We start from the raw sequence: 220,225 nt of genomic DNA, 5'->3' as shown, positions 1-220,225 counted from the left end.
TTCACACCGACGCCGTTGCCAGTTCCACAAATCCGCACAGGCGTCGCTTCATACGCCGCGCAGCTGTGACCGCGGGGGTGGGGATGCAGCGTCTCACGTGCATCTTGCGCGCGCGCATTTTTGCTCATCGCAAATATGAGCACTCTTCCCGCTTCGTTATAACACATTCAGCTCGAAAATAATACTTATTGAGCTATTTTTTTAAATGCTGAACACCTGGATCAATGTCGACAGTTCCATGACCGCTTGGTCGATCATTCGAAATACGTCAACAAGACGCTAGAAAGAGACGAGTGAATGCTAGAAAGAAACGCGAGACGTCGTTCCGTGTCAATCCTCTCGAAAAGATCGTCATGAAATATAATAGTAGTGACATGTAATAAAATTAATCCCTCGCATAACTCTTAACATTTTTTTTATTGTCTTGTATAAATGACCTATTTCCATTACTACATAGTTTAACGTTACTTTTTATGAATTTATTATTTTATTATTTTAAGCTAAATAGAGTTTGGCTTTATGTGGTTACACCAAATCAACTGAAAACAGATCTTATTATAATACTATCCATTGTTACGAGTTCAGTGTTCTGAAAATCAATCTGGGAAAGAATTTTGCAAAATCATATATGAGGAGTAATTAGTACAAAGTAGCGATTATATTAATACAAATACAACTCGATAGCTAAAGGGATTGTCGGGTTCATTAACCGAACCACTCATCTATCTATAATTGGACGGAAGGATTAACGCATATCATAATATTATACTAGTCTCGGCAACCTTTTTTAGCTGCGGGTCAAAATAATTAAAATGGGACTATTAAAAAGTCTATTCGGGTCAGTGAATAATTTTGGTCCTAACAACCATATATGTGGTCTAGTCGTGACATCGTAACACGTTAAAAAAATTATATTTACAGAACTGAAATGGGTCACTTCAAATCATCAAACGGGTCATAGGTTGCTGAGCCCTGTCATAATACATAAAAAGGGCCAGTTCCATTCGCAATAAAAGCATTTTTACTGTTGAAGAAAAAATGGGTTTTTGAATTGATTAAAAACAGAAATTTTAAGTTCATTTCTAATGAAAAATAGCTGTAACTCTTTTTTTTAAACAAAATTGACTTGCCCCACTTTTAATATTAAGAAGTAATTATAGATAAAAAAATAAATTTTAAGGAACATTGTTATTACATAATTAAAATAATAATAATAATAGAAAAATATGTATGGATGTTATTTAGAATGAGAAATATGTTAAGTATAAATATAAAAAAATCTACAATAGTATTATATCGCCTCACTTCAATTATTGTGCCACAAAATAGGGAAATAAGAGTTTTTTAAATAAAAATAGAGTAACTAGTTGTAGAATTATGATAGGTTGGATATTTATATATATGTTACGAGAGTATTATAATAAGTTTTAATAATAAATAAAGATGTACATATATTTTATACTATTATAGACATGGGAGTATTGTACGAAGGTGTGAATTTGTATTATAATATTTCTAGGACAATCAGTAAAAATAATAATAATTTATAATATTAATAATGCTTATATGTATGTTTTGAATGTATTTGTTTAGTGTATAAACAATTAATAAAATAAATAAAAATGATAGATTGCTATGTTACTATATATACTCCCACATAAACAAACAGCAGGTCACCAAGGTGACTTTAGATAAGGTTTGAGACTTACCAATACAAGTACATTGAACAGAAGCTAATAGCTCATATAACCAGGAGAAAAATAAAAAAAAGTACAATACCCTTTCCAGACTCGAAGCTTCGTTTCACTTGACTGGTTTGCACATTCCTTCAAAGTCACGTAAGTTAGGGTTGAAATTATCGTTCGGTCGAACATTAAGATTTTGGTAGCTTCCGTTTGTCGCGTTACTTACATACAGCGGACAAAAGTCAATAGATGATTTGTTACATTGAACTTTCGAGACTCGACATTTCGTTCCGCCTGACTGGTTGGCACGGTCGGGAATGTGCGTGGTAAATTTATTTAGCGACATATTTTAAGTATGTTCATGCAAATAAGAATAAAAAAACGATTATGCTTTAATGTAGGGTTCTATACCTGAGGGTTGTGACCTTGCGACCCGAAATTTTGTCGGTCGGCGTATTTAGTATGATACAAAATATTGATGAGTTTATTTCACAATTCGTTGCGAAACTGTACAAACTTAAAATAAAATTTGAAACAATTAAAAATAAATAAATAAAATCACAGTATTAAAAAAATAGTCACAGTCAAAAATAAACAGTCTTTTTTTCACTAAATCGTATATTTTACCTTTTAATTTCACCAGTAATGTTAAAAAATATTAAGAATATATTATTTTTTAATTTTATTATTAATTTAATTTTTAATAATATTGCTACGTCGCCATTTAGGTCATGGGTCTTGAAAATTATTTTGAAAATAGTCATTTTTGCTAAGACGAAGTACAATATGGCCATCACCGTCCTTGTGCTATATTGAACATACATACACATACATGTGTAATTTTCTTTCCCGTAAGAAGGAAGCCGTGAGAGAAGAGAGGCTCGTGAAAGAAGAGCAGAAGTGAACTCCTGGGAAATCAACCGCGCGGTCAGACACTGCTGCTATGTGCTTATTTGTTTCCCTGCAATATACCCTGGGCCCCCAGAAAGTGATCCTCGTGCCTTCGTGCAGCGCGACCTTGAGGTGGCATCACCATTAAAGATGCATCGGATGAGATGCAGCATCCCCTGGCCGTCCGAGATGCATGCGACGTGCGAGAAACATATTATAAAGGAATCGTTCATCCACGCCAACATTAGTAAATTAGACAATTAAGTGAGAATAAATAAAAACATTGTTAAACGCTCTTAATATATAAATATTTATATGTATATCAGTAGCGCGCGGTAACTTTTGAAACAGCATATGGTCAGGGGAGGGGGGAGGGAAACAAAACTATATTTCTAAATTTATTTTCTTTATTTGATAAACATATTATGTATTTATTTATTGAAAACTAATTTTATTCGATGCTCCTTATAAAAGTCAGCAATAAGCGCGTCATATAGAACAATGAGCGTCAAAGCTTCCAAATTGTACACATTGCGTTCGCGCGTGCTAGAGCCCAGTCGCAAGAATAGTCATGTACGTCGCACGAAAATACGATTGTGTTTTTTGTTTCTACATGCACTGCAATAAAGGTTATTATTATTATTAGTTTGAAGAGTTTAAAACAGATCATAAACTTTTACTTTTAAATATATTATTTAAAAAATGCAATTAAAAACATTTCAAAAATTAATAAAATATTTTTTTTACATAGTGATACAAATAATAGATATAAATTTACATACATATAAAATATACATATTTTAAAATAAAATTAATTACATTTAAAAAATAAAAATTCAAAATAAAATCACAGTTAAGTTGGAAGTCAGTTTTCTTTGGTTTCGTTCCAACAATACTATCACTTTTTAATGATGTAGAAGAAGATTGGTGGTTCATTTTCAATTTTTAAAAAGTCACTATGAAAAATTGTGAGTACCGAATCCAAAAACAGTTTGCTGGTAATAGATTTTGTGTGTTTTTGGATGAAATGTGTGTTTTTAGATGAAATGTGGATAGCGTGATGACCACTGATAATTTGTCTAAAAGTTTTTTTCGATTGATATTATGCAAGAGCTGCCAATCTATTCTCACTTTGACTAGTAAATGTATTAATTCTTTTCATTGTAAAAAATTATCTACAGAAGCATTTGTCGCCGGTATGGTAAGAACTAATCTTATTAAATTGAATTCGTTAAAATATATTTTAGTTAATTTTTAATAATCACATTATTAATGTAATTTATTGCTTTTAAATGGAATTCTGGGGATGAATATATCTATAAATTAGTTCACTTTTCAGCTTCATAAAAATAAAAACAATTAAACGAGCGTTAAAGTGATATAAAAAGCAGTTCTGGAAAATTCTTAAATTTAGTACTATAAATTTTACACCTGCCCGGTTATTGGTATGGGAAACCAGCAGCTCCCACTGTGAAACATGAAGGCCGAAAGGTCGGATAAATAGACAGAACGGCTGAAGTTCTAGTGCGTAATTCAGTCTCCGATAAGCAATTCATGGCGCACGCGTATCGACTGCGCAAGACAGCTGACCGGCTAGTCCACCCGCGTTGCGGTCGGCTTTAGCCGCTCCCTCGGCATCGTTGTTTGTAGCCCATTTTCTGAGCGATTACATTTCATAATAACGTAAATTAAAAAAATGAATAAAGGATAAAACTATTTAGTCCCAAGGCATGCGCAACATTTATGGACCGAATGTATATATATGTATATATATATTTAAGTTAAATTAAGCTATATATAGAATAGTTATCACATGCCATAAAATTAATATTACACGCGTATTCAATTTATTTATGAACTGTGGATATTTTCAGCAGTTCATAAATATTTAGGATTAGATTGGTACTTTTTAAGTTCCTTTAAAATGTCTATGAAATTTTGACAGTTGCGAAACGTTCATTTTTTGTTCAAACCCAAACCCAAACCTAACCTAATGAAATTTATAAAAGCAATTATAATTTTAAAACTTTCATTAGTCCAAAATATTTCAATCGAGTTATTCTTCAAAAAAATCTTTAGTAAGCATTCTCACAACTCATTCCCAAAAATATTTTGCAAAGTATCAAATTTCGAAATTGTATGCTGCTTTAAAATGTCTATGAAATTTTATTTGACAGTTGCGAAACGTTCATTTTCTGTTCAAACCCAAACCTATCTTAATGAAAGTTATAAAACCAATTATAATTAATAATTACGAAATATGTATTTCTCGTATGTGTTTTGGATGATTAAATAGCATACTCCCTAAAGTCAAATATAGTGGCGGGAGCGTCTGGGGTTACATGGCAGCAGCAGGGGTAGGAAACTTATACACTTGCAAGGGATAAACCATAGAGTAAGTCGATTATCTGCCATTCAAACTATGCTTAGGATTGAACTATTTTTAAATGATAAAATAATGCATCTGATGTGTCAAGAAAATATTGATTAATTCTGTACAAAAGATAGTTAATTGTGTAGCGACTCATATGCATCAGACACGAATCTGATCCTTGATCATGGTGTTAAGTGTTTGATTATTGATGATTGTTAAATTAAATTTGTGATTGGACTGGATTTGATGTAATGGGAATGGATTTGATTGGTAGTTTGTGGGGGATGATGTTTGGGTCTAGGTCCGCTTAGTGTTGTAAGTGATGTTACCTTCGACCTCGGACTAATTTTTCGCTGCAAGAACATCTTCGCTGAACGGACTCCTTCGATCTCGGATTAATGCCTCGCTTCCTGTACGAGCAACCAGTGCTCAAGGACAAGCACTGACGCCTTCCAGAAGCAGATATTCATAAGGGTAATTTTATACAGTTCGCTGTACAAACGCCATCCACAAATTATCAACTGACGCAACCGTAAACATCGAAACTACTACACACGAGCAGAACGCTTCAATTGTTTGTTGATTTTCATAAATATATGATTTAAAAAAAATAGTATTTTTACTTCCAAATTAACCGTGATTTAATTGTATTTTAATTAATGAATCGGCTCTAGCACGCGCGAATGTTGTGTGTAAAAATTAGTAGCTTATACGTACACTGATCTATATAAATAAAAGGCAATGTTCGTATGTGTGTATTCCATATATTCAAAAACTACTGTACTGATTTTGCCGAAAATTTAACAGTTTGTCTTTATTAGTGCCGGGAATGTTTAAATAGTAGTTTGTAAGAAATCTGACTCATAAATTTTAGATGCTCGCCACCGTTCTAATTATTATTTGAATGTATCTAAAATTCTTCGTATCATGACATCATACAATGTAATTAATTTAATAAAAAAGCTCTGATTTTAAAATAATATTTTATGAAATAATACATATATTGATATTCAATTGTTGAATAATAATTGTGACGGTTGATTTTAGGTTGCTATGTTATTGTTGTTGCATAACAATGCCATAAAAACGACAAAATATTGGTCGTCCTACAAATATCAATTGCATTGGATCGGACATTGCAAGATTTACGTGAAAACGAACAGCTGATGAACTGTGTGTTACATTCGTGTTCAATTGAAAAACGATGCAAATAATATACTTATAAGTCAGTACAGTTATGAAGCAAGATGAAGCAGTATATTATCCAACTGAATTCTTGTATTCACTTGATTTAGCTGAATTGCCACCACACGTCATAAATTTTAAGATTGGTATTCCTATCATTTTTACTAGAAACGTCTTTGCAATGGAGCAAGATTGGCAGGCAATAAATTGTTAAAAGACGTCACAATTTTAACTGGCAAATTCAAAGGATATGTGCGGCTAATACGCATACCAATGATTCCAAGAGATATGCCATTCGTATTCATACGATTGCAATTTTTTATTGAACTGGATTTTGTAATAACGACAAACAAATCACAAGATCAATCGTTACCAGTATGTGGATTGAATTTGGAGAATTTATATTTTCTCATGGTCAATTATATGTTGCTTGCTTCCGTGTAGGAAAACCAAGCGATTTGTTTGTATATGCGCCTAATCGAATCAACAAAAACATCCTATATCCCAGAGCATTGCAATGATCTTGAAGGTACATAATTCATCAATTTAAATTATTTTAATTAAAATAAAATTAATATTGAATTGATTTTGTACATTTTATTGTTTTAGTTAAATATCCAGATGGTGCTAAAGCTGAAGAAAAAGCATCGGAAAAACTCATGCAGCAAGGGAATCGGGACTTTTGCCGCAGAGGGTTTTACAGTATATATACCCATATTATGATTTCAAAATTCATTCGGTTTTTGAACCCGAAGCAGTATAGTGCATAAGGCACATTAACCCGCCAGCTACCAATCACCTCCCCACCCATTACCCCCAACCTAGCCCAACTAAAATCATAACCAAACAGCCAAGTTTCAGACAGAAAGGTGTAACAATCTAGGAACATCAAAAACATCATCAAAACATGATCAAGAATCAAGGAGTATAGTGCAGGTTTTGTGGTTGGAGTGGCTTCCTGGTTCTTCAAATTACAACATTAATACAAGGTAAGTCAGATTATTTTGATAAATTATAATTTAACATGATTTTAAATCGGTAACCAGCTATAAGTGTTTTCGCGTCATCTCTTTTATCTAGTGTTATTTTAATTTCGATTTCAATTGCTCCTGTATTGGGTTTTTAATTTTGTCTGCGGTCGTGGTTGTATCAAAGTTTATATGGTGATTTGCTAAAGTTGATTTTTCATCAAAGTATTTTATCGCGTTTCTATGTTCTATTTTTCTTTGTGAAATCCTTCGGTTTGTCTGACCAATGTAACTTGAGTTACAATTGCCAATAGAAAATTGGTACACTCGTGTATAATAATGGTATTTCACACATATGGTATGTGTGAAATACTATTTTTTTTTTCATTTTTATCTATTTTTATAATTCTTAACATTATGATCACTATCCAAAAGTCTATCTGGTCATCACGCTATCCATATTTCATCTAAAACACATACGATTTACTCAGAAGTCGACAACCAGTTACTGTGATATTATATATAGTGTTATACTGTATATTAGAAATGATATAAAATTCAATACTATATTTAAAAATAATCAAGATAAGACATACTGGTCTATCACAGTTAAGATTTTTATTGAAAAAATTCCCATAATATTATGTATAGCATACAGATCTCCAAATAGTAATCCGAATATATTCATAGAATTTATAAATAATATTGCAGAATGGAGTTTTGATCAAATTTTGGATACTGTTTTAATTGGAGATTGGAATTTTAATTGGAACAAATGTGAAGATTTTTACACATCAAAATTAGAAAAAATATCAAATATATTTGGTTTAAGACAATATGTCAAAGAAAATACAAGGACAAATAATAGATCGAGCACATTAATAGATTTAGTATTTACCAACAACAAAAGAATTTATTGTAAAGTAAAATCAACTCCAAGAATAACTGACCATTCTATTGTATATATTTATATAGAAAAACATAATGAACTTAAGGTTAAAAAAACAAAAAAAATTGATATAATTAAAAAAATTAATTTTAATAAATTAAGATTAGAATTACAAAAATGTGACTGGAATGTAGATAATATGGATGTTAACATGATATGGAACAAAATTTATAAGAATATAGTAGATTGTAAAACAAAAAGTCAATATAATTTTAAAAAGGAATATCGTTACAACCCAAAACCGTGGTTTAATGATGATGTTAAAAATGCTATAAAGAAAAGAGACGAGTCATACAAAATTTTTCAAATATTAAAAACAGAACAAATAGAATATAAAGTCTTTAATGAAAAATGGAAAACATACACACAATGTAGAAATATGACAGTCAAAGTATTAAGAATGGCTAAAAAGAAATGGTATGAAAAATTGATAGATGAAATACAAAATGATCCAAATAAGATGTGGAAATCAATAAAACAATTAATTAATCCAACTCAATAAAACGACATAATAAAAATGGAAATTAATGGAAATATATATCAAGATCCTTATATAATAGCAGAAAAAATGAATACATATTACATTGAGAGCATAGAAAAAATTGTGAATTCAATACCAAGGATTAGTAATTTAGTACAATATAATAATAAAGCAATAATTGTAAAATTTAGTAAATTTAAATCAGTATCATTAGATGAAATTCATAACATAACATGTAAATTTAAAAAAGAACTAGTACTGATGAACTAGATATAAATATAATTAAAGAAACATGGAAAATAATAGGAACTAAATTAAATTATTTAATAAATAAAGCACTCTCCTTAGGAGAAATGCCTGAAAATTTAAAGATTGCTACTATTGTACCTATACCTAAAATAAAAAATAGTAAAAAAGTTAAAGAAATGAGACCAATCAACATGCTACCGTGTATAGAAAAAATAATAGAAGAAGTAGTAATCAAACAATTAAAGGAATTTATTACTTCTCAAAACATAATATGTGAACAACAATCGGGATTCAGAGAAAAGCATTCCACTGAAATTGCATTACAAGTAGTGATAAATGATTGGCTCTTGGCTAAGGATACAAACAAAATCATTAGAGCAGTTTTCTTGGATTTCAAGAGAGCCTTCGAAACAATAGACAGAAAAATAATGTTAAAGAAATTGGAGAGTATAGGTATAAGTGATATAGTTTTAAGATGGTTTAATAATTACTTATATAAAAGAAAACAAAAAGTTAAAATAAATAATGTATATTCTGAAGAGAAATTAGTGTCTTATGGAGTACCACAAGGGTCTAAATTGGGACCATTGTTATTTGTTTTGTATATTAATGATATAGTTAATAACGTGAAAAAATGTAAAATTCATCTATTTGCGGATGACACATTAATGTATTGCATAGGTGATAACATTAAAGAAATTGTAAATAATTTAAATAATGAATTAAGTATATTAGAAATATGGTTAAAGAATAATGTACTTAAATTAAATGAGAATAAAACTAAATGTATGTTTATTAATTATAAAAATGTGTTAGATAATAGTACCAAAATAGTAATAAATAACTCTAGTATAGAAATAGTGGATAATATAAAATATTTAGGAGTAATTGTTGATACAAAATTAAATTTTAAAGAACATTGTAATTACATATTAAAAAAAATTAGTAGAAAAATAGGTTTATTATCTAGATTAAGAAATATATTAAGTATAAATACAAAAAAAATAATTTACAATAGTATAATATTGCCCCATTTTAATTATTGTGCAACACTATTAAATATGTTAAATAAATTAGACAAACAAATGTTGCAATGAGAGTAATCTTAAATAAAAATAGATTAACTAATTGTAAAAGTATGATTGATAGATTAGAATGGTTGAATGTTCAAGAAATATTGAGTATGAATGTTTTAGTATTTATATATAAGTTAGAAAATAATATGTTACCAGAATATTTTAATAAGTATTTAATAAGAAATAAAGATGTACATAAATATAATACTAGAAATAGAGAAAATTTAAAGATAATTAAGTATAAGAAAACGAGTACGGCTAGGGGAATTATGTACGGAGGTTTTGATTTATATAATAGTCTTCCAAGAGAAATCCGAAACAGCAAAAATATAACGGGTTTCATAAATGGAATAAAAAAACACCTTCGTACATATAGAAATAAATTATAATATTAAGACTTCCTTCCAATCTTTGTGCAAACTAAGAGCTTTTGCTTGAATAATTGAAATACTCAGAGGGACATCTTTTTGATGTTGGTCATCGATCTACGATGACAAAGATTTTTCATTTCATCCATGTATTTTTTTTTGCTGTATTTTTCTGGAAACATATCATTAAAGATTGTGGAAATATATCTTTATTTTCCACAATTTAGAACGTATTCTTTAATTATATTTTTATTTTGCAAAATTGAACACATCGTACACCTGTTTGTATCATACGAATTCACCGCTATCCAGAACGTTTTTAAAAAAAAAATTGTTTATTTTTTAAATGTGCGAAATAGTGAATTGTGCGAAAGTCGAACGTTCGAAAGTCAAGGGCCGCCTGTATTTTATTTTGTACGACATAAACCGACGTGCTTACCCTTGTAACAGGATGTGACCCAGACAAAAATTCTTGAAATGAGCTATACCTCTTATACGAGAAAAAGCGAGACAACGAATTTTCTTACGCGCATGTATCGTTTCTCCCTCGCTTACGCGCATGTATCGCTTCTCTCTCGCATACATCTACGTACGTAGACACAATGCATTCCCAAAATTATTGCTTTTGCATTTGCAAAATTTTTGTTGAAAAGGTTTCTCAAATATACGTACATTACTTGATGTATGGTAATATTTGTCTATCGTATGATATTTCTCGGAGCAATTTTGCATAAAAATATTTGATTTTGAATTACGTTTTTAAACATCTCTTTCTTTCACCATTTTCTTAACTTTATAATTTAGGAATTTACTATATCAGAATAGTAAATATATGATTTTTTTGTCCTTATATGCAAATACTATAATATTATTGTTCGTTCACTTATATTTTACAAATTTTCCCACGCGTTTTTTTAATGCTTATGTTAAACCAAACAATAAATATCGTGTAGAATTTGCAGGGTGATCCAATTCGAGTTTCATATATTAGCAGCATTATAAATCAAACAGCTGTCAATAATCACGCGTGTTCAAAGTGTCAAATGTATACGTCGATCCAACTTTTTATACGGGGGAGAGGGGGAAATATTGTTTTTTACTACAGATAGTATTTTATTAAATGACATGCATTTTTTAGTAAAATTTAAGATTTTTTTGAAGAATGAACCGATTGATATAGTTTTGACTAATAAAAGTTTCAAAATTATAATTGGTTTTATAACTATCATTAGATTAGGTTTGGGTTTGGGTTTGAATAGAAAATGAACGTATCGCAACTGTCAAATAAAATTTCATAGACATTTTAAAGCAGCATATAATTACATTAGCGCCTGTCAGTTGAATTATATTTTCGCTAGTAGAAATATATATATCCACTGGTGGATATATATTTCTTAATTATTAATTATAATTAGTTTTATAACTTTCATTAAGATAGGTTTGGGTTTGAACAGAAAATTAACGCTTCGCAACTGTCAAATACAATTTCATAGACATTTTAAAGCAGCATACAATTTCGAAATCTGTTACTTTTCAAAATATTTTTGGGAATGTGTTGTAAGAATGTTCACTTAAGATTAGTTTTGAAGAATAACTCGATTGATATGGTTTGGACTAATAAAAGTTTCAAAATTAAAATTGGTTTTATAACCACCATTATGTTAGGTTTGGGTTAGGGTTTGAACAGAAAATGAACGTTTCGCAACTGTCAAATAAAATTTCATAGACATTTTAAAGCAGCATACAATTTTATTAGCGCCTGTCAGTTGACTTATATTTTCGCTAGTAGAAATATATATCCACTGGTGGATATATATTTATTAATTATTAATTATAATTGGTTTTATAACTTTAATTAAGTTAGATTTGGGTTTGAACAGTAAATGAACGTTTCGCAACTGTCAAATAAAATTTTATAAACATTTTAAAGCAGCATACAATTTCAAAATGTGTTACTTTTAAAAATATTTTTGGGAATGAGTTGTGAGAATGTTCACTTATGATTTTTTTTGAAAATTAACCCGATTGATATTGTTTGGACCAATAAAAGTTTCAAAATTAAAATTGGTTTTATAACTATCATTAGATTAGGTTTGTGTTTGGGTTTGAACAGAAAATGAACGTTTCGCAACTGTCAAATAAAATTTCGTGGACATTTTAAAGCAGCATACATTTTCGAAATGTGATACTTTTCAAAATATTTTTGGGAATGAGTTGTGAGAATGTTCACTTAAGATTTTTTTTGAAGAATAACCCGATTGATATAGTTTAGACTAATAAAAAATTCAAAATTATAATTGGTTTTATAACTATCGTAAGGTTAGATTTGGGTTTGGGTTTGAACAGAAAATGAACGTTTCGCAACTGTCAAATAAAATTTCGTATACATTATAATGCAGCATACAATTTCATTAGCGTCTGTCAATTAAATTATATTTTCGCTAGAAGAAAGATATATCCACTGGTGGATATATATTTATTAATTATTAATTATAATTGGTTTTATAACTTTAATTAAGTTAGATTTGGGTTTGAACAGTAAATGAACGTTTCGCAACTGTCAAATAAAATTTTATAAACATTTTAAAGCAGCATACAATTTCAAAATGTGTTACTTTTCAAAATATTTTTGGGAATGAGTTGTGAGAATGTTCACTTATGATTTTTTTTGAAAATTAACCCGATTGATATTGTTTGGACCAATAAAAGTTTCAAAATTAAAATTGGTTTTATAACTATCATTAGATTAGGTTTGGGTTTGGGTTTGAACAGAACATGAACGTTTCGCAACTGTCAAATAAAATTTTATAGACATTTTAATGCAGCATACATTTTCATTAGCGACTGTCAGTTGAATTATATTTTCGCTAGTATAAATATATATCTACAGGTGGATGAATATTTCTTAATTATTAATTATAATTGGTTTTATAATTTTCATTCATTTTAGATAAAAAAAATGTTATGCATATAATTTAAAATTATTGTTATTATCAGTGACGTCATTTCAGAATTTTTAAGGGGGTCATTTTTTCAGTTAAGAAATATTTTCTTTAGAGAAATATATATCCAATGATGAAAATGTATTCAGACATCATAACTTTACTGAAAAAAATACATTCACTGCAAAATTTATACATCGCATGAAATTAAATAGTATGTAAATGTATGTATTATATATATTACTACGTATGAAAAAGTTGAAATCATATTATTTTACTAGCACTTGCCTGATAAATTATAATTTTTCTATTGGTGAAAATGTATTCTGATATAATTTCACTGCAATTACATTTATAAAAATATTTTCGGGATAGAAGTTGCATCATTTTTTTTTAGTTTCAGCATGAACAATGTTTCGTAAAAATATAACTTACATTTAACATTAATCCTCGCATAAAATAGTAAATGTATGACAATTGATTCCCCAATATCAACTTCACAATCCGGAATTTAATGCGCTCTAAATATATTGTCTAAATATTGAGTTGAACTAAAAACAGTAACTTAATTTATTTAAAAAAATATGTACGTAGATGAAAAAAAAAATTATTGAAAATTTCGGTAATTTAACAATTACATTTAAAATGGTTAGAAATTACTAAATCTTTTTACCGTAATATATTGATAGAAGTGTTTTTGAGTAACTAATGAAATAAAATACTGAAAGTTGTAGCATAACGTCATTTAAAATGGCTTTAAAAAATAGAAAATATATTTTGCATGGCACAGATGACTTTGGACTTTAAACGTTACGATAAAAAGCAGCTCCCTTGTTTTAAAGACTAATATGAAATATCAGTATTTTTTTTTTATATAAATTAAAAATGTCCATTTTATATATTTATTAAATTAATGGTACATATGAATATGAAACTTTTCCAATTATTTTTTTTGTTCTAAAATAAAATATGTCAATTCAATATACATATTTATTAGTAGTAAAAATTGTTACACATTGATTCGGTTTGTTTACATGAACCGATAAAAATATAGCGATTCAATTAGAGCGTTCCTCGAAGGCGATAGGGTAGTTTTTCCACGGGCATTTTCTTATAGCCAATCGCCGTAATGGCGATCCGCCATTGCAAAATTGATAAGTCGCCGATGGAAATAATAAAATGATCTTTGTAAACCGAGGCACGCGTTATTCTTAATCAACTAAAATGAACGCTATTACGCGCTCGGCTCCGTTCTGTGTAATGGGTAAAAGCACTCGAGGATAGTGGGGCGGGGGGCGGAGGGTCAAGGGGGGCCTGCGCCCCCAAGGGACTGACCGCGGAGCCCCGGCCTGGTGATGTATTGCCCTGCTCGGGCATTACTCACAACCTGACCAACACACAAAAACTACACGGCCAGGAAAGCAGGCAGCACCGCAGCTCCACTACACTACACACTAATAACTATATAAACCGGCGCAAACATAAATAATAGGGCCCGCCGCACGCTGGCCCCTAAAATCAAACGTCCCGTACTCAAATAATACAAGTAATATTATTAAATTTCAGCCAACTTTGTCTGACTTTCAGCCATTAAGCATATTTAGGGATTAACTAGATCTATATTTATTAGCAAAGACTGTATTTAAATGACACTAAAACAGAAGCTCTTTTAAGCTCTTCAACCTTATCTGTTAGAACATCTAATATTAATATATTTTACTATTTTAAACTGCATAACTAATGTTTCTTATTTGCTGTATGATCCGCTATGAAATTGCTCGAGTGTTTTATTTATACATACTTCAGGTACTTAGGAGGCACTTTAACAATTGATTGCGTTTTGCAATCTGTACAATACGTTAATTCATACCGTTATATGCGGTGTTATTTTTACAGCTGCAAAATATTTTTTTAATAAAATTATGATGTCACAAAGTGTTCATTTAAGTAAAACATTTTACGCATTTAAAGCGCCATCAATCCATTTAACATTATCTATTTCGGGCAGTGCAGACCGTACGTGACAATAGCACATCACAATAGCCATTGTGAATGTAATTATCATATAATAAATAACATAAAAATGGGTTGTGATGTTGCCATATCTTATACTTATTTATAATGTAATAAGATACTCTAGCTAATTGTATATACACTAAAAAAATATATTCAAAACATACATATAAAATGTAACTTAGACATAAACAAAATAATGCAGAAAGTGCTTCTTTATTTATATTTTTATTTTGGCATATATTTGACTATCAAACTTTTGAGTAGTGAGTTAATTTTACGTATTTTTCCATAATTATTTATTTATTTTTATTTTATATTGCATTTATAATAAATTATAGAGCAAAAAATCAATGATTTTATTGCTTTAAAAAATCAATGATTTATTTTACTGCTTTTTAGTATTAGTATGTTTGAAACAAATATTTAACGCTTTTCTATCATTAAATTTCAAAAAATTATTTTACACATTTTTTATATAATATTCGATTTTTGTGGATTTTTTATATCAATTCAGATGCTCTCAATTTCTTTTACAAAATTGTTATAAAATGTCTTTTGTTATGTTTATTTATTTCGTTCTCTTTAATATTCCAGTATTATTTTCTATAAAAATGATTTACATTAAATCAGATTAAAAAAATATTTTATAAATATAACGTTTATGTAAATATATAACTTAAAACAGTGAAAGATCGATCGCCGTACATGTACGGCGATACCGCTCAAAAGGTATTTTTGGTATTAAATTTTTATTTATTAATGTGTGTGATAAATTTATTCATTGAAATTTATACAATATTTTTTTGTTATTTTTCAATATATTCTGTCGTGGGGTGCAATGTACAATGTATTGTACAGTGTCGGTTTAAGTGCCATTGAAAATAATTATTTGATATTAGGATGTGACACTATGCATAAAAATCTAATTTAATACATAGAATTGAATTCTTATGAATAAAATATAAGAAGTGACCACTGTGCGTTGTCAGGAAAACGATCGGAGTATAGCATCCGAAACGGTGCGTGTTCCTCTCCAGCGTCCCAGATGCAATAACAACAAAGCCTTTAATGCATAATGAACGACTGTGGGGCATCCAAGCAAATTATTGCCTGAAATAATGACTGGAAAGTCATTTAAATCATTGTAAAGATATTTGATTAATTTCTACCGCATATATTAAAGCAACGTAAAAAATAAAAGAGATGATTAAAAAGGAATGCAGTGATAAAGAACTAATTACAATTCATTGTATTTTATATCAACAAGCATTGTGCAAAAATGTGCTACAGGTTTAACACGTCACATCTTATATTGTTAAATTATTTAATTTTATTCGATCAAAGGGTCTGAATCATAGACAATTTATTAAATTTTTTTATGATCTTGATTCTGAATATTGAAATGTTTTTTACCAAAGCCAAATTCGTTGGTTAAGTGTGGGTAAAGTTCTTCGGCGTATATGGGAATTGAAATATTTTTAGAAATGTAACATATATCAGATTTTCCCGAACTTAAAAACCATAACTTGCGATTTTGCCTTTGCTCTGGACTTTGCAGGGAAAAGCTAAATATGCACATTCAGTTAAAACCAATTATCAACAAAAAAAAAATTAGATCATTTTCCGACAGTTACAATATTAAATATTTCACTAGTAAATTTGACAAATATAGGAAATCGTTATCAGATTAAGTGAATAATTTTCCGCAAAATATAAAATCAGTTGTTAATTGTTATCAACCATTTTCCGTAGACGTCGAAAGCAATAGTGCACAGTGTTATCAACAGATGCTCAATTATTCTAAATGATTATCCATATACTTCGACCATGAACAGCATGGTTTTGTTCCTCCTATTATACTGTCACTAACCTTGGTTCTTATACCAAAATATTGAGCAGGATAGAGAAAGTATAGCGTCCGAACTTCATACAATTCCAAAGTTAATTTTATTGTTATAAATAATTTCAATGCAGTTGCCATTTTAAAAGTATCATTATTTCAACTTTTTATCTGACGTCAGACCAAATTGAAATTAGACAAAATTGATAGAGACTACATTGTCCGCACGGCGGCCAGGGGAGGTCATCTGGCGGTCGTTATCTTCCGATTTATGGCAACGGTAGCGCTTCGGTTGGTACTTGATATCGGCGCTAAAAGGTGCGGTCGTTAACGGGGAGGAACCGGCAATATGTTGTCACCGATGGTAATTTACTTTCAGCTTATATAGTCTAATAGTATAAGAGCTATAAATTAGTCCATTACGTGGTCGCAATACATTATAATTTAAGAGCCACTTCCTCTCGGCCCTCTAGCATCCGTTTGCCGAGTGGTACCTCTCGCAAACACCCTCGTCACACTACCTGGATGATACCCACAGTTATTTTACGAATTTATAGCATGAAATCTTTTGCCATCGAGGGGACTCTGCAATGGAATAAATGGAAAAAAGAAGGAATCAGTTCACAATTCGCGCATAAAAAAACACATAGAAATATCGCTATATTATATACATAATGATATTTAGAACTTCTTCCTGCCTTAAATTTTCAAGTTACTAGCGTTTTGAGCACTGTATAAAACAGTTTCACGTTAAGCACCTCTGACTAATATTTGGATTGGAATAAAGCGTCTTTTCTGATTGATTAATAATATATTTAATACTAATATAAATATAAAATATAGCGATTCGGATAATTGCTTTTACAGTTTCAACATTAGTTTGCTACTATTCCTGGCTTTTAGGATCTCTATTAAAATATGAAATTATCAAAATATGTTTGATTAGAATTCTTAGTTTCATAAGTCAAATAAAATTGAAACATTACGATAACTGCATTATTAGGTTAAGGGTCATTTGATTATATTTATGAGACACGAAAAAATGTTGTTTTTGTTATTTTCGCGATTGTGCACATAGTAATCAAAATATATTGAAATCAGGCTTAAACTGCTTTATAAGGTTAAAGTTCGTTGATTGCAAATACAACGCAAATATCATTAAGTGCTTGACGACTGTTGTCTTAATCTGAAAAATGGTAAATTTTTAATTTAATTTGTACATTTATATATTTATATATAATACACCCATACCGCGCTATACGGCCGCTTTTTATACGGCCTTTCGCTATAACGGCCCTCTTCAATTAAGGCACGTTTTCGATTAACGGCCTAAAATGTTTCGCTATAACGGCAAAAAAACTATTTTTCAATGTCGATTTTTTAAAAGATTTAAAAATAGATTTAATTTGCATTATTTTAAAATGAAAGGTGAAGCAGCTAGCGCCGATGAGGCTGCATCTAAGGAATATCCCAACATTATAAAGGGAATTATTGAAAGAGGTGGTTATAAACCTGAACAAGTGTTTAACGTAGACGAAACAGGGCTTTATTGGAAGCGAATGCCTGATTGCACGTACATTTCAAAAACCGAAAAATCTGCGCCTGGTTATAAGGTGTCTAAAGAAAGATTAACTTTGCTACTTGGTGCAAATGCCGCGGGTGATTTTAAGCTAAAACCACTTTTAATATATTTGTCCGAAAATCAATTACCCGTCATATGGAGATCCAACAAGAAAGCTTGGATGACTAAAGCTACTTTTGAGGATTGGTTCAAAAATCACTTTTGTACAGAAGTGAAAAAATATTTGCGAGACAATAACTTAAGCGACAAGGCTTTGCTAATTTTGGATAATGCACCAGGGCATCCTACTAATTTATCCGAACTATCTGAAGATGTCATGATTGAGTACCTTCCGAAAAATACAACTAGTCCAGTCAAATAAGGCGAAATAAAGGCTGAACCTCGGAATGAAAGATAACAGGCTGAAATTTTGCACAGACCTTCGTTTTGATGTTCTAAGGACAGGGTGAAAAGTCTCATAAAATATCGTGTCTGCTAATCAAGATATCAAAGGTCAAAGGTCACAAAATTTGTTTTTTTGCAAATATCTCGCGTTTTATGCGTCGCACGTCATTAGATGCTTTACAAATCTTGTAAAGCATAAAATTTTCTACAAGTTTAGTTAAAATATTTGTTTTGTATCATTAACCGTTTTTGAGATACAGCGCGAAGAGTGGGAAGCGTACATCCGTTTATAGAATCCAGCGAGTATTTCTACCTGCTTAACTTGGTATAAGCTTTGAAAAAGTAAACAATCGTGAAAAAAGTGGTCTCGGCAAGTCGTTTGAACAATAATTTTATTACTTTCTTCGTTGTATTATTAGGAATTAAGAATGAAATATTGCTCTACAAGAAATTTGTGCAAAAAAATTGAAAGAGTTGAGAGATGTCCTTACGGATGATATGAAGATATGAAGATCATTTCCAAATTAAGAGAAAAATATTTAACTGATATTATAATTATAACGAAGATTGGATCATTCCCTATTTTTTCTTCTCGCGATGCTCAAGCTTAAATTTTATCCATAGCTTGGTATGAAAATAAAAAAGGCACTTCGGAAGAAGAACACTTGCGCGTAGTGGAAGCTGCTGCGGCGATTATTAGAGAAGATATTCGATCTTCTGTTGTTGAGACCAAGTCCTATCCGCCCCCGAGTAAAATATTAATGAAGAAATTCCGAAAACTTAATTATATTTTCTGCAAGAAGTTATTATAAAGAACAGAAAAGGAAAGACGGGGCATTTTAAAACGAAATACACGGCTATAAGTAATGCTATAATGACTTCCATACGAAAACGGTCCTTTTCTTCGCAGTTATTAATAGGCCTATCTGTATTTCTTCATAGAAGAAATATAGATAGGCCAAACATCCAAAAAGACTTTTGGATGTTTTGTCAAGTTTAGGTTTTTTCGCTTCATTGATACTGTAAAATGTTAAATTTCAGCTGTTTATCACCCACAGCCTAGTAATCAACCATCAGAGTCAAGTGCTTTAGTACAGTATGCAGCGGATAATGCAGAAAAATATTTATACTCTTGATGGCTATAATACTGTTCATATAATGGGAATGATAAAAATAATAACTCCAAAATCTGAAGTTATATCCGATGACCGCATAAAGAAATTTACAACAAAACAAAGTGCAAAGGAGTTAGCAGCACTATCACATATACCCCTTCTAGTGTATGAAAATCATGTCGTACCCAGATTGAGCAAGAGATTCAAGTTCAAAATTTTAATGATGTAGAAGAACAACCGAACAAATATTTAATGTAGTTGATTTGTTGTGGATGTACGAAAAATGGAAAAATATCTCACCGTTGCCAGGGTGAAATGGATTTATTGAACAACTTACAAAAAACAATGAGAACTTTGTAACTTCTCGGATTCTGTTTCTTACTTTTATTCATCATCCTGCGAGTAATATTGACACAATTTACACCACATTACAGTGTGCTATAAGCACTGCCAAGAAACATGAACAAAGAACATGCTTAATAACTTTTGATCAGCCATTGTACATAAAAGCACGTGAAATCGTAGCAGCTTCAGATGCTAACTCAAACTTGTCCAGAGTAGTTGTGAAACTAGGAGGCTTTCATATGCTTATGTCTTTTATTGTATGCATAGGGTATATAATGAATGGAAGCGGAATCAAGGAAGCTCTCAGTACAATTTATGCTTCGAATTCTGTCGACAAAATGTTGGATGGTCACGCTTTTGCAAGAAGTATCAGAGGCCATACGCTATTACTTTTTGCATTATCGATGATGATTTTTGAAGATATGCAGATTGAAAGTTATAATGCTTTAGATGGGTTCATTCAGCAGATAACAATTTGCGATGTTTCCTATGAAACTGTGGAAGAATGTGCAGGTAACTCTGGCTCCGTAGTTTACATAGCGTTATCCTACAAACGGATGCGCGCTTCCCACTCCCCGCGCTATATCTCGAAAACCATTAACCATACAAAGAAATAAATTATGACAAACTTGTAGAAAATTTTATTTTCTATAAGTTTTATGAAACATCTAATGACATGCGACGCAAAGGAGGCGAGATATTTGCAAAACTATTATTTTTATGACCTTTGACCTTTAATATCTTGATTAGCAGACACGATATCTTATGAGACTTTTCACCCTATCTTTAGAACGCCAAAACAAAGGTCTGTGCAAAATTTCAGCTTGTTATCTTTCATTCCGAGGTTAAACCCTTATTTGACTGGACTAAACAGCTCTGATCCAACCAATGGATCAGGGTGCAATAGCCACTTTTAAGGCATATTACCTGCGCCGAACTTTCCGACAACTTATAAGGGAAACCGATGGTAAATCTTCAATTAAAACATTTTGGAAAAACTATAACATCAAGGATGCCGTTGACAGCATCAGTGAATCATGGAAGGAACTAAAATTAACAACAATGAACCATGTTTGGGAAAAATATGGCCAGAATGTGTAAAAAGTACTGATGCAGAAGTTAATCGCCTTCCTGAAATTAGGCAAAACATTTTGGATCTGGCACATGATCTCGGCTTTGAAGGTTTGAACGAACGTGATGTGCTTGATCTACTTGAAGCTGATAGGGAACCCCTTTCATATAAGGAACTCATTCAGTTGCAAGCAGAACCGGCATTTGATGAAGAGACAGAGTCTGTTGTATTCAAACAGCTAACATCAAAAAAATTGTCAAAAGCTTTTTCCTATTTCGAACAAGGAATACACATCTTCCTTGAAAACGATCCTGACGTCAAACGTAGTACTAAAGTTTCTCGAGGAATTAACTCAGCCATTAGCTGTTATTAATCACTGAAGAACGAAAGAGACAAAAAGGCAAGACAAACATCGTTGGGCAATTTTTTCAAGCCAGGCCCATCCTTACCAGCGAAAAATGAGAACGACAGTGATCTGCAGGTTACCGTTTTTTCATCGTCTTCAGATTAAAGCCATTTTAAAAAAAAATATGTATGTATTCATACACATATTTTATGTAACATGAAGTTGTTTCATTTTTGTTTATGGATTATTGTTGGTTTTTGGAGTCTGTTATTATTTTGTGTACAAATGTATGTACTTGTTATGTATGTACTTTTGATTTAAATGAAATAAAAAGATAAAATACATTTTAAATGATAAACCATGTTACATATTTAAAAAATTTGGAACCGATCATATTGAATTTGTATGAATTTGTATTAGAATAATTGATTCGTTATACGGCTTTTCGCTTAGCGGCCAAGTTTCGTGGAACATATCTAGGCCGTAAAGCGAGGTATGGGTGTAGTAACAATTTAAATTAAAAACTGAGCTTTATTTTAAGCTTATTTTTAATATTTAGTAAGCCTTAATTACAGTTACAATCCTCTTTGGCATACTATCAACTAATGAATTGCAGGCGGACGGAGAAAATTTTTTCCATTCCATCTGCAATTTTTCTCGAATTTACAATTGTGTTATGCAACCTATTCTTTTAATTTTGATTATAAATGCTTTATAGATTTAGGTCTGATGATTTTTATCAAATTATGGCATGGAGAATGGTCTGTGTCTGTGTTGGAAATATTTTTCAGTAGGAGTCCATCAAAGTGGAATTCAACACAAATATAAATGTCACTATTCATGCTATTCTCGCAAATGTGCAGGTTTCTTACCCCTGTTGCATTTATGCAACCCCAGAACCTAAAGCTTCCGCCATAGTATTTGACTTTGGGTACTACGCAATCAGTAAGATATTCTTCTTCGACTCTTCGACGCACGTGTACTACACAATCCCAAAAATTTAAAAGACTTAAAAAGTATGATTATTTAATAAAAATATTGCTCTAAAATTTTTAATATTTTTTATATTAACCAATCTTAAAGAAGGTTTCATCAAATCAAATGTTTAAAATTACTAAATTATTTGTTATGTTTATATAATCTATAAACTATGTTTAATATTAAAATTTGTTGAGCCACATTGTTAAATTTGCGGTTTTAAACAAACGTTAAGAAGCAGACTAAATAATAAAACGCGAAAATAATTTTCAATTTTAAATCTCTACAATTGTTAATGATTTTAATGGATCCTAATGGAAACGTAAGCGGATTTAAAATTGTGTGATTTTTGCCATTTATGTTTAATGTCACACATGTATTATTCAGGCATAAATATATGCGTTCGTTTATATGCTTTTTCCGTTTGTCTCCCTTCTTTCGATAGAGTGGCAAAACACATTTTTTTATCAAAGTATACGTGAATAAGAATTAAAAACAGCAACGATATTTTGCACGTCTTAGCCAATTTTTTTGATTTTATCAAGAGTTAATTTCGCTGCATAACATCCACTTATAAAAATTCTGTAATCGTAAATTTTGTGGCACAGTTTTTATTTAAATATCATATTTAGTAAAAGACGTACTTAGTCATCTTTAGCTAAGCGCACAACTGATGAATAAATAAATATTAAGCTTATAGAAAATATTTTATGAAACATATTAAAATATGAAAAAGATGCAATTACTTTCAATTAAAGTATAAATTTAGAACAAATTGAAAATGCCGATATCTCGTAAAATATTAACGCGACAAATATCTCGTATAAGGCCAACCGTACGAGAAAGCGATGGTAGCAGTATTTTAAAAAATAATTATACCGTGTCCGGTCTTGATGAGTATAAAACGATATTGGCAATTTGTATCGGAAAATATACATATATTATATTTTCAATTATTGGCTCGTGAGTGGAGTAAAAAGCGGTGTGATGAGGGGTAATTTTTTCATCAGATGGAGAGGTCTACAATTTTAAAACTTCTCAACACTGGATTATAAAGTAAAATCCAATTAAGATAATTAATCGATTATTATTAAACAAAAAAATGGCAAATATTCGTACGCAGTAACAAAATTCGAGCCGACGTTAAATTGGTAATGAAATTGCGGTCTGGCACGTCAGTCAGTCAGTCAGTCAGTCAGTCTCGTCTGCTTGTTGGGCAATATCTTTGCCAGGGGGCAGCAATCAAACGGGGAGTTTTATAAATTAATTTGAAATGGGGACAGAGAGAAAGTCAATCAAGCTGAAACTTGCCATTCCCTTATCAAACGTGCCAAAAAAATGTATTCGCAACGCGAAAGATTTTCAAGACTAGGACGAAAAAGGCGAGAGGGTTGAATTAACTTTTAATTGACGTTTGCCTAACGTAGAATATTGTCCTTTTCAGTTTACAATACACAGTAAAGTACGAATTCTTGTATAAAAACAAATGTAAATTATCAACGTATTATTCATACAATCATTATAATTAAATGCATTTTTTGATTAACGCAAGAAAAATCATTAATAAAATTGGACTATTTGTATAGACTATTTTAAAAAATACTGCTTCTTCTCATCTAAGCGAAAGCATATTAAAAATAAACGAAGGTCGTATGATTGCAATTTTTTTAACGCCTTATGTTACATTGTTAGTCTTCTTATAACTCTTACTAATGAAGATGATGGCTTGATAGATTTTTAGAAAAAATGACGTCATTGAATGTTATATATCAAAGCTAGAACCCAGTTAATCGGTTTTATGGCCAAAAAGGTGTGACTTTGCAAACAAATAGACGCCGGAAAATCTGGTTATTGTTATTCATATATATATATATAAATTATCTGAAATGTAGATCTTGAAATTGAAATGGAAGGTCATGGAACTCTTCGTTGGCATGTCGAGTTGTATTATTGTCGGCTGTGATTTCAGTGAAGCAGCTGAGAGTTGTTGAGATATCTTCTCTGACTCGTATCTATGCAGTCTAGTCCAATTTCGTCTCTGTTTTTCTCTGCTGCTGTGACTCCACGGGGTCTTTCCAGCGTTTTTCTTCTGTAATAATACTCACCGCGTATCATATATATTTTTTTGCTTCTTAAACACATAAAAAATAGACCATTTGAACTGGTCTAATTATCATTGGTTGAATGAAACTCATTTACAATTATTAACAGAAAATTTGTATACACCAATGGATGAACATATTGTTTAAAAACAAAGTTATTAAACAAAATTATTAAGAGGCTCAAAAGCAAACGAAAATTACAGATTTATTTTATTAATTAATTTATAAATAAAAAATATATAAAATATTACATATATTTTAAAATCAAATAAAAATTTGTAATGCGGATTATCCGTACACTTCTGTCTTAGTGTTAGCCCGGATAATCGATTATATACTGTGTATGAGTACATAAGTATCTTTTATAAATAATATTATTAAAACACTGACTTAAATATTACATGATAAAATCGTATGATTTGTAGCATTTATCTAAAAACATTGACTGTTGCTTGATTATCGATTTTTAGATTCCAAAAACAAATACAAGTATAAAGTCTTTTTGTTTATAAATAGAATAATACTATTTTTATAATGTACATTACATATATCTTATTCATATTTTTCCAAGAATATCTATCGTCATGTGAGAACCATGTATATTGGTCACAAAGAGTGATCATTTTTTTGTGTATTGATAAAACTTAAGTGTTGAATATCATATGTATTTCACATGACACTCTAAAGCAGGTGTCAGAAAAATGCGGCCCGCGAGCTAGGTAAAGTTTTTTTACAAGCTCTTTTTATTATTATAGTATTTAATTGGAATATAATGATTTTTATAGCAAATTTTTACATTGAACAAATTTAAACTAAACATATATATAATATATAACATAAACAGAAAATAAAAAAATGTCGTGATTTTTCAGCAAAGTGGAGTGTAAATTATTTTATTATTGAATTAGATGACAAATTATTATATATATATAATGTGCGATGACGTTATCTCTGTACTAAAATAATACAAAATACGTCGTTATTACCAGACGGTATTAATAACTTGCAGAAAAGCAACGATCATTTTTTTTAATAAAATGCATTTTTTTCAGCAAAATTAAATTATAAAATAGGGATTTAACTGAAGCCAATTTACGAGTAGCTTATTGATTAAATAATTTAATAAGTTAATCATCTGATATTATTTTAATATATATAAAAATGTTGAGCACATTGCGAGTAACATCAATAAGCAATTTAATAGCAAAGTAAATGATTACCATTTTAAACTCTACAACCAATTTTTTGACAAGTTCGCTTTGCGAAATAGCAATATTTTGTTAGATAAAAATAGTAACATGAGTTTTTAAATATTTTAAATAAAAGCGCAGAATTCATTTTGATTTCAGAATTCCATTTATTTGTACAATTTTACCCTATACTTTTATTTGTTCACGGCCATGATTGTTCTATATCCACTCTATTTTTCGATTCGTATTTAGAAACTCTACTTTTTATCTTGCTTAAAATAAATGATATGTATAAATATATATTTACTCATGACTTACATTTTTACTTAAATTCCATCTAATTTTTGCGGTTTAATCCAGGGTTTTTTCCGCACTCGCATCGCTAGTTGCGGTGCTGTCTCTGTGTATGTGTGAATAAAAGGCTTGGCGGGTCGTGAACAAGGAAAGCGGTCACGAAGCAGCAAGTATCCGGCGAAACATATTTCCCAAGCGATACATATAAATACTGGCAACACCGTCTTAATGAGCTTTCGCGAGCCATTAAAAAAGCTCATAAAACTCGCTAACGAGGCGACGTGGTCCGTAGAGGGGATCACCACAGCACCCTGGTGGGGACCCATAACTGTTTCTCAAACATTTATATACCCACACACCAGCAATGTATTATGCATTAACTTATTTATAATTTGCAGGCAAATAGTATGTGGTAGGGATTGCAAATTAGCGTCACTTTCCATTACCTATAAAACGCTGAATCTAGTCGTCGTTCTTTTCACTTCTCAATTGTCAACACACATAAAGTATGATAATTACACATACATGTTTTTTTATATATAAGTAGTGATGGGTATATATACATATTTATATTAGATTCACTTATCTGAAGAAGTATGTGTAAAATATAAAATAAATATGTAAAATATAACAATGCTATAACCGAGTTTTTTCCATCGTCGATGGGGGTCATGACCTACAATCAGTGCCACAATAGATTGGTTTTATTTATGATCCTCTTCTAACTTTAATTCTCTATACATATTGTACATATAATTGATGGTCGATATTGTATCATCAATAGCTATACAACCTCTTTCTCCTGTAACACTTTTCAAAAGCGTCTTTACTTGCTTTCTATATAACCTTTGACAGCTTTGTCTGTGACATCTTTGAAAATCGACGTCTATTGCTATCTTATGCGCTTAACTTTTTAAAGTGTTTGGAGACATATATAACATTTATAATAATAGATACAAAAATTCATTATATATTATTGATTTTAATGATAATAAGTATTGGCCTTACTTGCATATACAATTATTTATTAATAATTAAAATAATTGATTTCAATTTTTTTAACACAATATTATTATTTATGAAAATTATATAATAATACTAATAAACCTATGCTCTTTTTTTGATTTGCACGCCAAATAAATTTGAAAAAAAACAAAACAAAAAAAAAATTAAAAAAAAGTTTTAGATTATTTTGTGTATTCATTTATTTATTATTTTGAATTTATTATATTTGAATTAATTATTATTCAAATTAACTCTTTGTATATAATAGTTTAATTGCACGTACCGCTTAATGTAAGTTTTTACATCTCAGTATATTACATTGATATTACTTTTTACACACGTCAATTGTATTTAAAATAAATTCACAAAATTTGACAAGCGCTGAACGTTATGCCGATTAAAAAAAGAATGGATGGGAATAATCCGGGGCGTACTTCTTTTTACTTAGGGACAACATTTTCGAGAGGTTCTCCTTGGCAGAAGTTTTTTATTACTTAATCTCATTCGCTCGGTTGGCTCAAATTAAAAATAAAAAGCGTAATGTTGAATGTGTTTAAGCGAGCGTCGTACCGCAGCCCCCATCTCATCTCAGAGGTATAGGGTGGCGCTCCCATCTTAGGGACTGCGCCACCCTCGATGAAGAAATTAGTCTTGCCATTTTAACAAATATTCCCGCGCCATTATAACGAGATTTATCGTTCGCGCAAAAAGGTGGTGGGACACTGACTTTTTTCCTGAGCCCCCTGCTTAATGGAAATGTATTGGCGATTAAGCGAGACAATCGGAGCCGGTTTGCCCATAAAAAAACTAATGCGCTTAACCGTAAAATATATCCGATGTATTATCCGTAAAAATGTCACTTTCCACCTATTTCTGACAAGACAATTAAAATCTACTCATTGTCATAAAATAATACATTAAATAAATAGCTTTCGTATACTATTGAACAGAATTTTTAATCCAATTAATCCAATATTTATATATTAATTTAATTTTGTGTATTAGACATACATATTTATTTTAATTATTTATTTTCCCCGAAATCATTTACTATTGAACTATCAAAAGTAACCTGAACGTACGAATAAATGGAATTTTTAAAATCGATATTTAATATTTTTTTGTTACTATCTTCATCTAACTTTTTGATTATACAAAATATTCACTATTTCGCCATAATTGGTTAAATTACGCATTAAAAAACTGGTTTTAGAGTTTAAAATGATATTCATTCGCTTTGCTATTAAATTGCCTATTGATGTCACTCGCAATGTGCTCAACATTTATGTACTTTTCTCATCAAAAGCTTGATAGTTTGAAATAATAACAGCTAATAAATTTATTTTATTAGTTAATAAATAAGCCTCTTTTGAACTGACTTTAGTTACAGCCCTATTTTATAATTTTATTTTGGTGAAAAATTCATTATAATTAATAAAAAAATTTATTGTTGCTTTTCTGCAAGTTATGAATACTGTCTGGTAATGACGACGTATATTGTATTATTTTAGCACAGATAATGTCTTTGCACAATATACATAGCACTTTGTCGTCTAATTCGATAATAAAATAATTTACACTCCACTTTGCTGTAAAATCACGACATTTAAAGTCTATTGGTATTTTTATTTCCGGCTTTGACAATGACAAGACAAATATAAGTAAAATATTGTTAAAAGCGTTATACGTTACAACTACATTTTTTTATCTACAAATACTCCTAAATATTGTATATTATCAACTATAACTTTTTTCATTACATTACATTACATTTAGTTTAAGATTATTTTCTAAACATATTTTTATTATACTTAGTGTATTGAAGTGTCTCAAATTATTTTACTGACAAAATTTAGTATGAAAGAAATTATAAATATAAAACAATGCTTATAAAACTAGTGGACCATGAATTATTTTTAAAGATTTATTTATTTTAACTAATTTAAGATTATCAAAACCAAAGCATTCGATTACCCCTGAAATATTGTTTCGATATATTAAATATAATAATTACAAATTTTAATGAAACATTTACATTAATTTAAAAAAAATATTTTCGAAAATATGGAGGAGCAATATTTCTTTTTTGGAACAATAAATATATAACAACATCGTCTTTTGGATACCTCCTGAAGTTTTATACCAAGGCCCAAAATACCACTTGATAATTTATTCTAATAAAATATATTGCTCATAATTTTTTAATGCTTACGATTATCTTAAAGAACGTTAGAGAAAGGAGATTGTTTAAAATGCACAATTTTTATTTTGATAATTGTGATATTTATTCATATTATTTTATTTGAATTATTGCACATTTAATATCTATTCTAGAGTTATTCCAGAATACCAGAAAAAATATAGTTGATTGCAATCCTAAATAACTTGGCCATCCCTTATATAGACTATTTCAAAAATAAACACGCTTTATTGTATGTATGTGTACACATATATACGAACAGGGGTTTATCGTGTCCAATATAAATTTCATAAGCAGGTGTTCTGGCTGAAAATGAAATTGTGGTCGACCAGATCGCAAATCCGGGCCCTTTCACCATTTTGATTAAGTAATTGGGTTCGCTAGAACGATTTATTGGTATATTTTTTTGTCATGCACTGACCTATCGTGCTGTCTAAATTCGATCGTGAAATGTCAATGAATATAAGCAATTTCATGTACAAATCTAACAGCTGGGTATGTATTTATTTTTAGTATATATACTAAAATACGAGAGAGTTCAATAAGTTCCCGAAATATTATTTCCAGGACAAATATAATTAGAATATTAGTTTATTTTAATCAGATCTAAGATATTCATAGTTGAAGATGTTTTTGTTTAATAATAATTGGTGTGTTTTTTATCGACATATCAGACTACTTAAAACGTTAATAATTACAATAAAAAATAAAACTGTCAATTTATTATTGACGATATATTAAAAAAAATACACTTTTGAGAAAATATATACAGTTGATAATGACGTGTAATTTTACTTTTAAATTGCTATTATCCCATATTTTTGCATATATCACACAATATGGCAATACCATTCTTTGAATTCATAAATCATTTCCGCTGAAATTTCATCGCTATCTAGGGATTGGTTCATCTTTAGTTTTTCAATTGCTTTATTAATTTATGCAGGTAAGATGTCTGGTTCAAAGTTAGAGTCCTGGATACTTTGGATATGTCTACTTTATATAATTCTAAACAATATCTTTGTAAAACTTAATCGGGGTCCATTATGGGGTTTCCTGAGCCGTCCATGGTTTTGCGTGTCCAATTTTGACGCAGATATCGTTTATATATTTGTTTTTTGTCATGTGAGACGTTGATTTTGAATGTGGGGCAAGTTCATCTTGTTAAAAGAAGATTTAAAGCTAATTTTCATTTAAAATTAATTTAAAAAATCTGTTTTTGATCAATTCAAAATCATATCTAAAAATAACAGTGTAATTTTTTATTATTTTGCAATACTATCATTGCTAGGTCTATTACTTAAGAGAGATATAAAGATATAATTATTGCCTTATATACCATCCACACGTCATGATAACTTCAAAAATTTGCACCATCTTAATTAAAAAAATAATAGTTATATATCTTTAGGTATTTATTATGTTGTATTCATGTTGTGTATTATTAAGCCTTTGAGGAGTATCGCCGTACATGTACGGTGGTCGATCGTTCAGTGTTTTGAGGTATCCCAGATTGTAATATATATTTACATTTATTTAAAATAATAAATAAAAAACATAATTATAGTATTTGAATTAATGTGAGAAATTATATAAAAAATAATGCAGATAAATTAAAGAGTACGAAATAAATTAACATTACAAAAATTATTTTATATTAATTTTATAAAAAAAAATATTGAAAGCCTCTGTATTTATTTTTAAAAAATCCACAAAAAGCCGAATAATTTATAATAAATAAGTAAAACAAATTACCGAAATTTAATTATAGAAAAGTGTTTAAATAAATTAATAAAAAGTAGTAAAATAAGTCAAAGCAATAAATCTGCGTATCACTGTTTTTTATTTGTAATTTAAAACAGAATTATTTATAGAAAAAAGTGTAAAATTAACTCAATATCATGTGTATACTTCAAATTAGCACATGAGTATAATTTAACTCACTACTCAAAGGGTTATATTTTCTCTCTTTTTTGTAGAATAATATCAAACTTTTAGTTTAATGCACTTATTCGAAAAAATCAACATTTTTAAGGTAAGTCCATTGGGCCCTATTAAAAACATGTTTTTTGTTTAAATAACGTGGATATAATTACTGCATATTTTTAAGAAAAAAGTCCGTAAACAATATAAAATCATATTATTGCTTACTAATATTTTTAAATCAGTTCAAACACAAATCGTTAATTATCTCTACAATTATTCTTGGTTATTATAGCTCATTGCTTATGTGTTTTTTCAGTGATCGCTTTTGAAAATGTGTTTGCATCCTCTTCTGGATTTATATTAAACTGAGACACGCTATCTTTAATAAATAACCTCGCGAGTCAATTTTATTGATTAGTTTTTCAGCTTCAATATCTTTGCAATAAATAGATTGTGGTCCAAACCGCAGTCAGATCGTAAATATTTTTTATATTTCATATAAATTATTTTGATCTAATATTAGAACATACTGATTTATTAACTAAATATAATTGTTTTTATGCTACTTAATTTCGCGAACATTGCTCTATTTTTATTATTGTTTTAATATATAATTAATAATATACGTATTAAGGTAATAGTTCAAATCTTGAATAAATATAGAATTATCCTAGCAGAGTACTTGTATATGTTTAAAAAAGGTATTGTGTTCAGATTGAGAATGTGTGTTTGAAAGCGGTCGCGCATTGAATTCTCGGTTAATACGCGCGTCTGTCACTGTTCACCTTTTCTGCTAAAAGTGCTGGGGAAAAAAATCAGAGAGGTTCAACTCATAAAAATTTCACAAGAAAAAACCAGTAATGAGGAGATCTGATAAAAATTTCATAAGAGATCTGATAAAAATTTCATCAACGCATCTATCTCTTTCGCACGCGTCCCTAATCCACAGTTCCTGAATTCTTCATTTTATTCCACAAATAAGCGCTTTCGCATTAAACAAATATATAATGTGTACATATACATACACATGCATGCTAAAATGTACTTATACACATAGCACTTTTAAAGCGGACAAAGAAAAAATGTGACGGAAAATACAGGATGAGACAATAAAAACTATGGGATAGAAAATAATAAAAAGTTTATTATTGTATTTTTATAGTAGATACAAAAAACCTGTTGAGGTATTTTGCATAAAAAAATCAAAAAAACATAATATGGCAAATAATACAAATAAGTCAAGTACCTCAGTCAATGTGATATTCAAACATTTTAATATTATTATTACATTATTGTAAATATCACAACGATTGGTAATCAATTATTTTTGTTACATACTTATTTATATTATATGTTAACATCTTTAAAATGAACACAAATATAGGTTTATTAAGTTCAACTTACATAATAAAAAACTTACATAATAAAAAAAATCGGAATTTCGTCTATCATGAGATACTGCTGAGAACGAAATCAAAAAGCAAAATTATGTTAAGTAATAAAAAAAAAATGAAGCGCATCAAATCAGAAGTGAATCTCATGACTAATGAATTTTCCGATCAAGATAAAAAATTATAGTATCATATGTACATGATATACAACGATTGTTGCTATAATTTTGTTTTTACAAAAATATTTTTTTACAATTTAAAATTGATTGTTAAAAATTGCTTTCTTTGAATTATTAATTATGTCTCGAATATCGCCTCGATTTGCACTTAATGTGAAACACCTGGTAAAATTGATCAAATCCGGTTTTCTTCTTCGATAGTCATCAAAAGTTCCGGTCCATGTCGCAACTCCTCTTCGTACTAATTCCTTGTTTATAAATTTATATTTCTGTAAAAAAAAATTAGTTGAATAGTAAATATATTTCTTAAATAATTTTAAATAATATACTCACATTATCTTCAAAAGTATATAAATACAATCTAGGATTTTTTTCTTCATTGTAAGAGGCGACTCGAGCCGTGTATAAAAAATTTTTCTTGACAATTAGCTTTTTCAAAATAGTAACGGCTTTAGGTGACCATTTATCTGGTGAAGTAATAGTGGTTTAATTTTTTGAAACTATGAGTAATAATAATTTGTATCAATACCTCCATCGCGCGGTTTAATGCCGCCCAGTTCAACTTGAGGCGCCTGGAAAGGTAATTTCAGGAAGTTGGAAGGGATTGCTCTGAGATCAACGTTTTTCACGGATACGATATCACCGTAGTCAAGAAGCCTAACCCAAGATTTTGACGTTTCGATATTAACGATGATCACTCTTTTCCAATCGCAAAAGTAATACGCTATGCACACCATGCCAACTGAAAATTATTTATTAATAAATATTACTTAATGTATAAACTCAGTTGCACCCAATGCTGTGATAATGAAACGGAAATAAGGAAAACGTAAAACACAACACAATAATATGTAACATTAAAGATATACTATTAATATTAAAAATTCACTCACGAACGGACAAGATCATAAATATTTTCTTTTTCAATAATTAAAATTAATTAAAAATTACACTTTATACCATCCGTAAATTTCTACGGACCACCGAGAAACATTGCACTAGTTACGAAGTAAGCACATAGAAGAAAAGATGGATCACAATTAAAATTAAAATTATTAGTTATCAAAAATACATACTTTCAATTGAGATCGATGGCGACGGAGATTGACAGCTATTAAAGTGGAAGTTTATTAGTTTTTGTACTGATCTCAGATTCTGATATGAATCACAATTCGGTAGAGATACGTATAGCTTCGATGGATCCACAATATTCATTATTTTTATTATATTCATTATTTTAAAATCCAGTTGCACCTTTAAAAGTAACATAGAATATAAATATTTTTCTATTATATATACAAAAAAATTGTTTGATAAAATATGATGCATACATAATTTAAGTGAGCTGTAGATGGATGATCCTTAATTTTATGGCCAACGTCTTCCATCGATATTAATGGAATACAGTTTTTAGTATTAAACTTTCGCACGATCATGTTTAAAATTTTATTCACGTCATTTGGAATGCCTATACAAAAATAACAAAAAATATGAAATGTATTAAACGTCATATAATGCGTATAACTTTTAAAAACCATGGTGTTATATACAATGCAGTGGTACCTCAGTTTTCGTCGATACTACAATCGTTGAAATCTAAAACCGGAATAGCAATTGAATTGTTTGGATTGTATGCTCGACGATAACCGAAGTCAACGAAAACCGAGGTACCACTGTATATGTACGAATATATTTATAGCTTTGTATATTTAACTTATTTTTGGCAACGGTTAGATAATTTTTATCTTGTCGAATAGAATATTATTTTTTTCTATAATATATTTTAAGATAAAAAAATGTGAGGACTGATCTATTTTATTTTAAAAAAGGTTGTATATTATGTAATTAAATACAATGAAAAATATAAAAAAAATATGAAATATAATCAGCAGAATGAATAATAGGGGAGTTTCTCATTAACTAACCAAAATATATTTATAAAAAATGCATTTATAAAAGTTATACGTTTTTATATCAATAAACCTTGATTTGTAAGTGCTTAAATACCTTCGATAGTACAGATGTGGCATACAGATATCTTTTCTAGTACGATTGTAGCGTCTGTTGCTAATCTTAAAGAATTAAGGTGTCTCTTTTTTCTCCCAACTAATATAATTTTGGCGAATTTCGGCACTATAAATTGATAACGAATCTTGTTATCTTGAGGAATAGTATATTTCAAATTGCTCTCGTCAGCGTGTTTCTGTAACATACAATAGTAATTACATAAACATAAAAACAAACCAAAGTTTTCCTCAATCGATTAAGAAATAAACATAAATATACAGATAGCTAAAGGAAACTAATTTAGAATTCACCATAAAAAATATTGATTTTAAAATTATTTAGAAAGTAAAAAATGTTTTTTTAAATTCTTTTTTGACACCTTTTTAACATTTTTTTTTACAAAAACAAAAATAAATAACTTTTCACTTAATTACCTGCTCTTCAACAGAAAGTAATTTGGCCTTTTCAAACCTGAAAACGAGAAAAATGTTAAATAGCAATTTTTTTTTGACATTATACATACATGAATAAAAATTTTAATTGTGCTTTTAAAATTTCAATACATATGCTATAAATATCTCACATATTCAATATGATCCGTGTGACTTGGCATTCTTAGCCAATTTCACAGGTAAACTAAGTGTGCTAAATTTAGAACTGCAAGGGAAAAATAAAGCAACTCTTATTTTGATTGCTGGCATTTTGGCATATAAAAAATAAACAGTTATGATTCAAGATCTTAACTTAAAAAATTCCAAACATCAGGGACCATATACAAAAAATAGCGTACAACACTTTTTTTTTAATGAGATTAGTTTTAAAAAAAAATAGTAGTCAGTGCAATTTTTGTGTTGTTTTAAGGAAAAATAACATATTTTTGAAGCACGCATACATAAGAAAAGAAGATGATCATACCTTGCTTTTTTAGGTGACCACGCAGAAGTATCGTGGTTTATAGAATATTTAAGAGAACGTCGAGTGTTCATCTCGATAATCTGATTGTCTATTGAGTGCCTAGTTGCGGGCAGTGGAGTTTGAGTGGTCCAATTTTCATCACGTACTCCTACGTATTCGATGAGGCTGCTAAAATTTAAAAATACAATTTTTTATGGTACGCACGTAGTTTACACGCGAATCTACTTTCGATCAAATATAGACAAAAAGTTAATTTTTTGCAAATTAAAATAAATTGCCTATTGATGTCACTTACAACGTGTTTAACATTTTAAGCGATAATTTATTGAAACATAAATTTAAGACTAAGCTCTAGTTCATTTTTTTCGTAGAAGTAAGTTTATCGATGAAAATTCTAACCTTTGTAAAGAAGTGATGCACTCATGAGACATCGAATTTTCATATCGAGTTTCTTCATATCGAGCTCGCAGCTCTGAGTACTCGTGTCTCTGATTTACTGCCAGCTGAACATTAGATGTCCAATCTGCATCCCACTTCCTTGTATTTACTGGGTATCTATAATAAAAAACAATATATATGATTCGTCTTCGGAGCAAAGAGATAAAGAGAGGCTCTAGGCTTTTTAATTTGTGAGGACCCTCAGGTGTTAATTTTAACGATATAAAGCACGTAAAAATATAATAATTTTAGTAGTAAAGTCTTACATGCAACATCTCTAATCCTGAGATAAAGTTACTGAAAATTAGAACGTTATACATGAATTAAAAAAAGTTGTATTATTATTTAGAAAATGACAGAAATATCAAGCATATTAGTCATCGATGTAATGCTTGTGTTTTTTTTAGAAAGTTTTTTTAGAAATAAATAAGAAAGGAAAGTGACCATACCTTGCTTCGTCAGCTGACGACGCGAAAGCCTGGTAGTTTGTCGATGAAGGTTGGAACCCCCATTTAGAATTGACGGACTCATCTGTAAATCCGATGAAACGTTCGGTTCCCAACTCTGAGTGCTCGCCTATTTGATAGTCCATTAAGGGCGTACGGCAACCATTTACGGGCAGCAAAGCTTGAGTGGTCAAATTCGCATCACACATTCCTGCGCATTCGATGAAGTTCCTAGGGCTGAAAAAAATGTGTATAGCCTGTACTGTATAAGTAAACAATATCACGGTCAGTTTTGCAAACAAAAACGAGCAAAAAGCACGCTAAATCACTTTTGATCAAATACAGCCAAAATGTAAATTTTCTTTGAAATTAAAAAATTGACTATTGATGTCACTCACAATGTGCTTAACGCTTCTAGTAACTGTTTTCATCAAAAACTTGATAAATAAAAATATGGTTGCAACAATCACAACGACTTTTATTATGTGCATTGACTTTATTAACAGCCTTATTTTCATATTTAAAAAAATTCTTTATAATAAAAATTCCGATTTAAGCTTTTTTGATCGTTGCTTTTATCGTGTCAAAAACTTATTCTGATAATGATTATGTATATTTTATACTTTTAGTAAAAACATAATGTTTATCATACCTCGCTTCGGAAGCTATCAACGGACAAGTCTGGTAGTTTGTCGAGAAAGGTTGGGACCCCCATCTAGAACCGACGGAGTCATGAGTCGTTTCCTTCACAAAATGATTATATCCGATGAGATTTTGAGTTTTCAACTCTAGCTGATCGCGTATCTGAATGCGCATTGTGGGCGGAGGGGGAATAATTATGGGCCAAAGTGTGTGAGTAGTCCAATTCGTATCATGCACTCCTGTGAATTCGAAGAGGTCACTAAAATTAAAAAAAGTATGTAAGTAAAGAATATCAAGAAAATATTTGTCAGCAAAAACGATTAAAAACACGCTGGAATATAGCCAAAAAGTTAGCTTTCTGCCAAATTAAAAAAAACCTTTGCTATTAAATTGGCTATTGATGTCACTCACAATGTGTTCAGCACTTTTAGTAATTGCCTCATTGAAAGCCTGATAAATTAAAATAAGCTCCAACAATCAACACGACTTTAATTAGCTATTAATAGAGCTACTCGTGCATTGACTTACTTTAGTAACAGCCTTATTTTTTTATTATATTTTCAAAAAAATAAAAAATTTTGTCTTAAACGTTTTTGATTGTTGCTTTTATGAAAATTGTGAATAACGTGGCAAGAACTAATTCTGATAATGATGATGTATGTTTTATCCTCTTAGTAAAGATGTAATGTTTATCATACCTTGGTACAGCTGGCCGATGATATCCGGTGGGATGTTGAGTTCCCAATTCTGAGCGTTCGTTCATTGAGGGCGAAGGGGGACTGATTAAATGCGAAAAATAGTCAGCGATCGGATTCGAATTAAGCGCTTCTGCGAATTCGAAGAGGTCACTAGAATTAAAAAATATATTTATGCTCCGTATAGTGTAAGTAAAGAATATCAAAAAAAGATTTGCCAGCATAAATGATCAAAATACACGCGAGATCTTTCCGATAGAATACAGCTAAAAAGTTCAATTTCTGTGGAATTAAAAAAAGGCTTAGGTAGCAAATTGGCTATTGATGTCACTCACAATATGCTCAGCGCTTCTAGTAACTGTCCCATTAAAAGATTGATAAATTAAAATATGGCCGCAACAATCACAAATTCTTTAACTAATTATTAATCGTGCTACTTGTGCATTGACTTACTTTTATTTAAAAAAAAATTATTTGTAATAAAAATTCCGTTTTAAAATTTTTTGTTTGTTACTTTTATGCAAATTGAATTTATCGTGTAGCAGTCAGATGCAATTAAATCCAATTATAATTTTTTCAATTCCGTTTCATTAGCTTTACAAAATAAGCGTTTTTGGTAATCTGATCATTTAAATTTAATATTTTTGACTAGTTTACGTTTATAAGAACGGCAAAATAAATGTTAAATAAAGATAGTTTAATACTATTTTAGCAGCAGTCATTATGAAAATGAATGACAAAATTTGTAAAAAAATGCAATGGCCAGAAATAATCCTCCAAAAATTTACGGTAAATTTTTTTATAGTACAATATTAAAAATATTTTTCTCGAATAATCAATGTCTGAAATAATCAATGTATGAAAAGGCTGAGAGTCACCGAACATTGACAGATTGTCGACACCGCCCTTTAGCTATTAGACGCTACGCTAAAAATGAAAAAAATGCAATCCCAAAGCTCCAAACAAAAATCACCAAAATTTTTGAAAATATGTCTAAAGTTTTAAAGAATAATAAATATAGGTTTATTCATTTCAATTTTAAAAATATTTGAACTAGTATTTTACATTTATATATTATATTTATTTTTATTTAAATTTATTATACCTGTTGCGAAAAAGACTTCAATTTAGTATATTATATTATTAAAATAAGTTATTTTAAATAGACTTTGAATCAAACAATATTTTTGTAAATTTAAAAATATATAAAAAATATCAGCTATGTATTAAGAAAGTTCACAGCTGCACAATATAAACTCGGATATATGAGTGATTTCTGAAATTTCGGTTATTACAAGTATTTTTTTATTTATACATTTTTTATAATCACAACTGTTAAATATAACATAACGACAAAAAAAATATTTGAGAAATAAAAAGGCGCGATTAACCCATCCCGTACGGAAGGTAGAAAAATCGCGAGTGTTCCGAACCGGGGTCCATTTTGTCCCCCAAACTATTCTCGAAATTATGATACTTTTTCAACAGAAAATTGTTTACCTAATCATCTAACACGTGTTTCCATACATATTTACTTTCATAAAACGAATAAAATCTCTTTTTATTAACATTTTTTGCAAATTATAGTCATATTTTTCGGCGACATTTCTGGCCAAAAAACAATCGGCGATTGAGGGGCGTTTACAGCGTTTACTTGTCGATGCTTGTTGCAGCGTTTCTCAAACACTGACTAATAAAATTGTTAATATTTAATTATTTTTAAATCGATTAAATTTTCAACAAATTAAATAAATTAAAAAATTAGTAAAACATAATATTATTTATATATAACTTATTATTGTTAAAAATAATAATTGCATAAGAAATAAAAATAATTCACATTTTTTTTAAATAATTTATTTATAATATAAAATACAAAATAACAAAAATAATATATTTATATTTAGTATAATAATATAAATATTTCATTTATTCTACGCTTAAATCTTGTAATCAATTTGGACATGACAATATTTTCAACTGGTGTTTGTGAACTGTACATATCGCTTTTTTTTGCAGGTGGTGCAAAAAATCGAGTCTTTCTGTCCTAATTTCTAGGACAAAAGCTGCACCTATTTCTCCTAACCTGTTCAACGCGATTTTCAGGGAGTATTGTCAGTGGAGTAACAGTTTCAACGTTAGTTGTTTGATCATAAAGTGTGAAACCATATTGAATATGTTTATGAAACGATATCCCACTATTTTTTGAAAATTTGTGTTCTCCTTGGCAAGTTCCATGGCTAACTCTGTTGACAACAGTGTGACCGATTGTTTTTTTTTCGGAACATATGAAACCAATGTGATGTCATCGGTAAAGTCAAAACGAAAAAAAGAATTACTTAAAAAGCTGGTTAGATGTCCATATTTCCTTTAGTGGTAGTCTACGGCCATTGCATCTTCTAGAAGCTATCAATAAGCTGATGAATGCTTCTATTTACGGTTGGTTGGCGTGGTCTTGATTGTCATTTCTAGAGACCCGATTAGTCTCCACTACTACTTATTTCTTGAATCATCGCTGCAGTCATGAAGAGAGCAAAGGTTTCCTTTATTGTAGTCACATTGCTAGCCTCTGTTCCAAGTCCTGAAGAATATGTTACGATATTCTGGATTCGCGTTCTGGAATTGTATTGTGGAGTTGAATGCCATTCTAGACCAGATCTTGACATGAACGTGGTGTCTTCTGGTGTAAATTCATCATCTTTTGATGAAGAATCGTCAGCTTCGTTATCGATTACATCATTTACGTCGGTGGCATTTGAATCCAACTCTTCAAAGTCGATATCACTGTCAAAAGATTCATCGACATTGACATCATCTTCACATTCGTCTAAAAGTCTTTCTGTATCTTGTCTGGACGACATATCCCAGTATTTTATCACAATTTATACCGCAAAAAATCACCAAATACGTATAATACAATATACAGAAAATAAAAAAATGTATAATAATATTTCCTACATGAAATAAAAGGTATAGGACAGTGGCGTAGCTAGGGTATGTGCCGCCCGGGTCGATCCTTAAAATTGCCGCCCCCCCCATACATTTTTTGCCAGGTCATAAGATCAGCATTTCTTAAAATAATAAATTGGTTATTATTAAGCTCTTGTTATTCGTGGATTTATATATATTTTAGTGCATTCAGGGTTAAGAACCGCAAATATGCCGCCCCCAAGCAAGTGCCGCCCGGGGCGGCCCGCCCCCTCCGCTCCCCCATAGCTACGCCACTGGTATAGGATGATGGAATTACAAAAATAAAAATAAAAAATCAGCTTTGCAAACAACGAAACACGGCAAAAGATAGGGAAACACTGATTTGCCAGCACGTGGCTTTCTCCAGACAATGATTCTTCTGAGAAGGCGATGGTATACCAACAGCATATAGCTTTCTCGTTCTAACTCATTATGAAAACCGACCGTCGACACATTCATAACTTTCCCCAAATGAGCCCAAATGTTATCCTCTATACCTGCCCTTCTTGGAATTGCAAAACTGACGGTCACTCACAAATAATAGATATTTTACCGCAAATTTATATTTTAAACCGTTATACGATTTCGAAATTGACTCAAAACAAATTTTACCTATGTATAATCTTTAATTACAGGATTACATAAAATGTGGGTCTATTAATGGTAAGAATTAAAAAGTTACAGTGAAAAACAAATTCTTGGGGTACTTTTTGGCCCCTTTTTCGCCCAGGAAGGGTTAAGCTGTAGATAATGCATTTAAATCAGGTATAATAAAGTTAAATTATACTAAAAAATATTGTTATAATAAATATTAATCATTACTAAAGTTCACAGCTGTACAATATGTTCTTGGACATATGAGTGATTTTTGCAATTTCGGCAATTACAAAGTACATATTTTTTTAATTATACAAAAAATCGTGCTGCAATAATTTTGTGAATGCATTGTCTACGTACACAGATGTATGCGAGAGAGAAGCGATACATGCGCGTAAGAGTATTCACTGAAGCGGTAATGCTCGTTTCTAGGATTTTCGTCTATGTCACATCCGGTTATATAAATAAATATTTCGGTCTATTTCGCACAAAATAAAATATATGCGTCTGTGTGTTTTGGATAAAAAATAGAAAGCGTGTAAATAATGCAGCGGTCCATAAAAAAAAGATGCCTACCTGAGTCGTTGTAATACGATTAGGAATAGTTACGTTTAATTTTAATTACTTCTGATATAAAAGATTACAACCTTGTATATTTAAAAAAAAATATGGCATTGAATTAATTTAGATCAAACAATATTTGTGCTAATTTACAATATTAAAAAAATTTCGTTAAGTTATTATACATAACATAACGAGAAGAAGGCTAATTTCGCGCACAAATTCTTGTTTCAAGATCACCTCTAGAACACGCGCACGCGCACGAGAACAATTACAAAGAAATTAACCGACGCAACCGAAGGATTGCCGCTATTTTGAAACAAGATGGCGAATCGGACTGGCTAACGAATTTATCTGATTTGCAAAATCTGTTTTTAAAACAAGTTTTATGTCAATCTGAATAAAACTACAGTCGTAATCGTGTCCGCAAAATTTAACATAAATAACAAAAAAAGTAAAATAATATATTTTTAATTTTATTTATATTTTTTAATGGGTTAATATTATGTTTATTTTTTTAAATAGCTGAAATTTTAAAACAATATTGCGAATTATGCTTGGGGATTTCACGAAAAAAGCACAGTACCTGCTCCCGTAAATATGTACTTTTGCGATGTTATATATACATACATCCTTAATATACTGAAACATGCAAAATTGCACTGGTAATAAAAGTGTTAAATACCTCGGTTCGGCAGCTCTCGTCCCTGGATTGCAACGTAGGAACGGCGCCCGCTCAGAAGAAGCGTCGTTAGCCGACGCCATTTTAAATTCTTATAACGGTCGCGCCGGATATTTCAAACTTGAGAATTCAACGCTTTAATGTTTCAAAATTGACGATATGAACATTTTAGCCTTGATTCCGATCCAATTGTTGATCGAAAAGAACCGAGGAAAATAGTACGAGCAAAAAACACGGAGAGATCCGAACTTCGCGAAATACTCTTGCGCATTAGTTGAGGGTGCAAGTCAAGACCGACGCTTAACACCTTACCTACCACTTACGCCAATTGGCGTCCTGAGTGTGCCGAAAGTTAAACACCGCAGACGCCAATTGGCGTCCTGTGTATGTGATCGTTTCCATGTCAAATTAAAAATATATGTTAAATGTTTTATTTGATTTTTTTATGAGATGACTAAATAAATGTATGAATTTTCATTTTATTTTGAAAAAAATTTTTTTTAATTATATTTAGACAAATGCGAAGGTTTTATAAATATATTTTGTATTTCTTTCATCCGGCAGTTTTACTACCAGACAAACTAATGTATCTTTTGATGCGATCCGAATATTTTAATGAAATTTTTTAAACATATTATAAATGTATCAATGCATCAATTTAAGTCATTATTAAGTGGTTCTCAACATGTAGTTCGCCGAAAATATAAATTAATTAATACATTTCCTTATTATTAGATTTTAACATTGATTGATGGTTTTAAAATTATAAAAACAAGTAATGTAGGAATTTAAATAAAAATAATTTAAATTGAGTTAACGAGCGGTTCTCAAACTTTTTCAAATTTCTAAAAACTTTTTTCCAGCATACTTTTTTTTGGACAGTGTAAACAAAGAAAAGTTTATATACAAATATATAAATATGTATATTTAAAAATAGTTTATTAGGTAAATGGGTTTATTTAGAAATGAAGTCAAATTACATAAAATAAAAAATACGATGTACATATATAAAAAGTACAAGACACTAAAAAATTATTATATCATTAACCATTAGATAGTATTGGATTACTGAGAATCTCAAGATTGTCAGATTAGTACAATTCTATTGGTTTTTTTTCTATCCTGTTATAAGGAATTTCCAAAATGTTTTTTGTGAGTAAATATTATCTCCCGTCAGATATTACTGGCTTACTGGAAATACCGAATCTCAGTGACACATTTTTTTAGAAAGTGGGAATTTTTTCAAGTTATTATTTTTAAATTATTAGCACGATACACATAAAAACTTATGGATAAGAATTCAGTTTTAGTTATACTATCGTGTTAAGCGCATCTGGTTTTCGTGTGCTCGAGTGAATATTCGAAAAATATTACTGTTTATAAAACATAGTTATTTAGTTACATACGAGTGTAAAATCTACGTGAAAATAATTACAGTGTATGTTATTTAATATAGTGCTAAATATATACAGATGTTCCAAGTGACAATGGAAATTATAGAGATAGTGATTCAGAGTCCTCTGTTCATGAAAGAAATCGTCCACGTGTTATGATGCTCATGATCGAATGAGGAAGATGAACAAGAAAAATATTTAGAAAACACTTAACAAGACAAAAAACTTTATTGGAGATAACTTGTTCCCTGTTATTGCAGAAGAAACGAATAGATACCATAATCAACACTTTAACAGATACAAACCGCAAATAAAATCTAAAAAATGGGTGGATGTAATGTTACCAGAATTAAAAAATTGATTTAAGTTGATATTGCTAATGGGCCTGGTAAAAAAGGCTCATTACACCTGTATTGGTCAATAAATTCACTAATAGAAACCCCGATATTTACAAACACCGTGAGTAGAAAAAGGTTTTATCAAATATTACGTTACCTGCATTTTTCCAATAATGAAAATGTTCCTGATAATGTAGGATGACTATTCAAAGTCTAATAAATAATTGATTATATCTCCGAAAAATTCGAAAATATGTACAAACCAAGCCAAAACATATCTCTGGATGAGGGTATGATCCCATGGTGTGGAAGATTTAATTTAAAATTCTAAGAATGGTATGTGAATTAGTGTCAGGATACATATCGAAATTTAAAATATATTTAGGACCTGGAATTTCGTTACAAGATTCAATATCACATTTAACATCAGACAATGAATACAAATGGCATCATCTTTATATGGACAATTTTTATAACAGTGTTGAAATAGCAAAAAAAATATATTTGAAAAAAAATTAATATTGTAATTAACTACTAATTGGTAATATTGTTGCAACTACGGAAAACGGTAATACATAACTCGGAAATAGTAAATATCGGAAAAAAGGAAAGAAAAACTGGACTTATAGTAGATTATAATAAATACAGACCAGGCTGATCAGTACTAGAGTCTCCAATTCGAGTAATGGAGTATTCGATACTCGAGTATACTCGTATATTTTTCAAGTACTCGATTAATACTCGAAATTCGAAGAGTCAGTTCTTTGCGAACCGTTTAGCTCTAGAGTGAAAGAGATTCACCCAAATACATTTTCAACGAATATAAATTTAAATACTTTGCAAGAATTAGGAGTAGAAGATCGTATATTGTTAGAAAAAAAATCTATTCAAGAAGAATTACAAAATGCTATTTTGTCAATAGTCGAAGAAAATAAGGGAAAGGAAAGAAGAGAACATAAAAAGAAAGTTCAAAAAATTTAATATCTATTAAAAGCGAACAGATAATTTAGAAGCCTTATTCAACGCGTTGATGACAATAACACCAACATCAACAGCAACGGAAAGGGTTTTTTCTACAACGGGAATAATAAAAACAAAACTTCGCAGTACTAATAAATTCGAGATATTCAGTGCATTATTGCTTTTAAAAAATATGTTTTTACAGTTAAATAAATGTAAAAATTAACATAAGACTTTTATTTTTTTATTTACATGTGCCTGATTTTGAATAATAGCTATTTTGGTTCATTTAGTAAATACTCGAGAGTACTCGAGTACTCGAGTATTTTAAAATTTTAATATTCGATACTCGAGTAATTGATAGTTCGAGTTATTGGAGACTCTAATCAGTGCCTCTCATATTATCCTATATATCGAAAAACAAAATAGTGGACGAAAAAGGTTGCATTGACTTCAACTGGGCTCTTTTAAATGCATTTACTGCCTATAAAAGTGTAAATTTAAATAATAAAAATAAATTTTATGAATATTTTATGAGCATCGCAAACTTTTGGATAGAGGACAAAGAACCGTCATAAACAGTGGGAGGTTCAGAAATGGTGGCTGAATTTATGTCATCTGATACACCTTCGACATCCAGAAACTGTACTATTTCTTCACTTCAGAGACTTTCAGGCAGTCTAAAAAAACACCAATTGGTCAAAATAGCACATAACATTAAACGTGTTAAAAGAAGGTGCAAAGTTTGTGTTAAGATAATCATTTTAAAAATCTAATAATAAGGAAATGTAATAATTAATTTTTATTTCCGTCGAACCACATGTTGAGAACCAACTAATAATGACTTGAATTGATGCATTGATACATTTATAACATGTATAGAAAAATTCAACGAAATATTCTGACCGTATCAAAAGATACATAAATTTAAATAAAAAAGGTAAAATTCGCGAAGATTTGCGAAAAGGTGCCGGTATTTAGCGTAAGTCTTGTAGTGAAGCTGCCGGTCGGTAATGTGTTAAGCGACGGTCAATCGAACATAAATTAAAAACTATTTTTAACATAATTAATAATATGATATTTATTTATAAAAACTTATATGTATATTAAACATATAAATGAAATATGATTAAAAAATTAATAAATTTAGAAATAAGATATACTTCAATAAAATTAATTTACTGTGGGAACTCATCTGAGCCTAAGTAGTAATGGGTATAGATCATTACACTCTTGGGTACAAGGCATTAAACTCCTCTGAAGGTTCGTTTTAGTGCTTCGACAATTTAGTTAAACGGTAAATCGCACAGATTATATTTCTAAAAAACAGACGTAGATTATTTTTCTATATGAAATTTATTTTTTAATTATTGTGGCAAATTTTTGCAACGTATATTATTTAATTTAAAATTATACAAAAGTGTTTCAGTTAATATTAAATTATAAATTTTCCAATAATAATCTATCTGCATCGTAAATTTATAATATTGCACCGATTAAAAACCTATTTATTTTTCCTTCAAGTCCGATAAGATTTTTATTTTATCTAATTTGGAATTACATTATCCACAGAATGACACCTTCCTTAAAATGTCGCCTCAGGGGAACGAACTCAAAACTAGGGTCTAAAACATTGCGTCCGTTTCAACGAACTTAAAATCCTTATTTAGTAGAATAAATTTTTGTTACAGTAATAAAAATACTTTTTAAATAAAATTAAGTGATTCTTAAATAACTAAATTTATTATAATATATTTTATCCTAGAGCTAATTGTTAATGTAACTATTATAATAACCTAGCTCAATTACAAAATGCAGTCCAATAATAATTCACATTTCAGCACCGCTCGTAATGCTTTAGGGTGGTTGATGTGTTGTGAAGTTTTTCGTGGATGAATAATGGTCGTATCCAGAACCCTCTCCCTACAGCCGAAGATTAATTACACCAACTTAGAGTAACGAACGTCTTCATTAAACGGCAATCGAGCCGAATTAATTAAAATTATTAACTAAATGAGTAATTACTCACGGCAGCCGCGATCCTCTGGATACGGTCATCAATCTTAGCTCTTTAGGGGTGAAAATGTTTTCTTTGGCGTAAACTTTTGACGCTAACTAATTCACTTATGTCAATTAATGATTTGCTTAAAATTTAGTTTATATTTATGTCATTTACATGAAGCAATATTAATGTAAAATATTTAAATAAATTAATTTATAAAATCTATATGTGTATTTGTGAAAGAATCACATTCACACACACACAAACATTACACGTGGATAACGACGGGGGCTGGAGAGTATGACAGTTTTCATGTTTTTCAACTGCACGTGTTCGGTCTATTCGGTACAGCGCTGGGCCTCTGTACCGTTTAGAATGGAAAAATTGCTGTGGAGTATGTACAGATGACAAATTCACATAACGCGTTAGAGCGTCTTTGTGACGTCACACGGAACGACGTCTCGCGTCTCTTTCTAGCATTCACTCGTCTTTCTAGCGTCATGGTGACGTCTTTCGAATGATTGTCCAAGCGGTCATGGACTTGTCGACATTGATCCAGGTGTTCAGCATTTAACAAATTAGCTCGATAAGTATTATTTTCGAGCTGAATGTGTTATAAAGAAGCGGGAAGAGCGCTCATATTTAAAAAATGCGCGCGCGCAAGATGCACGTGAGACGCTGCATCCCCACCCCCGCGGTCACAGCTGCGCGGCGTATGAAGCGACGCCTGTGCGGGTTTGTGGAACTGGCAACGGCGTCGATGTGAAACGTCATCGCGACGTAACTAAAATGCTCTAACATGAGTATGAATTCACGTACAGATAATGCAAAAGCGATGACGGGCAAAAATATTGGTTTTCAATCATTTTTTAAAGCTGCTCATTATTTATCATATAACTTTTACTAACTGCCTTATTCATCGGGAAGCCCTTGCAGCAAAAAAATTAGCACCAAAATTGAACGATGTGCTTCAGGATGCTGTTAAGATTATACATTTTACTTAGAGCCATGCCATTAACAGCTGCTTCTTTTCAAATCTCTGTAAGGATACGGATTTCCACTATACAAATTTATTATTACATTCAGTAGTAAGATGGATATCAAGAGGTCAAAGTTTAAGAAGATTATTGTTATTAAAGGACGAAATCGAAATATTTTTAACCGAACAAAAATGTGATCTTGCTGCTTTTTTTCTAAAAGACCTATGACTATCCAAGCTGTGTTATCTGTCAGATATTTTTGAGAAATTAAACGATCTCAACCTGTCTCTTGAAGGAAACAATTGCGATATTTTTACTTCGAATGATAAAATTGAAAGTTTTATTAAAAATATCAACATTTGGAAAAGTAGGGTAAAAAAGGATTCGTTCGAAATGTTTTCCAGTATCGACAATTTAATAATCGAAAAAAATCATTGTAAAACTTTTATCGCAAAAATTATTATAGGTCACATAAAGGCGCTAGAAACACAGTTTCGTAAATACTTCATATCAAATATTGATTTCAAAAAGTTATCTTGGATTCAAAAACCATTTTTGATTGGCTTGAGTGAGATTGATCACCTGCCATATAAAGCTCAAGAGGAATTTGCTGAGCTTTCGACTGACTCAAAGTTAAAAATAGATTTTCTAAAAAAGCGCTTGACTGAATTCTGGATCGGGGACTAGAACTGAATTTCCCATAATCTCTGATATGGCATTAAAAGTTCTTCTGCCATTCAACACTACATATTTATGTGAAAATACTTTTTCAGCTTTAACACATTAAATCCCAATATCGTTTATCGCTAAAAAATGTTGAAGAGATTTTACGTCCAGCAGTGTCACATATTGCACCAATATTTAATTTGTTATGCAGTAAAAAACAAGCACATGCGTCTCATTAAAATACGATTTTTCCCTTTAATTTTTGTATTCAAAATTAAAAAATTTAATTAAAAAAATCAAATATTAATATTTATTCAAAATTTTATTTAACTTTTTTTTCTGTATTGAGAAGCTAATACAAATTCACATTATATATAATCTATTATATTTAAAATCCCTTATAAACTAAAAAAAAAAAATATTTAAGTTATTAAAATATTTTTTTTAGAACTTGATGATTTTTCTACATATTTTGATATGTGTTTCACAATTTGAATCGATAAAATCAATTGCGTCGTTCGTTCTTGAACGCGCTAATACCCGGGTATTTCCCTTAGCCGTCAGATCTGTTTACATATGACACTTCCAACTGTCAAGCGCGCGCGAGGATACAGTTTAGTGCGATTAAATAAACAGTGAAATATGTTATAATCACAGCATTTGTGTGAGTTGAAGATGATTCAAAATTGTGTAGCATTGGAATTATAGACAATATTAAGTTATGAGTGTGCCAGTAAGTGTTTGGTTATATGAATAATATATCACGGTTATTCTAACAAAATGACTATTGACTTTCTAGGATCTAATATTAAAAGACAAACAGCAGTGATTTGGCAATTGAAGATATACATGCCAAAGTTAATTAAACATATTACAATGGTAGTAATAATGAAAAATCTCATATTTGTGTAAACAAAAAGTTACTTTTTACCCACTATATAGTATCGTTTACAGTTACTTTTCAAAAGCAATGAAAAATCTAATAACATTACGCATGTCAAACAATTAAAATATTATGTATTGCACCAGCTTATCGGTTAAAGAAGAGATGCCAATCTACGTATTTAATCATCTACGGTAATTATTTTTCAGTTGTCGTTTAAATTTTATTTATGGATTATATTAGTAGTAATAATGTGTTTAATGTTTGACTCTTGATAAAGGTCTTATTATTTTTCAGAAGTAATGATACAACGACAACGACCTAATGCGACAACGTAGAATTGGAATATATAAACAAAAAGTGTATCATCTCAAGCTGAAGTCACTATTAGTAAGTATTATCTTTTTATACGTAAGTTTGATGTAACTATATGGTATCGCTTACATTTAATTTTCAGAAGCAATGAACCATTAAAATACGACGTACAACTTATCAGTTTAAGAAGTGATGCCAATCTACGGTAACTTCTGTTAATTTTGTTCTTAGTTGTCGTTTAAATTTAATTTATGGTTTATATTAGAAGTAATAATGTATTCAATGTTCAACTCTTGATATTATTATATATTCTTATTGTTTTTTAATTATTTTTCAGAAGCAGTGATAGAACAATTTGACGACCTATATGACGACAGCGTAGAATTGGTATTTATAAACTAAAAGTAAATCATTTCTGCAAGTATTATCTTTTTATATTATGCTTAAATTTAATTTATTAATTATATTAGAAGTAATAATGTATTCAATGGTTAACTCTTAATGAAGATCTTATTTTTTTAAAATTATTTTTCAGAAGCAGCGATAGAACAATTTGACGACCTAGCGTAGAATTGGTATGTATAAACTAAAAGTGAATCATTTCAGGAAGTATTATCTTTTTATAAAGAACAAACTACATAAGATTGATGTAACTGAATATCCTGAATTTGGTTGTACCGAAAATGAAATGATTGAACAGAAAAAAAATTGCTAAAAAACCATGACGTAGATACATATTTTGCCATATCGGAATTAAAAATAACCCACTATTAGATATTTTGGCTATCGATTATTCCAGGTATACAATCACATATTTATAATTATTGTAAATTGTCATCTATTATATAACATCCAAGAAAGTACACAGTTATGAGTTGTCCGTTGGCTGATATATTGCGGGTCGTCGCTCGGAATGAATTTTTTTGCTGCAATAATGGTTTTAATTTATTTTGTTTATATATAGCTTGGTGTATACAAAAACTCACTCACTACCTTAAATATTATTACTATATGGCACAGAAAACATGAAAATCAAAAAGTCAAGAGCCCATGACTGACATTTTAGGACAAATATAAAATTAATTTAAAAGATTAAATATTTACATCCTCGCCAAATTATTATGTCATATCATTGTATGTGTCAGTATTGTGTTTAGCTTTTAATTATTGTTTATTTTTTTAGAAGCCGTGAGCGAGCAATGAGATGACACGAGTGAACAATAAGATATGCAAAAATGGAACCAAACTTCTCCAGCTAAATAACCGACCGCATCATAACGTGAAAGATAGTATCCCCAAATATCAATATATATAAAAAAGATGTTTTACTAGCATTTATATGGTTTGATCAATATGCATACCTACAAAGTATACATTACATGTTTATGTTTAAAACGTACCTGTTGTTTTGCAATAAATTCGAGTAATTGTATTCGGTCAAATCTAACGTACACGTGCATTAAATTGGAAGCAATGATAATGTTTATGTATTGTAAAAGGAAAAACTCACTTTTCGGCCTCGGAACTAAAAATTTGAAGATTTCAGCACAAAGATTGTTTATATAGTTTCACAATGTATTCTTCTAATCCTCACACACATTATGTATATATTTAATTTTCATAGTTATAACACACCTAGTTAATTTGCAATCCGAATATTTGTATTCAATCGAATCGAACAATGCACATGGCGAATTAATGAAAATTATTGTCGCGTAATAAAATTATTAAAACTGTTGTCACGACGATGTCTGCCATCTTGTTTTATATTTGAATGCTTATTTTTCATTGGTCGACAACAAAAGAATAAATTAGCGGAGGCTCGAAAATCATTGTGTCAAGACTATTATTGTTTGTATTAATTATAATTAAATATATTTCCTTTGTTTAATCAAGCATATAATGTTTCATTTTAAAACGTGAGCGTCCGGAACCGGAGGCTGAAGCGGTTTAGAACAATTATATTATAGAAGATAGATGATTTTTGATATATATATGATAGATATTGATCATCGATGAACAGAATTTTCGTTGTGTGCAATAATTACCGAACTGTGTTTGTCATGACTACAATTCCGCAAGGTACGATACTAGTATTTTATATTATATAGTTATAATTAAGAATTGCAATACCGGTATCGGTGTAAAAATCGACATTTGATATAAATGGTATTACAAAATAAAATACCGGAGTACTGAAAAATTTCATTAATTTTAAATCTGTACATTTTTGATGAAGTATTTATCGCCAGATATTCAGTTTACTGCTGTTTTCATTATGCTGCATCAGTTAATCGCTTCACCAATTTATAACTCAACGGGCAATATATATAATTAAAATTAAAAATAAGGTTTTTTTAAGTGTTATTTTTAACATTAGTGCAATAAATAAATACAGTTTTACTGATATTAATTAGTGGAATTAAAAATCAATTGTTTGATACATTTTAACTGGCTTAGTAAAATATATAATTTTTAGAATAGCTATTTTAGTTAATTTGATAGTTACATGTTTATTTATGTTTAACTCCAATACGTCTATTAATGTTTAACTTCAAATCTAACTTTAATTTTAGAACTTTTATTAAGTTAATTTTGAGTTTAAATAGCAAAAGCACTTTTCGTATATGTTGTTTAAACCCAAACCTAACCCAATAGAAGTTCTAAAACAATTCTAATTTGTTTAAGTACGGTTTGTATATTAACAGTATATGATGTTTCTAAAGTGTCAAATTAAGTTATAAATACATTATTGAACAGCATATAATTTAAACCTCTTAAAATACATCTTGACTTATTAGACTTTCCGCACAGAGTAGTAAGTTAACTTATATACATTTTTTAATTTGTTAGTATTACACCTAGGAGTGAGTTATTTATATGTATTTTTCTAAAATTATTTCTGTTTTTATTTATGTATTACCATTTTATATTGCATTAATAGTAAAATTGCTACGATAAAGAAGATATAAGTTATTATGCATTTTACTGTGAAGGGCATGACATCATCTTAATTGGCAATGCAGAAGGGGAGAAAGTGTTACCACTATACAAAATAATTTAATATAACATAAAGCTACTGAGTAGTAAATATCATTATCTTTATATTACTTAGGTTAATACGAACTTGATTTTAAGTTTTACTTATTTAGGATTTTTGGTTAGTTGCGGGGAATAAAATTATTTATGCATTTTAAGATTCCGTGCAAAGTTATAAAAAGCGACATAAAACTGTCAAGTAGAACTTTATTACAATGTGTCTGATAATATTTTCCACTGTGACGCTTAAGCTGAGAATATGTCAATGGTGTGCATTTTATAACTTGTATATTTTTAAGTAAATATACAAAAATACTTTAATATATATTCATAATTTAGTTCATACATTACTGTATTTATTAACTACCGAATACTAACTTAGAAAGTATTCAATCAATGCTAACAGAGCTCAATTTGTCGATGGGTAGCGTTTGATGTGTCTGTCCGCTTACTGCATACATGTGAAATTAAAATTAAACGGACGGTTTCATCGGCTATTTAAAGGTTTCGCGTGTAACCGTTTGGTTAGTTAAAGTTGCAGCTCGATTTTGTGTAGTGTCCAATGGTTGCCAAATTATCGGCCGTTACTAATAAATTATTCAGGGTTCGTTTGCAACTTCGAGTTAGCACACTTGCAATCCTTTGTGTTCCATTTATCTCTTTTTTTCCACAATACTTCATTTAAAAAAAATCGAATCATATTGAAATAAAATAGCAAAAATATCTAACATTAGAAAATATACGATTAGTTTTTTTCATATACTGACAATTAAAAAAAGTATTAAAATTTTTGTCTTGTTTTATTCAAAATTAAAAAAATATTAACAAAAATTCAAGTAGTGACGTCCGCACTTGCCGACTCGCCTATGTTAGCTACGAGGAGCTGGTCCCGTTTGTCATTTAATTTTGTTTGCTTCTATGTATGTATTATTTTAATTATATATATTTTTTTGTGTTTTGAAATAATACAAATATTGTTTTCGATTAACGTGACGCATTGGGGTAACCTATTAGGTTACGATGGCCTTAATTTAATTTAAAAATAAATTGAATTAAATTGAGTAAATGTCTTTAAAACCTATATAATGTCAAAAAAGCTAAAGGGAAAATTGTTAGGTTTGGTTAGGTTAGGTTATGCTTGGGGATTGCAATAATACCGAAATATATTTTAATATATACTGAAGTAAATTTTGTGGCTCAATTTTTTTTAAATAGCAAATTCCGTAATACTTCAATATAAATATGACATTTACTACCTAATTATAAGTAATCAATAAATTTGTACATCTAAATTAACAACTTAAAATAAATACATTTAACTATTGTATGTATTTAATTATTAATAAAGAATTTGGTTATTTTAAAGAATTAGTGACTTTTGATTACATGTAAAATTAAAAACTGAATATATCTGCAACACAAATTTTTTAAATCTGTGTCTTTTAAAATGCAAAATCACGTATCTTCCGTTTGATTTATTATTTTTTGTTAATCCTTTTCTCGAGAATGACAAAAATAAGAATTATTTGTTTTAACCGAGAGAAAGTCAATTACAAGTGGCAACGCTTCAATCTATATAGAAAGGGAACAAAGAAAAGCCAGTCCTCCCTTGCCTTTATCTTGATACCTGTCATAAACGTCCAAGTGTCAAAGTTTTGCCGAGGAAACCGAAAAGTCGGCGAATCCAACTTTTATATAAAGGCGAGATTTTCGCTTTAATTTTTTTTATTTGACTCGAGTAACTTTAAAACTGCTCGGCTTGCTGCTCTAAATTTACTAAAACAATATTAAAAAATATATAAAAAATTACAATATAGATATTTCTGTATTGATTGTTTTTTTTATGTTTACTATATAAATATAGATTTAATACATAATAAAAAAATGTTTTTTGGCCCTAAAACAAATACATATTTGTCATTTTTTCTTCAATGGTTTATGTAAGTTGACTTTATTATTATCATTATATTACTGTAATCTCTTTCCGGAATGAATAATATCAAATATGTGATCTTGTACGATTAAGTGAAATTTATGGTTAGATATAGTGGCGGCACGGAAGATGAGGATGACTTTTTCTTATGTATATTTAGTTACTATAACTTACTGTCCGTTTTTATTTATACAAAGTAGTTTTCCAGATAAATATTTTATCTGATAATATTTTCCAAATTGACGTTGAGGCTGAAAGTACGTATTAGTAGACTTCATTCGTGTTTAACTTATTACATTTATCTACTTATCCATGGTATTTTGACAACATATACTTATCTATGGTTGCTTAAAGATTATCTGATTACTTAAGCCTATCTTCTTCTTTCATTTTACTTCCGGGTTTTTCTTGTTAAGTCGCTCGAATTTGTTATTTTTTTGATAATATATCCACGTAAATTGACTATGTTTTTCATTATGTCTGTAAAATTATTTATCAGAATAATTCAGATGTATACTTGTAGCGGCATAGATTATTATGTTAAAGTGCATTTTAGTAAAAGTAACGTGGTGTCATCATAATGACGTCGCAGGCGTCTACATATTTCTTACGTCATCAGTTGAGAAGGGAGCAAGTGGTTGCTAAAAGACGTCTTACTGGCAACACGTTCTACCACTTCCGCCCGCTCCGTCGGCGCCTTCCGTTCCTTCGTGTTGAGTTGCTGCTTCCCTACGATCGCTTGATAGGCTGCCTATGTAAGTTGACTTTAGTATTACCATTATATTACTGTAATCACTTTCCGGTATGAATAATATCTGAAACAGCTTCAGATACGTGATCTTGAACGAATAAGTAGATTGAGGTTAGGTTGATCGAATGGCGGTTCAGGTGGGGAGGATGTGTTTTTATTATGTATTCATTTACTTTAACTTACTGTTCAATGTTTTATTACACTTTCAATATGACTTAAGAATAATCTGATTAATATTTATTATAAAGATAATTTTTTAATCTTATGATCTACGAAAGTTGACTTTGTGTTTCTCATTATGGCTCTAAAATCAAATATGTATACTTTGTAGTGCATTTTAGTAGGAGTGACGTGGCGTCATCAAAATGCCGTCGCAAAGGAAGCAAGTGATAATTTTCCACGATTTCACGTCTACTTATTTCATAGGTCATCATGATTGGGCGGTGCAGAAGGGAGCAAGTGCTTCTGTACTGGCAATACCTTCTCCAACTCCCACCTCACTCCATCGGTGCCTTCCGTACTTTCGCGTTGGGTCGCTGCACCACCACGACCTCTTGTAAGCTGCCTATGTAAGTTGACTTTATTATGAACATTAGGTAATTTTAATCTCTTTCCGGAATGAATAATATCTGATACCGTTTCAGATATGTGATCTTATTACGATTAAGGGTAGATTGCATTCTGAATAATGCCGCGTTCGTCATCATAATTGGCGGCACAGAAGGGGAGGACGTGTTTTTTCTATGTATATTATGTTACTATAACTAATTGTTCAATGTTTTATTACAAAAACAAAGTACATATATATATCTATGGCTCCTTCAAGATTGTCTGATTACTTAAACTTATCCACCTTATATTTTACTTCCGGTTTTTTCTTGTTAAGTCGCTGGAATTTTTCAATCTTTTTATAAATTATCCATTAAAGTTTACTGTATATTTCTCATTATGGCTCTAAAATCATTCATCGGAATAGCACAATATCTTAAAATGCTTCAGATATGTATATTAGTAGTGGCATAGGATTATTAGGTTAAACTGTATTTTAGTAGAAGTGATGTGGCGTCATCATAGTGGCACGTGTTACCACTATGATTGTCATACACAGCATTTTCCACAATGCCACATCTACATATTTCATACGTCATCATAATTGCAGGTGCAGAAGGGAGCAAGTGCTTGTCTAATGACTGTCTTACTGGCAACGCCTTCTCCCACTCTCACCCTACTGCTCCCACTGTCGCTGCGCCGCCACGATCTCTTGATAGGCTGTTTATGTAAGTTGACTTTATTACTATCATTAGATTACTGTAATCTCTTTCCGGAATGAATAATATGTGATCTTGTAACGATTAAGTGAAAATTGTGGTTAGATATAGTGGTGGCACGGAAGATGAGGACGACTTTTTCTTATGTATATTTAGTTACTATAACTTACTGTCCATTTTTATTTATACAAAGTAGTTTTCCAGATAAATATTTTATCTGATAATATTTTCCAAATTTACGTTGAGGCTAAAAGTACGAATTAGTAGACTTTATTCGTGTTCAACTTATTACATTTCTCTACTTATCCATGGTATTTTGACAACATATACTTATGTATTGTTGCTTAAAGATTATCTGATTACTTAAGCCTATCTTCTTCTTTCATTTTACTTCCGGTTTTTTCTTGTTTGAATTTGTTAATATTTTGATATAATATCCACGTAAATTGACTATGTTTTTCATTATGTCTGTAAAATTATTTATCAGAATAATTCAGATGTATACTTGTAGCGGTATAGATTATTATGTTAAAGTGCATTTTAGTAGAAGTGGCGCGGCGTCATCATAATGACGTCGCAGGCGTCTACATATTTCTTACGTCATCAGTACTGTAGGTGCAGAAGGGAGCAAGTGGTTGCTAAAAGACGTCTTACTGGCAACACGTTCTACCACTCCCGCCCGCTCCCTCGGCGTCTCCCGTTCCTTCGTGTTGAGTTGCTGCTTTCCTACGATCGGTTGATAGGCTGCCTATGTAAGTTGACTTTATTATTACCATTATGTTACTGTAATCACTTTCCGGTATGAATAATATCTGAAACGGCTTCAGATACGTGATCTTGAACGAATAAGTAGATTGAGGTTAGGTTGATCGAATGGCGGTCCAGTTGAGGAGGATGTGATTTTATTATGTATTAATTTACTTTAACTTACTGTTTAATGTTTTATTACACTTTCAATATGACTTTTAGTGTTATACGAGGTAGTTATCTTTCGCGATCTAAATAAAATATCAACTTTTTTAAAAAAATATTTTGAAAACATGAATTAGCTCGCGAGCCGCCAGTTTGGCTACGCTGCCATGGAATGCTCTCGAACATATTGCGTACGTCATCATAATTGGCGGCGCAGAAGGGGATGTCTTTTGCATATGCAGAAAAAGTTTTTAACACTTAATCTTAGATGTTCATATAGATAGCATTGGCTTTATTTTTCTTAACTTTGTACAGATTTGCTTAAAGTTTTTCTAATAATTTTTGACTTTCTACACACTTTTAATTATTTTCTGGTTTCAATTTTTTATAGTTTTGTTTGAAAAATGAGACGCACGTGTGTTACTCCAATATCAATATTGAACGAAAATCTTTTGGATGTTATTTTGTTAATTAGAATTTTAATCTTTAAAATTAAAAATATTTTTAAATTATCTTATTTTTTAACGGTTAGAAGGTGATGCTTAAAATTTCGAATAACCACAATATATATTTAGATCTCAGGTAGTGGAAGGATCAAATGTAAATTTGTGCTTTTTAATTTATAGTTGCTCAGTTTAAAAGTAAATATTGAATTTTTAAGATGCTCTTGTGTGGCTGATTTAATACTTATTAAAAATAATACACTCGTGGTATTTAAGCTGATTGTGTATTAGGTTAAGAATGAAAGTGTTTATATTGATTCACGTCATGGAATAGTTTTCTTAAAATACTATTATTTTAGTAAAATATAATATAAATTTTATTAATAAAATAATGTAGCAATGAAAAAAATTGTAAATATGATGATATTATTTTGTGTTAGAAGCTACTTCTTTAAAAGTTTTCCGTAGCAAGTTATGTTTTAACAAGAGAATTAAGCACAGGTTGAAATAAACTTGAGTAGGAAAAGAGAGAGAGAGAGAGAGAAAGCAAGATCAAGTGTAGACGAATGAAAATTTAGGGTACAGAAACGAAGAGGGTAGGTAAAAGATTTTTACTTAAAACTTAGAATGGGGCTGAAATAGGACGCACCCCTGCTTTCTGGAGGGGCATATTTTTATTCCAAGTTTATTTGATCGTAAGGGGCCACCGTGGGGGCGGAGGCGCGTCCGGGCCCCTTAATGGCTGCATCGTGAAAATTTCGCTTCGCGGCAACTTATTGTTATTACGTCGTCGTTGGTCGTCCTCTTTTATTTGCTCTATGCAATTCCAACGCATTTAGTCATATTAAAAAATATACTATTATTAACATAATATATAAAAGATAAAGTGACATTAAACAATTTAATTTAAAAAAACTCGGAGCGAGCCACTAACAATTAAATTAAGTTAAAATCGAAATTTCACATATAGCTAGTAACATATAAAGTCTATATTATTATTCGTAAACATATGTACATTATGATGTTTATAACACTACTTTAATATGTATATTGTATACTATATGTGTTCTTTGGCTCATGTGCCACGGTGAGCTTTTAGCAAAAATGAGATTTCAACCTTTAACAGGCTTACAGAATAATCTTCGTACATTTACTCTGCAACATATCTACATTAATATCTATTCCTGAATACGTCATCTTGTTGTATTATTCGTTATTAAGGATTTTGATTTGTTGTTGTATGATATATACAGTTTTTTTATTTAATTATTTTTTCACATGAAAATAATAATTGATATTGTATTATATGTAAAATGTATTACATATTATTTTTTATATTTACGTTCATGTCCATTGAAGTTTCTCGATATTTCGTTAAAGATAAGGATAATTATTTTTTAATGATACACTTTTTCTTAACATCGCATAAATAAGCATCTTAGAAACGCACTTTAATAATTTCAGTTCTTAATGGTAAAAAACACGATAATTAAATTACGAGCTTATCTCCTATATATCCTGCGGATATGAGCGTATTAAAAATATTCGACTGTCTTGTTATATTGTTACACATTTAATTCGATCAACTAATTTAATGCAGCAAGTAACTGTTTATATAAAAAATATTCTTTTATTTTTAACGCGAGTTATGTCACAAATTCTTTTTTATATTTACGTGGTTTATCCTTGCGTTCATGTCATTTGAAGTTTCTCGATATTTCGCCAAAAATGTCCTTAAGCATCATCAGGAGATTTTTTTTTATTTCAAAGGAAACTACAAAGTACATAAACGTGAGGATAAACACACAACCCCTACACCCCCCCCCCCATATATACATATGGCCGCTAAGCGAAAAGCCGTATAACGAATCAATTATTCTAATACAAATTCATACAAATTCAATATGATCGGTTCCATATTTGTTAAAAATGTAACATGGTTTATCATTTAAAATTTCATTTAAATCAAAAATACATACATAAAAAGTACATACATTTGTACATAAAATAATAACAGACTCCAAAAACCAACAATAATCCATAAACAAAAATGAAACAACTTCATGTTACATAAAATATGTGTATGAATACATATATAATTTTTTTTAAAATGGCTTTAATCTGAAGACGATAAAGAAATTGTAACCTTCAGATCACTGTCGTTCTCATTTTTCGCTGGTAAGGATGGGCCTGGCTTAAAAAAATTGCCCAACGATGTTTGTCTTGCCTTTTTGTCTCTTTCGTTCTTCAGTGATTAATAACAGCTAATGGCTGAGCTAATTCCTCGAGAAACTTTAGCACTACGTTCGACGTCAGGATCGTTTTCAAGGAGGATGTGTATTCCTTGTTCGAAATAGGAAAAAGCTTTTGACAATTTTTTTGATGTTAGCTGTTTGAATACAACAGGCTCTGTCTCTTCATCAAATGCCGGTTCTGCTTGCAATTGAATGAGTTCCTCATATGAAAGGGGTTCCCTATCAGCTTCAAGTAGATCAAGCACATCACGTTCGTTCAAACCTTCAAAGCCGAGATCATGTGCTAGATCCAAAATATTTTGCCTAATTTCAGGAAGGCAATTAACTTCCGCATCAGTACTTTTTACACATTCTGGCCATATTTTTTCTCAAACATGGTTCATTGTTGTTAATTTTAATTCCTTCCATGATTCACTGATGCTGTCAACAGCATCCTTGATGTTATAGTTTTTCTAAAATGTTTTAATTGAAGATTTACCATCGGTTTCCCTTATAAGTTGTCGGAAAGTTCGGCGTAGGTAATATGCCTTAAAAGTGGCTATTGCACCCTGATCCATTGGTTGGATCAGAGCTGTTGTATTTTTCGGAAGGTACTCAATCATGACATCTTCAGATAGTTCGGATAAATTAGTAGGATGCCCTGGTGCATTATCCAAAATTAGCCAAGCCTTGTTGCTTAAGTTATTGTCTCGCAAATATTTTTTCACTTCTGTGCAAAAGTGATTTTTGAACCAATCCTCTAAAGTAGCTTTAGTCATCCAAGCTTTCTTGTTGGATCTTCATATGACGGGTAATTGATTTTTATTTAGTCGGCCTTGGATTTTCGGACAAATATATTAAAAGTGGTTTTAGCTTAAAATCACCCGCGGCATTTGCACCAAGTAGCAAAGTTAATCGTTCTTTAGACACCTTATAACCAGGCGCAGATTTTTCGGTTTTTGAAATGTACGTGCAATCAGGCATTCGCTTTCAATAAAGCCCTGTTTCGTCTACGTTAAACACTTGTTCAGGTTTATGACCCCTCTTTCAAAAATTCCCTTTAAAATGTTGGGATATTCCTTAGATGCGGCCTCATCGGCGCTAGCTGCTTCACGTTTCATTTCAAAATTCTGCAAATTAAATCTATTTTTAAATTTTTAAAAAAATCGACATCGAAAAAAAGTTTTTTTGCCGTTATAGCGAAACATTTTAGGCCGTATATCGAAAACGTGCCTTAATTGAAGAGGGCCGTTATAGCGTTAGGCCGTATAAAGAGCGGCCGTATAGCGAGGTATGGGTGTATATATATTTTTTTACAGCATTTACGTTGTTGTTTTGACTGTTAAATATTATCAACAGCTTTTGCTTCTCAAATATCGGATAAGAATATCCCAAAAGTAATAAAATTGACGCAGTGTAATCCCAACACAGCAAATTTTCATTAGTGCAGTTTCAAGTTATTATAATATTACATATGAATAATAATACAGTATAGGGGTGGATTTGCGTTTCGGGGGTTAGTACGCGAGAGAGAGAGAGATAGGCAAAAACTATAACGCAACCTGTGTGTGATGTGTTTGGCTATAATCTGTGTGTAGCTGGCTGCTGGATATGGCTTTCTTACGCTCAACACACATAATGAGCTGTGAAATATTAATGAGCGCAATCATAATAAACCCTAACCCTTTCAGTGCGGACCACTTTGTACTGCGAGAGCCCTTTCGGCCGGGGATTACGCGATCACATACACTAATTTGATAGTTACACCCCCACCCCTAGACATCAACCCTACCACCGTAATACGCGAATCGTGTTTGAAGTGTGCACACAAACACACGAACACACGTGTGAATACATTGTTTCTTTTATTAGAGTCGAGTTTAAGACAAGGTTCTGCTATGTTCCATGTTCCTGAGCTTTTTCTTTCCATCGACTTTGCCATGTCTTTTTTTTTAAACGTTCTTCCGAGCGATCTAGAACCCTTTCTAGACTTGGGTAGGGCTTTATACAATCTGATCTTCCCTGTGTACTTCTTTGTATTTAACAAAACGTCGTTTTTTTACACGCGCCTGATTCGTATGTACGTATTGTAAAAAAAATGTGTGAGTATTTTCTAGCTCCCCAACTACACGCACCCAAATAGCACGTTCGTATACTGTATAGTGTTTTTGCTCGTAATGTCGTGTGGATCAATGGTCGACTGGATCTTTTGTCGTGACACGATACTCAAAATTTTCAGATAACCTTTTTATAATTAACTAGCATTTATGAGAAAAGTGATGATCATTACTGATTTATTTTTTGTCATGTCTTCGACGCTGAAATATATTCATAGTCCGAGTACAGACCATTCCGATAAAGTCTGGTTCCTCAGTCGCACCATGTATAGTATATATATATATATATATATATACACACACCTAGACATAGGTGTGGGGTCGCACACCTCTGAGACGGATAGGCGTTTGCGGAGAGCCGAGGTCGTGTATGAAGTTAACTGCCTTCTCATGATATATTAACGTTTCATTATGACGGGACGGATAACGACAAGTCCGCGGGATATTACATCCTGTGGGGGCTCCCGCCACCAGTCCGATATCACAATTTTGATTAATTGCACAATTAATTATTCACACGCCAATTTAAAATCGCGCGTCGGGCTTTGAAGATCCCGGGACGCGCGCGTTTTGATTAATCAACGCGCGCGTCCCGGGAGAGCCGGGACAGGCCGCGGTCCAAGTGTCCCGTAAAGGCGGATTCACTCAATTTTCTTGCTTTCAAAGGTTCTCTCCTGTAGCTTATTGATTCGATAAAATGATATTTTATGTACTTGCTACAACTAGAATAAAATCCTAAGCCCATAATAGCAATATTGCGGCTCGCTCTAAAACTGCAAATTATTTTGATATTAATCTAAGAAAAGAAAATGTATTCTGACAATATTTATTTAAAAGCCAGCGTAATTTTTAAAACGTGGAACTCATTGTTTTTGAAATTATTATAATCAATATCGAAATATTAATTACTTTTAAATTAACCACACCGATCAATTCAGGGCAGTTAAATATATTATTTAGTAAAATATTCAAAAAAATAACCTTTACGTCTTTAAAGTAATTGGTGATGGATATAATTATTAACAACCAATTCAATTTTAATAAAGAATTAACATACTAATTTGATAGTTGTATAGTTATGTTAGATATAGAAAAAGCTTTCGACACGGTTTGATCCATAAACTCTACAAATACAAATCTGCTACGCTGAATATGACTATACCTGAAAAGTAGAAGCTATATTGATTCATATAATAAAAAGCACCTCATAGCTAGAGTTCCAAAGGAAAGTTTGCTCAGGCCGTTTCTCTTGTCTCGTATACAAATAATATCCCAAAATAATATGCGTTTATCTATGTACGTTAAAAATACATATATTTTACCGAATACTTACGGTCTTAAATAAATCACAAATAAAATACAGATATAGTTTTAAAGTTATATAAGTGTAAAATGTAGACAAACTTTACTAAGTGAACATGATAGAATGTTAAATGAAAATCTAACTTTTTTTAAATACGTTTATTTTAATGATTAAAATAATTTTGAACATATTCATTAAATATAATATACCTATTACTAGTTTATAACAATTTTCATGTTTACAATTGGTTATTAGCCACAATTTGATAAAATATAATACTATAAAACAAAACGTTGATGAAAAAATTAAAAAACCTTTTACAATTTAAGTGAAAGAAAAAGAAAAATACATTTAAGGTTGTTTTTATCGTAGTATATACAAAAATATTAATCAACTTGATCTTAAAAGTATTGAATTTCATTGTTTTTAATTAAAAGCTCAGACTCAATCAATGAAAAATCAGCATTTAATTATAAAACAAGGTGGCCAACAGTAATGTGTTAAAAATTTTCATACGCGTTGTTCAATTTGACTGAATATAAATGTTCGGATTGCAAATTAACTATAATAGATACGTTTCACTATGAAAATTGAATATATACATAATACGTGTAAGGATTATAAGTATACACTGATTAAGCTATATAAACAATTATAAAACAATCTGTAATGAAATATTCAGAGTTACGTTGACGGATTTTTTGATTTACAATATATAAAATTAATCATTGCTTCTGATTTAACGCACATATTAGTTACATTTGACTGAATATGATTATTAAAATTGCAAATAAACGTGTATATGTAACATATATTTAGTACGTACGAGGATTGAAAGTTAATGTTGATCAAACCATATAAATGTGATTTTTTATCTATTGATATTTGGAGATACTATCTTTCACGTCGATCGGGTGACAATGATTACGATGCAGGTGGTTATTTAGGTGAAGAAATTTGGCTCCAATTCTGTATATCATCTTACTATTCCCTCATAGTTTCTGAAACATAATTATGAAAAATGAACACTATGTACAATAATTAAAATCTAAACACAATATTCACACATAGTACCGATAGTGATATTATTTATTTATTTTATTTTATTTTTATTTTATTAATTTATTTAGCTTAATAGCTAATCTTTACATCTAACAAATTTAGTAAACATATATTAAAAATATATTAAAAATACATAACAGAAAGAAAAAATAAAAATATACAATAATAAAGACTTAATATTATAATTTATTTCTATATGTACGAAGGTGTTTTTTTATTCCATTTATGAAACCCGTTATATTTTTGCTGTTTCGGATTTCTCTTGGAAGACTATTATATAAATCAAAACCTCCGTACGTAACTCCCCTAGCCGTACTCGTTTTCTTATACTTAATTATCTTTAAATTTTCTCTATTTCTAGTATTATATTTATGTACATCTTTATTTCTTATTAAATACTTATTAAAATATTCTGGTAACATATTATTTTCTAACTTATATATAAATACTAAAACATTCATACTCAATATTTCTTGAACATTCAACCATTCTAATCTATCAATCATACTTTTACAATTAGTTAATCTATTTTTATTTAAGATTACTCTCATTGCCCTATTTTGTAATATGACATAATCATTTTTTGATATGACAAATATTGTAATTAATTTTATATTTGTCATATAGTAATAACATTTAGGATATTAAGTGAGTTGTTGTATACACCAAGGTTTAGAAATTTAGACCATTATTGAATCAAAAATAATTCACCTTGATCGTTCCGTTCCGAGCGACTTCGCAATATATCAGCCAATGCCCAGTTTATAAACGTGTGGTTTTTTGGATGCTATCTAATAAGACGACATTTTACAATGATTATAAATATGTGATTGTATATCTTGAATAATCGATAGCCAAAATATCTAATAGTGGGTTATTTTTAGTTCCGATGTGGCAAAATATAAATAAATTTTTGTTCTGTGCTATCATTTTTATTACGGAACAGCTAAATTCAAGATATTCAGTTACATCAAACTTACGTATAAAAAGATAATACTTACTAACAGTGACTTCAACTTGAGATAATACACTTTTTGTTTATAAATTCCAATTCTACGTTGTCGCATTAGGTCGTTGTCGTTGTATCATTACTTCTGAAAAATAATAAGACCTTTATCAAGAGTCAAACATTAAACGCATTATTACTACTAATATAATCCATAAATAAAATTTAAACGACAACTAAAAAATAATTACCCTAGATGATTAAACACGTAGATTGGCATCTCTTCTTGAAGCGATAAGTTGGTGCAATACATAATATTTTAATTGTTTGACATGCGTAAATGTTATTAGATTTTTCATTGCTTTTGAAAAGTAACTCTAAACTATACTATATAGTGGGTAAAAAGTAACTTTTTGTTTCCACAAATATGATATTTTTCATTATTACTACCATTGTAATATGTTTAATTAACTTTGGCATGTATATCTTCAATTGCCAAATCACTGCTGTTTGTCTTTTAATATTAGATCCTAGAAAGTCAATAGTAATTTTGTTAGAATAACCGTGATATATTATTCATATAACCAAACACTTACTGGCACACTCATAACTTAATATTGTCTATAATTCCAATGCTACACAATTTGGAATCATCTTCAACTCACACAAATGCTGTGATTATAACATATTTCACTGTTTATTTAATCGCACTAAACTGTATCCTCGCGCGCGCTTGACAGTTGGAAGTGTCATATGTAAACAGATCTGACGGCTAAGGGAAATACCCGGGTATTAGCGCGTTCAAGAACGAACGACGCAATTGATTTTATCGATTCAAATTGTGAAACACGTATCAAATATGTAGAAAAATCATCAAGTTCTAAAAAAAATATTTTATTAACTTAAATATTTTTTTTTTTAGTTTATAAGGGATTTTAAATATAATACATATAATGTGAATTTGTATTAGCTTCTCGTTACAGAAAAAAAGGTTGAATTAAATTTTGGGAACATTAGCAATTTAAATTTATAATTTTTAAATAATTTTTAAAATTTCCTTAAAAAAAATTACATTTCCAACCAAAAAGGGCACACAGACAGTAGTAAAGTGCTGTAATTAACAACCAACTACTAATAGTAGAAACATATAGCAATGCAAAATTCCCATTTATTGATACGTTCAAAAGGAAACTATTCAATATTGTAAAACACTAATTAAAATATTTGTAAAATTTCAGAATTAAATTTTAAGATGTATTCAAAATATGTTTCTCAACCAATTTTATTATGGATTTAAAATATTTAAAGTTTATGATAGATTTTTAATATTTTTAGTTTATTATAAATTTTAATTACAGTGAACATTTTGCACTTATTAATTATTAAAATATATAATACTAAGTTCAAAATACATTTACTCTAATAAAAATATGAATCAAAATATTTTTGAATAAAAATAGACAAAGGTATCAAAATTATTAATATTTTTAAAGCGCATACTGTCCACGTTTGGTCTAAAGCAACAGATTATGTGGTCGATATTTTCTGTTTATTGTTTCTTTCTAATTAGTAAATTTGATTAAAAATCGATTGTGCTGTAGCGTCAGTTTTTAATAACAATATATTTTTTAATATCGTATGTAACCAGATCTGACGGTTAGCGAATTCACAATACTCAGGCTAGAGCATCTTAGTGACGTCACGATGACGTTTCAGTTCCACAAAACCACACAGGCGTCGCTTCATACGCCGCTGTACCGCGGGGGTGGGGATGTAGCTGCATCGCGCGCACGTTATCGGCGTGCGCGCATATTTTGCTCACCACAAATATGAGCGCTCTTACCGCTTCTTTACAACACATTCAGCTCGAAAATAATACTTACCGAACTAATTCGTTAAATGCTGAACACAAATATGCCGACAATTCCATGACCGCTTGGACGATCATTCGAAAGACGTCAGCAAGACGCTAGAAAGAGACGAGTGAATGCTAGAAAGAGACGCGAGACGCGAGACGTCGTTCCGTGTGACGTGTGACGTGCCAAGACGCCTAACCGTTAGATCGTACGTTTGTCTAACGTATGCGTTATGTGAATTTATTGACGGCTAAGGGAAATCCCTGGTATTGGCGCGCTTAAGAACGGATGACGCAATTGATTTTATCGATTCAAATTGTAAAACACTTATCAATATGTGTAGCAAAATATTTTTATTATTTAATATAAAAGGGATTTTAAATATAATATAAATAATGTGGATTGGTATTATCTTTTAAATACAGAAAATAGGTGTAATTCAATTTTGGTGAACGCTTAAAATTAAAACAATTTAAAGTAATATTTAAAAAAAAAATTTTTAATTTCGGTTAGAAAAACATTTAAAAAAAAAGGCAGTTTTTAAATAAATACTATTCGATCCGTCACAATGAAGTGTTGTCATTAACAACTACAGTAGACCCCCCAACAACACGGTAAATTAGTTTAATTATAGTTTAGGCGGAGGTTTTTAAATGTTCAATTGTACAAATATTGTTTGTAAACTAGCCATTATGGCGCACTGGGAAAACCTGTCAAATTGTGTTGGTCGGTTTTATTATAAAAAATAAATTAATAAAAATAATACTTCGTTTAATACACTTACATTAAAAACAATAGTGTCAAAGCAATTCAGAGTCATATATTAAAAAAAACATTTTATGCCACACAATTTAATTTTCAAGGTCCTCGATGATAGTGGAATACTTCTACCATTTTAGTGGATATATTCTATCAAGCAGTATCATACAATAAAAATTAAGCAAAAATTCATCGAGTTATTATTTGTTTATGCACTTTAAGCGATATTTTGTCGTTGAAAATTTAAATAGTATAAATTACTTGTAAATTATCGATAGTTATAACACATAATTCAATTTATAAAATAGTTTTTTTTTAGTATTAATTGAATAAAAAAATCTTCTTCGTTAAATCAGACTATTATTATTTTTTAAGACTTATAAGCTTCATATATATTTATATTTCCTCTTTCACTTGCAAGTCTGCAAGTTCATCTTCATTCGTAGCGAGGTTATTTTAGTATGTTAGTAAAATATAAAAGCGGAAGAGTTATACCCAATCCATACCCCCTCAAAAACGGCAAAGTTACACAGTGTTGAAAATGTCAACAGACAAGGTCGTAAAAAAGTTTTACACCACACAGACGCCATGAACGGCGCCGTTTGATTTTTATACATTTTCGATGTAGGGTTAGGGAGTCGCAGGGGTTGGGGGAGTTGGTTTCCCTTGAGAGGTTCGGCGTCCAAAGATCTTCTGTGTTCCTCGTGTCCCGCGAGGAATGCATTTATCTTGTTTTATGCGCTTAAAACATGGTATTATTGCATGCAACATTAGGGTGAAACTCAAGACGAGAGGACTTTGGACGATTAAACGGCATGCACAAAGGAAAACCATGGCATGAAAGAGAAGCGTATAACGCTAATATGTACTTTGTGTTGAAATAAGCAGCAGGAGGAACACTGAACTAATAATAATAATCAATCAATACCAAAGAGACATTATTAATCTTTAATAATTAATAATCCGACTCTCATGTGGCTAGCACCATCCGGTTTCTTAATACGCTGGCATCTGTATTATATTTTTTTGTGTATTATTATTTTAACCTAGTCCTAAAATAATTTAAATAAATATAAATTAATGTTTGTTATTAATCTTAAAAATTCTAGATAAAGCAGTTTGTATTGAAAGTATGAATTTGCGATAAGAGATAAAAATAATTTACTTTATATTTCAGTAATTTGTATAAAAATATTAAATTACATATGATTACCATGTTATTTTTTAATATCTCTTAAATTCGATAACCTGAAAAATTAATAATTTTAATAATTGGCGATTATATATAAAAAAATGGTGTCATGACCCAAGCAAAGATGATTAAAATATCACATAAATATAACAATTTAAATGATATAACAAATTTATTTTAATATAATTTACAATTTGATTAATTTTTGCTGTAATTATATGTTGTTGTAAAGGTTTCAATAAATAGTATTGCATTAACATTTTTTAATTTTATACTATCAGGATGATGTATTTATAAAAACTTTAGCGAAATATCTTATAATCTTGTATTTTAAGGAGTAGCTTTTTTGTTAATAATATCGACATTATTTTAATGCAAGTAATTAAATTTATTATAAAAAAATAAGATATCGTATAATAATTTTTAATTTCAGCTATAGCAAAAATCATGTTTATGTATTCCATAAATTGACTGTGAAATTCTCTTTTCTTGCCAACATGATTATTTTTTTATTTTTGCCGGATTTGTTAAATATTTTTAAATTTACATAAGTAACATTCGGAGTGTTCATGATCATATTTATTGTGAGTCAAAAACGGATTTAGTAAATTAAAGTCTAATATTTTAAAAGGATACAATATTGCTCTTTTGAACTTTCTTATATTTATATTTAATATAATTTTAAGAATTAAAAATTGTGAAAATGTAATAGTCACCCCGATTCATAATAAGTCTGATTATCTGCACTACATCTGCTATGCAATATTTTAAACACACAATGCTATGTTGATGTTACTAAATAGTACTAAACCGCAAGTAATTATATTTCAAATGACATCAAGTAATATTATATATTGGATGTGAGTTTTAGTGGATTAGACTGAGCACGGTTTGATACGAGATTATCATTAACTAACTTGGTTAGTTAGCGCAAAATGTGTCCAGTATTGGACACATTTGGAAATCGGCATAACGGTGACGAGCGATATTAACTGGTAATAATTTAATAGATTCATTAGGTAAACCGACCCTGCCGCACTGTTGATAATTTGCTAGGTTGTTCATAACTTTGCGTGTGTCATGTTTCAATATTGTGTTGGACTTATCAATTGAACCACACTTCTATTAACAATTTAGAGATTAACTTATACTATTTATTTTAAAAATGGCAGTACGACTTGTGATAAAGTGTTTAAAAAACAAGGTAAAACCCTTAATGAAAAAAAGGATTTTTTTCCTAAAATGCAATACACCGTGGGGAATATTATAACAGTTTAAATCACAAGGTACGTGCTATTTTTGTTTATCTTCAAAACAGCGGCATATTTTTGTGTTTATTGGGGAAAAGTAATTGTTTTTATTGTTTTTAAAAAAATCATAAAAAGACAAGGACTAAAAAATATGCTTAAAATTACTTCCTCTCGGATATTTTTTCTGATACTACTTGAATCTTTTATTTTTTTCTTTTGAATACGCTTCAGAACTCAAGGCACCTCTAAGAGTTCTTTAACTTGGATTACAACCAAGAAGAGGCTGATTTAGCCCAGTATGATCGCATTATCCGCCGCTTCTCTCTTCGATGCACTAAGGGACGCTATTTTTGAATTGTTGCACAACATATTAAATTAAATTACAACAAAATTTTTCTTTGCTCAATAAACCTTCTGACCCAAAAGTCCGAACAAAATATATTTAAAACTTACAATTTTAAATAAAATAAATTATATTCAAAATTTTCGGGCATTAGACTTGAAAATAAATTAAAATTTAATTTTTTTAATATATTTATAACCTTTTCTACATCTAAATCACTTTTCAAATTCCATTAACATAAAGCTTTCATTAAAATATGTCGATAGCCTACTTTTCATATTTTCTGAATATTTAATTCTCAGTCTAGTTAGTGTTTCTCGACTGAAATAAATAAAAATCAGAAAGAGAAAGGTCTGGAGAATAAAGTGGACGAGATAAAATTTTCTAGCTTTTAATGATCAAGAAAAGGCGACTCAGCTTCAATATATACAAGCACTTACAATATGCTTCCAAGCCTTCCAAATCTTTTTACTGTATCTATGCACTAGCTTAGTTTGATTGATAGTTTTGGATATTTGCCTCCATTTTTTGCAGCCAGGACATCATCGCTTATTTTTTCTGATCTCTCCAGGACTATTCTTCAACCGTGATTTCTCGTTCTATTTTTTTTAATTCATCTTTACCATTTATGGATACCTAATTAATCACCTACCATTTCACATTTATTTTTATTGGTCATAGTTGCGGATTCTTAAAATAAATTTATGTATAAATTGTTTACATATAACTTTTTTCCAAAGCACGACTAGATTTTATTGAGTCAATTTTACTGTAATACGTGGGGACGCGCATTGTCGTGTTGTAGAACTATTTGACTTATGTTAAAAAACTACTGTTATTATTTGTCCATATTTAAGAGTTTCGTAATGCACAGTCATTTTACAATCCCATCATACAAACAAAATAACTTTTTTTACAGCTTCGTGGTAAGTTTTGCTACTCTACTGTATTTTACAAAGATTGTGTCGAATAGTTTTACGTATTATACATTCATCTCCGGTTATCAAATGATCAAGAAAAGGTGACTCAGCTTCAATATAAACAAGCACTTACAATATGCTTCCAAACCTTCCAAATATTTTTTATGTGTCTATGCACTATTTTAGTTTGATTGATATATTGAGTAGTATATGCTTCCATTTTTGCAACCAGGACATCATCATTAATTTTTGCTGATCTCTCCAGGACTATTCTTGATACCGTAATTTCTTGTTCTATTTTTTTTAAATCATCTATGCCGTTTATGGACACCTAACGAATCACCTACCATTTCACATTTATTTTTATTGGTCATAGTTGCGGATTTATGTACAATAATTTTTTTACATATAAAACTCTGCCATCGTAAATTTTTCCAAAGCACATTAAAGAATAATAACATATATTTTGCGAAATAAATACAATAAATATAAGTGTTGTTTTTTTGACAATGTTTATTTATGCTTGTGCTAATTTAGGATTATTTAATATATCTTAAAATAAATAAATTAATGTTTAAAGTATTTCTTGGGGTTTGTAACGCCCCGACTTGGTTTTTTCCAAAGAAAAGTGCACGCTGTCCTCTTAGCGTTTCAAAATCCACTTTGCATGGCTCACATAAATCGTTATCCCTAAAGTGTGGTAAAGAAATCTTCTCGGAAGCACTCAGACGTGTCTCAGCTTTATAATTTGTTAGATAGGTCTTACTACGCTTTCCTGTCTGTTTCGAACAGCCGTTTTTAAAGTAGTTTCGAGAAAAATGTCTGTTTATTAAAAGTCGCCACACTATTTTTTACATAAAAAAAAAGCTTTGAGTGGCAAAGAGGGTGGCAAACGAGCGCCACACTATAAACGTAAAATCATGATTTAAAATGTATTTTAGTAACGTAGTATATATAATACATACATATGTAATATATATTCTTTATGATATTATCGTTAAAACAGAAAATGTGTATAAACATAATAACAATTATGACATATGTCAGGCGAAGGGTGCTCGCTACTTTCAGACCACCCTGTGAGCTTTGGGACTGTAATTGTAGATTTATTCATCACATATGGCCAAAATATATAGTATAGAATCTATCGTTGATGCTTCTGATACTATACGATTAATTACATCAGCCGATTCAGTGATTGCCAACAAATACAGCACTACAATGTTACCGTATTATTACCTTGTTTACTCTTGTGTAAACTTAGCACACCGAAGGGTGAATATTATGAGCCTAGATGCAATTATTTCGTTCGTGGCTTTCATTTATCAATATTTCAAGACCGCAAAGTTGTAATAACAAAGCGCTTATAAATTAACTTAGCACACATACAAGGGGCGGTTATTCGCTTTTTGACCATTGATGTAGAATACAAGCGTAGAATAACGACATTTATATATTTGAGACAGAGACAAGGCTTAAATTGTAAATTTACTTTTTAATATTATATTTGTAGCAACAATATAAAAATAAATATGACGTTCTTACCTTTAGCTAGTAGTAACTAAGGTGTTAAATATATTTTCTTATTTTCTTCTCAGTTGATCGGATGATTTAACTCGGTTATTCTTCCGTAATGTCCGTAACCTATGGTGCCTGATTGTTTAAATAATTTTTCATTCCTCCGGGGGTTCCTCATCTTTATGAGATAAATATGGCAGTTAAAAAATCTACTTTTTTCTGTATGCAAATCATTTAAAATGTTCCCGTTCGTCATTAGATTATTCTTACGATCTCCGTGGAACATTTTGACTAGAGAAACTATCATTAAAGATCTTGTAATTATTTTTAAAAGCATATAGATGTACAATAATTGCGATAAATATTCGAAGGAACGCATTTATCAGTTATTTATGACTCTAAAATCAAGATTTATAAATTTGTTATCTCTGAATAAACAATCGAAAAAGTTAAAAAAATGTTCCTTGGATAGCTGGTCCAGTTCTTATCATTTATTTTTTTAATTTTATTACGGTGTATTGTTTATTTTTTTGACCATTCAGGTAACCTGTTAGGTCACAATGGTTTTACTTTAATTTAAGTAAATAAATGTGTGTCATAAAAATGTTCTCTTGTAGCAATAGGATGTGTGGTAATAAAACAATAAGACTTGTCTATTATTATTTTTTTTATTTTAAATCGGAATGGTCTGGTTTAAAATGACATGAATAATATTGAATTCTAAATTACAATAACGTTTTATAATGAATTCCATAATTTTAATAAATAAAATAATTATGTTTATACAAATCTCTTTCGCTGTACAATCGTACAATTTAATAATAATAATTACATTGACGATACACAAAACGAAAAATTAAACAAAACTAAATAAATAACAAACATCAACAATTAAATTGGTGATCAATGACACAATAATGACAATAATAATAATAATGGTAATAATAAAAAACTTGAAACATTTTCGTCGCTACAAATACTTTTTTATTTATTTTTAATGAATTGTGACTAATAATGATAAGCTCTAAGAAATATGTCCTACTTTTTTATTTGTTTATTTTTTTTAGTTTTATTCATTTTTTATTCTATATTACAAAGGCTTATCAGAGTTTATCGGTGTTATGAACTAATTGCGTGTTTCTTTATTTTTTTTCATTTTCGTTTAAAAGTAATAGAAACTACGATCACTAAGTAGTGCAACTTCTAATATTCTTGTGTGATATGTGGTCTTTTACCCTGTGTAATTGTTAGCGTAATATATATGTATATATATATTTATATAAAACACATACATAATCGGAGTAAAAATAAGCAACGAAATTAAATACTTAGAAATACTTTAACAATAAAAAATAAAATAAATATGATTAATTTATATACACAAAGACGTAAAAAAAACAATTTCTATTTAATTTCGTATGGAATAAAACATAATCCGATGCATACACTTTTTGATTAAATTATACATTTTCAAGAATAATTGTACAATACACGAAAGGCTTAATGGTGGTTGTATTTTATGTACAATATATATATATAAAATATATACAAATATACAGAGCCGTTCTAATGATATTGCATTTTATTTATCAAAATAAATTGAAAAACTCAGACTTTTATGTACAATTATTTTTAAATTTTAAATTTTTATTTTCAGACCTATCTTTAGACCTATAAATTTTTCATTAGAACGGTTCTGTATAATAATTGTATAAGTATATATACATACATGTACAATGTTCCAATGGTCCCGTAAGAAACAATACGAAGTATAAATAAAATTTAACCACAGTACGTCCGTGAGTTGATTTTAATAAGTATTATAAATTATTATTATTATATTGAATTTTGAATATCGCGAACGCTCACTCAATGTCTGCGAACGCTCGTGTAATATACATAATAATAATACTCTCGTACGATACATAGGTAAAAACATTAGTATTATTAATAATAATAAGTATCGCTCTCTGTATTGTTCGGTTGACGCTAACATTAATTTTTATTTTTCTCTTTATATAATATAATAAAAATATTATTTTATTGCTTACACCGTACGCTTATGTTACATTTCCAAGCATTACACGACTCTGTCAATATTTTATTCACCACACATCCCGAATTAAACAGGTCGTAGAACACTCGTTTAACCCGTTCGTAAACTTAATTAATTAACTAATTAATATTGCACTTTTTTGACGCGTTTCTATATTTGTAAATTAAATTAAATTAATAGATTTTTAGAAAAACGCGTCACGCACATTAGCACGTCATTAATAATAACGTGAGTTTTAATTATATTTTATGATATTAATTTTATTTGTTATTTTATTAAAAAAAAACGATCGTTCGATTTTATTTGTGTTTTATAATATTTATTTATTTTTGGAAAATAATCATATGTACAAGTTACGAAGCAATTTTAAAAATCACATATTTACATTAGAAATAACTATGAATGTATATAATATATTATGTTTATTGTACCTAGACCATTTATGAACTATGTATTATATACATATGTATATATGCGAAACTAAGCCGATCGTTTCATAATTTTACACGATATTTTTATTAGTCGCGTGACTCTTGTGTGACATATGTGAAACCGTAATGCGATGTTAGATAACTTTAATAGAGAACATAATCATAATATATTTTATTTTTTCATTAGTTGTTATAAAAAAAAATACCTTTCGTTTTTTTTTAATATTATATAATGATGATACTTTTCTTGCTTTCTTATAAAGAAAATCTGGCTTTAGACTTTTCGTCATACATATAAACATACGTATATGTTTTAGTATTTTTTTATAAAAATATTTTGTTCAAATCCGTTTTGTCGTTTCTTTTTTGTTAAATTTATTTATTAATTATTTAATCGATATAAAATGATTGCGTAATTATTCGATCACAGCAAAACGCTTATATACAAACTATAAAAACAATAATTAAAATAAGACGATGATAAAAATAACAAAACATACAAGATGGTTCAACGCCAAAGATATATATTTTTAACTAAAATAAAATCAACATTAAAATTTTGTGACACGAAAAAAGCTCCACTGTAGTACGATTATAAATCCATAACAAAAGATCCAGCTGATTATTGATCCACACGACATTAGGCCTACAAATAAAATATTCAAAATGATTTTTTTAAGAGTGCTTAAAATAAATTGAGTTAAATATAAGTAAAAAGTTTATCGTGAGAGTGTCAAATTTTTTTAATCGAAGATGAACGTCATAATTTTACAAAAAGCAAAGCCTCAAATAAAAATATTTTCGAAAGTCGATCAACTTGTGTTATCCATTTATCAACAGATTTTTTATTATTAACAGTATCATATGATTACTGGATTTATGAAATATGTAATTAATGTTGTTGATATGTAAATTTCTGTCGCTCTTTATTCGTCGATTTTTAAGCGCTTTTAAAAAAAATTTGTTTGTCGTTGGATCTAATGTCGGCTGGATTTTTTGTCGTAGCCGTTTTGTCGTTGTGGCAAAAAAATTTGCGTGAACTTGCTTGATATTTAGTCTGTCTTCCAAGTTTTAAGAAATAAACAATCCATATTGCATTTTCATTAAATATTAGTTAATTGATAACCGATAATTTTTTAAGACCATCTTGTATATAAAAATAAATTATATCAATTCAATGACGTTAGATACTTTTTAAAAGTTTTCATCGATCGATCAATAAGTGTAAAATAAATAAAATTATTAATACGTCAAAGGAAAATCGTTACTGTCGATTAAATTACACTTACTTATTGAAAATTGTACCTTTTTTCATTATCGTTATTTATATTATTTGATTTATTTATTATCGTTAATATATATTTTAGTAAATATCTGTACACGCGTCATTATTACGTCAGTTTACGACATAATGGCTCCTCTACACGTTCCATCTTCACGATTAGTAAAAAACTTACTTTACGACATTATTTATTTAGTTTTAATTTGTTAACTTTTATATATGTATATATATTTATTTTTTGTCTTTTTTCCCCTCCCCCGGTGAGCGAAATTGGTTCCGAATTTTAGGTCGGTTGTCACTGCGATGCTAGGTTGCATTCGAAGTTAGTAGTTGTATCCGGAGCCAGGGTATGCCAAGATGGCCCCCCCGTTGTTGCCTGGTCAGTGCTGCGCGGCGAACTTCATCCGCTTCTGTTTCTGGCGCTGGTTACAGAACCACACCCTGACCACGTTCTTTTTCAGATCTAGTTTCTCGGCTATCGCAGCTATCTTCTCTCCAGAGGGTCTCGGCTGGACTGCGAAGTACGCTTCTAAGCTTCTCTTCTCCGGCGCCGCTATCGAAGTTCTTTTTCGTTTCTTTTCGCAAGCTGGAAGCACGCTAGGCGCGTCTGGATCTCTTCTCTTGTTCTTAGCTTGCGCTTCCGCTTCTTCCAGCCACGCTTGTAAGATCGGTTTTAAGGCTATCATGTTGTTGTGAGATAGAGTGAGGCTCTCGAATCTGCATATTGTGCTTTGAGATAGAGCTCCCACTCCGGGCAGCTTCAAGTTGGCTAACGCTTTGCCAACGTCCGCTTGGGTGACTCCCAGCTTGATGCGCCTCTGCTTGAAGCGCTCCGCGAAGGCTTCCAGCTCTCGAGGGTCCGTGTCTGTATCTGGATGAAGGCCTGCTGCAACGGCTGGATGATGAGCTGCGTGGTGAGCCGGATGGTGACCGGCGGCTCCGGCTAGACCGGCGCTGTGGTGGTGGTGGGACATCATGTGGTTCATAGCGCCGTACCCATGAAGCTGGTGGTGCGCTCCGCTGCCTTCGGACATGGGCGCCAGGGTTGTCATCGAAGAGGAGGTGATCGGATCCAGCATCTCGAGACCCTCCATCCCGTGGTGTCCCATCTGCGAAAAGAACTTCGGTTAGGAATGGTTAATTCGGGGCTTAAACTGGTGCGGATACTAAAAGTAAAATAGAAGGATGTAGGGTTTAAATATGCATATTATACCATGGAACAAAAATATTTAAAAGTCAAAATCGGTTGCTTTTAGACAAACAAACATTTATTATAAGAATTCACACAAATCGAGAAAGCATTTTTAACTTTCAATGTTCCTTAACCTTTTAAACGCCGCGGACTATTAATACGGCCGTGCATTTTTTATCAAAAACTGTATCAAAAATACATTTTAACTGACATTTATCCAGAAAAACACAGTAATTAAAAAATATAAAAATAAAATATATATTTAAAAAATAATTTATTTATTAATTGAATACAATAAAATGCCCTATATTAGTGTTATAGACACATATGCCATGGTTGTCACATTGGTTTTAAATTAAAAATTAAAAAATATTCTAAAAAAATAAATTAATTAAATACAGACAAATATAAAATCATTAAGTCAGGGTTGTCACTTGTATTTTTAAAAATTGTGAAATATAAAATAATGGCAAGTACCCGCTAAACGGAAGTTACAATTTTTTAATATCTCTTTCTTAAAAATATAATTTTTAATATTTTTTTGTACTCATAATTTTGTTAGATTTAATGTCGGCTGGGTTTTAATCATCACTGTAGCAAAGTCTGATGATCAACAAAATATAACATTAAGATCAGCATTTGAATAACTAATAGCTAATGGAGAATTGAGAAAGTTCATGAGTACATATCTATGTTTACAAGTTGAGAGTAATAGGCGAAAGATTGCATTCGCACTTCTTATCTTATCAAAGAAAGATGTTTGGCTTTTTGTCTCGTTGAGATTAACGTTTCTGAATGCAAAAGTATTAGTTCAGTTTTTTTTGGGTTCATAAAAAAATTGTGTGTAGCAACAATAGTTCCTTTGATTAACAATATCTTAATTTTGAAGAACTGCAGGTAAGCAATCGAATGTATAGCAGGTGGATAGGGACAGTCGTGGTGGGGGCGATAACAAGCGCAAAGTGAAATAATTCAGAGCGTGTCCCTAGAGTTCCCTACGCACTTTCGTGTGTATATGTGTCCAGCGCTTTTAAAACGGGGTTGCGTGCGATCCCTCGCCGAACATATTTCATCATTAGCCCGCTGTCGCCTCTCGACCCTCCAAAGCACAAAAATCAATCTTGTCAATCATACCACTCACACACGTGTATGGTGGAGTGGTATGGAAGATGTACGAGCACGCACCGACACACATACACACGCGCACATAATACATTTGTGTGTTTTAAGCGGGGAATCTCACGAGCATTCGAACTCTGAATGTTTGCTTAGTTATTGAAAATAATGACAACATTACACTTGAAATACCCTTAATGATGATATAGTTTAAAATTATATATATAAATATATATACAATGATACTCATGCCATGGTCAAGAATTTTCAGAATGTTGCTGAAAATTCACGACATTATCATTTTTTATTATTCTGCAAAACTGTGTACTTAGATAGTGAGATACATAAATTTCCTTAGAAAATAGATATGTGCAGTTTCATAAATTAAATATATTTGGCCATATCATGGAACAGCATTGCAAACGAAAGCGCTAGTAAATAAAATTTACCAAAAAAAATCTCAGGGTTGTGTTAAAATTTTACACGCAGTTTAAAGAAGTGCTTTCTCTGATATACATGTCGACTTGACTCAAATTATTCGTATTTAATCATAAATAGTAATGAGCAGTATTTATCTTAAAATAATCTCATGCAAAATATATTTATGACACATATAATCAATATCATTATGTTCGCTCACAATATAAAATAAAAACCCACGATTTTCCCATCGATTAAAATTATCTCTATTTTTAATATAGTATCATCATTATTAATATTATTTTAGTTAAGGGCTATTTATTCGTTAAATGTACTGGAATATAAATAAAGTATTTCGTTTGAGAGGCACATGACTCGATTGTTCGAGATATTGGGGCAAAATCGATGTGTCGTCGCAAACTAATGAACCCCGTTTCCTAGAAAAGGGACTGTTATTAATATGAGTAATAAGTTATTTCATGGGAATTTGGACATCGGTTTGTTTTATGTTGTATGTACGTACAATAGGGTGGTCGGCAACCGTTTGGACCGTTTGCCGTTATAATAGATCGTCCAGTAATTGTCGTATAATAATATTGTGCTCGTCATTTGTGTAACAATTGCTGGTTTATAACTAGCAATTTGCTTGACATGATTATGGTGATTTGCTATGGGTTAGACGACGAAAACAGTGAAAAGGAAATGCTATTTTAAAACGATGAATATGGGAAAAGTAAATCAATAACAAAAAAAAAATTACTCATTGTGTAATAAATAAAGATTAAAAATATTTTGCCAAAAAATACAATTATTAAAAAGTTAAAAAATATAAAATCAAATCGATTTGATTTATTCAAAAGCTGTATATTTTTTAAAGCAGAGAGATGTATCTCTCATTATATTTATAATTAAATTAAACTACTTTGTAACCCAAAATGTTTACGTAAACCAGAAAAAGAAGAGCTATTGTATGGGGTGGATCTTATGATAAATAAGCAAATAATCTTTGAATATGAACTCTCACAGATAATAAATATTGCACTGACGAGTAGTGTGGGTTAAAGTTAAAGGGTTTTCGCACGAGTGTTTGATATACTACAAAACGATGCATTGTAATAACGACGCACAGCATATTGCCACCACTATATAGTCAGTGTTTAGAATTTAAAAAAAATGTAGATACAATATGAAAAGCGCATTGTGAGCCACCCCATCACTATCCATGCCCTTATCCAGTGGTCCACACTCAAGTGGCCATTTCGTCGAGAGCACTCGAACCGAAATGAAAACAGGCGTGCAACTCTCGTCACTTATGCACATACTTGTGTTTTACATATATTATTTCAGAATTCATTCACTGGACTAAAGGAAAAAGGAGAGTAAACATGACACGACGAGGGCTATAAGCTCACAATAGGATATAAATATATGTATATACCCATAGGTCGAAATACGTCCATATAAAATAAATTTAGTGGAAAAACACTCTTGATGATAAAACAGTTATTGACTAATATTTTAAGCGCCTTAAAATAATGTAAAACAAATAAGTTTTTAATGTTCTTTTTTGGTTTTTCTATAGCAAAACATTGAATAGAAGCATCTATTTGAGTTTCGCATGCTCTGTAAAAAAATAACGCTATCGCATATCTTAAATAAAAAGACAAATAACATAAGCACAGAATTTTTATATTCCAAGATAAATATATATTTTACAATTCTTTTAAAATTCAGCTTAGTATAGAGTCAAGCAACGTCAATTTTTTATATTATTTTGCTAGGCTTCGCTAAAAAATATGATAGCTGTACAATATAAGCAACTAATAAATAAATATACTTCTAAAAAACCGGCGGGTTTAATATGTTAATAGGAAAGTGAAAGTTTAAATTTAATTTTAATTTTCTTTATTATTAGCTTCTATTTTTATGCTTGTAGTACGATTAGAAAAAAATAAGCTGTTATTAGCAACTACTTTTCAGGCAATTAAATTTATTTGAAATTTCAATAAATTCATATAGGCTTTGCTTGTAACTCGAGATTATGCAAGAAATACAATATCCATTGAAAAAATTACAACTACAATTAAACATCTAGTCAAGCACTATAATTAGTAAGTATTATACACTTAATTTTTTTTTCAGAATAAGATGTAACATTTTATATGTTTTGATTTTGGTGATCTAGTTTGTATGTGTTTTTTTCACAATATACAAGTTATTTTACTAATATCAGAATATATACCTTTCACATATACAATATGTAATTAAAATGTTATATTGCAAAATTACTTAGTTTTATTTTAAAGTAATAGAGACCATTTATTATAGGTATTATTTATCTATTTTATTTCGAAGAATATTATTTATATTCTATTATTATTTTTTCTTCAGAAAAACAGATCGCAAAGAGAATTCTTTAAATAAGCTTTTATATTTTTTAGCATTGATATTATTTATTTATAAAATTTTGACAGACTCTGTTAAAAAATACAATATCTATATATGATACGCAAAAATAACTTGTACAAGTAAGGTTGGTTAAACATTTTGCTGAAAAAGTGAAAATATGATTTTAATTTTGAATAATTTTTTTTTAGGTAACATTGTGATTTTACAAGAAAAATACTTTAGATTTTGATAAGGGTAATCGGATAAGTATGTTTATATTTTTAACAATAAACTTGTCCGTTTATTCTTATTAAAATCTATTTCTACAGCGAAAACGTTTCTAATTAATATGTGATTTTAAAATTATGCTATTCTTCCATAGAACATTAATAGAGAGCACTCAAAATGTATTTTTAAATAGTTTCTGTAGTGACTTTATGAATTTATATCATTACTGTGAGACTCAAGAAATATGTCTATTTAATTTTTAATGGTATTTTTCATTTTTTTTTTATTATCATGAAATTACCACTAAAAATTAATAGCTGTATTTTATAAAACCACGCAAAAATAAATTCACCTTAAAAAGAAAAGTAAGTTGGAACATATTTAAAATATTTATGTATTGTAAATCATGTTTAATAATAAAATATTGATTTTTATTGTACGAATTTAAAAGGCGAGATTTTTTCTAAGCAACAACTGTTTTAAGGTATTATGATTACGTAATTACTATAAATGATTCTGAAATTAAATATTAAATATAACTAATTAGCTTTATCTGTATTTTCAGATCATGCAAGTGATTTGATGCTCAGTCGATTCATCAGTTTATCAAGCGAAATATATATATATTATAATATGTATATTAGTCTAACAAATTTTAGAAACTATAACCAGTAGGTAAGTAACAAATTTATTATAATATTTTTCTTTTAGAAAAAAACACGTTTAATTGTGTATATTGTGTTTTTAAGATTCTGGCTTTTACGTTAATATATAACAATATACGAGTCAGTATCCTAATAATAAAATATATGACTTTCAGCAATAAAAGTGAATTATCTAATATATTTCTTTACAATTATTCTCTTATTCTATAGAAAAGCAGCAAAAAGCATGCTAAAAGTATGTCTTCTTGATTTTTAACGATAATGCCAATTTTTTTATACTAAAATAATATAAACAGCTAAAAAATAAAATAGCTGTACTTTATAAAACAAAATAAAAATAAATTGGTTTTAAAGTTTTATTTAGTTTTCTATAGTATGAGCTGTTTCATGGACAACTATATTTAAAGAAATAATTTACTTGTTCAATAAAAGGTAAGTTCAAAATGTATGTAAAATAAATAAAACTATATTATAATTTAAATTGTATTTATTTTTAGGTATTTTTCTACAATTACTAGTTAAAAGATAAAAGCTGTTTACAGACAACAACTACAACAAAAAAATTTCGCCGACTATTTCTCCAGCCGACAATAATAATAATTTATGCAGTAAGTATTCGGAACATTTATTTTACATTTTTTCTTACAGAAAATCACGTCAGATTTTATAACTATAATTAGTAAGTATTATACTCTTCATTTTTTTTTATAATAAAACGTAACATTTTTTATGTTTTAATTATGGTGATTTAATTTGTATGTGTTTATTTTACAACATACAAGTTATTTCACTAATATCAAAATATATACCTTACACCTATACAATATGTAATTGAAATGTTATATTGCAGAATAACTCAGTTATTAAATCATAGAGACCATTTTTAAAGTATATCTGTTATATTCTTTAGCTGCGGCACTATTTATATATTTTATTTCGATATGCCCAGCTGAAGAATATAATATCTGTACTATGTAACCAACGCATTAATAAATTGACATGTTTTTTACTCTAATTAATATTTATATTATTATTTATTCTTTAGAAAAACAGATCTCAAAGAGAATTCTTAAAAAAAGGTTTAATGTTTTTTAGCATTGATATTATTTATTTATATAATTTTGACAGACTCTGTTAAAAAATATAATATAATACGCAAAAATAAATTAACTTGTACAAGTAAGGTTGGTTAAACATTTTGCTGAAAAAGTGAAAATATGATTCTAATTTTGAATAATTTTTTTTAGGTAACATTGTGATTTTACAAGTACGGCTTTTACGAGTAATCTAATATACAGGAAAGAAATTCATTTAATACCTGAAATAAATATAAAATATTATGCATTTCATTTTATTATTGTCTTTCAGAAAAATACTTTAGATTTTGATAAGGGTGATCTGATAAGTATGTTTATATTTTTAACAATATGCTTGTCCAATCATTCATATTAAAATCTATTTCTACAGCGAAACTGTTTTAAATTTATATGTGATTTTAAAATTATGCTCCTCTTCCATAGAATATTAATAGAGAGCGCTCAAAAGGTATTTTTAAATAGTTTCTGTAGTGACTTTATGAATTTATATCATTACTGTGAGACTCAAGAAATATGGCTACTTAATTTTTAATGGTATTTCTCATTTTTTTTATATTATCATGAAATTACCACTAAAAATTAATAGCTGTATTTTATAAAACCACGCAAAAATAAATTCACCTTAAAAAGAAAAGTAAGTTGGAACATATTTAAAATATTTATGTATTGTAAATCATCTTTAATAATAAAATATTGATTTTTATTGTACGAATTTAAAAGGCGAGATTTTTTCTAAGCAACAACTGTTTTAAGGTATAATGATTACGTAATTACTATAAATGATTCTGAAATTAAATATTAAATATAACTAATTAGCTCTATCTGTATTTTTAGATCATGCAAGGGATTTGATGCTCAGTCGATTCATCAGTTTATCAAGCGAAATATATATATTATAATATGTATATTAGTCTAACAAATTTTAGAAACTATTACCAGTAGGTAAGTAACAAATTTATTATAATATTTTTCTTTCAGAAAAAAACACGTTTAATTGTGTATATTGTGTTTTTAAGATTCTGGCTTTTACGTTGATATATAACAATGTACGAGTCAGTATCTTAATAATAAAATATATAACTTTCACCAAAAAAAGTGAGTTATCTAATATATTTCTTTACAATTGTTCTCTTATACTATAGAAAAGCAGCAAAAAGCATGCTAAACGTATGTCTTCTTGTTTTTTAACGGTAATGCCAATTTTTTTATACTAATATGATATAAACTGCTAAAAAATAAAATAGCTGTACTATATAAAACAATGTAATAATAAATTGATTTTAACGTAAAAAGTATGTTGGAACATGTTACTTAAAAAATTTAATTTTTATGTAGTTCCAATTCTCTAAATGTTTAAAGTTTTGTTTAGCTTTCTATAGTACGAGCTATTTTTTGGACAATTATTTTTAAGGAAATAATTTACTTGTTCAATAAAAGGTAAGTTCAAAATGTATATAAAATAAATAAAATTATATTATAATTAAAATTGTTTTTATTTTTAGGTATTTTTCTACAATTACTAGTTAAAAGAAAAAAGCTGTTTACGGACAACAACTACGATAAAAGATTTCGCCGACTTTTTCTCCAGCCGATAATAATATTAATATATGCAGTAAGTATTAGGAACAATTTATTTACATTTTTTTTCAGATTTTATATGTGCCGATTAAAGTGTTTTGATTTATATCTTTGTTTTATTAGATACATCTCAAATGACTTATATCGGAATATATAGCTTCTATCAAAAAACTGTGTTCATTTTATAATTTTATAACATTGCACAATTACTATAGAAAAATTACAAGATTTTATAAAAATATTCCTGTTGTATTTTTAGCAGGTGATAATTTTTTCATGTACCGCTAAATAATACTATATAAACAATAAGGGTAAGTTAAGCAAGTTAAAAGATTAAAAATAAAAATAAAATTTATGTTGTTTTTATTTTTTAGGTACTATTTCAATTCTATAAGTACGAATTGAAGAAAATAAGCTATAAATAAAAACTAATTTGCAGGCAAATAAAATTATTTGCTTTTTGCTATGAATGATTTCATAATGGAATACTAAATATCGTCAATTGACTATTACTCAAAATTATGCAAGAAAGAAAATTATGCCAGCAACTATAATGATGCACGATTATCGTAATACAGTATATATATTACAAATATACTTGTATAAAAAAGGAAGGTTTAAAATGTTGGTAAAAAAAATATCATACTAATATTAATTGTATTTATTTTTAGGTAAAATTTTTACCAGCAAAAGCATATTATTTGATTTTTTTTTCAGTTATTTTCTCATTCATTTAAAGAGTGGCAAGGAGTGATCTAAAAGTAAGTCGAATAAATTTTTAAACAACAACACTATTTATATTTACTATTATGATGATTACTGAGAGAATATAAAAAATCTAAAAATACATGTGTAATGCACATGTATTTTTAGATTTTTTTTTAGAAAAACATGTTCAATTTTCCGTATTCCGAGATTGACAATATGGTTAATATGTTTATTTTTAACTATATAATAGCCATTTTGTCAATATCGAAATATGCAATTTTCAACGACGAAAGCATGTTATTTGATATTTTATATGATTAAGTAATTAGTATGCATAAATATTTTTATATATTTTTTCAGAAATACATGTTCAATTTTTCGTATTCCGATATTGACATTATGCCTAGTATGTTTACTTTTAATTTCATAATAGCCATTTTGTCAATATCGGAATATGCAATTTTCACCGACGAAAACACGATATTTGATTTTTTGTAATTATTTTCTCATTTTATAAAAAAGTGGCAAGGTGTGTTCTAAAATAAAGTATAATCTATGTGTATACGGTAATGGAAATTATTTTACTATTATGATATTTACTGTTAGAATATAAATAAAATATATTATTATGCACTCTTATTTTATTATTCTTTTTTTAAGAAAAAAAAGTTTAATTTTGTGTACCTAATTTTGGCCGTCAGACTTAAATGTTTTTTGACAACATGTAAGTCGGATTGTCAAAATCGGGGTATATGAATTTCACCGATAAATATATGTTGTTTGATTTTTTTTACGGTTATTTTCTTATTCTATAGGAATATGGCACGGAGTGTTCTAAATGTAAGTCGTATCTATTTTTGAACAGTAATAATGTTTATTTTTACTATTATGCTATTTACTGCCTGTATATAAATAAACGCTTCAGTAATGCAACTTTATTTTAACATTTGTTTTTCAGACAAACATATTATATATTGTGTATTCTAATCGTGACAATCTGATCTGCATGTTTATTTTTAACAACAAGCAGGCCCGATTCTCACTATTGGAGTATACAATTTTCACCGACAAAAGCATTGTTTTTGATTTTTTTTATGATTCAGTAAGTATTGAATTAACAGAATGAATTATATTAAATAAGAAAAGTAAGTTAATTATGTTGTTTCGAAAAATAAAAGATTTCTGTGCTAATAATTTATTTTTATTTTTTAGGAATTATTTGCTCTATATGGCGTAGTTAGAGTTACAATAGACAATCTGGGTTCTGCGCAACAATTATCTTTCAGGTAATATTATTTATTTAATATATAACTATAGTTAAGATTATTGAAAATTATTAATTAGTTTTGTCTTTAATTTAAGGTCATATGAGTGATCTAAAGCATAATCTATTTAACAGTTTATTACTTAAAAAATAGATATACACGTTTAAAATGTCTGAAAGCTATAAACAGTAAGTATTATCGTCATTCATTACGCAATTTTTCTTACAGAAAAACTTGTTTACTTTTTTATGTTGTGATATTGGTCTTCTTATTTGTGTGCTTAAATTTTACTTAATCTATTTATATAATTTATATATGCTCCGCTAAAAGATGCAATATATGTACTATATAACCAACACATAAATTAATTTACTTGTACAGAAAAAGTAAGTTTAACATGTTAAAAAGATTAAAATATAAATTTAATTTTAATTGTTTTCATTTTTTTAAGGTAGTACCTTACTTTTAAAAATATGATTAAAAACAAGCATTCTAAAAATAAGTCTAATCTATTTTTGTACAGTGGTGCTATTTACTAATATGATATTTAATACTAGAATATATATAAAAATTATTATAATTTAGTCAGTAATGTACTTAATGATTTTCAGAAAAACACATTTATTAAATATATTCTAATTTTGGAACTCTTGAATTGCATGTTTATTTTGAACAACACGCAATTCCGACTTCTAGTATCGAAATATATTATTTTCACAGATAAAAGCTGGTAATTTGAAATTTTTATGACTCAGTAAGTATTATGCACACTTATTTTATTTTTCAAGAAGAAAATGTTTAATTTTGTGTACCTAATTTTGGCCGTCAGACTTAAATGTTTATTTTTGACAACATGTAAGTCGGATTGTCAAAATCGGGGTATATGAATTTCACCGATAAATATATGTTGTTTGATTTTTTTTACGGTTATTTTCTTATTCTATAGGAATATGGCACGGAGTGTTCTAAATGTAAGTCGTATCTATTTTTGAACAGTAATAATGTATATTTTTACTATTATGCTATTTACTGCCTGTATATAAATAAACGCTTCAGTAATGCAACTTTATTTTAACATTTGTTTTTCAGATAAACATATTTAATATTATGTATTCCAATCGTGACAATGTGATCTGCATGTTTATTTTTAACAACAAACAGGTCCGATTGTTACTATTGGAGTATACAATTTTCACCGACAAAAACATGTTATTTGATTTTTTTATGATTCAGTAAGTATTGAATTAACAGAATGAATTATATTAAATAAGAAAGTAAGTTAATCATGTTGTTTCGAAAAATAAAAGATTTTTGTGCTAATAATTTATTTTTATTTTCTAGGAATTATTTGCTCTATATGGCGTAGTATGAGTTACAATAGACAATTTGGGTTCTGCGCAACAATTATCTTTCAGGAAATATTATTTATTAAATATATAACTATAATTAAGATTATTGAAAATTATTAATTAGTTTTGTCTTTAATTTAAGGTCATATAAGTGATCTAAAGCACAATATATTTAATAGTTTATTACTTAAAAAAATAGATATACACGTCTAAAATGTCTGAAAGCTATAAACAGTGAGTATTATCGTCATTCAATACGCAATTTTTCTTTCAGAAAAACTTATTTACTTTTTTATGTTGTGACATTAATTTTTTTTTTGTGTGCTTAAATTTTACACAACTTACAAATAAAATTATTTTTATCGGAATATATAATTTACACTGATACAATACTTAATTTTAGATTTTTCAGAACTATATTAATGGAACAACGACTATTTTAAAAGTATGTATGTTGTATTTTTCAGCGGAAGCATAATCTATTTATATAATTTAGATATGCTCCGCTAAAAAATGCAATATATGTACTTTATAACTAACGCATAAATTAATTTACTCGTACAGAAAAAGTAAGTTTAACATGTTGTTAAAAAGATTAAAATATAAATTTAATTTCAATTGTTTTTATTTTTTTAGGTGTTACTTTACTTTTAAAATTATGACTAAAAAGAAGCATTCTAAAAGTAAGTCTAATCTATTTTTGTACAGTAGCGCTATTTACTAATATGATATTTATTACTAGAATATATATAAAAAATTTATGATTCAGTCAGTAATGTGTTTAATGATTTTCAGAAAAACACATTTAATAAATATATTCTAATTTTGGAACTCTTGAATTGCATGTTTATTTTGAACAACATGCAAGTCGGACTTCTAATATCAAAATATATTATTTTCACAGATAAAAGCTGGTAATTTAAATTTTTTATGATTCAGTAAGTATTATGCACAGTTAATTTCAATTTTGTTTTCAGAAAAACACGATTCTTTTAGTTTATTTTGATATTGACACTTCGATTAGTATTTTAATTTTGAAATACATAAGAATGGTATTATCAATATCGGAATATTTAATTTTCACCGACGAAAGCATGTTATTTAATATTTTATGTGATTAAATAATCAGTATGCATATGTATTTTTATATTATTCTTTTCAGAAAAACATGTTCAATTTTGCGTATTCCGAGATTGACAATATGCCTATTATGATTACTTTTAACTACATAATAGCCATTTTGTCAATATCGGAATATGCAATTTTCACCGACGAAAGCATGTTATTTGATATTTTATATGATTAAGTAACTAGTATGCATATATATTTTTATATATTTTTTCAGAAAAACATGTTCAATTTTGCGTATTTCGAGATTGACAATATGCCTATTATGTTTATTTTTAACTACATAATAGCCATTTTGTCAATATCGGAATATGCAATTTTCACCGACGAAAGCATGTTATTTAATATTTTATATGATTAAGTAATTAGTATGCATATGTATTTTTATATTTTTTTTCAGAAATACATGTTATTTTTCGTATTCCGATATTGACAATCTGGGTAGTATGTTTATTTTAAACTACATAATATCCATTTTGTCAATATTGGAATATGCAATTTTCACCGACGAAACCATGTTATTTGCTATTTTATATGATTAAGTAATTAGTATGCACATGAATAGTCATATTTTGTTTTTCAGAAATACACGTTTAATTTTGCGTATTCCGATATTGATGATTTGTTTAGTATGTTTATTTTTACCTTCATAATAAACATTTCATCACTATCGGAAAATGCAATTTTTACCGACGAAAACATGATATTTGATTTTTTGTAATTATTTTCTCATTTCATCAAAAAGTGGCAAGGTTCGTTCTTAAAGTTAGTATAATTACTATAATGCACACTTATTTTATTTTATTTTTCAAGAAAAAAATTGCTTAATTTTGTGTACCTAATTTTGGCCGTCAGACTTAAATGTTAATTTTTGACAACATGTAAGTCGGATTGTCAAAATCGAGGTATATGAATTTCACCGATAAATATATGTTGTTTGATTTTTTTTACGGTTATTTTCTTATTCTATAGGAATATGGCACGGAGTGTTCTAAATGTAAGTCGTATCTATTTTTGAACAGTAATAATGTTTATTTTTACTATTATGCTATTTACTGCCTGTATATAAATAAACGCTTCAGTAATGCAACTTTATTTTAACATTTGTTTTTCAGATAAACATATTATATATTGTGTATTCTAATCGTGACAATCTGATCTGCATGTTTATTTTTAACAACAAGCAGGCCGGATTCTCACTATTGGAGTATACAATTTTCACCGACAAAAGCATTGTTTTTGATTTTTTTTTATGATTCAGTAAGTATTGAATTAACAGAATGAATTATATTAAATAAGAAAAGTAAGTTAATCATGTTGTTTCGAAAAATAAAAGATTTCTGTGCTAATAATTTATTTTTATTTTTTAGGAATTATTTGCTCTATATGGCGTAGTAAGAGTTACAATAGACAATCTGGGTTCTGCGCAACAATTATCTTTCAGGTAATATTATTTATTTAATATATAACTATAGTTAAGATTATTGAAAATTATTAATTAGTTTTGTCTTTAATTTAAGGTCATATGAGTGATCTAAAGCATAATCTATTTAACAGTTTATTACTTAAAAAAATAGATATACACGTCTAAAATGTCTGAAAGCTATAAACAGTAAGTATTATCGTCATTCATAATGCAATGTTCACTTAATCTACATAATAAACATTTCATCACTATCGGAAAATGCAATTTCTACCTACGAAAACATGATATTTGATTTTTTGTAATTTTTTTCACATTTCATATAAAAGTGGCAAAGTGTGTTCTAAAAGTAAGTATAATTTATTTTTTAACGGTAGTAGAAATTATTTTACTATTATGATTTTTACTGTTAGAATATAAATAAAGTTTATTATTATGCACACTTATTTTGTATTTTTTTGCAAGAAAATTACTGTATTATTAAAAAAACGATGTTAATGGCACAAAGACAATTTAAAAAAATGTATGTTGTATTTTTTAGCAAAAAAATCTTATTTATATAATTTAGATGTGTCTGCTAAAAAATGCAATATGTGTACTATAAAATAACGCATTAATTAATTTACATGTACAGAAAAAGTAAGTTTGAAATGTTGTTAGAAAAATGAAAATATAAATTTAATTTTAATTGTTTTTATTTTTTTAGGTGGTACTTTACATTAAAAATATGACTAAAAAGAAGCATTCTAAAAGTAAGTCTAATTTATTTTTGTATGGTAGCGCTATTTACTATTATTATATTTATTACTAGAATACAAATAAAAATTATTATGATTCAGTCCGTAATCTGTGAATTTTTTTTTCAGAAAAAAAAACAGTTAATTTATGTAATTTATTTTTGAAACTCTGACTTGCATGCTAATTTTTAGCCACATGCAAGTCTGACTTCCAATATCGAAATATATTACTTTCACCAATAAAAGCTTGTTTTTGATTTTTTATTATTCAGTAAATATTATGCACTACTAATTTATATTTTGTTTTTAGAAAAACACGTTTCTTTTTGTCTATTCCGATATTGACACTCTGTTTAGTATGTTTATTTAGAAATATATATCAATGGGACTGTGAATATATGAATACACAATTTACACCGACAAAGGCATGTTATTTTATGTTTTATATGATTAAGTAATTTTATATATTTTTTCAGAAATAGATGTTCATTTTTGCGTATTCCGATATTGACAATCTGTTTAGTATGTTAATTTTAACTTACATAATGATCATTTTGTCGATATCGGAATATGCAAGTTGCACCGACGAAAACATGCTATTTGATGTTTTATATGACTATTAAGTAATTATAATGCACATGTATTTTAATATTTTTTTCCAGAAATACATGCTTAATTTTGCGTATTCCGATATTGACAATCTGTTTAGTATGTTGATTTTAACTTACATAATGATCATTTTGTCGATATCGGGATATGCAATTGTCACCGACGAAAGCATGATATTTGATATTTTATATGAATTAATAATCAGTATGCACGTGTTTTTTTATATTTTTTTTCAGAAAGTTTATTCAATTTTGCGTATTTCGATATCGACAATCTATTTAGTAGGTTAATTTTAACTACATATCATTCATTTTGTTAATATCGGAATATGCAATTTTCACCGACGAAACCTTGTTGTTTGATTTTTTTACAGTTATTTTCTTATTCTATAGAAATATTGCACGGAGTGTTCTAAATGTAAGTCTTAACTACTTTTGAACAGTAGTAATCTTTATATTTACTATTATAATATTTACTGCCTGTATATAAATAAACATTTTAGTAATTCAAATTTATTTCAATATTAGTTTTTCAGAAAAACCTATTTAATATTGTGTATTCTAAATGTGGTAATGTGATTTGCATGTTTATTTTTAACAACAAGCGGTCGGATTGTCACTATTGGAGTATACAATTTTCACCGACAAAAGCATGTTAATTGATTTTTTTATGATTCAGTAAGTATTGTATCAACAGAATGAATGTTATTAAAAAAGAATAGTAAGTTATTCATGTTGTTTTACAGTGTTAATAATTTATTTTTATATTTTAGGAATTATTTGCTCTATATGGCGTAGTATGAGTTATAATAGACAATATGGGTTCAGCGCAACAATTATCTTTCAGGTAATATTATTTATTGAGTATATAACTGTAGTTAAGATTATTGAAAATTATTAATTAGCTTTGTCTTTATTTTAAGGTCATATAAGTGATTTAAAGCATAATCTATTTAATAGTTTATTACTCAAAAAAAGATATACACGTCTAAAATGTCTGAAAGCTATAAACAGTGAGTATTATCGTCATTCATTATGCAATTTTTCTTACAGAAAAACTTGTTTACTTTTTATGTTGTGATATTGGTCATCTTATTTGTGTGCTTAAATTTTACACAACCTACAAATTAAATTATATTTATCGGAATATATAATTTACACTGATACAATACCTAATTTCAGACTTTTCAGAACTATATTATTGACACAAAGACCATTTTTAAAGTATGCATGTTGTATTTTTTAACAGAAGCGTATTCTATGTATATAATTAAGATGTGCTCTGCTAAAAAATGCAATATGTGTACTATATAACCAACGCATAAATTAATTTACTTGTACAGAAAAAGTATTATAAGTAAAAAATGTTGTTAAAGAAATTAAAATATAAATATAATTTTAATTGTTTTTATTTTTTAGCTAATACTTTACTTTTAAAATATTATTAAAAAGAATCAATCTTAAAGTAAGTCAAATATATTTTTGTATAGTAGCGCTATTTTCTTTTATGATATTTATTACTTAAATACAAATAAAAATTATAATACTTCAGTCAGTAACATGCTAATTTTTTTTTTCAGAAAAAAAAAACATGTATTTTTATATTTTTTTTCAGAAATACATCTTTAATTTTGCATATTCCGATATTGACAATCTGTTTATTATGTTTATTTTTAACTACATACCATTCATTTTGTGAATAACGGAATATGCAATTTTCACCGACGAAAGCATGAAATTTGATTTTTTTGTAATTATTTTCCCATTTCATAAAAAAACTAAAAGTGAGTATAATATATTTTTAAACAGTAGTGATAATTTTTTTTACTATTATGATGTTTAATATTAGAATATAAATAAACTTTATTATTATCTACATTTAATTTAAATTTTTTTTAGAAAAATTTAATTTCATATTTTAATTTTTAATATAGGATGTATTTTTGACAACATGCAATTCGGATTATCAAAATCTGAGTACATACATTTTATTGATACAAGCATGTTATTTGATTTTTTTTAAAATTATTTTTCTATTTAATAAAAAAGTGGCAAGTGGCAAAAAAAGTTATTTACAAACAATAACTAGTAATGCCAATAAAATAATAAACTATTATGGAAACGGTAAGTTCAATAAGTGTGTAAGTTAGTAATAATATTTTAATTTAAATTGTCTTTATTTTAGCTACTAATAAATTTATAAACCGAGATGAAAAAAAGCTGTTTACGGGCAATCTCTACTTTTCATGTGAGTACAATGTAAGCTCTACAGACTTTTTGTTGAACGAATACGTCCACGACAATAGATCTAGGCGGCAAAAGATCTAGCTGAAAATTATAGTAATTTATGCAGTAAGTGTCAACAAACAGAAAAACGTAAACTATTGTATATGCCGATTTTGGTGGTCGGGTTTGTATGTTTATGTTTTACAATATACATATCCGACCACTTATATCGTAATGTATAGTTTTCACCAAAAAATACGTTATTTGAGCGATATTTCACACATCTGCTAAATGATGCACATCTACTATGGAATCAAATATCATTTAGGTTATAATATTTATTACATATTTGTTATGAATGGTATTAAATTAATATAATAAATATCAAATAGGTTTTGCTTTCAAATATAGACTGTAAATTTAATCTAATATTTAGTCCATATAATTTTGTATAACCAAAAATATAATCATATGTTTAATATGATATAGCAGCTATAAACAGTAAGTATTATATAAATTTATTCTACTATTTTACTTTCAGAAAAATACGATTCATTTTGCATATTGTGATTCTGGGAATCTGGTTTGTACATTGATATATAACAACATACAAGTCATATTCTCAATATTAAAATATATTACTTTCACTGAGAAAAGTGTGTTATTTGAATTTTGTTTAACAGGTATTATCTCATTTTAAGGAAAAGTAGCAAAGAGTCTTCTAAAAATATATCGGTTATATTTTTAATAGTTCAGTTAGCTAACTACTGAGAAATACAATAGTTAACTATACAAAGAATGCATCAAAAAATTATCTGGTTCAAAATAGGTAAGACTAACATGTTTTTAAGAAACTAAAAATATTATAATTAAAATTGTCTTTATTTTTAGGTATTATTGAATTTGTACTATGAGTTTAAAAAAAGCTGTTCTGGAAAATTACTAATTTTAGGCGAGTCACGACAAAAGCTATGTCCACAAAAATAAATCTAGGCTATAAAAGATCTAGCGGAATAATATTCCAACCGACAATAATATTAATATATGCAGTAAGTATTTGAAACAGCTAATTAACTATTTTTTTACAGAAATAAAAGTATGATATTGTATATTTCGAATTCAGTGGTCACATGTGTATGTTTATCTTTAACAATATACATATCAGACCATTGATATCGAAACATATAGCTTTCACCAAAAAACTACATCATTTTAAACATCTATTATATGCTGCGTACTTAAAATAAAATTGTATATGTAGCATATACAGTAACTCTAACCATTAATATTGTATTAATTCTATTTTTTTCCAGAAAAACGCATTTAATTTTCTATATCCAGATTTTTTAAATTTTCCCAGTGAGTTTTAACATACTAGTCAGATTTTCAGTATGAAAATATGTAACTTTCACCGACAAAAGTATGTAAATTGATTTTTTACAATTATTTTCTCATTCCATAAAAAAGTTGCAAGGAGCGTACTAAAAGTAAGTCAAATTTATTTTTAAACAGAATATATAACTTTTATCAACAGGAGTGTATTATTCGATTTGTTGTCAAATGCAGTAAGTATTCGGAACAATTAATTAACTATTTTTTTACAGAAAAACACGTACAATATTATATATTTCGATTTAAATGACCTTGATGCGTATATTTATGTTTAACAATATACATATCGGGCCATTAACATCGAGATATAGCTTTCATCGAAAAACTACGTTATTTCAAACACATATTATATGCTGCGTATTTAAAATATATTAACAAATAATTTTTATACGAATTATTGTCATAATTTTCTTTCAGAATAAAAAGCTTAGATTTGTATATTGTGATGTTCAGGATCTGATTTGCATGTTGAAATTTAACAACATACAGATCAAATTCTGAATATTAAAATATATGACTTTTATCGACAGGAGTGTGTTATTCGATTTGTTGTCAAGTGCAGTAAGTATTCGAAACAGTTAATTTACTATTTTTTTACAGAAAAACACGTAAAATAATATATATTGCGATTTAAATGGCCAGAAGTGTATATTTATGTTTAACAATATACATATCTGGCCATTAACATCGAAATATAGCTATCATCGAAAAACTACGTTATTTGAGCGTTATTGTATACATCCCCTATATGCTGTACATCTACTATGGAAACAAATATCTTTAAATTAATTATATTTATTACGTATTTGTTCTAAATGGTAAATCTACTAAACACGTAATTTTGTATGTTGTGTTAAGAGAACCTGACTTGTATGTGTAAATTTAGCAACATACGAGTCGGATTCTCTATATTGGAATATATAACTTTTACATATTAGTGTTATTCAATTTTTTTTTTTAATATTCTCTTATTGTATAAAAAGGTGGCAAAGAGCATTCTAAAATAATGACTAATTTATTTTTTAGGTGATGTGAGATTTATTTATACCATTGAGGCATTTACAAAACACGATAGCTAAACAATATAAAGGGTTCATAAACAAATTAACTTGAAAAAATGGTAAGTTTAACATGTTTGTATTCAAGTAAAAATATTATATTTTAATTGTCTTTATTTTTAGGTTTTACTGTATTTTTACAATCACGAATTGAGAAGCTCTTTGTAGTTAAAAACTAGTAATGCATATAAATAAATAAACTATTACAAAAATGGTAAGTTCAATATGTTTGTAGATATGTAAAAATATTTCAATTTAATTTTTAGGTAGTATTTATTTCTTTCAATGAGTTGAAAGAAAAAATAACTTAGACGACAACAAATATAGTCGATAAAATATGTATTTGTCAAATGCTACAGCAGTTAATAATAAGTAAGTATTTGGAACAGTTAATTTACTATTTATTTTTACAGAAAAACAAGTATGATATTGTATATTTCGATTTCAGTGGTTAGATGTGTATGTTTATCTTTAACAATATAAATTTTAGATCATTGACATCGTAATATAAAGCTTTCACGAAAAATCTACGTTATTTCTAACATCTATTGTATGCTGCGTATTTAAAATATATTAACAAATAATTTTTATACGAATTATTGTCATAATTTTCTTTCAGAATAAAAAGCTTAGGTTTGTATATTGTGATGTTCAGGATCTGATTTGAATGGTGAAATTTAACAACATACAGATCAAATTCTGAATATTAAAATATATGACTTTATCGACAGGAGTGTGTTATTCGATTTGTTGTCTAGTGCAGTAAGTAGTTGGGACAGTTAATTATCTATTTTTTTACAGAAAAACACGTGAACTATTATATATTTTGATTTAAATGACCTTGAGGCGTATATTTATGTTTAACAATATACATCTCAGGCCATTAACATCGAAATATAGCTTTCATCGAAAAACTACGTTATTTCAAACATCTATTATATGCTTCGTATTTCTAATATATAAACAAATAATTTTTATAAGAATTTTTGTCCTAATTTTCTTTCAGAATATAATGCTTAATTTTTTATATTGTGATGTTCAGTATCTGGTTTGCATGCTTAAATTTAACAACATACAGATCAAATTCTGAATATTAAAATATATGACTTTCATCGACAGGAGTGTGTTATTCGATTTGTTGTCAAGTGCAGTAAGTATTCGAAACAGTTAATTAACTATTTTTTTACAGAAAAACACGTAAAATAATATATATTGCGATTTAAATGGCCAGAAGTGTATATTTATGTTTAGCAATATACATATCGGGCCATTAACATCGAAATATAGCTATCATCGAAAAACTACGTTATTTGAGCGTTATTGTACACATCCCCTATGCTGTATATCTACTATGGAAATAAATATCTTTAATTGAATTATATTTATTACGTATTTGTTATAAATGGTTTTAAATAATAATGTTGTTAATGTATTCAAATGCTTAGTATATTTAATTTTGTATCACCTAAAATGTAATTATATGTTTATATATTATTTACAAAATAAAATATAACACAGTAGCTATAATCATGTATTAGGTATTATGTAAATTTTTTCTACTATATTACTTTAAGAAAAACACGTTTGATTTTGTAAATTGTGATCAGGAGAACCTGACTTGTATGTTTAAATTTAGCAACATACGAGTCGGATTCTCTATATTGGAATATATAACTTTTACATATTAGTGTTATTCAATTTTTTTTATTAATTTTCTCTTATTGTATAGAAAAGTTGCAAAGGGCATTCTAAAATAATGACTAATTAATTTTTAGGTGTTGTGGGATTTATTTATACCGTTGAGGCATTTACTGCTGAAAAATACAATAGCTGAACGATATAAATAGTTTATAAATAAATTAACTTGAAAAAATGGTAAGTTTAACATGTTTGTATTCAAGTAAAAATATTATACTTTAATTGCCTTTATTTTTAGGTTTTATTGTATTTTTTCAATTACGAATTGAGAAGCACTTCATAGTTAAGAACTAGTAATGCATATAAATAAATAAACTTTTACAAAAATAGTAAGTTCAATATGTCTCTAGATATGTAAAAATATTTCAATTTAATTTCTTAAATGTTTTAGGTAGTAATCATTTCTTACATTGAGTTGAAAGAAAAAAGAACTTCCACGACAACAAATATAGTCGATAAAATAGTTATTTGTCAAATGTTACAGCAGTAAATAATAATAATATGTGCAGTAAGTATTCGGAACAGTTAATTTACTATTTATTTTTACAGAAAAACAAGTATGATATTGTATATTTCGATTTCAGTGGTTAGATGTCTATGTTTATCTTTAACAATATAAACTTTAGATCATTAATATCGTAATATAAAGTTTTCACGAAAAAGTTACCTTATTTTCAACATCTATTGTATGCTGCGTATTTAAAATATAATAACAAATAATTTTTATACGAATTATTGTCATAATTTTCTTTCAGAATAAAAAGCTTAATTTTGTATACTGTGATGTTCAGTATCTGGTTTGCATGTTGAAATTTAACAACATACAGATCAAATTCTGAATATTAAAATATATGACTTTCATCGACAGGAGTGTGTTATACGATTTGTTGTCAAGTGCAGTAAGTATTCGAAACAGTTAATTAACTATTTTTTTTACAGAAAAACACGTACAATATTATATATTTCGATTTAAGTGACCTTGATACGTATATTTATGTTTAACAATATACATATCGGGCCATTAACATCGAGATATAGCTTTCATCGAAAAAGTATGTTATTTGAGCGTTATTGTACACATCCCCTATATGATGTACATCTACTACGGGAACTAATATCTTTAAATGAATTATATTTATTACGTATTTGTTATAAATGGTTTGAAAATAATAATGTTGGTTATGTATTCAAATGCTTAGTCTATTTAATTTTGTATTACCTAAAATCTAATTATATGATTAAAAATAAAATAAAATAAAACAAAGTAGCTATAATCATGTATTAGGTATTATGTAAATTTATTCTACTATATTACTTTAAGAAAAACACGTAATTTTGTATGTTGTGATTAAGAGAACCTGACTTGTATGTGTAAATTTAGCAACATACGAGTCGGATTCTCTATATTGGAATATATAACTTTTACCAATTAGTGTTATTCGATTTTTTTTATAACTATTCTCTTATTGTATAGAAAGGTGGCAAAGAGCATTCTAAAATAATGACTAATTTATTTTTTAGGTGATGTGAGATTTATTTATACCATTGAGGCATTTACAAAACACAATAGCTAAACAATATAAAGGGTTCATAAACAAATTAACTTGAAAAAATGGTAAGTTTAACAAGTTTGTATTCAAGTAAAAATATTATAATTTAATTGCCTTTATTTTTAGGTTTTACTGTTTTTTTACAATCACGAATTGAGAAGCACTTCATAGTTAAGAACTAGTAATGCATATAAATAAATAAACTTTTACAAAAATAGTAAGTTCAATATGTTTGTAGATATGTAAAAATATTTCAATTTAATTTTTAGCTAGTATTTATTTCTTTCAATGAGTTGAAAGAAAAAATAACTTAGACGACAACAAATATAGTCGATAAAATATGTATTTGTCAAATGCTACAGCAGATAATAATAATAATATGTACAGTAAGTATTTGGAACAGTTAATTTACTATTTATTTTTACAGAAAAACAAGTATGATATTGTATATTTCGATTTCAGTGGTTAGATGTGTATGTTTATCTTTAACAATATAAATTTTAGATCATTGACATCGTAATATAAAGCTTTCACGAAAAATCTACGTTATTTCTAACATCTATTGTATGCTGCGTATTTAAAATATATTAACAAATAATTTTTATACGAATTATTGTCATAATTTTCTTTCAGAATAAAAAGCTTAGGTTTGTATATTGTGATGTTCAGGATCTGATTTGAATGGTGAAATTTAACAACATACAGATCAAATTCTGAATATTAAAATATATAACTTTTATCGACAGGAGTGTGTTATTCGATTTGTTGTCTAGTGCAGTAAGTATTCGGGACAGTTAATTATCTATTTTTTTACAGAAAAACACGTGAAATATTATATATTTTGATTTAAATGTCCTTGAGGCGTATATTTATGTTTAACAATATACATCTCAGGCCATTAACATCGAAATATAGCTTTCATCGAAAAACTACGTTATTTCAAACATATATTATATGCTGCGTATTTAAAATATTTTAACAAATAATTTTTATATGAATTTTTGTCCTAATTTTCTTTCAGAATAAAAAGCTTAATTTTGTATATTGTGATGTTCAGAATATGATTTGCATGTTGAAATTAAACAACATACAGATCAAATTCTGAATATTAAAATATATGACTTTCATCGACAGGAGTGTGTTATACGATTTGTTGTCAAGTGCAGTAAGTATTCGAAACAGTTAATTAACTATTTTTTTACAGAAAAACACGTACAATATTATATATTTCGATTTAAGTGACCTTGATACGTATATTTATGTTTAACAATATACATATCGGGCCATTAACATCGAGATATAGCTTTCATCGAAAAAGTATGTTATTTGAGCGTTATTGTACACATTCCCTATATGATGTACATCTACTACGGGAACTAATATCTTTAAATGAATTATATTTATTACGTATTTGTTATAAATGGTTTGAAAATAATAATGTTGGTTATGTATTCAAATGCTTAGTCTATTTAATTTTGTATTACCTAAAATCTAATTATATGATTAAAAATAAAATAAAATAAACCAAAGTAGCTATAATCATGTATTAGGTATTATGTAAATTTATTCTACTATATTAATTTAAGAAAAACAAGTAATTTTGTATGTTGTGTTAAGAGAACCTGACTTGTATGTGTAAATTTAGCAACATACGAGTCGGATTCTCTATATTGGAATATATAACTTTTACCAATTAGTGTTATTCGATTTTTTTTATAACTATTCTCTTATTGTATAGAAAGGTGGCAAAAAGCATTCTAAAATAATGACTAATTTATTTTTTAGGTGATGTGAGATTTATTTATACTATTGAGGCATTTACAAAACACAATAGCTAAACAATATAAAGGGTTCATAAACAAATTAACTTGAAAAAATGGTAAGTTTAACATGTATGTATTCAAGTAAAAATATTATATTTTAATTGTCTTTATTTTTAGGTTTTATTTTATTTTTACAATCACGAATTGAGAAGCTCTTTGTAGTTAAAAACTAGTAATGCATATAAATAAATAAACTATTACAAAAATGGTAAGTTCAAAATGTTTGTGGATATGTAAAAATATTTCAATTTAATTTTAAAAATTTTTAGGTAGTATTTATTTCTTTCATTGAGTTGAAAGAAAAAAGAACTTCCACGACAACAAATATAGTCGATAAAATAGTTATTTGTCAAATGTTACAGCAGATAATAATAATAATATGTGCAGTAAGTATTTGGAACAGTTAATTTACTATTTATTTTTACAAAAAAACAAGTATGATATTGTATATTTCGATTTCAGTGGTTAGATGTGTATGTTTATCTTTAACAATATAAATTTTAGATCATTGACATCGTAATATAAAGCTTTCACGAAAAATCTACGTTATTTCTAACATCTATTGTATGCTGCGTATTTAAAATATATTAACAAATAATTTTTATACGAATTATTGTCATAATTTTCTTTCAGAATAAAAAGCTTAGGTTTGTATATTATGATGTTCAGGATATGATTTGAATGGTGAAATTTAACAACATACAGATCAAATTCTGAATATTAAAATATAATACTTTTATCGACAGAAGTGTGTTATTCGATTTGTTGTCAAGTGCAATAAGTATTCGAAACAGTTAATTAACTATTTTTTTACAGAAAAACACGTGAAATATTATATATTTTGATTTAAATGACCTTGATGCGTATATTTATGTTTAACAATATACATATCAGGCCATTAACATCGAAATATAGCTTTCATCGAAAAACTACGTTATTTCAAACATCTATTATATGCTGCGTATTTAAAATATATTAACAAATAATTTTTATACGAATTATTGTCATAATTTTATTTCAGAATAAAAAGCTTAGATTTGTATATTGTGATGTTCAGGATCTGATTTGAATGGTGAAATTTAACAACATACAGATCAAATTCTGAATATTAAAATATATAACTTTTATCGACAGGAGTGTGTTATTCGATTTGTTGTCAAGTGCAGTAAGTATTCGAAACAGTTAATTATCTATTTTTTTACAGAAAAACACGTGAAATATTATATATTTTGATTTAAATGACCTTGAGGCGTATATTTATGTTTAACAATATACATCTCAGGCCATTAACATCGAAATATAGCTTTCATCGAAAAACTACGTTATTTCAAACATATATTATATGCTGCGTATTTAAAATATTTTAACAAATAATTTTTATATGAATTTTTGTCCTAATTTTCTTTCAGAATAAAAAGCTTAATTTTGTATATTGTGATGTTCAGAATATGATTTGCATGTTGAAATTAAACAACATACAGATCAAATTCTGAATATTAAAATATATGACTTTCATCGACAGGAGTGTGTTATACGATTTGTTGTCAAGTGCAGTAAGTATTCGAAACAGTTAATTAACTATTTTTTTACAGAAAAACACGTGAAATATTATATATTGCGATTTAAATGGCCAGAAGTGTATATTTATGTTTAACAATATACATATCGGGCCATTAACATCGAGATATAGCTTTCATCGAAAAAGTATGTTATTTGAGCGTTATTGTACACATCCCCTATATGATGTACATCTACTACGGGAACTAATATCTTTAAATGAATTATATTTATTACGTATTTGTTATAAATGGTTTAAAAATAATAATGTTGGTTATGTATTCAAATGCTTAGTCTATTTAATTTTGTATTACCTAAAATCTAATTATATGATTAAAAATAAAATAAAATAAAACAAAGTAGCTATAATCATGTATTAGGTATTATGTAAATTTATTCCACTATATTACTTTAAGAAAAACACGTTTAATTTTGTATATTGTGATCAGGAGAACCTGACTTGTATGTATAAATTTAGCAACATACGAGTCGGATTCTCTATATTGGAATATATAACTTTTACATATTAGTGTTATTCAATTTTTTTTATTAATTTTCTCTTATTGTATAGAAAAGTTGCAAAGGGCATTCTTAAATAATGACTAATTAATTTTTAGGTGTTGTGGGATTTATTTATACCATTGAGGCATTTACAAAACACAATAACTAAAAATATAAAGGGTTCATAAATAAATTAACTTGAAAAAATGGTAAGTTTAACATGTTTGTATTCAAGTAAAAATATTATAATTTAATTGCCTTTATTTTTAGGTTTTACTGTTTTTTTACAATCACGAATTGAGAAGCACTTCATAGTTAAGAACTAGTAATGCATATAAATAAATAAACTTTTACAAAAATAGTAAGTTCAATATGTTTCTAGATATGTAAAAATATTTCAATTTAATTTCTTAAATTTTTTAGGTAGTATTTATTTCTTACATTGAGTTGAAAGAAAAAAGAACTTCCACGACAACAAATATAGTCGATAAAATAGTTATTTGTCAAATGTTACAGCAGATAATAATAATAATATGTGCAGTAAGTATTCGGAACAGTTAATTTACTATTTATTTTTACAGAAAAACAAGTATGATATTGTATATTTCGATTTCAGTGGTTAGATGTGTATGTTTATCTTTAACAATATAAATTTTAGATCATTGACATCGTAATATAAAGCTTTCACGAAAAATCTACGTTATTTCTAACATCTATTGTATGCTGCGTATTTAAAATATATTAACAAATAATTTTTATACGAATTATTGTCATAATTTTCTTTCAGAATAAAAAGCTTAGGTTTGTATATTGTGATGTTCAGGATCTGATTTGAATGGTGAACATTTAACGAGTTAACAACATACAGATCAAATTCTGAATATTAAAATATATAACTTTTATCGACAGGAGTGTGTTATTCGATTTGTTGTCTAGTGCAGTAAGTATTCGGGACAGTTAATTATCTATTTTTTTACAGAAAAACACGTGAAATATTATATATTTTGATTTAAATGACCTTGAGGCGTATATTTATGTTTAACAATATACATCTCAGGCCATTAACATCGAAATATAGCTTTCATCGAGAAACTACGTTTTTTCAAACATCTATTATATGCTGCGTATTTTTAATATATTAACAAATAATTTTTATATGAATTTTTGTCCTAATATTCTTTCAGAATAAAATACTTAATTTTGTATATTGTGATGTTCAGAATATGATTTGCATGTTGATATTAAACAACATACCGATCAAATTCTAAATATTAAAATATATGACTTTCATCGACAGGAGCTATGCTATTCGATTTGTTGTCAAGTGCAGTAAGTATTCGAAACAGTTAATTAACTATTTTTTTACAGAAAAACACGTGAAATATTATATATTGCGATTTAAATGGCCAGAAGTGTATATTTATGTTTAACAATATACATATCTGGCCATTAACATCGAAATATAGCTATCATCGAAAAACTACGTTATTTGAGCGTTATTGTATACATCCCCTATATGCTGTACATCTACTATGGAAACAAATATCTTTAAATTAATTATATTTATTACGTATTTGTTCTAAATGGTTTTAAAAGAATAAGGTTGTAAAATTAATCACATGTTTAGTTTATTTAATTTTGTATCACCGAAAATGTAATTATATATATAAAATAAAACACGTTAGCTATAATCATGTATTAGGTGTTATGTAAATTTATTCTACTATTTTAAGAAAATCACGTTTAATTTTGTATGTGATTAGGAGAATCTGACTTGTATGTGTAAATTTAACAACATACGTGTCAGACTATATTTATCAGAATAAAAAACCTTTACCGACAGATGTGTTATTTGATTTGATTTAATAATTATTCTCTCATTTTATAAAAATGTGGCAAAGCCTAATATTTTGTTTTTAATAATAATGCTTTTTATTTATTCTTATATGGCATTTACAAAACTATGCAAATTAACTTATAAATTATTTGACAACAAGAAAAGTAAGCGATTACTTTCACTGATAAAAAGTGTATTCTTAATTTCTATAGTAAATCACATTATAACAACACAAATAAATTTACTAGTAAGTTGAACATGTTTTTAAAAAGATAAAAATGTAATGTTCTAATTTAATCCAATATAAATAATAATTATCATTAAGTTAAAATGTAAATTAATTAATATTAGAAACAATAAAAATTAAGAGTGCTTTATGTATTATATTTGTGATATTTTAATTTAAATACAATAACTTATACTCTTATCTAATGCGAATTTATGGGAAACAATGATTGATTTTTTTATGTATTTATTGGCTTGTTTATTTTAAAATGAAGGTTATCCTTTACAGATAACCTTGTGGTGTTATAAAAGCAACCGATTTCATCTTATTTGTCATTGTTTTATTTTCTGCAACAAACCAAGGAACATGTCTGTTGTACACGAGACATATCAATTGCACAGGTAAACTATGTTATTCAAATTTAATTTAGATTGTTTTAATTTGTATTTTATTTTAAACAAGAAACACGCAGTTTTCTTATCAAAAGCTATTCTTTAGACTATTCTGATATATTCGAAATGGCTATGGAATAACTTTTGATAAGAATGCTGGAAAAGTCATCAATCCAGCTTTCAACACAAGATTCTATACATATTCAAATGCCTAGTCGATGTATTTGTTCAACCTGTAAAATGTATTATTAATAAGGTTGAGCAATTATATCTACTAAGCTTTATGAATGACAACATTACAGTGTTTTACTATTTTATTTTCAAGAAAATCAACTTTACTTAATTTTAATTAATTATATATAATATTTATCATCACTATGTTATAAAATATGATTTTTAATAATATCCTACATCTATAAAAAAGCAGTTTAAAGGTATGTATCTATATTATTTTGCCTCTTATTTAAGTTTAATTAATTTGCCATTTTAATAAAACTATATATATGTTTAAAATGTATACATAATAATGTAATACATATTACTATAAATTGCTATTACTAATTTTATTTTATTTTCAACAGATAAGGGCTACTACATTTGAAGATAAATGATGCCATTTCATCAAATTTGTATAGTTAATGATAATAATCGAAATGTTATTATTAATTTTTCTTACTATCTAATATATTATATAATGAATTAATATTTGGAATAAACTGGTTTTAAATTAAAGCACATATTTTATTTTCGCAAATATCTCTACCCCAATCTAATGAAATAAAATAAAATAAAAATTAAAGAAAAACTGGAAGATGATTGATTTAACCGTTTAATTTTAATTTTATTACTTGTGATTTATAAAATCTACTGTACAGAAATGAAATTAATGTAAACGTTTTCGATTTATATTTTTTACGTGAGTTTAATATTTAATCTATTAGTATAATTAAAAAAAAAAAAGCAAGGTTTATTTATTTAGTGGAAATCTAAGCCATAATATATAATATAAAAAAACGGCACGTGTTTCAAAGTTATTATAAAATAACGATTTGTATGCAGAGAATATTTTCTTACATTGTATATTTAAAACGAGATACACACATTGGAAACATTGAATTTATATCTTCTATTGAAACTTTTACTGTAAGTAAAAGTTTTAATAGAAGATACAAATTCAATGTTTAGGGGAGTAAATTCGGTAAAAGTTTTCAGGCAAATATATAAAATTAAAATACAATGATATACAAAACGTTGTATAGTAAGTAATAAGGCATTATATATTCACCACACTATGAAAACATATATTGAATATAGTATTTATATAATACTATTTTCTGAACTAAACCTTTTTGTACTGCTAGTGTTGGTTTTAACGCATACATTTTATTTGTTTATTTAAAGGTAAGTATTTTTTTTCATACCAACAAGCCTCATGCGACGAGTATTTAATATCCGATTTTTTTTTAATACTTATAAGACATGCTTTACAGCAACCAATACTAATATAAGTTCTAGTATACTTTGATTAAATTTACCAGGATTGAGAGAAACTACTGCTTAAATTCACCACTAACTTGTTTCTGTGTATAACTATGTCGTTAAGAACAGGCTAAAGAAATGAGTGAAAAATCTTATGGACAGTGGCAGAGAGTATTTATAAATAGTTGAACAATCAGTCTTATAAGACTACAATCAATAAACTCAAGCTCAAGGTTATTAAATGCAATGAGGTTAAAAAAATATATTGTAATCCTAAAATAAAATACTTTCTGATCTCACGAAAAATATTGAGAAACTTCGTTATGTCGATCCACTATATCGACTTCAGATTCATCGTGAAAAAAATTCATCTCGGTGACGATAGAGGCAAAGAGACTCATGGGGCCGCCCCTCTCGTTGGTAACGTGATAACAAACGCATAAAACACCGCGAAATTTTTATTTCTGGCAATTTTACGGGTCAATAAATATGAAAATATTGTATATGTGCATGGCAACACCCGCTGAGCCATGATACGAGAGCAATCATAAACTCTCACACCCTCGGGGCTCACCCTCCGGACGCATAAATTCGCGGATCGGAGGGGCGTACCCCTGCTACCCCTAACGCCCGAGATCGATCTCTGGGTTTTGATTTTAAAACCCTCCCACCACCTGGGTGGGTGATAAACACAGCGGATGTGTTACGTCGTTTCGGCAACGCACCTTTTCTCATTTACATTCACGAATGAATGTGGCTAAAACGACAATAATAATCAAGATATCTTTAGTTGCTACACGAGTAAGGTTCAGTAAGTATAAACAATAGATTACGATATGGTTACTCTTTCTGTATTTTTTGTAGTGATGAAATATATAATGTCTCAAAAATAAGACCCAAAATGATGCCAGATTATTTACTAAATGAACAATTTAAACATGTTACATAATTTTCTTTTAAAAAGTCACTAAAACATTTGTTAATTTATTAGATATCCATGAATGTTAAAGATGGTTTAAAAAATTCGAACGGGATATTACGATGTGGGAGACCATCAAAGATAGACGATGTTGTAGAAATGGAATCAAATCAGTTGGTCGAACAGTGCATAGAAATATATAGAATATTGGGAAGGCTTGGAAATAAGATAACAAGTCGGCGATTATCCGCATATCTCAAGAGCATCTGGATCTTGATGATAATAGCCTTTTTTTGGTCATTTTATAACCAAAGGTAGGAAGTGAGTGTTGCATGACAACAGTGTGTGTATGATGAAATTGCAATGGAATTATATAAACATCGACCATACACCGAAAAAAACATTATTTATGCCATGTAAAAAAAGTGTACTATAAATAAATATCTCATGATGCTGCTAAAGTAGACTTTTGTCAAAATATCGAGATTGTGCTATATATGTATATTCACAATCTGTAAGATATGCTTAATAAACATATCTTTAAAGTTGTTCAAACAACGAAACATTTGCCAAACGACGCGTTTTTTTGTCACCCAGAGAATATGATGTTGAACATGATGATAAGAGATGTGAGACGCAGATATAAGAATTAGGTTACAGGAGGATACTATAAATAAGAACATTAAATCCGAAGTTTTTTAGAACTCTTACGACTCTCTTTTAATGCCACAGACACCAGTGAGCTGATAGAATGAACAATATGACGATAAGCTTGACAATATAGACTATTTCATCAGTTCTGCAAGATAAATTTTGCCTTTTTTATTTTTTTAAATTTTCCATGCCTTACCCAAGCTATTGAAAGCTACGTTAATTTCTCACAGTCTGCAAAAAAAGTATGCGGACAAGAATTGAAAGAAAACTACATTAGAGCAATTTTGCTCAAAAAATTTAATCAAAAATCTGAATTTAAGACAATATCAACAAAGCCACAATAAAATTGGTTGGATGGTTGGATAGGATGTAAGAACAACTCAAATTTCAGTTAGATCTTCGTGGTAAATTCTGGATCATTTTATTAAAACAATTGTGAAATTGCCAAAGAGCTGCAAAATCACATATTTTTTTCAAAATAAAATCCTTCACATGATCAAATTATTAAGAAATATATCCATTAATATTTTAAAATACCATAGTCCGTATTTAAGAACTAAACGCTTAGATTATTTGATGGTCAATACTAAAAACCATGAAAGCAACTTATATTCCTAGAAATATTGCACAAAATAGTTTTAAATATATTTAAAAAAAAGCAGTTAATGTAAATCTCGGTTTTAATTAATGAGAAAACAGCGATAATATATTTTTATCATTTGTATTAAAATGCACGTGATTGTCATTGTTAACAGTTCCAGTTTATATAAGTGACCTTTGTAATCATTTGCAATTATAACACATACATACAGACATAGTATATTTTTTTTTACAAAATAATGTATTTGTGCGATGGCCTCATTTTAATGACAACAAGTCACTATTATCGATATATTCAACAATTAAAAATATTCAAGATGTATTGTAAATACATTAAATTTAACTATCCTATTGAATTGATAATTTTGCAGTAAAATAAGATTAATTCAATATGTATTTTTATATATTTGTATAAGTTTTGTTTTGTGTAATTTAAACTCTTAGACAATTTTATTTTATTGCTCTATTGTATGTTAATCTGTAAATTAATTTTTCATCTCCTGTAAAGTTGACTATTTACCTATTTAAGCTATCTATTAGTATCGAAAAAACATTTTGTGTTAAAAAGACGCGCGCAATGCGTTATATCCTGCTCAAAAATAAATATTATAATTTTTACTTTATTTGCCGAAAGTAGTCATCTGATAGTTTTACTTTAAAAGCATAAACATATTTTGTAGTTGGGTTCAAGAAGCAATGAAATTGCCCCACCCACCAATAAACTCAAATCAACAATGCACCTGAGAGAGAGAGAGAGAAAGAGAGGGAGATGAACCCGTGTCTGAACCCAAAGTCACAGCAAGAGACACATCAGCGTGTCGTCCAGCATCATCACGAACGGTTACAGCCGACAATAATTCAACTTGCCACTCCAACGCAGACTATATTTCCATTCATCATGTATGTATGTGTTATTTTAAATCAATTATAAAAATAATATTGTACAGCCTATTTTTATTTACGAATTCCACCTTATGTTTATTATGATATTAGGGGAATTTTTGCAATCACCTGTCATGCATTTTTTCCTCATTAATATCATTGCTCTTCACTCCCGCCCTCCATATTCTTTTGCCAGTGTACGCGAATAAAATTTCGCAACAATCTAAAATTATCGTTTCAATCTAAGAACGAAGAGCGGTCGAATAACCATATTTTTTAGATTCGGCGAGGGATCCTCCTTGACTTTTATGGTGATTTATACAACTGGGGGCAGGAAAAGGGGAGTTTCGGGATCTTTACGAAGTTCGAAAAGTTTATATCATACGTATGTACGTAACGCTTGTCGTGAGTAACACGGTAATCAAAATCGATAGAATTTATATGGCAGGTATATCAAATATGTTTTATTTTTTTATTGCCATTGAAATGACTGATACATCTTAGAATAACAATATAAGGTACTATTCGTAACATACAAGATTATAATAATCTTTATAGGGGTGAGAATTATTTTTTAGTTGTATATTAGAGTACGCTCGGGATAAGGATTCCGGTTTGTTATTGTGTGCGTGATCTGTGTGGCTCAAAACAATTTCACTCGGAATATTTAATTTTTTTATTTTAAAAGAAAATATACGTTTATTTAACATACATACATTTGAGCTGAGTTGGAAATTTCAACGGACAATTAAAAATATATTATATAATCGAAGAAACCAGACATTGATGTCATTAATTAAATATTTGCAAAATTCAAAATCTTTCACTAGTCAAAAAAATAATGAAGTCCTTAGCTATTCTTCAAAAGCAAAAAGATATAAAATGGGGAAAGAAATTATTCGCGGATTGTTTATTGCTCGACGACTCTATTAAATCATTAGAATCTATTGAATAAATTAAAAAAATATCATTGGCGCAACGATAAGAATAATAACTTTTTTAAGCCTTACAGAGAATAGTGTAAAAAACCAACAACGTACGGATTAATGGAAAAATATTTAAAATATTTTGATCCACGGGTAAGAGAACGAATAACTTACAGTGTATATTTGAAGCCTTGATATCAATTAACCCAGATATGCCCAAGAAATTTTGTTCTCTTAAAATTTCATTTATAAATAAAAAACAGTGGCACGAGTGACCTACCCATGGGACAGTGGGCATCTCTGGATTAAACCAATATCAACACAAACTTATTTAAAATAAATCACTAGAGAAGATCGAACTTCTGTGCCACACTGCACTTTAATGACGAATACCAGCGTTGACGAATCAGCGACTGTCCTTAAAAGAGAAAGCGAGACAACGAAGTACACGCTACATTACTTCTCCTTCTCATATACACGCACACAATAACAAACCGGCATCCTTATCCCGAGCGTACTCTAACAACATAATGAAAACGACCCTTGAATAACTATTTTACTCGGGTCCATTTTTATCTGTCAATAATTATGTACAATTAAAAACCTTTGTCAAAGCTTATCCAAGTTTAAGAAGCTTATATTAAATCAAAGTACAATTCTATGGATTAAGAGGCGGAAAATTTTAAAAAATATATAGGCGGTGAAGGTGTCTAATATAATATTTATGGCCTAGTAAACTTATAATCGACGCTAGGTAGTCCATGATAGAGCGGGGTGGATAATAATTTTGTATAATGTCAAAACCCTCTACAGTATCTTTAAAATATTAGTTCACAGTCCGCGGTGTGATAACAACAGCCGGTCGCAGCGTCTCGGCGACCAGCCCTGTAATCGTAATATTTTATATCATGTCCCATATTAAAAATTCAATAAATCCTCTGCGTCTAATTATCCATTCGCTAAAGAACGATGTTAAGACGTTTTAGGTTATACGCAATATATTATCCGTCTAAGGACTTAACGTTTAGGTAAGAAAATAATTGTAATTTACCTGGTGTGGTCTGGCGTTGTGCGGCGGAGCCGCCATACTGTGGTGGTACATCATGTCGTGTTTGAGCTGAGGCAGCGACGTAGGAGTGGGCTGCGCCCCCTGGTGTTTGCCCATGTCCACCGCGGCTAGAGCCTCCGCCCTCGACAGCAGACCATCGTTCAGACCGGAGAAGATGTCACCCTGCAACACGCCCTAACATTTAACAACTATTGGTCATCCATCCAAGTGGTGCTCCCATCGCCTCGGTGTTCATCGTGCTCACAGCTACCGCTAAGTTTGCACGGGCACCAGTCGAACGCTCTTCAATTCGACACGTTAATCTAGAATTTTTCAAAAAAGTCGCCATCGAACAACAAATAATTTTATTATAACTGTATTACGTTACAAAGAGGCAGAGCTGCTATTCGGCTAGTATCCGAGCATAGACTTTTCGGTAACTTTATATGCATATACATATGTATGTACATGTATACATAGACATCACTGTAGAGTCGACTTTTTCAAGCTAGAACACTCATTGTTGAAAATTACACAAAGATGTTGACCATTGCTATTAATTATTTATACTCTACTAGCCTATCAAAACTTGATTACCAATATAGTTTTTGGGGTAAATATATATATATATATATATATATATATATATATATATATATATATATATATATATATATATTTGTGTGTACATATGTACATATACAGTATACATATAATATGTAAAAGAAAGGTAAACGTTATAAAATATTCATCGGAGTTGTTTTACGTTTCGTTCCTCTTTTCAACTCATTTCCCCCCACGGTATGTCCTGGCCAGGAAAACGGATCGAGAAGGTGTTCGGACATGCAAGTCCCTCGGTGAACATTCAGAATACTCCTACGAGAATTTTATTTCATATCTAACACGGACTAGTGGATAAGAGTGACATGCTAAACAATACAATACGAAAAAGGCACCGGTCGTGCCAAAAGTGTTTGTATGTAAACTACCTAAATATAAAGTTAAATATGTAAGATAGTCAGTCTCAGAGAATGAAGAGTGACTCTTCGATTGATTGTTATATCTTAAAACATATTTTAGCGAATGTGTACATAGTAATAAAAATATATCGAAATCAGGCTTAAACTGCTTTATAAGATTAAGGTTCATTGATTAAAAATACAACTCAAATATCATAAACAAATTTAAGTGCTTGACGACTGTTAATTTAATTTAAAAATGCTAAATTTAAAATTTTATTTATTTATTTATATATACAGGCTTGACCATAATAATGGAAAAAGTATGGCATAGAGCATTTCTTGCTGAAATCGGTTGGCCTGTGCTTGGAAATATTTTTCAGTAGGAATTTATATTGAAACATAATAATACCCTCGCAAATGTACAGGTTTCTTACCCCTGTTGCTGTCATACAACCCCAGACCACAACGCTTCCGCCACCATATTTGACTCTAGGTACTACACATTCAGCTAGATATTCTTCTCTGACTCTTCGACTCACGTGCAACACACAAGAGATCGCAAGAACTTAAAAAATAAAAACTAGTATTATTTTTTAACAATTTTGAATAAATTAAGTTTTCAATAATTTTTTATATCAACCAATTTTAGTTTAAAAAGATCTTATAGTTCGATTCATCACGACCAAATGACTGTGTTTTTAGGGTCCACTCTAACCTTTAAGTTTTATTTATTCCTGAAAGCCACAGTTTGTGTCTGAGTTCCACATTGTTGAGATTTCTTCTCACCGTCCGCGAAAAAATGGATGGCACTTCTTTTTTCGACGATTTTTAAGAAACTCACGAATCAACATTCGAACATCCTAGGCAGTTGTCTTCCGCTTTCTTTCAGTACTTGATTTTAATTTGTAAGAACCACAAAGCATTTTGGATAGCTTGTCGTGCACAATTAATGTTTATTATTCCATTAATTAAATTCGTTATTTTAGCTTCACTTAAATAGCATTTTTTAAATGTTTATATAATATTTAAAATTAAAATTGTTTAGGCGAGACTAGACCTGTAATTATAGTTTAAAACTCAGGTGAGCAATAAAAAACGAGAAATTCCTTTGTTAAGTTATCAGAATTACTCTTAAAACTACCTGCTAAAATATCAATCATCCTTAGGTGCTGAATCGAACGTTTCTTGTTCACGTAGCAGCAATATTGGTCCATTGTTAGATCAAAACTGACATTTAATATAAAAAAAATAACAATATTCATTTGATTAATTTTTTAAAAATATTTTTCGTATTGGTCCATTCTTAGATAAAAACTGATATTTAATATGAAAAATAACAATATTCATATGTTTAATATTTTTTAAATATTTTTCGAATTTTAAATATTTTTTTTTATTATGATCTCATATGTGTTGATTAGCTTTTTATAATTGACAAAACGTTATTTTTGCAGGTAATATTTTGTTTGCATTATCTCAAATTAATTCACCTTTCCGTCACACATGTAATATAAAATTGAATACCTTGAATTAAATATATATTATAATAATAATTAATATTATCGTATTGTCATGTTTGTTTGGCGGCTGTACAAATATAAGTTCGCTATAATGACACAAGTATGTGCACACTTGTTCGTGTGGCATATCAAAACAACATCAGTCCTTTTCGAGCGACAACATAGGGGATGTTTTTGTCGAGGGGTCTTTTACACCCCTCAGAATGTCTAAAGTTATTGTCGTAAATTTGTATAAAATCATTACGATCCGTCAATTATCATGCTAATCCTGAACGCTTAAATCGAATATTACGTATGCCTATTTCAAAACTGAATGTACAGGGTGGGTTAAAATGTACCTTTTGTAGAATGAAGCTGAGAATAACCAAATACTGTTTTTCTATGGTATATAATAAAATGTATCTATATCGTAACATATGATAGGTGTATAATATTGTTCTCTTCTTGATGTTTATTTGTGAATCGTATCACTAAAGCTAAAGCTCCAGCCAAAAATTACTCGTATAACAATACTGCCACAAAAAAATATTTTTTTTAAGAAAGAGAGCTTTTTTTTGCAGAATACTAAATATAGGTAAGCTATTTAAACATGTTATTACATGTATTGTAAGAGTGTTTATTCATTAATTTAAAAAATACGTCTTTAATATACAAAAAAACATGCTTTGTCAAACATTTAATATGCTGTATTATAGATTAAAAAAATAAAATAAATTTCACAAAAGTTAAGAATTTAAATAAATATAAATAAATTATTATAATAATACACTACTATTGAAAATCATAAAAATGAGTTCTTAAACTGAAACATTATTTAAAAGCTTTACATGTTTGCATTGCAAGTAGAAAAGATTATCTTCAAAGCTAAAGCTTAAAGTGAATCTCTCGGAAAGCATTTTATTCACGTTTTACGTATATTACAAACAACCCTGTAGTACGCGTCTGGCGATGCTTTATTTATTAACATTAAAAAAACTCGATTCAGAAGTCGTTAACCTGTTGCTTTGCGAGCGAAGAAATTTTTGATTATGTTTTCTGAGCAACAAGTGGTTTGGTGCGCTGTGTGAAAGATGCGGCGTCCATTATTTTGTTAAAAGGTTGTTAATATTTAAAACGTACAGTCGAACGCGCATACAACGCTTTTTCATTTATTATTAAATAAATTTATACTTGAAAATTATAATGTGTAAAATTGATAATATTTTATAGTATCGGAGAGATGTATTTTTAATCCAGTTAAATATTATTATTTGCAATGTTCGAAACACTGTAAAAAAGCATGTCCATTAAAGGATAATTAATCTTTTAAGTCCACTTTAGTCAGTTTATTGTCATTTAAAGCCATTAGAAGCAAAAAAGCGAAACCTATTCTTATTTTTAAATATAATAAGTCATGTCTCTCAAAAATATTTTGCACAGTTATACTGATTTGAATTCTCAAATTAAAATTATAATACTTTATTTATTTATGGTGGTTTGATTTTTAAATTTAGAAGTGTGAACAATACATTTGAAAAAACAGTAACCTTTTCTTTGTCTATTTTTGTATTCTTAAGTTAAATCTACGTACTTTTATATTTGTAATGTCGTGTCATCAGTATAACAAAAGTTGTTAATTGTCTCTCCGCAGATTTTTTTTCTCTGGGGCGCTTCTTTGAATATGGTTTTAGTGGATAAATTTAAAAGAGTAGGAACATATCTCTGCCTGATACCTGATGTATTGAAGTATTTAAATTTGATCTCCCCCAATGATTTCAAATTAGTTCTAATTTATTATGGTCCATAAATAATGATTTTATATACTTATGAGTATCAAGAGTATCAATTATTTTTCGATTTATTTCTAATACTGTTTTTTATTTTTTTAAGTAAATTATATTCTTCCTGTTTTTATTCTTAAAGCGATAAATATTATTAATTTAAATTTTCTATTATTTCTTTAGTCATCCACTACTGATTTTTAACAAGCTGCTCAGTCTCAAAGATTTTTTTCAATATTTTAATCATTGTCATTTTTATATTTTTCTTCTTCTTTTCTTATTTGATGGACATTACAATTTAGCTTAAAATTATGGTTTACTTAATTTACGTCCTTAAGATGTAGTAGATCTAATTTTATTTCAGTGATGATTTTTATATATAGATTTTAACTGATTTAATACTGTTTTAAAATATTTTATTAATTAATATATAATTAATTTGCTGACGTATTATATTAACTTTGCAATTTAACGGAAAAATCCATCATATGGTTTTTGAATGCGCAATAATTTAGGAATAAGATTGTCCTATCTATGTATTTTTTCCCTAATGCATTTTATATTTCTCAGAGAGGAAAAGATTAAAAAATATGAGATATGATACATTTGTGTTTTTCATAATGCATGTTCTTACAATTTGGATATTAGAGAATCTTAAAACATATGTTTAAAGCAAAGAATAATATATAGAAACACTATGCATTTATAAATTATTTTGTATCTGTTTTTGCAGATTATGAAAATAATGATTACTTTTCTCTACAAAACATAACTATATTAAAATATATATTTACATGTTATTTGACAATATTTTTATTATTAAATAAGCGCAAGTAAGACCTGATATTATTGAATAAATGATTTATATTTTAGAACGTGTATCAGTGCCGTTATACGTACGATTATTGAAGAGGGCAGGAAAATACTACGTTCGCACCAGAGTCGGATTTATAATTTATGAGGCGGACGCCCCATAGGCGAATACAATTTTCGCCTGTAACAATACGTGTGCTTTATTTTTTCCCTCGTTTATTATTTTATTCATTATGAGCCGACGACCGGAAAATTGTTATTAAACGCTGCGGTGACCACGCATCGGCGCCCGAAACGTGGAACACTCAAATATTAAAACGCCCATCTACGCGATGATAAAGTTTCATGTAATATTTATGAAACACACGTGTCGCTTACGACATTTTCACCAGCGACATGCAGAGGCAGGAATTTTTTAGTTAGTAAGTTATATTTCATATTTTTATCTATTTATTTAATCATCAGTATAATATATTATAGTTTGACATTTAAAATGAAGCGCAGTTTATGCTGCAGTTTAAAATTTAATTGACATTTTAAAAATTATATAAATACAAATATTTTCAATAGTAAACGTATACCATCTATAATATATATAATTTTTAATATAAAATAAAATATTATACCAGCGCTAGTTATTATTATATTAAATATTGAAGCATATAATGCTTAAATTATTAATTAAATTACAAAAACTAAGTAAACACATATTAAATAATTCATTACATGTTAAAAAAAACAGCAACAAAAATGACAATATTTTTTACAAAAAAAGAATTTCTAAAATTGCTTAGAAGGCAATACAATATTTATGGCTTAGATGCGAAACAATATATTTTTTTATTGAATAAAGATTTTAAAAATCAACGTCGAATTATTTAATAATAGTTTATTAAAAAATCGTCTGTTTTTATTTTTTATTTATATATTTAATTTACGTGATTTTTTTCGAAAAAATGTGAAATTGCTCTTATCGTAAAAAATCTTAAGAGGTATATATTAATATGTATGCATATAATAAAAAAACATGAAAAATATACATGTTTAATATAAAAATAATGTTGCTTTTTAGTTAGTGGAATAAGTGGCATATTATTTGTAAACTGATCAATTTATTCACGTAACGTACGTGAATATTTATTATTTCCAGCAATAATAATTGTTACATATGTTTCTTTAAAAAAAATTATGTATTACTTCTGGATATATTTATAAATATTATTAATCAATAATTATTGATTTTAAGATCAACACATTTTATTTATAAATGTTGTATTAGTTAAATGTGTACGACTAAAATAGTACTACCGTGAAAATTTACGTTACTATAAAACGAGAGAACGTAGAATCCTAAATGTACATTAAATATATTTTCATTTCATCCTTCTGTGTAATTCTTTGAAAAAGAATCATATTATTAAATAAAATAAAGCTGTTGGAGTGATCTTCTTTATTGTATTAATGCTACCCTATTATTTTCTCGGTCAAAAGTTTGCGCACAACTGAAACTGAGGGGAGGTTAGCAAATAAAAATATATTATATTGTTCACCGTCGTTTCGAATAATTGAAAAGGCAATGAAAAAGTCGTAGCACGCGTCGATTTGATGGTATTATATTATATATCATGGGGTGTAGTCAAAGGTAATTTGATTTTAGAGGCAATAGTCCATGTCTCCATAAAGTGCCACCGCACGACGAATTATCTCATTGAACACTATAACTCAGTGTCCATTATAGTAATTAAAAAACTATAATAAATCATTTATATAAGACTAGCATATAATAAAAAGTTCTCGGCCGTTTTTTTATAGCGAATATTTATATATTATAACAGTTCTTGTTATGTTTTGTGCCAACGCTTTTCCCGTATTATTAAAGATTTTTAATAGCTATAATAAAAAATTGTGAAATTACTGAACCTTAACGTTAAATTATTTATTAGAATTGTAGTTATTATTATTTAAGTGATTTGGAGTCCCAGTCTCGATATATTTCGACAAAAAAATGTTGGCATCATCTTTTTCTTACATCGCACAGATAGAGTTTCCTAATTCGCACTTTCACTAATTAATTGGTTTTTATGTTTAAGATTAAAAATAGTTTAGTAAGATTGAGAAAAAATATTCGATCATTGCGTTAAATTGTCACGATAATTTTTTTTATATATCGGCAGGATCACACCAGCGATCTTCAGACGAATATATATAAATAAATTTGTCTGAAGATGGCTGGAATAATCCAGCCGATTCTTGTAACTCAGATAATTTAACTTATATAGAAACTCAATACTGATGTAAAAAAACAATTCGACAAGACGTTTGCAATAATTTTTTTTTAAATAGGAAAAAAATACACTATACAATTTACAAATTGTAATTTTAATTCATTTTATATATTTTTTAATTCTTGTTACTTAAGAATTAAAAAATATATAAATAATCAGATCCAGATATTTTGCTCAGTTTTGACCTAAATTTTGGCAAATATTCTAAAATTTTGCCATATTAAATAAAAAATCATAAGCATATTTCAGATCTAATTAACCACAGCCTTAATTTAATTTATTTCATTATCAATAAACAATTTTACAAAAAAATAATTAATTGTCGCTAGTAATTTCAAACATTTTCAAACTAAATTAATCAAAATTGTAACCTAAAATTTTATTCTGATATTTGATTTTATTTTTATTAAATCTTCTGTTGTAACATAACAAGCGTAAGCCAAATTCGTTGCAACGGGATAAATTTGTACCAACTGAGTAAGTCAATCAAAGGTCTGGGAATCAGTGACATTTATATTAATAATTATAAATTATTATGTATAATATAATTTATAACCTGTAAATGTAATATAATAGCGCATTTTTTACAAATATAAATTCGTGTGCGGCTGTCGGGGTTCGAACCCGCAACCACGGAGTTACTAGTCTGAAACGTTTCGGATTACACTATTCCGTTCTTAAAAAAGTAGAACGCATATTTGTTATATGGTCACATAAATTTAATATAATAAATTTTTTGAATAATAAGCATAAAAAATTTGATTTACTATAAAAACTAAACATAATAGTTTTTACTAATTGATTTTTAGAAAGAATAGTGTGACTTTTGAACGCACGATTGATATAAAAAACATACCAAACGTTTTTTAAATAATTATTCTCAATTTTATAGCAGTTTCTTTATATATTAGAGTAGATAAACTTTCAGATGATAAACTTAATTTAAAAAAAGTTAAATGGCTTAATTAAAATATGTAATAAAAAAATTAAAGAAAAATGATATTTCACATTTAACATATATTTAAGGATCTAATATATATTTTAACAACTTATTTAAAAAAAATTTTTTAAGTTTACCGACTAGTTAAAACAAAATTTATAATGACACAGAAAGAACATAGCAAATAAAAAAAATAGAACATGAAAACGTGATCAAAATTTTTGTTAAAAAATCAACTTCACTAAACCATATTTTCACTATGAAAATCACCATATAAAATTATAAAAAGTTAGCTATAAATTAAATAAATGACGATAAAAGAATTTCTACTACTTAAATTGTATTAAAATTCACTCAAAAATTTATACAAACAAATATTTTAAAAAGTTCACAACCAGCAAAAAATATTGTAAAGATCACGATATAATGACTCCAAGGCAGAAACATTGACAAAAGAGATGAGAGCATTATTTACAACACTATGTAACCTGTTTAATTAAGTAACAAAATCCGAGTGGATTACCTACCAAAAAAAGTACTGGTAATAAATTTGCATCCATTGAAATGGTGCAATAGAACGTGGTTAGTAGTAAGAGCAAGTGTGGTCGAGGTAACACTACTTGCTGGTTCAAATAAAGGCGAAAAGTGTTTGTAATGCTAGCGATTTGTTATTTTTTTTAAATTGCTACGCCTTTTCTTTACCATAGTAATAAAAAAAATTCAATGTGACAGAATGATAAATCATATTAGAATAATTCCAAGCTTATAAAAATAACCGCTTAGTTGTAAAATTTGTATTGAATTATATTTTATAGGTTTAAAGTCCCTGGCGTTCCCACTATTTAAAGTTTAATTAGTATCTTGTGACTATACTATAAATACAATAAATGATTATATAATTTATACGTAAAAAAATAATAAAAAAACATATTTAATTATGGAATAATTTAAAATATATTTAACTGTGATTTTCAAAACATGTTATGCTATAAGCTGTATTTATTTTTTTATATACTTTACCAAGAAATAAAATGTCAAATATTGTAATAAATATATTTATAAAAGTTTACTGTTTAACTATCAAACGCAAAATTAATAAGTCATTTATTTATGATGCGCCTTTTTAGATAGGAAAAACTATGGAATACAAAAATATAATTATTTTAATGGAATTTTGCAATTACATATATTTAAAAAAATAGAATTACATGCAAATTTAACATTATACGTGTCCATATACGTTCATTATGAAATCGAGCAGGTAAGTTCGAAGATTATTGTTAAGAGAGTAGAAGAGCGATTTAAATTGCTTTAAAATCAATAAACTTGTTTTTAGACTCATATTGAGAAATAATTAAGAGGGTTTAAAATATTAAAAGTCATTATTCTTAAAATATGTTGTATTTTTAAGATCATCGAATAAAAGAGGAAAAACAAATAAAAAAATTCACAAGATTGCCACTATCAAAACCTGTGAACTTTGTGGAGTAGTTTATTGAGTACTTTAACAAAAACCGTACCGATCAATTTTAGAGATTTTTGCTATGTTATCTAGTATTTTAAAAATAAATAACATATTAATTATTCTGGTGTTCTAGAATTCTTTATATAAATATATATATAAAATTTAAAAATGTACTCAATATTTTGCATCATTATATATAATATCATTCCACAGATTCGGATTTAATTTGGTTGCTAATGGTATTTTGTGGTAATTCGTTAGCGGCAGTCAACTATGCTACTCCGATGGGGGGAGCCGCTGGTGCGATTATTTTGCTTCGCTTTGAATCATTGATCGGCATCATGGCGGCCTCCAGTTCTTCCCTAATTCGCCTTTCCGTCGGTATTATACTATATAGCCAAAACGAACTGTCAGTCCTATATGCAAATTCGCAGACCTACATTCCCCCATCACCTGTCCTGTCAATCTTGGCGCGTGGCGTGTGCGGTCTTCACTACTTCGCTTTACAAATTACCTAAATGGATTTTGTTGCTGACGATCTGTGAGAGAGCTTTGTACGTATTTGTACGCATGAACACACAAGCACATACAGACGTGTGTATTGAATTCTATAGGCACAATAAAATGCATTTTTCAAAAACTAAAGACTGATCAAAGTGTGCAATTGCACCACATTATAAATAAGTAGTTCTTGAGCTTATATTTTTATACTGGCTGAACTTTTAAATCAAAAAATAAATTTTTGTATCGTTTTGTAATTTTTTTTAATTACGTGAAAGTTCATTTTTGAAAATGCTATCTGTGTTTGGGTAGAAAAAAAATTGGCAAAAACCTCATATTGAAAATATTATTATTACTTAAAAGAAAAAACACTAACCTCATGTATCAGTGACTATGAGAAAAACAAATATAAATTTTAATACAAACTAATTATGCTAAAGCACATATTTCTTTAGCTATTTAAATACATATCAATGGTTCTAGATATTTAGTAAAATTTACTCAAATTGTAATTTTTTTTTCTTTTAAACTGTGAAATATTTTTTTTATTTTTTTCATTAAATTATAATCAACAACATTTTATTATATATTTTTATCTTTAATCAAATCGTAGCTAATTACAAATTGTAGAAGACATTAAGCCAGTAGCATATATTGTACATATAATGGTGTTACGACAAAACACTAAGAGACATAATGTTAACGACTTAACATTACCGCGACATAACGCTTCCCGACAAAATATTAACACTACATAATGCTAGCATTTATTTATTAATAAATATGTATATTAAAATGTTTTAAAATATTTTGTTTAAGTTAGATGTATCGTAAGTTAAAATTTTAGGAACAAATTTAGAATTATATATTTAATAAGTTTTATTAGTTAAAAACAAAATTGCAAATAGTTATTAAATAAATTTAACATAAGCATATAATACATATAAACATTAAAGACAAAAATAAACAAAGTATATATATATATATTATTGTATTTTTTTAATATTGTTTTGTTTTTAATCAATAAAACTTATTTGAGCTCAAGCATTATTTTTTTTTAATTTTAGACTATCTTATAAAATACTACTTTAATTATACGAAATATTCGTTTTTTTAAAGTACACTTGTAATAATTTGACATAGCGAGCCTGGTTCTAGAATCAAAATGGCCATTAAATTGGCTATCGATGTTACGCACAATGTGCTCAAGTGCTAAGCAAATTTAGTTCCGTTCTCACCCAAAGCTTGATTGATATAAATTTGAGTGCAACAATCACATACGACTTTATTAGTTTACTCATGAATTTAAGCTACACCTCTCTTTTACTTTTTTTAATAAAATTTTTGCAGAAAAAATCATTGCAGAATAGTAAAAGTAGTTATAATTACAGCCTTAGATATAGAAATTTGGCATTAAATAAATTAAAAGATAATGTACTTCAAACATATTTTAACGTGAGTGCACAAACTTAATGCACAGCACCGACCACCACCAAATTGACGGTGGCTGTTAATAATTTATTGTCAAGAGAAAGAGAGAACGAAAAGAAGAGAGGGGAAAAAACGGGATACAGCCGTCAAAGGGTCGTTGTTTGTGATTTAAATTGGCGTGTTGATTTGCATGTTATTCGTTTGAAGGAGCCTTTTCACCTTTCAACCGTTTCGAAACAGAACCTTTCCGCAGATTAATCAATTTGTAATGCAGATAAGACAATTTGCAACGCTAGCTAGAACTCTAAAACTAGATTAGAATTAATTTTTAACTCCGATGCGCTATCCGACGCTTAAGCGGTTAAGAGTGCGTGCGAAACGGACGCGAAAACTAAATATTTTTATTTTATTAGATATCAAGTCACTTTAAATAATTTATGTCTAATGAAAATAATGAATCTCCAATTTGCGATGATACGCAAATGATATTATATTAGTTTAAGAATCTCTAAATAAAAATTACTTTGAATATAATGTTAATTAATATATGTATGAACTCAATTATATATTCTTTGTTTATTTTTTATTATTAACAAATATAAAAAACACTCCTTTTAAAGTTTTAAGAAAAACTTATTCATATTATTTTTTTATTTATTCATATTTGCATTTAGGTTTTTTTAAATAATTTTATGTTAACAATAGAGAGAAATAATCTTTAGTGTCTCTGAGAGAGAAAATATTTAATCTAAAATTCGTACGAATGATTACGTATTATTCTCAGAAAAGTTTGAAAAAAATATAAGCTTTAAGCTCTAATGCCTTTTAAAAAGCTTATGTTTTATATTTAAAAAAAAAATATAGGCTGACTTAAAAAATCCTTGGATTAATAAATGTTACTATTTATATTGATTATTTTTTTTTAATATATATATATTCAATTTTTTTTAAATAAAATTCAATCATATGTTGTGTATGAAATTTCATTAGGTTGACTATATTATTCATTATTATGACACGCGAATATTAATATTAAAATATGCTTGTGATAATTTATAGAAGTATTAAATTAAAGAAAAGCTAACTTTCCTTATTTTCTTTCGAGTGAAAAAAGTTTACGAGATAAACAGAGCATTCAATAGGCATAATTGGGTCGTGCACCTTCTTTGCAAAAAAGTTTTCTCAAGTTTTTTGTCGCACGAGCCGCCGCCGAGCTGGCGACGCTCGCTGAATATATAAAAAAAACCAACGGTGGCTCGCGTCGATGATTTATTTATAAAGCGCTTCCGTACCTCTTTTAACGCTCGTTCAAGTATTAAAGAATGCGATTAATAATTCACTTCCTTGTGTGCCGTTTTTAGTTCCGATTCTTTATCAACAACTTATTTGGGGTAGAAAATAAGATTTGGAAATAATAAATCATACCAGTTGTACAAAATAGATTGCTGCGGTTTAATATTAATCTTGATATGATTTTGATAATCAACTATGAATATTCTATGATTTTTATTCAAGGGTTGTAGAATATTTTTATCAAGTCCAAGTAAGTTTGTTAAAAAGTTAAGAATTAATGTTTTTTTAGTATAATGATTGATCATATTATCTATTATACAAATTTAGAATATGATGTAATTTATATTTAATATGTGAATACATAAGATATAAAGTTAAGTTAATACATATTTTAAAATGCACCAAAAAAACATTACTAATAAATTGCATTTTTTTTATATATTAATTAATGTACAAGTAATTGTACTTAAATTTAAGTTAGTCGTGCTATGGACGTTTATATCTAAGTACGTATTTTTAATGCACATATTCCACAATCCAATATTAGGCAGAACTTTTACAAAGTAAACAATTTATGTGAAATTGCATGTTAAGCAAATCAGCAACTACGTGATAGATAATTCATTAGCTATCCGTAAATGTCGAAGATGGTTTACAAAAATTTGAACGGGTAATTGTTGGAGATCAGGAAAGATAGATGATGATATCCTGGCTGCAAAAATAGAAGCAAATCCTACTATTCATCAGCTGGCTGAGAAACTAGACCAGTCCAATTTAATAGCGCATTTGGAAGGCATGGAAACAAAGTGTATTGGTTCCATACAAATTGAGCAAATAAAATAAGACAATGCATATCCACATATTCCAAGAGCTTCTGGATCTTGAAGCATAGTCTCCTTTACTTGATCATTTGATAAACGGAAATGAGAAATGAGTGTTGTGCCATAACAATCGTAGAAGACAGTATGAGTAGCAAAATCTATATCAAAGCCCACTGTAAAAAATGTATTTTGTAGGATTGCAAAATGATTGTGAACTATGAAACTCTTAAACCTGGCTAAACAATAAAAGCAAGCTTCTGTTTAATAATAAAAAATGCTTGAACTAATCAAAAGAAGTCATATACTTCTACAACATAACGCACGTTAAATTAAAGGAATTTGGGTGAAGAAAAATACTAATGATAAAAATACTGAACAACATAATAGATTATTAAAATGTGTCATAAAATACTTATTACCTAAATTTAAAATAATACTATAAGAACCCTACTGTTTTTTTTTTCAATTTAATGAATTTTTAATCGTTATAGCTCCGTTCAATAATCACAGATTGCTTTCTCTAGAATTTAAATCTCACGGAAATTTATTATAAAAATATTTTTTTTAATCTATAAACAATTAATTATGTTTATTTTAACATATGACTTGTGTCTTTTCTCACCACACACGATCAGATTTGTCCGCCAGGCACCCGCGAAGTGCCCGCGCGTGTATGGCCAGCTAATAGATGAAAATTAAAATTGTACAATAAAAAAATTCCAATTTAAAATCTGAATAAAAATATATAGTGTCACTTTTTTGGCGAATCCAATACAATTCCAGGTAAAAAACGTTTTTTTCTGACATGGCACGATGTACCACATATGTCACGGTATGATGTTCGCCGATAGCGTCTGCCCCGAGACCCAACTAAGTTACGTCTCGTTAATAATTCACGCATATCCCGTTTCAACGTGCGTATTTATAAAATACCATACTTATTTATACACGTGGATGTACGTGCGTATGTATGCGAGCGAGTAAATAGCAAGGGGTGCTTAAGATGCAAATACGGCGAAAACGAAAGTTATGTCCTTATATTGTAACGAATTAAAGAATGAAATGGTTGCATATATGAATAAACTATATTCTTGCTAAGATTTGATCATATTTTAATCATTTTATTCTAAAAAAATAAGCTTAGAAATATTTTTTTAATGTGTATATATTATATATACAAATAAATTAAAATTCAAGTTTAGTATACTTGAACTTCTTAATATTTTTTTTATTAAATTTAATACATTTGGAATAATATCTGTTTCAATTAATTAACAGATTAAATATGATGATTAACAGATAAATATGTTTTTTTTTAAATAATACCATATAAATAATTTATAAAATTACCATTATATACAATATATGTTACTGGTTTATAATTTGTTATTAGCTACAAATTATTAAAAAATAAATAGGAGATAAAACGTTGGTGGTTATAATTTATGGAAAATTACCTTAATACAATTTAAGTGAAAAAAAATATAAAAATTAATAAAGTGCTAATTTGAGTACATTTGTCTTCAAATACAGAAGCAATATGAGCTTTGGAATTTTGTGCTTGTATTTATATTTAAGGTCGTTTTTATTTTCCATAGTGAATTATCTGCTGGTACATATGTAAGTGCAAATCATTACACATGTATTATATGAATAGCATAAATTTTATTTTATAAGAAAATGTACAACAAATAATTAGTGATATAATATCAGTTAAATAAAACGTAAATTGTACCATTGCAAATTTTATTTGCGTTTGCTTTTATATATTGTTGATAAAATTGTCAATTATCTACCTAAATATGTTATTAATCATATTATTGTACTTATTCAAATAAATCAGTTTTAGATGCTCATACTCAATTAAATTTTTGACTAATTAATTCAGGATTTACGTCCTTCTTTTGCCTGTTTGAAAATGAGGCTAAGAAGGTTTTGTACGTACCACTTTTTCCCCGTGCCTAAAATCTACTGTTTTAGTCGGGAAATCCGCCAACCCTCCTACTACTTATCTACCCGCACGGAGTGTTCCTTTCATGTTCGATTTTCAATTCTATTTAAGGGTGTGCGCTTTAATATGTAATAGGCAGGTGGTGGCTCAATGGGTAAGGTGTCGTAAATTAACGTAATGGACACACATCATTTTATACATTAAATCTTAGAAAATATAAAGCATGTGCAAGGTTTAAAAAGATGCACATTTTAAATAAAGATTAAAATATGAACCAGTTAATGGCAGATTCTTGCAGCATAACAAGAGTTGATCAATGCATTAAAATTTAATTGAACAACTATCAAATAAGTATTTGAGAGTGACATATATTTTAAACTATTATTATATGCGTGGTATTTTATTTGAATAAAGATTTTCATCTGTGAGATTAGGAAAATCTCAAAAAAAATAATCTAAGACTATCGATTGGAATTATAATTATATAATAGTTGCTAATTTCAACCTTCTTGTTAAAAAAGTAACTAAATGGTATTCAAATATATGACATAGTCTAAATCAATTGACTTAATAATTATTTCATCAAAGTATTCTGTTTCGTCTTACTTTCATTCTAATTAATTGTAATTAGCATATACATTTTTTAAACTTATACTTATGAATATATTAATTAAAGTGACTAAACTATTTATATAATATATACAATTGAGAATAATATAAAAATAAATATTTAAACCGGTTGTTATCTTTCATTGACATATTTTAAAGTATTATTAAAAAAATTAAGGACTACTTGTATATGGAAACTAATTTAAAATCATTTAAAACGCATTGTCTAATTTCAGTAATAAAATTAAAAAAATGTATATAGGGTAGATGCACGCGAACAATGGACTGTTTTGTGAATAAAAAATAAAAACCATGCACTGGTTATTTTTTAATAGTTGGTTCACATTTCAATTAAGGTAATTGGCGAAAATATCAATCGTGGCAAACGACAAAAAAGAGCCAGCTTAAATTATAAATACACGTATGTTTTGCACACGTAACACGTGTGTTTTTTTTATACAATATATGCCATAGAGTAAAACGTCAATTTGCTAATGAACTATACTAAATTTATATATATATATATATATATAGAAGTACCGCCTATCATATTTTATACAACGGAAATTTTGCTTTTTTAATAAAATATTTTTTTCATAATAATAAATCATGCATGATAATTTAAATCGACCTACCTGAATCCTGATCAAATCTTTGCTATTAAACTGATATATAAATAGCAATGGTCATACATATCCTCAATAATGAATGTAAAGGTAAATACACATACATATGTATATGTATGAATAACTAAATATCCTGTAAATGATTATAAATTCATTAAATATAATATAAAATCGCGCAGTTTGAATTAATACAAATTTAATTAAATCGCTTACTGCATAGTATACAACCGCTAATCGCAAATTTGTTTTAATTAATAATCGCATTAAAAAAATTAAAATTTAGAACATTGTGATCACAATGATTTTTTATAAAATAAATAAATCAAAATCTTACAGTTTAGTTTATACTTTTATTTGTACTCACGTTGTGACGAGGGGACCACGAATTGCACATCAATGATGCATCTTCCAATATGCGTGTCTGAAATTAATAGATAAAACAGATATTGCTTATTCAGGAATATAGTTTTTAAACGTATTTTGTTTTAGTTGTTATGATTAATTAGTTTACATATTTATTATATACATGAAATAATTAATAAACAGTCTAATATCATCATCGTTAATAAATTAAATTACACATATGATTTAAAAATCAGTACTAAATCTATTAAATTAAATAAAAATAGTTTAATAAATAATTTTAAGGCACTGTGCATATTATAAATAAAATATATTGAATTCCCGAAAGAAATATTATTTAATTGTTTGCAATAATGTTTTAAAATTATTTAATTTTTTAATCTGGACATATCTTATTTTGCTACTATATGCTTCAACTGATTGTATTATTTGGAATTTGCTTTGTTTACAGTTCGAAACAATCTAAAACGTATGTGGTACACGCTAGAGAGTTTATTCAAATACAAGTTGAAATGTTGTGAGTAAACTTTCGAAGTAGAAAGAGAAAGTTTTTCCACCCAAGTTTCTGAAAACATGCATGAAAGTGTACATGTATAATGATTTGCATGTGTGTATGTAATATTATTTTAATATAACATAGTAAACACATTATTATGCATATTTTATGGTTATTAAAAAAAATATTTTTTTAACTTAAAAAATATGATAGTAATGTATTTAAATAGTAATAATTTAAAGCGTTTCTTTATAGATGAATTTTAATAGTATTGTAATATTATTTTTTCGTTTTTTTAACAGTCGTATATGAATCTTATGTCAATACAGCAGAGAATGAAAGCATTAGAGTCGTGCTTATTTTTAGAAATTTTTAGTCATTTGCACAAGCTTAATAATACTTGTGCAAATATATTTTTTACAGAAAATTTAATTTTAAAGAGCTTAAACAATATTAAAAAATCACCTAAATGCTGATTACAAAACTGTCATAAAATAATGTAAGTGCATCTGGTCTTAATACTTTCGATTAACTCTCTTAAGGAGATACTTTTTATATATATATATATATATATATATATATATATATATATATATATATATATATATATTTTATTCCTATACTAAATGCACTTAATGGGCTGCTGTGTACAATGATATTGCAAAATGTTTTGCTTTCTTGTCAATCTAACATTATGAATTGCTGCTTGAAACATACATAGAAGATATTGACCTGAAACTTACTGATGAGCTTTTGTACTTTTATATATATATATAAAAGTAGCACTCTATGTCTCATATATACAAAGAAAAAAATCATATTGCGGTTGTTTTTTTTAATGTAATGGTCAGTAGCTGTTTAAGAGAAGTGTCACTTTCAAGGCTTTAGAACATAATGTCTGTAGGGATAGCAATACTATACAACTGATAACATTAATACCGGTATTAGGGCAAAATCGACCTTCAGCACTACATGGCTTAAAACTACAAATACGACGATACTCATTTTGCTTGAAAGCAAAAGCGTAGAATAAAATTATGTTCATTGTAGGGGATTAACATAGTAGAGTATCAAAGTAATATTATCCCTTTTAATACAAGAGGGCCGAAATATCAGCGAAAAATATTATGGCGCGGTTTTTTTTATATTTAATTTACCATGTTCGATATTTTATATTTTTGTTAAAATAAAAGGAATACATTTATTTTATCCCAACCAGATCTAACGGTAGCTGGAAGTTTTCAGTGAATATATTAAGTACCGCACCTTTATATAATACGGATGGCTGGCGAAGTGAAAATAAAAGTGTGTAATGCATACAAGAAATTCAACTATTCTTACATAAAATATGCTTTACTAAACATTGTTATCAAATATTAGCAGTAAGTAAGTTTCAATTTCATATTTGAAAAAACTGCGCATAATTTATATATATTTTTAAACCCCTTTATATTATAATGCAATGTTTTTCTTTTGTTATCAATTAATGTTTGATTTTATGATACTTAACGATATAATTAAAATGTGTTGACGAGTGTATTTTTACATCAAACTTAACTAAATAAATATGTTTTTTATTGTTGTAGCAACTAAATATTTATATTATACATTTTTTTTAAATAAAATTTTAAAATGCAATTAAATATTTTTTCCAAAAAAAAATACTTATAAATTGTCTGTGATTATGCAGTATTTACGCATTTTTTATTTTATAATACATCCATACCTCGCTATACAGCCGCTCTTTATACGGCCTTTCGCTATAACGGCCCTCTTCAATTAAGGCACGTTTTCGATTAACGGCCTAAAATGTTTCGCTATAACAGCAAAAAAACTATTTTTCGATGTCGATTTTAAAAAAAAATTAAAAATAGATTTAATTTGCATAATTTTAAAATTAAAGGTGAAGCAGCTAGCGCTGATGATGCCGCATCTAAGGAATATCCCAACATTTTAAAGGGAATTATTGAAAGAGGTGGTTATAAACCTGAACAAGTGATTAACGTAGACGAAACAGGGCTGTATTGGAAGCGAATGCTTAATTGCACGTACACTTCAAAAACCGAAAAATCTGCGCCTGGTTATAAGGTGTCTAAATAACGATTAACTTTGCTACTTGGTACAAATGCCGCGGGTGATTTTAAGCTTAAACCACTTTTAATATATTTGTCCGAAAATCCAAGGCCTCTTAAAGGACTAAATAAAAATCAATTACCCGTCATATGAAGATCCAACAAGAAAGCTTGGATGACTAAAGCTACTTTAGAGGATTGGTTCAAAAATCACTTTTGCACAGAAGTGAAAAAATATTTGCGAGACAATAACTTAAGCAACAAGGCTTGGCTAATTTTGGATAATGAACCAGGGCATCCTACTAATTTATCCGAACTATCTGAAGATGTCATGATTGAGTACCTTCCGAAAAATACAACAGCTCTGATCCAACCAATGGATCAGGGTGCAATAGCCACTTTTAAGGCATATTACCTACGCCGAACTTTCCGACAACTTATAAGGGAAACCGATGGTAAATCTTCAATTAAAACATTTTGGAAAAACTATAGCATCAAGGACGCTGTTGACAGCATCATTGAATCATGGAAGGAATTAAAATTAACAACAATGAACCATGTTTGGAAAAAAATATGGCCAGAATGTGTAAAAAGTACTAATGCAGAAGTTAATTGCCTTCCTGAAATTAGGCAAAACATTTTGGATCTAGCACATGATCTCGACTTTGAAGGTTTTAACTAACGTGATGTGCTTGGTCTACTTGAAGCTGATAGGGAACCCCTTTCATATAATGAACTCATTCAGTTGCAAGCAGAACCGGCATTTGATGAAGAGACAGAGCCTGTTGTATCCAAACAGCTAACATCGAAAAAATTGTCAAAAGCTTTTTCCTATTTCGAACAAGGAATAAACATCTTCCTTGAAAACGACTTTGACGTCGAACGTAGTGCTAAAGTTTCTCGAGGAATTAACTCAGCCATTGGCTGTTATAAATCACTGAAGAACGAAAGAGACAAAAGGCAAGACAAACAACGTTGGACAATTTTTTTAAGCCAGGCCCATCCTTACCAGCGAAAAATGAGAACGACAGTGATCTGCAGGTTACCATTTCTTCATCGTCTTCAGATTAAAGCCATTTTAAAAAAAAATATGTATGTATTCATACACATAATTTATGTAACATGAAGTTGTTTCATTTTTGTTTATGGATTATTGTTGGTTTTTGGAGTCTGTTATTATTTTATGTACAAATGTATGTACTTGTTATGTATGTATTTTTTATTTAAATGAAATAAAAAGATAAAATGCAGTTTAAATGATAAACCATGTTACATATGTAACAAATTTGGAACCGATCCCATTGAATTTGTATGAATTTGTATGAGAATAATTGATTCGTTATACGGCTTTTCGCTTAGCGGCCAAGTTTCGTGGAACGTATCTAGGCCGTAAAGCGAGGTATGGGTGTATTTATAAGCATACAAGAGATAAATATTTTTAAAATATATGTTGTTGCGATATTCTATAATTGTGTAATAATATAAATAAATCACATCTCAATCACAAAAATATCACAATCATCAATCATATATTTTTTTTTTTTTTTAAATATATCGCATTTTTTATTTAACATGAAATATACGGTTTAAAAAATATTATCTCAAAATTGTGATTATAAATATAAAAATATTATATATTACTTATCGCTATTTTCTAGATTATTGTATATTTTAAAATATTTCTTTGAAAAGCAAAAGTGAACTCTCATTGGTATTTAACTTTATTATGAATGAACATGTATTAAAACAATATATTAAATTCACAATCAAAGTTTTGATAGGACGCAATGATTAATCGTTTATTGAATGATATATATTATATATAATCGACTATGTTTTTACATAAATTACATAAGTCACACATTACAATAGCAAATTTTTATCAAAATAATAGTTTTGAATAATTTATACACAATTTGCTAACTAGATCTAATAGCTCTGAATTAACACCATGTTTGCGCGATAATTTGCGACGTAAAGGCATTTACAAACCAATATTGACCTTAATACTTTAGTTAGTTGACATTGTCGGCGTATCGTTGCGACCCAATGTAAACAGTGTTTGGTTTTAAAATGCACGCTCGTCGAATGAATAGGTATAATTTTATAAAGAGGTAAATAGCCGAGAACGAGCGGCCACCGTTAGGTATACACACACTCAATACAAGTACGTATGTGGATATATCGATTCTACGGGGTAATTCAGACACCCCAGCCTCACGTCAGGCTCTTTAGCCGCGTGTGGCGTCATGCAACGTGAAATTTACCATAATCGTACGGCGAATAAATATAAATAAGGCTGTGTCATGAGAAACGCCGATGTATAATGCACGCCGACATAACGTGTAATTTCATCCACAGGGTGGGCAAAAACCCTCTGGTTTTTAAAAGACTGTTCGGCTATACAATTGGAAGTTGTGTAATAGTGTAATGAAAGTCTTACTCCGCCCAAAAAAAAACCGATGAATCATATAAAACAAACCATGGCATGAAAAATATATATAAACCAGTGACTACTATATGAAAGATTTTGGTTCAAATCTCATATGAACTCCATCGTTTTTAAGAGGTCGAAGTTAGTGATTATTTTTATTTAATTAAATGAACACCAACAAATAAAATAAATTAAATATAAATATTAAAATTGTATGATACAAATTGGACCAGCTCCTCATAGCTGACATTTATTAGAGCAATGTGCAATGCCAGCGTATGCTAACAGCCATAGGTAAGATGATTAGTGCTTTAACGGTCATTAAAAGAGTGATTTGAAGACGTTCTAGAACCCATTTTCAAGAATAGTCTTATTGTCGACAATTGTTTAGTACTTTGAATAAATGCTTAGCCTAACCTAGCCTAACCTAACCTAAAGAATCATCCCAAGGCTACTTACAGAAAGGTGCTAAAATACATGAACGAATATTAACTAAATATCCTCTCTTTAAGATTACTTTAATGAACTTTTTCAATTTATATGGTTATTCAGATTTTAAATTATATATACCGATTCAAAAACACTGCAAAAAAATAAGTAAAGTGCGTTCCTAATAAGATTTATCGCAGCCGTCGCTTACGTGTGAAGAGAACCTCCACTTACCAGTGTCTAGTGTATGTTTCCGTTAAAAATCTAAATTTTTAATTTATAATTACAGATTAAGTTTTCCTAGATTTTCCTAATCTTTAAATAAATAAAATAAATTCAGGTTATACTAGTTTTGAAGCAGTAATAATGATTTATAATTAATAAAATATATGTTCATGATTTAAAAACTTGTCATAAAAAATCTAATAACTAATATCAAACCCATTTTAAAATCAATGTATATAATTTTTTATATTTATATTCATAAAAAATTGTACGTATTGAAAAACATAATAATTTATGCACTGTTCTAATTTACTATGAAATATTAAATAAAAAGTGTTTCAAATTTTACTGATTTTTTTTAATAAAAACATACATTTTATTAGTATTTTTGTCTTAATTTTAAATTTAAATTTAAGTCAATATCTTTATTTATAGTATTGCTAAGCTATTCGTTAATATGTTGATTTCTTTAACTCATACGGTTCAAAAAACACGTACTCCGGTAATGTATACTAAGTGTACATGTAACAAATTTTAGTGATTCAATATTTTCAAAACATATATAATTACTAAATATTCATTAGAATAATATTTAAAGAAACGGTAAATATTTTATATACATCGCAATAATTTTATTTTATTGCAGAAATGTAAGTTAACAATTATTTATATACAAAAGTTGAAAACCTCTATATAATAAAATCACTCTCTTGCGAATCAAAAAAAACAGCTGGCATCACTCAAATGTTAAAATGCATCAATAATATGACACTAGATTTTAATGATAAATAATTTTGTCACGTATGAATATATATAATATATAGTAAATAGATAATTTAATTTTTAGTACGTGTATTGCGGAAAAATATTCATATTTACATTATTAGTTGCCATGTACACTCAGTGTACATCGCAGTTAAGGAAATGTTATAGACATTAATTGTAGTAGTATTTCACTAAATTAACATTTAATGTAGAGAACTATATTTTAAAAAATAATATTTAATTTATCTAGACACTGTTTTTTTATTATAATTAAAAGATCAGTTTGTTCCATAAGACTACATTTTTTTCTTACATTTTCAAAAATGTATAACTTTTTATAAATCAACGATATTTTCAACTGTAAATCAATAATGGTAGTAGGGATAAAATAATGCAATTGAGCAGGGATTCCATTAAATTTAAAAAGTGTCAAATATGATTCTAAAAAAAGGTCAGATTGTTAGTGAGTATATTAGGGCTGCCTTAAAAGCAGCACAAAATCTATATTAGTTCACAGACTTTTAAAAAATAGTATAAAGGTAAAATATGACATATTAATTGTCTAAAAAAAATCTTGCGCAGCAAATCTCAATATGGCAATAAAAAAATATTCTAGAACAGAAAGATTTATTTTTGAGTCGAATTGCTACTGAAGATAATAAGTGGTTTCCTTACTTTAACACGCGATGTAAAACATAGTGATTGGATGGCAATCAACCCCTAATTTCAACCCCGAGAACAAGATTACACCCCCAAAAATATAATGTTATGTATTTGGTGAGATACGAAGCTCATAATTCATTATGAGTTATTATATTATAAGCACATAATTACGACACACACATAATGTGTTCAACTAATTTGCTTAAAAGTGACTTAGATCATAAAATATACCTTTACTTATAATTGAAAGATGGGTAATTTTACTCTAAGAAAACTATCGAACGATCGACAATTTTCTTAGAGTAAAATTAGAGTAAAAAAGAATTTTTTGGGTACATTTTTTCTCACCCACCGTATTCTTCAGACATTGCTCCAAATTAATATCATCTATTTTTATCACTGTAACAGTTTTTAGATTAAAAAAAGTTTTACAAAACCGACATTGTTTCCCAAAATACATTATTTTTCGTAATTAAAATTTAAAACTTTTTTGTTATCAGATTTTAAATACATTATTTAGTTCGAAAATTGCAGCAAATAAAGCATATTATTGTTTTATTGTAAAAAAATAATAATTAAATACATATTTTTATCTCAAATGATCTATCTCGATTATTTCTGCATTATTCCGATTCTCAAAAAAATATTTCACTCCTTCAGGAATTTTTATAGTTATGCTTTTAGCTCTATTAAAACCGCTTCAATGTTATTAACTATTTGTCTTTCACCAAAACATTGACAAAATCTCTCGATGCGGTATACATGTAGTCATAATATACGGATTTTGACAAGGCCTTCGATAAGGTTTGACATGTATTAATAATTAAAAACTGTTGAACCTCGGATACTCAGATGATTGATCTATGTTTTTATTCCAGTTATTTTCGTGATAGTTCATTATATATAGCGGCTGATTGTCGAAAGACTGTTTCACCCCCCTCTGGGGTTCCTAAAAGGTACAACCTAGACCTTCTGCTCAATGTTATTTATTATTGACTTGAATACGGCAGTTACAAGTTCAAGTTTTCCTCTATATTTTGTATAGATTCATTCAAAATGTGGCGGACCTTTTATTTTTACAGTGATTAAGTTTCTCTATGATTTTTCTTATATTCTGGATCACTTCGGTTTTAATTTAAACAAATAAAATATAGATTTGTAAAACATATTTTTTTACAAAAATTTATGCCGCCTTGGATTTTTATATATATAAAGTTGCGAGTGTAGATTATCAATCATTAATCCAATTAATTTATTAGATTATCAATGTTTAACTTTAAACGAGAGACAACAAAAATATTTTGGCTAATTATCCTTGAATATGAGTGATTTAAAAAAAAACTTGTATCCATTCCGTATTATATACAAGAATATGAACCTAGGTTCATATATTTAGCTTCATTCTATTCGTGATTGATCACCTGGTGGCTATTTTAATTGTAACGGTAAGGCGAGTAATTAATGACTACACTAATCGTCCGCTCGGTATACTCCCATGAGAATATACATAGTGTGTAATTATTTTTTTAATTACGATAGTTTAAAAAGTGGCGTTTTAAAAGTATTTATTTTATTTTTTGACGTTTATTAAGATTATAGTATATTACAAAGCAGGGCTTAGGTGAAATTGAAACGTTGTTATTTTTGTTACAGTAACATATGTAATAAAAAACTATTGCATAGGTTGGAAAAATTAAAATAGCAAACTGCGTTTTTAATAATATACAAGTAATATCACTTTTTTTCGCACTTTAATTACAAAATAAAGACAAACAATAATCACTTTTTTATGTTATAAGTTAAAAGGACACTATTAAATTATGCTTAAATTTCAATTAATATATTTGACTGTTTACGTTGTTAATTTTCTGTGATTAAAATGAATGTTCCTTAAGATTTATTATATTATATAAAAAATAAAAAAAGCCATGAAAAGACTTTTAGGAAGTTTAGGATGCCGGGCTATTTTGCCACTAGTACGGTCCTGTCGCTAGTGTCAACGCGTTCATTCACAAAAACCGTTTTGTCCCGTAACGTCGGTCAAAAAGGCAAAGCCATTAATAAATAATTTCGCGCCGGGAAACATCGACGTTGCTGCCATTATACACGTGGGTATTTCTATGAAAAATATTATCGCATCGTCTGTGTGTGCACACGCGTATGAAAAGGTCGACAAACACTGATTTAATCACGTAGTACGGTTTAATACGAAGATTAATATAAAGCAAAAATTAACACTATTTTTTTTAAAAATGTTTTTATTATTAATTTTTTTCTGCATTATCATTAAATATGTACAAAAGTATCATGTTTTAAAAGTTCGTGCCTCAATTATTGTCATAATTAAATCCTTATTCCATTCGTGCATTAAATTTTTTTTTTTTCTGAAATTTTAATTTTATCTACCGATTTTATTAATATTATTTTTTTATTAAAATTATGTACATAGCCACCTGACAAGATAACCTAATGTATAAAATATATTACAATTTTAAAATATATACGTATTCATACACGCACACACATACACAAAATAACGACACAACATGTGTGCATTGTCCCACACGAATTGAACCAAAACCCCATATGTCAATATATCTATGCACGGTATTGAGCAGACGAGCAGCCATTGCCAGAGAAGAGTTGGCAAGTGTTCTAGTTCTAAGCTTTACAGGTAAGAACAGTGGACGCGACCGAGAACTATAACCATCTTCCGGAACACATATTTGGAGCTATTCGAGCACCGCATGATTGTTTACGATGCCTCTGAGCAATTTCAGAAGTGTTCAATTATATAAACACTTCTGCGAGTTGACAAAGAAATATATCCCGGCGTTCCCGAAACCCGCATTCTTTCAAGTATAAATATCGAATTTTTCCAGCTTCAATACATTACATAGACTCATTACGCATGGAATCTAAATAATAAAGCTAGTTTCTAGTATGCTGCGGACTAGAGCATCATAAAGAGTGCACACTACTAAAGTATTCCTGAAGTAGCGCGCATTTCTTAATATAAAACCGAGCATTTTTAATGATTGCTATGAGTCTTTGCAATGTGCTAGCTAAATCTCCAACGTTCTTTGAAAGTCACACATATAAGACCTTCAGAAAACCCGAAATTAGATAAGTTTTTCACAGGTAAAGCATCATTTACCTCAAATATTTAAAAATTATTTAAAACTCAATTTAATTCAACCATAACTAAAAATAGAACAATACTCGCATTATCACCAAATTTTAAAATATTAATTTGTATAATAATATTCATAGAACAGGTAAAAAAATTATTACTTTTCTAAATAATTATTACATAAAAATAATAAGAAATAAAACCGTGACGGCGCCGAGACGATTTATTGCTTTTGACGTGGATTTTGACTTCTGAGAATTGATAATTAATTTTTGCGCTCTCCTATTGCGCAAAATTCGGTTTAGATGTGCTTTATTCGATTCTCACTCGTAATACTGCTATAAAAAGTCTTAATATAAACCGCGATGCTTTTGACCTGGACGGGAAATTCAATATATGGCAACACTGAGCAGCAAAGAAAACACGACTTATTATCAGTAGATATTTTTAATAATTTTTAAAACCTAATTAAAATATTTCGCATAAAATATGTCGCATCTGTGGCTAATATTTATATTTATTTTAGCGTAGAAATAATCTTGTATCTATTATTATTTATTCAAGAAATTATATTACGATGTTAAAAATATGTAAAATGACATTTTTGTCATGAGGTCCGGAATCATTGTTTTCCCAGGGCCTGGATTCGCAATCGGCGGCCATGTACATGGGTAATTATAAATATAAATTAAATTAAATAGAAAATTATGATGTTAAGAATAGGGACGAGGAAGTCAAAAAAGTCCTGCACGTAATTCTACAACACTCAATTAACTCTAGATAAAATTAAGGAACTGTACTGGAATATTTTTTTCATCCACCTTATTCTTTAAACCATGCTCCTTTCGACTATCGCTTATCTTTATTATTGCTACACTGCCACTAAAATTAAATAAGAAATCTAAAGGTAGAAAAAGGTTATATATGATATGTACAAAAAAAAATGTATTTTGAATCAATAAAATAAAAAATAATATTTAAAAGTATTTTTCTACATTTTAATATAAATAAATCGTGTATTTTATTTGATTTGTGTCTCTGTTTTACTGAGATTCATAAGACTTTATTTGCCTTAATAAAAGCAGTGAGTATTTTTGGCAGTCCTAAGACATTTATTTTATATAACGCCTATATATGAAATACAGAAACTCGAAATGAAGCTAGTTGTGTTAATTATAATATGTAATACTTATACAATATCAAACCACAGATTCTGATTATTTTAATAATATAATAAAAAAATACAATAAAGAAAGCTAAATATTTCACAGAAGGCAAAAGTTATTAACTTAACTTAAAAGCAAATAAAATATTTTTTATTAGTACTAATTAAATAGTTACAAAGCCACTTTGTACTTGCTCGCCTATTAAATTAAAATTTTGAAAAAAAAATATTCTAGTACATATTTACAAAGTCGTTTTCAAAGAAAATTATTTATCATTACTTATTAGATTTGGGTTTGTGTTTTACATGAACCCCAATTTTTTTTCGCGTATTAAACCTTGAAACTGTAATTACTAAACATAAAAATATAAGTAAATATACTATTTTAAAATCAGATTATCTTTGTAAAGTGATCAAGTTTTCTATATATATCAATTTATGGTTAATCTTAAACTATATAATTAAATTAATAAGTTGTGAATTAGTAAATTAACTAAATAAATTTTTAATATCTAAAAACACATATAACCAACTTTTTTTCTATATAATAATTTATAATCATTAATGAACATATAAAAAATAGTAGGTTTTTATGTATTTTTAGAGAATAAAAATTTCATTCCAACTATATCTTTTTACCCAAAAGTCCTTAACTATTAAAATTTACTAGTGAGCAGTATCTAATGACAAATGCATATAAATGTAGTATTCTTGGAAAGGAAAAGAATCGATATGTATAAAAAAACTTTCTTTAAAAATTTAGACCTACGTTTTAATATTGTGAAAAAACTACGATCATTTGGAACGTAGTAATAATAAAATAAACGTAAAAAACACTATCACAAGTGCTCAACTATAATATTTAGAGAGTGAATAAATCCTGCAATGCTGATTTCTAAATCACAAAATATTTTAATGCACTACCAAATATACTATTTTATTTAATAAAGAAAATAATTAAATTATATTATGTATTATATTAAAAATAATATAATTAAAATAAATTAGTTATATCTTTGAAGATCGTTCATAAAAAAACAGATACTTTAACATAAAATTTAGAAGTTAGATAATTTTATAAAAAAATAATTCATTCTATTTTACTATTCCATACTTTTCAATTAACATTCTAAGTCGGTCGATTATTCGAATATTCATATAAGTAATAGTGTTTGAAACGAATTTAATATACTTAAAGATCACACAAACTTCACAAAAATTTGTGACGCACGCCTGTTTTTGAGATAAGCGTTAAACGACACTAAAGGGTGGACCTTTCCAACATTTTGTTCCGATCAACAAACAAGTTCTGCTAATTTCGGTCATAGTTGATACAAATGCGTCAAAGCATTTCTTTTGTCGAGAAAAAACGTGTTATTGTTTAGCATTTTAAACAAAATAAAAGCGCATGTAAAATAATGGATTTTGGAGCGGCACTAATCACTCAAGCAATGACTTCCTGTGTTGCTCAAATATACAAATTGTTTTATTTTAAGATTGTGTTCAAATATTATTTGTGATAGTATAAACGAATATTTTACGAATTTTCTATAAATTATTAAATTTGGCTTACATGTGATAAAGGAGAGATGTTAGAGTCACAGTATTAAAAAAATGGTTTGCTCACTGATAATTAAACCAATATTATTTTATAAAACACAGTGTGTCCAAGCCACACAAAAGAATAAATATTGATTTAAAAAAATATTAGTGTTAGTATGTATATATATATATATATAAATATATAATAGCTATAAATAATAATACGATAAGTGTTTTAATGCAAGATTTTAACAAAATTTTAAATGTTCGTGTCATCATTATCTATGAGATCACTGTGCTTTAAATTGAAATGACGAATAAGTTTGAAAGGTTTCATAGTGTCATTTCAGTTTTAAAATCTGTGCAGATAGTTTACTTCTCAGAGCAATAACGAAAGTCAATTTTAAGGACTTTTATATCATATTAAATTGCCAAGAATGTTTTTATACATTTATTAATATCTGACGCACATTGCAAAGTATCAACATATTTTATTTCAATGTTTCTTCTAAACTTAATATACTCGTTTTTAAACAATTTTCAATGTCTACTATTTTACTACTATACTCTTAGATTAATATTGTTGTTACAGAATGTTAAAAGATTTTGCTGTTTATTTTTTTTTATTTACATTTTGTAAGGCTAAATATATATAATTTTTTAAAATGAAAAAAAATTGTTAATTTCATTATTTAATAATGTGTTGTAATTTGCAGATTTTTTTGGAATGTTTAGAATATTATTTTTAAATGGATGCCAAATATTTGCGGACCAACGAAATTTTTTAAGGTTGAGAAACACCGTAAAAATATGGCATACCGAGAGTTGAGATTGATATATTAAACATCACACCAAGATTTCAATTAGCAGAATTTCAATATTAAATTCTAAGACTTTCGGCGTAGTATCTAAAATTCTTTCGTCATTTCGGACATTGTTCCCGCTATGCTCATTCTCTTTGTGAATTTCATTTCGAGAACGAAATTATAACGATAATTTGATTTTCGTTAAAAATCTACCGTTTCGCGTTTGTAACCCTTTTAATCCAAACCACCCTCGCCCGACAACCCCCTTTCTTCCCCGAGACGAACAGCCTTCGCGCCAAGATTAGACAGGATTGTGATATTGCAGCCTGCTTGAGAGAGAATTTTATAGTTGCAACATTTCTGGACTCGAGAAAGCGGCCCTTGGAGATTGAAAATTATATTTTATTACATTAGAAAAGGAATAGAAAAACTCAAGAATCAAAGCTTCGAGAAGTAAACCGTTCTTGATTTAAGGTGTGATTTAAAATTTATTAAATCAGAATCGCAATAATTTTTTCTATGATATACTAAGTATTTATATAACATAATAAATAACATATAAACATATTTATATTAAATAAAATAAAATAACTAGTTCAAGCGTTGGTAATATAAATGTTTTTCGTTACATACCATAAAAAATATCATACTCAATAGTGTTAATTTAAACAAATACAATTCGGAAGTAAAAAGTTGCTTATGTATATATATTTACTATAATATGTTTATTAACTAGTTGTAAAATTGTTTGTGAGAAAAAATCATCCTTTTCAATTAAATAAAAAAAATATGTAAGATTCTTTTCCTCAAACCTAAATTTATCTACCGATTTTATTTATGTTACAATTATTTATTTCAAAGATACTTACGTATATATGTATTATAATATATATATAATTTTATTTGTTGTCAAACTTCTATGAGAGATAATTAAAATATATTTTTAATATAGTTCGTCTTTAATTTTTTAATTTCAAACAATCATTTGCTCAAAATTTAAACCATTTGCGAATAGGTTGTTCTCATCTAAATCACGATAAATAAATATGTATAAAATAATACATATATCGATGAATCAAATAAGATACATAAGCATATTAAAAAGTTTCTCAAACTCCATCCTAAATTTCTTACAATAAAGTGTTAATCTAACTTTCATAGTAGCTCTGTATGAAGTTCGGGAATATCCACAATATAGCTCGTATATTATTAATTCACTATCTAGTTGGCTTAGTTTCTTTATCGGATTTATCATACTTTACTCAAAAGTATGTAATAGTACGTTAATGTACAATTTTATTAAGTAGTAAATAAGTAATTCGCTCCTTGGTGAATGAGGCGGACTTAGAAAAAAAGTACTTAAAATTTATATTTATACTAAAATATTCCTAATCTTTAGTGCGCGTAGAATTTTACATACAAGAAATAAAAGGAGCAGAACATTGCCTTCAAAACCACTCAGTTTCTAGGTAGTACTTTCACAATAAACATTATTATTTAAAGGGACAGATTATAATTTTTTGACGCGGCTTCGTTTTTGTTAAAATTTGCTTGCAAATTATTGTTGACTTTATTGCTTTTTAAACGTTTAAAAAATATTAGACATGAGAGAAAATATACAACAAATGTAAATTAGTGGCAGTAAATTTAAGTATTCGTTCTGAAAATTCAGATTGAATACCTAAGAAAGAAGCAAATAAATAACGAAAAATTAACAACAGCACCAGCTGAATTATATAAATTTAATATTTTTATATCAATAATTTGACAACTGGATTTAATGCAGCAAAATAAATAAATAATATTTTTATCAGAAAAACTAGAAATTACAGCCTCGAATCTATCTCTAAAATATTTTTTAAATATGTCATTTAAGTAAATCGTATCGAAATAAATTTTTACCAGTAGATATATATTTTTGCTAGTAAAAATATAATTTATCTGGCATGTGCTTGTAAAATTATATAATTTAAACTTTTCTATATGTAATAATATATATATTTAGATATTTATCAATATTTATTTTTATCCGATTACAGTGAATGTGTATTTTTTTGTAAAGCTATATATTCAATAGTAAAGTTCAAATATATTTTCACAAATAGATTCATATTTTTAATAGCGAAAATATAATCTAACTGATAGGCACTAATATGCTGCTTTAAAATTTCTATAAAACTCAATTTGACAGTTGCGAAACGTTCATTTTCTGTTCAAACCCAAACCTAACTTAATGAAAGTTATATTTTCAGAACTTTTATTATGTCTAAAATACAAACTAAGACACTCATATAAGTACAGACAGACATCGCATCTCATATATTGTTTCATAATTTATCTGCATTTTGATTTTACTCTGTTTTAATAATATGATAGCTATTCTTACAGATATTAATATGTATTTATAATATAAGTGGTCTGATTTTCAAACCGAATTTTGGTCAATAGGAGGGCGCAAAAACAATTATCACTTCTCAGAAGGTAAAAATTCACGTCAAAAGCAATAAAATCGTGTCGGCGCCGTTACAGTGGGAACGCTCGGTAACGAGCGGTCCCACTGTAACGGCGACGGCATGATTTTATTGCTTTTGACGTGGATTTTTACCTTCTGAGAAGGGATAATTGTTTTTTGCACTCTCCTATTGGGCAAAATTCGGTTTAGATGTACTTTATTCGATTCTCACTCATAATATTGTTATAAAAAGTCTTAATATAAATTTTATTGCTTTTGACCTTGACGGTAAATTCAATATATGGCAACACTGAGCAGCATAAAAACACGATTAAAATATTTCGCATAAAATACGATTTCAGAAAATATGTCGCAACGGTGGCTAATTTTTATATTTATTTGTAGCATAGAAACATATAATGCTAATAAAATTAAATAAAAAATCTTAAGGTAGCTTAAGATTATATCTTTATAAAAAAAATGTATTTTTTTACATTTTAATATAAATAAATCGTGTTTTTTATTAGATACTTTTGTATTTGATTTGTGTTCTGTTTTACTGAGATTTTATTTACTTTAATAAAAGCAGAAAGTTGGAGTATTTCTTAATTAATTTTAATATACTGCATTTTATCATGCCACAGTTACTCAACGTTGTGTTTAAAATGGTTTTGTGCAAAAGGAGAAAGTGCTTCTCAAATTTTTCGAAATGTATAAATTAAGTTTGTAGTAAAAAAAAAATAATAGCAGAAGCTACTTTATCGCTAATGAACTACAATCATTAAAATAATAATAAAAAAATCAATTGTGTCTAAATTTTGACAATTCATATAACAAAATATAAGACGAGCCATTTTTGTTTTTATTATCATTATATTATACAAGAGTTATTTTATTTACATTTCGCCGCTCGTCCCACCCTTTTTATTTTCACCCCCATTCCCTTTGCATCCTTTGCGCCGTTATCCGCGAAGTGGCGATTAAGAGTTGTCGGCTGAGGAAAGAGCTGAAAGGTAATTATATCCATTGCTTTTATGATTCGTCAAGTGGATATATAATTAAATTTGCGAATCAAGTTTGCGCACAGAGGGAAACACAAAGTGGAGCGGACAAGAAGACGAAAGAGTTAAATCCCACCTTTTCGCGAGATTTTCAATTAATGTCGCCGCTGCGCGATGCTGTGTAACGCTTCACAGAATACGAGATTTACATTTAGAAAGGATCCTTGGAAATCTTTTTATGACTGAAGGATGAACGAGTGAAGGCTTCGAAGAGCCGTCAAGGAGCTGCGTCCTTCTGAACGAACAAACAACGCTAATTGCGTTACCCGAAGAAACTCTCCGATGGATCGTCTGTCAAATCGTATAACTTGAATTGAGCTTAAACAAACAGTTCTTGGAATACAAGTTTATACTTTTAATGCTAATTATCGCAAATAATAAATAGTGATAAACAACATATAGACACTAAGTAATATCGAAATGAACGTCATTTTTTAATTGAAATAAAAAAGACACTTTAAAAAAATGATACAAAATATAATTCAGTTCTAAACATATATTCCTCCTACCATTCTCTAAGTATTTTTGGCAAGTTTTGTTGGATGGGTTTCATCTCACCTATTCCATTTTTATCAAAACGATCCGGAAATTTAAGTATACATCGAAATGCGGATTTTGAAAGGCCTTCGGAAAAAAGTTTTATATGTTATTATTAAAAATAAATGGTGGACCTCGCCTGCTCGGATGATTTAACTCGGTAGTTCTTTAATTATTTGTACGACCGTAGACAATTTTTAACTTATAAAAGCCGATTTCTTAAAGATCTAACTTTGGCTCTCTGCGTTATTTATTAACGACATTTATACGGTTGTTACGAATTCAAGTTTTCTTAAATATGCAGTTACTTTATTTTTTTAAATGTATTCGATCTGTTGCAGATTCTCTACAGAGTAAGATTCTCTCTGGAAATGGACACGATTAACCATTTGCCTTTTAGTGTCAGAAAATGCCATTATGTATCATTTTCTTGATCCCTTAAATATGGTAAAAATATTTTTACTAAAAAAAAATCCAAAATTTAATTTATAATAAATTCACCTAATTGTCAATAATTAGGTACTCTACATTTTTAAATAGTTTTATTACTTTAAATAACACTACCAATTAAAATTAAAAATGATAAAAAAATATTTACGAAATAAGATTACACAGAACTGTACTTAATTTAGTTAATTAATATAGCTTTTAATTGGCATGACCTTTAATTATTATTAATATAAGCAAAAGTAGCAAATGAAATGAGGACAAAGGATTTAATTAAATACTTTTAATTGTTCCATTTAACTAAAATATCGTGAAAATATACTATAAAAATAAACTAATGCAATATAGAGGGGCAAACTTTAAATTTAAATTTTATCTAGATATTTCACTAAATGTATATACATATAATACATATATAAAATAAAATATAGATACTACATTTACAGCGTCGTTAATATTTGTCTGTAATAAATTGTTTTTTTTTTATTTATGTATGTAATATTACATTTTGTTAAACTTATCTAATGTTTCTGATATTTGTTTCATATTTATTTTATAAATATAATTAAAATAGAACTATTTAGAAAATTAGTTTTGCGGGTGATTTAAAAATTAGATGTTACGCCACTACCTGACATATAACATTAATCTGTTTAATGTCAGCTACGAGGAGCTGGTCCAATTCATGTTATTTAATTTTACTATTTTTACCATCGTGAATATTGTTTTTAATTACTGAATGAAAAATGGATAAAGTACTCAAATATTTGAATTTTTTCAGTTTTTACAGATTATATTTTATTTAAGCAATTAGTGCAAAAAATCATTTACTCTCCCATTAAAAAATAATTATTGTTTAATAATTTTTTAATTATTCATTGATTACCTTCTTTTTAAATTTTATAAAATATGCATAGCACAATATTGTGCGAATTACTGTGAGGGCGTCAAAAGGAAAATGGTTAATTTATTATTTACATACTTTTTGATTAGGGGCGTCATTTTAGCTTTTTCCAGGGTGAAGCAAAATTTAGCCGATTTGTAAATTTATATATAAAATAACAACATCTCTTTATGTTAAAAATCATCCATGTTTTTATCCTCAATGTTGTTTAAAAAATGTATCAAATATGTTTTAACTAAATGTTAGATTGATTTAAATTTGATAAGAAATAAAGTATCTCATTATGGCCAAATTTAAGGTAAACAAATTTTCAAATGAAATGTATAATACTAAAATCCTGGATAAAATTTTTTTATTTGTTAATTTTGTATTTTTTGCTATTAAATTATAACCGCAAACATTTATTTTTTTAATTTAACTAATTGAAAACATGAAAATGGCTAAAAACCAGTAACATGTATATTATATATAATTATTATGTCTGTAAAATTATTTATATTATTGAAATAAACGTATTGATTTTTTTTATGAAATGTCATGTTCTTATTATAGTTTAATTGAATGTCAGATTTTTGTCAGATAATTCTATGACAATTAAATTTTTCAAAGAAAATTATTGTTTATGTTCTTTACATAAAATAATGAGATCTAGTGAATTTTATTTATACTAAAATACAATTTTTTTTACTAATGTCTCGTTATTTAACAAATGTTCATGGAAAAATTTAGGGTTAGCAAATACATCCCCCAAATGTGTATCAAAATAATTAAATACGTAAAAACTTAATGATAAAAAATTAACCATTCCTATCATAAATTTTACTAAAAATGCACTACGAAGTCACATTGAATTTCAGCAAAACCACCATTTTAATTCTCCGTTTTATCATCTCACGATGTAAAAAACACATTTATTCAATTAAATATTTTGGAACAAATTCTATGTACATATAGATTAAAGTCCAGTCATTGATTGTTTTGTGTGAAATTGCATGTAAAATAATTAAGATCAACTGCGATTAAATTAATTCAGCAAGATACAGTGTTTTTGATACATAAATTTATTAAATTTATTGTATATACAACAGCTAATAATGTTTGGAACGAATTTGATATACACAAAGATCTGATCCGTATCAGCGTTTGCTTTGTTTAGATTTGCATTTAAATAAATAACTAGAAATAAATTAACCGTGATCATTGCAACACATAATAAAAGATCCACATTTTTAATATTTTGTTTCTTTCAATGAGCGAATTCTACGAATTTCCGTCATGGTAGATACGGCCGAAAAACACTCAAAGGCGATAATCATTAAGCTTTTTGAATTTTATAATTTTTTTTGGTGAGTAGGAACGTCTCATCCTGCATTTTGAAACAAAATAAAGGCGCATAAATAATTATGTATATTAAGAGAAAAAATACTACATGTGTTGCTCTAGTACAGGGCTTCATAAACTATGGGTTGCGGGATTTTAATGTAAAATATTTATATACATGAATTTTAATTAAATGTTTTAAATCATATTTCAAGCTGCTCATTATGATCATATAAATTTTACTCACTGCCTTATTCATCGGGAGGCCCTTGCAAAAAATTGAACGATGTGCTTCAGGATGCTGTTAAGATTATAAATTTTATTAAAAGCCATGCCCATAACAGCCGCTTATTTTCAAATCTCTGTAAGAATACGGATTCCCACTATACAAATTTATTATTACGCGAAGAAGTAAGATGGATATCAAAAGGTCAACGTTTAAGAAGATTATTGTTATTAAAGGACGAAATCGAAATATTTTTAACCGAACAAAAATGTGATCTTGCTGCTTTTTTTCAAAATGATCTATGGCTATCCAAGCTGCGTTATCTGTCATATATTTTTGAGAAATTAAACGATCTCAACTTGTCTCTTCAAGGAAAGAATTGCAATACATTTCCTTCAAATGATAAAATTGAAAGTTTTATTAAAAAGATCAACATTTGGAAAAGTAGGGTGGAAAAGGATTCGTTCGATATGTTTTCCAGTATCGACAATTTTTTAATCGAGAAAAATCATTATAAAACTTTTATCGCAAAAATTATTATTGATCACTTAAAAGCGCTAGAAACACAGTTTCGTAAATATTTTATATCAAATATTGATTTCAAAAAGTTATCATAAATTCAAAAACCATTTTTGATTGGCTTGAGTGAGATTGATCATCTGCCATATAAGCTCAAGATGAATTTGTTGAGCTTTTGAGTGACTCAAACTTAAAACTAGATTTTCCAAAAAAGCCCTTGACTGAATTCTGGATCGGAACTAGAACTGAATTTCCCACAATCTCTGATATGGCATTAAGTGTTTTTCTGCCATTCAACTTCACATATTTATGTGAAACTACTTTTTCAGCTTTAACACATATTAAATCCCAATATCGTTCATCGCTAAAAAATGTTAAAGAGTAGTGTCAAATATTGCACCAAGATTTAATTTGTTATGCAGTAAAATACAAGCACATCCGTTTCATTAAAAAAACAATTTTTGTCTTTAATTTTTGTATACTTATAATATATACCAATAACGATATATTTTCTTCAAAATTCTCTTTTATTTATGTTATTGCAAAAAATGCAGTTTTGATGAAAAATAGGGCATATAATTTTTGTAACTATATTTAATACAATTGTATAACTTTTTGTGCAGTTTTTAATTTTATATTTTTGTATGTTTCTAAGCAAATTCTAAAACTATATTTTTTCATATGTATGTATATTGCTACCTAATCAATAAATCAGCACAAAATATTTATATATCTTTATTTTATATTTATATGGGGTCGTGAATGAAAAAAGCTAAAGAAGCCCTGCTCTAGTATATAAATTGTCTCATTCTAAGATTTAATAAATTTTATTTATAAAGCTATACAGGAATGTTTTACGAATATTCGATCAAATATTTTAATATTCAATTGAGAATGATAATTGCAACGTATCGAGATAACCTTTTAGGTCAAGGTGGTTTTAATTTTATTTAATTAAATAATTACAACATACAGTACAGTGTAATCTTACCAATTAATAATTCTTACTTTAACAAATTTTTATCGAACAGTATTTATTAAAAAAAAAACGTATTTGCTTTGATATTATAATTGTGCTCGCGTGAGAAAAGATAAATACTCTTATTCAATACATTGTATATTTAAATATTATACAATTTACTTAGTAACTAACTATATTAAAGCACCAGTATTCTCTCTCTTTCGGAATTTATATTTACACTACACACAATCAATTAGTCATGAATATCATAATAACTATTACAGTGTTAGTTATTTCTTTATGCTAACGATAATTACCCAAGAGAAAGGACAAACTTTTAGCCTTTTGCCCCGACATTATAAATTGTGCGAGTTCGCCTATATCTAATATTATTTTGCAGCAAAGCGTTAGTCTCTGAGGCTTGTAAGTATGAGAAATGGCCGTCATTAAATTATATAGTTCCATAATGTGCACATTTACTTTAACCTAACTACTGTACTTTGTTGCACTATTAATTTAACTAAATTTAACTCGCATGTGTATTCAATATTATTTTAATAAATAAAATAAAATAATTATTTAAAAATAGAGTACATATAGGATACATTTTATGCACCTATACGGATTCGCAAATTATACGTTAAAAGCAAAATATCAATCAATCAAACGTGTCGTGAAACGCCTGAATAATTTATTCTGATAAATTAGCGTGACATTAAAAGGGCTGAGAAACCCCACCAATCACATGAACTTAAAGAAATATCTTTCTCTAAACTGAAAGCTATAATCACCCTTTATTTTGTGGTAAAAATAAATACTTACACGAGCTCCGCCCCTGCATAAATTATGTGAGTGTGTGGAATTGTGAGAGTGTATTGATAACATATGCACTTTTTGCATATATATTTTTGAATAACGTTAAAAAATAGTTTTGACTTTAAACACCAACACAAATAAAGCTTCTCAAAAGGCTAAATATTGTTAAATTATATTGCTGAAAATATAGAAATGAAGTTAAATGAACTTCAAAATAGCTCAGAAAAATGATCCATTGTAATAAAACAAATATTGAGCAAACATTTTTGTTGGACTAATGGAGTAATTTAATTACAAACATGATGTTATTAGGTAATTCCAATATCAGTTTGAATTTTAGTTTTAACAGTCAGTCGTACTTTGGCCGTTAATACTTAAGTACACATTTTGTTATATCTGTGTTGGTGCACATTTAGACACACCACATTTTTATTTTTTATATTGGGTCTTAAAGTTTATGATGCCAGAACTTATATCAAATAAACAATTAATATGCATGTCTTTTAAAAAATCGGCAACTATTAAGAAATAGATGATTCATTACGAATGTAAAGAAATTAATTCCTCACAATTCACTGCCAGCAATTTACGGTCAGCAATCAATTCTTCGCATATACAATTTAAAACCTACCAATGACGGTGTGACAAGTCTAAATTATTTTTTAAATAAGAGGTTTAAATTATATACGGTACTAAAATGTCTATGTAACCCAATTTTACAATTGCGAAAATGTCTATGAATTTTGTGAAATCAAAATTATAATTAGTTTTAGAACTTTCATTAGGTTAGCTTTGGGTTTGATCAGCAAATAGACGTTTAGCAACTGCTACATATGAATATAAATATAATTTTACTAACTAGGTCAGTTAAAATGTATCAAACAATTGATTTATAATACCACTGGTCAAATCTGTGAATCAGTATTTTTAATTTAAAATAATATTTTAAATGACCAATAAATTTCTATCTTGTGATAAATTATGCTAGCGATCATTTGTAGACTATAAACTGCGGCGGTAAGCTGCTAGTGATTAATTGCTAGCGGATAAATTTTCTTAACTCTATTTATGCATATCCGTAATTGTCAAAAATGGTTTTAAAAATTTAATTAGTAAATTACGGTACTAGCAAAGATTGGCAACATTAATGACTGCAGAAATGGGAGCAAATCCTACTCAAAATATCTATTAGCTGACCTAGAGGCTCAAAATTGCATAGAAACATTAACTTTTTGCTTAGTGTGGGCGTCCATGTACACCCGCATTTTATTGGACGTACATGTACGCCCACACGCCTTAGCGCCTTATCTTAAATGCCATGCTTTTAATTTAAAAAAATATTAATATTAATTTTTTTGTTATTTTTTTAATACGAATACAAAATAAATTTAGAAAATATAGATGTTTATAAAAAAAACTAATTCACAAATCAAAGGGTTAAGAAGATTGGGAAAGCTTAGAGACAATGTGTATGGTTTGCACACATATTGAGCAAAGAAAACAAGTAAGGGAAAAATTGAATATCTTGAAGTTGAGTCGCTTTTTTTGATCATTTGATAACCAGAGGTGAAAAAGTTTGTTTTGTGCGACAACAATATTTGTATGTATGGTTGAAATTCAAAAAGATTGTGCATTACGAAACTCTTAAACCTGGACAAACAATAACAGTAAGCTTGCATGAAAAAATAAAAAAACACTATAATGTAAAATTGCTACTCAATAAAAGCAAGGAACTTGGTTCAAATGTATTATCCCATCCACCTTCTTGTTAAAACCTTGCTCTTTTTGGTTACCTGGGCGGCAAAATAAAATGCAAAAGGAAGCTTATGCGAATATAACCAAGAGCTAGAAAAAAGTTAAATCTTTAAAAGGAAATAATAATTTTAATCATTAAAAAAATGACACTTATTTCGTAAACAGCAAACTTATTTCTTATTATTTATATGAATAAATGTCTTAATACCTCGAAATGAGACTGAGGTATTTTTAATATTATGGCATATATTATGTATAATATATTTATTAAAAAAAAGTAAAATGTAATTAAAATTTTTTTAAACACAAGTCAATATTCCGTAAAAGAACAAATATTGTAATCAATTGTAATCAATATATTTAAAACTACATATTAGTGTTCGCAAAAAATATTAAACTATTAAATTGTGGTAGGGGAAGGTCAAGTTTATTAATAATAAATACGACCTTTTAAAAGTGCTGAAGTTACAATTTTATTTACAATGTGAGTTTTAAAATAGCACTAAACGATATAAACCGGCATTAAATTTTATCAGATGTAACAACCGTATATTTTTTTGTGTGTCATTAAAATAAGTATATAATTATGGGTCATAGACTAAGACAGTGGTACGCAAACTATGGATCCTTTTGCTTCGTAAAATTAAATTTATTTGACTAAATTCGCTTTTATTCAACAAGAATCATGTGTAAAATAGCGAAATATAATTATATTATTAAAATTTTGCGGTGGATGCGAATAGTAGACAGTTTCAATAACTGATAGATGGAGTGCCAAGCGACGCGACACAGATCGCGTACTGTCGTATTAGGAAATATTTATACTCACATTCCCAAACTAAACTATTGTTTTATAAATACGTGTTTTATTCAGGTCTTAAAAATTAAATAAACAGGACTATAATTTTTTTTATTATGATTATGGTTAGATTTCGATTTGTGTGATATGCATTGAAGATATAACGTAAATAAAAAAGTTGCCCCTTTGTGATACATCTCCCCTAGACGTGTGTGTGTGTATGTGTCAGTTGTGTAACAAGCGTCGGTTGTGAAAGGCGGCTTACAGAGTGGAAAGGTGGTGTTATGGGGGAGGGGTGAGGATTATGGTAATTGAAAAAGCTTAGTGTAATGAGTAGGAGAGAGGAAAAGTACTTATACTTTCGGCATTACGTTCAGCTGCTTTGTGTTTAATATACGTACATATTTTCACCAAGAGTTATCCGAAGGGAAGGGTGGGTCGGAAAATTGACATTTTCGATGGAGAGGAGAATTTTATAGACGCGATAGGTAGGTATAACGGCGACTATGAGGAGTTAGGGATAGCAGTAACAACCCGTCACACAGAACGGCTTACTGCATGGATGGACGTGTCACCACATCATGGAAAGGGAATTTTTAATGCGGGTATTAAACGACACGCACTATACGCCCATTGGCATGCGATTAATATACTTCGTGTATTTTTATACCATGAACATACAGTTGCAACTGGTATAATTCAAACATTTAGGTCTGTGTTTTATCTCAAACCTTATTGGATATTTTACTAGATATTTTTTTTAATACTTGAGAGATGTAGATCTGTAGTTGATTGAATTAAAATAAAGAACAATGCAAGTAACATAAAAAAAATAAGTGTTGTGAAAGCTTGCCTCGAACTCGAGGCACACTCTGGAATATACTAGCGTTACATTTATTGCTCAGATTTTAACGGGTGGTTTATATCCCTTAAAATATGCTTGAGAAGCTTATGCTTATATTTGACTATCTCTTATTTTTTTTAAATTCTGTACATAAGGGTGGTTTGCCTATTACGAGGCTCTTTTATGGTGGTTATTTTATTGCTCCGCAATAACATTTACATATCGTGCAATCTTTACAAACACTTATTCTGCACTAACTGACTAATATAATAAACTAGACTGGAGCTTTAAAAATATATATATAAAATTAGTGTTTCATATGGACCTAACTAAGCTTGTTTCTTCGTCGGCAAATTAAAATTATAGTTAACCTCCTTATGCGAATATATTTTACTTCTTAGAATCATTTAATCATTACTACAAGATATAGCCTATACTATTTCTTAAAAGTATTTATAACTAAATTAATACATTTATATTTAAAGTATTGATGTGCTATGAATAAAATATTGTTCAAGTCTACACCGTTTTCTCCGTTGCACCTACCCTTCCTTATTTATTAAACCTGGTTGCTCTGTTCTTAAAGTAAGAAATCAATTTCTGCATATAGCGTAAAACCCCGTTAAATGTTTCTCGATACATTGTATATGTGCATATTTTTTTATATATTCCATTGCCAATTCTTTAATACAATATTAGCGATGAATGCAGTTATTCTTAATGAATTCCAAATACACAGTAACTCAAAAAATATATGATTTTAATACAACCGAATCTATGTCTACATTATTGATCTACTAAATCGTGTGTATTTATTAAAATCGAATACATATAAAATATACCTTATATGTAAAATAAAAATAAGCACTATATTGAGAATATAGAACAGGTTGTGAATGCAATACTTTAGTAAAATACAATATTTAAATAATCAATGTAAATTGAAAAAGAAAGAAGATGTACATATATGCAGTGAATAAAGCACTTATATATATATATATATAACCAAATTAAAAAAGATAGTAAAAGGGTTATGGAAATAAGACGCATTAACATGAGGTAAGAAGTAGTATTTTATTATTCCCATGTGAACAAAAATTCTGAGAAAAACATTTCATTGAGTCTGCATTACAAGTAGTAATAAATAATTGGTTTTTAGTCAATGAAACGAATAAAATCATTGGACCAGTTTTCTTGGATTTCAAGAGAGAAGAATAAAGTTCAAGAAATAAAAGATTATAGGTAAAAGTGAAATTGTTTTAAGATGGTTTAATAATTATTTAAAAAAGAGAAAGCAAAAAGTTAAAATAAATTATGCTTATTCTAAAATCTAAATTAAGACCATTGTTGTATATAATATATATTATTGCTATAATAAATACATCTGCTACATTGGCGTAGCTATGGGGGAGCGGAGGGGGCGAGCCACCCGGGCGGAACTTGCTTGGGGGCGGCATATTCGCGATGGAATTGTCTAGTGTGATTCTTAGCCCTGAATAAACTAAAATGTATGTAAATCTACGAATGGCAAGAGCTTAACAATAATCAATTTATTATTTTAATAAATAAATGCTAAATTTATGACTCTGCAAAAAAATTTATCGGGGGGTGGCAATTTTAAGAATTGCCCCAGGCGGCACATACCCTAGCTAAATAAGTTGTAGATAACTTAAATAATGAATTAGACATAATAACTAAATGAAAATAAAAATTATAAATATATGTTTGATAATAATTTAAAAATAGTTACAGATAATTATATTATATCAATAATGATAATATAAAATAATTAATAGTTAGTGTAGGTTAAAAAATAAATTTTAATGAGTTATATATTATAAAAATGGTACAAGTATAAATTTAAAAAAAGAAAATCTGCAATAGTACCATATTTTCCCATTTTAATTAGTATGCAAATATATTATGAATACTTAATAAATTAGATAATATAATGCTGTAAAATTACAAAAAAAAGCAATGGGAGTAGTTTTAAATAAAAATAGATTTACTAGCTGTAGATATTTGATTGCTAGATTTTTTAAGTTTAAAACGTTTTAGTGTTTATATATATAAATTAGAAAATAATATGTTAATAGAGTATTTTATTAAGTATTTAATAATAAATAAAGATGAACACAGATTTAAAGGTTAGATACGTATAATATATATATATAAGGCCAGGGAAATATTCTACGAATGTGTGAATTTGAATAATAATATTTCTAGGACAATCCGCAAAAATAAAAATGTAGCGGGTTTTCTAAATTGAATAAAAAAACACCTTCATGCATAAATAAATTATGGTATTAACGTCTTTTTCTTATATTCTGTTTATGTCTATGTTATATTTTATATGTTTATTTTGATTATATTTGTTTGTAGTGTATAAACAATAAGCTATATTAGCTAATTAAATTAATAAATAGGTCCTCCTACGCATACGAAAATTTTACACAGGAAAAATTATGAACAACTTTTAATTCCAACTACTGTAAATTACTTATATAATAGTAAAATATTTTATATATATAAAACAATAAATTACAATCATATTACTTTATTTTTAAAATTACATGTTATGTAAATTTAAAAAATCAGCATTTATGGCTAATAAAAACATTTTTACTGTGGTAGGAAATTTATTTAAATATGGTTAAAAAAATCGAATGGAAAAATTCGATAAAATTTATATCAATTATATATATATGACTTAACGATCATTTAAAGGCAATAAAGCATTTAATTGCTGGCGGTGAATTGCGAGTGATAAATTTTACAGACCATATTCATTATATATCCGTAAATTGCAAAAATGTTTTAAAAAAAAAATTAAACCATATTGATTTAAAAGTACATATATACATTGAAAAAATATTGAAAATGCTCAGAGACAACTTGTATTGGTATTTTTTATTAATGCACACAATATAATAGCGCATTAATAGAGAATTTTCAATACCTAATATGTAGACTTGTCGGCTCGACTATGGATTGATCCGTTTAATGTCAGCTACGAGGAGCTGGTCCGGTTCGTATCATATAATTTTTTTATTTAGTTTGTTCTATGTGTATTATTTAAATTATATATTTTTTTGTGTACTGAAATAATACAATGCATTGTTTTGGACCATCGTGACACATTGGGGTAACATGTTAGAAATGGTGAATAAATAAATGTACAATCTCGATCACTCATTATGATATTCATTCGTGAGAATAGGATAATCTAAGTAAATCTATAATGATCTATCGTAATTATATCTATATTTACTAATTTTTAATAAATCTTTCGTTGTAAGCTAACAGGCGTAAGCCCAATACGTTACAACGGGGTATATCTGTACCAACTTAGTTAGTTAATCAGATATAATAATACCTACGGAATCCGTGACATACATTATTATGTGTAATATAATTTATAACCAGTAGATGTCACTGCAGTTTTTTTATAATAACGCATTTTTTTATATAAAAATTCGAGTGTCACTGCCAGGGCTCGAACGCTCAAAGCCTCCAACGAAAAAAATAAATAACGAGAGTTATGTATTTAAAAATAAATTTAAATACAAATCAAAATAAATAAATATTATTTTATTATGTTAACGTCGAGAAATTTTGAAATGTAGTAAATGCTTTAGAAATATAGGGGTCATGACGTACCCCCATTCGGAACGCTTGAATATTTTTTTTCATTTATACCGGGAGAGTTAAGGTGCTTCCAGTGCCCGAGATTAACATTTAAAAGCAAATAAACTATTATACATCACCAACAAACGCTCATACATACATAGCAATCTCCTGCATTGCATTTGTATATTCCTTCACTATCATGAAATAGAAACAATGCATTCAAAATGGATGTCAGTCGTCTTCTTTACAGTCTACAATAAACAATAAGATTTGTTTCACAAGTCGCGTGCGCCATGTTACTCGTCTGCCGACCGATAGAAGCGTTTCGCTAGCTTTCGAGTTTTGTCGAGAAAGCTCGGCTCGTGATCGATAGAAGGCAGGCTGTCATTGGTCGGCAGGCGGGCCGGAGCTTTTAGGGGGCGTGGCTTTGCCCAAAGCTGCGTGCATTGCAGCAAAAGATTTTTGTTTCACGCGCAATTGTGGCGACGCCGCAAATCGGCAACGGCGGATTAGATTAAGCTTTTCTATGTTATTATGAAACAGTACGAAGCGAAAAATATATATGATATAAAACAGTTATTTTTCATTATATTTATTTAATTTACATATAACATATGAAGAAATTCAAAAGCTCTCATGTTACAAATAAATTGTATTTAATATGCAAATATTATTAAATTTATAATTGCTTAATTTTATTAAATAAAATATATTTTAATAATCAATTTAAGATATAAAATGATAAATTTAAAATGAAATATTTCAAAGTAAATAATCGCGTGATCTATTATTCGGCCCACGTGTAAAATATTACATGGTAAATATATATAATATCAATCGTAGCATAATAAAATCAGCGTCGGTCAACCTTTTCATACATATGTAATTTTAATACACGGAGCACATCGCGGCTCGTGTTTGTGCTTTTTCCCCCGTGCGAAATTATTTATTAACGGCGGCGCCCCTTTTTTACCAGGCGCCCGGGGACAAAGCGGCTTTGGGAAGTGCATCCACGCGGACTCGGCGACGGATTAAGACGATTGTTGAAATTATCAGAAACATTTACAAAAAAATACCTAATGTAAATTTGTGCTAATTAAAAATGTATGTATCATAATCAATAATGAATATTAAAGTATAGCGTTGAAAACGATCAAAAATAAATTTGACGATATCTAAAAAAAACAAATAATGACAATTAAATAGCAATTACTACTTTATGTCTGTTTAAAAATTAAAAAAAAAATGTAAATATAGAGTAAGTCTAAGCTCAAGTAACTTCTTGAATTGTATTGTCAAATTTTTATGGTGTTTGATTACATATTGGATTTTTTATATTGGTAATTTTCAAACTTTATGTTACTGCTTTTTTAAAAATATCTAGCTGCCTTCCCTTCCTTCCCTAATTTCATAAAATAATTCAATATATTCCATAATTGTCTAATCAGATTTAACACGTATCGTGCCATTCTCATTTTTGAAAAAAAGTTCCATTGCGCCATTATACATTTTTTTGCTCTATATTATGTATTTATAAATAGGGATGATAAATTATAGTTAATTTTTCTTTTATTACACTTATACAGGTGTTTCATCCAATCTGATAAAGCTCTATGGAAGGCATAATTAGGCGTAATAGTCTCTTAGATTACTCAAGATTGTCTCAAGACATTGTCCTTTAGAAAAAGGCACAGATAAGAATTATTTGCCTGATTTTAAACTATACAAATATTCAATTAATTGCTCATAAATTTGTATAATATTCATTTATACTACCTAGAATAAAATTTAAATAATCTTAGAATGAAACAAGTTGTATAATTGAGCAACACGGATAGTCGTTTATTCACTCAATATACCCGAGTGACTAGTGCCGCTCTAAAATCGCGCCATTGTTATGTTTTTAAATGCAAGACAATGAGACGCTCTCAACAATAAAATGCTTTCGAAAAACATGTTTAAATAAAAAAAATTGTGGTTGTATCTACTATAACGGGTTGTAATTGTATATATAAATTTACAAATCAGTTTTGCTCCACCCTAAAAAAGCTGAAATGACACTATTAACCAAAAAGTATGTATGCCATCACAGTAATTCACACAAAATTGTGTTATTCATATTTTTAAAATTCAGAAAGTAAAACGAGTATCGCCTTCAAAACACAATTGTAAATATAATGTTTTTTGGTTGTCTCTACTTTGACCGAAATTTGCGGAATTCGTTCGTTTTTATAAACAAAATATTGGAAAGGCCCACATTTTAACGCTTATCTCAAAAACAGTTGTATTTGTTGTTTTAAGACGTAAATATTTAATTAGTTCAATATTTTGATCGCGATTAATTTGTTCTAACAATTAAATTTAAATGCAGTTTCGTACAAAACAAACGCCGATACGGATCAGATATCCATGTAAACATTATTAACTATTGTATTAAACATACAATACATTTAATAAAATTATGTATTTAAAATATTTCACCTCTATTTGCGTTAACACAGTCAGTTTTTCATTTCATAATTATTCATAATCGAAAAAAATATGGTTGAAAAAGTTTTTGAGTCTATATAACACAAGCATACGAGCATTGCTTTTTATTAATATAAAAAGATAAGAAGAAAAAAGAAGAATTGTTTTTTTCGCTCTTTTTTAGATAAGCTGCTTTGATTATTACTTATTGAAAATCGTAATCTTCTTCTACTTTATTCTTATCTTTTTATATAAATAAAAGGCAATGTGTATATGTATGTGTTCAATAGACTCAATATAATTTTGACGTCATATAACGTCACATCGCATTTTTAATTTTTATAAATTAAAATTATCACTATATTTTTTATATTTATCAATTAATTGGAGCGATAAGTATATAGAACGTATATGTGTATCGTGTGCTTAGTAGGGGCATAAATCCAAACATGCCATATTTTTTCAATTATAAATAATGATGAAATGGATTGCTCTCGAACTGACTGTGCTAACGCAAATAGAGTATAATTTTAATAAAAATTTTAAAAATGTTTATTTTTAATCACAAACCTGATTTTAAGAAGATGCAATCCTATTTTTAACAATTTTCAATTTAATGTATATAATTTAAAAAAATATATCAGCAATCAATAATAAATAATATTAAACATTTTGGGATTGTGATACAAATAATTAGATTTATTCATATTTCTCTGAGAACTTTATGGTAATTTCAAAATCAAATCATACTTTCATGGTATATTGAAATTAAATCAAAGAGCATGGATCACTTAAAAATATTTTAAATACTGCTTTTATCATTATTTAATGCAAAAGGTAAAATAATATTGTATACGTTTTATTTTTTATTAAAATCTTCCGTTGTAACCTGACAGACGTAAGCCCAATGCGTTACAGCGGGGTATATTTGTAGCAACTGAGTAAGTCAATCAGATATAATGAATACCCACAAGTAAGTATTAACCATCTGTGACATTTATATTAATAATTATTAATTATTATGTGTAATATGAATTATAACCGTAGGGGTCGTTTTTTTATCGGAGCTCGAGCCCGTAACCTCAGAAACGTTATGGACTACGCTATTCCGTATATGTATAATAACTTATCATAAAATATTTAATTTTGGTTGATAATCTATTCCTTCCTCCAAATATAACATCCATCATTAAATCAACGGATCATTGTGTAATACATATATTAAAATAGTATGTATTGAGAAAAGTATGACATTCAAGAAGCTGTTAAAAATATTGATCATTCCTGAAATGAAATTTCAATAACGTATGGAATAGGTTTAACCCTTTCTTCCCTAATTGATTGTAAATATTATTTAAACAAAAAAATGAGCTAAGAAGAATTATGGATCAGAAGAAGAAAATTTTTTTTTAAGAAAAACAGTAAGAAGATTGCTTCTTATTTAAATATGATCAAGAACAAATTATGAAACTGTTAAAATCAGTAAAAATGCCACTGCATTCTATATATTAATCTGCTAAGAAGAAATAACTACAAGACAAACACTACATATGTTATTAAATAGTTTGTAATAAATGTATGAATGTGTTTTATTGCGTGAACTTAGATCACACTAAACTTTTTTCCGATGAGCTTTTATTATCGTACAGCTTAAAATATCTTTGTCACATAAAAATAAGAACCCTTGTTTTTAATATTTTTTGTCATGATTTATTAAACACAAATATATTTTTTAAATTACTCTGAGAAAATAAAATAAAATATGAAACATAATAATATTTATAATTTAATAAAATCATCCAATTGTAGAAATTGTAGAAAGTGATGAAAAAATAGTAAAAAAATTTAGGCATATTAAACACATTAGTGTCAAGCAGAAATCCAAACCAATGTAACAAATGTAGTAGTCACTCTATTTCATATATCATACATGGCGTGTCGGCGATTTGCGACGAACAGGTTGTCTACATACGAGTGTGTGTGTTTGTATCTATGAAATTTTCGGCGATCGAAGATTGTTCGAGGGTCGGAGGACAAGCCAGAGGGCCTAGAGGGGGTCGGCGTAATTTGATGTTATCAGGTGAGCCTTCGACCCTCGAACGGCCGCGTTGTCTAACCACTTCCGTGCGCCAAATGACGAACTTCCGGCTGTGACATGTGCGCATGATTGCTACAAGTGAACACTATCCAATAATGACTATGCATATGCCACACACACCACCCTCGTAAAACCTCTATCGAGGGTCCTGAGCTTAATTTTCTTTGTGATTTAATTTAATGTATAATCTACCACATTTTAATTTTATAAAATAGAAATAGGATGTAGCAAATAAAATCTGTTTCATTTACTATACAGATCAATAAATGCTCTTTTTATCAAAATATAATGGCATAGTCAACAAAAATGTGTTTTTCAATAAAAAATATTTTTTTAACAATTTATTCGGTGCGCACTGTACGACGTCTCTGCGGATGCGTATTATTAATTAGAGTATGCGTGGTGCAAAAACAATTTATGATTATTTTAATTACTTGCTCAAATGAATGTTTATGTCGACCGTAAAATGAACCATAATTTTTGAAATAAATTCGCAAGAGCTGTTTTGGCGTAAGTCTATACACAGTAAAATGGCAAAGCAAACTGAGCACAAATCAGCTGTCAGCTGTCACATTAACTGTCGCTGAAAAAAAAGTTGCCAATTTGAAAAAAAAACCTTTATAAGGATGAGAAAGATGCATAATTTGGTGTAAGTCTATTAGTGGTAAATTACACATTTCAAATATCAATATGAAATATCTTTTGTTGTTAAAATGACACATATGTGTCACTTCTTAAATAAAAATGTGCAAAGGGAATCATCTAACAAGACGATTCATTCAGAACAAATCACAGCGGAGCGTGTAGAAACATTGCATTTTCCACCGATCATTTGACAGTTCATTCAGAAGTTTAAGTTTTGAAGACAAGCAAGATGTGACTAATTCGTAAAAAAAAAGCAAACTGCGTGTAAATCTAAATATAAAAAAATATGAACTAATAAACAATTGTAGAGAATTAAAAAACACTAATTAATTAAAATACAGCAGTATTTGTGACAAATAAAAAATCGATTGGATCAATAAATAATGAAAAACAAGAAAAAAACTACAACAAACACACGACAAATTTAATTAAAACAAAAATAATCGAAAAAAGATGCCACTATCAAAAAACACAATGTGAAAAATATTAGTTTGAGTTAAAAATGAACAAAGTATGATATATAAAATCATTATTTAGGTCCATAAAGATGTCATAACAAATAAGAACCAACTTAAACAGGACCGCACATATTAAAGTTCGACGTAGAATATGCTATAAAAAATCAACCATACTTGAGCAATAAAAATCTGAAAACTTAAACATCTGCTCGAAATTCCTCACTAAAATATACATATCTGGAAAAACACGTCATGGATGGTTGTGATCGATAATTATTATTTCAGCAAAAAGACTTTTAACGAATCAGCTTAATGAGTCACTCTCTGAAAACTTTGTTAAGCATTATACAACGAAAAATGAACTTATGTTGCGAAAAAGTTATTGGCAGGGAATAATTTATATTTAAGAAAGTCACTTTTTTGCATGGATACACAACTGTATATACGTCACAAGGTTCGTAAAGCGGTTGAAATTTGCTTCATAGCTTTTTAAAAAGCATTAGAGCCAGATGACAAAGATGTAAGACTTCTCGAAAATCTGTATTGTAATAATCAGCAGTAATAAACATTGGGAGAGATAGAATTAAAATTATTTTAATACAAAGAGGTGTCAGATTTTTTCCCCTATTTTTTTAATTTTTACTCATATTCAAAGAAGCACTCCACGGAAAAATTAAATACAAATCGGTGGGGAGAAAATTAACAACGTTCATTATGCCGATGAGACTGATAATGACCTTCAAAGATAGTGTAAATAATGATTTTAAAAAATGGTCCAGTGGGCTTATCATTAGACGAAAATAAAATTGAAATGGTGAAGCATTTCAAATGCTTAGATAGTTGGGTAAATGAAATGGACCTTAACGAAGAAATATTATTAAAGTTAGTTTCACAAACAAGTATTTATATCTTCAGAATAGAATAAAATTCGTATAGTGCTATGTTTGGTCCGTACTATTAAATGAACTAAAAATTATTAGACGCAATTGACTAAAATGTGGCTTTATAAGCATATGTTAAAATTTCTATAAATTAAGAGAGTCACCAATGACCGATTTTTCTTCATGATTAGATTTGAGATCCGAAATTTAAGCTTCTTTTTAATAGAATATATTTAAAGTAAAAAATGGATAGTGAAACATATGCATATGATTGTCAAATAAATGTTTCATGCAGTCAAGCACCAAGAATGAAACTTTGTACTAGATAAATAATAGAAAAATCGATTAGTTATTTAGATACAGTTTTAAAATTCCCTGAATCGTGATAAAACACCACAGCTGAAACTAGCCATATGTTTGATTTTCAGCAGCTGCATAACCAATAACGTGTAGGTTACCGACCAAAAATTTTGGCACGCCCCTGGCGCCAAATCCGTGTGTATAAATAAAGTGGCCATAAATAGTTTGTTTATTTAAAATATTTTTTTAATGTATTATTTATATAAATATATTTTTTAATTTTAATAATTGCCATATAATGGTATATAAAATTTTATAATAGATATATTGAATATAATATCGATCATAGCTTTCATTCAAACATATGTAGAATCTCACGCATAAAAGTCATGTCCGTGTAATCGTTCTACAAGATATACCTAGTAGAGATATATATGTATATATAGAGTACACATACCTATGTATATTTAGTATACCTTTTTCCCTCTGTCGTGTTTACACGCATGAAGTAACAACACGTGCGCCACATGGGGCGTGCGGTGAAAATTGCAATTAAAACATAAACGTGCCTGCGACGCCGTTTTTATTTACTTAAACGTTTTGTTTGACGATCTTATCACCGAATAAATTATATTTATTACTTATTTCAGGCATAGTGATGTAATATTTTGATATACGAAGAAAGCGTGTATTTTTACAATATAGAACTATATAATATTATATTTGCAATTTCTTTTTGTCAACCTAGATTACTCATCAGTAGCGAAGCAACGTGGCGCAAAGAGAGCAAATGGTAATTTTTATTTTTTTTAGTAACTTCTATCAATTACGTAACATTAAAAAAGCTCTACAGACTTTTGGCCCAACTACTACTATACCTTCACGACAAAAACACAGCGAAATTACGGCCACAAACAATATATTCAAGATGATTTTTTTTTACGAATTGAAGGGTGATGGAAATTTGTATATTCTTAAATATTAGTTAACCAATAAAATCAATTACGATAGTAAAGTACAAAGTTTATTGTGAGAGTATCGATATACTTCCATAACTATGTATCTTGAATCATAGCAAGAATATATTTATAAAAAAAGTAAAAAACGACTTTAAATAATGTACCTATATACTGATGTATTTCGGGTATAAGTTTCTTTAGCCTTTTTATACATATTATACAAGAAATAGAAGGAGCGGAACATTGCCTTCAAAAGTACTTACTTTCTAGGTAGTACTTTAACAAAAAATATTATTATACAAAGGAACAGATTGAAAGTTTTTCGATGCGGCTCCTTTTGTGTTAAAATTTGTTTGCAAATTATTGATGACTTAATTGCTTTTTGAACGTTAAAAAAATATTAGACATAAGAGAAAATATTCAATGAATATAAATTAGTAGCAGTAAATTTAAGTATTCGATCTGAAAATTCAGATCAGAGCTGGATTTAATGCAATAAAAAAACAATACATTCAGTCAAAAAAAAATCTAGAAAATTGTAAACCAGTATTGAATATATCACGAAAATATGTCATTTTAGTAAAATCAAATCGGTATACATTTTCACCAGTAGATATCTATTTACATACTTATCATTATTTATTTACATCCGATATATAAATGTTACAGTGAATGTATATTTTTTGGTAAAGTTATGTTTTCATTAGTTCATGTATTTATCCTATCGAAAATATTATTTAACTGATTATATGCTTGTCTAAATTATCTATTAAACTTAATTTGACAGTTGTGAAGTGTCCAAGCTGTTCAAACCCAAACCTAACCTAATGAAAGTTGTAAAACTAATTATAGTTTTAGAACTTGCATTATATCAAGTCTAAAATACAAACTAAGCCAGCTGATCTCTAAAAGAAAAAGAAGCAGAAGAAATACAGACAGACATTTCGCATGTTGTTTCATAGTTTGTCTGCATTTTGATATTACACTATGTTTTAAAAATAGAAATAAAAATATATAATAATATGAGTAGACTGATCGCAGTATTTTTAAACCGAATTTTGATCAATAGGAGTGCGCAAAAAACAATTATCACTTCTCGGAAGTCAAAAATTTACGTCAAAAGCAATAAAATCGTGTCGGCGCCGTCGCAGTGGGAACGCTCGGTAACGAGCGTTCCCACTGCGACGGCGACGGCACGATTTTATTGCTTTTGACGTGAATTTTTGACTTCTGAGAAGTGATAATTGTTTTTTGCGCTCTCCTATTGATCGAATTTTGGTTTTTATGTGCATATTGTTATAAAAGTATTAATATAAACGCTTGATAATTGAGAGTTTATACCGCGGTTGATTTTATTGCTTTTGTCCTGTACTAAATATTTATTATATGGCAACACTGAGCAGCAAAGAAAATACGACTAATAATTAGTAAATATTTTTAATAATTTTAATTAAAATATTTCGCATAAAATTTTATTCCGGAAAATATATCGCTCGTTACCGAGCGTTCCCACTGCGACTACGACGGCACGATTTTATTGCTTTTGACGTGAATTTTTGACTTCTGAGAAGGGATAATTGTTTTTTTGTGCTCTCCTATTGGTCGAAATTCGGTTTTTATGTGCATATTTTTATAAAAGTATTAATATAAACGCTTGATAATTGAGAGTTTATACCGCGGTTGATTTTATTCCTTTTGCCCTGTACTGAATATTTATTATATGGCAACACTGGGCAAAAAAGAAAACACGACTAATAATTAGTAAATATTTTTAATAATTTTAATTAAAATATTTCGTATAAAATTTTATTCCGGAAAATATATCGCTCGTTACCGAGCGTTTCCACTGCGACGACGACGGCACGATTTTATTGCTTTTGACGTGAATTTTTGACTTCTGAGAAGTGATAATTGTTTTTTGCGCTCTCCTATTGATCGAAATTTGGTTTTTATGTGCATATTGTTATAAAAGTATTAATATAAACGCTTGATAATTGAGAGTTTTCTTGCTTTTGCCCTGTACTAAATATTTATTATATGTCAACACTGATAGGAAAGAAAACACGACTAATATTTAATAAATATTTTTAATAATTTTAATTAAAATATTTCACATAAAATTTTATTCCGGAAAATATATCGCAACAGTGGCAAATTTTTATTACTTATACAAGATATATTACGATGTTAAAAAATATATATAATGCCATTTTGTTATGAGGCCCGGAATTATAGTTTTCAACATTTAAAAATACAACTATTCATAATGAACAGATTTTTTACAAACAGTACAAAATGCTGACAAAGTTTACGAAACATATATGCAATATTATTGATATGTGGAAAATAAAACGAATAAAATACTTTTAAGTTTTAAGATCAGACTGATTTATGTTATATTATATAATATAATAACAAATTTTGAGTTTAAGTGGATTGTTAAACGCTCGAAAGGTAGAAGAATTTTAATTCGTAATTAACAATATCATTACTATTTTTTAATGATATAATAACGCACTAACTAAAAATATTTACATAGTTAAGAAAGTATTATAACTTCTCAAATTTTAATTTGATAATTTTCAATACGAATTATGATATTTTTATGTATAATATTATTTGTATAATTAACTATAAACCCAAAAAAAATATATATATGTATAGCAATATATGTATTATATCATTATTTAAAATAAAATAAAAACTTTTATATAATGCTTAGCTTTTTTAAAATAAAAAACTTCATATCAAGTATTTTTAATTATTTTAACTAATTCATAAAAATAAGTTTAAAAAATTATTTTAATTTTATACGACATGTGTTATTAAATCTAAAAATTCTCATGCCTATTGCCACAGTTATACGTACATACATACATGATTAATATATCGAAATCTGTATAAAGTTTTCCGATAGAATCGTCCAATAAAACTTTCGAAGTAGTAGCCTATGCACCGCAATATAAACGATAATAAATTATTCATACACATATAATAGCATTAATCCTGCAAATAGCGTGCAATTTATCTAAGTATACAGGCACACGTGTATTATACATATGTATGTACATACGAAAGTTATACTTATCTCTGGTTTGATGCATGCAGTTAAAATTATTCCGTTACACATTTACTTATTCACGTGCGGCTACCAATAACAATCCCATTACGTTTACTTATGTCCAGAAAGATTTTTTTTAATATTTAACTTCGTGCAGTTAACCATTTATTCGTGCAGTTGAAAGACACTAATCGTAGTAAAAATGCAAATCAAATGCGACATCTTAACATCATACATAAAGAATTATTAAATTCGACAACCGAAGAACATTTATTACATGACTTTTTAATAAATCTGTAATTATATTAATATGTACATTAGTGTCAATGTGTGTTTTCTCATACAATATAAAATGGCATTGTGTGGGAAATTTAGCACGTGCAACTTCTTTGAAACCTGTAGACATAGCCTTATTAATTACATGCATTAAACCATTGCCTTGTATATACATATGCTATTATTTTACTATGCTTTATATATGTACGATTCTTAAATACACTTTAACCCATTAGTTATATATAAAAGAACTATAAATATATTTTTAAATTATTTAAATATTTTTTTTATTAAAATGAGCTTTCGTCAAATTTCTGCTCTTTAGCTTTGGAAATTGGTATATTGTGTCATAAGATTATTTCTACAATTTCAATGGGATCATTTTAGTTAAAGAAAGATCTCAGAATCACTTTTAAAAGCAAGTGGAGATTCTCTCTATACGTAAAAAAATAATTTAAAATTGACTGTTTACGTTTTTTTATAATTTTGCATCTATGAAATAAATTATTAAAACTATATTTTTAACTACAGCAGTAAAATAATAAAAAGCTAAACTATTGTAGATGGACTTTTTTTATAGAATAGATTATAAATATGTATATATTGATATACAATTCGTCACTATTTTCATAATTTTCGTCATGTGAAGTATTCTGTTGCAATTGCTTAATTGTAAATACACTTAACTGTTTAATTAAAAGAGTTAAATCTACACATTGTAAAATGTATGTATTGCTTGCAGTTATTTTAAATTCATAAATATTTTGAGAAATACATAAAATATATTGTCATTTAATTAATAATCATATTTCACTTATAAAATTTTCTATCGGATTTATTCCAGTAAGTTTCCGGACCGTTACAGTATTGATATTTTTTAATTGTGGTATTCAATAACCTTCATAGCCTTATAGTATTATAGAGAGCCATGCAAGAAATTATAATTGGGGTTGTTTGAAGACCAGTCCTTAAATTAGGGCAGAAAAGTTGTATTACTAATGATAGACTATCCCAATATGCTTATTGCGTGCTTTACCCTTTCCATAGTACAGTACACGTGTAATTTAATTTGCAATCGTAATAATATACAATAAAGAAATAAATCGAATATTGGAGGTCATCGAAAATATTTTTTACGAATATTTTTAACCCTTTAAATGCCAGCGATTTTTTAATGAGTCACTTGTTATTTATTATCACGCTTATTTAATAATTAAAATTTTCATAACTTATTTAAAAAAAATAATCAACAAGTGACTTACAAGTGAGTCGCTGGCGTTTAAGTTCTTAAGGACATTGAAGGCTATTGCTTATTTATGTGAACTTTTCAAGCTACTTATGTATGTATATTTAGCGAATACTTTCTAAGTGTCTTCCTAATCCGTTTTTATTTGACCTAGTCTATAAATATCATATGCTAGACGGGCCAGAAATAAATTTTCTTTAAAATTACAATTTTAGCTTTGATTTATTTTACTTATTGTTTTTTTATTAGTATGTCAGTAGTTTATTTTAATAATTTAATAAATATTATTCGGCTTTTGTGGATTTGTTTATATCAATGCAGAGACTTTTAATATGTTTTTATGAAATTAATATAAAATGTTTTTGTTAAGGTAATTTATTTCCTAATCCTTAATTTATTGCTATTATTTTTTATAAAAAAAACTTACATTAATTAAAATAAAAAAATATTTTATATTAATAATATTTTTTATTTTATTTTTTTAATTAAATACATAGCAATCTAGGGTACCTCAAAACAGTGAAAGGTTGACCACCATACAAGTACGACAATATTCCTCAAAGGGTTAATTATAAAAAACATTTGCTATTTTTCAACTGCCCTTGAAATTATTAGACACGGCGCGCTTTAGAAATATATGATTCTAACAACAAAAAAGATTTGATGTGCTATTAAATTGGCTATTGATGTTACGCGCAATGTGCACTACATTTATTGTAACTGTTCTCACTGAAAGACTGATATATTTAATTAAGGCTGCAACAAATAATTTACTATCGGAAAATACCTTTATTTTATAATGATATAAATGAGATATTCGTTAACTGACTTTAATTACAGCCTCGATTTCAATACTTGTTGTGATAAAAAAAATCGTTGCAATAAAAATAATGGTTTATCGTCTAATTCAACAACAAAATAATTTACACTTTGTCTTCTTTAAAGTAAGATTCTCAATTTTCAACTATTAGAATATTGAATGATATTAATTTATTAAACCAATTAGTGCAAAAATTAAATTAATTGCCTCTAAAATATTATTAAATTAAAATATATTTTTGCGGTAATAAAAAATATTTTAATTATTTTTAATGAATTTCATAAAATATGCGTAACACTGATATTACTGATCAGTGATATTTCAAATTTTTCTAGGGTGTAGCAAATCTTAAAATTTCACTCGAGATAATATAAACATATATTTGTATAGGTGAAAATTAGGCAAATAATTCGAATACCTGAATATTCAATTGAGAAGTATATTAGTATTTTATTTTCTGGCTCTGACAATGATAAGCATATATAAAGTAACAAAATATCGCAAAAAGAGTTACAAATTGCATTGAAAAAGCTGTCAAATTATTACAGCGGAATGTGAAGCAATAGGAACACCACATACGGTCATAACCCGCATTCTTTGATTTAAATAAATTAAAAAATTTCAACTGCCAAAAATAAAATTTCACACATGCTGCTTTTCATTACACTCTTTAATCAAATCTACCATATTTTCTTACTGTTAATTTCTGTACTTTTCTAGAGCACTTTTTTCAGATGATGTATTCTATGACTAGCTGTTGAGCTGTTCCTTATATTATGTATATATAATACATATGTATGTATGATATATACTATATATAAAAGCGCTCGTCTAACACATCGATTTTTGTCTTTCGTTGTATTGTTGAATATATTACTTTCCCGACGGTTTCAACCTCTACGCACATAGTGTCTCATGCCACTGTCGCCGGTAAAAAGTAATTACAGAGCAGTATACCATAAAGAGTACGATAATAAGCCTTGCAGCCATTCATTCATTCACGCGGCTCCGTTGTCTTACGCGTGTCATTCAACCCGTTGAGCGGCCCATCAAATATGGATGACCCTTTTAGTAGCCGCGTCGTCGATTTTGACACGTAAAGAAGCTAACTCACCACCACATGCCAAAACGATTGTCTTGTCACTATACCTCTGGTGATGGTATTAATAAATAACACACTTGAGTAAAACATATCACGATTAGCACCTTCAAAACTACCATTTTGTGCAAAAGCAATGCGTCTGAACTGAGTAAAAACCACCATTGTCATTAACGACTTTTGAAAGGTGTTTATTTCGAAAATTTAATTTATACAAAGCATGAACGTATTTCGTTAACGATGCATTTTTGTAACATCACGATTCAACACGACAGACAACCAGGTTTTGAATCACGAAACGTGGATCATCCCAAATACATAACTAGCCTTCCCTACTAGCGTTCAGTCTACAGAAAGATTAACAACTTGACAATATTTCGTTTTTGCAAATTGTACAAATTTACATAAAAATTTGTTACCGGCGTTTGACTGAAAAATCACACTCCTTTGGTCTTAAAAATATATGTTATCAACTACCTAAAGATATATTTTAAATATCTGATCAACTACCATATTTGTTTTTTAACTACCTAAAAAAAAGTTGCCATCATCAAGGCTACTTTAATTAATATATATTATATTAACCGCTGATCTAAATAGTAATAACCCAAAAATAATAATAGTTTTTAAAAATAGTAAACTTCGGACTGTTGAGTAGTAAACAGTAAAAGTTTTTATGTTGTGGTCTTAGTTGCTTTTTGTTTAATGACAAAAAAATACCTTTTCATCTGATCGAAGAATAATCAGAGAAATTTAAGGAGCTGCATGTTGTATTAATTTTATATATAAAAAAATGCAACAGCTTTTTTAAAAACAACCCGTTTCTAAAGGGAATCATTGATATGACTACTGTTAATAAACACTAAAACTATTGGTAATTTATAAAAAGTTATATATTTTTTACAAATGTAACAAAAAACGCAAGAATCTGTTAAGTAACCAATAACACAATAAATGGTCAACTACTGATTTTTATAATTTATAAACGCTTAAAGCATATTAAATATTCTTATAAATATTACGTATTATGAATAATAAAACGGTTTTTATGAGTAGTTACCAAAAAATCTCATTATTATCATGAGAAAAAATCAAGATTAACCAATTCGTTAATTAATATTGAATGGTTTATCTTATCCAAATCTGTATTTTTTATAAAAAGTTTGTGTAATCGATTTTTTTAAGTAATTCTCATAGCTTTAATAAGTATAAACGTCAACGAGACACTATGTATTCGTATCTCAGAATACGTTCATAAAAAGTCGTGCATATTACTATTAAAAAACCCACTAATGTAATTATTGTTAATTTTTCGAAGCATTCCGTGTAATGTCTCGTTACAGATTTGATTTTATATATTAAAGTAACTTTTGTAGCTTCTAATCGATTAAACATTACCACCTCGCGTGTGGCATGACATTGCCCCATATATAAATATTTTTTGCGGATTGATTCATAAAGCTCTGTGTAGCGATTTTGATTTGACGTTTAACTATATTTTTTACAAAATTATAGGGTTAATTTAATGATACAGTACAAATAATATACATGAAGTTATAAGACAAGATTCCTTGGGATGTGATTTGCTTGTCAAAAAAAATTATTGTATTTGATGGTCAAAAAAATATTAATACTATTATTATAAGTTAGATTAAAAAGAATATATAGTAAGAAAGAAATAACAAAAAAATCATACAATATTCTAATTAAATTATACGAATCAAAGCAACTGCAATGTGCAATGCCGCGTATTATGGAGCCGGATGGCAACAGTCACAGGCGAAGTCCTGGAATTAACGGGCATTAAAAGAGGACGCGATAGTGACTCTTGAAGACGTTCCGGAAATCAAAACTAGATAATAAACTTTCTGTGAGAACTCAGTGAATTATATCCCAACGCTTCTAAAAAAAAAGCGTTGATACAAGAACGGATAATAACCAAATATTAAATTTAAATACAAGGTTAAAGACAACATATTAATATGTCCAGTTATTCAATGCAATATACTCAAACTATCACTCGATTTATTTTTCCCATTAATTATAACCACAAACGTTTTGTCTTAACATTTATATATTATCTATTTTTATTATTGAAATAAACGCTTTAAAAAAATTTTCGTTTTCGAAATTCTAAGCCATGGAAATAACGTTTATAATAAATGAGATGTACGTATTAAAAAAAATACAGTACTACAAGTATTTCATGATAGTATCAAAGGTCTGGTAGTACCAATACCGGTATTAACGGTACCGATACCGTTAATACCAATACCGGTATTAACGGTATCGGTACTACCAGAATTGAAAACTCTAGATGAAACCCATGCTGTTAATACAAAAAAATTGACAAAATGATTAAAGAAAAAAAAACGAATAATTATTATGAATAATTTAGTTGACGCTGAAAACATTGCAACTGGTCTATAAAATCTAATCTTTAGAAAGCAATCACTACTAGTTATTGATAAAACATTTTCAATACATAATATTATTAAATTTATTTTATATATGATAAAAAAAGTTTGATACGAATTTGATATATTATATTATATTTATACAACTAATTGAAATAAAATCTTAGCATTTTAAAATAACAAATATAAATTGCTTATAACTTTAAACCTGTTCTTGAGATAAGCGTTAAAATATAATAAAAGATGGGCCTTTCCAACATTTTGTTTCTTTTAACGAATGAATTCTGCGAATTTCTGTCATAGTAGATACAGCCAAAAAACATTATATTTACAATTGTTTTTCAAAGACGATAATCGTTAAACTTTCTGAATTTCAAAAATATAACTACCGCAACTAAAAGCATTTGTGAAGTTATAGGTGATTCGTTAGATACGAGTTAATGCTAAACGAGAAATTACGATATCAATAAATGTCTTGACTGAAAAAATAAAAGCAAATTCTACTACAACTATCTATCAGGTATCTGAGAAACCATACCTGTCCAATTTACAATGCATACAAGACACGAATTGAGAGAAGTAGACAATTTGAGAAAAACCACATATGAAGTTGAATCGCATTTTCTTGATCATTTGTTAATCAGAGATCAAAAATGCGTGTTGTACGACAATGTGTTACTTAAAGATCAAGTAGTATAAGATACCTCGTAGTCTGGGCTTATTGTAAAAAATATATGTTGTGTATATAGTGATAGTGAAAAGGGGCAGAAACTCTTAAATCTAGCCAAACAATAACAAAAAGCTTATATTGTAATCAATGTAAGTAAAAAAAGGCTTGCACTTATCAACGGAAGAAATTTAAGAAACTTATCTGGAAGATTTTATTTTATCCACCTTATTGTTCAGACCTTGCTCCGTTTGACAGATCAATACAAGAAAAAAATCCAAAATGCAAACGATGTGAAAAATTGGAATAATATTATTCAAAACCTCTAATATTTTATGCTAACGGAAATAAAAAAGTTGTGAAAATGTTATTTATTTAAAAAAAAATTATTATGTATGGTTTTTCGTCCATAATGACGCATTAAAGTAACCTGATAGGTTACTTATGAAAATCATTATTATAGAAAATCGTTAAGAAATTAGAATCGTGATTCTGAAAAAAAAAACATGGCATCTAAAGTACAATCAAACATCCACTTTTTTTTTAATAAGTAATAAAAACTCTGTAAACGAAATGTTTTTTACCCGAGTTTTGAGCCTCTGAAATTTCAATTATCTATTTTTTAAATTATTTCACTTAATTTAATATTATTAACATCTTTGGCTAGAGCACTAAATGAATATGAAGTTGAAATGAAAAGCACAAACTTGTGCACACGATATTCAATATGTTAACTCTTTGAATATATTTCAACATCCATAGCATAGACCGTATTGTAACATATTAGTGATTGTAACACACACGAAGATATTAACCGTAGACCGACCATTTTTAACCCGCAACTTACACAATGGGGCGCCGCCAAGACGTTGTTAACCCATTGTCGGCGGCAAACTCGTGACCCAACTATTCATATCGGGGTTTTCATAAATTTGGGGGCTGGAGCTGCGCCCCCGGGGGCTCTATTCAATCCGCCGACGCGATCACTTAATTATTGAAGTATCACCTGTGCCTCGTGCCGCGGCCAAGTTGCCTGTGCAAATATACCCCTTTAATTAAAATTAATTTTTAAGCAACAATCTCTAAAGCCAAATTTGATTTTGGATCGGCAATGCGGAAAAGGGAAGAAAATCGTAGATGTTTAAGGGAAAAAATGAAACCTATCGGGAAATTGTTAGGTTGGAATAATAAATGAATATGGATATATCGATACCTTATAGCTACAATGAAATATTTCATACATTTGGTTTTATGATGTAGAAAAATTAAATTATCAGGTAAAGATATTTTTGTAGGTTTTGGTAATAATTTCACTTTTTATAAATATTGCAATACCAGAAGCAGCTAAACTTTAATATGTTCAAGATCTCATTAACCATAGTGTAAATTCAACTTATTCTATTTCCAATTAACAATCGTGGATGACTTCTAAGCCAGAGCATTAAAAAAATTTAATGTACACCAAAAATTTGGCTACGAAATATAGACGATCACATGGGTTTAATAAATTAACGTTTTTCTAATCATTTTGGATAATAAACATGATGAAAATTAAACAAAAAAATCTATACCTTATTGCTTCTTAAAAAAACAATGTAACTTTCGGAAAAACAGTTTATAGAAAACAAATATAGACATCGATTTTTGAATGCTTATTCTCACTATTATTCTTCTCAAGTAAAACCTACAGCAGCCTCCCGATACCATAAAACAAATAAACATTTAGATAATAAACATAAATTTAAAGAACTTAAAAACATCAAAGATATATTAAAATTAAACGGCGCTGCTAACTATTTGTAACAAAAAAAGTAATAAATAAAAATTTGAGAGAAATATCAATTTTATTGATATTTTAAATTTGCCATATGTTCAAGAGATCTCTAAATATAAATGGCGAATCTTTTTCAAAAAAGGTGTTACAACAAATTAAAAATCTTTAAAATTATTTCACTGAATGAAAAACCCATAATATATTATATAAATAATAAGAAGGAGTATATAAAATTTAATGTGGCAGTTAGACAAAATTTATATTGATCAGTCAAACCATAGACTACCACAAAAAAAAATCCAACATAAAAACAGGATAATTTTTTTTTTTAATTTGATAAACCAGGCAAAGCACAAAATATAGTATAGTAAATAATATCTTTTTCGGTTCCTAACATACTTATATATTTTTGGTGGTTGTTTAAATTGACAAAAATAGCCTTTTAAAATATTTTTTTAATATAGAAATATATAAATACATATACATATACACATATAATAACATACATTCACACGTATGAACACACATATTTTAATTAGTAGTTAATTTTTTGATATGGCATATGATCTCGACTTGCAAGAACGTGTTTTTGCGCCCTACTATTGAACAAAATTCGGTTTGAATGTACTTGAATCAGCCCTTTTATGTCAGAAGTCCATACTAAAATCGGTAAGGATAGCTATCCTATTTTTAGAACATAGTGTAACATCAAAGTGCAGACAAACTAGGTTGCAATATGCGATATGTGTCACCTGTCTACTTCTTCTACCGCTTTTTTCTCTTGAGGGAAATATTTTAGGATTGAAGTTCTAAAACTATAATTAGTTTTATAACCTTTATTTTTTTGACTTCTTCCAAGGTTACAAAGAAAGTGGATTTAAATTAATGAAAAATGCAGCTTGTGAATTATCAGCAACTATCGAAATACTTTAATCATTTCCTTAAAGAGTTGATTACAGACGGCGAAAAGTAGAGAAACAATTCAATTATGAAATTTGTGATGGACCTGCACATTAAATTGAAAAAAAATCGAAGTTAAATTATTTAATTGTATAGTAGACGTGACAATCAACGCAATTGAGGATAGATTTGATTTTTTTAATACAATCATTGGTTTACTAAAGGTTTCGCCAGGTGCATTGATAGAAAATTGTGAAAAAAATAAAGAGCAAGTTCACTGATAATAATCATTGGATATTGATGCCATTAAACTCTGTGAAGAATTAAAATTACTCTGGAAATGGGTTAAGCCACATTATTTACCACAATGATACGAGCGTAATGATAATAATCACTTCGCTCCTATATTTTCTTGTGCGGAACTGCATGTGAATTAAATAACAAGAATTAAGATCAACTGCGATTGAATTAATTCAGCAACATTGATGGAACATTTTAAATATACAATTTTATAGAATTTACTGTATATACAATAGCTAATAATAAAGATTTTCTCCGTGTGGACTTGCATTAAAATAAAATAACTACAAATAAATTAACCGCGATCAAATTATTGAGCTGATTGAAACAACGAATACAAATACCTTATAACATTTTGCTTTTTTCAAAGAACGAATTCTACGAATTCGGTCATAGTAAACACGTCACAAACTTAACAAAAAATGTTTTTAAATGCCTTAAAAAAAGATCTGTGAATATAATGTTTGTGACGGTGTTTACTATGACCGAATTCGTAGAATTCGTTTATTGAAAGAAGCAAAATGTTATAAGTTATTTGTATTTGTTGTTTCAAGTCGCGCCTTTATTTTTTTTAAATTGCGACAATTTAAAAAAAAAGGCGCGTAAAGGATCATGGATTTTAGAGCAGCACTAGTCACTCGGATATATTAAGAGACAAAAACGACTACACCTGTGTTGCTCAAGTATCTAAGTTCTTTATCAATTTTCATTTCTGATAGTATAAAAAAATATTTGAATATTCCATTGAGAACCGTAACCAACATGTCTTGTAAAATAAGGTAATAATGAAATATTAAAGTTGAAATTTAACTGTCAACACTTGTATGTATGTGTTTGTTTGGACATCGATTCTCAAATGCTTTTGCGGCCAAGGAAAGGGTCCCAGGCGCGGCTTTAGAAGCGGCGCCTTCTGTGTCCCTATGGAGTCGGCTTTCGCGACGCTCTCACGAAAACGTGTCCAAACACGACCAGCTGAGGCTTTGCACTTATAGCCATGTCCCATGGCGGCAAAACTTTCTAAAAAATGCAACCGGACTTCATGGTTTATACATGGAAGGTTTTGATTCGGATGTGAGAATATCCGCATGCGGTAACGGAAAACTGAAAATAAGGTGATAATTCGAGAAGAGTGAGTAGATGGTTAAACTTCAAATATCTCATAGAAGATAGTTAAATAATATTTGAATAAGAATTTTCATAAAACGTTGATGATAAATGCTCATTATTACATAATAAGAAACAGTTTTTTATAATAATAAGCAGGTAATTGTATCTTGACATTTTATTTACAGAAAATTGCAGAGGAATGTAAAATATCCAACAATTTAGAACTGCTTAGTAAATAAACTTTGTTAAAATATACTTTTAGCTCATTATTTTTTTTAAATATAAGCTCAAGTTACTTACATTATGGATCATAAATAAATTTAATAAAATAGTTTTTTACATGCAGGAAAAATAATAAAATAGAACCCGAGTTTTGTAATCAACATTGAAGCTACACCATAATTAACAACAGCGCTCATAAATTGCATGGAAAAATAATCGATAATAATTACCAATATCTATTAATTAATAATAATAGAAAAGTATGCAGTGATTTAAATAGCATAATTAACGTTGATTATGATTGTGATATAAATTGCTCACTGTTAAATCAAGCAATACTACCATTATAATAGAACTCTCACAAAACATTCATTATTGGATATGATTATCATTATTAATAATTGGTCATCTAAGAAAATGTCTTTTGTGATAAAGGATAAAAACAAATATTATTTTAATGTTTATATTGAAACCTAATAAAAATTTTCGACTCTGATAAATCATTTATTTTTTGATCTCGATAATTATTTTAATGAAATTTTTTTTGGGGACTAGATAATTCAATGTTTTAAGTTACAACATTGATTGGGTTACAGTTTAATACAAAATATACATAACCAAAGAATTTATAATTGGATGAACTTTTATTTATTCAGGAAAATAATTAAAGTCAACCATAAATAATCTTCCGTGTAACTATTCGTCAATTATTATGTTTTATTATTTTAAGATACGAAAACTCCGATTCACATAAATACTATATAAATATAAATATTTTTAACATTACAAATATATTTGCAGAAATATTTGTCCAGAGACTAAAGAAATAAAATATTGCAAAGTAATAATTATTTATATTAATAAAATTAAATAGCTTTGCATCTGATTGAATATCCACGCGATTCTCAAATATATTAATAATAATTGAACCAGAATATAAATATTTCTAAAATAATTAAACCTTTTTTTATATAAATATTGTAAAACGTTTATACTTAGATCTGGTCTTTTAAGCACAATATTCTACTAATCAAATCATATATATTAATACATATTCAACAAACTAAGTTTTCCTATTTTTATTTATTGTAAATAATACCATAAATGTAATATTAAATACACACAAAGAATATGCCACTTTTGAGTTGCGATTATATTTAATTTTATATATTTTATAATTGCATTTTTTTCTAAAAAAAATTATATGTTCATACAGTAGATATTTTCATTGGTGGTAAAACATAAATAATATTCACAAACATAGTATCATAGCATTTCACAAATTAAAAGTGGTTGTTTGTGAGACAGGGTTTAAATTTTAAAATCTGACTTCTAGCGATTTTGATGTTTACTTTAATTTTTTTGTTGGGGTCTCTTTTGTCATGTTAACAACTACCAGGGTATATTATTACGTATAATGTTAAGCTCATTTGGTCCACGGGAAATTTGCTTTAAGCCATAAACTTTATTTTATCGATGTTTATCTGTAGGCTAATTAATTTAAATTAAATTAACGTGACTTCTTTTCGAAAATTTCTCTAAAAAAATGCCAAATCAAGAATTTTAAAAAGTCCCAAATCGAGAAATTTTGAAAAGCATTTTTTTATAAAGCATCGCTTTTTTCAGAAAATTTATCATTGGCTCAATAATTAGAGAAAAAATTCTATCAGCCTTACAGGAAGTAGAGTAATAAAACTAACATATTACAGATTAATGGAGAAAGACTTCAAAATATTTAAATTGACGGGCAAGAGAATTTTTAATTCTAAGGGAATGAGAATTTTTGACTTGAAGAATTTCTTTCTCAATTATGATTAATGATGAAATAATAAGCTCTCGAACTGACTGTGCTAACGCAAATGTAGTATAGGCCTTTCCTAAATTAAAATTGTTGAAAAAAGTAAAATTTTCCTTGTTAATTTTTTTTTTAAAACTCTTACTTGAATGATGACTTATTGTTTTAAATAATATATAACATATTCCAGTTATATAAATTAAATATAGATTCTAAAGCAGAAATTTCTGAGTTAACCTTCAAAGAAAATCTGAGGAAAACTGATTGAATGTATCTCAAAAATATATATTAAAATATGTCATTTCAGTATAATAATATCGAAATACATTTTCACTGGTAGATATATATTTTTATCAATCAAAATATAATTTCTCTGACAGGTGCTAGTAAAATTTCTCTGACAGGTGCTAGTATAGATTTCAACTTTTCCATACGTAGTGCATGTGTATTTTTCAGTGAAGTCACATTTTCACTAGCGAAGACCAATTACATTTTCACCAATAGCTACATATTTCTACTAGCAAAAATTTAATTTAATTTAATTTAAATTATATGCTGTTTTAAAATGCCAATGAAACTCAATTTGACAGTTTCGAAACGTTCATTTGCTGTTCTAAGCCAAACCTAACCAAATGAAAGTTCTAAAACTAATTATAGTTTTAGAACTTTCATCAAACCTAACCTAATGAAAGTTCTAAAATTAATTCCAGTTTTAGAATCTTTTATAATGCTGATTCGAGACGATGTTTGCGAGATAATAGCGTCGTTTCATGGATACACCCATAAAATGTTTTCACGCCTTAAAAATGAATGGTCCAGATGGTCACTCCAGCGTAAAATTACAATTTTATTATACGCAGGGTAGAATGTATGCTTTAGCGCGCGTCCTTTCCAAACAAAAATTAGTTTTTCAACGATACTTATGGGTAATTAACATCTCAGAACATATGTGCAATATTTCCAATTATTAACGAAATTGCTTGGTAACGAGATCTCTCTTTTATTGCTGTGTAAAATACTATAAATGACATTATTTTAGAGACGTGTGATTTATATTTTTGCATGTTCAAAATCGTTGTTAGAATGGCCTCTAAAATATTATATTACAAATTGTGCAAGTGGTTAAAGCCTTCACTGCCGGATAATTAATATTTTTTAAGCTAATAGAGCAATCTAAGGCTATAACAATTGCTTTTTTACGAGTGAGTTATAATTTTTTTTACGAGAACAAATTTGTTAAAGAAGGCTTAATTGAATTGGTGGATTTACTACTTGAAAACATCAAAAACAAAAACTATATATATATATATATATATATATATATATATATATATATATATATATATATATATATATATATATATATATATATATATATATATATATATATATATATATATATATATATAAACAATATATTTAATAATCAGTAAATACAAAAATGATCAAAAATGTGTGTGCTATTGTACAATTACTAGTTTTTATTAGAATGATTATTGCAGATTTTTTTTATTAAAGAAGTACCATTGGAGACAATTTTATTGCTAGGAAGAACTCGAGAAATCAATACTTTTATAGGATTTAAGAAAAACGTAATGAAGATACAGTTGCCATTGTTAAAACTTTTAATCTAAGCCGTATTTATGAATGACTAAGATTTTTCAGATATTTTGAGCTTTCATTGCATTAATCATCAGTTTTATATAATAAGATATATATATTGATTTTAAAATTATTAAATCGTTCAAAAGAAAATCTCTTTAACAGCGGATTTTTCAAATTTAATGCAAAAACGTAAAACTATCAAGTTTACATAAATGTAAGGTGGTTGAGCCGAAGCAAGTTTTTGCAAATATTCCGATATTTGTTAGACAAAATCTTGAAGAAATAGGAAATGATCAGCAAAATCTGCTTGAAAATAATAGTTGTACGACTTAGCATTATAATGGTATTATTTAAATTAAATAAAAATGAACAGAAAATTACTTTTTCTATACAAAATATACGTCATCTATCATAAAGCCTTTGCTAATAGTAACATAAACATTATTTTAAATTTCTAAAGATATTACTTGCTTGAATTTTTTTTGATACAACAATCATCTCTGGTTAAATTTAAAACGGCTCCTTTTAAACTCCAAACACCTAAACCACTGGGTAATTTACTACGCAGCGTTCAAATTTGTGTACATTGCGAAATGTTATCCATGTGGAAAATTTGTTTACATCATCTTTATGGTCTTTGACTATTTCCCAGAACGGTTAACTTCAGACGAGTAAAAGTGATGCGCGCGCGCATGTGTGTGTTGGTATCAAAAACAATATAATTGTGCAAAGAGAGGCAGTGGCTCGACATCGAGATTGGGTCGCCCTCGACTCTCATCAAAGATGCATGCGCACAGGAGAGAGCCTCACTTGTTGACAAACAGGGGCTGCTGCCCGGGCGCCGAGGAACGTACCAGGGGGCCCTGTCAACAGACACATTAGTCGCGCGTCCATGCATTCTTTATGCAGGAGCCGATGACGCCTCTGGGAAGTTTCCTTGGTCGCATTCCATAAAAAAAATATATCGGACTTTATTCGACGTACGATTGACACGGCAATTAAGCAGTGATACCGCACCAAAGTCTAGAAAAATAATATAAACTAGAATCTAACAAGATTAACTTCTACACCTAATAAAATGTTCCGAATACAAAAAAAATTATTGTGGCAAACCAATTACTTAATTGATTTTCTAATACATTATCCAAAACCTAATAATAATCACCAAAAATAAGGCTATATGCATAGAGTTTATATTAATTAATCAGAGAAAAAAATATTTATGATGCAGATACGGTTTCAACCAATATAAAAACAAGCCTTAAAAGTATATAAAAAAACAACAACTAAAACAGAATCTGATTTACAATTTTAAAAATACAATAAATACAAGTTTACTACATTAGGAGCACGGTAAATCAGACAGCTAACAATAATCACGCGTGTTCAAAGTGTCAAATGTTAGTAAACAATTACAAAAAAATATCTGTACAAACGAAATTTGCGGAAAAATTAATCAATTTCATCGTCTAACTGAGCGAAAAAAATTATAAAGCCTGGAAGCATTGGAGATAGGGTAAAGCCTGTGCGTAATTGTAGGTGTGGCCGAAGACCCACAGTTGTCGATTCGTCGGCGTTCGCAGCTTTTGGACTTTTTTTATAGCTCCCTTTGACGCATTTTGCATCTGGACTTACACTTACACCCGTATAAAATTCAAAAAACACAAGAACTGAAGCTCAAAAACCATGTGCAGCAAAGAATTTACGCAGATTAAGTGTTAGAGCAGCACAAAATTAATGCTGATTTTTCAAAGGTAATATTATTTTTTGATGTGACACATTTCCACCTCTCTGAATATGCTAATAAGCAAAATGCCCAAAAAGTGCGCATTATGGTCAGGCAGCGTCATTGAACCTTACTTTTATATGATGAGCGCTATTGACACATGATAACCGTTTATTTTTAGCACGAAATCGAAGATATTGATGTGAAAAACATGCAGTTTTAACAAGACAAAGGTTCACAAGTCACATTATTTTACGCTTTGATGACGTCAGCTGGCCATCAAGATCATGTGATTCAATGCCGTTGAATTTTTTGTGAGGTTATGTTACATGTCGTGTTTACGCCGACAAATCCGAAACATTTGAGAACCTAAAAACCAACATCCGCCAAATTATAGTTAAGATACCACTCGAAATATATGTAAACGTCATCGAAAATTACATCGAAAGAATTCATTTTCACAAAAAAATGAAATATATCAAATATTTTATTAATGAAAAAAATAGTACTTTAAAATAAAATTAACTTATTTTTTTGTATAAAAAATCCGTTTAAGCACAATTAAGACTACACAATTTATTAAATTGATTAATATTGTAAATGTTTTTAAAATCATAAATCTGTGCAATAAAATTAAATTTAATCAGGGCTGTGTTGTTGTTGAAAATTTTCGCAGGGTTAAAAAATTTCAATAAGATAATCTTAAAATATTATTTTCTTAAATTATTTAATTTATTTATTATAATGTAAATAATAATAAAAAATATTATTATAATTAGTTTTTGACTACTCACATACTTAATTTAATCAATAATATATTTGAAAATCCGTGATGCAAAGATCTTAAAACAAAAATTGCTTCTAATACTTTTGTTTACTTCATATTACCAACTTTAAACGCGTGGCGCACAACGAACAATGAAAATATAACTGATCGGGATGGAAAGGGTTAAAAAGGAGTCGAAGTCGGTCGATTTTTTACTCTAACTCCTACTCCACAGCCCTGGATTTATCTAAAAATATTTTTTTAACTTAATTTATTGTGAATTTAAAATATATAATTTTTTATCGTTTTTTTTATTTTTTATACATCATATTCTAAGTTAAGCTACCCTTTACAACTTGAATTTGCAAATGAATTAAAGCAAAAATTTTAACAAAATTGCAATAATATATTGTAAAATAAGAAGATAACAATTTGAAGTAAGAAAATATGAAAACGACAATGATTGAAGTGGAAAAAAAGTAGGCAGTCAAAAATCAACAATGAAGGACGGATAAAATATTTGAACTAATAAAAAATATAAAACGTAAACTTACAAAAAAAATTAATGAAAAAAAAATTCAAAGAGAATATCACGACAAATATAATTCACATAAAAAAAACAAAAAAGGTATTACGACCAAACCGATAAAAAAATTGATAATTCTAAAAAAATGGACTATGAATATAAAATCATTTTGTAAAGACCATAGAGTTTTCAGATGAATTTTATAAAATGATTACGAAATGTGGGAATATATACTGTGGCTAAGTTACTTTCCTATAATTGATGCTGTATATTGTGAATCTTTTTGATTATTTTTTAACAAAAATAAACAAGGAGTTAGAGATTCAAAAAAAAAGTACACGAGAAAAGTCGTTGTGTTTATAAAAAATACAAATATATTAAAACAATCGACAAAGGTGCTTAAAACAAGCTATGAAATAAATCTAGTTTTTAGGTATAAGTTTTAGAATAAGCTTGTCAATAAAACGTTGGATTTTTCTAAAAAATTTCAGCTTTTCGTGGATATCGCAAAACGTTCTAAAAAAATTATAATGGCAAATTTTAAACTGAAGTTCTGAAATTTAATTCACTAAATTCAGGACGAAATTATAAATTGCATTGCAACTTGACTAAAAAAACACTAAGTGCTGACATAAATCAAGCTTTATTAATACAATCTTAATGAACACAACACAGGATATAACATGCAAAGAGCAACTCATGCAAGTATTTCGGTACGCAATAATTATTAAAAATGAATTGAACCAATATCCATAAATATTAATGTGATTTATAAAAATATACAACCATTCAGTAAACAGTTTATATTCAACCACATTAAAATTACAACAATGTAGTGGGTAAGGATATGACAGTGCCAATGTTATGAATATACCATACAATGGTGTTTAATGACTAATAAAGAAAAATAATCCAAACGCTTTAAACATGCATTGTGCTTCTCATAATTTAAATTTAATTATAAATGGTAAATATTGTAAACCCCTTGATGAATAAATAGACCCCGACGGAGAGAGATTAAAGTTCGCATCAAAATTTCCAAAAGCTCTCCAAAATTAAATTTGTAAAGAGCTGTCTGATCAGTGCTATTGTATGGACGTGAGACTTGAACTTTAAAAAATAATTAAAGCTTTTAAAATGTGACTTTATAGCGTATACTAAAAGTTCTATGAACAAAGAGTCTTTAGATCAATCGGAATGAAATAGACTACCACGGACACATGATCTGAGGTCCAAAATATTATCTTTATTAGAAATTTAGATATAATTTGTAAAAACAATAAGATGTCTTGGTAGCGAAACATACCAGCGTTTCTTGCAGATAGGACCAGGAAGGATAATTACGCCAAAGTCTGCAATGAAGCCGTCCTACACAGTATTTATTGCTTAATTAATTAATACAGAGCTTGACTATATGAATTTGTTTTATAGTTAGGTATGTGTGCTCGGGTTGTCAGAGGGTAACGAGCTCAAAATTGTCGAAGTAAGTTGGTGTAAAGTCCTGGCACGAGGTCGAAGCGTCAAAACTAAGTTTCGCCCGAAGTTATTCCCCCTTAGCCTAGACTCCGGCGACAGTCAACGAGTGAAAAAATAAAGTGAAAAAGAAACAGAATGATAAAAAGAAAGCCGGACGTGTAAATTGAATCGGAGAAGAGTGTGTGCGGCCCAAAATCTAATAAAGAGTGACAACACGTCACGTCGCGCGTGGGACTGGCCGTTAAACGCTCCCCGCGAAACTTTTTTATTTTTTCTAGCCCCGTGCTAAATAATAATGAGGCTGCAGTAAATAATTCACAGCAATGGGAGAATAAAACGAGCGTCATCGTTAAAAGAAAATTACGCGAATTTGACCCGCATTGCGGTGGCTCAATCAGTTAATATATGATACATTTTTTTTTGCTATAAATTATAGTAAAAACATTTATTACAATTATAATGATATAGTATTTAGTATTTTACTTCAGGACAAAAAAATAGATTACTTATAAATAAATATCTCAGAATTAATTTCTAATCCATATTAAGGATATTTAACAAACAATAGCGTAAAGTTAACCCTTAAATGCAAGATTTTTCAAAATTCAAAAATAAAAATAGTTTTATACTAAAATTAGGCTGAAAGTGAGAGCAAAAATAATTAGGCTTAATTGTGAATTATATTTATAAAAAAATATACAACGAGCACACCACATTGTTAGTGAAACTCCATTGCATTTCGGCATTTTGCATCTGTTCTTCTTAGTCAATATGGGCCAGTGTCTACAACTTCATGCTTTGCTTATTTAATGCAACTATTACAAAAAATATGAATAAAAAATAAATAAACAATGGTAGACTAACCTTTTTAGAGTATATAGACTAACTTTATTTTGTTTTATATCATTAGTACCAATGAAAACAAGTGTTGAAATTCGCAAAAATGTGGCACATTAGCACACAACGATTTTTTTTTTAAAACGGCATTATCACGCATACAGAGACATCAATCGGAATAATTTGAAAACACAATGGCTCGGCGTTTGTTACACACATGTAACATTTGCAATAGAGTTCCTTTATTGAACGTAGACTTTGTTGCAGATTTGCAACACCATGCATTTAAGGGTTAAAAACCCGTCTAACTAAAATCATTTTGAAGCAATATAAGCGTTTTTTTATGTAAGCTAATAATATGAACGAATAATACATCATTTATTTTTTATATATTTATAATATTTTCAACAAAAATATGACAATAATAACGTGATATTTTTGAAATGAATTTAGTATCATAAGTATCAATACTTCGCCAAAATATTTTTGATATCATGAGGAGATTTTCGTTTTTTTCAATTACATATATATATATTTTAAAAAAAATATTCAAGTGTTTTTTTCGCGTTCATCTTGTTTTTTGAATGAGTCTCTATATTTCGCCGAAAATTGTTCCAGCATCATCAGAAGTTTTCATATTTTTTAGAGTACACGCGCAGGAAAGGATTTTTATTCGCAATTTTTTTATTGGTTTTAATGTTAAATACACGTTAGTTTGAATATTATTACCCTCACTGCTCCGCAGATAGGAGCATACTGAAATTAATTTTATCGATCGTTTGTCGTATTGTTACAAATGTCGAATCGTTAAAAACGATATAGAGCACGTTATTGTGATATTATATTTTTTTTTAAAAATATTTTTCTGATGATGTTGGCACAATCTTCGGCGAAATATAAAGACTCATTCAAAAAACAAGATGAACGCGAAAAAATACGTAAATATTTCTTTTTAAATATATATAACATAAAATATAATATTACGACCACAGTGGCGCCGGCCTCTTGCAATTCGCTCTATGCGCTATAATCACATTTAGATAGCAAACATGTATGCTTAGGTAATTTTGATTAAATCCAAGGTCGAACCGAGGGAGTCCGGAATTTAACGGGACGCTGCGGTGCAGCCAGGTGTGAAGAAACCTCAAACGGTCTGCGGGCGCCCACGTTTGCTCGTCGGCCCGTTAAATATGCCAATTCGAAATATTTGCATAAAGTTAGCAGCGCAGTCGGCAAGTTTCGGCAAACGTACATATGTATATACATACATACACACATACACAAATTTCTGGCCGATTGCCGCTCACTCCGGGCACTCGGCTGGGGTCTGTGTGCCTAGTGGGTACCGATATGCAAATTTGCTCTTGGCTTTGTCGGCGGCGCGTCGACCCTAATGGCACTGTCCGGCCTTTGTGCCCGCCCGCACCTTATTAAAAATTACGCGTTTGTTCAAAGTTTTATGCAAATTTTGACAGGGACTCCTGTCAACGGTTGCGCGCTCCTGAATATTACATTCGAGGAACAAGCGGCGCTCCGAGACCAATCGGTGATTTAAAGCGGACAAGTTTTCCGCTTAGCGCGGCATGCCCATTAATATATTATGAAGAACAACAGTCAGAGCAAAAAATCTGACCTGTGACGTTATAGTCGGGTATGGCTTATGACAGGAGTCGGAAAAGTGCGAAAAGTATTTTTAATAAAATAAAAGTTAACATTTTGCAAGCTTTTAACGATTGAAGGAAATTATTTATAACGTCTGAATAATTTATCAGACACATTGCATTTTATTTGTGAATATAATCTTTAGAGTCAATTGAGTAAAAGATTTTTTATAATATTTATGAAAAAGGAAAAAAATTAAGAAAAGCAGTTCATAATACATCCGATTCTTTTTTGAAACGGACCAAATATTTTGTATTTTTCTGAGCAAATTTAAAGAGGGGGAAATTCCCTTACATGTACCCGATTCTCTTTTTGCACGGTCTCATAAACTCACAGTCTACATCATATTATTTAAAAATACAGCATATTAACAAGTTAACGAGTCTTGAAAGAACATTGTTTAGTGGCCGTAAATGAGTACTACGTCATGCGTTTTCTTTTATTTAAAAAATACTATGATACCGTCAAGTTTGCCTCTATATGATAATAAGAGATGGTAGAGTACGCTCGGGATAAGGATTCCGGTTTGTTATTGTGTGCGTGAACTGTGTGGCTCAAAACAATTTCGCTCAGAATATTTAATTTTTTTATTTTAAAAGAAAATATATGTTTATTTAAAATGCATACATCTGAGCTAAGTTGGAAATTTCAATGGACAATTAAAAATATATTATATAATCGAAGAAACCAGACATTGATGCAATTAATTAAATATTTGCAAAATTCAAAATCTTTCATTAGTCAAAAAAATAATGAAGTCTTTAGCTATTCTTCAAAAGCAAAAAGATATAAAATAGAGAAAGAAATTATTCGCAGATTGTGTAATGGCTCGACGACTCTATTAAATAATTAAAATCCATTGAATTAATTAAAAAAATATCATTGGCGCAACGATTAGAATAATAACTTTTTTAAGCCTTACAGAGAATAGTGTAAAAAAACCAACAACATACGGATTAATGGAAAAATAATTAAAATATTTTATTCCACGGGTAAGAGAACGAATAACTTACAGTGTATATTTGAAGCCTTGATATCAATTAACCCAGATATGCCCAAGAAATTTTGTTCTCTTAAAATTGCATTTATACATTAAAAACAGTGGCACGAGTTTAGTGACCTACCCATGTGACAGTGGGCATATCTGGGTTAAACCAATATCAACACAAACTTATTTAAAATAAATCACTAGAGGAGATCGAACTTCTGTGCCACACTGCACTTTAATGACGAATACCAGCGTTGACGAATCAGCGACTGTCCTTAAAAGAGAAAGCGATACAACGAAGTACAAGCTACATCGCTTCTCCCTCTCATATACATGTACACGCACACAATAACAAAACGGCATCCTTATCCCGAGCGTACTCTAACATCAAATAAAAAATGTTTTACTTAAAATTATCGTAAAAATAGTCGTCTTATCCCATTGCGACGCAATGCAATGAGACGTCGCGTTTTTGGGGCCCGTGAATTTTTTTTATGAAATATATGAACCATAATTATTAATTTCATATATAAAAATAATATTTTATGTTACACTTCTTAAACAGAAATAAATTTCAGGGTTAAACTGTCTAGCTAGGTAAACATTAAACCAAACCAATCAACATAAATCGAAACATCCCCGTTTATTGTACATCAATTAATTTTTTCAACCTAAAATTCTGTATGTTACTGCAAAATTATAAAGTATAATCGATAAATTAGATAGCACAGTAATCAAAGAACCTTTAAAAAATATAATTTTTACCGGGTGTTTGCTATTTTGAAATTTTCTAACCACTTGGAAAACCGCAATGATTAAGTATCACAGAGGTAAAATAAATTATCGCCGTATTAGTTTATTGTAGAATAATTTTTAAGAAATAAAATATTATTGTACTTAAAAGAATCTCTGATGAATTAAATCATGAACGAATAAATATGTATTTTTCATACCTAATATTTTGTGTAAATTGAAAATGGTTGCAATAGTTACAAACCAGCTAATTATAATTTAATAATATGCATGTTTAAATGCTGCTATAAATTTTTGTATTAACGATTTATAAAAAATATCCGTTTATAATTTAATATAATTTGCACTCACCAAATTTTTCGGCGTCCTTTTCTGCTTACAACTGTCACTGACACATTTATTTTATTCACTACACTTATGCACCACACTATATCACTTATTTTTATTATTTACACTTTTTTATTAATTTCAATATTTTTTGCTACGTATAAAAGCATTCGTCAATATAAAGAGGAATTTCACAATTTCTGCACATGTATGCTATATCTTTCATTATTCCATGTGCAGAACAAACACGATATTTTCTTCTCACGTATTTCTCGACACTTTTTATAATTATTGGCTGATCGTTTTTCAGCTCATCCGAAAGCCTTCCCGATGGATCGATAGCACAGGCACGGCAAGATGTGGTGCAAACCGATGAAATGTCTTTCTGCATCCATCTTTTAGCCTTACTCAAAAGAAAATCTTTGAACTTAACTTTGCTGTTACGATTAAAATTTTGACCGACACCGAATAAAACAATGCGTATTGAAATATAAAAATAACAACCGTTTTTGTTTATTCAATTGTTTTTCAAAATATTAGGTAACTATGTAGGTATTGATCGTTGCTATCAACACCTCGATTGTTGTCCATTATACATTGAAGCTTATATATTGTATGGCCGGTCGTTCTGATTTATATTCCCGTGTCCATCATCTGGCTGTTATGATGTATTTATAGAATTTATTCTGAAATCTCTTTTTTTATTTGTATTCCAAATTTGGATAAGCGCTTTAGCTTTTCTGCCATGTTTCATCTATAGGGGCTTAAATTTTATATTTTTGAGATTCTGGCAGACCCCTATTTTTATGGATTGTTCCACAAAGTTCTGTTTTCCGTAAAAATTAATATTATGGGAGTAAAACGCTATTTTAAAAATTGTATAAACATGATTGAATTTGCCTAAAAAGTAATCGACAATTTGCTTAACTTTCGCCAGATTATCTGTACTATTTTAAATTGTTGCATTTTTACCAAAATGTTAAAATTTGAATAAATTTATTTCTTGACATAGTTTTTCGAAATATCGGCGTCTCGATTGTGAGGTTTTCTTAACTTATGAGTTATACCCATTATAATAAGTAAACTAAACCACTTTTTCAATTCACTTACTGTCACATCGTTCCATTGTGCCATTTTTTTCTGTATTTTTGTATTTGTGAAATGTTTGCCGAATATATAAATTTGTTTCCGAAACTATTATCTCGAACAAATCATCGTCAATAAATAAATTGGCCACTTCTTCGATGCTTTCACTATTATTGAAAAAAACTTGTTCCTCTGGAATACCTTCACTTGTTGGAGCAAATTCACTCTAGTCTTCTGGAATAATATCACTATCACATTCACCATTACTGAATAAAAGTAAATTCATCACACGCGGTTTATGTTCACTTATACTTGAATTAGATTAACTTTCGCACATATATTCATAATCACTAGAAGCGTCTTAAAATTTTCACAAAAAGGTTTCACCTCTTTCGTCTATTTTGAGGTGATTGAAAATATTTTTTTTTTGATTAAAATCACAATCACAAAAGATTACTAAGAGAAGAGCAATTTTCGCGATACGTTTCGGTCGATAGTTCAGAAGACACTAAATATACTGCTTTATCTGAATAATAAAATATTTTTAAATTTATTAATAAAGTTTTTTATTTAACAGGCACAAATTATTTTTATTCCTTTTGCGGTATTTACTTTTGTTAAACGGATGGTAATGGATGAAAATTAGAAACAGATTGAAAAAAAAATCTTTTCACTTCGATCGTCGGATTTGGCACAACCGAGCCGTCTTCTTGCTGATTTTGCAACATTCATCATTTGTAAGAAATGTGATTATAATAATTTTATTATTTTTGGCGATGCAAATCGAACAATATTATATTAACTAAAAAAATATTTCAACGTAAAATATTATATTTATAAATTTTCTAACCATTTAAGCTGCTTCTTTATGTTTTATAATACTATATAGTAAACTTTAAATGCTATTTTTTGTAGATTATTGTAATTAAGTAATACATAATAATATGTTTAATATTTAATTAATTTTATATACTTAAAAATCTTAATCACTAACACATAACACTTTAAAAAAATAATTCTGCCTCGACTCGTTCTCGATTTTTTTATTTTTTGCAGATTATATATTATACAATGTTATAAATAGCGTAAATTTAATAAAAAATAATAATAAAAAACACACACATTTATAAATCATCTTGTACTAATTTTTAAAAACTTTTTTAAGAGAGCCTCGGGCCTGCGTTTTTTTAGTGCCGGTCCTGTTTATGATCGTATAATTGTCAGTTGGCGTACGCTTTGGGGTACGCGTACCCCACTTTGGAGACCACTGTCATAAAGGACAATAATAACAAAGTAAAACGCGTTCCTCATAACAAAGCCGAGCATCTTGGACGATTTTTCGCAGACGTTTACGCATAGAGAGAATCTCCACTTGCCCTCAAAAGTTAGTGATAGTTTCTCTAGCTAAAACGTTACTACAAAGATATTGTATTTTTTGACACTAAAGAAGTCCATCTCCATAGAGAATCTAAATAATATTTACAAAAGGAGTCCGCAACAGATCGAATGTGTTGAAAAAAATATACCTATATAATAAAACTTGAATTTGTAACTGCCGTTTTATGTCAAAAAAATAACGTGAACAGCAGAGGGCTCAGGTTGGACCATTTAAGAACAAGAAATATTTTTTCGATAATCTAAGCTAAAATAACTTGATATAAATAATACTTTAATACGATCGGCTTAAAAGGCTTTCAAGGGCTAATTTAAACATATTGATAATTTCTAATTTAAACGATAAATTCGAACTTTTATGAAAAGAAAATAGCAACGCGTTTAGACAAAAGGCTTATTAATAATAAAAAAATTCAATATTACAAATTCGATACTATCAGCTTAAAAAGCTATTAGGGACTATATAATTTCTAATTTAAACGATAAATTCGAACTTTTATAAAAAGGAAATAACAACGCGTTTTAACAAAAGGCTTATTAATAATAAAAAATATATTCATTACCACTAATGCGTATCTTACAATTGTATTAACCTACATTACCGGAAAAACTATCCTTAGCCGCCATAGATGACAAATTGTCTACGATCACTAAAATAAATAATATTTTCATTCGATTGGTTTTAAAGACTTTAAAGGACTCAATAATTTTTAATTTAAACGATAAATTCGAACTTTAATGAAAAGGAAATAGCAACACGTTCCGACAAAAGGTTAATTAATAATAAAAAAAATATTCATTACCATAAATACGTACCTTACAATTGTGCTTACCAGAAAAACTACCCTTTATGCGTTTAACCAGCGTTAAAAAATAATCTATTTTTTGCTTTAACGATCTATAAAATCGTTTCACCTTGCAGTTTTACATATTTGATGCGTGAAAAATTAAGCGATGCAATTGGTCTACCAACATCCGCATATGTGATTCTCAGAGACGTCTCAAAACCGATTTGAAACCACAGACAACTAGACCGAGATCGAAAACAATTAACAACAAAAAATATGAGAGAGCAGATTATCCAGAGGACATACCAGAATTCATATAACACTATTTATCTGTAGTAGATTGTAATTAATATCAATAAAATGTTACCAGGTTTTTCAAGCGTCTATTTTATCTGCAAACTTTGTGGCTCAAAAATCCGTAAACTTACCTACATAAAAATATTGTTATAAATAATTTAGGGCTTCAATACAATATTTATAAATTCTAAAGTGATTTTAATTTGTTAACTGAAAGATTTTTGCATTGTTTTTACAAGGTAAAAAGAAAGTAATATATTATGAACTTCTGAAATCTGGAAGTTAATAACAATAGCTTTGCTTTATTGTGAAAAAATAAATTAATTAAAAATGTCCTTTTAAAGGACCGACATAAATTATTTAACGCGATTTAATTAATTTGAAGCAAAATCATAAGAAAAATAAAAATTATTTCAACTACCACATTATGCAGACTTTTCCTTAATTTTTATAAGTTGAAAATCAATATTAAATTTCAAGATCATTTGATTTAGTATGTTGCATTAAAGTTTTTATGCAGCTATTATAACGACTGAATAAAAAAATCATTTATAAGTTTAAACTTTTTATATTTAATAACATAAAAAACATATTTAATACTAAGTGAGTTTATGACATTTTAATGACTGCATAACTTCGCCCATTAATCCCTACTTTAAAATCCACCCATTTTTTATTCTTCCACTGGAATCGCCCCCATGTATAATTTTCTATTCAAACAATCGCTTTATTTGTTCTTTAATTATTTTTTCCGACTTCTCAGACAGTCACCCTATGCAATTATAACACAATAATACGCGATAAGAAAAAAACAGCCAAGCAATAAACGACGAGAGTTATAAACACACCTTAATTGAAGCAATCTTGCAAATGTTCTTATAGGTACCAAAAACGGAATGCGTTCGCAAAAGAGAAGAGACTCCCCGTATAATATTTCAGAACAATAAAAATCTCATTTTATCCCCTAATTTTTTTAGGGTGCCTAAGGGTAACACAGGCGGAGAAATTTCTCCGGATTGGCGAGAAAACAGTGAGAAAAGTTAAATTAGAAGAAAGCGTGATAAAAAGAAGAGACAAATTAATTCACGTTTTATTGCCAAAATTACCAAATTATTTTATAACAAGAACCATAACCGATAAAAAATTAAAAAATGTTGTATATAAAAAAATATCTTCTGTATTAATTTATTAATTACATTTTTTATTTAAAGAAACAATTTTGCTGATTATTATATAATATATCAGAGAAAAATTAAGTTTTTCTTTTTATTTTAACTAATGCTTTTCTGATCTCTTTTGAATGTTCTACTAACGTAAATTAATATATTTAAACAATTTTCTGTAATTTATGTTCGTAGACATAAATAAGAGCAATTTAATATTTTTTAAATAAATACAGGCTTGGCTATAATAATGGGGCACCCCAATAAATATGTTATATCTTAAAAAACTGTGAAAATATAAATAAAAAACCGACTAAGGTTGTTATTTTACCTTCTTTCCAAGCCTTCCAAATATTCTTATTGTGTCTATGCACTACTAAATCGGACCGGTTTATTTTCTCAACTAGAACATCTGATTTTCATTTACACAACTAGAACATCATCTTTTCTGATCTCACACATTCAGGACTATTCTTGATATCGTAATTTTCCGTTCAATGTTTTTTAAACTATCTTTACCATTTACGGTTATCTAATGAATCACTGCCACTTCACAAATATTTTTAGTGACAGTAGTTGCCGAATTAAAAAAATAAAGGCTTGGTCATAATAATGTGGCATATCAATAAATCTTAAAAAATCGTGAAAATATAAATAAAAAACTGTTTATTTTTGCAGCTTAATTTTGGGTTTGCAATTGTAATGGGCAATTTTTTTTTTAATTTTATCATTAATTATCTATAGGGTTTAGGTCCGGTAACTGTGTAGACCCTCCTAAAAGCATCAAACTCTTTGATGCAAACTAACCCTTGCCTTTAATGAAGTATTGCATGGAGCGTTTCCTTACTAGAATAATATGGTAGCGTGGTTTGCGCTTATAAATATTTACCTCTACGATTCAATTAAAATGGATTCTAACATAGAAATATAAACGCCACTATTAAAACTACCCTTGCATGTGTACAAGCTTTCTACCTCTGCTGCTCCCATGCAACCCCAGAAGATAACGCTTCCGCCACTATATTATACTTTGGGTATTATGCAATCAGTAAGATATTATTTTCTGATGTTAAAAGATGTTAAAAAAGTATGATTATTTAAAAAAATTATTGCTCTTAATTATTTTCAATAAATTAGGTTTTTAATATATAATATTTTTTTATATTAACCAATTTGAATCTCGTTGTTTTTGGCCCCACTGTATTTATTTCTGAAAGCAACATTATAAAATATGTGACACTTGGTAAAAGAAGAGACACGGTAAGAGACGCAGAATTTTTACATTGAGGAGCTTGCTGCCTCGATGTTGATGTGGCATTTTGTTGACGATGTTAACGTGGCTTTTTAAGGCATAAACGTTTAAGAAGCAAGTATTCAACGGTCAATTATAGTAAAAAAATCGGGATTACCTAATATATTATATGTCAATATCGATCAAAATTAAATGAAATTTAATGTCTAATGTATATGTATCACACATGTAAATATATATATATATACGTTTACGTATATGGCTATGTATTAGGGTTTTTTATATAAATGTGCGGAATATTTGTGTTCACGTGTGTAATACTCGTGTTCGTTATTTTCCGGTCATTAATTGCCCATAAAACTATATTCCAAAATTTTTTTTTTATTTTTAAGAAAAAAACTTTTAATATCATATGATGATATTAGAGTGTCCAAATTTATAGAAAATGTTATACCAACTGTCCATTATAAAAATGTTATCTTCTAAGCTTAAAAAATATGCTACCATAGTGTTTTTTTTATATTTTTTAACGCCTTTCAATTAGTTGTTAGTTCCCAAGTCATCGCAGATTGAAATACATGCTTTGAGTTACATCAAAAATTAATCCGACAAGGGGTCTAAGCATCAAATTTGCCAAAAAGCGCACCTCTTCAAGATTAAATAAAATAAAATAAAAACACGCGCACAAGAGGCGAGCCCCGAAAAAAATGTATAGCCAGTGGAGGAGCACCTGTAAAAGAAGACGAAGAAAAAATTGCAAGAAAGCAGGAAAAAAGAAAGGAAAGCGAGTGGAAATAATAGGGGTCCAGGCCCTTTCGGCGAACGGCCGCGGCGCTTTGGCCATAAAACGGCAAATGGCTGGCTAGAGGATACTGCGAATGGCCGAAAGCCCAAAAGGGCCGCCCACGGCCCTGCGCAAAGCGAAACGATTGCACATCTACTACATACACACTGTATATGTGAGAATATATGATGCTTATATTTATACATATGTACATTTATACACTAGCCGTAACATACGCTATCTGCATCAAACGATTTAATTATTATCAATACATTTTCGGCAGTCGTAGTCCTTTGCAAAAAAAATCTAACCCTGAAATTTCGCATAATTTTCAATAATTATGAATCCCGAGATCAGTAAGTATAATCTTGAAAGTATAGAGAATATGTTTTTATTGGGTGTAGATAAAAAAATCAACATAAAAACTCCGCAAATAAATTAATAATAAAATGAATCAGTGACTACCTTTTTATCCAAAGTAGATCACTTGCGCTAATACTCGTATAAAAGCGAGATGTTTAGCCATTTGGTTTACTACATTAAAAGATCAAGAGATGCTCTGCTAACTTAAGGATTACAGTCTCTCCTTTCTTATGAAACGTATATAAGAAACTGCGTGGCAATTAATTTAACAAGTGTAGATTCTGAACATTGCTCAGGTAGCAAAATGTATTCAAGATTAAATTAAAAAATCCTTGATGCTTTGATTGTACTTCTGGTATATTAATAACATAAAAAAGTATCGATAAGAATAATATAAGGATTTAAATCTCAAAATAAGCTAAATGTCATTAAAATTCATTTAAAAAACTGCTAATATTCATCCAAATATCTTACTATTCCAATTAGTTATCACGTTGTCATTTAGTAAAATATTTGTAAAAATAATCCTTATGCGTTTAAAAAATCTTTGCTTAAAAAAAAATAACGAATAGTTCAACTTGCGCAAAAATAACTTAATATAACGAATCATGTTGGATATAGAAAAGGCTTTCGACACAGTATGTTATGATAGTTTTATTTATAAATTATACAAATACCCCTAACTATCCACTACGCTTAATACGCTCATACCTGGAAGGTAGAAGCTATATTGTTTCACTAAATAATAAATGCGATGGAGCTCCACAGGGAAGATTGCTCGGGCCGTTTTTCTTAATATATACAGTACCACAAAAAAAAATACGCATTATTCTATCATATGTATAATGACGATACAGCTATCTTAACAAATGCTTACGGTCTTAAACTAATTTAAAATAATTTTCAAGAATTAAATAAATATTTTGAGAGGTGTAAAATTAAAATAAACAGAAATAAAACTGTTCCACCACTTCTCGGTAATAACGTTAAATACTTGAGCAAACACCTGGACTATAAGCTAAAATTTAATAAAAAATATTTTGCAACTTCGCTCTAAAATGCTTGCCGCCATTGTGAACTATAAAAATCAAAATTTTAATCTATAAAAAAATACTTAGACCCATTTCAAAATATGCATAGCACTAGTAATACTATTTTATATAAAATAAAATTTTGCAATAAAAAATAATTATAATACACCTTTTAATATTTATTTCAATTTCATATACTTAGAGACAAAAAAATGATTAACTACTATAAATTTATATGTAAGCACAAAATACCAAAGCACATGTTGCTTTAGAAGAAGAAAACAAATAGTATTTTATTTCTTTTCCTTAAATTATAACTACCAAGGTATCTTATATTTTTATTTATTTTATTAAATCGTAGTCAATCACAAATTGTAAACATGAAAATGATTATAAACCACTAATATAATAGTAAGATAATAAAATTATTTTTAATATTGAAATAAATATACATATCAAAAAATAAGTATCTTACATAAATTTTATATTTTATTCACAGAAATACGATTTTTTTTGCACTAATTTAATTAATTAAAACAATTGTAAATATTTAACCTAGGCAGTCGAAATAACAACCAATGGCGTCTCAAAAACAACCAATTTATATTTTATTTCTTATATTTTTATTACCAATATCGTAAGCATATTAAAAATATTTTTAGATTTAAATTGCCGCATGTATGTATGTCGTTTATAAAGATCAAAAAAATCAGAGGACCAAGATTGGATCCTTGTAGTATTCCAAATGAACAAGGTATAACTCATTGGAGCGACAAATATCATTGCTCACCTACTGACGGCGCAAAAATTTTTTTTAAATATAAATTAATAATAATAAATATGAATTATGTTAATATACACACGGTTGAATAATTAATACTGGAAAATACACTATCATCGATATTTGTAATTATCGCACGTAACGAAATCGAAAGCTTTACTAATTAATTATGTATGTGAATCAACTCTCCTCTATTCGAACTTTTAACTCGATATGCATAAATAACTTGCTACATCCAGATTTTGCTTTTCATAATGGATTTTATACTAGCATACCACAGATATTTCATCTAGAAACAATATCTAATTTGCATCAAACCCTTTGCGTGTTTCTAATGCACATTTGAAGGAATAAATTTTAAACACGTCCATGACTTTTTTATGTTTTTAAAATGATCACTAACAACTAAGTTAATCAAAGCTGAATCGTGTGAAATAAACAAGATGCTCAAAATATATTACTTCCGTTTTTAATAATGAAAGAACGTTGGTATGGGGACATCAATATCGTAATGAAAAACACTTTTTTATGTATAATAATCGTAATTAATCGCTTTGTTATTTAGAGAATAAATAATAAGCAATACAGACAATTGCTGTATTGATATTTTTTTAATGTAAAGTACTAGATTCAACTTACCACAATTAATTAAATCAATATTTTAAAAACGCTGTCATTAAGCATAAAAAAATAAATAAATTTTAAGCATCTTTAATAAAATATACTTTTCTGTAAAAATCCCCAATGACAGGTTGCGATCGAAATTTATTTCCCTAACAAAAAAAATAGCTATTCGAACTTGTGCAGTGATTTTAGACTTATCGAGATTTTTAAGTATTTGCTCGCGTATCATCTCAAGGATCTAAGTTTTATAAAATAAAATCTGGGATTAAACCGAAAGAACTCCAATACAGGGATGTATTTTTCTCCAACTCTTTTTAATATACACTGCAAAACTCTCCATGGACAAAAAGGAACAAAAATCGATAGGTGGACAACTAATATTCGTAAAGCTGATGACACGGCAATATTTACTGAGAACGTTGACGACCTTTAAAGATTCCTGGATGGTGTAAATAAAGAATGTATAAAAAGGGCCTACGAATAAACATCGATACAACAAAATGTATGGTTTTAAGCAAGCTCCCCGTGGGCCCAGTGAGCTTAACATTAGGCGGAGATAGAATTAAGAGGGTAAAGCATTTCAAAGATCTGGGTAGTTTTGTAAGTGACGAAATGGACCCCGACGAAGAGATTAAAGCCCGCATCGAAATTACTAAGAGCCAGTATTTTTAATTTTAAACTGATCAATGATTGACAGAAACAAGCCTTTACATCTTCAAACAAAAATAAAACTTCTTATATGGACTATGGACTTTAAAAAATAATTAATAAAATTATTATAATCAATAGACTAGAAGCGTTTGAAATGTAGATGTTTGATATATACTTATATTTCCATGGACTAAGAAAATCTTCAAATACCTAATTCTTCGAGAACTTCTATAAAGATGTGATTCAAGGGTAGAAGATAGAGCTATTTTACATCTTAATATAAAGAAAATTAACGGTGGAGATTTTTAAAAAAATGTATTAAAAATAAAATAAAATATTTCAATATAGAAAGGTTTTCATTATACATTCTAAAACCATATTCAAAGAAGCAGATCGAGTTGAGAGACAATTAAAATTATAAAACATATTCGGAAGAAGGAAGATGTCTTTGTTGCAAAACATATGCCTGTGAATTGGGATTACAGCCGAAAAAGTGTTATTAATTCAAGTATCATTCTTACCAAGGTGTTTTTGACATAAAAACAATTAATTAATAAAAGTGCGAATTATAAAACTCTATGAAAAAAAGTGTAAATAAAAATAAAAATCTCCTGATGATGCCAAAAATATTTTTTCGAAATATATCGAGACTGAAACTCCAAGGAAAAACGCGATCTATAATAAGTCACGTAGTTATTTTATATTTTTTTAATATATTTAAATATATACACATAATTAATTAATTTATAAATATCTATTTTATAATATGATATTATTATACTATATTATGTAATGTGACAATTTTGGCTTTAAAGCAGCGGTTTCCAACTCCCTGCCTTTTATTTTCAATAGATATAATTATATAGACACGCTTTAAAAAATAAAAAAATATTACAACAAAAAACTGAAATCTACTATGAACAGAATAATAACATATACATAAGTGTATATTTATTTTTATATTGAATTCTTATTAATCATTTAACCTACTACAATTTTTTAAACCATGTTCAATAAAAAGATTTGCTTGCTTTGACTGTGGCCCAGAAATCCTTTGAAAGTGAAAACATATACAACTCATTCTTTTGTAAATTTGATTCCTATAACTTCAGTTTTTTAATTTTAATGAAGTTGCTATTTATTCTTTGAGTGCAAACACCCTTTGAATCACTTTTGCACGAAATCACAATAATACAAAAGTGAGGTTTAACTAGTTTCCATATCAACACACAGCTTTGCAAACAGCCTAGCTCTCAAAAGATTTTCATAATTTTTGTAAAAATCTTTTTTGGCACTAAAGCATACAGTTCGTATAATTTTAATATAGGAATTAAATGTTTGTATAAAAATGTAGGAAAAATAAAAATAAACATTCATTCACCGAGTATTTACTGTTAAGTTACTATATGAAGTATTATTTATTTGTAGATATTATAGTATGAAAATTATTTTTTTATTAAAAAGTTTTGCCTACTCCTAGGTTGGAAACCGCTGTTTTTTTGGGTATATTTTATAGGTCGCCATATTACACCATCGATATATATTTAAAAAAAAAGTTACAATATGTTTTGTTTGTGCTAGAAATTTCCCAGCCTGTATGTAGTGCACGGGCGTATTAATAGTTTGCGGCATTTAAAAGGTTAAAAATACTTATTTTTTATTTTTAATAAATTTTATATAAAATTAAAGAATTGTTTAGCCAAATTTTGTTTTATTACATTTTTTGTATGTAGTATAATTTTTTTTTTTAATTTAAAAAACTTGAAATTCAAAAACCGTTTTTTCAAGTCTTGGTCATCAACCAGAAAAAGAAAAGTTTACCGAAATCTGATTTATTGCTATTTGCTACTTGGTCAAAATTATCGGATCGTTGAATAAAAATTCAGATAAATTTTTAATGGACTGTTTGTTATTTTCTTCAGCAGAAAATATTTTTTTTTATTATGCATTGATATTTAGATCGGCAACCAGAGGGTTAAACTACACTGAGATTAAGTAATTTTAGCAACTCTTAAATCTTATTAGCTATTTTATGTCGGTTGAAGATTAATGTCATATGCACATATTTTATATTATTTTTGCTCATCTTGTTAAATATACATCATGATACAGTGTATCTATTAGTAGAATAATATTTACGTTAAAAGCTGGCGTACCATTTTCCCGCTGCCTTCTTGCATCTCAGTCGCAATTGAATGAATTCCAGTTTTACGGGCGTATGCGGGTGGAGTAGTACCTAGTACATAGGTACTACCCAATGCTGGAGAGCAACAATTTCCCGTTAATATAGAGCGTGGCGGGGGGCCATAACTCGGGGGGCGCAGCCTCATTGTTATTCTCCGCACGGCTGCCGCGGTGTTCATAAAAGAAAATAATAATCATAAAAAATCCACTGAACGGAAACATATGTGTACGGTAAACATTGAGGGCCTCCGCCCCCAACCCTAGTTACGCCCCCACCTCCACACATACACAGATAAGTAACAAAACGGCTCTTTCACTCGGGCCCCGCGAAAGGGGCCAACGTAACAATGGACCAAGTATCGTGTTGACTCTGAGTACTCCGAATAGAAAAGCGTTATTAATTGATAACGATATTCAAATACACGTATGCATATTATATATCACGTACATTATTATTAACATCTATTAATCATCATATAAAAGAAACTAAAAAAAAAACGATACTTAGATTATAAAAAAATAAAACAAACACTAGATTGAAATGATTGAAACTTGAAATAGTCACGTGGTATATTTCGATTCTAGATTCGATATGATTATGGCAGTGTTAAAAAATAGTAGAAAGGTGTTTTATATATTATTATATTACTTAAACTAGTGTTACTCATTGACAAAACATAAGGACCAAGCACTAAACTTTTCTTAAATAAATTTTAAAATTTTACATCGTGACTGGCAGAATTCTACTCCTATTTTTTTCAACAACAGTAAAAATTTAAATATACAGTGACAATATAAACCTTTTTAGCCATTGGATGTAATACATCATATAGGAAGAAAACGCTGTTGATTTATTTTTAATATGTTACTAGACTACGCTTGGGATAAGAATTCCGGTTTGTTATTGTGTGCGTGAACTGCGTGGCTCAAAAGAATTTCGCTCAGAATATTTAATTTTTTTATTTTAAATGAAAATATATGTTTATTTAACATACATACATCTGAGCTAAGTTAGAAATTTCAACGGACAATTAAAAATATATTATATAATCGAAGAAACCAGACATTGATGTCATTAATTAAATATTTGCAAAATTCAAAATCTTTCACTAGTCAAAAACATAATGAAGTCTTTAGCTATTCTTCAAAAACAAAAAGGTATAAAATGGGGAAATGAATTATTCGCAGATTGTTTTATGGCCCGACGACTCTATTAAATCATTAGAATCCATTGAATAAATTAAAAAAATATCATTGGCGCAACGATAAGAATAATAACTTTTTTAAGCCTTACAGAGAATAGTGTAAAAAAACCAACAACGTACGGATTAATGCAAAAATAATTAAAATATTTTAATCCACGGGTAAGAGAACGAATAAGTTACAGTATATATTTGAAGCCTTGATATCAATTAACCCAGATATGCCCAAGAAATTTCATTTATAAATAAAAAACAGTAGCACGAGTTTAGTGACCTACCCATGTGACAGTGGGCATATCTGGGTTAAACCAATATCAACACAAAATTATTTAAAATAAATCACTAGAGAAGATCGAACTTCTGTGCCACACTGCACTTTAATGACGAATACCAGCGTTGACGAATCAGCGACTGTCCTTAAAAGAGAAAGCGAGACAACGAAGTACACGCTACATCGCTTCTCCCTCTCATATACATGTACACGCACACAATAACAAACCGGCATCCTTATCCCGAGCGTACTCTACGTCACAATACCTCAATTACGTTTATATTTTTGCTTCAGATTGATATCACTAAGATGTAAAAATATTATCTAATCAGCTTCTATGAAAAGTCAGAAAGTTATGGACCACCCCTTGCGTATATATTACATGGTGTATATTTTTCGTTCGTCACGCGGCATCGTGGGGTGAAACCGCGGGGGTTAAGGGTAGCATGGCAATGTCGTGTCCGCGTTCGAGGATGCAAATCGGAATATGATCAGATTTGAAGGGTCATTTGAAGTGTCGTTATGCGGAAATAAACCGATTATTAGCGGCATGCCATGCCATTACACGCCTCGTTCAGTCCACAAATAAATCTCATAAATAGCGACCAGCAGCGATAATATCGCGTACACTGCTGATTTACAAAATGAATAAATCAACAACGGCATTAAATTAATATTATAAATCATTAGTAATGTGAACCGGTATAATTCTTAAGGTTTATCATGTATATGTTACATATTAAGCTAATAACTGGTTTATTTAATTATTGAATTACCAGCAGTTTCGAATTAATATTTCAGATATTGAGCTATTTAAAAGCTATGCGTTTAATGTAAATAACTTACATAGACAGTATTTTTTATTCTCTTTTAATTTAACCAATGATTGGAAATAAAAGACGCATCATAAATAATACACAATAACGGGGGAAAAAATATAAAGCAGCGATCGAACGACAATGCCTTTTGATTTTGTGTGTGTATTAAAAAATATTGTGTCAAGTTGTAACGTCATTATTAATTCGGATCAAAATATTTCATTATACTGAGATTAGTCTTCGTTACAATGAAAACAATAAATTTATATACGATGCGGTTATTATTTTTTCACACGAACTCTTTGGAAAAACAACGTGTCTGAAACATCGTGAGCCAATCGATTTTTACAAGGATGGACTAAGATTGTTGCGACAAAAAGAATAAACATTCTAATAGATTCAGGACCTCAATATTGCGATTGAAAGCTTGCGAAAATATTTTTTTAGCAATCTACGATCAATAAAATAAGCGATTATAAATCATAAAATCCATATATACGACGTCTACTTGAATTTCCATATCGAGAGATTTTGTCACTATTTTAGGACTAAACCCAGGCTGTTGTGATTGAAATTGATTGAAGGTGTATCAATGGATAATTATTTCAAACAATTTAGCAGGAGCAACACTGCGATTGTCATTAATAAATAAAGCAAGGGGCTCAGGTTGAACCCTTGAGGAACCCCCGAGGGGTGAAATATTCTTTTGACAGTCGGCCTCCATAGATTCAAACATGTCTACGATCGCTCAAATAGATCGATACAAAATATAATATAAATAATATTTATTTTTTAAGAGTGATCCTAGAATGCGCATTTTTCTTATATCATCTGACTCAAATATGTCTTTGAACATTTTAATTAAATCGTAAGAGTACAAGATTTACACAGCTTTAAGCTCTATACATATTTTGGCACTAAATTAATGTATTTCTCAAGATTCATGATTAAAATTGATTTGATTATATTAATTGCTAGAAAACTAACAAAAATAAAAACTGTAATATAATTTCCATATTTAAGTGAATAATGAACTTGAGTTCCTTTTGCATTAAATAAACGAGTTACTGAGCTGTTTTGTAAGCACAACGTAGATGCTAATGTGGCTTTATAAATTATGTTAACTAAGCTTTTTTACTAGCTATTTATCTTTACTCTGTGATATGAAAATGTAAATATAATATCAAGATAAAACCTAGGGCATATAAATTAAAAATTATTATAAAATTACAGAGGCATATCGAATATGGGACATAGACTATCGGAGAGAGATAGCATCGAATGAGCACAACCATAGAATAGTACAACACTTGACGTGCACATTAATTCAATGATTCGGAAAATCACTGTCACACACCGGCTGTGCCACGTCACGTCACACACTCAGTCACACGATATATGGATATAAAAGTCATAAAAAACTGGGCTTACGTGCTGCACACGTCACAAATTATCTATGAAGGTCGTAAAAATCGAAAAAAATCGTGCTGTTCAACGTATTAAATAGTATTTGAAATACAGACATTCTACATAAAGATGTAATGAAATTTAACAGGTAATATGATTATCTTAATATATAAATAATTTAAATATGTAGTTTATTTCCAATTACACGTACGACATCAGGTGTGAGTCAAATAGAACGAGGGCTAATTAAGAATTACAAATGATTATTCATATACTACTAATTAAATAAATATATAGGTACACATATAACGGTCTTAAAATATATTTTTCTCATCAGTATAATATACATATGGTATGTTTCTCAGATTACTCTATAAGTATACATTTATTTCCTCTATGTCTCAAGACATTGTCTATTGTAAAAAGTCATAAAAATTTTGAAAAAGATATCTGCGGCATAACCAAAAATTGCATTATCATGGTGAAAATTTGCTATTTATTTGCCATCATTTATTTCAGATTTCTCTTATTAAAACTACAAAATAATATGTCTAATTGACTGTACGATCTTTTGTTAAGGTTTCGTAGTACACACATCACTATACTACAAAAAAATTAACGTTTTTAAAAACAGGGTGTTTAGATTGAGACGATTATGATGTCGCAAATTTTAAGAAAAAATCTCTGATTTTATAAAATAATTTCGGCACATTTTAGCATAGTAAAATTTAAAAAAAAAAATGCTTATAAATGCATTTGTTTTTCAGCACTATGCTTATTATAGTGGGTGTTATCAGTGGTGTAGCGGGCCGCCCCGGGCGGCACTTGCTTGTGGGCTGCATATTTGCAATGGGATCGTCTAGTGTGGTACTTAACCCTAAATGCTATAGCTTAACAATAACCAATTAATTATTTAAAAAACCATGCAAAAAATGTATAGGGGGGCGGCAATTTTAAGTATCGCCCCGGGTACCACATATCCTAGCAACGCCACTGAGTGTTATCGATGAAAATACTACTTGGAGCTACTTTTTTACATATATTGGTAAAATTAAAACTTTACTTTGACAACTGAAAACGGCTCTGTGAAGAATGCAGTGCTTTATTTTTTACTGATGCTGAATTCCTGTATTGTGTCATGACATTGATTATAAATTTAAAGCAGTATTTGTAAAAAAAATATTTCACATAATTTTTTTAGAAATGAAGTTGCAAAATGACATGTTCCTCTTATATATTATTTTTGATAACAAATCAAAGTCTACCCGGGAATACATGGGGCTTGGTTATTTTGAGTCCTGGGAATACTTATTTTGAGTCCCAGGATTCGTAATAATTTTGAAAGAATGTAAATAAAATATATTCGTCCAATTTTTTTGGTATTTGGTATCCAGAAAACAATAACAATGTTTTCAGGAAGCAATAAATCATTTAGTCGCAAAAAGGTTTTGTCAAAAATATAATACTACAGAATTATGTCAAATTAGAGTTGAATATAGTAATTTGTAAAAGTTATTGAGCTATTTATAACGCTACAGAGATGCACAAAAAAGGGTTTAATCGATGTTGAATTAGAGATAATATGGAACGATGAAAATATTTATATTTTAAAGAAAATATTAGACGTATTATTGAAGCTTAAAGGAGAAGAGATATCAATATTTTACAAGCTGAATTTTTTTAATGAAAATTAAAATTAATATTTTTAACACAAATTTCAAATCAAATAATACATTGTATTTCAAAATTTGCACCAAAGGTGAATGTATATCATATGGAGAAACAATGATAAAGAGATTATATCCTTCAACTGTAATTACAAATGTAGATTCATATAATGATATTGATTGTTTGGCAAAGAGTCAGGAATTAAGCACAACGAAAAAATGTATGAGGAAATATTTTTAGTTTAAAAAAATAAATAAAAGCTTATGAATCAACAGGGGAGCGAACACCTATTTTACAAAAATTGTTCGTTTCCCTGTTGACCATTAAACCGACAACAGTTGAAACAGAGAGTTTTTTCAATTGCTGGACTGTTTTAATATGTGTATTTAATTCCAATCTTATATTTTTGGTAATATAATATATAATAGATTGATTGTAAATATGTACATACAAAATATTTCATTTAAATAAGATTTATTAAATCTCTATTTTTATTTTAAAATAATATTTTTTGTCAATACATGCTTAATTTATAATAACAATTTAATTGCAATAAAATAACAATGTTTATAAAAAACAAACATAAAATCTTTTATTTAAAAAAAAAAAAATTATCAACACATCACGAGACTCGGGATCCCGGGAATGATCCAGAGCTGCGATTCGCAGGAATAAAAATAGTCCGCAAAATATTATTCCAATTTAATGCATGTGATTCAGTAAAATACTTGTTACGAAACTAGCAATGCATTTAATTGAACAGAAACTATCCTTTGCACATTTGCTTTTATTTATTAAATTAATTTAATATTCTTTAAAAAATATATTTACTATAAAAAAATACTATTTTCAGTCAAAACTTTGTACAGCCTAAACATATTCTAATGAGCAATTTGATAAATCATATTTATTTTTACAATCTTGTATTAGTAACAGAATAAATTTATATATTTTTTTTTAGTTTGGAAACCACTGCATTTAACTGTGTGTTGCAATGCCAGTGTATTTTTAAAAGCTACATATTATTGCTTATACTCAATTATATTTGCATTGATTTAAAATATGTTTTTTTGCTTTCTTTCAAATATTAAAAACAATAAGGAAAAAATATAGTACTTGTTCACTTGACATACAAAATACTACAATGACGGATGCAAATATCAGCACATTTGTATGACAAAAAATTAAAAACTGTAATGATTCAAACAACAACAAAATGGCACATAAAAGTTTTTCAACTAAATTATAACAGTAGAGTAAAAAAATCAATGTTTTATAAATGTACATAAAAACATTATTTTAAAATGAAATTGACGATAGCTCAACAATAATATCGTAAAGACTAGTAAATTTAATATTATATATATTAACATCGTTACACGATTAATTATAATTAAATGCTCTCACTATATATATAGAAAATGTTCACAAAAGTTTGAAAGAAGAAATGCATTTCATTCGTTTTTCCCCAAAGGATATTAATTGGTCATAGGCTATTTATATTGCGATATTCGATATATTATTCATAACTTATTTTGTGTGTTTTTGCTGTCGAGCGCAAATATAAATATGGGTCAGTGTGCGATTCAGGCGGCAATTTCGTCACCTGTTCCAGGATCATCACTCAATTATTAAAGGTCCTCGGCCAATTTGACCATGGGCCGGTAAATAGTTATGTAGGCATCGAGTCAAACCGAGAGACGGAATAGGATAGAAAGCGAGAGGGCCTCCATCTTGACTCGGTCCCTACGATATCAATTATGCATTGATGGGCCCTCGATAACGCCGACACCGATTTCGACGAGGGGCCCCAGAAGAAACCCGCAACGGGCGACCATTTTGCATCGTTTTTTCTATGCGAATAACGCCGGAGCCGCAACGGGATATTGATTTTGATTGTGGCTTGTAGCTACAGAATCCGCAACGTCCACTTTCAAACCGCGTCACGAAATAAGATCCACGGACTTTTGACAAAACGGCTAAAGATCCAGCTGACCGTTGATCTACACCACATTACGGTCACAGACAATAAAATAAAAAATATTTTTTTTAAAAAAGGACTTTCAATAAATCGATTATATGAGATGTAACGGAAATTTTCATATTGTTCTTATACAAATTATTAAATATAGGTAAGCTAATTAAATCATATCCGATCGTACAATGATCGGGATAGTGATATGAAAAATACGCTGCGAAAACATAACAAAATGTTATACTTCTATGTATCTAAAAAAAAAAAAAAAAATTCTTAACGGTGCATTTTATACAAATAGAATTAAAAGTCAATAGAATTATATATACGTGATAAATGTGTTATCCATCCAGCATCAACAGATTTTTTTATTAACTACTAGATGATTACGAGCCTTATGTTATTGCTATGTGAAAAATAAAACGAATAAAGTTTTAAGATCAAACTGTCATAATCATTTTTGCATCGTTATGAACAGTATTATAATAATTTCTGAATAATTAAATCGCGCAAACTAGATACGTTTTTAATGAAATATGATTTTACACCATATAATTTTTTTGTCTAATTACGATTTTTTAATTTAAAGAATTCGACACTTGCGATGAGCTTTGCGATCGGATTGATTAGCTTATGTATATTTAATAAGCTGTGAAAGAACAATATGAAAATTTCCGCCACCCTTCAATTCTTCAATTTATCGCTCTATTAAATTATTTTTTGTGGCTGTAATATCGTGTGGATCAATGGTTAAGCTGACTTAAGCTTCAGTTAAATCTTGAATTCGTGGAATCCTTTCAAACGAGACATGCGTCCATTGAAAGCTCTTGCACGATTTCAGTTTCATTTGAAACTTACATATCGTATTTTTTTATAACTCTCACGATCATGTAAAGACATAATGTGGACATATTTTAAAAGAATGCTGATGATTAAATATTGATTTTGATTTATATTGGACAAATAAATCACAGTGAACTAAACGCACTTATGTATAATATATATTATTATACAATACAGTATATTTAATAAAATAAATAAATATAACGACTTATTTATGAATATTAGAAAAGCATTCACAATTAAAAGTTACTAATTTTTTTATTTTAAAAAATTTAAGAATCCAATTAAATGAATATATACTATTTTATATGCAATAAGTTTAATAAACACATATTTATGTATGATTTGAGGTATTTTTTTAAAGCATAAATATAATATTTATTTATTAAATTATTAGTTTAATAATATTATTATTTTTATTTAATCCCTTAAGTTCCGATTTTTATTTGTTTTGTAATGTAGCTACTTTTGTATTAAACCGACGCAAGTTTTGATTCTTATTTAGCTAATTTTTTAAATAAATTTTGTACACACGTCATAATATTTATTAATAATAAATATATTTTGTATAATAAAAAAAATACTTACATTAGAAAATCGCATGGCAATCTTCATAGTTCGCTTTCCGTCGCATAGTTGCAAACAATTAAATAACGCATTACATATTCGCAAGCAATTTATGATAACCGAAAAAATGATTTGAAAAAAAAATATTTGCTTATTTGCTTTATTATTATTATTAAAATTATTTATTTATGAAGTTACAACTAATATTTATATTATTAATTAAAAAAACTGTAGCTTTGCCGTCCGACGGCAAATAATCGATTAACGTATTTTTATATATATTTTAATAATCATAACATTAAAACAATAGTGTGCAGAAGTTCAAGCAAATGTATAATTATTATTTATATTATTTTAGTGTTACAGTTATAACATTTAAAATGATTAGTTACACCCTCTACTACGTGTGGCTACAGAAGCTCCACTTTTCAGTACAATATTATTATTATATTTGTTTATTTATTTTTATATATTGAACACATACTACTTAATAAAAATTATTTATATTATGTTTTATTATTAAATTAATTAATATTTTTATTTAGCATTATATTAAAATAACAGTGTAAATTTATTTTTTTAATTTTTAAATTATTACAGTAAACTTGTTTTAATACGTATCACTTTATAAAAAAAAATCAACAAACTGTACGTTAAAATTATTTTAGTTTGTTATCAAAATTCATAGAAAAAATATGTAAATATAATTTGTATTGTTTTATATTCATATAAAATGTATTGGTTATTATTATAGAAATGTAAATAAAAACAAAAAATAATAAATCAGTATTTATAAAATAATTTTAGTGAATTTTATTATTAGAACAGTCGTACCTAATGTTTAAATAATAAACAAATATATTTAAATATCGATATGCTTAGTTTTGCTCTTGATGTCACTGAAAAGTTAATCTGAAAATTATTATTTTCACACTAATGAAAAATCCGAATATTATCACAAAAATAATATGTACTTTTTGTTTTGTATTGGTTTTTAATACTCGAGTTAATTTAAAAATAAGGTAAGAGTAGCATTTTTGTTTTTTTAACCCATTGCGTGTCAATTGATCAAAAATATAGCGATGGATGACACGTGTACGTATGCGTCTCCTCTCTTGTCTTTCGTGTTTGTTATGTTATTGTAGTGAAAAATTTGTTGGTACTCACCGATGGATTGGGGACGCACCTCCTCGGATCTGGGGACCTGTACGTGGGGCTGTACCGTCCCGGGAAGCAGCCCGGGGGCCCCATCAGGCCTCCGCCCGCTTTCATCTTGTCCGGGGAGTACATGGCGCAGCTCCCCCAGGGGTCGTCCTCCAGCTTCAACACCTTGGACGGAGAGTGATACTGGCGGTCGAAAATTTTGACTTCTTCTATCTGACCTCCTGGGGAAAAATAAGACGCCGCTTGGGCGGCCGTCGTCGCTCTGCGTCGGAGCGTCGGAGCGAGAAAGAGCGCGCGCGTTACACTTGTTTTGGTCGTATCGGTCACTCTGATCTAACCCCCATAGTATCTATTGTAATTTAAACGATTGTTTTTTTGTTGTATGTTGTATGGTGTGTGTGCGTTTTAGAGCGGCGAGTGAGCACTAGCTGTCGCTCGTTCAGAGTGTTTAGAACTGGCGTAGAACAGTTTGAATGTGACGTCACAAGGATCCGCGGCGGCGCGGCACGCCTCCGCGAAATCATCCCCACCCTGATAAAGCACCCTTAAATCCAAAGAATCATATATGTGAAACAAAAATAAGCCTTATACCGATACAAATAGAGAGGAAATTTGCTCGTAGGATGATGTGATACATATGCCCTTTTGAATGGAAGCGGCTCTGGAAGCTACTCAGGATCAGAAGGTGTCAAGCGCCGTAGTACGCTACCCTTATCCGTTGATTTCGCTTCCGGGGCTCACAGTTAGGGGTTGGTCTGCTGGCACAATGCGGGTGAGCCGCGCATTGTGGCCGGTCGCTTTGTTTTTCCGTCTCTTTCCCGCACCGGCTACACCATTTGCTCGCACCCCCCACCACCCGACGAGCTACCCCCACCGCCGCCGCCAGCGTAATTAATCTCTATATAAAGTTTTCTTTAAAGTTTATTCCGTGTGCGCGTCGTTGTGCGCGAACATACAGATTCATTCCGTATTTTGTTATCTTATCAGCAGTCCTGCTGTCAAATATTTTTGTTAATACATAACCACATTTTATCAGCACGAATCACAAGTTAAAATTAGTGACCGGATTATTGCGCACACTAAAATGCCACACAGCAAAAATTATGAGCATATATGATTGTTTGATTATTAACTATATTTTTATTCTTTTGTAATATTACCTGCTTTATATTTTTAAGTGTCAAATTAGAAAATGTAAGTATCATATCAATGTAAATAAATAATATATTAGAACTAATATTTTTAAATTAAAATCATATTTAAATCAATGAAAATATCAAAAAAAAATTATATATAGTTAATTATTTTTATATATGTGTATACTAATAATCTATAATCAATTTTTGCTGTTTGAAATTTTCGCTTTGCGCTATTTTCGTTTGCGCAATATCACCGAACCGTTAAAATCTAATAAGTCAAGCTGAGTTCTGTTATGGGTTTCCGATTTATTGCGCAAACATAAATTGTTCACACACACACACACACACACACACACACACAC

The 220,225-nt window shown here is 28.5% G+C and overlaps 2 protein-coding genes and 3 long non-coding RNA genes across 6 annotated transcripts; 1 reads left to right on the top strand and 4 right to left on the bottom strand.

The window, feature by feature from the left end:
• Positions 1–32,689: 32,689 nt before the first annotated feature.
• Positions 32,690–33,600, bottom strand: LOC148234518 (uncharacterized). The gene is made up of 2 exons (XR_015810157.1): positions 33,467–33,600; positions 32,690–33,402 (listed from the first exon to the last, which is right to left on the bottom strand). It is a non-coding gene; the product is annotated as an uncharacterized LOC148234518 (long non-coding RNA).
• Positions 33,601–35,562: 1,962 nt separating this feature from the next.
• Positions 35,563–38,344, bottom strand: LOC148234517 (uncharacterized). Its single transcript, XM_088188406.1, has 6 exons — positions 38,280–38,344; positions 37,592–37,840; positions 36,943–37,176; positions 36,455–36,610; positions 36,056–36,223; positions 35,563–35,611 (listed from the first exon to the last, which is right to left on the bottom strand). The coding sequence occupies exons 1-6, from the start codon at positions 38,342–38,344 to the stop codon at positions 35,563–35,565; spliced, it is 921 nt and encodes a 306-aa protein (XP_088044532.1).
• An 11,575-nt stretch (positions 38,345–49,919) lies between these two features.
• LOC148234516 (uncharacterized) lies at positions 49,920–50,699 on the top strand. Its single transcript, XR_015810100.1, has 3 exons — positions 49,920–50,159; positions 50,226–50,503; positions 50,607–50,699. It is a non-coding gene; the product is annotated as an uncharacterized LOC148234516 (long non-coding RNA).
• Positions 50,700–64,767: 14,068 nt separating this feature from the next.
• LOC148234515 (uncharacterized) lies at positions 64,768–67,590 on the bottom strand. The gene is made up of 4 exons (XR_015810053.1): positions 67,229–67,590; positions 66,884–67,162; positions 66,688–66,780; positions 64,768–65,625 (listed from the first exon to the last, which is right to left on the bottom strand). It is a non-coding gene; the product is annotated as an uncharacterized LOC148234515 (long non-coding RNA).
• A 10,879-nt stretch (positions 67,591–78,469) lies between these two features.
• acj6 (abnormal chemosensory protein 6) lies at positions 78,470–219,183 on the bottom strand. Of its 2 annotated transcripts, none has more exons than XM_088187588.1 (4): positions 218,728–219,183; positions 132,251–132,307; positions 114,913–115,092; positions 78,470–79,360 (listed from the first exon to the last, which is right to left on the bottom strand). In XM_088187588.1, the coding sequence occupies exons 1-4, from the start codon at positions 218,848–218,850 to the stop codon at positions 78,620–78,622; spliced, it is 1,101 nt and encodes a 366-aa protein (XP_088043714.1). In that variant the 5' UTR covers positions 218,851–219,183; the 3' UTR covers positions 78,470–78,619. The 2 variants fall into 2 exon arrangements, with proteins under 2 accessions (XP_088043714.1, XP_088043715.1); XM_088187589.1 differs by having other exon boundaries at positions 78,470–79,348; positions 218,728–219,180.
• Between the last annotated feature and the right edge of the window lie 1,042 nt (positions 219,184–220,225).

The sequence above is a fragment of the Plectrocnemia conspersa genome, unplaced genomic scaffold, assembly GCF_051122295.1.
Source record: "Plectrocnemia conspersa isolate PC_06_02 unplaced genomic scaffold, ASM5112229v1 ptg000006l, whole genome shotgun sequence".
NCBI lineage: Eukaryota > Metazoa > Arthropoda > Insecta > Trichoptera > Polycentropodidae > Plectrocnemia > Plectrocnemia conspersa.
The sequence above is the reverse complement of the archived record's forward strand: the minus strand, read 5'-3'. Positions and strand labels throughout refer to the sequence as shown.

Coding starts and splice junctions, on each gene's coding strand:
- LOC148234517 (XM_088188406.1), bottom strand. CDS start 38,344: ATGAACGAACGCTCAGAATTGGGAACTCAACATCCCACCGGATATCAT. Junction 37,841..38,279: donor CATCGGCCAGCTGTACCAAG/GTATGATAAACA, acceptor TTTTAATTTTAG/TGACCTCTTCGAATTCACAG. Junction 35,612..36,055: donor TGGTCACCTAAAAAAGCAAG/GTATGATCATCT, acceptor TCTCGTTTTCAG/GTTTGAAAAGGCCAAATTAC.
- acj6 (XM_088187588.1), bottom strand. CDS start 218,850: ATGTACTCCCCGGACAAGATGAAAGCGGGCGGAGGCCTGATGGGGCCC. Junction 132,308..218,727: donor GGTGCGTCCCCAATCCATCG/GTGAGTACCAAC, acceptor TATTAATTTCAG/ACACGCATATTGGAAGATGC. Junction 115,093..132,250: donor CGTGGTCCCCTCGTCACAAC/GTGAGTACAAAT, acceptor GGCGTGTTGCAG/GGTGACATCTTCTCCGGTCT.